At 43.9% G+C, this 239,772-nt stretch overlaps 4 protein-coding genes across 21 annotated transcripts; 3 read left to right on the top strand and 1 right to left on the bottom strand.

The window, feature by feature from the left end:
- Positions 1-771: 771 nt before the first annotated feature.
- Positions 772-7,101, top strand: LOC117771471 (bromodomain-containing protein 3-like). 4 transcript variants are annotated; one of them, XM_034601838.1, is made up of 11 exons: positions 772-805; positions 2,383-2,722; positions 3,647-3,784; positions 3,870-4,005; positions 4,118-4,158; positions 4,245-4,577; positions 4,707-4,835; positions 4,943-5,140; positions 6,051-6,196; positions 6,283-6,557; positions 6,672-7,101. In XM_034601838.1, the coding sequence occupies exons 2-11, from the start codon at positions 2,510-2,512 to the stop codon at positions 6,773-6,775; spliced, it is 1,713 nt and encodes a 570-aa protein (XP_034457729.1). In that variant the 5' UTR covers positions 772-805; positions 2,383-2,509; the 3' UTR covers positions 6,776-7,101. The 4 variants fall into 4 exon arrangements, with proteins under 4 accessions (XP_034457729.1, XP_034457728.1, XP_034457730.1 ...); XM_034601837.1 differs by having other exon boundaries at positions 779-929; XM_034601839.1 differs by having other exon boundaries at positions 790-929; positions 4,248-4,577.
- A 4,637-nt stretch (positions 7,102-11,738) lies between these two features.
- On the top strand, positions 11,739-183,285 carry vav2 (vav 2 guanine nucleotide exchange factor). 13 transcript variants are annotated; one of them, XR_004615622.1, is made up of 31 exons: positions 12,636-12,839; positions 61,117-61,233; positions 137,305-137,363; positions 146,139-146,207; positions 153,835-153,940; positions 154,203-154,217; positions 155,639-155,737; positions 157,796-157,864; positions 159,227-159,327; positions 165,617-165,716; positions 166,588-166,683; positions 170,162-170,230; positions 170,439-170,525; positions 171,729-171,817; positions 171,905-172,037; positions 172,272-172,286; positions 172,606-172,715; positions 172,875-172,976; positions 174,002-174,090; positions 174,374-174,387; positions 174,510-174,528; positions 175,156-175,283; positions 176,179-176,250; positions 176,463-176,524; positions 176,797-176,913; positions 177,447-177,534; positions 177,632-177,755; positions 180,266-180,355; positions 180,865-181,019; positions 182,382-183,080; positions 183,120-183,285. XR_004615622.1 is itself a non-coding variant. In XM_034602224.1 (30 exons), the coding sequence occupies exons 1-30, from the start codon at positions 12,636-12,638 to the stop codon at positions 182,427-182,429; spliced, it is 2,640 nt and encodes an 879-aa protein (XP_034458115.1). In that variant the 5' UTR covers positions 11,739-12,635; the 3' UTR covers positions 182,430-183,285. The 13 variants fall into 13 exon arrangements, 12 of the variants coding, with proteins under 12 accessions (XP_034458115.1, XP_034458105.1, XP_034458107.1 ...); XM_034602224.1 differs by having other exon boundaries at positions 11,739-12,839; positions 171,732-171,817; positions 180,269-180,355; positions 182,382-183,285; XM_034602214.1 differs by having other exon boundaries at positions 11,739-12,839; positions 182,382-183,285.
- Positions 183,286-183,480: 195 nt separating this feature from the next.
- On the bottom strand, positions 183,481-198,563 carry vsig8a (V-set and immunoglobulin domain containing 8a). Of its 2 annotated transcripts, XR_004615624.1 has the most exons (9): positions 198,367-198,563; positions 198,067-198,198; positions 196,135-196,310; positions 194,777-194,981; positions 191,399-191,551; positions 190,725-190,847; positions 189,234-189,375; positions 188,948-189,115; positions 188,165-188,914 (listed from the first exon to the last, which is right to left on the bottom strand). XR_004615624.1 is itself a non-coding variant. In XM_034602227.1 (8 exons), the coding sequence occupies exons 2-8, from the start codon at positions 198,167-198,169 to the stop codon at positions 184,962-184,964; spliced, it is 1,113 nt and encodes a 370-aa protein (XP_034458118.1). In that variant the 5' UTR covers positions 198,170-198,198; positions 198,367-198,560; the 3' UTR covers positions 183,481-184,961. The 2 variants fall into 2 exon arrangements, 1 of the variants encoding a protein (XP_034458118.1); XM_034602227.1 differs by lacking the exons at positions 188,165-188,914; positions 188,948-189,115 and adding an exon at positions 183,481-185,172 and having other exon boundaries at positions 198,367-198,560.
- Positions 198,564-201,910: 3,347 nt separating this feature from the next.
- On the top strand, positions 201,911-233,641 carry LOC117772055 (amine oxidase [flavin-containing] A-like). 2 transcript variants are annotated; one of them, XM_034602988.1, is made up of 12 exons: positions 201,914-202,178; positions 202,252-202,339; positions 203,407-203,587; positions 203,972-204,086; positions 204,332-204,489; positions 205,781-205,870; positions 208,149-208,233; positions 215,743-215,843; positions 221,806-221,964; positions 224,154-224,240; positions 225,365-225,465; positions 233,079-233,641. In XM_034602988.1, exons 1-12 carry the CDS (start codon positions 202,061-202,063, stop codon positions 233,209-233,211), a joined length of 1,416 nt encoding a protein of 471 aa, XP_034458879.1. In that variant the 5' UTR covers positions 201,914-202,060; the 3' UTR covers positions 233,212-233,641. The 2 variants fall into 2 exon arrangements, with proteins under 2 accessions (XP_034458880.1, XP_034458879.1); XM_034602989.1 differs by lacking the exons at positions 224,154-224,240; positions 225,365-225,465; positions 233,079-233,641 and adding an exon at positions 223,685-224,010 and having other exon boundaries at positions 201,911-202,178.
- The last annotated feature ends 6,131 nt before the right edge of the window (positions 233,642-239,772 follow it).

The raw sequence follows: 239,772 nt of genomic DNA, 5'->3' as shown, positions 1-239,772 counted from the left end.
GTGGGAACAAGATGATTAAATAGTGGGAACAATATATTTAATCTCGTGTGGACAAGATAAATAAATTGTGCACACAGGGTTAAAGGGATAGTTCACCCAAAAAATGAAAATTAACTCATTATGTAACCACCACTTTGCCATAGAGGGGGTGGGGGGGGGGAGACTTTTGGAGTTTCAGGGGTAAACAGCGTTGCAGCCAAATCCAATACGATTGAAGTAAATTGGACTGAATCAAACTGGTGGCCTCTGAGGGAATAAAACACAAACATCTTCTATGAATAAATATCTTCTTTGCACAAGATACAAAATTATCATCTTTTTAGGGACTTTTGGGACAGTGACTTAAGAACAATTAGTTTAAGACTTCTGGTAAGTGGCTACAGATGCTAATCGTTTCTATTTCAGCCGGCACGTTTATTAATCGTAAATTAACGTGCGGTAACTTATTTGAATCAGATTTGGCCATTTTACACATCAGGACAACAATACGATAAAGAAATAATGTGGGGAAAAAAACAACTAATGAAATGCTGTGTTATTTTTTTTAATTTTCTGTAATGTCACTAAAAAATTTTTAAGCCAATACTTTACATGTGTGTGTGTGTGTGTGTGTGTGTGTGTGTGTGTGTGTGTGTGTGTGTGTGTGTGTGTGTGTGTGTGTGTGTGTGTGTGTGTGTGTGTCTGTGTCTGTGTCTGTGTCTGCGCAGGCTCCGGCACGGCAGGGGGCGGTGTCGCGCTTTAACCCGGTCACAGAGTGACGCTCGGCTCCTCTGCGGCGGGACACTCGTCGGTTGCAGCGCTGACGGTATGTCGTCGTGTTGTGATGCTAACAGGGCGGATTCTGCTCAGGCTGTTCCCTCCAGAGTCTGCTCCAGAGGCTGAGTTGGGACGAGCTGGTGCAAAAGAAAGAAACTTAAGTAGCTTCTCTCGTATGTTTCGACTCTTACTTTCAACCGGCAACCGTTTCCATTTCCGCCGCGGCTAAGTTAAGAGCTACGTTAGCTTCCGCTTAGCTCCAGGTTAGCAGCAGGTTTGAGTCTCACGTTAGCTGCAGGTTAGCAACAGGTTAGCTGCTCCCGCTAAGCGTCTGTGTGTGAACTTGGTGCTTTCTGTAACGAACCAGTACTTCGCTGTGGGTCGTTTTAAAAAACATGCATAACGTGCGTAACGACGTCTTGAAAGTATCTTTGAAGTGGGTCTGCGGAAGTGAACTTTGTCCCCTAGCTGATAACAAAAAAAAAAAAGTTGCTGACAACAACGTCACGCAGTTGCAGCTTTTTGCAGGTTTACGTGTTTGTTGTTAAATTGTGCTGCAAAAGCCCAGGGAACTACTTTGTGTATTTTATCACTTCATGTCTTATTTCTTGTGCATTTGCATTTATTAGCTTCATGCGTTTAATATCTAAAGCGATAGCCCCCCCCCCCCCCTTTCCCCCCAATCCGGCCCGAGAAAGCAACTGTTGCAAACTTTTGCCATTAAAATAAGAATAAACTAGAAAAGTAACTTTGCCAATTTTTGAAGTTCAAGTACAATAAAATAATAAACATTCCTGCATCTGCACCGAAATGTAATTTAAAGTGTTTTCTTCCCTCCCTGACTCACAGTTCAATCCTCCCAGCAGTTTTTGTGTAGTAGTTTTTGTGTAGTGGTTTTTGTGTAGTGGTGCTATAACTAACAGACAAACACAGATGAAAACACAACCTCCTTGACGAACGTAAAAAAAGCTAGAGCAAACACTTCAGTCACCACTTAGATTCCCCCTTTGCTAGTTAAGTAAAAGTAAATCAAACACCTGTATTGATCACAAACTTGGATATTTACCTGAGTATGGACTCAGGTAAACTGGAGGTTAAACTTAATCTGGATTCTGTTGTTTACAGACTTGTTCAAGTATATTTGTCTTTGTCCCCACTGTTTGATTTATGTCCCATTTGATGGGCGCGGCCGCTAAATTCTTCAAACATGTTTACAAAGATCAGCACTTTTCATTCAAACCTGTCTATAGAAATATGCATTAATCATATATGCATAACTTTTTCAGTGTTTAAAAAAGTAGCTCCCTGTTTCATAGCGTTCACAGACTGGGTTAATAGCAAGTGTCATCTAGTATTTGAAAAGTCACTACATTACAGAATGGCAAACTTACAATTTTGCATACATTTACTCCTTTGAGGCATCTGAAAGTTTCTATTGAGATGGATTCTGTATTTAAAAGGCTCCAGCGTGCAGCAGCTCAGATTTGGAGATTAATTGTACTCTGAATATTTTCATATTTGATTTTGACCAGTTTCAATCACAGTAGCATTACACCACATTGCCAGCAGAGGCTCCCATCCACCACACTGTCCTAACCTATTTCTTTTTTACATATATATCAACAGGCCTCCTCTTGTGGCATGAAAACAATGCACGAAGCTTGCAGATGTTCCCCCGACGCTTTTGACGAGCTGACAGACGAAAGCTACAGAATCCACAGAAGATAACATCTCTTGACAGCCTGTTGCCGTCATGTCAGCAGCCACAGTCCCGGGTCCTCCGCAGGCCGTGAACCCTCCGCAGGCCGTGAACCCTCCGCCTCCTGAGGTGATCAACCCCAACAAGTCCGGCCGGAGGACCAACCAGCTGCAGTACATGCACAACATAGTGGTCAGATCCCTGTGGCGTCACCAGTTTGCCTGGCCTTTCTACCAGCCTGTCGACGCCATCGCTCTTGGACTTCCAGTGAGTAGTTTGTAAATGTTATTACAACCAGTATTTATAACATCACATATATTATATACAGCATTTATAACATCATCAGAGAGGAATAGGCCTGAAGTAGATTTTATTTTTATGTTTTTTCACTCAAAAATCCCCACACGTCAACTCTCTGTAACTGTGATTAATTTTAAAAATATGTTTTTCCATCCTTTTGGAAAATCTGCAGGATGTTTCTTTTGTTTCACTGAAGTAAATTTTCTTTTAAATCCTTAAATTTCCTCTGTTTTTGTCTTTCTTCCATTGCAGTCATCAATGCTCTTGTCAAAGCTTTGTTTTGATTTCTTTTTTGGTTTTTTGTTTCCTCCAAATCCTCATCCTCATAGTAACAAAATCAGATGAAACAAGCTTAATTCTGTATCACAGACTTTTTGTTGCCCCCTAGTCAACAATTAGCTAATTACTTATTCATTTGAAGTATAATTTTTACAAATTTTGTCAACTTGATTTTTAGAGTGATTCCTGTTGTTTTCAATTAGTCCCAAAACTGGGATTATTCTTGTTGTTTTTGGAATGAATTGTTGGCGTTGAAGTGACGATGATGGAATGGAAAATGTAATTCTATTCATCTCTGTGGAATTGGGGCGGAGGCAGATATATCTCAGAATCCTGTCAAATAAAAACCAAAACTGTAAATCTGCACGATACATTGTTAACCGTTTGTTCCAGTAAATTACAACTCAGGACAAAATATATACATTCATTCATTTTGAGCATCATTTTTAATCAGTTGTGTAAACAGACTAGACAAAAAGTGTGGCAAAGTGTTGAATGTGCACAAACAAACTTCTCTATCAGTCAAATTTGGCACATTCTTTTGAAGTTGAGTGATTAACTCAAAAAGCAAGATAACATCAATCTGACACATTGATTCTTTTCCTTAATCAGGATTATCACAAGATCATAACAACTCCAATGGACCTGGGAACCATCAAGAAACGACTGGAGAACAACTACTACGCGAGTGCAAGTGAATGCATGGAAGATTTCAACACCATGTTCACCAACTGCTACATATATAACAAGGTGAGGCACCTTCATTATTGGAAAGTCATCAAACTGGTTAGCGTCACAGAAAGTGAATCCTCACAGCTGCTCACCTGTCCTCCAGCCTACAGACGACATAGTGCTGATGGCCCTCGCCGTGGAGAAGACCTTCCTGCAGAAAGTTGCCCAGATGCCTCAGGCGGAACTGGAGATTTTACCTTTCGCAGCCAAAGGGAAGAGCAAAAAAGGAAGCACCCCAGGTAATGAACTAATGTTTGTGTCTTAAACTCTAAAATCACCTTTTACTCTTTAGTCTTACATATGTATTGTTGCTGTTTTTGCCCTTGAACCTTTGTCCATGCCTGTTAACAGGCGGACAGGATGGAACTTCGCCCACAGGTCCTCCAACTAAAGTGAGTCCCTCAATCATATGAATTGAAACCCCGAGAGCTTGAGGAGAATTGTCCCTTATTGTGTTTTTTTTTCTGTACCAATGAAGAAGAAAGGGCTGAAAAGGAAGGACGGGGCTTCCACTGACTCGTCCTCACCAGTCCTCTCCAATTCAGGGGATTCATCCGAGAGCAAGAGGCGACGTCAAAGCCAAGATGTCAATCCTTCCAAGAGTGACTTCGATGAAAAGGAGTCGCCGCCGCAACAAAGCGAGCAATCGGGCAAACACCTCAAGTATTGCAGCGATATCCTGAAGGAAATGCTGTCGAAAAAACACACGGCCTTCGCCTGGCCTTTCTACAAACCTGTCGACGCTGAAGCTCTGCAGCTGGACGACTACCACGACATCATCAAGTACCCCATGGACCTCAGCACTGTTAAAGTACACACACACACACACACACACACACACACACACACACACACACACACACACACACTCATGTCTTCATCATACAGACACATTCTGTCCTTTTTAATGTCTTTGCTAACCCTGAGATGTATTTTGTAGAAAAAAGTGGATGGAGGAGAGTACCAGGATGCTCAAGGTTTCGCTGCAGATGTCAGGTTAATATTTTCTAACTGCTACAAATACAACCCTCCCGATCATGAAGTGGTCGCCAGGGCCAAAAAACTTCAGGTGTGTTTTTAATAACTTAAAAAATTAGGATTAATTAAAGTGTTTAAAATGTTTTTCCTGGTTCTGTAGAGTCAGGTTTACTCTTCATTGATTTCTTCTCCCTCCAGGACCTGTTCGAGACGAGGTTTGCTAAGATGCCGGACGAAACCGTGGAGTTGATTTCAGCGGCGAGCGCCAAGTCCGCTAAGAATGCAGGTTTAAGTCAGAGCAGTGGAAACCCTTCCTCCAGCAAGGACACGTCAGACTCTGAAGAGGAGCGCGCCACAAGACTCGCCGAGCTGCAAGAGCAGGTGGGTGCAGAACAGGTGGGTTCCTGCACACATCTCTACACTACAAAGACTTTTCACCTGTAAGTTCCACTGTTTGTATGAGTTCAAAGCTCAACACACACCAAACCTTGTTAATGGTTTGCTTTAATTCAACATTCAATGGGTTTCCCTCATGCTCTGCAGCCAGCTGCTTCAGGTTTGCCAATTAGTGGTTCAGCTTTCTCTATGTCAACACACTGAGATCACGTGATCAAGTAGAACGTTGGTGTGTATTGAGATTTGAACTCCTACCACAACAATCATTAGCTCTGCACTCTGCCAAAAACCATTACTAAACTATTTCCACCGCTGTTTACTTTCTGGCTCTTGAATCCACTGCAGGGAGAAATGGAAACATAAAGAATAACAGCAGACTGATAAAGTCATATCACTCAATAAGAGCCTATTGTGTTTATTACCTGAAACAACTGTTCGTTTTCATAGGAATAATTTACAGTATAATCTAGATTTTTCCACAGTTTAAGACTATGTTTTATGGCAAATCAATAATTTAGGTTATCAGACCACTTCCTTTTTGTCTCTTATGTTTCTACTCTATGAACATTTTGATAACGCCATCAAGACACATGTACAGGTCGATAAGGTACAACTGGTAAAAGCCTAGTACCCAAATCCATAGCAGCACTAGATAGGACATCCCATCACTAACCCAGCTAGTCATCATTACAGTCCGTCAATGTTTAATGTTCATGAGATATCCATGTTTGTTATTGTCTAATCACTAAACTCGTATAGCTCTGTTGAGTTTCATTCTAGTTCCTCGTCTTGCTTTCCCTCCAACTTCCTTGTTTACAGCTTTGGTATTTTACCTGCTACTTTTCCCTGGCACTTTTATTTGAATATCATCACGTGGCGCCACAGTGACTCTCTTCTGTTGACTCTTCAGCTCAAAGCTGTTCATGACCAGCTCGCTGTCTTCTCTGAGGTGCCTGGGATTAAACCAAAGAGTAAAACAGAGAGGAACAAGGAAAAGGACACCAGGGGAAATAAAGGGAGTGCACATTCCAAGAGTGCTTCACATTCCAGCTCCAGGTTTGACATGGTGCATTTCCTAAGAGCTTTGTTTACATTGTGTGTTGGCTCCATAATGACCTTGACTGCTTTCTCTTGACCCTCAGGCACATGTGGAAGGGAAACAAAGACTGCGACTCGGACGAGGAGTCTCTGCCAATGACGTACGACGAGAAGCACCAGCTGAGCCTGGACATCAACCGGTTGCCGGGCACCAAGCTGGCCCGCGTCGTGCACATCATTCAGACCCGAGAGCCCTCGATGTGCGACACCAACCCGTACGAGATCGAGATCGACTTCGAGGTGCTGAAGCCGTCCACTCTGCGGAAGCTGGAGTGCTTCGTCAAGTCCTGCCTGTACCAGAAGTTTAAGAAGTTTCAAAGTGAGTGCAAAAGCCTTTTCCACCGCCCTCCGTCCTGACATTTGAGTTGAGTTGAAATGAATTAAAATGCTCGGATCCATTTAGCAGTTAATCACTGGTCTTTGTTTCTTGCAGAGAAAAGCGGTCGAGCTGCGTCTCACCCCGTCGGCAGCAGCAGTTCTTCAGATTCTGCCTCCAGCAGCTCCAGCGGCTCCACCTCCGACAGCAGCGACTCCTGACAGCTGAACTGTTTATTTATTTCTTCTTCTGCGACCAAATGAGAGTCCCTCAAAAGTGTTGAACACCTTTATTTTTGTATTTGTTTTATGTTCACTGTTTTGGAAATTTAAACTTCCCTCATCATGGTTTTTTTCGGGTCAGCGTGGGCTTTTCTCGTTCTCTGTATTTATATATCAAATACTCTTCACTGGCATTTCTCATCAGACGCTATGAACTACCAGAAAGCCTGACAGCGTACGTCCTGATATCTGGATTTCAACCAACATCTTGTTCTTTTCATCCATTCTGTCCAAACTGTTTAATTAAAGGGTTTTTTCTGCTGATGTTCTATCTTAACCAGGTTCCTCACTGAGGGAGGGAGGGAGGGAGGGGGGGAACTGGCTGTGATTGGCTGACTGAGTGGGCTGTGATCGTTATCAAAGCAACAATAGAATTCCTCGAGTCTGTAATGCAGCCAGGAAAGAAAGATCATCTTGACCTGCAGATACTTTAAAGCCCTGAGGAAGCGAATGTGTTATCTCGGTGGAGAAAGGTTCAGTATTGAACCAGCGTGCAGGAGGAACTTCACTGATAAAGACAGCTCAGATATATACGTGTAGCTAAGTGATAGAATTAGAACAATTAGACAATCCTGTGTGCAACTGTTGACCGATCAGTAATATTTCAACCCTCTAGGAGGAGCATGGAGTAACAAGGTTAAAAGAATATGTCAGAGTAGACTTTCTTGGTTCTGCAGACACGTCACATGCCAGATTTATTCCCTTTTCATCTGCGTTGGCCTGTTTTTAAGCAGGATTGCAAAACAAAATACTCAACATTTCACTGCACAACTTGGTGGAAGGATGTGTAATGAGTCACAGAAGAACCTATTGAATTTTAGTGCGGATCTGGATCAGGGGCAGGTCACTGGCAGGCAACATTGCAAGATAGAGCATTTTCTAATATTGATTTCTCAGAATAATTCATGGATCTTGATGAAAAACAATCAAGCATGTCTAGGGGACTGATATGTATGAGTGTGTAATTTGGTGCAGATCCATAAGGGGACTGTTGGGCCTTGGTAGAGGTGCACAGTGCTATTCCACTTCTTTGTACTGTCTCTTCTGTATTAAATTCCTCGTGATTTGGTTCCTTTTGAACCCAGAATTTATGAAATTGTTTGATCAAATTTGACAAAAGAAAATCCTCAGAGAAGTAGTAAAATAGCTTTAGCGTTGTTTTCTTGGGTAAACAGAAAGTATGTGATGACTCCACTTTCAGCTGCTCTGCCAACCGCCCTGCAGACACTGGCACGTGCCCAAGAGCTGGTGCCACAGCTGCTGCCTCCACCAGCTCAGCTCCACTGGATCTCAGTGATTTGCTCCTTTCAACGTGGACGTGGAAACACTGGAGCTGACAACACGGTGAACCAGCAGCCCTGTTTGTGACTGCGTGCAGTTTGGTAAGCAGCCAGGAGGGGGCCATCATGCACCATCCTGGGATTTATAGTTTTCATATAGTGCTTCTTCTGTTTTTGAGAAAATCCTGCAGTGGCTTGTAAAGCATATGAGGGATGCAGTTCTTATTTATGCTTATTAATTCAAAGGATTAAGTTAATTACCACTTTTCTTTCATAGAAAACAGCTGTGAAGGATATATCCAACATGGATCAATAGTGAGTTGCTGCTGAATTTCTGTTTATTAATAATGCTCCGATGGCCTCTTGACGTCCTTGCAGGGAGACGTGCTCTTTGTGACCTGCAGCACCATCACACCACATGGAACATGCCACCCGGTGCGCCCCCCCCCCCCCCCCCCCCACACACACAAACCTTGGGCCTTGATGGATCAATGCCGCAGCTTCAATGGCAACTAGTCATTTCTGCCACTTCTGGCCATCACTCACAGAGCATGAATCCCATGTTAAAAAGACAACACACACACACGACATGACAGACTGGGTTTACTTTGATTAATGGATCCCTGGTTTTCATTTTCTCCTCAGCACCCTGTGGACGACCACTTGCGGGGGGTACAAAAATTGGAACTCAATGAATGTGGTCTCACGGTGTCAATTGGAATCAACGTGTAGGAGTGAACTGCACATGTATGCACTTCTGTTAACTTAACGATTTATGCTAATGTGACATATTAGGAATTTTAATTGGAAATAAGCTGCTATTACAACTGTTCCCTCCTCCTCTTCTTTTATATGTTCAGTTTGTAGCAACGTGCACTCTTATGTTTCCAGGAACAGATTTTTGCTGATGATGTGATTTTGTATCCCTGCACTGAATCATGGTCACATGCACTAAAAGACTGGTCACATATTAAGTTCTGGGAGCTTCCAAGGACCTTCGCTTATGCGCGCGCAGCAGTTTCCCTGGATCGGGGGGACTACATGCCTTGCACAAAGGCACTTGAGCAGCAGCTACTGGGGGACAGGAGAGCAGTATTTTGTTCCCACATTCATTTTGCAGCCATTGTAAGAAAACAATGTATTTACTTTTTAATTGTTCAGGCTGCAGAGCATCATCTGTAGACAGGATTTACAGAGAACACATGCTCTTCTCTTTTTTGAATCAAATACAGTGGAACCTACTCTCCAAACCCTCAACTTCCTTCTCTGTTGCAGTTGTGTGTGTGTGTGTGTGTGCATGGCAACAGGCTTCTCTCTGGAAAAAAGGCCCCATAAAAATGTATATGCCACATTTCAGGCTGATGGGATTTTTTCAGAAGGTCTTTAAAGGTTAAGTGATCCCAAGTTGGCCAACTCAAACTATTTGGACAGCACAAAATGCAAAGTGCAGGGGACATCAACCCGGAGCATCTTTTATAAAGATTGCATCGTAGTGTCAGAGTTAAAAAAAAGGTTGGAAAGTCCAGAAACGTCACCACAAGTCAAGTTGGACCTTATTTATAAATTAAAATCCTCTCTTCAGGTTAAAGAACACATCAGACTCTGCTTGGCTGCTCGGTTTTCTGCCTGGAGACAAATGAGCCGAATGAATTACGTCCCTGTTGAAGTCTGGAGGTGAAGGGACTTTAAAGAGTAATGAGACGTGACCGAGAGGATTTCACAAGGAGCAGGTGGCACGTTGATGTTTGTGATAATCAGGTGATAAGTTGTGATTATTTCATTAACAAGGACAGGTGATGGGAAAGCAGGAAGAGGAAGTGTCAAATTAAAGAAGTTCACAAAATAAAACCCACAGTATCCATCCGTAACGTTTGTGGAAGTTTGAGTGAATGTAAATAAAGAAGTCGTCACAGTAGAAGGTGGCTCAGTCCCATTCCAGTGTGATGATTAAACAATACCAGGAACCTGAAACTGAAGCTAAATGGAATTTAACCATCACTTATTATAATTGAGTATTCGGTGACTTACGTGTCTGTGCCAAAATCTACAGGCTCCGTTTGAACAGTTTTATGGCAACACCAAAAAAAACCCACAGGTATGAGGAGACAAGTCGTAACAAGCCGGTCACATTTTTCAGATGCAGAGTAATGAGAGCAGTTCATACCACAGCTAACGTGGTGGTTTGAGTTTCTGCACTTTATTAGGAACACTTGCTATTCAAGCAGCCAATCACGTGACAGTGATACAGTAGAATCACGCAGATACAGGTCAGGATCTTCAGTTGATATTCACATCGAACATGAAAATGTGATCTCCGTGTTTGACTCTGGTGGGATTGTTGCTGTTTGCCAGACTGGTTTGTGAACCTGCCGGGAGAGATTGGTGAGAGGTCAGAGGAGACTGGGCAGACTGGTTGGAGCTTCTATTTCTAATGAAAATAGAACATTGAAGAAGTAAAAATAAAGAGTTCTGCCTCTTGTTGCTTTGCTTCACAAAAGATAAACTCTGCGCAGAACATTGAGATTGTTTTTGCCTCCTGGAGCAGATCCTCTGATCTCACTCATCCCACGGGAGTTAAGTGATTTGGGTATTTCCACATGTTGAATCCTTGTGCGTCCTCGGCCTGCAGCCTCTCTGACCTTCTCTGTTTGGTCCTTCGGAAACTCCTCACCTTCAGTTTAATCCAGCATTTCTGTAACATGTACTCAACAAAACTCAAACTGATGTCAGATCAGTTCCTCAGACTTTGCACACTCCAGAGGAACTGAAGCCATGAAACCGCTCTCAGAGGCTGAATGACTAGAATTTTGACCCATAACATTAAAAATAGACTGTGTCCAAACAGGCTAATAATATAGATGCTCACAATAAGCCATTGTGAGCGGATTCACTCCTCCGACCAGAGTTCTGTGTAGATATTAGAATAAATGTAAACTGTAAACTGTAAATAAATGTGCTTCCTCAACAATTGGGCTCAGAATTCACTTTTAACCTTGTTCTGATTGTAATCATTTTTATAATGTTCTATTTTTAATGTGGTTTTGACTCTTTTCTCGTCAACATCATTTTCCTTTTTGTATCTCTGCTCCAAGGCTTCTTCATATTGCCTGTGATTGTTTCCTATTGTTTGCACTCAACTATTCACTGTAAAGCACCTTGCAGCTGTGTTCTGAAAGATGCCAGTCCTTATAAATAAAGTTTATTATTATTAATATCAGTGTTATTTGTTGGAACTGGCCCTTTAATGCCCCTGTAGCCGGTGCAGTGTGCGTTTAGTCCATCAGAGGGCGCATCCTCACCTCCCGGTCAAACAAACTACTCCCTGGAACAGTGGAGCCACTTCAACAAAGTGCCGGAGTCTCGAGACCCAAGTTTTCACCTTTACGCGCGACAAACCTGCACGTGTGAGCGTGAGTTCGAGCAACCGGGAGCAGCACCGACCTCCGACGCGCGGACGGGTTTCCCCCACCCAAGGTTTTTTGTTGTTGTTTACGCACGGGGCTCCGGAGCTGGAGCCGGAGCTGGAGCTGGAACACCGGGGGACCGCTGAACATCTCCGTCCGAAACGGGAAACGAGGAGAGGGAGCCGCGAGAGACGGAGGGAGAGAGGACGGAAGGGAGGCGAGAAATCACAGGGAAGCAAAAGCCGTGTGTGTGCGCGTAACGCTGCTTGTGGGGCGTGCGTAAAAGGCGCGAAGCAAAGGGAACATCCATCGGAGAAGCAAACGTTATAAACGCTGCCTCTTCTCCCCCCCCACCCCAACCCACCCTCCACCCCCATGTTTCCTCCGGGCATGTTTCCGCGACACGCTGGGCGATGTTGAGCCGCTGTTGCGGGGAGCGGGTGATTCTCCAGGCGCCGCGGACTCACGGTTCTGCGTTTAACCTCCGTTTGGACCTGGAAATTACCGCAACTTCTTGTTTTTGACGCGAGGGAACCGCACGATGCCGTCGGGGACCGTGGACTTCTACAACTGAACCGGACTTGAGAGGCTGTTTTGTGTGTGTTTTTTTCTGTGTGTGTGTGTGTCTGTGTCTCCCTCACATCGTGTTTGTGTCGGTTCACTGAAATGTGAGACACTGGGGAAGTCGGTTCATGACAAACCGCTGCGTCCAGCTGTTTAACCCTCCACCGCCGCCACCCTTCGCTTTTTTTGGATATGCTGGGGAAACTTTTTGAGGATGAAGAAGGTCCCCGGAGCCCGTCTCCGTTTTCTGGTCACGCCGCCGTCTGCTGAGCCCGATTCCGCCAAACCGTGTTTTCACCCGAGTCACGCCGAGGGGACGGGAAAGCTGACATGCGTGTGGACCGGGGACACGTCGCGCTGTCCTGCTGCCATTAGTGTAAAGTTGTGAAACCCGCTGGTTATCGAGCTGATTGTGAATGATTGAGGACACCCGGCGCTGAGAGGGAACCGACCCCACAGCCTGCTCTGACGCCGCGAACCGCCGCCCCCCAGCCCCGCTGCGAACCAGCTCCTGGACCCGGTTACTTTGCGAGGAGATCCCCCGGAGCAGCCATGGAGGAGTGGAGACAATGCGGGCGGTGGTTGATAGACTGCAAGGTCCTTCCCCTGAACCACCGGGTCGTGTGGCCCTCGGCGGCCGTCTTCGACCTGGCACAGGCCCTGCGAGACGGGGTGCTCCTGTGCCAGATGTTGCACAACCTCTCGCCGGGGTCAGTGGACCTGAAGGAGATCAACTTCAGACCCCAGATGTCCCAGGTGAGTGTTGAGATGATGGGGTTTGGTTTTCCACCTGCCGTGGATGTGTGGAGGTGTTGACATGTTTCAGCATCTCGTTCCAGTTGCTCCTCAGATTTTTACGCAGGAACCCTCCTGTCACAACGAGCCCAGATCTTGGCCCCGGTCCACAGATCTCCTCTCAGTGGTCTGTCAGTGTGTCACGGTGCTCACAGTGGCCGGGTCCATTCAAGAACCATGCCTGCAAACACCCTATGAGAATAAGGTGTAACCTCTGCACACATGTGGTAGGTTCTGTACTTTCCAGACCTCAAGTGTGATGCCTCAACATTTCATTTCCCTTCTGTCTTCTGCAGAAGTCACGTGGAATTAGATGTTTCAACACAATGTTGCAGAGAAACCCGCTTATTTCCATGTTATCAGGAATACGTGGGCAGAGTCGCTGACGTGAACTCGCAACTGCTTTTCAGTGACGGCTACAACATCATCACTTTCACTTAAAATTAAAGGGTGTTAATTGGGTTCTGTACACGCCGTCTACTTCCAAGTGCAGGGGGGGGGGGCAGCGAAAGACAGTTTTCCTTGACCTTTGACCTTTGACCTTTTGGAGTACCAGGTGGGTGTGGCAGATCAATACAGAGCTGGGTGAATAGATGAAAGTGCTTGGAAATCAGTGCTCAAGGGTCATGGAAGGTTTACTTGACACTCAGTCAGCAGTGGCTTCGTTAGTTGGCCGCTGTTTAAATCCCAAAGTTGAGAATGACTTTTCTTTTCTGTCCCAAGGCAGCACAGGGTGAACAGATGAAAACCTGCCTCTGTGTATAATTAGACTCCAGTGAAACATAAGTCTGACACTGTGGTGCGATTAGAGGTTTTGGATTTCCCGTTGTCCCAGGCCTCCGCTTCTGGAAAGCTCCCCTCGCCACCTCAGCTCATTCGTGCTTTTACAAAGCCAGTACGAGGAAATGCCGGGTGCCGCAGGAAGTTTGCACAACCGCAGCGGCAGAAGTAGAAGTGCGCTGTGGCGAGTCCCTCTATTGACTTTTATTCATCCTGAAGTCTGCTCCGAAAAGAGCCACTGAGCCGCCATTATTGTACGGGGACAAGTCGGGGAATTGGCGTGGTGAGTGAATCACAGTTGCCTGCACGCGGAATTGTTTCGTTTATCCTAAATTGTCACGACCGCAGAGGCTGAAACGACCGTCACACCATCGGGTTCGCCCACTGGCAACGCGCGAGTCTGAGATTCTGAGGCCGAGTCTGAGGTCTTTCAGTGTGTTTGTGATCTTGATCTTTTCATGTTTCCAGAAATAATAAGTAGAAATAAATATTTGAGCGAGTTTATTTGACAATTTTTAATGAATCAGTCTTTTGAAGTCATTTAACAACCAATGTGTCAAACAAAGTGGCTCTGGTTTCTCAGAAGTGAGCGTTTTTCTTGGTTTTGTACCAGTGTAGCTGCTTTTAATCATCCACTGAACTCCAGACATTTAGGTTTTTTGTCGAGTTAGACCCGTGTGAGAATACAGCAGGAAAATGTCCAGGAAATTCTGCGAAAAAACCTGGAAGAATCCAAATTTCCCAGGACAAAAAAGAAGGACCGCTCGCATAACAGTTAGAGACGAATATGAAGAAGAAGGCAACACGATTCTCAGATTCACAGTCAGACGCAGGTGTTGATGAGCTGTAAACTAAAACCCTGTGTTTTCTGCAGCGTTGTCCGGCCCCCTGCGGCTCTTCCCAGGCACCACGCCTTCCCTTCCCTTCCACAAATGTTCCTGTCCTGTTGTGGATGCGTCTGATCGGACAATCTCCTGCTGCGTTCCTCATATGTGAAATGCAAACTCAGGGAAATGTCCAGACTTAATTTCCGGCCATTTTCTGAAGTTCATGTCTGAAAATGACAACATATCAAACTCTAGGATGGTAATTTATTTAGCATTTGACATTCCCCCCCCCTCTCTTTGTCTAGAGAGCACCAGTAGACTTGTCTGATCAGGTCCAGAAGCTACTGACATCCATGGTTAGACGGCCAGAGAGGGGTCTGGGTGGCATGCTTTGATCCACCCACTAATCCCATTCTTCCAGTCCCATAGAGTGAATCTGGTGGAAGAGGGGGGGGAGGAGGGGGTGTCCTCGGTGACAAATTGGGTTAAACAAAAACCTGGCAGCAGAACAGTGGTGCGTGATTTATGATAAGGAAAAGGTCAGGGCGCCGGTGCTCTAACGCTCGGAACACGGAGGCAGGGGCTCGGCCAAATGAAGAGGAGGTGGAGCAGAGCGATTATTTTCTCTGGACCAAAATTCTCATCAGCGGCTCCGCGGTGATTGATAGCTTCCAAAGCGGAGTTTTGTCTTTCAGTGGCTCCTTCCTCTTACGCGTTTAATATCCTTGGATTAGTTTGACGCTCGGAGTGGGTGTTGACGTTGGGTGTAAAGTTGTGTGACCTGCATCACACTGAGGCTCTCGGTGAGAGTGTAGCGCTCGGACGGAAGGGATGTGCTTCTCCACTAGTTAACTGTAGCCGCCGTTGGCCGACCCTAATAACAATAAAAGTTTAAACGTTGGCATTGATCCCAGTATGTGCTCCAGTGCATTATCATTAAGTTAAAGTGCACGCTGAGCAGAGCACGGGGGGGGGGGAGCGTTTCTCATGATTTGAGCTTTTAATGGTTTGTGAGGGGACATTTTGAAAACGGTTGAAAAGGGAAATGTCCATTCATGCATCCTCCTTTTGCAACAATGAGAAGGTTACACGGTTTGTTGTGGTCATCAGTAAGTAAATTAAAACGCAATGAGCTGCAGTGGGATGAGTAAATGCACCAGCGTGATATGCAAAAATCGGTTTCAGTATTAACAGGATGGGGAACAAATCATGTACATTTGGGTGAGTTTCAGACCTTCTACACGCAAAGTTATTCATTTAATTCTTCCGTCTTGGCCTCTGGTCCACATTTAACAGGTGTCTTTGAAATTGCACAACTGGAGCATTTAGAAAAAAAACCCTGTCTTGAGTTGCTGCAACAGGAAACGTCAGCATTTGCCTGAACTGGTGGTTTGTTACGTGGATGTAAAAAGACCAGCACGTGACTCTGCATTGACCTGAACCACCTGACCTGAATTCATCAGAGCACTCAGAATCTAAAGAAATCTGTAATCATTGAAAAATAAACCTTTTTAAAAGGCGAGTGTGAGAACAAGTGAACAGACTCCAGGAGATGAAGTAGCACTTGCAAAGTATCAAGATGACCTTCATTTAGAAAGTCGGTAAACCCCCCTGATTATATATTTTATAAGGGGTAGTGAAGCATTTGTCTTCACCACAAGGCTCTGAAAGGAAGCTTAATGAGCACTGGAGTTTGGAGAGATGCTTCTTCTCAGCTCAATGTTACACATCCAGGAGTCAGCGCCTCAGGCGGCGTCTGAAAGACAAAGACTCAGCTCCGCGCTCTCTTTTGCACTGTTTTTTTTCTTGTTAGTGAGGTAGTTGTGAATTCCTTTGGGATGACTCAAGCGGATATGTTTGTGTGTGCTGCTGTGCTTTTGTTTCTCTCTCTCTCTGTGTGTGTGTGTGTGTGTGTGTGTGTGTGTGTGTGTGTGTGTGTGTGATGTTACAGTACCTGTCTTCACATTGAATCACTGTTGGCTGAGCCCAGAGCTCTCCCGGAGTTTCCCGGTGCCTGACAGGACTTCCCACACAGACGATGCTGCATCCACTCACAGAAAATTAGGATTTTCCTCTTTGTCCTATAATAAATTGGGTTTTTCTGCTATTGATACTTCAGCAAAGGCAATATAAGCAAGGATTACCATGCATATTTTGAATGGGGTTCCATCTGTTGTCATTGTCAGGTAGTTGATTAAACAAATGGAGAGTTGGCATTAATTTCATTGTTTTTCAGACCTATAAAGGACAGAAAAAACAGCAGCACAATATTGAAACTCTGCCTTTTGCCTGATTGGCCACCTCCTACAGGAAATAGTCTCAAACCAAACTGCTGATGAAAATAATTGCCGGTTCAGCATGGAGTCGTTCCCCCACAAGAAACAATAGCTTGTCTTTTTGTTTCTTTTGCTTTCTGTGGATGGAATAGAATCTGGAGAAGAACGAGCTTCCAGGACCTCAAGCATCTTTCTCAAAAGCAGCAGGAGCGGAGACAACGCAGGGACATTGGGTTTAGATGGCAGAGCAAGCAGATCTAGTGTTGTTAGCTGCACACAGGAACTGAGCAGCATCACCAGCAAGTGAAGAACAGTCTGATTATTACTTGCACCTTCTGACTATTTAAATCCTGTGTTCACTCGCTGCTTTGTCAGTTGCTACATGCAAACTTTTTCCGGCTGCTACTCGATGCAAGAGTACAATGGGTGTCTGACAGCTCTCTGAATCTTTAAAAATCAAGGTTAATTAACTGTAGCAGTCACGAACCCGAGACAACTAATGAACTAAAAGTGGCTGAAAAGCTCCTTAGAGCTGCACCGCTGAGTTTGCAAACCCTTTCTCGTTATAAAGTCGTTCGACTTGGTGTTTAAAATATTTTCCTCTTCAGTTGAGAAGGAAAAGAAAGAATGAATAGACGACTTTGACAGACAAGTCCGTACCCCTGCCTCGCCATTAGCTGTAACTCTGTGGGACCACTTATTTTAGTTTTTCAGTATGTTCACCGAGAGTTCTCTCTTTCACATGTTGTTTTTCTGTTTCTTTAATTGACTTCTCGAGTAATACAGTCACTAGATTGCCAGTTATGCTTTTAAGATGGCAATCCCAGTCTTACTGAGCTGTGTGTGGTTGGAAATGAGATCAGAGAGAGTGAACCGTAAAAGGACAAGGTAAATGCCAGCCCACCTACTACTCTCAAATCTCTGTTTGTGGTGAGGAGGCAGTGACCACGTAGACACCAGCCCTGCCTCCCTCAGGGGTAATTTAATCTCCACGTTTGGTCTACTGTTGACCCCGTGACCCCTGAGCCTGTGGGATGCAGGTAATACGGCTAATGGAGCTCGTTAGAGACACGTCCTGGGTTGCACAGCTGGGATGGTGCCACTGGTAGCTAATGGGATTGACAAGGAGTGAATGGGTCTAGGCCGGGGGTTCTAAGCAGTAATCCTACTCTGAAGGTCATGGACATCTTTTCAGAACTGGGCTAGAAACAATGATCGTGGATGAAAATAGGCTTTTATCCCGGGTGTTAATGACAAGCTATGAGATTAAGCCTCACAATGACATGGAGAGTTCAGGGGCAATTGGGAAAAGGGTTCCAATAGCTGAATAAAAGTATTCCAGCCTACACATCCTTTGTTGAATCTTTAATCCACCTTCTCTGTTTACTTAACTAGCCGAACTCCATCCGTATCAGACAAGTTATAAGGTAGAAGAGTAATTAAGTCCTCGCTCTAACTTTGACCTGATGATCACCTGGTTAGCAAAGCTCAAAAAATATGACTCGGGTATAAAATATTCCATATTCCTTAAATCCAAAGGGGATATAGTAGCAGTTAAAGCAATGCATTGAGCCTTCCTATAGTTTCAATACATTTTAACCTCTAAACCTGTTTGCACACTGAGGCGAGAGTGCAGACGCAGTATTCCCAGAGCTGGTAGGAATTCAGAATCCTGCTCGAGGTCACTTCATTAGGGCGGATGCTTTGCGGCAGGAAAGACCTTGAACTTCCTCAAGTTGAAAGACGGTCTTAGTATTCGCTCGGCCTAAAAATAAGCATTTCCTTGGAAGCAGCAGCCGGAGAAACGGCAGCGAGTTCACATGCCCCGGCTGCTTCTGTTCAAGTTATCTAATTTTTCTCGTCGGCTGAGTAAGAAATTACACTGTTAAAATACAAGTTGTCTATGCAGCAGCTGTAACAACATTTGGATATCCTTAGCATCTCAGACCAGGCGTTGAAAGGTGTCTTTATACTTCTCTGGTGTTTGCACTGGCGCTGTGTAGTGGCTGCATGACACTCGGGATATGAATAGATTGAGTGAACAAGGGATGTACGAATATGTTGTAACTGTACTAGTAAAAATTGCTAATTCAACACATTCACGCCACCTGAACATCTGAGTAAATATGTGACTTCTGTTGCCTTTTGTATATATTTTTCACCCGTGTTCTCTTCACCGCTTCCTCTCGTCCTCTCGTCCCAAGTGAATAACGCAACAACTGGAGCGCTGGTAGTGAAGTGTGAACATCTGTCCCCGTTCGCAGACGTGTTAAAGATACGGCACGATGAAGGACACCATCCACTGTGATGAATGGAAGCCATTCACGTGTTGTATATGTAATAAAAGCAGAAATAGCTTTGACAGCAACTGGACAGAGACCTTTTTAAAAGACTCAAGTGATCCAATTTTAGGTGAACTACCTCGGAGAAAGTCAATAAGAAGTGAAGTGGATGAAAATCACTTGTCAGAAGGTAGTGGATTCAGGAAGTTTGGCGTTTCTACTTCCTGGTTTCTATTTGATTTTGTGTCACACTTTGCTGCAAAGAGGCAGTAAAATAATTGTATATTAGGTTGGACTTTAAATTTCAGTTGTTTGTTTGCTTGAGTACTTTCTCAGCAACCTGGTAGTTTGCTCATTGTACGGGAGAAATCTTCCTTTTCCGATAAAGAGGGCTTGTGTCTATATTCAGCAGGAACTAAGGATTCGACCTTTCTGCACATTCATTAGTGTGATATCATCTCTCACAGTCTGTCATGGATCGGCTCTCGTTAAAGTGAATGCATTCGAGGCTGTGAACGAATACAGCTTGTGGTGTTATGTGGGAGGAAGAATGCATACCGCACGCTTAAGCAGGAAAGCAGTTAAGTAGTTTGTTGTATAATGCAACAGTTCAATGAATCACACAGTAGTTGAGGTCGATTTTCATTAAGTGCAAATGAAGGATCGCACGTACGCGAGTGCAACTCTGCAGGCCGGCTGCTCAAGTGCCGTGGGATAAAGAAACAGGAAGTGAATTTGAAATTCAAACCAGAGCCCTTTTCACTTCTGACCTTCTGCAGAGAGTGAATACCTGGTGCATCTGCATGTGCTGCGAGTTACACAAACCACAGCGACCACAACATGTGGTACTGGAGATGATTTGAGGCTCGATGCAAAGTCTTAAATCGCCCTCAGGCAAGAGAGAAGTTAACCCTCGATTTTAAAGCAATAAATGAAATCAACTTTTTGCTTTACTGGTTTCTACACTACACGCTCGCTCCTGATTGGTGCACAGCTGAGCCCTTTCCACCCAAAACCAGACTGAATCCAAATGGTTTGCAGCCAAATGCAAACAAAGAGCGCTCATCCGCTCAGGCCCCAATTTGAAGAGGTGCCACTGTGGTCCGTGATGTGACAATTTGGGCAGAAATGCTGCTGCATAACAATCAAGGGTTGAGAGTTGGATTTTTTAATATGACCAGAATGCATGTATTCTAGTGATGTGTGTGTGTGTGTGTATATGTGTTAATCTCACAACGCTGTTTGATTCCCGACAGGACTAATAAAAGGGAATATTAAGCCTCGTGGGTAGAAAGGTCCTGGGAGGAATTTCATATCGGTTCTATATTAACATCTGACAGTGGTTTAATATTCTTCAGTGCAGAGCTATGATGCACTGGGATCCAGAAAAAAACTAAGATATACTTGTACTGCATTATACCCAGAGTCTTGATTGTGCTTATTGAGACTTGAGTATAAATTTGAAATTTAAGATTATTGCCCAACCAATCTTTTTATGAGGTCACTTGCATCCATACTAGAGTATTGTTCGAATAAAAATCAGGCATAAACTACTTCAGACGCTCTGATACACTTCTAGACTGTAGCCTCTGTTTAGAATTTAGATGTGTCATCATTGTCCGAATATGAACTTTTCCCCCCACGTTCGGATGAATGTTTAAATCTCGAATAAAAAGCAAATCCACACATGGAGGTTGAAAAGTCACCTTGTTTCCTGTTTGTCTTTTCAGTGCACAAAGACTAAAGCATACAAAGTCATAAACAAATGTTTATCTGTGACAAGGAAGAAGTTGATTAAACCACAAAACATGCAGAAAATGTAACCTCTGTGTTATTGGCCAGTGATTTAACCTGTAAAAGGCGACTTAGCTTTTAGACGTCTCGTATAAACCAAGTGAAATGAAGCAGGATTTATTTGCTCCGTGATTCATTGCAGCGCTGCATGTATCAGACGAGTCTCTCTCAGCGGTTTGAACGTGACTCAGCTGGTTGGTACTGAAAACCACTCACTTTATCATGTTTTTAAAAACCACTCCTCCACCAAAAAAAAACAACCCTCGCAACATTCATCTGCCTCCGTCTCTCCGTCCTCCGCTCTGCATTCCTCAGGGACGGCTCTCATTCTGAAGTGCTGGCACGGTGTTTGTGTGGAGAACTTTGAGTTGACCTAATCCCTCAGCCTGAGAGGCAGAATTCAAGCGATGTCATGTAAATGCAGCTCACGGCGAATCCAGGAAAGGGCATTTCCAGGGACAGCAGATTTACCTTTAATTCCTGCATACGTGGAAACCTCCAGAGACTTGGCTCCTTCTGTTAGCATCCTCTCATAATTATCTTATCTGACTACCCTCTGGGGACACTCTGAGGAAACACGTTCACCATGACAACAATCTGCCGATTCTGCCATTCCACCAGAGATGGACAGAGAGATCGCAGGGCCTTATGGACGCCGCCTGATTTCTAAAGAGGCTCCATCTGCACCGTGGTTGTTGGGGGTAATTAGCACGGGCATGCGGCGGAATGGCGCCTGAGTCTCTCCGCGGCCAGCCATGCTCTGCTGGGCGCCATCGCTCTGCAGAGAAACAAGAAAGGCGAGGCCACAGTCCTGTCTCTGCAGTGGCGAGCCAGATGGCTGAATCCCTCCCCTGCAGCTCCTCTCAAACCAGATCACTGGAGATGCTTTTTCTTTCCTCTTCTCCTTTAATTGATTTTGACTATTCATTCGTTAATCAGTTGCCAGGATTTTTTTCCCCCTTCTCTACCCAGACCTTGACTGGCATCTGTCTTCGTCCACGACCGTCTGAAGTGACACTCGCACGGATCAGCCACCCGTCGGTGCGGCCGTTGTCGGAGCAGTACTGTTGCCAGCAGTGTAATTTGAGTTGTTGTGGTGTAGTAGACTGATTGTAGCCATTTCCTGTGGTTGGGAACAGATTAGGATCTGGACTGTGCTGCAGGGGAGAGGCACAGCAATCACCCCCCACCCACACACACAAACACACACTCTAATACATCAGCACCCTCTTCCTGGGGGGGAGATAAGCTTCATATTTTATCTCTTTGCCAAAGGAATCGAATAATACGCTCCCCGGTGACGCGCTGCCTGGTGCCAGCTAAGTAGAGAAGGAGTGTTTATACGTTGCACTAATCATGGATTTTCTCTGGCCTTTGCCACACAATCGCCACGAGAAGCACCGATATCCCATTACCAACGCGTATTGATCATATCACACAATTGGCTGCGGAATAGGAACGGCACAGAGGTGGGGTTGCAGCGTTGGACTCGGTGGCCGCGAAAGGCCGCCACTTATCGATCTTCTCCGCGGCTCGCTCTCTAGTTAATCATGCAAACAAAGTGGAACACTGGTGCAGGTTAGAGAGGGCGGAAGAGATCATTTCCTTGCGCTCCACCTTGCGCTCGGGGTGCGTGCTCCGCTGTGATTTGTAATTTTATACTCTTCCCCTGTGTAGATGTTGTGTTCTGTTACGTTTAATTTCAGATATAACGTACGTGCAGCCTTTTTTATCACTATTATCTTCACGCATGAAATAATATATTATGCACACAGCACTGATTAATCTGGCAATTATTGTTTTTGATCCAGTGCTTTGTACATAAAATGCTGATAATTACAAGTTAAATATTAGTGTTTGTTTCTTTCTCATATCTGCAAGGGCCTCTTAAGTGGCCCTGTGGTGTAAAACCATAAAAAGTGAGCTTGAAGCCATGTGTTTGCAGTTTGCATCTGATACTCAAATTGATGACTCAGCGCTAATAAACTGCACAGTATGAAGTTAGGCCTTTGAATTCAAAGTTGAATATTAATCAGATTAGTGATTAAAGGCTCGGAGAATAAATATGTCATCATAATGTGTAACTTGTTTATGTAAGAAACCGCCCCCCCCTCCCCACCATCATTTCCTCTATCCAGGACGCATCAGCGGGTTCAGGGTTCTTCTCGGCGGAATTAAACCCAGATTGTGCAGTTGAAGGTTAAACGACCGGAGTACAAGAGAAATCACAACCACGTCTTTTACAGATGTTCATTTGTATTCCGGGGGTTTCACACCAGCCCTCTGAGTCCTTCAAATTCTACATTGTTGGACCTTTTTTTTCCCCCATTATGATTCTGAAATACGCTGCCAGCTCGCATACTAATTCAATTGTAATTGTCACTGTTAACAAAGGCCACAGAAACTACTTTAAGCTTTTATCTGCTTTGGAAGTTCTCGTGCTGTTTTTCACAGAAACTTCAGGAATCCTTAATGTGGTGGACAGGGAAGCTTTGGGGAGGAAAAAAACCCACAGGAAACAAAAGACAGTTCTGACATTGTACATATTATGATTAAGTAGAACTGAAACATTCCAGACCCGTCCACACGTTTTGTATATGTGTCCACGTGTTTATATTTAGTCTAGCGGCATACATCGCTGTGTGAGGGCCTGTTTTCCTTCATTAAACCGTTGGTGCGTCTCCATCATGAAACTCTTTTCTTTAGTCCATTCACTCTGTATAATAATATATAACTGTGGTTGCATGTGCAGGGTTGTAGTGCGGTTGCATTGTTGGTTTATGGATAAGATAGATCAAAGGCTGTTTTATTGAATAACCATGTCATTTATTGTCCTTGTAAATCTCTTGTAGCACAAGTTTATCTGTGATTGATGATATTTCTTTAAAATATTAACTGGGGCCATTATTTTCTACACACTTGCAGATTCATATCAGCATTTTCAGATCTGTCTGCTCAATACACTACATTTGTTAGAAATCTGGTTATATACACACGGATTGAGATCCTATAAATGTATATAAAAGATAAAAATCGACAAAATGACAGCTCCCGAAAAATAAAGCCTAATCATCTTGATCGCCACCTGGTGGCTGGCTGCAGTAAAGACCATTGACCCTGCTCCTTTTTCCATGTTAGTGGATGGAACATGGACCAAACTCAGGTCAAAATCTAAATCAAAATATGTTTGGTTTTAATCATTCATGCCATAAAAATGGGGGGGGGGGGGGTGATGATTGACAGCTGAACTTGACCTGAATGGTCGAGCATGTTTATCAGTGGGACTTTGATACAAAGGAGCCAAGATGGTGGCACCTGCATCCGGGATATTCTTGGCTTCATTTCTGTACAATGGGAGGAAGTGGAGACGCATCATCCATCTTTATACACAGTCTATGATTGAGATGCAATAACATTCCTCTGCACTCACATTTTTTTAATGGCTTTGTTACAGTTGTGTTGCTCTTTCATTTGATTTGATGGCTTTTTATATTCGATATAAAGCACATTTAATAGCCACGTTGTTAAAATGTGCTGCAGAGAAACCTCCTCGCTTCACAGAACGGGCCTCGTACAAGAGGTAGGTGCTGAAAGGCAGATGAGCGTCCTCAATCCCGTTTCCCATCTTAAAAAGGTGGAGAAAACGTTACACCTGCCACCAGTTTGGTGTTAGCATAATGAAAGCAGCGGAGCGCGGGGAGAGGAAAGCTAAATAATTCAGAATTAAGGCTGGAAGCTCATGGGGGAAACCGAAGGGGGGTAAAACACACAAACAGAAGAGAGTCAGAGAGAATGGGATTGAGACGAGGCTTTTAGTGGCCTTTTCCCTGTGAAATTGAGCATGTCCCTCACACTGATGTTCGGCTCTCATCTGGTTCTCCACAAGTCAGCCTCTATTAGCAGGAGAAGATTGGCCTTAACTGCAGAACACTGGCAACAAGCAGGATTTACAGACTGCGTCACTTATCAATACACCTATTGATGCTCCTCTTCATGTCGTACATCTGGAATTCTTCCCTCCTGCCGTGGCACAGTTGCTTATCCGGCACATTTGCCAAATGAAAATGATTTTCTCCTTTGTTGGCTTCAGCGTTGTGCCGCTGCCTTCTGGGATTGTATCGGAGAGCTCACAAATAAAAAACGTTTTCCCTTGAGAAGCTTTGACAAATATTGAACTGTGATGGTTTAATAATCGGGAGCACAAAGAGTAATAATGCACGTGCTCGTCGAGGTGTCCTGTCATCGCTCTGAGGCAGCTCTGCTATATATGCTGTCATTGGTCAATGGGGAAATGGACTCAGACTCTTTATTAGATACATCCAAAATACTTTAATACCACATGCCTGCGATAAATCCAATTCTAATGACAGTTATGACGTTTTAGAGATGATTTCAAAGCAAAGTTTCATTTCGGAGGCTGTAGTTTTGCAGTACGGTTAAATTGCATTGAACGATAATAAAAATCACTTCATCCATCATCTGTGCCGCGTCTCCTTTCAGGGTCTGGAGCAAATCAGCTCACGTCGGGTGACGAGCAGCGTCCACCCTGGACAGGTTGACGCAATATTGCAGGGACGACAATCTTCTTTTTTCTAATAACTACCTTTCATAGATATAAATGGGATTGACAAAGTGTTAGAGGAACTGTGGAGTGTAACTGCATCGAGAAAGAAGAAAGTAGAAGTTATTTTCTGCTTTATTAAGTAACAGATCTGTGATGTATAATGTTGGAGAAGACGTGTCTGCGTCTCAATAATAATCGATAAAGTAAATAACTGTGAAATAAAAGAAACAATGACAGGGATGGTCCATCGTTCTGTGTCTGCTTCAAGTTTTTTTTTTGCTTTCTGTTTCTGAGGAAATTCACAGCTTCCTCCTTCCTGCTCAGCATAAGCACTCGGTGGGTTAGCGAGGGAGTGAGAGGGAGAGTGAGTTGTGTAATTCCCCCCCCCCCCTTCCCTCTCCTTCCCTCCCTTTCCCCAGCTCTTAGTCAGACAACAAGAAACATCTGGACGGAGAACAGAGAGTTCAAAACGCACCCATCCCCACCTTGCATGGGTCCAACAATGCTTTGGCTCAGAGCGTGCACTTGGACAGCGGACACCCCCCCCTGTTATCCCACCAATCCCCTGTGCAAGTGTTGCATTCTTATCGTGACTTTGCGGATTTCTGGGAAGAACATGTGGGTGTTATTCTGCTGTTGAGTGTTGAGTGTGCTGTGCAGAGTGTGTAATTTTCCTGCTCCGAGTGGGGGGTGAAAGGTGTTATTTTCCTCTCAACATCTCCCATCGTGGCAGCCCGACGCGGATTTCCACAGGTTTTAATGTGGTGGATCTAAGTGCTGTCAGTGGAGGCGTGTTTTCGCACTAATTTTCTCAATTCTGCTCTGTGTTTCCAGTTTTCGTCCTCTTTCATTTGAATGGTAGAAAACTCCAACAGTTCTATGCCTTGTTCATCTCGGTTATGATCGCAAGAAACAGCTCGTACGCACTTGCTGCTTCTCTTGCATTTTAAGACCTTGAGAGCCTATTTTCAGAAAGAAAGTTCCTCATACTTATGTCACACCGGCTCTTTCTACTTCATTGATCCCATGTGAGTATGCAGCGCAGGTGCTGCCGCCAGAATCCGAACAATGGAGTAAAGTGGGCTAACTTCTGCTTTTAGATTTGCCTTTTTTATTCGACCGTGTCTGTTTCGCTTCCTGTCCTTTCCCGCTCGTGTTTTATTTGCAGCGTCGTCGGCCACGTCGAGTAACTGTGGTTGGATACTTTTTCAAACGCACACAAATTATTTAACATTTCTGCTTCACTGGAAAGAATGGCTGGAAGGCCTGAGATAAGAGATTCCACTGGTACCTTTGGCCAAGACTGCATTTGCAGAAACGGCATTTTTCCAAATCAGGATAAGAAATCCTACAACTTACTTAAGGCTGAATGATAAAATATCAAAATCTAAATTTGAAAAGAAGGCAGTTATCCAATGGTTTAAATTGGCGATTGTGTTCAGTGTGGAAATCAACCATTACCAGTGACTTTCTTCAGCTTTAGAGGATGAACAAGAAACTGGGCTAACAGTGACGATGTAGCTTTCACTACAAATTACAGGCCTACATTTTGATCTTGATGACATAATCACATTTTGCATTTTGTGGAAACTGGGTCATTAAGGTTTAATGTCTCCAGGAGTTTATCAGGCATTTGTAAGTTTTCATGCTCTATCGTAGCCGTTTGTGTTTCGTGTTTGTCCCAAAAAAGAAACTGGGACGTTCCCTCTCTCATCTTTTTCACTCTGTATTCATGAACTCATTGACAAGCGGGGTTCTCTCACAGGAGAGGTGTCCTCTTCATGCACGAAACCCACTGTCGTCCTCTGCGTAGGATCATCGAGAGGTGGCCGTTTCCACTTTACTGGCTAGCGTTCAGCTGCGGGGCTGATTGGGTGTTGGGTTTGACCTGCTCGTCTTTGCCCCCGGCCGTGCTCTTTCATTCCTCTCATCCGTTCCTTGTTTTTCCAATATGTCTTGACCTTGATGGATAGGTTATGAGGGGGGGGGGAGCACGCGATCACATTTTTCCTGACCACCCTCACCCTCAGATAAGGCGTCTGAGATGATGAACTACGCTGCTGGGTGTCATTCATCTTTTCCACCTCCTCTCCGCCGCACACCACCTGCCTCACCTCCTTTCTCTCGGCTGTAGGTGGAAATACAAAAATCTTGCAGTCAGAAAAAGAATGAAATACATACGAGATAGAGCCTGTTCTCTAAATTCAGTGGAAAAACCCTGAATGGAAACTTTCCCCCAAAAAACTCACCTACTTTATGATGCATGAGCTTGTTCCTCCTTTTAACAGCTCACTGTATTTCTGAATAATTAGGACAGTCGAGCTCGGTGGCGCAGGGTGATGTGCTCCATTAGAGATGTGCTCCCAGTTAATCCGCACTTTGTATTGGGTTTAGAAGAAGTGCACAGACATATTGCATCCCTTAGGTATTTAATTGTCTTTAAATGTCAGCATGAGCGATGATACTATTGGGAGATCATTACAGGCCTCGCTGACTTGAATTAGCTTACCTCTAACCAGACAGCTGAATGGCACTGACGATTGGCTGTTTGACTGGCAGAACTGATATATTTCTCCTCGTGGGAATGTAATTTGCAGGAATCACGGAGGCAACATTTTAGAAATCAAAAGAGCGGATTGATTGATAACTGCGAATCTGCTTTGGTGTGTCAGTCATGCTGAAACGTGCTGTTTGCTCTGATTACCGCGAAGGAATCGCAGAAGCCGACAGGAATGTAGTTCATGATCTTAGGTTGATTATTTATTTATTATTTAATTGGGGCAATTAGAGCTTCAATCCTCTGGTGCATCTTCATGTTAATTTGCATGTCGGGGGCACTTGGCCATGTAAATAATGATGTTATCAACATAAAGGAAATCCTGTTATTGGTTTGAACAGACCTGAGTGCAACAGTCTACTCTTCCTAAATGGTTTTAAAAAGATGTCCGATGGTGTTCCCTTCACAGTGTTGGCAAAATAAAAAGGAAATCAGCTGATTCCCCATCCAAAGCTTTGTAATCACCTTTGTTTTTAGCGATGCTAGCAGCATGACTCTTCGTGAGCTTGTGACTTTTCCTTCTTATGCCACAGACAAGTCAAAAAATGTAAATCTGTGTGTAGTATTATTAAATATGCTAGTAAACATATTGGCATGTTGATATGATCCTCTTACCTGTGTTAGCATTTAGCTACCTAACTACAGCCCAAAGCACAAAGCTGCTAGAGCATGGCAGTACATGAAATCATAAAATCCTGGAGACGTGAAAGTGCAAGCGCAGAGTCTTACAAAATTTAGACGTAAAAATCAATAAGCCCTGGTTTCAAACTGAAAGACCTCACTCTTGAGTAAATAGAGGAAAATAAACAACATATTCATCTCCTGTGGGCATTTTAAATGATCTTGGAAGCTTAATGGGAGTTTGTTTCTTGTATAGATGATATTGGCGTCTTTTTGTTTTTCCTTCAGAGGGTTGAATATATTTCAGGAGTGTATTTGTGTTTAACTTCCTGGAAGCATTGAGCTGCTGTCTGCATTAAAGACCTTGTGTTGTGAACGTGGATGTTCTGCAGCATTTTGGATGCATGGGGAGAAATCAATTTAAACCGATCATCACCAGGTTAAGAATCCAGGATATCTTTTAAAGAAATCTGCAGTTATACATTATACAAGTGGCTGTGTGTTCCTGCTGTATGTGCAAGTGCATGCTTTAAGGTGTCTGGCCGCATATGTGCGAGACATGGTAAATGTGTTAGCTCGAGTCCCTGAGGAGATTTGGTTGTGGATGAAGGTTTGGCTGTCTCCCCACATCTGTGAGGTCGCTGGAGGAGCTATAGGTGGGGAGCAAAGGTTTCGAGGGCGACTAAGGGAGCGTCCTCATCGAAGAAATCCATGAAAGCAGACAGCTGCACGTTAGAGGCCCCTGGCTCCCCTGCACCCCTGCTGACACTAGTGTCGCCTGTGCTTCCTCCTCCATTAATTACAAGAGGCCTGGCTAGCATTCGGCTACTGAAATATTTAACTTGAGTACTACATTACCTCTGGTTAAGGACATCTCCGGGAATATTTAAACATTTACAAATGTCCCCAAATGTACTGCAGTAGATTCTGAGGCACTTTTAGTTCATGGACAAATAAAAGAAGATTATTGTATTTGGTAAATGTCTTGTTTACACTTCACCTTGTATCCACCTGGAACCTGTTATTACCCTGATCCACATATTTGGCTGAGTCATCACAATCAGAGAAAGTGAAGCTTCATCCCCAACGCCCTTTATCCCTTGGACGTTGCCCCAGTGCGAGGATGTTAGTCAGTTCACAGCGGTGCACGTGCGACGGGTGCAGTTTTATCAAGGTTACGCGATAACGTTAATAATTATCTGCCCTCTTTTGCACCTTATGCAGATGCAGGTGGGAAAGAAAGACAAGCAGAAAAGTGTGGGAAAAACCAACAGTTTAAAGCCGCCGTGACCTTGAAGTGCTTCCTCCTAATTCAAAACCGAGTCGACAACGCGCTGGGAACAAACACAATCCTGCACGGAACTTTTGTCTTGAGAAGCGGCAATCAAACCGCCGATATAAAAAGAAGACATTTCCATTTTCTCATCTACTTAATGACAGGTCCCTAACGCCTCAGGACAAACGAGGGGGCGCCGTAATGGGAAAAAACAAATAGGATGGCTCGCTCGACAACAAAACGTGATGGGAACACAGTATTCCCTGCCATTTGCTTTATGCCGACTTTAAAGATGCACTTGATTAATTGGCCATTTCGTTTTAAAGCGGTTTTAGCTGCACTTTCCGTTTTGCAGCGCCCCTGGGCAAAGCAGCTTCAGACTTTTAGCTAGCGTACACTGTATAGCTATACGGTTGTGTTTTTTTGACAGCTGCGTCCCCCAAACAGTCGACTGAGCAGGAGTGCACCAGAAGAGAATGTCCTCCTGCATGACTTCACTCTTCACTACAGCATATGCCTCATAAATTACTTGCCAGAGATCATTAGGTCTTCCTCTGGTTTGCTCGGTGGCGATCGCAACTGTCATCACAGCCTCTCGCTCGTCGCACAGAGCGGCCGGCAGTGAGGCTCACGTCTAGGAACGTTAATGCTTTAGGAACCCGCAGCTTTCTGAGGCCACTCGGAGAGATTGCCGGACGTTTGCTCGTGGATTTGCTGACAATTTAAGTATGGAAACGGGTCGTGATCTCAACCACAACAAGAAAAACAAACAAAGTACAAGTGAGCATGTATTTTTAAAGAGAGAAAACAGAAGACATGGTTTGTGCATCTCCTGAATTTAACTGGGAAGGAGCAGTGACAGTGCAGCGGCTGGTTCAGCACTTACTGTTTACTGACCGACTTCTGTCTGCTGGTGAATGATTGATATTCAGCTCATGATCTGACAATGATGCCATCACATGTTCTGTGGGAATAAAATATTGAAGTCAGCGTTGTCTCAATGTGCTTCCCCCTGTTGGATTTTAGGGATTTTCCTAAAAGATTTGAACTAAAAATAAATAAAAAAGTAAGATGTTAAGATAGTAGATAAGTAAAATGGGAGTTGAACCCTAGTCTCCTGGATGACAGTTCTTTGCGTGACCCATTCATCCACCATAACCTGCTTTGTATGCTTAGTTTTTCGGACCAGATTTCCTAAAGTTCTCTGTCAGAATCTTGTGTTATTCTCCGTCAATTAAAACAAAAAGTTAGTAAAAAGAAAGTCATCATTGTAATGTTTGCACAAAAACACAATGTACCTGCCTTGTGTTTAGAGTGCATTGAGAATTTAGAAATTACTGGAAGAAAACACAAATATTTGAAATCGCATATAGACACTTAAGCATCTTGGGGCCAGAATGAATCAGGGAAACACACTTCCTGTAATCTTATTCTGAAGTTGAAGTGTATCATACGTTTACAGCATCTGTATATTCTGGCTTCCTGCCATGCAGATGTGTTCCATACAGTTTCATGTCAGTATATAAATCACTGGGTCTACTCTATACACTCTCAGCACATGTTTAGCTGTTGATTGTACAATCAGCGGTTTCTGTGTCGAACCCCGGATGCGTTTGACATGCGATCATCATTTTTGCACACATGCACGGTTCCACCTGTCAGGGCCGAGTGGTTTGTGCCACCGACAAACCACTTTGGCAGAAGTAGTCGTGTGGTGAACGAACAAGAATTTGCACAAGCACTTGAAATTCTGCCCCCTTTTTTATTTTTTTATTTTACAATCAAAACCACCTGGCATGTGAGTGATGGATTGTTGGTTTTGGAAACGTTCGGTAATTGCTGAAGCCTCCTCGCCCACTTCCATCATGACGTGTGTGTGTGTGTCCCCCCCCCCCTGCACTCTGTAGCCTTCAGCGAATCAAAGAGCGTGGGCCGCGTGTCTCGTTTGCATTTCTATCTCATTTGGCCCGTCCTGAGCGCTCGTGTGAAAGATCTGCCCGTTGATTTGCTGGATATTACAGCCATCTGTTGGCGTTTGCTCGCTCTTCACGACATCCTCCTGATGTCTTGTGTGTTTGCCTTTCGTGATGGAGCACGTGAAGCACCGCGGCAGTCCAATTAGATTAGTGCTGCAAACTGACAACGGACAACGAGCGCACACAAACACACGTTCACCAGATCAAGAGCGGAGGGGCTCCGACGTGTTCACCCATGCACGGAGTTGTGCACGTATGCAAATTCCTCGTGCACGTGCCATCTGTAAATCCTGACTGTGGTCAACTAGTTTACCGTTAGAGTTTTAACCCGTCGTGCACCAGCGCTTGTGCAACTTCTCCCACTTTTGCAGGTTCTTACTGAGAAGTACATAAAAAAAGGTATAAATACAAGATGGAGCAGTTGCTTTGTTGCTGTAAAACCACACGTCAGCGTCTGTCAACGGCTTCGTTGCCGAGTCGCGGCTACAAACTACTCCTCTGACAACCATATGCATATTATAACCAGATTGTGATGGATAGTTTCCAGTGGAAGGAGGGAAAGTGTGAACAGGCTGATCGCGGCACTGCTGCACTGAGAGAGATTGATCAGAAACTCTTGAGGGTGGGTCTGACTTGTGGTTTAATGAATAATTTAAATCTAGATGATGACTCAGCACTACTGGCTGGAGTCTATACATACACATATACGTATATATATATATATATATATTGTGTGTGTTTTGTTGAGTAAAATACATCAATTTGCTTTCTTCTGTGATACTTATGCAGAATTTATACCACAGCAAATGTTGAATTCCGTGTGTGTGTGTGTGTGTGTGTGTTAAATGTTCTTATGCTGTAAGAACATGATTTCTGCTCAGTCATCGGCCAAAGAAACTTTCCCAGAGCAGAAAGAAACTTCATTAACAAACTGAAAACATAATTTTCCGTTCTGCACTTGAGACACGACCGTCAGAAAGATCAAATCATTATCAAGTTGAACAAAATCGCAATCTGCTGTTTTCATTTTGAAGCTCATTTTCTAGCCAAAGCAGCTTATTTTCTTAACTGATAAATCAAAACACCTCATTACCAGATAAATTAATAATGAGCATGATCATTACTTGCAGCCGTGATGCCCGACCCATGATTCTCACATACTTACAAAACAAGTCTGATCAATGAGAGTTTGAACCATCCATTATATACCCAGTGCGACCCCAGTATAACATCCTCACAGACTGATGCACAGCCCTGGGTCCATTCATTTCCACTCAGAGGCCCCCCTTTATTTTATTATGAGCTATGAATTATGGAGCTCTCCCGGTGTGTGTCTCTCTCCGTGTGAGAGTGACTTCTCTGATTTGATTCTGGGAGCTGTTAGTCCCCTCTTGTCAGCCCCCGTCTTGCATTGCACAGCCCCCCCGCCCCTTGCCAGAGCCTCTAATGGATGCGGAGAGAAGACGAGCTTGCCTATTTAATGGCCGGGCTCCTAATGCAATGCTAAAATAATCCATAACAGGGAGGCAGGATGGAGGCGGGGGTGGGGGTGGGGGGTAGGTTTCCGGTTTGAGGGGTTGCAGAGGTCGACGTGCCGGACCAAGGGCTTCTGGGGAATCTGGGAGAGAGGGAACGACTCTCTTCCCCCCCCCCCCCCCCCCCCGGTGACCAAGGGGACAGTTGATCCCACCGGGAGGAAGTTGTGATGTAACTCCTCTGGGATGAGCGGTTATAGATTAGAGTGGAAATAATGTTGATGAATGTGGACTTGGAAGTTTCGTCCTCTGACAGGACGAGTTGCTTTCATCTCGAATGAGACGATGAAAGAACAGCTTTGAACCTTGTTTGGTATTTTAAGATGAGGTAATGTAGACAAAATATAATTGGACTATTATCTTTTAAAGACCGAGGAAAAAGAGGAAAAGCTGAAATGACTATTAAATCAACAGAAACTGAAATCGGATATTTTTGATAGTTAATCAATATAGTAATTTGTGGCTTTTTTTTTATGTTGATGGGACAAAACAAGACATTTAAACCTCTCAGGGCCTGATGGACGGTTATCCATTAAAATCTGAAATTAAATGGATCAGGCAACTCATCGATTAATGGTTAAAATAATTGGCGGATCAGTCAACAATGACGATAATCAAAAAGAAATGTATCGCATGTTGCCGGCGGAATGTCTCCCCCTCTTAAGATCAAAGCCTTAATTCTTTGACCTTATATTTCAGATGTTTATTGAATTCATTATTCGGTGCGATAAGTTCCAAGCAATATTTATTTACAACCGTTTGAAGTTGCAAATTGCTTCTATTACTTATTAACAGCTCAACTCGTGTTCTCTGCTCCTATCGTTCCCACTTTCTGACACGACCAACTAAAGTTATGCAAGTTCATTGGTTCGCCGCAGACGGCCCTTTGTAATGTTCCTGTTGCCTGAGCGCAGAGGAAGTCAGCACAGAGCCTGTTTATTTATGGGGCAGGGAGGTCTTTCCCCTCTCTGTGTAACTCTCAGTCAACCAAAACAGACAGAGGAAGCTCCGTCAACGTTTTCATGTCTAGGCCTGTGGCACATTTTACAGGATTCATATGCGGCCTGTTAAAGTTTTGCGTTTTTTTTCTCCCCCGCTCTCTGGGAAACCCCCACCCCCCCTTCTGCAGCTGAGGTCATCAGCGCTGGCTGGGTTTTCATTCAGGTCCTCTGACGACTCCATCACTGGCTGCTCCAGATCTGCCCTCGTGTCTTTCAGTGATAATGAACCTTTGCTCTGCGTTTGCCATTAAACATAATTACGGCCAAAAAAAAGCCTCACGTGATTCCTATTAAATAAAATCGCTAACATCTCCTGACTGGGACGGAAAAAATCCTGAAAGAGCTGCGAGGCGACTCCAGTCCTCGGTGATGAGATCAGAGGGTTCAGGCTGGCAGCTCATGTTTAAATTGAGGTTACCACATAGTCAGTCACGCCTAGAGAGGGACTGCTCCGGCTCCCGCAACCATCACCGTGACAACGACACCCCCTGTGTTTACAATTAGCATTCACTCTCCCGCTGATTAGCAACATGGTGTGTAGTGGACCGCAGAAACCCTTTGGAAAAAACTGAATATAAAAGACTGGCAGGTTCTGGACCCAAAAGGTTGTGCAGGTGATTTATCTGCTTCCTCGGGATTCCCAATGATGTGTGCTTTACTGTATACCCCCCCCCCCCCCCCCCCCCCCCCCCCCCCAGAATGAAGCTGTGCATCAACTGGGCCTATAAAGCAAATCAGTCGGAAAACCGTTTGCCGTGCTTTAACTGTGCTGCTTTATTATGCAAACAAACACACACACACACACACACACACAGGTACATAAACACCCCTCATAGCAACACACACACACACACACACACAGTTCGTATGTGCACGTACACAAATGGAAAGAAATAACACTCTGCTAACACTCCTGGCTCTGAGCTGTAACGAATGATATTTACATAGCAGTTTGGATAAGAGAGCGGTGCCATTAGAAAGATGGATTGTGGCAAAGAGGACGGGGATTTATCACAAAGCTTAAGCCCAGTGTGAGAAATGAGGGATGTCTCTTTTTTCTTTTTTTTTTACTCCTCCACGCTCACATTTCCATTCACTCTCTCTGACTGCGTACCCGCTCTTTCTGGGCGTGGCCTCCGCCGCTCCGTCACGCCTGGGCTCCCGGCCCCTTACTTCCCCTCCAGCAGATGGAAAAGCTCTTCTTTTATCACAGTGCTCCACCACACCTCGGAGACTTCATCATCCTCATATCTCCCGGCTCACGAGGGGCCTCGCACACGCCCCGTGTTCTGCCAGGATCGCTGCATCTTGTGTGTGTGTGTGTGTGGGGGGGGGTTCCTGCACTTATATCTTTGTGAGGACCATTTCAAGCACAAGACCCTACAGAGTGAGGACATTTTTTGGGCGGTCCTCACTTTTTCAAAGGGGGTTAAGACTTGGTGTAGAATTAGGCATTTAGTTTGGATGGTTAAGGTTGGAGTAAGGGGCTAGGGAATGCATTATGCCAATGAGTGTCCTCGCTAAGATAGAAGTACAAACATGTGTGTGTGTGTGTGTGTGCATATGAGGTTATCACTCTAATGCTTATCTGGTCGTTTGCATTATCTGGGCACATTGTGTTGGATTTGCTGATCGCTGGAAGTGAGATGTTACTGATGTTATTCCACATGGATGGATACATTGCAAAGGGAGGACAAGGAGGAGGACGAGGAGGACGAGGAGGAGGAGGAGGACGAGGGAAAGGAGGGAAAGGCGGGAAAGGCCAAACCATTATCATGGATCAAAGATCAAAGATTGTGTATGTGATGATGGAGAAGCAGTTAAAGCAAACAGCCACATGAAAATCCATGGAGCAGTTTTCCCTTGCCTGAGGCGCTGAGACTGTGTGTGTGTGTGTGTGTGTGTGTGTGTGTGTGTGTGTGTGTGTGTGTGTGTGTGTGTGTGTGTGTGTGTGTGTGTGTGTGTGTGTGTGTGTGTGTGTGTGTGTGTGTGTGTGTGTGTGTGTGTGTGTGTTGTGATGCTTTAAATGCTGCTGCATCTGTTTGGGTTTTTATTTCTTGTCAAAATCAGGTTTGCAAGACTGTTTGAAAAAGTCAAAATCTCTTGACTCATACCTATTATATATATTACATGTCACAATTCTTCATTATGTAGAAAGACCCCTAGTGGCCGAAGTTACGTATTTTACCTTTAAAATTTGCTCAAATCCATTCATTCAGTCACTATTTATTCGGTCTTCTCATGAACAGGAAAAAAAAAACTACCTGTGCATTATCCCCGGCAGTTTAATAACGTTGACTCTCTGGTCTGAATTGGTTGCTGACGGTGATCCACCACCTTGTCAATATGTGCACTGATAACAGTGAGAGCAGCTCTAGGGTGAGATCTATTGTTATTGATCAGCTGAGTTGAACAGAGGCAGCTGCAGGATGAGCCACAGTGTGGAGGGAGTCCAGACTCTCTGGTGTATCTCATGTCTTTCTTATTACCAGCTTGATAGCTACTATTCGTATTAACGATACTGCTGCTTTGAACACATTTTGAATAATATTGACATTAATGCTAACTTCATTAGGTAACTGAAGTGAAATTGATCGCAGGCTAATTTGAGCTGAAACGATCAGTTGCTCGATAGAAAGTGTTGCCTCCACCGAGGAGGTTGTGGTTATGTCTCTATATCATAGTTAACTGAATATTTATCAGCAGATAAATCAATATTGTAGTTTCATTAAAAAACACATACGCACCAACGTTTGCTGTTTCTGCCTAAAAAAAAAAAGAAAGATTTGTTGTTTTTTATTATTCAATACTATTGTAAATTGTGTATTTCTTGTAGTTGCGACTGCTTCTCTCAAAACAAAGCCAGCTGATGACATATGTTTGAGCTGTGACATGACACAAGTATGCACAAGTAACTGCACTTGATTTTAGTGTCCATTTTATTTATACAGTCCAAGAATCTTCAAGAGCTTTAAATCTGTAATTTGTCTGCTCTCATCCTCGTCCCAGACCATCATCTATATTAATGTCCCCCTTTTTTGAAGAACACCCGTTCTGTCGTCTCATCCTTTCATTACACAAGAACCGCTGAGGTACACGGAGCTGTGTTGTTGTAGTCAAAACATTCGCGTCTCCATCACTCTCCCCCGACACCAATCTAGTTTTTTGTGCAGCGAGGGGAAAGTTGCTGCACTGCCGCCACCTGAGGGACTGAGTTACCCTACATGTGATTGCTATTTTCATCCCTCTTCCCCCTCAGTGTTTCTCCAGACAAATCAGAAGTGGCTTTGACCAGGTGGGGGAACTGTGCTATTAAGGTGACTGAAGAGCCTCTCGGGAAAAGCTGTCTGGGCTGAATTGTACAAACTCCACTTGCCTCCAGAGCATCGTGGATCTAAAATTGGTTACGAGAGAGGTGATGGAGGGAGAAAGGATCGAGAGGATCACGCTAACAGCCCCGGAATATATTCAGTTTGTCATGGTATTTTTAAAAAAAAAAGAAGAACGTAATATCAGAAGTAGAATATAACTCAAAAATCCATATTCTATCTTTAGCATGGCGCACATCAACTTTCCCCAGATGATCTCATCTTAACCCGTGAATCATGATGCCCGAAAAAGTAAATAACGGAGACAGAGAGACACAGAGGATGTGAAGCACAAGCAGGCAAAGGCAACTACAACTAAGCACTGGTTGTTCACGAAGTGAGATGTATCTGTGTTCGACCAGCATGTTCTCCATCCCCGGCTGCACACCTTCTTCTTTGCATCTGACGCGCCGAAGCAGTCCAGCCCGGTGCCGGAGAGAGAGAGAGATGCGGAAGGGAAGTCACGGCAGTGCACACAGCAATTTAAATTTTAATTGCCTAGATTTATCTTCGCCGTACAGTGTGACGGGCTGATAACTAGGGCTGATAGCAGAGAGAGCCAGTTTGTTAAAGCTCGGCAACAGCCAGATATCTGGGCAGGAGCCACAGCAAAGAGCAGAATGGATTTACTGCAACATTTCTTAACCTCCGACAAACACCTACGTTCACAGTACAATGCACAGTTCAGCCAAGGCTTAAGTGCTGGATATACCCTGAAAACCTGGCAAATTGGCCAATTTCAGGTTGCCTATGACATGAAATCACCGACGCTCGGCAGCAGTGTGTTGCATCAACTTCCCCGCTCGCACAACAAACAGGAGTGTGGCAAGGTAATCTTCCCTCGAGTCGCTAGGTTGAAATTTTCAGTTTGCGAGGACATGGGGAGTCGCAGGGAATTAAATGAGAACCACAACTCTGGAATTACTTGAGCACGCTTCAGACTGAAGAGGCTCTTCTCTGGGAGCTCCACAGTTCCTAAAGTAAGAATGTATGCAGCCTTAAACATATGTAAAACGTAAAATAAGAAAATGCCAAGCTCACGGAAAAAAAACCTGAATCAGAATTATGATAATTTTATACATTTATAAAAGCTCTGTCTTTTATTTGACAAGATGGCAAAGGCAAGAGCTGTAAAGAGCAGACATCACATTAATATCTTTTAGCTCTAGGATTAAAGGAATCACTGAAGCAGGTTAACATCTCTGATCCTGAGCCCGCTGCACGGAAACCACATGAAAGGCAGTAATGGAAGTGATGGTTTGAAACAAAATGGAACTTTTCTTCCGGTTCATTCTCAGGTTGTTGTTTTCAGCCCCGAGCCACTCGAGCTTTGACCTTCAGTTTGATCCCTTCTCTATCTGGGAGGTTAATGTCCAAACCGGCTGCTTCATTTCTACATCCTCTCAAAAATGAAGTCTGATTAAACATTTAAACTTTAAGAGTTTTTGAAAGTTCTCCAAGTGCACGTTGGCGCCGCTGTCCCGAAGCCCTGAGAGATGGTTAATATGCTCATGCAGATCCAGCTCATAGTTAAGAGCTTGAGAAAAAGGAGGGGGCGGGGGGGTCTGCATTACACAGCACACATTTTCATCATTTACACCCCCGGCCATTATTTTTCCTCCATTGCCCCTCTCTCTCTCTCTCCATCTCATCCATCCATCCCTCCTTGTCCTCCTCTTCGCCCCCTTTCTGCAGATCCATGCTTCACTTCTCTTTCCACTTCTCTCTCCACGATGTCACTTCTCCAGTCGCGTTTTTTCACAAGTCTGCATTAAAATAAAGATGCTTGACCTCCATCCGTGCCTTGTTTTATTGTTAAATCCTCTTACTTTCCATCTGTTAATGCTCTATTCCCAACGGCCATTTCAGCCAAACCTGCGTCAACAAACGCAATGAAAGTGTAATTGAATAATTTTATTATGGGACACAGCGGCACAATGTGTAATTTCCTCAGTAAACACTGTGCCACCATGCTGTTTTGTAATATGCCGGCGCTCAATAGGCACCGTGCCCTGGAGTTGCATCTCAAATTACACAATATGAAACAACAACCCAAGTGGGCGGCGGTGAGGAATATGAACAATTACATCTTTTGTTTTCATCATATTTCCCCTGATTTGCTTCCCCTCCCGCCAACATCCCGTCAATTAAAGCCATGCACACCCCACAATGATATGCTTTTAACTGTCTGTGAGGAAGCGTAATGAACCTTTGCACTAAGAAACTGGAAGAAAATGAAGTTTAATGCATCAGTTATATATATATATATATTTGAGGAAATGGCAGGTGGAGGGAAGGAAGCGGCGAGGAGAGGAGGGTCCGCTTAGACGACAGCTGCACGAGCTCCCCCGGTGATTGAGCGTTCATCAGGTAGTGATTCACGTCTGAGCGCCGCGTCTCCCGTGAGTGATGGTGTTTGGATGATAGCGCAACACCGAGCGGAATAACGAGCGCGGCAGAAAACTGGTTATCGGACTGTCACTGGATGGATAGACCTCATTTGTAATTAGCATCAGGATGAATGTCGGCTTCAAGTGCAAGGTGTTATATGAAGTATTCATGTGTCATGTCCTCGCTTGTTTGACGGTTGGAGTTTTATACGCAGTGAAATGCTGGGATCAACTTTATGGCTCCGGCATAAATCCATAGAAAACATTAAGCCTCAGTCATGAAAAGAAGTTACCCTGGATGTATATTTTTTATGGCGCACATCAGCAGCAGAAAGTCCCTCGATCGCTGCAGGAGTGCGATCATCAAAATTTGTTGCCTTGATCCAAACATTATCGTCCTGCTGCTCCCCCTCGACACACACACACACACACACACACACACACACACACACACACACACACACACACACACACACACTATATGAGAGTTTTGTGTGTGAGTGGAGGAACGTACAGTAGAGGGCTCAGTGTCTGACTCCCTGCCGCGTGATGGATGGACGGACAGTAGAATATGTCTAATTATCATTAGCCTCCCGGAGAGAAAAGCCTGCTGTAATGGGCACTTATTACTGTTATGCCTTTATCAGCAGAGAGCTGTGCTCCTGCTGTTTCTGCTAAGCTGATGTGGCGATGACTGTTTGTCTTTCACACAAGTCCAGATACAAGCTCTGCTCAAATTATGACTCCTTCCTGTCCGTCTACTCATCGAAAGCCGTTTGCAGACATTAACTCCGGAGTAGGTCCGCACAGTTGGGTCCTTGCTTTCAGGTACAGGAGGCCGGACATAACCCACATTGAGATCATGTTGTTTACAGCACATCTACATCTTCTACACATACAATATGTCTGTTGTTCTGGGTCCGTTATGTGTAAGAGATCTCATCACTCGCTCGCTATGAATCCTCCGGAGAATCTCCTGCTGTATTCTCACATGTTTTTACCTGGGGGGCGGCAGGAGAAACCAGGGAGAATGTGCAGAGCCTCTGACTCGGTTATTTACTTTATTACAAACAGCCTCTCCGGATAATTTCGGGACATTATCCTGCATATGTGCATGTCAGAAAGATGTCATCTCCTTTATCGCAAATATCTGCTTTTAACATACACCCTCCTGCATTGTTGACACAACACCAGCTTCAAATTACAGCATGAACCAAAATTTAAATATCCGTGTAACACACATTAAAACATGTTTATCACCGACCTGAGGCCTGACCCATAAAAGTCAGCTTGGATTAAAGTCTACAGGATGCATGTGTCATGTGTCACGTGTCCTGTGTGGATATTTTTTTTTAACAGTTTTATTCTTTGTCACCGTTTTGTAATTTGCTGAACCACTTTGCTGGATTTTCCACCTGAAGCCCGTCATTCAAATGTGAAGCACTCCGTCCTGCTGCCTGTGCAGGAACGATGATGGAATTCTTGTATCATGACGTTACCTCAGTGATGTTGGAAAACGTGGTTCAAAGGTTTTAGCTGCAGGTGACGGTGCAAACAGGATGAGCTGAAATGAATCTACAACTGTGCGGTTTGTCAGAATTGGACGTATTGCGAAGCCGTCAGAGTTATATGCACATGTAGATTCTTTTATACATAACTCCCTTTGTGCAGTGTGGTGCATGCAGTCCTCTTTGTAGGTAGACACGTAGGCTACATCTGGCCCGTGGCTGGTCTGTGTTATTCCAAAGCGTATCAAAGTGAGGAGAGACAAAAGATCTTCCTCTGGATGCGGCACCCACCTGCTGCTGTTTAGCACACAGATTGTTTTTTTTTTTCCAGGTTTTGTTCTCGCTCCCTTTGTCAGTGTTCATTCCAAGGTACTGTACTGCTACATGGGAAAATACATGCAACAGAGTAAGGTACTCTTAGTTAGTAGGTATCTACTGATGCAGCCTGTCTTTTAGATGTGTGCATGCAACACTTATCACTTTCCCTGTCCCTGATTTACTTTTAAAAGTCTGACGGATATTTTTTGGGGCCAGAACTGCAAATGTCCAATATCCATCCACACACCACTGCTTATCCTCTGAGGGTCGCAGTGGGGGAAGAGAATATGCAAAATCCAGAGAGGCTGGATTCGAACCACCAACATTTGACGTATCAGCCAATAAAGGCTGAAATAAGTACAAATAAGTACAAATAAAGGCTGAAATAAGTACAAATACAAAACTGTCAGTGAGTCCTAAGATGTTGTTATGAATCTCTTTTGTCAAAGAAATGTAATTGAGCCTTGATATTTTACAGTTCAACCATAAACGTAGTTATAGATAACTATTAATGTAAAGAAAAGACAAATACAACTAGTTATATATGATTATTTAGTTTTCGTATTTGTGCAAATCAGCAAACATAGACGCAGATACTAATATGTATGTGTGAACGGGTCATATCACCGAAACTATAAATGTTCAAACTTTAGTTGTGGAATTCATTGCAGCCGGATTTATCAGCCAACCGATATATTGGTCAGGCTCTATTATAATCGTGACCTGATAATATGCTGATTCAAATGTCATAGTTTGCACTTCAGCCCTGGATTGTAGAGGTGATCTTTTTTACAGTATTCTACCTCAGGTTTCGCTCCATTAAGTATCACAGCGAGAGCCATAAACCAGGCCCTGCCAGCTCAGCTCACCTGAGTGTACATGTGCCTGCTACATCGACCATTCTATGGAGTCATTAAAAGAGCGGAGTCGCCTCGAGGGCTGTGTCTGCGCTGTGTGAGCAGAGGGGATACAAGTTTGTCTAAGTGTGTGTAACTATATTGAGATCGTATCTCACTCGCGTGTGTGTGTTTTCTCTTACTCGGCACGATCACGTCTCTGATAAAGCCTAATGGGACTGTTTGTCTCTCGGGTCATCTGAGTCACATCAGCATGGACACACACACACACATGTGCATGGGCGTGTGCACAAAACGGAGACAAAACACAGACACACATTGAACCGAGTGCAGACTCGCACACATTCAAAGCAGTGATTCCAGATAATAAAGAGTATTTGGGCAAACTGCCCAGGAAAATAATCAGCGGTACAAGTGAAATGTTAGTTTGATTAAACCGAGATACTGTAAAGCACAGAGCCAGAACTAAAATGTTCCTTTTAACTAAATTAAAAAAAGTAAGTGCAGAGTATGTTCACCACTCGGCAACAGCAGCTGTGTTGTTACCTGCTTGTTTAACCTTGTCTCCAGAAAGATTTTAGTAATTTGCAACAAATTTGCTGCAGAAAATGCTTAATTGAAAACATAATGTGGCCGCTGGCATAACATCAACATTAATGTTTTTAAATACTTAATGTATCTGCCAACTGTTCACTGCTAAACTAAAATATTCATACGTACCTGCGGTATTTGCATTATAGGCTTATACACTCAAGGCAGCGTGTTAAAGCTCTGATTTAATACACAGAACTTTGGTTAAGGTTCGGGAAACATTGCTCTCCTGGTAAATATTGAAAAAGTAGCTTTAAGCATCAAATGGGAAAGAATTACTTTTTCAATTTCAACCAAAACCCTCCTCCCCTCAAACACAACTAAACTTCAACAGCTAAAGCCAAGGGAAACACAGTTACTGTGCGAGCTTACACAGATTTCAATAGTGATGCAATCTGCCACAGAAATTCCAGAGATTTTTCTTTGTGCAGCTGTGTTTACAGTCGAGAGTTAAGCAGATAAGACGATGTCGGAATGGAGAGATTCCCGTGACTTCAGCGTTTTTGATCCTGAAGAGTCCGAAGCTAAGAGGACGAGAGTAGTGATGATCGAGAAGCTTCATCTGAATGAAGTGTGTGTCTTGATCTGTGTTTCAGAATTAGGGATATAGGTGATTATTCATATTTCAAGCAAAATCAATTATGCAAAAAATGAACAAGATGAGGTTTTGAAAGTTTTGTGTTTGGAGTTTAACGTATGATGGTGGCGCTTCGTGAAATTGGATTATTGTATATGTGCTTTGGCCGCCGTCTCACTATACAAAAAATATTCATTAACTAGAGATTTGTGTTCGCTGATATGAAAGTTTTTAATATACAGAATAAACAAAGCAGAAAAATATGCATTTATGTTTACATTCGACTTAAAAAAAGGTATTTTTTCAATTCAAGTTCTATACATTTGAAAATCCTTATGGGTCGGACTCTAATATTACCACAGAGATCTAAACGTGTGTCCCTGGTTGGAATGGACGGACATCAGATGGGGTTTGTGTGATTGGACAAACAAAGTTTCAACAACACCTCACATGTTTTGGACGGCTGTCAGCCAGGAAGACAACCTGCTCCGTCCACTCCACTTTTAAAGGACACCCCTTGGGTCTTGAAGAAGTTCTCCACGTCTCACATGCAACACTTCTTGTTAGAACCTGTGAATCTGACCTGGGGAAAAAAATCTTTTATCATGCGTGTTGCGTACTCTGTCAGGTTCGCTCTCCTCCTCCGCGCCCCCGTGTCAGGATAATAATAAAAATGACTGTCGACTTGTCCGGCTCGCAGATATTAGCCGCGCCATGTTTGATGTTGTGTGTCTGCGCTCATCAAATATTCCATTACTCTGCCAGCTCCCCTGCATGTAATAGAGTCGACCAGAGCCATGTCCAAATAGTATTAGGCTCTCAACACACCCACTCGCTCGAATCAGTATCCAAATAATTACCTCTCCCCGCATCTGCTCGCCGAGGCCGGCAGCTCCAGCCCGGGATCGGTCCTGTGACGCCCGGTGTGTGTACACAGCGCTGATGGAAATGACTGCTCCACCGTGGTTTATTCAGACCAGCATCATCTGTCAGAGCTTGAGTAGAAGTGTTTTTCATCAGCGTTTTTCATTGCTATGGTTAATGTACCGACACTGTGCTGCTGTATTTGTTTCACGGGAACCCAGAGGTGTATTTATTCTGTGTGTGTGTGTGTGTGTGTGTCTTTCTGTGTGTGTGTGTCTGTGTGTGGAGGCTTACGCACATGTCAATGTGATGTTTTATTGATCTTCACAGAGAAATCCTCAGGCAGCACCACTCAAGGGGTCAGAGGTCGGGGTCGTCTCTAGCTAGGCTCATTATCTTCGTCTCTTGGATGAAGTGCTAACTATCAGGTTTTTCATTTTGTCCTTTGAATCATTTTAATTCTTCTCTTTTTGGCTGAATCACTGTGCACAGATCCACCAAACACTCAAAATCTCGCTCATATTTCATATCACACTCTGATTTGTCCTCTGCAACCCTGGTGCTTTATTGTTGATTTCTCTTTTAATTTGCACTGAGAGTTGTTGTTCTACTCACAAGCAGGGTGATAGAAGAATATCAAACGACAGGTGAACATACAGGGCTGGGCAAAACATTAACGGATCATTTTATGGTTTAACACCCATTGCGACGGCCCACTGGGATTTGTCCTGGTGGTCAGATTACGGAGACAGTTCTACGACGTCTAGATCAACTGTTTGATTTACTACGTCTTCATCATATCACTGCGATTCAGGGTTTCAAGTTTAATTAAGGACTTTTACTGTTGCTTATTGCGTTGGACAGTAGCCTGGTTGATAACGGGAGCTGTGTTGCAATTCCATCTTTGCAACAGCAGCACTGACAGTAATACAACTTTGAAAACATTGAGCGGTAAGTTGAAAAGTTTTCTTGGGGAGTAAAGTTGTATTCTGAGGTGTGTGTGTGTGTGTGTGTGTGTCTGTTTAAGCCGATCTGCTTCTTTAAGGTGTTTTCCTCACAAATAATACAACTTGAATCTGGATCTTATCTGCTCTATTCCGCCCTGCTGCTCAGCTCTAGGTTTATTTTGGCTTCCTGCCTCCTTCAGCTGGTTTTCTCCTCCTCTACACTGATGTCTGGTGTCCTGGTGTGGGAGTCGATGACGTCATGTCGCAGGCGTGTTCGATTAGTTTGAGAGGGGAGTTCACTCGGCTCCGTTTGTCCCCCAGAGACAAACCCACGGACTTGTCTTGTCTCCTCCACTTCCCCCCCGTCCTGCTGCCCTTCTGACTCAGATGACAGTAAAGCGCCGACACGCTTTAGCAGCTTTCAAAAGTGAAAACATGAGGAAATTCCCACATGGGTGTTAGTGTGGATACCTTGATAAGGAAATATTCAGAGAAGCCAGTAATTTCAAAGCCGTTAGTAAACTACCTGGAGGACGCTCGTCATGATGGCTGATCCTGTGATTAATTATTGTCCTTGAGGACGTCTTGTTTGTGATATGATTTACCAAACACTGTGCATTAGCCAAACTCGCGGAGGGGCTCGCGTGTTAATTAATTACAGATGGACTGATTGCAGTTGAGTTGATTGCTTCACCTTGCTCCCAGCTTATATAGGAAAAGCGTTTATCAGCGCCGCGCGGGGCCGTGAGGTCTTTATGGCAACGCCGTTTACTGCTGGCAATTTCTCTTGGCCTGCAGGGAATGTTTGTCTTATAGAGATGTATCTAGTGCCTGGCTTGTTTCTCCATCTCTGTCTCCCTTTTTTATTTCATTTCAGAAACCATCTCTGATTTATACCTGCACTTCTCGCCCTTGTAAATCCCCCCCCCCCACCCCCCCAGACAGGCTCAGGAGATAAATGCCTACAGGGGAAGTGTGGATACGCTGATCGGTAGACGTTTGGGCAAAGTTGATGCTTCCCAGTGGGTTTTTTGGGGGGATTCTCACAGCGTCATCTTTGGATGTTGATAAACCTGACCAGTAAACTCCTGAGAATAATCATCTTTACAAATGATAAGGCTCTGATCTCTCCTCTAAAATACCCCCCCCCCCATCCCTGTTTTCTTTTGGGTCGTCACACTCTCTCCGCCACCACTTTCATCTGAAGCTCTCCACTCTGTTATTTAGCAGCTTAGAGGATACCCCTCCCTCCAACCCACTCTCCTTTTTCTTTTTTTTTTTTTCGCCATCTGCTTTGAAATTAATGGGCATGTTGGAAAGTAGGCTAAATCCAGAGTGACAGCTTTTTCTCCCTCCTATTTTTAAAAGAAGTGCTGCGGGCGGCGTCCAACTGCGTGGGAGATGTAGAAAAGGAGAGCTGGTTTGTCAAGCTGCTTCTGCCTCTTAGATTTCCTCACCTCTGCCCTCCGGGATGCTCCTGAAACCGTAGCTCATAGCATCACTTAGCTGTCGATGATTGGCCGTGTTGCTCTTTCAGTTGTTGCTTATTCTCACGGTCGTCACGTGAGAACAAACGGCTCCGTCAACCGACGCTCAGTCCCTCCAGGATCTTGATCCTTGATAGTGAGGTTTTTTTTTTGTGATATTTGACGATTCAACATAAATAAATGGTGCTAAAATGTAAACACAGTCATGACATGCTGTGGGTTCCAGAGATTAAATGTTTTGAATTTATGGGCCTGTGCCTCTATAATTCACGTAGTTAGCTGGCCAGCTCTTTTTCTTGAGCCTCGACTTTATTGCTCCAAGCATTTTTAGAAAATCCCAACAACCATTTGGTTAATGGTTAGATTTAGATATATTTTCATTGACGTTTGCTTTTTTCGTTTGTTAGTTAGCAGGAGAAGGAACCCATAACATTTTGGAGTGGATCCTGATAAACATGGCGAGGTAGAGCGTTAGCTTTTGTGGAGGTGCTCTCCGAGACCCCGTCTGGTTTGAGAGGTGACTCTGTTTGGTAACTTAATCCAAGCTAGAACCAAGCAGCACAAAACGACATATGAATATAAAACAACAGCTGTTTTTTTCTTCCTTAAGCGAAAATGTACCATCCAGACTGGACAAATCAAACCGACCTCTCAGCAGCAGCAGCCCCATTGGCTCTCGATGCTCCCACTGGTCGCTTCCCTCTCCGTCATCATATCTACGTTCTCCTGATTGACCAGTTCGATTTTCTGGAGAGTCTGACTGGGAGCGGGGCCAGACCCATCATCACGAGCTGGCTACCTCCACCCTGTAGTTATCTGGAGGTCTGTTTGTGGTGATTGAGGTCTTGTTTTTACTGGACTACTGGCTCAGCAGTGTGATTAGGACTTGGATGCGTTTTTAGACAGAAAACTGTGATTATTGCTGAATCTGTCATTTTTCCTGTTTGATAATTTACTGGAACAATTATGGGGAATGTGTGTCTTGTTTTTACTCATGTTTATGAAGACATATATTTTACTTGCACAGATACTCATGTAATAAAAGAAATGTGTGAGAAATATCCCTCCGTTGTCTCTTAGTGAACACGGAGCAAAATGACTTGGCTGGAAAAAAAACATATTCCTGATATATCTTTAGAGCGTACGTTAAATGTGTTATAGTTTTTCACATGAAGCCGTCTCTGGTGATAAAGTCCTGGAGCTATCTGTTGAATGTCTTAAGACATGACATATGTTCTCAGTGTCATCATTGAGGTATAAAAAGAAGGAGAACCCTGTGTTTTTTATGGGTTCCTTTACACTGCTGCCATGTTGTGGTTTCCAGACATTGTATGTACGTGGGCTAAAACCTCCTATTACGGAACAGGAAGAGTGTTGCAATCTGAAAGGCATAAGCAGCTACATATGTGCACACACACACGTACACACACAGACACACACAGACACACACAGACACTTGCACACGGTCTACACATACTCTTTCCATGCTTGAGGCTCAGGGCTCTGATCTATCCGAAGGTTTCCTCCTGTGGCCCGTGTGCCAGACTGTCTGGAGAGCTGTGGAGGGGCTGGCGTTGCTTCGTCTGCGGGGTGAAAAAAAAGGCAATAACATTTGCTTTCTGTGGCACAGTTGCCCTCCTCCTCCTCCTCGCCTCTCCTCCCCTCTCCTCTCGAGAAGGATTACCAGCAGAAACCGGACGTTTGATCCCGCCTTGCTCTCCGCCTTGCTCTCCGCCGCCGCTACATCCATCTGACAAGGCTCTTTGTATCTCTTTCTCGTCCAGACTTCTGTGTTATTTCTCGCTGTGTCTGAAAAGATAAGATTTAAGCCTTTTTCTTTTGCTCTTTGATCTGCTCAGACTCCTACCTTATAGGAGCAGCCCGGACAGCTGGGTCATATTTATGCGAGGAGTTTAATTCAATTTCATCGGGAACGGTGCGGAGGAGATCACAGCGACAGGTGTGGGTGACACGTGAGACGATGGCGAAGGAGCGACGTAAATGGATAATTAACTGTCACGAAGATGAGAGGTTTTCACGACCAATACTCCCTCGCCATCTTTGCATGAAGCTCAGAAATAAACAAAAACACACTCGCTAACCCTCCCTTGCCACCTCCGCTTAAGCTTTCGCTCTCTTTTTCTCTCCATGCTGACAATGCCTTTATCTCAACGGTGATTAATTGCGAGGGACGGTGCCAACAAGCTTTCCGATGTAATTTGCAGGACAAGTATAAGCAGAAAGTGTGCCCCCAATACATAATGTTGTTGATTGCGGCTACACTGGCGGTGACAAGGGCCCAAAAAAAAATAGTTGTGACAATGTGATGCAATGTGACAGAGGACAGTATTTACTGACCTTAAGCTGTCAGGATAAAGTGTAAACATTGTGGCTTCATTTAGGCCAAGGCTCGTGACGCGTTTGAGTCAAGATGAGCCACTCGAATGAAGAATTGATGCCCTCTCGACGCGGCCCTAGCTCCTGGGTCACAGGCGGCTCTGGAGAAAGTTTCACTCCTTCCAACTGACGGAGGTCACGTCACCCGTTAACCTGTGTCATGTCAGGATAATGAGCTCACAGATGCTGTTAATTGGCGCCTTGGGTTGCACAAAAAACATACTATAAGTTTTTCACACACATGTACATTTAAATAATCATATTTAGGTTGTTAATCTTCAGAAAACACATCACTTTCCTTGTACTGCACAATGCTGCAGCTCCTCTTTTCAGCCTCTGTCTGAAACTCTTGGTTTTAGCTCCTAGTCTCTGAAGAATCCGCCGGACTGTCGACCAGCAGCTTCAGGTCTGGTTTGGTCACATGTGCTGGGTTGTCTACTTGACTTTTTTACACTGTACGTGCCGGTAATCAGGTAAAACATCAGCTGTGGGTCACGTTTGGGTAGAAAACTGAAGCCTCGGACGAACGCTGATCCACTTGATGGATCTAGGAATATATTTATTTTACTTTCCTAATCTATGTTTTATGAAAAATAACAAATATTCCTTTTTCTTTTACATTTGTACCATAAGAACTTCACAGTCAAGTGTAGGATTGTTCGGCTCTGTCGGATGTATGCGCTCTGCTCCAGCGCCGATGCACTTGTAGTCTGCACTAAAGTGCCATGTGCCCCATGAGTCCAAACCATAATCCATTAATTAAAGTTTTTTGTAGTCAGTTTAACTCATGATTAGGTTTCAGTGAGCTCCAGAGTGTAAGAATTAGAAGTATTGTTGCCATGGTTACCCCCCCACCAATTCAGTACAGTGGCTAATATGATCTTTGCTCGAGGCGTCATGCTATATGAATTTAAAAGACACCTGCCAGCCAATCAGGTCAGTGTATGAAAGTATATCAAACTACAATTGCTGCAATAGAACCAATTGTGTTTCTTGGCAAAGGTGCAGCTGTGACTAATATTTAAGTGTTTTGTGCAAACAGCAGATTATCAGAATGTGCAGAGTGGGCAAACATGAGATGTTGACTATTCCCACTGTGATTGTCGTTCTGAAATCAAACCGTACAGCGTCTGCACGCCGGTATCGCTGGGGTCTCATGTTTCATTCGCTCTGGCTGAGTGCCCAGTGGGAACCTCTGTCCACTGCACCACTGAATGGATGTAAACTGTATCCAGTCACTTAATCTGTAAATTGGCTGATTGCTGTATTGTGTGTCGCAGCAAAGCCGGCGTTGTGTGATTGAATGATTGTTTATCCAAGCTGTGGCTATGATGATTAAAGGAGGCCGAGCTCTGCCCCAGAGCCGGTCGGCTAATTAACAGGCTGCTCTCCATGTTAATAGCATTAGTCACCTTGGAGATAATCACAGCCATCAGGAGCCCGGAGCTGCATCCCCCTGTGTACCTGATAGTCTCCCTAAACAAAGGAGTGACAAACACTTGACACTCACAGTGGTTTCAGATGTCAGTGTCTTGGCCCTCTAGCACATGTCAAGAAGGGCTCGCTTGCCTACGTCTACAATGGAATCACAATAAATCTGTGGTGAAAGACACGATGAGATTGTACGAGTAGCAGCAATCAGGCTGCAACTACTAAAGAAACAAAATAATGGTAATTGGGGATATGAAATGTCAGAAAACACAAAAGGTACTTCACAATTTTCCCAATCCAAAGCTAACGCCGTCAGATAGTTTGCTTTGTTTGACCGACACTAAAAACCCCAATGAACACTCAGTTAATTAAAGTAGAAATTAGGAAAAAAGCAGCAATTGTTCACACTTGTGAAGCTGCAGTCAAACAATTAGGATAGAAGGCCTCTTTTGTCATCATACTCGGGTACAATGAAATGTCCTTCCTGAGACCACACTGCTTCGGGCCCTGATTGCTTGTTTTGTTCTGCAGATCCGTGGTCTGTCGGCTGGGGGGGTTAGAATTAATTAAGGGTAACGACGAAAACAACAAATTAATTTTAGGTATTTAACGACGAATCGATTGTTTCAGTTCTAGTAACAGAGCTGCTGTGTGTAAGTACTCCTGCACGAGGAAGTGATGATTATGAAAGACTCGGCTTTCAGCTTGTCCCAATTATTGATCTTGCTCTGCTCCGCTGTTTAATCCACACAAAGATTATATCTCATGAGCCTATCAGATGTTTGGGAGAGGGTTGTTTAATTGTAATGGAGCAGAAATATTTAAATTTCCAAGTCGTGTAGCTGATCAGCAGATTAATATCTAAACCTACTTCATGTGTGTTTGTAGTGGCAGCATCATTTGGTTTGGATTCAGAGAAGTATCAGTGTTCTCGATTGAGCCATGTGAGAAGAAGTGTTAATAGGGTGTTAATGTTATTGTTATCTTCTGTGTCAAAATGCATAAATTTGCACTGATTTATAGTTACTTGTTAATTCTTTGGACGTATGTTTATAAGCCCAGAGCCAACTCAGTTCTTCCAAAGATCGTTTAACACAGTTAATGGACTTTAAATGTGTCCGTGCTCGGCACAGTTAGGATGTGCATGGAGGTAAAGTTACACGTATGATGCAAGGGTTTCTTTTTTGCGTGGAAAGAAGTGAAAGGTAACAAATCTCACCGCGGAGCTGAATCGCTCCCGTGAGCCTTAAGTTGTGAGGGGGAACTCAGCGGGGAAAAAGATAAATGCAGCCTTCCCCTCCCCGGTCTGATGTCATAAATTACGTGGCCATTGATCCATGGGTGTCTGGGATTCTCGACGGACCTCCCTCTCACATTCATCAAGCCTCGAGTCTGCAGCTACGCCCGGGGTGGAAATGCCTCAAACACGCCTCGCTCTCCTGAGTCTCTGCAGCATGGCCTGTTGCTTAGTTACACTATAGATTCATATTTACATGAAGTGTAGCAGAGAACCTAGAGGACTGCAGTGTGCACCAGGATGTTTCAGCGTCTTGGCCGATGTTAGTCTTGGAGTAAAAGGGTTTTTCTTTCTCTGTGTCCTCAGGCTGATTCCTTGAGACTGCGACAATCTCAGAGTGAAACGCAGGGCAGCCAGCAGGGCACGGAGGATGATGATGATGGTGATATTTATTATAGTCTGTTGTGAAAAAAACCGACTGCCTCCTCTTTGACAGAGCAGATGGAGATATAGACGGTCATCCAAAGGTGAATCCTGTCTTTCACGAATCAAAAACAGCCACAAAAAAACAAAAACAAAGAGTAGAAATCTGTTGTGTGCAGTTTATACGACTTCAGGGAAAAGAGGCTTTATGAATTATTACTGGTCCACAGAGGAAAACATATATATGAAAGGTCAGAGGAAATTGAAAAATCAAGTCAGGTAGAATTAAGGTGACAATAGTCGATGCCTTTTGTTCGCTTTTGTCTAAAACTCGCTGTTGAGCTCTTCTTCATCGCCACTATTTGTGAAGGTCACCACTTGTCTTCCTCAGTAAGTTTAAAGTAGTTTTGCGCAAATTATTTATGAAGTTTTCAAGCTGTAAATATAAAACATATATAATTGGAATGGATTTTGTTTTTTTAAATATAAAAATAGATGTTTAACTAATTTATCTAACTTTACTTAAGACTCCTGAGTAGAGGAAGGTGCCTCCACCACCAATACTACCGCTGTCCACCTCAAATTGTAGGTATATACAACAATTTGAGGATCTGAAAATAATCGGAAGAATAAAATATTTTTCGCGAAAGACTACCGGCAACACACCGATGTTAAAATGTTTTACTTTCACTCAAGGAAGAAGAGGTAGGACAGATTTTATCAAGACAGAACCGTATAAAAAAATATGAGATAAATATGATTCACAGCGTATTACCAGTGGCTGGTATTTTAAAGCACAGGTTGAAAAACGTGCCCCTCTTCCTCTGTCTCTTTCATCCTCCATGAGAGCAGGTTTTGTCCTGTGGTGGTTTCCGCCTCAGCAGAGAGACGAGCAGGACCTTGAAGACAAATCCCTTCTCTTTCTTTTCACTCTCTCCCACACAAAAGCTTCCCTTTTCCAGGAAGTCGCCTCCTTGCTCAGTTAGTGTCGGGTTCACTGCTCCTCTATCCTCACGAATGACCCGATGTTTCCATGTTCCGAGCATGTTACCGATGGCATGTTACTTTCAGCTAATGCTGAGTGGCCAGTGTAAAGGTGAAGGTGGACTTGATTTAATTATGGAGTCGTGCTCGACAATCACGGCGGCGTTCTCCCTCCAGAGTCGGTGCTCTAAGCCCAATGATCTTCTTTTGTAATGAGGATTAACCTTTTTAAAAACTGTACTTAGCCTATTTAACTTTCACATTTTAACATGAGCCACGTGGGCCTCGCTAACGAAGCAGTTCTGCTGATGAGATTCAAAACCTCTGGTCAATCCACACCTGCTTACAGGCTTTTAGGGCTAATAGCAGGAGATGAACACATTTGCATACTATTGTAATGAATTATTCATTCGGCGTCCCCGTCTAATTTGCAGGAGCAGGGCCTTTCCCCTCTCTGACTTAAACATCTGGGTGACCTGGAAGTGGGATCCCCAGTTCATTAATCCGCTGTGGGTGCACATGCACCACCTAAACGTTTACTCACCTGCCACAGCTGGGTGTCCAAGTGCCATGAGGATCTTTACATTTCTCACGATGAACCATTAAACTCCTGGTTAGTTTCAACACAACAATTCATTTAGCGTCGTTTAGAATCTACTCTTTCTCTAAGTGTTGAAAGCTTGGATCCTGGGAAACTGGGAGGAGCCTTTTGCTGGTTGCGAACGTTGATCAAAGCAGATATTGATTTCAAATAAGAGAGCTCATTGATCGCAGACATGAAAAAACTCTGGATTGAATTAAGTTTTGAAAAGAAAAACAGAGGAATTAGTGTTTTGTTTACCTCCTTTTGTTATTGATCACATCTGCTGGTGAATTGAGACACAAATTGATCACATGATACGACATCAATTCAGTGCTGGGTTAACTGTTGACAGGCTGGTTTATCATGGTATTAGTGTTATTTACTTTATATTGTTAGTTTTCCTATTCGCCTGAACTGAAATATCGTTAGTTTGAGCAGCAGTTAGAGTTTTACCCAAAGACTTGAGCTGAAAATTGATAATATGACAATTCGTCATCAGCATAAAATATATTATCAGCTATTTTGATAACTGATTAATCACTTTCGGGAATATTTCACACACTGTATGATTGAAAACTTATGTACTTATTAAATATGTCTAGGATTTATCATATTATTGAACTGCTGGACTGCTTTGATGTTAAGGACACTGCATATTTGGATTATCTTTACCTTAGGCTCCTCTTTTTGAAAATGCGATTACTGAAAAGACTTGAGTCTATCAACAATACAAGTAATACCAGTACTTTTCTTAACAGGACATGTGCATGAAAGCTCCGCAGAGAGCTAGCATCCCCGCAGGCAGGAGATTTATCACAAGAGCACATTTTCTTTCCTTCATTCTTTCCTCCGTCTTTTCATTTTCAGCCGAGACTGAATAAGACGCCACTATAATGGACATTTTCTGCGCCGTAGAGTCAAGCAATTCTGATGAGGTGTATTTTTGGAAAGCTCGAGCGCTGATCACTAAATCTCTCCTTAGCCGAAAAGCAATCAACACCCTCGGCTGTGGGATCATTAACCAAGCGCAAAGTTTACGAGATCCATCATCACCTGCAGAAAGCATTCGTGTGGTTGTGTGCGAGTTTGTATAGGTGTGTGTGTGTGTGTGTGTGTGTGTGTGTGTGTGTGTGTGTGTGTGTGTGTGTGTGTGTGTGTGTGTGTGTGTGTGTGTGTGTGTGTGTGTGTGTGTGTGTGTGTGTGTGTGTGTGTGCAGCTTGGTCGGAAACAGCTCAGCTTTGTCTTGGCTTCATATGAGCTCCTCTTTGCTGCTCTCTCACCTGCTGAGAGCCCCCTCCCTGTTGTTCTGAAGGTGTGGAGTGATTCGCTGGCCTAGACACAACACGAGGGGGCTTTGTGTGTGTGTGTGTGTGTGTGAGTGTGAGTGTGTGAGAGACCACACACAGTTACTCGTCTGTTTCATTGACTCTTGTCTGAGTGTGTGATCATCTTTGTGACTCACCTCAGTCTGCAGATTATAGCCCCCTTTAAAAGGCCAATGAGTAAGAATGGGCTATTTGTTGAAATCATGCTAAACAAATAGGGGGCAGCATATTGCCAGAAAACCTGTTGACCCCTGTACACCAGTGAAGAAGTGTTATTGTGTTATTATCTGTACCTTCTACAACTTTGTGGTTCATTAAAACTTCTATTTGTGGATCGAAACAGGAACTAAAGGCCGTTTGAGAGCGTAACCCCTTTGCTTTTATTGCCTTTATCCCGGAATCCAGATTTAGAGCTAAATTCATCAACTCTACATCTTTGACATTACATCAAAACTGTTCCCTCTTTACATTCTGTTGATAATCTTGGTTATTTTTTAAAACATATTATTTATTTACTTTCCTTTGCCCCAAATTGACCAATAATTACTGAAACCTCAGTGTCTGACAGTGGATAGAAAACATGAGCCAGACACGAAGGTTGTTATTATTTTGTTAGCTATTCAGTTGTAAATCCATGGAGATGATTGATCCAGGAAACATGTTCTGTTCACATCATTTCTGTAACAGTTTCCTCTTGTTTCTCAGCCTGTCACAGCTTCTCCCTCTTCTTCTCCCCTGTGGATTGAGTTCTCTCTTTCCCGACCTCTCCCTCCTCCCATACACCAAAGAGCTGAGGTTTTGGGAAAACACGCCACCTTTTCCTCTTCCTCCTCTTCTTCCTCCTCCTCCTCCTCCTCCTCCTCCTCCTCACACCCTTCCCCGATCTTTCACATCTTCCCAAGTTTTCCCTGCGTCCCATTTCTTTTACATGCTGTTGTTCAGATTTTACGAGGATGCTCTAATTTGTATCTCGTCAGATACGAGCATCTCGGAGTGTGTGCAGATAAGGGCCCACCCCTCCCAGAGGAGTAATGCATTATTCCTCTGTGTGTGATGTGGCGTAGTGATATAGTAGATGGGCTTGTCAGGGAGGTGACGGCTCTTTGTTACCTGACTCTTTGCTGCTCCTCTCCCTCCCTCCTCTCTCTCTCTCCATCCTTCCTGACAACAAGTCTACCTCTTTTAAGAGCTGTTTGCTCTTGACTGAGGAGTCAAAATCTGAGCTGACGCTCCAGTGGAGCACGCGAGCCATGCACCTTGTAAGTCCACCTACAGGCAATCGCTCTCTCTATCATTTTCTCCTCACCTCCTCTCTTTTCTTCTGTCTCTCTCTCTCTCTCTCTCTCTCTCTCTCTCTCTCTCTCTGACCTTCTTTTTCCTCGGCTATAATTTGTGAAAAGTCTGATTTAGTATCTTGTGATCACAGTGAGAGTTTGCTCTGGTAATTGCTGCTCTTGCTTTCAGGGCTGAAAGCCTTGAGAAAATCATGCGATTTTCAGGAGCCAGTATTAAGTGAGTCGTGACAAGTGGGTTTGAAACGATGGACCAAACAGCCCACACTTGACGCAAGTGCTTGAAAACTGTTGCAGGTCTTCTGTGTGACACTGTAAAAAAAAAGCCAAAACGACCTTTTTGTGACAGGTGCTGGGAAAAAATATTTAATAATGTAATTGCTTGTAATTGGGAACAAGCACCTGCTTAATGTGCTTCACTTGCAATCAACTTTTATTGCAACGTTTTAGCCATAAAACCACACGTTTCTTTTGGTGGCTTGAAACGGCGCTGCCACCGTTCTGCAGTATAATGAAACAGAGTGAAACTGTCGTGCGGTAATGACCCAGGCTGCCGTCCTGAAAATGAAAAAGTGATGTAACGTGTAGAAGTTACATGGGCGGATCCACGAGGGGCCCAATGCCCCTTTGGCCACAATGGAAACCTATTGGCCCCTGGAGTGCCCCAATCCCGCCACCAGTTGCTTGACTCTTTCACAAACTGAGGCAATTCAGTTTTTCATCTGTATTGTATTTAATAAGCATTGAGATTAAAATGCAATGAATATGTAGATTTTCAATTTCTGCTTCAGGAAAATTTGCTAAATATATTTAATAATGCACGTCTTGAGCTGTAGAGCCAGTGGTAGGCAAGGGTTTAATTTACTGTGTAAGGAATCGTTCATGGATGTTGGACATAAATGTGCCCCCCCCCCATGAAGAGTGAGGTTCCCTTTATGGCCCCCGATAGGGAAAAATCTTCAATCTGCCAATTGTTTTTTCTTTTAAAGGACGGTTGTAACTATTATTATCTTCATAATCACTTATATGCATTATCTTTAAAAAAAAAAAGAGAAAATTCATCATTAACCAGCAGCACTTTGGTATTTTTACTTAATAAAGAACTTGAAACAAGTGTAAATAATTAATCGTTTTATCGTTTTTTATAGTTTATGTACATAAGTGCACATATAGGACTCTTCCAACCTTTGAATTCCATCGGCATTGAAGTCAATTGAGCTCAGTTTGTGTGTCGCAGGCTGTTGTGTGAGCAACACGCTCTCATGACACGGTGAGAAATGGAGGAGTACCTGTGCTTTAATGCGTTGCAGGCCACTGTGAGGTAATTTCAGATGGATGGTGCAGCCCGAGCCCAAGGAGATGACCGCGCTCTGTTTATTCCCAGGTGCACTCACACTCCCCCACTCCACAGGAAATGGTGTATTTTTTTCATCTAGATCATAGCAATTCTTTTTTTTTAACCACTACCCCGGCTCTGTTATTGCCAAACATATATTAGAATGTCAGACACATCTTCCCCCCACTGCTGATCCATATCTACAGAGCCCCTCTCTCCTTCTCCCTCACATCTCAAAAGCACTCCAGCAAATGTTACCTTTTTCATATCTGGGCTTTTTTTTTTTTCCACCACTGCACGTGAGGATCCGCGGGCACGATAACCTTCGCAGCTGAACTGTAAATGTCACTTTGGCGAGCCGGCCAATCGCGGCTCTTCCCACTGGCCAGTGTGTCTCTCTTATGGGGTTCACACCCGTGACACTGGGACCGAGCAGATGTGCGCACATGAATGAGAATGAGTCAGCGAGGCTCTCAGGTGTGGCCGGCAGAGGCCAAATGAAATACCGCAAAATACCAGAAAATATCAGATGGAGCCGCCTCTCATCTGAAAAGTCAGTGGAGTGGAAACAAGAGGGAGTTGATTTGTCTTTTCAGGCCTCATCCAAAGCGTGGAAGCTAATTAGTGCAGGAGGCTGCTGCGGTTGAAGTCCCACATTGTCAATTGTAGCAACAGGAAACCGTGAGGCTCATCAAACTGCAGTTTAACTTGAAGGTTTAAATGAGAACATTGTGCACTTTTCTATTCCTGCAGAGCGAGGAGGCCCTGCTGTGTGTTTCTGTACCTGAAGCTGCTGTGAAGCTGATATTCAGCCCAATAACTGGAATATTCAGACTATTGACCTCATTCTAAATATGACTTTCTGGTTTTCATCTGTGTTTGTTCCCTTTGTCTGTTAGTTGGCAGCGTTACACACAAACTACAGGATGGATTTCCACTAAACTCTGTAAAGGGATGCGATACGGGTCTTTAATTCTGGTGCACATCTGAATCTGGGGGAGCATCCAGGATTTCTTTGGACTTTCAATATTTCAAGATAGTTAATTTCTCTTTTTGTGTGTCAATCTCGGAGAAAAAGAAAACAGACACATATGTAAGGGATTGGCATCGATGAGTGTTTTGCAATTTTGTGCAAATCCAAATAGAAATCACCGAGCACCACACATTTGTAGCTGAGAAATGTGGCCCCAGTTAGACGGAGATATGAATCCCATGAGTGTCGATCTAGTTTTGATTATGATGTGAACACGAGATGCTAATTGTCTGATTGTGACTCATGACAACATCGCATCCTGCTGTTGGTAACTGCCCCATACGAGTCACAATATGCCGTGAAGACTCCCACAGGATGTTTTACTGCAATTAACATCTATACACGTCAACACAATGTGTCCGAATACTCGCGTATTGGCTTAATTCAGTTATTGGTCTAACCGAGTGTGACTTTATTCGAGTTAAATAGATCAGAAAATGCTTATTCCGGGACAGTGTCTTATTCAGACTGTTGTCCTAATTGGTTTAATGTCACAACGTTGGTGTTGATGTGAACGAGTCTAATGGGACCAGTGACGTAGAAGGGTACTGGTCCCGTCACCAGTTTGTACACAACAGCCACTTTAAGGATGAAGCGTGTTGTGTTGTCTTTCAGCAGAAACAGACAATTGAGCGTTTTGTTCCACGTCGGCTTCCCTCGCTCAAATCTATTTAGCGTGTACATTCTGCCTCCGTGGCCATCAGTTCGTATCGCTCACGCTCAGAGAAATGAAAGGGCATATCTGAGCAGCATCTGGATTTGCACGCGAGGTAATGTGTTCTTCACAGAGAGAGAGAGAGAGAGATGGAAGACAGTTATCCTGATCTTTAATATTTCAATACTCCTGTGCAGTTATTGGTCTGTTCCACATCCCTGAAGGTTTATCTGTGCGATTGCATATTTTAGAGAGACTGGGAACCATCATTATCCGTGACCAGAGAATTTATTATGTGGTTTATTATGCATATTTTTTGGGCTTCTGCAGGCAACTTATTATATGAACCCCTTCCCCCTTATGTGAATCAAATTCTCACAGGCTACGTTTCATTCACCTGACTGGTGTGGAGAAGCCATCGCAGAAAAAGCAGATATCAATCTGCAATAAACGAATATAAACTGAAATACTGGTCCAGCTTTCCTCTCTCCACCAGATGTGGAACACTGTAGATAAGACATATTGGCAATGGCAAATTTGACATAGTAATAAATCATTCAAAATGGGAAGATTAAGAAAATAAATTCTGTACAGTTGTGTGTAATTCTGAGAAGAGGTTAAAAATACCATGAAGAATAATCTTTAAATATCTCTGACAGCCTCGTCTTCTCTATCATCTTATCTCTAAATACCTCAAAGCTCTTCACATGACTTCAGGTTAATGTCTTGATTCTTGAGTATTTTGAAGATAGTCCCGTGGTTATTGTTTGTGAGACTGGCGACCCGTGACCTTTTCACTGCGAGGCCAGTGTCTCCATCCGATCGGCCACGTTCACCTCCGGGCGGGTCTTTGCCGGTGGGCTCATCTGAAGACACTTCTGAGCTCTGATGTCAGGAGGCTCCTCTGAGGCTCTTATCTGGATCAGAGAGAGAGAGAAGCTCAGGAGCAGAAATCAGTTTAACTATAAACTGTATCATAGATAACTGTAAATAATAAGAAAACACAAATACATCCAAGTATATAGAGTAAATATTGTGTGTGTATGTGAGTGTTTAATAACAGGTATGAGTTCAGGCTGTTATCACTGGAATCATAAAAAATTTAAACATGCATTAAAATGTCGTTGTCTTGTTTGTTTGTTTCAGTTCCTGTGCTTGAAGAACATCCGGACATTCCTCAAGGTTTGCCACGACAAGTTCGGCCTGCGCAACAGTGAGCTGTTCGACCCCTTCGACCTCTTCGACGTCAGAGACTTCGGCAAAGTGAGTTTTAACGCCGAGCCGACGCTTTGATCGGCTCAGAACTGTTGCAACTATGGAAGGTGCTTAGAGACATGATGCTGCATGTGGGCGAGATAGCATCATGTCTGAGATACGTCCTGCTTTTGTCAGATGAAAAGATAAGATGTGTGGTACCAAATGAAAAATAAGCTTTTCATGGTTTTCCCCAAGATGCGTGGGTGTTGGGATCATGCGACTATTAGCTGCAATGCATCTTGGGAATGTGTGCCCACCCATGTTGCCCTCATTTAAATCTTTAAGAAGCTTGTGTGTGTGTCATTGGACGAGTGAGTGCATGTGTGAGAGTGAGTACACGTGTGAGAGCCCGTGTGGTTTGCTCGGGTTTGAAGGCCCTTGAAAGTCCAATCTGTCAGCTCCATCAACGTCCCCGTGCTCAGATGAGCATTTGGTGTAACACTTAAGGGTCAGTAATCTCATCTCAGGTCACTGCGGGACGGGAGTTAAACCCAACTCTGCTTTCTAACAGCCTGCTGTGGACGTGGGTGTCGGCTCAGCAGTAAAAGGCTGACTCACTCACTGGCATGTCCTCGGAGCTTCGTGGGGGATATTTAAGTGAATTTGTGCATGTGTTAAATGAGCAGTCATGAGACCACCTCTGAGGGAATCTGAGAGGTTGTGTTTACCTTTCCTTGCTGCCTCGAGTTGTGGCCAGAAGGTCAGCCCCTGTGTCGGGTTGGCGCTCTTGGAATTCGAGTGGAAGGAAGAGGGTAGTAGTTGTAGAGGTCACACTCTTTTGCCTTGAAAGGACTCCCTTTGTACAAATTCTGGGCATGTTGGACATGGACTTACAGTCGAGCCAGTGAGGATTATGTATCCCACCTGGTTTGGGAATGCCTCGGGATCCCCCAGGAGCCGCTGGAGGATGTGGCACATCTGGGCTCTGCTGCGTCTGTGACTCAGACCTGGATAACTGGTGGGAAAATGGATGAAAGTTGTTTTAACTCAAGGTTTGTGGCTGTATATCTCAGTGATTCTATGCAATTAAACTGTGTTGTGTACAGCTTGTGAGGAAAAACATCACAGCATCGATACCAATTTGCTGCAGAGGAGACAGGAGAACAGGCGACAGGTTTACGGCGTCGTCTCTTGTCTCGTGGCTGAAAGCTCCTGGAGAGGGACCCGCCCGCTTGATAGAGACGGGGGAAGGGATTGACTGGTAATCCATGATTGGCATTACCCTGCTGGCCTCAGCTTCTCAGAGTGAATTGTTTCCGTCCATTTTCTAATGCCTCTGACTGCAGCGTGTGTGTGTGTGTCTCTGTGTACAGACGGGGGGGGGGGTCAGGACAGTTCTTTCTTGGCTTGTCGGCTGTTAATTCCAGCAGCTGGGACAGTATGATGTCATTGAATTGATGACAGCTGATGCCGTTGTGTCAGGATTGGCACAGTGGGAATGTTAATGCTGTATCTTTGCAGTATTGTGTTTGTGTACTCCAGCAGTGGGTGGGTGGGGGGGGGGGGTTACTCTGCGGAGATATGAATGAACTGCATCGCATCTCGCCGCGATCGATTACAAAGCGGATGTGTTTGCGTTCAAACTCATCTCCCCATTTATCTAAAGTAGCCGATTTAATTCAACGTATCCGGCCTCTGCATGTTAGGCCAGAGACGAGGGAGTCGAGGTAAAGATGGAGAAAGAAAAAAGACGAGAGAGAGAGAGAGAGAAGAGGGGAGTGAAAAAAAAAAGACGAGGGCCCATTTGGCAGTTTGTAGATAAACCGCAAGACCGTCTCTGAGAGTCAATGAGCTCACGGCGAACGGTATTAAAATCCAACAGCAGTCGGAATCAATCACAGAGACCCTCCGTATGTCAATTTGGAAATTGCTTTTGTATGGTCTCCGTGGTGGAGGGCTTGTCCCGCCATTGATTTTCCATTAAGGCCAAACATCACATTATAATATATCGAATTGAGTAGATCCCCACTAATGTGACATACATTTAAATAGCGAGAATGCCTCATAAACGAAACATAAGAGCGCTCGTGCTTTTCCTCCAGTTACTTTCTTCATAGCTTTTTATACTTTTTTCCAGCTCGTCGATTCATGCGCTCTTTTCCTCTTTTGTTACCTTGGCACAAAAGTTTCTTTGTGTGCACATCCACTTGCAAACAATGGGGGATTCTAACCTCTGTGACGCATGCAGTGTGTATCATTGTACAGTATCAATTCATCGCTTCTTTCTGTATCATCCTTTTGTCGCTAAATTACACAAAGAAAAATGTGAAAACGTCGACCGGCTTTGGAGCCTCTGCAAATGTTAAATGCATATTTTCAAACCGAGGACCCTTTAAACCCCCCACAGCACATTGCAGCATCTGCTATATACAGGCCAAACATGTCGTTATATAATATAAACAACTGCTGACACAAATCTACTGATAGAAATTTTAAACTTGTCAAATTTCGTTTCACTTCTGGGATTTTTCCTGAAACCTGCCCGAGACGTCGGCCGTACGAGCGAATCTGTTTGGAAAGTGGTGCAGTCGAGGCTGCAGGCGACGCTCGGTGCAACTTGTGCAGCCCGTCCCTCCCCGAGACACGTCCTCTGACAGCTTTTGCTTGAGTGCGCCACAAACTGCTTACTCCGGAATACCAAACTGTCTGGAGACGGACGGTTATATCACAGCCGTGGTTTAGAGGGTTTTCAGAATTAAGTAAGAAAACAGACATCATTCATAATGTGTATGAGCAGTGGTTACCTTTTGTTTTCTGAGGCGATGGTGTCCTGCTAGAGTCTGATTTGTACCACCGCTGTTTTTTTACACCAAAGATTTCATACTTCCTGTTTTTTTGTCCTCATTGTATATTTGTGTGCAGCAATGAGAAGAAATGCCAAATATTGGTCAAATATCTTCTGCTTTGTGATTTTATCTTTTGCTTTTGGACTGAAATTGGATTTTTCTGGTACTTTAAAAAGTGAATAATCCTTAGTGCTGGTGGATGAAATGAAGAAAACTACTATCACTCTAAATTTATACACATTTAGTAAAATTAATGAGGAAAGAATCACTTTCATGAGCTTTTAAAATCAGTTTTTTATTCCAAAGTGGCAACTGGCATAATCTCTTTCACTATAAAATATGAAGCTGCACTCCCTGTGCCTCTGCTCCTTTTTATTTTGGAACTCTTATCATATCCAGTAGTGTCTGAAAAGGCAGACACAACCGACTGCTGCTGGGATTTCAACTAACGATACCACAAGAGACTTTTTCTTCGTGAGCTTGGGTGCCTGCACCATGAATTTGGTGGTGCACACTTTTTGCTTTCTGTTTCCTGGGATAGTAATGCTCCTTTTGGGTTTACCACTTCTACAGGCACCTGTATATCTTGCAAAGGATTTTCGCTCTGCTGTTCGTCCAGCTTCAGAAATCCAAACCATTCCCACACGACCTATGTTCTGTGATCTCTCTTTACTTCAATATCCTCACTTGGTGCAGCCATTTGTCTCGACTTACATTGTGTGTGTGTGTGTGTGTATTCTTTCCTGGTTTTATTACTGTAGCCTAATAGGTAACAGTAACACTGTATTGATGTACTGCCTAACCTTCCTTGTGTTAGCATTTTACATCATGAAAAGAACTGTTGCAGGAGAGAGAAAGGGGAATAGAAACAGAGAAGCAAAGGTAATTCCCTCATGGATGAAAAAGAAGAGCTCTAGGTATGTACCTGGTGGAACTCCTTTGAACCAAAAATGTTGATTTTTAACCCCCCCCATCTTATTGAGTGGAATCAAAACAGGGGCATGTGGAGATGAGGGAAGACGGCGGGTGTTGACAGCAGCTGCCCACATGAACATTAATCAGCCCATGAATCCACATTGGCTTCCACTGTCCCGAGAGTTCATCTTCCCTCTCTGCCTCCTAATGATGCCATTTCCTGGGTCGCAGGCTAACAGAGACTGGGGGGGGGGCAACTGGGCCCAATGCTGGGGTTAAAAAAGAAAAAGTAATTGCCCCTTGAAAACCTTCCCTCGAACCTGTGGGGCTAGTATTAAAACTGATGGAGCACATATCCTGCCCGACGTCCTCGACTGATTTTTATTTTCATTACTTAACTCATTTCAAGCGGGAACACACTTTGCCACATACAGCGTGAGCTACTACTCCCTTGTTGTGTTCTCTAATCGCAGGGGGGGGGGGGGGGGACTGTTCTGCACTGTACTGTCTCATGCACACATCACCACCCTCCTCTTCCTCGCACCCTAACCCATCCCCCATCATTAGAAATTCATTATGACATCATTAAACCAATGAAATACAGCTTATTACAGTAGACCCCGGAGAACGCTTCTATTTAAACACCTCCCTGCATCCGCACCCTGCCGCCTCGTTTCCTGTCTCCCGACCTGTTTTAATTAGCCACCAAAGGAACATTGCTGTCATTTAAATGAACATGGCAATCAGTTTATTTGGCTGTTGCCGCGATTAGCATAATTAGCCCGCACCTGTTAACCATCTATCAACAGTTTGGTGATTTTTCGTCGTCGTCGGTGGCGGGCGGGCGGGGGGGGGAGCGAGGCGGAGGAAGGAAGCTCCCCGACACGTTAACCACCGGATTCCGTTCGTCGTTTGTTTGGAACGCAGACACTGCTGCTGGCATCTTTGTCTGCCTCTTCTGAACAGCGGCGGCGTCTCGACTGACTGAGTCGTGAAGTGTCGGAGCCGTTCGAGTGATGCTCATCGACTTGATAGTGTAGTGAATGGGTTTTTGTTTGTGCGCTGCATTTAAATGGAAATCGCACCGTCGGTGTGATCTCTTTTGTTTACGTGCATTTTACCAGGAAACTCACAGTGATGATTTGAACACGTGTTTCTCTGAACTTTTCCACTTTACAGCAAAAATGCATTTCATTATAACGGGGGAATCGGATGTTTTATTCAGAAACGTCCTCTGCATCCCAACCTATCATCCGATTATTGTAATGTCTAATACAGAAAACACTCCTTGAAACAGATGGAGGGTACTAATGTGGAGGAAACAACACACACACACACACACACACACACACACACACAATTTAATCTGTGCCAACTGCTCCATTTCCTGGTCCTCCTCACTCCCCTCATCTATCTCTCCCCTTCCTCACTGTCCTCCTCTCCCCACTCATTCATCTCACACCCACTCCTGGTGCGAGTATGTTGTGATAAGAATGAGCCGGCGGGCGCACGAGCCATCATTGCGTCAGGACAGTGTGACTGCGAGTGTTTGATTGTCCTCTGTGCCGCTCTGAAATCCTGCGTTTGCTGAAAATCCTGCTCGTTTCCATTTCCCTTCTGCCCTCCGCTGCAGAAAATAGCCATCGTTGCTCAGCATCCACGCCCAGTGCTGCAAACATCTGGAACGTGCCTCAGCCGCAGTCCAGCCTGGACGCTGTTTACTGAGGTTGTATTTAACCTCAGCCCCAAGAGCTCAGTCTCTGACCCTGAGCTCATTTGTTCTCACTATGTGAACATTCTCATACATGTAAAATACATTAGACCCCAGATCTCTCTGCTGTCTTTTGTTGCTTGTCGAGGTATTTACATGCCTGTGGCTTGTGTCTGGACAGCGTGCCGTGCATTGTTTTACAAGGAAATACCATTTTATGGCATGCAAGTGGTACTAAACATTTTATAGAAGACAATTAAAGAGGATTAGTGGGATTTTGAATGTGTGTATATATATATATGCACATATTTTAACAGATAAGTCCATTTGTGATTCATTAAAGGGGTCAGGGAGGCGTCTGCAGGCTACGCCTCAGGCTTGTTTTGTTGTTGTTTTGTTGTGTAAACTTAGTTAACACTTTGGCAAAGATTTGCTCCATTAACTATTCACAGAAAGTGTTTGTTTTGTTACAACAGCTACACTGAAGAGTCAAATGGATTCACATGGACGTTTCTATTCATTTTACCTTTTTGTTTTATTGTTTTTTCCATTTTTTGTAAAAACACACAAGAAAAGTGCTATATAATAATAATTATTATTCTCACCTGTAGAAAAAGTCTATTTGATTATAATTATTCCGTCAATGAGGTTATGCAATCACCCATTTGTTTATTTGTTAGTTTATCAGTGGGATTACAAAGAATATCCACAGAATTTGAGGGAACGATAGGACATGAGCTTAAAGAAAAACATTGAATTTTGTTGCGGATCTGCAGAGATTGTTTTTGACATTTTCACTAATTTAACAGGGAATGAAAGATAAATATATTTAGAGGATCGATATCTATGAATTTATGCAATTTGGTGCAGCTTGAGCCACAGTGACCTGTTTCTATAAGACAGATACGGACGAGCTGCTATTTCCATTCACTCTGGAAGGTTACACGTTGGTGTTTTCATATATTTACATGACATAATAGAAACTGGACAGTGATTCACGTCTGACTCAGGCTGTAGAGAGCGCAGCAGTAAGTGTTGGAGGGGGGGGTTAAGGGTCAAGCAGCCAGGGTCACACACTCAGGTCAGTGCGTCTCCTTCCATTAGTGACCACATCCTCAGCAGCAGTCCTTTACTGTCAAGACCCGAGTGAGAAGGATTCCTCAGGTTATCTTTAGGTTCTGGACTGATGTGACCTCACTGAAGTAATGTCTGAAGTCTGTTTTACTTTAAATATAACTTCTGACTGAACTCATTAAACTCATCGTCACGTGGATCCAATCGAATGCTTAGGTTTTGTTTTGCATCCTAAACGTACAAACATGAATATGATGCATTAATTTAGATTAAACTTTACAGCTTGTGGAGCTGATGAACTTGTAGTTAAGAGTATTCTCACATTTCAGTGTTGCATCTTTAATTAAAGGATTTGTGTCTCGTTTACTTCTGCTCCTCCTCCAACATCCTCCACACCTGGATCTGGCAGAAGGATCAGGTGACTGCTTCACCTGCACCTTCACGCCCTGTCCATCAGGACACCCCCCCCACCCCCTCCCCGCCAACTGAAAGTTTTTACATAAAGCTTCCCGAGACACAATCAATAATTCATCCCAAATGCCACAGTGCTGATGATAATTCTCCTGACATGAATTATAAATGGGAGCTTCCTCCCTCCTGCCTGTGTTTAGACCCCCCCCCCCCCCGCGTCTCCTTCCACTCCCACGACCTCGTTATTCCCTCTGCTCGTTACCGTGATACCCATGGAAACAGGTGGTTGCCGAGAGGATGTCAGCGAGGATGTGGTCCGACTCCGGGCGGCCGAAAACACAGAGGATTCATTTGTGCGACGGACTAATGACGGCTTTCGTTTTTCTTTTTATTTCGGTCCGCAGTGACGCCTGGTTTGCGTGACGGATGATGAGCAAGAGCTGGAGGTCGAGATGACTTGAGATGTGTCGTTTGAGAGAAATCTCTGAGCCATCTGGATTTCCTCCAGCTGCTCTCGTTGGAAAACCCTAATTAAACATATTATCATCTGAAAACCGCACGTTTTCTCGTAACTGTGCATTTGTATTCCCGAGATTATGACTCCAGCCAGATCTGTATTTAGTATTTCTGACTGTCTGTGTAAGTGATGATTAATTACTAGAGTCGGATGTAGTTTTCTTGTGTAAAATCATAATTTCGGACCCAGAAATCATGAATACTTCAACACTTTCATCCCCCCCCCCTTGTGTTTCTCTCTTGGTTTGCTGCGCTGACAGAATTCCTCTGTTGAAACTGAAGAATCAGCATCTTCCCACATCAATAGACACACTGTCTTTTTCTCGGCTCTTGCTACAGTTTTTCCTTCTGTTGCACAACACTGTCATTTAAAATCCACCGCGAGCGAGCGAGAAGAAAAAAAACACAAGTGATGAGCGATATAAAAAAAAAATCGTTTGCTGAACGTTTACAGAATCCTGTTGTGGAAATAATTGGCCTCTTCTGTTTCGGGTTGGCCATTATGTTTTCTATCTGACACCAGTCGAGGCTCTGGGAAGTTTCTTAACTCGCTGTTGTGCGGTGCGGATTTACCCAGAAGGCCGCTGAGGTGTGATCACAACCCTCTCTCGCCCTTTTTGGATGTGGTCACTGGAGGGCGTGTCCCTGATGTTAAAGGGTGGTATCTGTGGAGCGCCGCAGGACCAAAGCGGTGGGATAAAGGGGAGAAGCCCCCACAGAGGCAGAGTCTGTGGATCCCTCTCAGCCGATGTGAGCTCTCATTATTTCTCCTCCCTCTGAGGCCCCACAGGCGCAGCTGTGATGGACAGGTACATTCTCCGAGGATTCACCGGCATGAAAAAGGAAGAAAATCACCTAAAAAAGAGAGCCCGTCCTCAATCATTTTTTTCCATTGCTCTGGGATTACTCTCATTTGGAGCTGAGAGGGCGAACCCACTCTGGCTCAGAAAATATACTTATTGTGTACAAATTTGAATTTGCATTTCGGTGCACTGCACTGGATGATGCAATAAAACCCTACTTGCTCTCAAACCGATGATCATTAGCCCTTAGCCTTCATTTTGTTTGTGCTGTAAACAGTGGCTCAGCGGCTCCACCGTTATTTGTGGGAGACGTTTGGCTCACGGTGCACCGAACAGCGAGGTAGCTTTTCCAGGATCATCAGAATAAGCTGCTTTACAGAAACCGTGATTAAATCATGAGAGTAACCAAATGGCAGAGCGTGTCTCGCAAAAAACAGTCCTCTGTGTTTTGGATAAGGACGGGGGGTCCACTGGCACAAAATACATGCACAGACTGCTCTTTGATTTAAATCAGGATATTGTGAGTTTTAGATGCTGAGTTGTGTTGGTGTGTTGGCACGTTGGCATTAAACGGGAAGAGCAGAGACAGATTTGTAGTAGTAGAAGGCACAGAAAGGAAAGGGTGCCTCTGCCAGTGAGTTGCACCCCGGTGTTAACGTGTCTGTGTTTACTGACAGTGTTATTAGAGTTTGGCCGGACATGTGCCAAACTAGAAATATGCGATTTTACCATCTTGTGCATCCCAACACCTTGTTGCTCAGCTGAATCTGCTGCAAATATGAATCACAGCCATGTTTTCTGTGGCGTTTGTTGCACAGAGGAGTGAAGGAGCTCATGTCAAGGACAGTTAGAAAAAAAAGTCACATATTTTTTTTGTGGGAAAACACATTTTGAAAACTTGTTTCTCTTTCATTTTCAGCATGATAGAAAAAGTGGAGAAACATTTTTGAAATGTTATTCAGGTCAAGTTGTTCCCGTTGACTGGGCAGGTTTTTTATTTTCTTTCACTGCACATGTCTTTAATGGAGAAAAACAAGCAATAAGCATGCTGTACATGTGAGGGGCAGGGAAACACAGCTTTACCAGGCTTTGGTCGGGTTCAGACACAAACATCAGAATAACTCTGTTGGTCTATGGTTAGTTTAAATTGATTGATTGATTGAATTATCACCGCTGTGAAGGAGGTAACGTTTTTCAACCCTGTCCTTTTTTTATGTGTAAGCAGGATTACACAAAAATAGCTGAATGGATTTGCATGAAACTTGGTGGAAGGATGTGGAATGGGTCAAGGAAGATCCCATTGAATTTGTTTTTACTCTCTGGATATTAGTCACCTACAAATGTCAATTTGTAGGTGACTAATATCTGAGTGTGTGACATTTGGTGCAGCTTGATGAAAGTGAAGGGGACTGTATGGCCTTGGTTGGTGTGAGCTCTTCTGAGTGCTGCTTTAGTTTCTTATGCAAACAAATGGTTTGATTTTGTCCAAGCACAGCACTGCTTTATTTACTGGGGTCAGGATATTCATATTTTCCAGCCCTGCCTTCAAGAGAAGGTATTTCAGAATTGCACATCAATTCAAGTTATTCACATATTCTATATTTGAATTGCTTTTTGTTAGGTTGTGAAAGTCAGTATTCTCAGTATATTACTCAGATTTCTGCACCTCTGACATTACTACATATCGTATTCTTTTTAACATTCGTAGCGTATAAGTGGCACGAGCCGTGACAGAGCTCAGCTTTCAGTCTGAACTCACAGATGTCAACTTGGCTGACATGTCCTTGAGCAAACACCTGAAACTCTACCAGCTCCAGAGATGCTGCAGCGAGGCTGACACCAGGCTCCCACCTCTGGGGTTAAAAGTGCAAATGTTCCCCTCAGGCACCAGCGAGGAATCAAAACAGAAAATAAATGAGACCTGCAACTAAAGCACTTTGCAGGGTTTAAACTGCAGATGAGCAAAAACTGCACAATGTTATCTTGATTAAACAAAGACCCTGAATAACCTTTTTTTCCCCATGTTTGCCCTGCAGGTGAGGTTGAGCAAATAAATGCAGGATTATCACACACACGGACCGAAAAGGACTCTGTCAGATATGCATGACCACAGAAGAGAAAATAACCGGAGCGCACACACACACACACACACACACACACACACACACACACACACACACACACACACACACACACACACACACACACACACACACACACACACACACATTGAAAGTCTCTGTTGGATTCGCTGCTCTCTGATTCCTCCCATCCAGAAGCTGTAAAATGGAAATGAGACTGAACGGGTGACATGGTCTCTCATTACCTGTGGCATGTATGATAGGAAGTTGTACCAACACTTTTGAGTGTGATATGGACGACAGACTGATATTAGCGACATGCTCCAGCCCACTTACCTTTTTGCGGATCTTTATAATCCTCCCTCCTCTTCCTCCTCCTCCTCTTCCTCCTCCTCCTCCCATCTGTCAGATTCTGCATCACCGTGGTCCCCACTACTTCATTGTCTCCGTCTTTTCCTCCCTTCGTACTCTCATCAAGTTTCTCTTCCTCCTACCAGCTGTCACGTTCTCACTTTCCCTTTCTCACCTCTGATCCCTCTTGGTTAGGATTATTGTGTTGTTTTTTTCCCCGCGGCTGTGGGTGTTCAGCGTGGCGCATGGTAATTCGATACGGGTGATAAAAAGCTAGCAGGCTTATTGCGTGGTGTCGGGTAACTTGCCAGGTGTTGGAAATGCCCCCCTGCAGCCGCCACTAAACTGATGCCCTCCTCAGTGCTTCTGTTCATTTATTTCCCTGCAGGTGCCTCGTCGCAGGTAGTAATGATGCACAGGCCGTATGTGGCCGGTGGGCTGGACTGCCTGATGTGTAGCTGGAGGTGAAACCTTCCACATGTGAGGCCACACTACCCCAAGTAGTTAAAATGAACAATAGATCTTCTTTATTTGCAGTAGAAATAATTGAAGGAACATAGAAAAGGTGGTCAAAAATAATATGTATACTAAGCAACCTTCACCTCGTATTTACTATTGTAACCATGACGACAAAGGTCTGCTATGCTCGGCTGGCACGCTCCTGCGGGTCCAACTATTGTTGCCATGACAACGAAGGTCCGCTTCACCTGCTGCCGGAGGTGCAAATGTAAATTTCAGTGATTTTAATTAATTGATATTGGTAAATACCTTTTGAAAGTAAAATATGTTCAACTTGAACTATAAGGTGCTCTGTCAAAACAATTGTGTAAACAAATATTCGTGTATATTTTAATATTTAATCATTCTGCTGGGATTTCACTGTCCCCTGACAAGTTACACAACTTTCACTGTGATCGTTGTGCGTTCAGTAATGTATATTTATTTTTGTTGAGTAAATTGTCACATTATCAATGCTGCAAGGTTCCAGACCACGACCGCACTCAAATATGCAGCTAATCTTTTAAGAGTATGTAAGTAACAGTTTAATTTGATCAGTGTGAGTTCGTGGTGATATTTGTTTTTCCTACTGTGGGTACTGTGTCAGCCGTTGTACTAGAAACTCCTATTTCACTTTCCTCTCTCCCTATAGCTGCACTTCTCGCTGCCTACACTTTGATCAACGCAACCTGCGGAACAATCCGTTTAGCCGTTACCGCATCCCAAAGATGAAGCGGTCTGTACCTGATTATTTAAAGAAAAACAAATTAAGGAGGCGAGAGGAGGAAGTCGGCGGAGCGGGCGAGAGGTCCCGACTCAGACATGACTGATGGTGAGGGTGCAGGTGCAGGCGGCGAGCGACTGAGCCAGTGAGGAAGAAAAAGCACCACTCTGAACGAATTTGAAAGCTGCGCTGTGTGTGTGTGTCTGTGTGTGTCTGTGTGCGTGTGTGTGTGTGTTGTCGGCAGTGTGGCCCTTCGCTCATTGCAGGCAGCGCTAAACTTGTTACCGGGTCAACACAGTTTAAGCTTGAAACTTTTCCCACCGCTTCTCAGCCGTTATAAGAGAGTAATGGCTCGATGGAGGGGAATGAAAAGGTGAACTTCAACACTGCCTGTAACACAGTGGAAGAGGAACTCCTGTTCACACATAAACAAAGGGGCAGCCGAGTGGAAAAGTGAGTCTGGAGCCATGAACAAACCGTGTGGATGTGGTAAATTGATGTCAGACAATCCCGTGACGCTGCCAATGCATTGATCAAGCTTTACAAATGGGGCGTTTTTGTAGAGATTAGGGCAAATACGTTTTCCAATTTGAGGCTTTTGCTGCTAGATCCCCGTCAGAAAAAGGCTCCCAGCAACAGAAAGTAAAAGCTGGGAAAAGTACAGTGTATATGTGTGTGTGTGTGTGTGTGTGTGCGCATGCCTCGGCCCCCATGCTGTGCACCGTCTGCCTGGCCTGCAATTACCAGTAGAGCCAGTGCCCATAGCTACCTGCTCGTCATCCCAGAGCCAGACAGACTCCTGGACAAAGCACATCCAGCAGCTCCTGCCAGAAACTGCATTATGGAGATTAGAGTGAAAGATTGACAATGAGCGGCAGAGGGAGGTGGACGGAGACGGACTCGATGAGAAGCAGCGAGGCTTCGGGGGGGGGGAGGAAAAATGAGTTTGCTTCTGGGTGCTCCCCCGAGGCTGGAGGAGAAGGGGAGAGGAAGATGGAGGGATTGGGTGAGGGATGAAGAGGGAAAGACAGACAGAGTGGGGGAGGGGGAGGGACAGAAAGATTATCTTTCATTGACAAGTCGAGCTTCCACAGAGGTCATTTCTGAAAACGAATTAATAACAATAATCACTAAAGTCATTTAATAAGCAAACGTTCTCTCAGATCAGCAGATTTGCTTGAACATCTCTTAAATTTAAAGGTGTGACATCTTAACTTGGACATTTTGTTTCTGTAATTATGATTAGATTTACTTTTTAAATAGAAAATTTGTATGTCCGTCCTTTTTTTTAACGATCACAATTTTCTCACCAAGCTTGACAAGTCGTCTGATTATGCACGATGAAGACGGACAGAGACGGGGCGAGCTTAGGGAGTGAGAGGACACCAGGACTTGGTTTTGACACCAAGACAAAAACACTTGGAGACCGAGGTCAAGTATTTGACGGGAGAAAGTCTTTTGGGTGGAAAGGGGACAAAGACGGGAGCCGACAGGCTAATTGCAGGAGACTGAAATATAAGCATAAGAAAGACAGATGAAAAAAAAAAAAAAAGAAACTTGACTTAATGGAGATGGAGAAAAAAGACGCGGAGAATGAAGAGTGACATTACTGCTGTTCATATTGCAGTGGGGGTGCGTTCACTCAGCGAGGCTCCTCCGTGGCCTTTGTGATGAAGGAGAGTGGTTTCACTGCAGTCGGGGGTGCGGAGGATAGCAGGCTAATGGCCGGACTGGGCCTGTGTCAGCCTAAATGGCAACAATCAATAATCCCCTCAGTTTCGCCCTGAGAGGCTCGGAGCCGGAGCCGCACTGATGCACACGGTGCTGAGATTTGTGTCTGTGTGGCTTTTCTTTATGTGCCGCATAAATATTTCCTTTATGTTTAAAGCCAGTGCTTCCCAGCCTGCGGTCCAGGACCCCCCCCCCCCCCCCGTGGGTCATGAGCTGAATATGAAGGGTTGTTAGATGATTCACCGGATATAAAAGAAGAAGTTATTTTTTTGTTTGCCGGTTTTTATCGCCTCAGGTGTCAGAAAGTTCTGCAAAAACAGAATGTGAGAATGAGAAAGTTTTAAAAGAGTTAGTGTAATGTGGAGTTTACAAGATGACTAGTTCTAGTAATTAGAGTAGTAGAACTTTACTTTTTTCATCTGTATATTAAGCCGCTTATTCACTATTAACTAGTGGCTCATTAACTTGCATAGTAGAAGCATATTGACTCTTTCTTAGTCGTTAAAAAGCTCCAGTAATTCATGCATGACCGTATTCTAGCTATTGAGTTTTCCCACAATAACCTTCCATTAGTCTGTATTGATGGGAAGTTGTGCATGAACTACAATGTTAAGAGTTATTCTCCCTTAATAAAACAAATAAATACACTTTATTAAGTATTGATAACATCCAACTAAGGGGGATTTCACACCTACCTTGTTTCATCTGGACTTTTAAGTCTAGTTCGAACCATAAAACGCTAACAAGCAACTATTGTTGAATACATCGACAAGTTTTACTACTAGTGCATGTTTAATAAGTTGCATGAAGCATCTTGTTTCTCTAGAGGATCTTTTAAAGGATCGTTTGCAGTCGCTCTGCAGCCCAGTGCAGCATCAGCTCCATCCCTGCAGTCCGACCTTGACTGGGAAATAAATAACTCTCGCCCATTCTCTTTTATGTTCTTCATTTCCTCTTGTAGAGAAGGATGCCAAGCTGTGCATATGGCATTCAAATCCAAAGTGAAACCAGTGACTGGCCACACCTGCACCAGAGCTCCAGACTGGACAGCAGAGTGTTTTTAGAAGGCCAACACACTGACACACTCACACACACAGTGGGGACTTTGTGAGCCTGCTGGCACCGTCAGGCTTCCCGGTACAACTTGTTTCCACCCCGGCTAGAACAGTGTGGCTGTTGTGTGTGTTTGTGTGTGTGTGTGGCTGCAGCATTGTGTGGACGCAGGCATGCAGTCGGCGGTCACACTGGATTGTATTCATTATAGAGACGTGGCTGAAGACCATCACTCAGTGGTGTTTACTGTCAGAGGAAGAAGAGTTATGTCCCGAACTGGGAACACTGGAGTTAAAGTCACACTGGAGTCAGAGAAAGAGCAAAGATATAAATGATCAAATGGGACATAATGGTGGTTTTGTCCAACACCTATTCAAACCATTCGCTGTATATGAAGATGGTCCTCCCTACGTACAAAAATCAACCTAAAGTATCCTGGATACGAGTGACGCCATCTTGCAAGTTTCACCCTATTTGTATGGCATCTAATAACTAATTAAAAACCAAACTTACATGTTATGAATATGAAGAGTTGACATTTAACGTTTACTTTGACATGTTATAGTTTGGTCCTCGTCATATCCACTAACATGGAGGAGACACAGTCCATCTTAATTTGTAGTTTAAGGTTTGAATCAACAGGAGTTGTTATTTGAAGCTGCAGGAAGAGGAAATAACATTTGAAATGATGCAAATTCCATAATGATGCTGACGTTTTCTAAATGCTGATCTGAAGGAGGAACATGAACCATGAACACCATCCAAACCCTGACTGTTGTTTTTTCGTGATGTGGAAACAAAGAAGACTTTGCTCCACTGTCTTGCAGCAGTTGTGGGCACATTATAAAACATCTAAAGTAACTCTGGAGCTTCCCTGAAGCCAAGTCTCTGACACACACAGACACACACACACACACGTTTTTTTATTTTCTAGAGAGAGAACAAGCGGCCATGCTTCCCTGGCAGTTTAATATATCACCTCCTCCTTCTGGCTTTTCCAATATCACTTGGTTCTTTTAGGTTTTAAAAGGCTTTCCGAGCTCATCTTCTGCTGCACTGAGGGATGTTTAACGGCAAAAAGCCCAAAGAGTTTTTTTTTCTCCTCTTCGGGCTGTTGGGCTGAGCCCGGCTCCCAGAAATGTAAAAATCATTCCAGTGCAGAAAGTCTCATGGACCATGGAGAGTTGTTTCCTCTTTGTGGCTGAGTGAAAGCACCAGCATTGATCTCACTCCCCTGGTGTCTGCACTGCACAAGTTGTAGTCAGAGGCTGAGGCACAGGGGTGACGCTGTGGTTTATAAACACAGTGGCTCACACACACACACACACACACACACACACACACACTCTGACACACACACACACACACATATATAGACATACTGTACACACATCCAGTGGCTTGACTGCTTACTTCCCACTTGCACACTGTTATGAACTCAGATTCCCTTTCTGACTTCATATTGTCCCTGACAGGACTTGATTTGCCTCATGTGACTCAGTTGAAGACATGATGTGTTTCCCCAGGCTTGTGTGTGTGTGTGTCAGAGTGTGTGTGTGTGTGTGTGTGTGTGTGTGTGTGTGTGTGTGTGTGTGTGTGTGTGTGTGTGTGTGTGTGTGTGTGTGTGTGTGTGTGTGTGTGTGTGTGTGTGTGTGTGTGTCAGAGTGTGAACACCATGTCACAGTGTGAGTCAACCAGTATCGTGGCTATACTGGTGTATAGTGATCTTATATGTAGAGATATGAAGATTATTCGTTACTCAGTTATATTTCATATTCATTTATTATATCTGATGCAGTTTTTAAGAGGAAGCTGAAACAAAAATTATGTTACGTTGAAAAGACTTTTGATTTATGAAGATGTTTTGTATTCTTTTCCAAAAAAGTTGTATTTATTATCAATATTTTTCAAATATCTATTCAAATCCAGTTTTCCATTTATGATGTTTGGCTTAGAAACCAAAATGTCCTCCCTCAAAAAGAGCTGTGTGACTCATTCGAGTTTTATGGCCTTTATTTCAGAGCTAACACGGATCTGCCGACAACAAAATGTGCTCCTGCTTCCGTGTTTGGACGCAGGAGGGAAATGTTTTGGATTTTATTAATATATCTTCATTTCAAAATACAGCGATCTCTGTCCAGACGAGCGTTTTATCTCCGTATCATAAACAGTATATCATGTTCAGGTGTGAACAGGAAGCAGGTTCTGCAGCTGGTTGTTTAGTGAAAGAAATACTTCAGGGATGTTACAGACAACAAGGTGGAACTGTTCCTGACCGTGTTAACTTTGCATTCACCGAGTCGGCACTGATAACAACCAATAAGGAAGTGAAGGCAGGTGACTGTGTCATTGTGTCCAAGCGTCTCACTTCCTGCCCGCACGGCAGCCCCGGGAGTTTTCACACTAAAAAAACGTGACCAGCAACGTTCACAAACTTCTCAGTTTTTAGTTTTAGCCAGAGTTTGGCCCCAGGCTCCAAGTTCAGCCCTGACTCCTTCCCTGCACCCCCCCCCAAAAATCAGAGTCAAATAAGAAAAACAGAGAACAAGGCAGAGAGCGTCTGTTTGGTTTATCCTCCGTCTTGGTCTTCAGACCCACAAGCCCCTTTAAAGCACGGTTGACTTTCATCAAAGCGTCGCTCGGCTCATCTAAACATTTTCATTTGTCCTGAACAGCGGCTCGGATACAGCCTCTGTATTACTCAGCACTTTGATGTGAAAGGCCGTGATATTTCACCTTATACGCCGAAGCAGTGCACAGGGAGGTAATGAGATTTGTGTGGCCCGGGGAAATGAAGAGCTTTCAGGTTTTTCAAAGTCCCAACATCTTGTTTCCGAGTGAGCTGCCCTCCCTCCCTCCCTCGCTCGCTCTCTCTCGCTCTCTCTCCTCTGTGTTCTCTGTGTATTCACCACCCCTCTCACCCCCTCCCTCCCCCCCCCCCTGCTATAGTATGTGCAGCTCAACTAAAAATAGTTGAGTGAGGATTTATTTATGATGGGTTTTTGAGGCGAGCTGAAACTCTTGAATCTCTAAAGATGGTGCGTTATATCTCTTTTTAACAGCCGCGGCAGCTGGAGGTGGAAGACGCTGCTTTTCTCTTAAAGTATTGAAAGTTCACTGGCGAACAGAGACGGATCATTCGTGGCTGATTTCTTTACATTACTGTCGTCTCAGTATCGTTATGTCGCGCTGCCAACTCACTCACCGGTTGATAAGATAATCTGCGTGCAGGTTGAGGCAGGGGAGGAATTTGGCCTGTGTGTGTGTGTGTCTGCACCACGTGAGCGACCTCTACAAACTTTCTGACTCGCCTACATGTTAGATTTGGTCTTGATTTCATGGGCTGGTTCTGATGCAGAATGAAGCAGAACTTGCTTTACTCAAAATATGTTGATGTATTGATTGATTTTGAGATGGTGGCGTTATATCAGAAACCATATAAGGTTTTATTAGATATACCATGAGTGTCCCATTTTGTTTGATGTAACCGAAGCTTCTGATCTGCATCTGCACAATTTCATTGCATCAATCGGTTACATTGCTGCAATGCAACCGATTGATTGATTGATTGATTGATTGATTGATTGATTGATTGATTGATTGATTGGATGACTGCATGAACGAGCAGGTGTACAGGTGTGTTTTCCAAATGATCATGGAGAAACCCGCTTTGTAAAGCCTCCCACATGAAAAGGCGCTTGTTAGTGGCTCTTTCTGTAACTATGCAAAGATGTGTTAATGTCACATCTTTAGATCGACTGTAGTTTTTCAGGAATAAGCAATATTCCCAAGCTGAAAAGTCATTTTGGTGCTGGTGGAGGAAATCAGGATAAATATTCTCCTCTGGAACTTCGTTATACAGCCTCTACACTCTGAGCAATGAGTCACACTATGGTCATTTTTCACTTTGTGGGTTTCAAGTTTTAAAATCACAGCTTCCATTTGCTGCGCGAGGTTGGAGGGAGGTTCAAATAAATCATTTTTCATGTGCAGGATACGGGGATAGTTATTAAAACTGAGTCCAGGTCCGGCTTCATTGTAGGTTTGTATGTATTTAACCCAAACCGTCAAGTCATTTTACGAGTTCGTATAATTTGTAATATTCTTTCCACGGCAGTTAATAAAACAATTACTCAAACGGCAACTTTAAACTGCCACCAGCGTTTCACTTGTGCTCCCTTCTGTACCAAAAGTGTATGAATCACAAACAGAGGCAGACATTAAACCGAGGAATATGTGCACCTCAACCCCCCCCCCCCCCCAACATCACTCAGTGCGAGGGGTTTCTAATGATGACACTGTTTCACGAGTGGAGAATGGATTAGTTACATTTACATGCTGATATGCTTTTGGAGTCAGGGATGTTAATAACGCCAGTCGCTGAGCAGCGTGATCGCTACGAGCGGCGCGTCCTCACCGAGGACGCTGAGGAGGACGGTGACAGTGACGAGAGACAAAGCGACAGCGCACGTCTCAGGCCGCCTGCGAATTTACATCACAGTTTCTTACCACTTCTTCTCCTTTTCACCTCTCAATCTACCCCCCCTTCCCCAGGCCCTTGACCTTAATAGCAGCCTCTTTCCCGTATGACTGGAAGATGCATAATCCAATAAGCACAGCACCCTGCCTGGCACCATCACGTACACACACACAAACAAGAGTGCGTCTGCAAGCGCTCCTCAGGCTGATGTGCGAGCTCTTTTTTAGCACTGAGGACATCTGCGCCATCTTATGCTAAAGTGCTGCACGTGAGGAAAAGCTCTGCGGGGGAGCGTAGATGATTCGGCACAACTCGTGTACAATCCTTGTGGCGTCTGAACTCATGCAAGGAGCTGAGCAGGATGTCGTCCTTGCCTCATATGCTCATGCTTCCTGCCTGGGAAGGAGGGCTTGCTGTTTGTACAACCTCTGGCCTATGTTCCTCTGTATTTGCCCCCTGTTGGTTGAGGAAATTCCTAACCTCACAGAGCCCTCGACCATCTCTCCACGTTAAGGTTGTTTCTCTCGGCTTGTCGGAGCCTTTCGGGATCAGCTGTGTCGGCTGATAGAGCCCCCATCCCCCAGCTGCAGTGGGATAATGACTTCTTTCTGTTTTCTCTCTGTTATTAACCCATTTTGCTTCACGTATTTCTCTAAAAAGCCCCAATTATCTAGTAGATTATTTATTTAGAGGAGACATTAGAGTTTTTCCTGTTTATCACATTCCCTATATAGTTTGTTATGGATATAAAAGGTCTGCGAAGTTAAAAAAGGCTAAAGTCGTCACATTACGATTCCCTACATTTGCATAATGCACGCCTAGCGTCTCGTTTGACACGCCCCCTAACAAAGTCAGGTAAAGGGAGAGGTGTTTCAGACAGAGGCTGAAAAGAGGAGCTGCAGCAATTGAAAGTAATTAGACCATGTAAACCTTTTCAATTAATAAAACAAATATGAGGTTAATATGTCGCCTTTTAAAAAAGCATACAAGGTAAATGCACTGTGGATTAACTCAGCTGGAGCTCAAGCTCCATCACAGCATCTCTGGCTGCTCTGCCAGAGCTGCATTAATGTCTGATTACCACGAATGCCCCTCGGCCTCTCAGTCGTCTGTGTGGGAGCAGACAGAGAAGAGCTGGTCACTGTACAATCAGAGGAAAGTGCAGACGAGGCGAGACGAGGCCAGAGGAGAATCAGGATCAATGAGAAGAACCCAGATCTTCTCGTTCTGTCTCACATGTGCATGTTTCTCCAGATGCACACGGCAGCACAGCAGCAGAAAAGGTCTCTGGTGGGTTGTTCTTGACACAAATGAATTCAAGATCAAGCTAAAAAGCTGTGGGTTGTTTTCTAAGGATGCTGGCTGTGGAGGTGGCGTATAGGTTTTTGTCTTCCCATTACTGACAACATCTTCCCCATTGTGAACGGGAGCTGGCAGAGACAAGCAGCTCCTCACACAAACAACCTTGTCTGATGTTTTTTCATAAAGCAAGAGGAAAAAAAAACACACAAAAAAACAACAAGAGTGAAGGGCTTTTCCGTGTCCATATCATAAATCTTCGCGTTTGGTTTTTATTGAAAGCATTTTCTATTTGCAGTGCTGACTTAGCGGCAGCACTGAGCCTGGAATCTTTTGTGCTGTGAAAAAGAAAAGCACCACAGTGGGACGTTGGTTCAAAAGCTTCAAAAGAGCAGGGCTGTGTGTGTGTCTGTGTGTGGAACCAAAGATATCTCAATGCTGCAGTATAATCACCAGATGCATTATTAAAACCTGCCCCGCCTAATTTCAACTAATCTGGCCTGAATTGGCCAGGTACACAAGGGAATTGATTTGTTGAGCCTGGGAGCCGTCCAATAAATTGCAATGCTAATGACGCTGCTGAACGAGGCTTCCAGCCCTGATAGAGGCAGATTTAATGGAGATATTTCACACAGAATCATTTATCAGGGACTGACAGGCAGCGAGCAAGACTCCAACCCCCCAACAAAATTACACACACACACACACAGACACACACACAGACACACACACATGCACTCACACCTTAATAGACATGGGCCACGTCCCCTCTTGTCAGTGCTTCATCCGTGACCCTACAACTGTATCTGCCCGCAGCAGATTCATTTAAACTCAGTTTGTTGTGAAATAAAAAAAAAAAGGGGCATATTTACATCAGTATGGAGCAGAGATAATTTTGGACGCTACTGAAGCGTGAATGTAGACGGACAGAGAATAAATCAGGCTGTAAGATTTTTTATTTTTATGCTTGAGATGATGCTGGTGAAGCAAATCATAGATCACTGATAAAATCTGACAATACAACCCCCCCCCCCCCCAAAAAAAATGAGTGTGTCGGAACACAGGGAGCCATTGTTATGCAGGCGTGCCCTCGTGTTGGCTGCATCAATGTTTTTTCCCAGCTTAGCAATTTGTAATGCTTTTGTGTTTGGTACAATCTTTGAGAAATCTCCATGATGACTTGTACAATAAATCTGCTGTAGCTCTTTTACCACTCCTACTATTCAAAGAATAAAATAGTTTGTAATGTGATCTATAAACAGAGAGGGAGGTTACTTATTGTAACCCCAGCTCTAGGATTGCACTACAGCTTGTACGTGCACACTAAGAATGTGTTTGTGTCTCCATTTCCTCCTACTATCCAGAAATTAATCCAAAAATATTCTGCATACGAACGATGCCATCTCGTGCGTTTGGATGTATGGTATATAATTAATATAACAACTTCCTGCAAAATACTGGACCTGAGCTGACACTTAAAGTAATGAGCTGTCTGGAGTTGGATGTTAAATTTAACCAGCGCACAGTAATTGATAACCAAACATCAGCCTAATGCAGAGAGAACACGCCACACAGCAATAAATGGGTCTTTAAAACCCCCTCAATAAAGTATATTTAGATTTTGATACATGCACTTTAGCATTGAATGTAAAAATCCCCACTTTTAAATAATTAATGTGCCAAAGCTAAATGGTTTCTTAGAAAAAAAAGAAAGATATTTATAGCCAGTCCCAGCATGGCCTATTTTACTTTCAGCACAGTCAACCGTAGCATTTCTTAAAAACATATGATTCATAAGCTGTAACATAATGTGGAATCTAAATAAAAATATGTGCTCTGGAATAAAATACTAGCTTTAATAATGATAAAACAGAAAATTAAAAAGGAATTAAAACCTGGAATCAAATTGTATGAAAGCCAAAACAACATGTAAACATCCTTTGGATAATCAGAACGGCTGGTGTGAAGCTTTTGAGATAGAGAGGTCAAAGGTCAGGTTTCAGTCAGGCCTGGATGTGGGCTTTGAAATGAGCAGCATCGTTATTCCTGAGGATCTTTGTCGTCCTCATGGTGACCTCACCTGACTACAGCCTCCTCTTCCTCCTCTCTTCATCTCATCTGTCTGTTAATGCCGCTCCCCGGGGACACGACTGCTCTGTGACTCGCACCCTCCCTCCATCTCCCCTCCGCCTCCTTTGTCCGCCCCCCACCCCCCACCCCAGACTCCATCTATTCCTGGAACTGGCGATTTTAATGAAGAGCCTGGTCACTGCACGAATGACCTCTCCCATCAGGAGTGTCCACTCACTGTCTCTCCGTGTGCGTGTTCATCTCTCGTTCAGATTTGATTCAGCAAAGCCGCAGGAACTCGAACCGGCTGCTTACTGCGCCATCGATATATATATCACTATCACTAGTTCTGTCATTTCTGATTCTTACATTAGTGGGTTTACCTTTTGAAATGAGTTCTATCAACGTTGTATTGACCACGTCTCATATTTCTATCGAGGTAAAGTTATTTTTGCGATCAGCCCTCGCGCTAATAGAGGCAACCACAAGACTTATAAGAGGAAAAATCTCAAAACTCCTCCTCGGCTTGTTCCTCTCCTTAGACACTAAAGTGGAAATATCAATAGCTGCCATATTCCTGGCGATTTCATGCTTAACAAACCTGAGGGGCCGGGGGCCGTCCGACCCCTAACACCTGCCTGACATCCTCTGTGTTCATCTTTTGAAGTTTGCCGGGCAGCGGCTCCACGTTTCATCCAACAGTGGCAGGGATTTGGCGATCCCGCTGTCAAGGTAATGCCCTGTAATTGGTCTTCTAATTCTCTGTGATAATGAGGCCGGGAGTGGAAGGCAAAGGCGACGCTGCTGTATTTACCTGCAGGACCAGAGAATTAGTGCACGTAATGCTAATCACCGGCTGCCAGGTGGAGCTTTTAATGAGCCCGGGAAGGGATTTGTTCTCACCTTCTACTCAGTGTTGGCAATCTTGTAATGATTATTAGTTCATTACAAATTTTGTGTGTCCGGAGCAATAGAGTTTTCTGTTCCGGTTAACTACTTAAGTAAATTACGCTTCATTTATATATTTATATTTTGATAAAGCCATTAGCCAAAGCACCAATACCATTTATCCAATTTGAGCAGAGCATGTTTTAAAGACTAAACTACATTATGTTTTACCAAAAAATTTAAAATGAATTGCAATGTAATGCAGTTAAATGCACCAGTGTTTGTAAAAGCCTATTAGTGCATTTAGTGTTCTATCCATGGTGAACACGCTGTTGTTGTTATCGACAACGTCACCGCTACAACAGAGCTGGTTCCCTGTTTATTCAAACTTTATTAATATTACACATAACACGCGTCCAAATGACACAAAATTCAACTCTGCACTTTCCTCGTCCCTTAACAACACACGTGAAGTGTGCAGCCGATAAAATCAACAGTTCTTGAGATATGTGAAGCACGAAGAGATTTCTGTTGACAGATAAACTTTTTAGATGTAAAATGACGGTAATAGTATTGAATATACTATACTATTATATTATACTATACTGTCTTTTCACATTTAGGCTGTTGGGGGATCTATAGGAAATGTAAGGGCAACATGCAGATACATCCTCTGGGGATCGTGATCATACATATTCAAAGATTTGACGTCTCCTCCACAGGGGCACAATGATAGTTTGGCTCAAAATGACCAAAGCAAAGATTTGATATTGATGTGCATCCTTTTGCTGCTTCCTTCCCATAATCGTTGACTTTAAACCCTTGGTTCCTCAAGAGGCCTGAACGTGGCTCCACTCACACAGACTGTTAATCTCTGATGAGCAGACCACAGAGGGTCAACCCTTCAGGGACTCCCCTCTGCACTGGGTGCAAGTCTCCGAGGTCATTCCACATGACGAAAGACAGGTGCTGATTTAAGGAAGTCTTTTAACGTTTCCCACAATTCAACAGCTTCAGTCCCTCTTGGTTTCTTTGCCCTGAGAGACGTTGGAGCGGACCGGCCGGGTTCGGATGAGACTCTGACACAGGCAGAAACCACATCCGGGGGACCGACGGGCGTCTCAGTGGTGTCCTGCCCTCTGATCAACATATGCTCTGTTACAGTTTTACAGTAAAGACACGTGTGCACACATGCATGCTCACACATATTAGGCACAAAAGACATGTACACGCTCGAATGCACATGCTCAGTCTCGTTCATCCGCTCAGAAACATGCATGTTAATAATCATGCTCAATCCCGTGCTCTGGCTTTCTCTCTCTCTCTCTTTGTGGAAGTGTCTCTCTTTCACTTTGCATTTGTCTAGTGATGCCAGGCTCACAATGAACATGACACAGTGACACTAATATATGTTTTTTGGACTTCAACCTCCACATTACTCTCCAGTACACATGTGGTTTGCAGTATCTGCAGGGTTCAGTATCTTTGGAATGCAGACTGGAGGTGCCGGGGATCAAACCACCGACCGTCTGGTTTGTGGACGACCCGCTCTACTCAGGGGTGGGGCCTCTTTTTAGCTCCTGATTTAGAAAATCCCTCGTTCCTGAGCCACATCCGCCTCCAACACAATGAAAACTGTTTCCTTGTCATTTTTCTAACATTTAAATACACTATAACATGATTTGGTTAATCTAAAGATTTAAATGATTGATGGATGGATAGATATTATGAAATCCTCTGTATACACTTACATGGTGACTTGAAACGTTGTGGTTCAATCTCCTAAAACCACAACTGTCCCTTGAGGAAACCCCCCCTAATCTCCCACCTCCTCTCCGACCACAGTCTCTCTGTCATGCGTGATTCACTCCATTATGTCACATCCAATAGTTTTGGGCTCAGACAGCTCAGACACCCTGACCGGCCCTGAGCCCCCTTTTTGTTTTTCGCACAAGCAGCCGCTCTTGTCGAGGCATCAGATGCTGCTTTATTAAGTCCATCACTTAAATACTGATTAGATTGGACACCCTGGGATCTTTGTGATTACGAGGACATGGAGCAGGTATCCCATTCGCTGTGCGTGTGCATGAATGAATTTGCGCTGCCTCTTTATTCACTGGCGCGTGCGAGAATGTGATTTGTGACGCTCCTCTCGGGTCGGGATGAATAGAAATATCTCCCCGAGAAGTAATAACCTCAGGCTTAGACACAACACAGTGGCGGCATTTGTGTTCCTTTCATTTTATTTATTTATTTCACTTTGTCCCCGAGAAAGGGAGCCATTGTCTGTGCAGGGCCCATAAAGTGGAAATCAATGACAGGCTATAATTCGCAGCCGCCAGAAAAAGATCCCATTGGATCAATCTTCTTTGTTGCCGTCAAGACGTAAAGAAGACCTGAGCGCTGGTTAGTTTCCCAGCCTCTGATTCTCTAACACATTTCTTAAAACGTGTTAACATTTATTCATAATGCATGAACATGTGTGTAGGAGCTGTTAAAAGATACAATGAGCAGAAGGGCACAATCTGCAGCTTTTATGCAAAATGGGAGACGATAAATAAAAAGGATTGTGTTTCTTATACTGTATTTAAGGCTGAGTATCAAACCTCAGTAGTTTTTTTTATGTAGTTTGCCTTGATTATTTTAAAGTATCACAAAATGAAAATTAGCATTGCATCCTTTGAATTTGACTCTTATGTTTGTCTGCATATTTTTGGGGATCAGATACTTTCCCTTTTTGTTTTAGCTCCAGCTTTGAAATGAAAGTTGGAATAAAAAATATTGGATTTCGACAAATACCTTTTAATGAGCTCACTTCAGTATTTGTCTGTAAACTCAAATGCTGCTATTGTCCTAGAAGTGTATTGTGTATCTCGATGAGCTTTTTGTGATCACAACAAAAGAGCTCTGACGGCGCTTCATAGCAAGATGTGAAATAATTATTTGGTTTGTCAATTACTGTTTCAATCTCAGAATAAGGATTTTTTTTCTGATTTCTTTTTACATCGAGAAATAAATTATCACAAAGTTACAACAAGGCATAATTACAAAGTAAACAAACTTCTGTAGCATTTAGCAAATTTATACTGCTCACAGTTTTTTAAAACGCACAAAAAAAAACTCATAAAATCCATATCCATCCTTTTGTGTTTCACAGTTTTCCCTCTGGATCCCTGTTCATCCACCACAGCCATGTTTTTTTTATTTTTCATCTTCCATGTATTCCTGTAGCTGTGAACTGTAGTAGCGTCCCAGATGTGCACGAGGATATGACCACACGTCCTTGGAGCACGCCATCAAGTGCCGCACTTCTTCTATCTCAGGGGGAAACGAGGTGGCCGGGTTTGGGGGGTTGTAGGATCCACCGCGCCCTTGTTGTAGCTCCTTGTCACAGCGATGGTCATCTGTCGTGTCCTGTCTCTCCCCCCCCCCGGGGGGCCTCGATGTGCCATCATCCTGCCACGTGCGGTGACGGCTGTTTGTTGACAGCTGGTTTTCTAATGGTCGGGCTCACACGGGAGCCAAAATTTGCGTTTGTGTCGTGTGAACGTCCCACTGAAGCTGACAGGACTCGCAGGCCCGGTGACTCACAACGGTTCCTCGGGGCCTCATCGGTTCTTAACCCACTTTCTGCAAATATAAACGGGTTTATGCTCCTGCTGAGAACTCGGAGGAGGTTATTTTCAGAGATGTTTCACGCCGTTATCTCTCATCTTTACTGTGTTGAGTATGAAGCACTCCTCGTATCTTTCTTCTGTGGGAAGTAAACTAGCTTTTTACCTTCGGTTCTCAGCAGTTACATTGGATTCTACATGAAACCTGAAGACACAGCGACAAGGAGCCGAATCCGACTGTCTGCCGTCCATCTGTTCGCTCCAGACACTCGTATTTTTCACAGCTAGAGGTGTTACCTGCTGCACACATTTACATTTGTCAACATATTTGTGTATTTAGATATTTGGACAGTATTCTGGAGACAAATGTCCTGAATACACTGCACCTACAGATGGACACCAATATGCTGCAGAGAAGGATCCAAGCAAGACACATTGTTTTCAGGGTGTTTGAAACACTTGAGTTTCCTTTTAAACTGCTGGATCAAGGCTAAATTCTTCTGTCACCTCACAGCAGCATCTGAAAAGCATTCCTGGAGAAGTGCATCACAATACGCTCAAAAGTGAAGTGTGTTGTATTTACAAGCTACGTTTCCCCGCAGTGTGTTCATGCAGAGAAAACCGCCTGCGTCATTTGTCTTTGTGGAACTAGTTGGACTCATTCCTCCTCCTCCTCCTCCTCCTCCTCCTCCTCCGCACATCGACTCCCTCTTAGGTCTCGTGTTGACTCAGGATTTACACATAAATGACCATCTAAATGAGCTGTAATAGCGGAATAATCTCTGTGACCTATTGGAGTAATACAGCAATAAAACAAACAGCCACACACACACACACACACACACACACACACACACACACACACACACACACACACACACACACACAGTTACATGCACAGTGATACGCACAGTTAATTGATTAGCTGGGGTTATTTGTTTTGTTGCACGCTTATTTAAAAGGAGGGGATGTTAAGTGTGCATGTGAAGCATGCTGATGATTATAGCGTTGAGTTGCTGCATGTGTTTCGTGGAATGCCTCGGTAACTGTGTAATGGTATTTCGTGTTTGGCTAAATAACGGAGATGGAAAACAAAAACCTAAAGATTAAACTGGGAGCGATAAAAGTGTCGCACAGCCGCAGCGATGGCTTTACTCACTCGCGTGTTTTTGGGAGATTATGCAACCAGGGCTTAAGCTCTGTGTAAGATGGAGACATTTCTTCAGCTCTTAGTAGAGCAGCTCCACAGTGAGTGGTTTTCATATAGTGATGTAACTGGAGAAGAGGTAAACGACAGAAAACAACGGACTTAAATTAAGTACAGAATACTTTTTACGTTCGAACCCGACCGAGCCCGAGAAAGAAATTAGCCGAATCCAACACTACTCATACATGTTTGCTGTTTTTTGGGCCTGACCAATGTTTTCAGAGTTGAGGCGTGTACAGCATAATAAATCAAGTAGGTGCTCAGTTAACAGGACCAAAGTGACCCCAACTCAATTATACTTTCAAAATTGTTTACTCGAACACGGCCCAGCTCGTCCTGAAGGGCTCGGGTCGGGTGTCCACTCTGTGTGAAGTTGAATGAAGTTATGAATTTAAGAATATGAGAATTTCCCCGCGGCTAACTTCTCATGCTAAACAGCAGCACTGCAGAATTCAAGTACACAATCCCTATTTAATGGAAACCAGCATTTTAAATGGGGATAACATCAGGAAACACAGTTTTTTCTCAATGTCACCTTTTAGCCAGAGATGCCCTCATTGCCAAACAACAACCTGAGCGGCCGGCAGATCCCCCTGAGGAGCCCGGAGGCCAAAGCCCATGATGCTTGTCGTTTGCCTGTATGCAACATTAATGTCCTCTACCAGCCAGATTAGGGTTTAAATGATGGTTTGAACTATCTGTGGCTGTTTTCAGATGTTTTTCACTTGCTCTACAAAACTTCTGTAGCATCGGTGCCATTTGTCCAAACACACAAATGTTGCGTCAACTTTGCTGCATCGAGGGAAACGAATCAATATTTCAGTATTTGTGCGGCACTGTGAAGACACACATTTTATTTGGGATCCTCCGAAAGAAACACGTAATGTTTTTTCTGTCTGTTGTGACCTACATTAGACGGAGCATTCAGCGTTTTGCTGAATGTTTTGTAGAGTTGTGCCGCTCCCACAGTCGGGAAGATCCAATTAGCCGTTTTGCAAACTCTAAATTTAATGGCTTTTCCCTAAGTTTTATTTCTTATTTCCCTTGAGCTCCAACTTTCTCAGATTTAACCCAACACCAGCCAGCAGACAATTTAGTTCCTTTTCCTAAAAAACATGCTTCGACATCAGTAACCGAAAAATGAAATTGAAATTTCTTTTCAGTTAAACCTACTTGTCGATGCTTTAAACTGCTTCGTGCATTGAGCAGTAAAACATTACATGATCCCAATTTGCTCCCGACTCTATGTCATGATGTTCTGACAGCCCCGGGGGGGGGACTCAGTTTCTCAGTTTTCCATGACCTGAGATACGATGCCATGTCAAAACAAGCGACCCCTGGCTGACATGTGGCTGCGGAGTAAACACTGCTCGTCCTGCCTCAGGCTCACACACTCACCTGCAAGCCTTTCCCATCGCTGCACTCTTTAGCGTTCTAGTCATGCACAGATGTGATTTAAAGTAAATTTGTTTTTAATGCATCATTTAAACTCGCCGTCTGTGGGGTTTGCCTTTATGCAAAATAATGGGTGTACCTGTAGGTCTCTGTCAGGTTAGGCTCATTAATTAAGACTCCAGTCATACACAAAGTCAGATGATCATGTTTCTCCGATGTTAATCACCATGGTGACTGGAAACGAGAACAAGCCACCGACCTGCAGCTGAGGAGGGAACCATATTTTAAAATAATGACTTAATTAATTACCGTAGGACGTTTCTTGCATTGTGGTGCTCTCTCTCTCTTTTCTTTCTCTCTCTCTCCCCCTCTCTCTCTCTCTCTCTCTCCGCGCCACGTTAATTGAATGTACCATTAATGGATTTACAGCGGAGCCAGAATGCGACAACTCCTCCTCTGAGTTGTCTGCGCTGTCTCGGGCTTGTCGTGTTCACCTAAATCAAGTCGAAAAATCCCAATGAGTCAGGCGCTGTTTTGGTATAAACCAGAGAGAGAGAGAGAGAGAGAGAAGGGAGCACAAAGACGGCGCGAAGCAGAGTCAAGCTAATGATGGAGTGTAAAACAGGCCATCTATGTTTGATGAGCGTTAGCCGAGAGAGTGAGGAGGGAGATGAAACGAAGATGAAAAGCAAGAGGCAGTGCAGTTACAGAGAGAATGGGTTGATTAAGCAGCAGCGATAACAACACAGACGCACACGAGCAGTGAGGATAAACGAGCCGCTCGCCCGCCGCCTGTGGGCTGATGTTTGCCACTCTTCATTAAACGTGTAAACATCTGCTCTTTCTTTCAACTTGCACTACTTTCTGACATCGTCGAAAACTTGAAGATGATTCTCTGAATTGGGAAATTAGTCGAGAGATGAATTTGCCGTAGCTAGTTGCACCTCAACACACTGTTGTCTGTAAGTCAAAGTCAAGTTCAGTAATAACAGGGTGAATCGAAGTGACACGACTCGGGGTATCATGGTATCGCTCGTATTCAGGATATTTTGGCTCCTATTTTGCATAGTGGGAGGAAGAAGAGACGTGTGGTCCATCTTTATTATGGGATAGGTGTGTCCACATACTTCTTTCCACAGCACATGATGAAAATGGTTGAGGAATACTAAGATACAAACGAGACACTGCTTCTGTAATGGCTCCCTGCCTGTAGAAGAGAGAGCTCTTAACGCTGCATGATTCAGTGCCGAGTTTAATTCTGTGCTGATGCTTCTCCTTGTTTCGAATCAACCACCTGACGTCTGTAATCTCGCCCGGTGTAACTATTCCACTCGTGGCTCCGCGGCATCATTTCCCCCGGTGTGAAGGTGTGTGTTCCAGATTCCGTTTTCACAGTCATTAGTGCGTCAGTGCAGGCGCTAATGGAGTGGCTAGCCCGCTGCTTCTCTGCCAGGCCTGGTTAAAAGCTTCTGCAGTTATTAATATCCTCCAACTCTTTGGTTTCTAACTCTGGTTTTTTCTTTGTCCCCGCCAATCTTATAGCATCCTCTCTCTCTCTCTCTCTCTCTCTCTCTCTCTCTCTCTCTCTCTCTCTCCCTCTCTCCCTCTCCCTCTCCCCCTCTCTCTCTCTCTCTCTCTCTCATCCATCATTTCAGCAGTTTAACTTTCAGCCTCCTCCACCGTCCGTGTGTTTTTCCTCTCGCGGCCAGGTCGATGGCCGAGGCTGCGTAAGATGCAGTGCAAGCACACGGCGCTGCCTCCGCTCGCTCACGCTGAGATGAATGTTAATCAATGCGATGTGCGGTGGAGGGAACGCATCAAAACCTCCTGCGTCGTCCTCGTTCAGGACGTGCAACATGGTTGTTTTTTCGTGCACATTCAGTGATATCAACGCTGCTCCACACCGTGTGTTTTACGACCACACAGGAGCAGCAGTTCAGCGCCATGTCCGCAGGTTAGAGAGTGAGTTGGTGGATGGTGGCTAATAACGTCTTCATTCAGGAAGTGTAGGATGTGTAATCCTTTATTTAAAATTAGAAATTCATTATCTTCGACAAGCAGGGCCTCTTAAACCTCTCCCTGTTGATGTGTTCAAGGACAACCCGGCGTTCCAGCCTCTTTCGATGCGCGGAGCAAATTCGCAGCATTCAGTGTTTCCAGTGATCGTTAACTCGTGAATTCTCATGTATGTCGTGCTGTAAAGATTTGTAAAGATAATTTTAGAAGCTTTGAGGTAGGATCCATCATCTATCTATCGAACCTTGCTTGACATTTGTATTTTTAATGGCCAGAGGAAGTGCAGTGTTGAATTTGGTGCGAGTTGGAGACGTGATAAGTTCAACTTGTATAAACTCTTTGTGCAGTATCGTCGGTGCAGCTTCACTTCTGAGGTTCTGAGTCCTTTACTTTTACCGTCATGTTTAGAAGTAATTTACTAAGCAATCATCTCAAATAACATAGTTTAACTGTGACATATTTCCACTTTTATCAGCCTTTCTTTTGCAATTTTTCTTATTTTATAGATCCCACAGGACCATAATCTAAAACGTATTAATCATTAATTGCTGACGTGCTCCTCCACCTTGCAGCGGTATCCCACTGTAGCTCTGAATGAAGATGACTCACTTGCTACGTTCCAAGTCATTTTTATAGGGTATTAAAACACAAGGAAACAAATGGCTGCCTGGACAGCAGGTTACTAATTTAAAACTTTACAGTTCGCCCTGAGGCCATGATTTGCAATTAGTGGTTTATTGCCTCAAACACGTGAAACCACTATATGCAGCTGTAAATCCGAGACGGAAAATATTATCATCTCTTTTGATCATTATGCACCTTTTTTTTTTACTGTTTCCTCAGAAAAAGCCTTGCCCCTCCGTCACCCTTCCACTTTCTTCTTCCTACTCATTTTTTTGCATCTGTCTCTTCCTCTTTCCTTCTTCTCCGAGGTGTTTGATCCATTATAGATCAGTGATGTAATGTAATGATTCCTCAGTCCCAATACAAGGCCCCCGTCTCACCTGCTCTGCGCTTTCTAAGTATCCGTCTGAAGAAGATCAATCTGCGTGAGTCAGTCAAACGGCCCTCCAGGGCACCATCCCACCGAAGACACTTGAAGCACGGGGGGGACATTTCCTACCCGCCGTCTCTTATTTGTCTGAATTTGTCTCCCTTTCCGAGACAATTTCGACCCAGTGTGACTTTATTGAAGAGGCACATCTCTTTTGATTTGATCTTTAATCAGAGCGGAGGTGACGGCGTGACTGTCATCACACAGCGGGGGAACAAAAGCGGCCCTGACTGCTGCAGTATGGCCCGGGTCATTAATGGATGCTAATATCATCTAAAAGTCGAGGAAACGCAAAGTGAGAGCACAGAAGCCGGCGTCGTGTTTGATGCACACACCTTTTCAGCTTCATTACCCGGCGCCGTTACAACTCGTGCCCGCGTGGATCAGTGCCCATGTCTCTGGGCGATTATTAATATCACACTGAGCAGGTTTTACAAAGGTATTAAGAGATTACTGAGGCAGAATAGATCACATTTTACAAGTGCTTGCGGAAAATGGATTTTTTTTTTCTTTCTTTCTCCTTCAGTTTATCCTCTGATCTTCCTCCTCCAATCGTTGTCATTAGTTTAAATTTCAGTGTGACAAAAGCCATTTAGGGCCATTAACCTGAGTTCATCATTCTTTGTCTCTTTTTGTTCTGGGTCTTATTTCTATGATCTGCTCACGGAGTCGGATCGTGTTTGTCTCGGAGCAGCTAGTTTTGATCGTGGAATGATTCATGCAAACACAAATTTTAAAAAATCTACTCATTCTGTTGTTCCAGCGTTTATTAAACGTCCCGATGTGAGGTCTTGTATATCGCAGTGAAGACTCCCTAGGCCCAAATTTACACTGGGATGAAAGTCGCAATTACACAACTGAGTCCACAGCCGAACCACATTATTTATTTATAAGGTGTTCGAGCTGTCACCTGAACCCAATAAGTGTGGTTTCAGTTTAGTGCAGGTCAATAGACAGTTACATTATTCCACTTCATTAGACCTGCAAATGCTTCATAAACAAAAGTCCATTAAAGGGATCGTGGAGAACAACTTCCTGGTTCAACTTTAACCTTTTATAGCGTGAGTGATCAAGTGATACCATCCCTTGATCAAGAGTAATCAAGGGATGGTGTCTTTGAGAAAAATGACTTTGTGGTTTCCCCTCATTTCCCATCTACTAACATGGAGGAGGCAGTGTTTATGACCTAAACTGCAGCCAGCCCCCAGGGTCAGTGATCGAGACACTTTGGCTTCACTTTTGGAGCCGTCACGTCGTCCATCTTTCTACGGCTCAGACTCTAAAACCTTATACATGTATCTCAGGTGCACACAGTGTGTAATAACTTTGATCAACATGTATCTGCAGCCATATTTCCATTTCTTGTCTCCTTTTCTGTCTCTTTAGCTGCTGAGTGCTCCGCTCTGTTCACCAGCTTGTCGGTAACTTTGTGAATCTTCAGTTTGACGCTTTCCTCGTAACAAACAGTGTCATGTTGCAGCTTTTGTCACTGAAAATATTTGGCCCCTGCGGCTGAGACAGACATGGACATCGTCCCAGGACTGAACCCAAGCATTGACGCTGCTGGGACCGCAAACCAAAACAATTGGCTGAGGGGAACTGGAGTGTTGTGTCATAATTATCTGTGTCGCTCACTATGAGAAATGCATTTTGTTGTATTTGATTCATCGTGAACACAAAGATATTCATTATATCTGCTGTAACTTTTGCATGATATCATGAACTTTGTAGTTGTTTCCTTATTGGTCAACTGACTACTCGTGTTTTGTGCAATGTTGATCCACTGAACTCGATGTGTTGAATGTGCTACTAGTAAAATTTTCAATTTCAGTGATTTTGAGATTTGAGACTAAAACTGACGGTTGCTAAATTTAAACCTGTCTGTCTGTTAAAATATTTAAAATCTTTTAGCTTTGCGAGGTTTTGACCCACATCTGATGGGAGAAGTGCGATGAGCCTTGTTCCTCACTCTGGTCACCATTGCTAAACAAAGAGATTCTAATGAGGGTTGTCAGTGAATCGCAGATGTAAAACACGACGCTTATACTGATGTGAGCTGCTGGACTCGCGTAACATATAATGTGAGACACAGTAGGAGCTAATGGGCCGCCGCACAGTCGGATGTAATGCAGCATAGAGGACAGGACATCAACCAAATACAGAGTGAAGCTAATGCAGCGTCACATCAGACACACGCAACACATTAGAAAGGCCCGGATGAGACATGAGACAGGGGGTCATCAGGCTGGGTCATCCCAGGTCATCAGGCTGGAAGGAGACCGAAAGGGAAACGATTGTAATCCTCACCACATGACGGAGATGTTACCATTAGATGTAGAGTGGCCTCCAGCATGGACGTCATGTTCTCGTCCCTCGTGCGTGTGATTGTTGGTTTGTCAGCAGGATTTCAAATGTAGTTCCAGCTATAAAATCCACATCTAGAGGATTTAAATGTCCATAAGGGCCTTGGCAAAGGTTTGCACTCGAGAGTTTCCATCGCCACTAAGACGAAACGTTTCTCTTTAGCATTTTAACTATGTAAGTTGTAAAAGAGAATTTTATTTAGCTTTGTCTCACATGGTAACGATGCACATTCCATGCACAGTTGTAGCCTGAGGGCAGAAGTGTGCATCTGCGGCAACATGCCAACATGCAGCAGGATGATGCCATCACACCCTGCTGTCTACCTGATGTTAGCTGTTGCAGCGTCGCACGTGTGCAACAATCAATCAACGCCTGCTGTGATTATTCCTCTCGGTTGTTTCCCCTTCGCCTTGCTCGCCTTTTGTCTTTAGTCAAGAGTTGAACTGTTCGACATCTTTTTCGTGACATTTCAAGTGTCGGCTCTTCTCTGGGTCTCGGCCAGGTTTTAGATGCCAAGCACCGACGAGTGGCTGCCCTCGCAATGTCTGTGTTTTTAATGACCTCTTTTCACAGTGGTTAATTGAGCCCTGCAGTGTGTGGGCAAAGCTGCAGACAAAAATAACCTCAAGATCAAAACTGACAGGGGGACGCACACAGATTTTCAGCTGGTGGTCCTGAGCGCACGTAACCTTTGGTTTGTTGTTGGAAAAACAACTTATTGTTAAAGATCAAATTGTTGAATTATTTATACTCGTCTAACTTCATATTCTATACGTTGACACACACTATATACTGTACAGTACGTGTAACTTGAATATAGTGGGAGTTCTCCAGGTAAACACCCTGACATCCAGCTCCGGGCTGCAGAAAACAGAGCTGTGACCTGTCAAGGTGGTCAACCGTGTCCCATATGGACCCTTGTCAGCTTGAAAGCCCCCAGTGTCCCCTGTGCCGCGCCCCCCCCCCACGGTTACTTGGAATTCACTGGAAACACTGAAGCTTCCAGGGGGAACTGTCAGAGTCCAGAAATGTTCCATCTCCGACCATTGCAATGAAATATGCAGTTTCCTCCTGTGTCTTCCATATAGAATGTAATTTTCTAATGGATATATTGAAACAGTATATCAATCATATGTTGTCAAGATACGAGCGTCTCCTGAAGGTGTCTCTGCTCTCATGCTGCAGCAGAAGAAACCAAAACCAGCTCCGCTCCTGCTGAACCTTTCTGCACAATTCATGTTAAACATATTTGTTGACAAGAAATCCAGTTTGGGATGATTTTAAGGTAAATAATGTGAATTCAGATGAGGCTGCTGGTGCATTTCATTATGGCGATTCTGAAAAGTTGCGGAGAATGTTTTGGTAAATCATTTGAGCAACTACATTTTTGCATCTTGCATAATCTAAACACGTTAATAGTGTCAATAATGTATGAACAGGACCTAGGAGCCGTGTTAGTTACTCTCTGAGGCTGTAATGGCCATCGCAAAGAAAACCAAGCTGTTTGATCGATTCCCTGACGTGTTGAATATGAAGATTGAAGGTTTTGAGTTTCCTACAACTGTCAAGATCAAACTCCACCAAACCCACAGTGTGAATGAGCCCCTCAGTGCCAGGACGGAACCAGCTGACGTCTAAAATAGCTCCGTGACGTCCATCAACACTTGTCTGTCACTCTCAGATGCTTGTGGCTGATTAAGGCGCCTTAATTAATAAATTATGACTCTCGTGCCCTGCGTTTTGTAACCGACTCCTGCTGGCTGAAGTCTTCGCTATACGGGACAAAGTGTGGAGTCAGCTGCAGGAGAATTGGAGCGACAAAAACAGGGATGCAGTGCGAGCAGTTAGATCGTCACACTGACCCGTGCACAGCTGACAGACATAAGCAGTAAACCCTCAGAGAAGGCCAGTAAGGGGAATTCCCTTAAGGGCGAGGCGGAGGAGCGCAGAAGATACTGTTCAACACAACGTCCTGAGGGATCTGCATCATTTGAAGCTTGCAGAAACGGGAGGAGAAGGAGGAGGGGGGGCGTCTGCAGAACAAATATCTTTTTAGAAAATATTTTCATTTAAAAGCAAATGTAAAAACCAAAGTGTGATGTGGCTCATTGTAAGTGACAGAGAAGAGGAGGAGGGTGAGGAGAAAAAGAAGAAGTCCTCTTTGTAGAGAACAGGCAGATGAAGCGGTCGTCAGAATGACTAATTTCCCTCATGAAATCCCCCCCGTCCGGACCTCGTGGAATAGAGACCTTATTGCATGCTGGGTTATCATTACACGCTCACTATAGATAGAGCTGGAATCCCTTATAGACCTCGCCGGCCTATTTTCTGCTCATCAGAACGTGTGACTGGAGATTTGAGTGGATTCTGCTCGTGGGCCCCCGTGCGACGGTTTGACCTCCGACATGATCGTTACTGCCTGCAAAGGATCCGTCTGGACTTTCTCATTGGACTGGATTCAGTCTGTGTGGTTTCTGTCCGTCGGAATGTGACCTTGGAGCATGTGAGGGTCGTGTCAGCCCCTGCAGAGGTAAACCTGTGTTGTGTATTAGTTTAAAGGAATAAACGCGTCATACTTTGCAGATTTATCCTGCTGTTGTTAATCCGGACCGTGCCCCAATGCGCTCACTGTTAACGCCTTGTCCTTGAAAGTATGGTGCATGTGAATGTGTTTGTGTTTTTGGAGTCCAGCAGGACAGGGATTCAAGCGCCCCCCCTCCCTAGCTCTGTTTGTTCTACGCCCCTCAGTTAGTTGCTCCTCTTCCCTCCACTTCATGATCGATTCCTCGACTCCCTGCAATCTTTTTCAGCCCCGAGTCTGTCCCGAAAGACTGACTGCCTGGATGAGAGGAGCGGGGCGGCGGGGGTGGGGGTGGGGGGGGGGGGGGGGGGGGGGGGGGGGAGACAACAAACCACAGAGTAGAGACAAAGAGAGATACATGTAAACAAAGAGAGCGAGAGGGCGTGTGAGCGGTGGAAGTCGAGAAAAATCACCCCGACACAAATCGAGGATATTAATTGCAAGAGCTGATAAATTCGATGAGGAAGGTTTGATTAAAAGCAAGAAACCCAAACCAATCTCCATCGCCTCTTTCATTCAGGGGCTTATGATTTAAAACAATGAAACTCTCATCGGTATTCAAGGTGGAGTAAAGGAAGAAAACAGTGCTGATCAACCTGAGGTGACAGAAATGACTGTCGCCTGATTGATTGGAGTCTCACTTCTCATCATCGCCTCAACGTGTCTGATTGAAATGTTGTGATGTGCAGAGGATTTTAAATTTTCCCCCAAATGAGGAACTGTGTCGTTGCGGCAGCCAAGTTCTGTCAAGTTACACAAACACAGTCAGATAATTATAAAATATGATATCACGTGTATGAATCTGACGGGAACTAAATCCTGAAACTATTAATTCATTGTTTAATTAACAGATCGTCAACTGATAAGGATTTAAATTGAAGAAGTTAAACGTGACGGTTTATTGTTCAGGTTTTAGGAAGTTGGCCAGACTAAAGGTTAAATCTAAAAATGTGACCTTTTCTTCTTCCTCTGCTTTCTGACATGTTGTAGATTAATTCATTAAAGTGATTACATTTCCTCTAATTAGTGTCGTTTTTCATATGATTCAGTTGTGAAAGTACAAACACCGGAGCAGACCACAGGATCAGTGTTTTGCCTCAGTGCTCCGTCTAATCACCTCCAGCCTCCCCGAGCGTCTTGTACAAAACAACATGCCTTACATGCACAACACAAACGCACAAACCTCGTACACACAAACCCCTCCCGTCAGCAGCGTCTCCCTCCCTCCTCGCGCACACACCTGCCCTCTGACACACACACACACACACACGCGCTCGTCCTCCCAGTCCGTCCTTCCAACACCTTAATGAGGAATCTCATTACGGACAAACAAGCCGGCGCTGCTCTGAATGCACAACGAGGACGTCTCCGCCCGCTCAGCCGAGTGTGGAGCTGCCGGCTGAATATTTTATCGATTGTGAAAGTCCAGCTGTTGATCTGTCTTGTGTGCGCGTGTCATTAATGTAGTGTGTGCAGAACAAACCCTTGCGTCCTCTCAGTTCATCGGGTCGCACGACTTGTTAAGTGGCTGCTTTGCTGCTCCGGTGTTTACACTTGGATCAAGGTTCTAATCTGTGGCGACGTGTTGCTCTGTGTTTTGTGTTGGTGGTTCCTCACATCTACTGGGAGTCAATATTAAATATGATATTTGGAGTCTGACCAATTTATCGTTTGGTCGATATGAGCTTTTCACAGACATATGGATATCGTTGTTTATGTGATATTTATATTAAAGCTTTCGTTTTACAGAATAAACATTAATGTGTTCACATTTTACATCAAAAATGTTTATTTTCTCAAATCCACTTGTATATATTTGCTTGTATTTGGGTTTATTTATAGTTTTTTACGATAAATTGTATGGTTAAACTGTATAATATTGAGCCTCAATGACTTCTCTTGGTCATGAGGGTTTGATAATGGCCAATATATTGGTATTGAAAATGTTTTACTTGCTAAAATCAGCATTTGTGTTGTGTTGTTGGACTCTAATGGTTTCCATCAAGATTGCTTTGAATTTAGAATAAGCAATAAACTATACAAATGAAATTTGATTGATTAATTGATTGATTGATTGATAATCTAATCCGGCGATTAGATTAGCGGTGAACTGTGAGTTCTGAGAGCCTCAAATATGTTCATACATGACACTGACGGGTATTTAGGTCTTCGAAATGAACACCAGGTTATAAGAAGAATCTTGCATGTTTACTTTTATCACTTCACGTCACGACACACTTGAGTATTTGCCCGTCCACACACAGTGGAGAGGCGTGTGGTGTGATTGTTTCCAGAGGGTTCAGTGATGCACATCTACCCCCCCAACCCTCCTTCAGTCAGACGCCAGTCAGCCCTCACTCCTCGGCAGAGTTGAGTTCATATTGTTACATTTCCCTCATCCCATGTGACCTTTTATGTGTGACACATAATGTGATGTGTAATGGTTTCTGTCTGTCTCTCTGTGGAAGTTGCTGTAGACTTAATATAAATGCAAAATGTGCCCTGCAGAAAACGCGCCGCGCTCTCTGGAAAACAGCGGCGATGAGGTTTAAACAGCTTGACACGGCGCCGTGAACGTGTTACTCTATCAGCGGCGTTGCTACTGTGTGCTTTGTGTGCTTTTTTGTGTAGGTTACAACCTCAGTGCAAGTTGTTCTTGTTCTAGTGCTGTTTTTGTTTTAATACAATTTCAAAGTGAACGCCAAATTAAATATATTTTATTGTGAAGCTTTTTTTTATTCAAATTTCCCTCGAGCCAAAAGGCTTTTTAAAACATACAGTTGGGAAAAGAGGGGAAAAAAGAAATGCAAGAACCTTGGGGCGCAAAAAGCAATCTGAGTAAAGGAGTCCACGCAATTGTAGAAATATATTTATTCTGGTACCTCGTGCACTTGAAGTCCGTGTTGAAAATACAGGGATACGAAGTCCGTGCATTTGTCGTTTGTCTACACAATCTACACAACTGAGAACACTTCCGATTTTCCAATGTCCTGTGAATAATAACCTTTAAACACACGTGCATATTCCTGCAGTCACTCTTGTGGAGCGAGCTGTTTATACATGAGCGGGGGGGTTTATGAAGCTGAGGTGTGTCGAGGCCGAGGTCTGGCCAGCTAATGAAGTTTCCCTCCGTAATATAATTCATTACAGCACTTATCTGACCAGACAAAACCCAGCTCGATGGATTATATTAGGAGGCAACATCTTGGCCCTGCGTGGCCGACTGGGAAATGGATCATGATGATCTCTCAGTTAGAAGAGCGCAGACGCACACAGGCCCATCGCCTCATATCAGATCAATTAGCGGTAAAGGCTTTCTGCTCGGGCAATGTGCAGCATCGTGATGGCAGCTTCCTCCAGACTGCAAAACACAGGCTTTCATTCAGGAGCTGTATGTAGATTCGGGGGGATGTTTGAGGTGTAAATCCTGTTCTGTTTGATTTCATATGAAGTCAGTAAAAAGATTTTTGCTCTAGAACGAATGAGCAAAAAGTCAGAAGTCGAGAAGAGGATCTCTGGAGGTTTTTTCCAGATCAGCTGCTCGTGTCGACGATATAAAGATCAGCTTCACATTCAGACTGAATGCACCTTAATAACCCTCTGAATTTGAACTTAAAAACTTAAAATTTGTCAGATAAACAACAAGTGTACTGACTGTGATGTGAGCTGTGATGTGAACTCACCAGCAGCATCTTCTGCAGTGACCCTGTGTGCTACAGCTCAGACGTGTGTTCTCGTATTTCCTCCTGCACTGCACTTTCTCCGTGGTAATCCTCGTTGCAGCTTTCTAGTAAATGAAACGCGGCGACTAAATAAATGGCTGCGTACTTGATGATTTAAGATAATCCTTTGTTAGTCCCATAAATGGGGAAATTTGCAGTATTACAGCAGCAAGAGTAAAAAAAAGGCATCGGGAAGTAACAAGTAAGTGTAAGGACTATATAGAACAACATGAATGTAATTAAGCTAATATATACAGTGTAAAGACAGGAAAGATATATATGCAGTGTGAGAATATGGACAGTGAATGGATTGCACGTGAACAGATGATATTGCACAGATGAATATTGCACAGTCGAGACTCAAAGTGTTAAAGTGGGAGTCGATAATGGTTTCCATATCTAAAATATCCAAATACTGAACATCCAAATCTTCAAGCGAGGCACCTTCCATGGGATAGAATGAAAGATTTTCGAGATATAGATTCTTCATATTATCGTAACAGGACTCGCACCACCTCCTGAAATATCCCCCAGAAAGCAGTTGGGTTCTATCCGAATTTTAGTCGCATCCCCTGACAGCCAGTTGCTTGTTGTATTCTCCCTGCAACACGCAGCCGCTCCGACATGACAGCTTACGAAGGTTGATATTTGGAGGTTTAATACTGTACTGTATACTGTATACGGCTTAGCAGCCAAACAGCAGCATCTCACAGCAGCGAACCGCAGCCTGTCTGGGAAAAATGCAATGCCGTGTTTTTTTCCCCCTGCCCCTCAAGGGAAGAGGTGCGAGCGTCTTTATCTCCCCGCGGCCGGCGCTCGCCATATTCCGTCACTAAATTACTTCCTCTGCCTCCGTGATGGAGAAGTAAAAGGGAAAACGATAAGTCAGACGGGGTGAATATGGAATTTATTTACTGTATAAAAGGCAGTTTCTCACGGCGTGCTTTCAAGCAGAGGCTTCTGACAGAGCGGAGAAATACCTCAGAGTCCCACGAGGCCTGATAGGGGGGGAGATGGATGTGCAGCACAGAGGAGCAGTGAAAGAGAGGAAGGCTCAAACCTACTGATTCCATCATCTGTTAGTTTGTTATATGGCTCAGTAGAACCTGTGTGTTTTGGTTCAGCAAGTATCTGAAGTATTGAAGAGGGTTTAAAGAACATAAACAAAAAACATCCCAACACCACACAGCCCTTTTAAAAGGAAACATGTACATTCAATCAATATATACAAGGAATATTCGAGAATATTTCATTAAAGCTCTTTTTATAATTTATATTTCAGAATAACACACACAATAATATTCAACAGCCCCACAAACTACAGCCCCAGTACAACTCTTAACACTCTGAGCCTGACCCAGTGACTGTAAACTGAATAAACTGAGTAAACTGAATAAACTGGTGCATGTAATCAAATTCCACAGCAGTGAAAAGGAATAATTATTCTCCTAATTGAATGTTTTTGTTCGTTTGTTTATTTAAAATGAACAATACACATCTGTATTTAAGTCTGAGTCATAGGGTCTGGTTTTCATCTGCAGTCCCTGGTGGATTAATATGTCATGTGTATGTTTTTGAACACATAAGTGCATAGTTAATAAATCTATGACATAACTTTACATGACATAATAGACAAAGGCAAAAAATTTTGCAAATATAAGCTAAAACAAAACACACATACGCACAACAATTAATAAAACTTATTTTAGGTTTTCAAGCATTTGCAGAGCATTAATCATAGAAAATAATTTACTACTGAGTATGTTTGGCTGGAGGCAAGATTCAGTGTCTATGATTAATAGGGCTGATGATGATGATGATGATGATGATGCAGTCGTTAGTTTCATTGTTAAACTTGTTTTCCAGTTTCCAGGTGTTGCTGCAGTGTGTCAGTAAACAGATGTTCGGAGGTGTGAACGTTTCTTACTGTGACAGAATCGTGTAAATAAAGTTGGAGAATTTAAATTGTTAAGTTGTTCTTAGGGCGTCGGTTTTACTTTGCTGTAGTTTCAGATTTTGTTCCTCAGTGTTGAATTTACACACACACACACACACATCATTTCTTTGACTTCCCACACGAAGCTGTGAAGACAATGGAGTTTTGTTAAACTAGATTAGTAAGCAACACAGTCACGCAGTTGTCATATTTCTCTGTAATTTCCCTCTGTGATTGTAATATTCTCACTCTTGCTGCTGCTTGCTGAGTTTGGATTCATGCCCTGTTGCTTCCTTTGGTTGTTGCATCTCAATTTAAGTCATCCAACCGTAATGCAATGGAAAAAAATAAAACGATATTTTCCTTCTGCGTGTGCCCAGAGGCTACGCCCCGTCTCTGCGTGACTAAACACATCAAGGTCTCATTTGTTTGCATATTTCTGCTCTTTTTTTTGGGGTCTATAGGGAAACGCGTTGAGCTAATTAGTTTGACGGCACGACAGCAGAAATCCAGCTGAACTTCCGGTTGAAAAACTCCTCGCAGACACGTCAGATGTGTGTGTGTGTGTGTGTGTGTGTGTGTGTGTGTGTGTGTGTGTGTGTGTGTGTGTGTGTGTGTGTGTGTGTGTGTGTGTGTGTGTGTGTGTGTGTGTGTGTGTGTGTGTGTGTGTGTGTGTGTGTGTGTGTGTGTGTGTGAGTTTTAGTTTTATTGTCTGAAGCTGTTGTTTGTCTATGTGTCTTTAGGTTTGCTGAGTCATGATGAGATGCTTTTGTTCAGTGGATTCAATCTGTTTCAGTCGCCTGCAGCCGTTTGTTCCCGAACACAAACTATTCTTTCTAAAAGTTCTTTCTCGACAGACACATATTTGTTTTGGACTGATGGTCACACTGCATATTTTTAATAGTCACTTTAATTCGGGTTCAGGGTTTTGAGGACTGCTGGACTGATCTCTCAGTGGCACAGGGAGTCTTTCAGAATTTTCAGATTTTTGAGTGACAGCTTTTATGAAATAATGTTAGGAGTCATTAAAGTGACTCGTACAAAGACTGAACGTGTTCTGAATCTCCTCATCTTCATCAAACGAAGATGCTCTCAAGCCCAGAAGCGACTTTTTTCTGCACATGACAGAGGGCATCATGTAAATTCAGTCTTTTGCTGTTAAACACTAAATCTCCCCTCACTTAACTGAACCCGACCCCCGGATGAGGCAGTGACGTGGAACAGCTGCCTCGCCGCGATCTCCTCTTCTCTGCCACTGCCTGGTTACTGCTGCCCACCACCTTCCTGCAGGACGCCCCCCCACACACAGAGGTGTGCCGTGTGCCATGCTGTGGGCCACCACCCCTACCCACTCATCTAAATACCAGCCGATGCGGCCTGACAAGGTCCAGCGCAGCCTGGAGGGCACCAGAGACAGATCATTAGGGAGAGGGGACATCTTTAGCTTGCACATCTGACACACTCACTAAAACAAAAACACAAACTACTCCCTACCTGTCTCTTGTGCTTTATGCATGTGAAGGTGTGAATGCAATGGCCTGAAATTCTAGGGAAGTACTGAGATGTAAGAGGTCAAGCTTAAGGCTGCAGTCTCCTCACATCACAACAGAACATTTTAGATCCACTCGCTTAAACTTTGAAGCTCTTTAAATCGTTAAAGTCTATTTACAAAACTTACCAACCTGAAGGTTGGTAGTTCATTACTCATTAATTAAGTTGAATACACTTGGAAAAACTCAATATTGAACTTATATTGAGTATTGAGCAAAAATATGCTCGATCAGATCAGTTTAAATACGTTTTTCTATTTTTGATGTTTAACAGATTGGCAAACATTTCCCCCAAAATATGTCACAATGGGTCCTTGGAAGAATATTGATGGGTAAAAATGGCAATTCTATTGTAATTCTATATTCTCAGTTCCTGAAGCCGCTGCGTGTTAATACAAAGTGACTCCCAGACACTGGATCCACCAACAAACTTACACCAGCAGTAGATATCTGCCTTTATTATTCTCCTATTAAACTCAATTATCCCCCATAGAGACCCACGTCAGGTTCATTCAAGATGTGTACATGTATCTGTGTGTGTGTGTGTGGACATTTCTATGCAGCACCTCAGCATGTGAGACTCGATCTGAGATGATGTTTGATAATGCTCTGATTAATATTGCACGGTTCATCTCACTTGACTATTAATGCGTTCCTACTTGCTTGTGAGGTTTTCTCTGTGGCACACATCTCAGGCGGCTCTGCTTGTGATGCCAGTCCCCTGTGTGTGTGTGTGTGTGTGTGTGTGTGTGTGTGTGTGTGTGTGTGTGTGTGTGTGTGTGTGTGTGTGTGTGTGTGTGTGTGTGTGTGTGTGTGTGTGTGTGTGTGTGTGTGTGTGTGTGTGCATGTGTGTGTCTGCAGCCCACACACAGCAGATAAGGACTCATTCTCAGGCCCTGTGTGAGTGGCAGTGAGGAGACAGTGGAGGGATAAAAGAAAACCTTGGGCCGCCCCCTTTTCTTTCTTATCAGACTGGAGAAGAGGCAGCTGGATCAAGCAGACACAAAGATACTGGTATTGACGGAGTCACTTGTAACCTACTTTCTTTTTTTTACAGTTGCACAGTTTTCACTTAGAATGATATCTAGATGAACTTTCTTTGCTTTTTTTAAACAAGATGCAACAAATACTACAACTGTTTGCAGCATTTATGCATAGAATTAGATTTAAAACCGTTATCTGCCTTCATTTTGTCAATAAAGTAAAATGATAAATGCCTTTAAACAAATTCAGACAGGCTCCGGAGATTCTCCCCACTGGACTCACTGCGAGCAAGTGGGGGGGGGGGGGGGGGGTTGATGACGCTTCTAACATGTGACAGACGCCAAAATGAAAAAAATATATATATATCTGTAGTGAAACAGCGGTGACACAAACGTAGAAGACATCGCTGAAGATGTGTAGAGAGTTTGTGGTGATGAGAGTCGACGCTGGTGTCAAGAAATATCACGCGATCTCCACAGCGGAGTTACTACGTCACTTCCTGCTTCTGTCTGCTGCACCCAGCTGCTCCACCTCTTGGATGACTTGTTGCTGTTGTGATGAGCGTCTGTGCGGAGAACCTCCCGCTGCGTTGTGCATGTGGACCCGATTCTCTTTTACTGACCGGATCCAATTCTCCGGACTTTATCCGCAGGTCGTGTCTGAAAACTCATTAACAAGCACCTACAGTTGTTATTCTCTCGAGGCTGAGAAACAGTTTCGTCTTAATTATGTTCTTCTCCGCTGGAAGTGATGGGCACAGCTCTGTTTAAAGCCGAGCCAGCAGTGTGCACGACAGCACATCAGTCCTGAGGGAATTGTTCCTTCCTGACAACCCCCCCCACCCACGTGGAGCAGCCGGGGACAAGTTGAGGAGGCTCGGAGACAGACAGAGGCAAACACAGTTGGACACAGGCCAGACACCCCTCACGGCTGTTTGGGTTCCCTGCCTCTCACCCAGATGTCACAGAGCAGAGACCCACTCATTGGACTTGATTTCCAAGTTAGAAAAAAGTTTTTATACTTCATATGGAAACTGTGAAACTGGGGTGAAAAGGTCTGCATCAAACGCCCACTTTGATGTATGTTGGTGGATTTGCATGTTTACCAGTAGTTTTCAGCTGGTTGGAAAAACGGCATTGTTCAACGTGCTACACAATTCTACAAACTCAGCAGTTTACAACTATAGTTCAACCCAAGAACTCAGAGCGGCATGTTTTCTATATAATAAAGAATTACCATGGTAATCTTTGTAGAAATGGCCGTTCTAGCTCTACTGTTATGGGTGGAGTCTAACACGCTCTCCAAACTACATTTGGCATGTCTTGTAAATGTACTTTTAACAAGTTTATGCCAGTTTATGTTTAAGAAAGTACGAGAAAAGCTGAAAAGAAAATAGTTGGACAACTTCCGATCTGTAAAAACAAAGCATCACCACGTTTAATAGGGAGAATTAGGGGTTTAATGTTCAGAGCCATGTTGTATCATTGGGTTTTGTTTAATTTGGTATTTTCTAACAATAATATCTTTTGCAGTTCTCTGTTAATATTAACCAAATATATATCTATTCTGCCAGCATTTCTCAAATGAACCAATTGTCTAAAGTTTTGTCGTTGGTTAAAAACCAGTACAAACCAATGTGTTATCATTATTATAACATAATCTTTACATAATGTAAATGTCAATAAGTTGTCCTTTCAGTTCAATGGAGGTGAAAAGTGCCTTGGAAACTGTCAAAACTTCAATTCCTCATTTTTCATTTTGTCACATGAAACAAAATCCAATATTTCCCCCCAAAAACTCAATATTTCTTTTCTACCTCAAACTGAATCGAATCTTATTTTTTGGTAATAATATTTTTTTCCTGTCGGGGGGGCCCAGCTGCTGCCGAGCCTCTCCAGTGAGATACCGCTCATCTCCCGCTGTGGAGGGCTCTGCTCTCACTAATAGTTTAGATGGCCTTGGATATATGGCCTCAGGAAAGATTTCCTTTCTCACTGAATAAACTGCAAAGCTAATGCTGCAGTGTGGAGGTCAGCAGCCTCTCTCTGTGCGCCGTCCTCTCCCTCTTCCCCTTTTTTTTCGATGGTAGATGTCATTTTTATTATGATTACTGTTTTGGCCGCGGTCAGATTGAGTTTCCTCCAGGCAGCAGTCGGAGGCTCAGCTCAGAATCCGATGTTTCAGTTCAAATATCCTGGACTTTGTGTCTGTGACGTCTCTCAGGACGGATAGACAACGACATCATCAACATGCAGGAACATTCGGTGACACGTATTTAAAGACAGGATTTGGTACAGTAATTAACAGGAAAACATATTTTTCTGTACAAAATGACAATGATGTGAAGTGACAGCAGCGAAAAAAGATGGCAAAGTTATATATCCAGCTTTTATTATTCAGACAGTATCGGCATCGTGAGTCAGTTTTGTGTCTCTACGCAGATATAACAGAATCCAGATCAGAAAAACAAAGGCTCCGTCTTTCTTCTTCAACTTTCTCTCCACACGTGAATGAATCCTGTCATCAATCATCCTCCCCCCCCCCCCCCCCCCCCCACCCTCCCTCCCTCCCTGTTTCTCAGCCAACTGTTTGATCAGGTTGATTTGTTCAAACACTATATGGCTCTCTGTGGTTTCTGGGCAAACCTTCCACTCCACAGGTTGCGTATCTCGGTGTACTTTTCATTTATTTTTAATGGCAGAGCCCCTCAGGCGCTGGACTCGTGAGCCGGCCTCCTCCTGCAGACTCCGGTCCGCCGCCGCGCTCCTCTCCTCCGAGGGCTCTCCCGGTGGCGAGGGTAAACGGCTTGAAGCTGAGGTCGTCCTTTCGTTAAGCACGATTCTCTGGCTGCTGAAGCGGCCGTCGCTGCTTTGAGGGCAGGATGTGTCATGGGCTAAGAGTCCTCTGCCTGAGCGCCAGCAGGGCTCTTCACTGATCTAATGCCTAATGGACACTGGAGTCCCGCACTGAGGTTGGTTGAGAGCTTATCCTTAACTTCCTGCATTGCAGCAGACAGATGCAGCTGAATGGAATCGAACTTAAATGACCACAAATGTCTCATCTCACCAAAAGTGTTGCACTGCGCCAAAATATAAAAGATACTGCACAATATTACGATAAATGCCATAAAATATGAAAACCTTGTACAACACAAGTGACCGTTTCTTATTATGTAGATGAAGATTGTCCTCTCTATACAACTTTGTCTAAAGTAAAACAGTATTTTCGTGTGGTTTCTGAAATCCATGACCATCATCTTTCAAGTAGATGGATGCATAATTCATGCGTTTACAATTTGCATAGACTTGCTCCCCAGTGTCCACTGGTATAGATTGTGGTTGCAGATGATTAGTCTTGTTGATTCTTTGCGTCACTCAGACTTTTGATGTTCAAGAAGCTTTTTGAAATTAATTTCAAATGAAAATGTAGCCGTGAGAACCAGACCTGTACACAGAATAGAAGCTGCTTCTCAGACATGCGCTGTGGGTAAACTCCGGACCCTCCGGACCCAATTCTCCCACAGGTCATGTCTGAAAACGGCTGTAAAGTCACTCAATGAAACTCTTGATTCAAATTCTCCTCCCGTGATCCGCTGTTTAACAATCCCTCGTGTGTGACAGCGACACGTAGACACATAGATCGGCCTTTTACAGAGCCCCAGTGGAAATTGTAACTGGTACAGCTTCCTTCATTGACTGTACATAAAGGCAATAGCCACACACACACACACACACACACACACACACACACACACACACACACACACACACACACACACACACACACACACACACACACACACACACACAAAGCTGCCTCTGTGTGCTGCTTTCTCCAGAGGGATGCTGGGAGATTCCGTGGCCATGGAGATGTCACACAGACATTTGCAGCACACACGCACACACGCATGTTTTACACATTGTTCATAGTTACACGATAGCTCGTAAGCCCATTAGCCGACACGCTCAAAGCCAGGATCGTACCCAGCTGTTAAATACTCATATCTGTGTATATATACATGTGAGTGTGTGTGTGTGTGTGTACGAGTGTGTTTGCAGAGCTTGCAGAGGAAGAGCCGTGAGAGGCTGGAACTAAGACTACGGAGCACCGTCAACAGCCTGCTGCTGCTGCTGCACGCCCGCCCGCTTCCTCAGAATGAGCCTCTTCCTGGGGAAGAGGCTGTTGCCTTATGGGTTCACCGCTGAGCACTCGGAGCTGCCAATTAGGCCGAGCCTCTCCAAGCTCACCGCTCCGCAGCGCCACTGTGTTATTACACCAGCAAGTCCTCATCCAGTCACAGACACATGCAGCTGCTTCACAGGGTTTAGACCTGAGGGTTAGAGACTGGTAGTAGTAGGGCTGTGTACTGTTCATTCTTATGTTAGCACAATATCAAAGTAGTAATAATGTCCAATTGCAAGTACAATTACATTAAACTATATGCACATGTACACTATATTAATATTTGAAGTCCCTAAAGAACAATATTGAACGAAAACAGTGATAAATAAACGTTAAATAAATAAATAAATTTTTAATGAACTGCTCATAAGCCGTACTTCCATTTGTCAATTTTGAATTAAAAAAAAGATATCTTTTGGTGATTTAATATATAGTTAGCTCAGAATACTGTGTTTCCTTTAGTGCGCGCTAAAGCTGTCGCTCAGCGACTCATCACTAAAGGTCGAAAGAGTTTTTAGCACCACCTCATTTTAATACCTTGACGTCTCCAGTTGGTCAGTTTTATAAAGACAGAGTCACATTTCATTACGGTGCTAAAGCCTTTAATCGTTGAGCTTTTATACTCTTGAGTTATTCGGAGGAGCCGTTAATACGAGCGTTTGGGTGTTTTATCTGAACAGAACCCCCTTTGCTTTACGCTCTTTAATAAAGTGGCTCGTGGCTTGAAGAAATTGAACAGTAGGGGGAAAAACGACCTCATGAATGAATTAGTCGTCTGCGACAGATTACCGCTGCAATAAAATAGCTTGTTTCTCTGCTTCGACCTTCGCAGCCACGGAGGAGCCCTGGTGTCACCTTCGCAGCCAAGGGGCAGATCCTGAGCTGGGTGGATGCTGCTACATTATAATTACTCCTTTACTGCTGTTTTGAAGAAAACAACAACTGAAACCTTGGGGAATATTAATTTTGCTCATCTATTTTTTTTTCCTCATTGGCCCAGGTTTGGCTTGGGGCCTTTCTATGTGGACTTGGTATGTTCCCTGTGTCCCAGCATGGGTTCTTCCGGCTGCTGCAGTTTCCTGCCACAGTCTCTAGACGTGCATGTTAGGTTAATAGCCAACCTCAACTTGCACGTAGGTGTTAATGCCAGTGTTTAATGCCCATGCCCAAGCAAATGGATGGATCCACTGACTTGACCCACAGAGGCTCCCAGTAACCATAACCAGTTAAAGCACCACTTGTCCACATTTAGATTTTTGTAATAACATTGCATTTCACTCGCAAGTACAGTATTTGTTCCACAATGGAAGATGTTGTGATGCAGAAAAGGTTGAGTCAGGTTTAACTGTTTTGCAAATCAACTTTAACTACAGACTTTGTTGCAGAATTTCTCTAAACACATGAAGACTAGTGTCAACAGCTCTGGAGAAGTAGAGGACGATAATGTTCGAAGAGCGTGTGAGCTACAGCTGGGTTGTTGGCTCTTGCTGGCTATGACAACGCAGGCATGAAAAGTGCAAGATGGAACAGAAACATGGGAGGGAAGTGAGCTCAGTCACTACCTTTCATTTGTGAGAGTGTGTGCGACCACAAGGGTCGAGAGTGCGTTGCATGGACAGTCTAATTAGAGTGTGTCTGCAGGAGGCTGAAATCGTGTTTGTGTTTGCTTCTGCAGTTGCATCCTGGATAAAGTCATCCATCTCTTTCCCTTTTACGAGTAGTTTCCAAAGGGCCCGGCCACTGTACAGCATCACCAGCCCTCAACTGTCTACTATTAAAGCACAGGGTCTAAACCATGTGAGGGGGGGGGCAGCTGGCTCGGTGCTGTATGTTTCTCTAAGGAACCGAAATGTAGGCGAGCAAGAAAAAACAGCAATCATCTCTCTCCTCCTCGTTCCTTCTCCGCAGCTTTTCCAATACTCTGCGAGGTCCAGGAAGCAATGAATAAACAATTGGGGAAACAAGTATTACATGCACGGCCCAGAGCCTAAACATGTTGGGCGGTGTGCTTCCACGTGTTTTGCTCTGTCACGTCCGTCTCTCTGCCTCGCGCCCTATTTGACAAATCCCATTTCCTGGGCTGGCTGCGCTCTGGATGATCAGCAGGCAGCGTCTTCCATTATGGAAAGGTTATAAAACAAACAAAACACATCAGCTGCTTTTATATTTCCCGGTGAAGAGAGGCAAAGAAGATATGACAGCAGAGAGAGAGAGAGAATGTCGGAGAAAATAGGATGAGAAAAAAAAGTAATTGAAACAGCTTGTAGCCCAGCGATCTGGAAACTCTATATTATTGCTTTTACGTTTCCCCCATCTGCCATTTCTCTTATGGCGCACCACAACCACAGCCCCCCCCCCCCTTCTTCCACCCTCATCCTGCATCCTTCCTCTCAGGTACATTTAGGCTAATGTACCATTTAATGAAATAAAAATAAAAAATCATGCATTGTCATCATGTCCTTGACCGCAGCAGCCGTGCGAGCCATTCAGACACTTCCATTGCTTCATCAGTAGTCGGAACAGGAACCCCGTGTGAAACAATCGGAGCAAAACATGCCTCGGCCATGCAAATGTTCACCTCTGACTCCAGACAACACATAACTGGATTTAACCAATTTCACACACAAAGCATCGTGTAGGTTTCTGTTCCTCGATGTTTCTGAGGAAATCTGTGGCTGCTCCCACGGGACAACAACAGTCTCTGAATAGGTGCCTCTACCTTTCAGCCTTGTGTGTTCCCAGTCGAACATTAAACAGATTACCCATTATCCCATTAAGGGAAAGCTTTTAGATGCTTTTCAAACGGTAAAACCTGATGTCTTAAAGACTCAAAGTAGGACTTTTTCATATAAAGGAAAGAACGATGGCATTTCTCTGAATATAAAAGCATAAAAGACGTGTGTGGATGTTATGTGATGCAGGAGCAAAGTCTAGGACTGAGCAGGAATCACCCGTCAGAAGCAGCGATAAAATACTATCCTTAAAGAGATGACTTGTTCTAAAATCAAGCATAAATAAGCAGGCCAAAGTGACGTGTTGTTTTTGGCTCTTAGAATAATTGGTTGGTTGGTTAGTTAGTTGGTTAGTTCGTAGATTGGCTCGTCAGCAGGATTAAAACAGACATGGGCCAGAAAAGAACCAATTACATTTCTGGGCGGATCCAGGAATTCCTTTGCCATTGCAAGATAGTTTTTTTTTTTTACATTTTCACAAATTTCCCAGGGAAATATTTAAAAAATCAGGCATATTGATTAGGACTGGGATCTGTGAGTGTGTGCAATTTGGTCTGGCTTGTTCAAATTTGAAATTTTCAGCCAAACCTTGGGTTCTAACCTAAAATGTCTACTTCATCCTGAAAGACGACACTAACTTTGCCTTCAACTTTTGTCCTTTACTCTGATATCACTGACAAACAAATGAATGAAGCTTTTATTTTGAGGTGTTCACCCTCTCACCCTCTCACCCTCGTCAAGCTGAACATACTTTTTCACTTAAGAGAAGCGCACATTACAGATCAGGTGACTGTTGCTCATTACCGAGAGTGCATTAACACCATGAGCTCTGGCTGAATGAGGAGCAGTGTACACTAAAACCCACTCTTGTCACTTCCAATAGATAAGGTACCTTCTGTTATACCTCTTGCATTATTCATTGTGCAGGGACTGGCTTTGTCACAGCCCGCGACCTTGGTCCCCCCCACTGTAAGTAAGCCCTAACGCCCATGGGAAATGGGTTTGGCCGTGGCGATGGTGTCTGGCTGAGATTTCAGAGAAGAGCCGTTGTTTTGACTGCGCACTCGGGTAGATCTCCCAACGTGAGCTGAAGAGTTATTGTAGGTTAACCCATATTTAACCCATATTTAGTTTCAGGGGAATCTGGCCAGTAGTTATTGAGATACCCTGCTCTTGACCAAGGTGTTGGATCGACAAATTGGCAAACATTGCAGCCTTGTTGTATTTTGTATTTCCTGTGACTCCAATGACTAAGTGTGATGTGACCATGTTGATCATGAGCTCCCCTGAGTTTTTTGGCTGTTCATCGCCCATTGTTACAGCTTTACAGCACAAGTACTGCCCTGCACATGTGGACACAACAACCCAATCGACAAGAAAACTGCTCCAAATACATACTTGTGCTGCTCATTGTTTGGCACTTGTTTGCCAGCAAGTCATAAGTACTTAAAAAGATTTGTCAGGCGGTTGCTTTGGATTTCACATACCTCCAATTTGCCAAAAGGATCCAATAATGTCATTATTATGCTATGAAAACCACAAATGTATTTGCCACAGGCAAAATATGCTTTCACATGTTTTTCATGAATGTGTCTACATTTGTAATGTGATTAAAAGGGTAGTCTTCGAATCACCAAATTAAAGTATTTTGACTGTTAAGTCACACAAAACCTTATTAGCAGATCTTGATTTGTGCATGCAATCACATTTTTGTGGGATTACATCAAATTAGGCTCAAATTTCCAATCCAGACACAGTCTCTGCTGAGAACTATTACCTTGGTGACCCCTCCTTGGCCGTCTGCGGTTTCCCCTCGTCCCTCCTTGTTCCACTCTTGTTTTAGCAGTGGTTTTTCGCAGCGTTTGGATAGTGTGGCTGTGCCGCTTTGCGCTCTGGTCATAACGGTTGCGGTTGCCAGATCTGTCTCCTGGTGTCATGTCCGTGGGCCTTGTGGCTACATTACATCACCCTGAGTGCTTTAAGAGGCGACCCTGCCCTGCAGCAATGATATGCACATGGAATTTGGGGAAGCACATCCAGTAGAGACGGCACTCCGCCTCCACTGAGACACACACATTAATACATGTCTGTGAGTGTACACACGCAGTGACACTAAGAAATCCATTAGGAATGACATTCTCTGATGTAAGACTGAATAGATAAAAGGTACGTCGCTGCTTGTTGTGATTTTGCGGCTTTCTCCAGAGATTGAATGAAAAGACTGGTAATAGCCTTGGATACATGTAGCCTCCAACCCCCCCCCCCCCCCCCCCCGTAGATGACAGGGCCGCTTGTCAGATTCCTCCCTGTCCCCTGGATTCAGGGTTATTGAGAGTGTCACTGTCTGTTTCAGTTTGAGCTCACGGGTGTGGGTGTGCACAAAGCCACATGTGTTTGTACGTCCCCCCTTCCTCAAAGCCTTTTTTTTTCTTCTCCTTGTGTGCATGCGTGTGTATATGTGCGGTTATTTCCTTGATTTTGTGCTAGTGTATGAACTGTGTACACGATACGTGCACGGAGCTGTCCTGTCCACTCTCGGTTGTTGTGATCCGGGTTACTGTCTAAGTGACAGACAGGTCAGTGGCGTCCTCCGAGGGACGAGCCGTCACATCGATAATAAAACCAGCTGTCAAACTCACTTGTTCCGCGTGCGAGGGCGACCCACTCCTGACACCAGTAACGCCAATAAAGGTGGCGAAGATGGAGTGCGGGATATTGCCTCAATATTGGTCTGGGTTTGATTTATTATTTGGGATTTTGAGGGACATTGTGAATGATGTGCTCTGATAGCGACGGGCAGGGTTTGTTCAGTAATATGCTATTGATGGACGAGTTCGGATTCCTTTGTGCCGAAATGTATGTGAAGCAGGAAACAACAAGAGAAGAAATAGGTGACATTAACACAATAGACCAACTAAGTATTGCTTATGTTGTGTCTTTCTATCCTGTCTGAGGGAGGAGGGGGTAAAAAGCTGGGTCCTTGTCTTTCCATGGCCCACCCGCAGATTGTCTTACATTATTTACATGTGTACACGCTACTAAATGCTACAGGCAATTGCAGGAGGTTGTTGAAATGGGCTTATAGAGCGATCCTGATTCTACAGCCTTTCTCCTGCTCTCTAATCGGACTGGCCTTAAGGAAAACAGCATGGTTTAGCAATAAAATTAGACAGGTGAGTCCTGGACGGCACTTTTCCAGCACAGAGACAACTGACAACTTAATGGATTTCCCTGGTTTGAAAGCCCTGTATAAAATCCCTCCAGCGTCAGTGTGAGAGCAAAGGCAGAGCCGGCTACTGGGCTGTGAACCTGCCTTTCTGTTCGCATCTCTGTCAAGGGTTGAGACTCCATGAGAAAAGACTTATTTCTGCTTTTCGGATGTGATCGGAGTGAAGGGATAACAGAGTGCCACTATGCCGCGGAGGTGGAGAGAGAGAGAGGATGAGACCGGGTATGACAATGGCTCCCATGAAGGTACGTGTGTGCTCATGAGCTCCCACAAGGAAGCAAGTGTTTTGAGGTAAAAACAACAACAACAACAAAAAACCCTCAAGTCCATCAGCCGAACATTTGTTTGGGGGGGGGGCTGCCAGAGGAGGTTTTACATCCTTTTCCACTCTCTTGTATGAAATGTGAATAATTGAGAGATCCTTTCTGATTCCTGATCACCAGATTTAAAACCCCTGCCTCATTGGCTGCCCTTTAAAGTTTTTGGCATCATGATTATTTCATGACTTTGACCTGTTTATGCCTCATGTGAAAGGCACAATGTGGCAGTTGCATTGCGACAAGTGTGATACACTCACACCCAGCGCTTCCCACTCGAGCATGTTTTATGCAAATGCATGTGCAAAGCCTTCTCTCCAACATGTTTAAACCATGTTCTATTGTTAATATCACGGCATGCACATGTATATGCATGTGTAGGAAACGAAAACAATACATGGAGCCAGCTCTCTCTGGAGGTACAGAAGCCTACTGAACGTTTTACAACCCCCAGCACCTAAAACTTGACTTTGAGGTCCAGCGGGGGGGCAAATCAGAAAATGATCTTTGAGCCGATCATAAAAATGCCGTTGTTTGTTGCTTCGGGGAAAGGAATTGTTGGCTTTTCTCTGCAAATACAGCTAAACGCTTGCTCTCTGTCAGAGGTTCTGTGGTGTGTATAATGTGATGGTAACTCTACAATGCACTTTACTTTAGATTCAGTAAAATACTCAAATCATTCCTCTTCTTATCTGAAGGGATCTTCTCTCCAGCTGACTTTTGTACTGCTGTTTTTTCATTGTGAAATCCAACAAGGACTCCTCTGTCTGCATCTTATTTTGAAAGACTGTACATGATATTAACTGCAATGTGCCTGAGGATGAGGTTTGGACACAACAGGAGATTCTCTATTATCAGACTTTATTTTCACCACCTGGAAAAACTCTTTTTGGGGGTTTGCAGGAGGGAGAACACGCTGTCAAGAAAGTTCTCCGATATCCTCATCTTTACCCGTGAGACATTTTCGTTGGCATCGTTGTGTAGATAAACCTTCTTCTCTGCCGTAGACATCCTCACATACAGCTCCTACAGATAAAGCCCAGATAAGCCAAGTGTTGCAGTGAATATGTGAAAGCAACATAAGCAAAGACATCCTGACTGTGGATCCTGTCCCCTCCCCCAGTCTCCTCCACACTGTCCCCGGTGAGACGAGCTGAATGGAGACCCATAATGAGCCCCTGTCTGTTCCAGCTGACACAGTCTGAGGCTGTGATGTGTCACTCGGGCAGAGCTGCTCTCTCCCTCTCCAGACGTCTGGGTGCGGAATAGAGGGATTCCTCCCCAGAAATGCTTCCAAATGCCATTAAGGGATGGAAGAGGTTCAAAGCACTCTCAGTGAGGTCCTGTGGCCTCGACTGGTGTTACACAGTCCATCACACATTCCTCTCAACACTGACTTCTGGGGGCTTTTATCCCCGAAGCCCCGTAACCTTACCATATTTAGTTTGGAAGAGATAATTACAAAAAAGAAATTCCTGTTTAACGCTTTTCGCATCATTTGTGTTTTTTTCTGTTTGTCACAGAGGGGATTGAGTTATGTGCTTTCGCCGACTTCGAAACAATCGCAGCAAACAATTTAGCTTGTTATGGGCCTGTCTGCTGCTTCAAATTGCTTAATTCAGACTCTTCAACGCATGGTCCCTGTAGTGCCAAGCGGTGTTTATTTTTCATTAGGGTAAGTGAGACAGTTGGTGAGAACACGTGTCTGGCAGCGGCGGCAGCGGCAGCAGCAGCAGGAGTGACAGCCCCTGCCTGGAAGTGCAGCATCTGCCCGTACATCAGAGGGAGCATATTAATACTGAGAAACCATTACAGGGTTGGTGATGTTGTCGAGGCTGAAGGGGCCAAGTTGTGTCTGGAAGATCACTGGTTCGAATCCCTTGAGTTTTGAAGGTTTTTTTCCAGCCCTAAGATCACAGCGTGTGACATGAGCAAGCATCAAAGCTGTGTTTCAACTTGGGTGTGGTCCAGAGAACTGATCCTAGTTCTGTTATTGGTCCCATTGAGTCCACGCCAAATGTGAAAGGCTGTATGCTGGTGCTTAAACATAATGATGGTAAATGACACTTTTATGTTCAATACCACCATGTCTAACTTTTAATTTGTTGATTTATCTAGAGAGGAAAATGATTTGCAGTGTTGGCAGTTCACGGTTTTGATGGATCATGATAAATTACTCCCAAGTCACACCTGGGTAAACTCAGGAATCTAGACTAACTCTTGAAAGTTGCCATCAAGCAATACTTGTTTGAGCTTCACTTTGGTGAGGAGTAAATATTCAGGATAGTACAGAGCAGCTCAGTGATGTGGGCATTGTGCGCTGAGGCTCTCAGCATCGGCAGAGTGATGTATTATTCAGTGTTTATTGATCATATACTGAATGGATAGTATCCCAGGACCCGGAGCAGCTCCGAATGTATGGAGAATGCATTTATATGCTTGAATAGCATGTCTTTAATGCCCTGGACCTTTTATATCGGAGCAGACATTTGCTCCAGTGTATTCCGTGACATAGACGAACGGCCCAGGGCCCATTATGCCCGTGTAGCAACAACTGGGGGATTGTAGTCGGCTAATAGTGGACGCATTGTTGAACAGCAGATTTAAGCTAAACCCAAAAGGCCCATGCTGACTCATGTGGATCACAAATACAGACTGATTTTCATCAGATTTCTGGGTGGAGTCTGTGAGTGGTTCACTCATGCTCATCATCCTCAGAAGGTTTTAATTGTTCTGACATGTCTAGAAACACATTGCAATAATTTTGGCTAAAATATAAATGTTATCTTTAGCAAACATAACGCACATCCATCTTCTAGAGCCCCACCCATCTGAGAGTGAAAGTCAGGCTGTGGTGAATCTGACATGTTTTTTCATTTCTCTCTCTCTCTCTCTCTCTCTCTCTCTCTCTCTCTCTCTGTGACTCAAACTCAAAGAGAAAACTCACACATTTGCTCGAATGGAAATTTGCACACAGACTGTCACGCATGGGTGCATGCACACACACACACACACACACAGAAGTGACAAAAGTTTAAAAAAAGAATAGCTCCCCACATCCTGTTGGAAGAAAACCAACGGGAGTGTTTGCATTGTGACCACGAGCTGCATGAATCCTCAGATTCCTGCATCGTCCAACCACACTGTGCTTAACCTGGCAGTCGCCATCTGAAAACACTCCCTTTAAACGTCTCTGCTGCCGGGAGCAAACACAGTGTCGCAGATTGGACGTGATACACTTGTGCAGCAACAGAATGGAAATGTTCAATATCTAGCAGTCTACCAGTTATTATAAGTAGAGCTTTATTGTTGCAGAGTTGGAGAAATTATGAAATCCAAGTCTGAACAATAACATTTTCCTTGAACAAAGGTAATGCATGATGTCTACAATGAATGCCTGAGTGTAGGTATTGATATACATCTACATTACTAAGGATATCATTTTAAAAACTTCAGCAATCTAGAGTTTGTAACATGTCTGACATATGGTTAACGTGACCTTAGCCCATTTTTTCCTTTCGTCCACTTTAATCGTCAAAACCCAGCATCAGTTCATCTGTCCACATATTTATCAAAGATACTAAGTTGTGGATTTGATTGTTTAGAATCATCAGTTTCCTCCATTATCCCGTGAATCCTCCAGATTTGTGCACGACTCTGATGAATCACAGCTATTTAAGTGTCTGTTTGTATTGTGGCATCGAGATCTAAGCTCAGCCGTGGCAACAACAAAATGCCACAGTGTTTCCTCGGTGACACGCTGGCACGGGCCGTGGCATTAACCAGCCTCATGAGAGAGAATTATTCACCAGTGTGGATCTGTACAATCGTGGCCACCGAACTTTCAAGCCTCAGCCCAGTCCCTGTGCGCCCCCCCACCCCCCCACTCATCAGCATGCATTATTCTTTTTTTTCGGTGTCTGTTCACATTGGCTGACAAGCGCAGTTTGGCTGGCGTCGCCCGGAGCTGCAACCACATCACACGTAGGGCGCACGCATTTCCCCCCCCTCGCTCGCTCTCGGTGTCGCACGGGCTGTTAACAGTATTTTCAGCATCAGTGAATGTGAAAATATTCAGCGAGAAGCAGGGGGTACGACTAAAGAAGAGGGGTTGAGTGAGAGAGGGGGGTGGGTTCAAGCTTTTTGGAAGTGCGACGCCACACAGACTGCCAGCGCTGGCTGAGGCGTCGGCCCATCCTGAAAGGTTAACAGGCACCAACCTCCCCTCCGCCCCGATGTGACATGACACTCTCTCCGCTCCCGTCGCCGAGTGTGACGTGTCGGTCCTTCACGGTTCACGAACTCGGAGGCCATGGGAGGGATCCTTCACTTTCCGTTGTGTAGGACATCATATCGAGTGGCAGCACAAAGAGGATCCAATTTATTATTTTCTGGATTTTTTTTTGCCCCCTTTTGATCTGTTCGCATGCAGACACGTGCACACATGAAGAAACACACACACACACACACACACAAGCACATAAACACACATTCTTCCACATGTGCCACACACTGGCAGCCAGGGTTTGGTCACACCCCCTGTGGCTGAAATGCATTGTCTCCCTTCAGAGAGGACATTAATAAGAAATGAGTTCTTTTGAAGTCGGGCTATGGCCCGTCACATGTGAACTGACATAATCATCCTCAAGAATAACCCCCCCCCCCCCTCCCACCTTTTAACATGCACTCCCACGCATTCAGCCTCCCTCTGTGCATACGGAGAACGACTCTATACCTGAAGGTGTCGTCTTCATGTGTAATCCGAACCCTCACACACGCCTGTAATCCTTTTGTAGTTTGTTTTTGCAGCTTTTTTGTACCCTGCCCCCAATCGAGTTGTCATTGATGTGCGTGTGTGTGTGTGAAGCTCAGTCTGTCTCTTCAGTACCTCAGGTAATCTGAAGCACTGCTGTGACCTCTCCGTCACCCTGAACCGACACCCAGCCCCCACTACGGGCCTTTATTTTGACTTTCAATCCTTTATTTATCTATTTTGAAAGTTAAAATGGTAAAAAAATGTCATTTTGAAATTGATAATGAGCTGCTCATTTCCTCTTCTCACCCCTTTTTATGATAATTTCTTATTAGCAGCATTGGTTGAGCTCCCACTGTCACAGGAGGATGTAATTTACTTCAAGCTGAGGTGATCAGTGTGCTCCTGCAGCTGAAAACATGCTTTTTGGTTCACGGCGAGGGGCGGATCAAATAAAATACAGCTGTAAAAACCTACATATTCTTCAGTGCATCACATGGTTACCATATCAAAAAGCTCAGCTATAGAAATAAACCCAGATATAAATAATCTGTTTGGGGCATTTGTAGATTTAAAGATCAAGTGCAACAAAAACATCATTTTATTCATTAATTTTCCTTTTTGTGATAATCCTGTGTTGTGCAGCTTTTCAAGAGTCTAACCCCAGTAAAGTATAAACACTGGTCTATTGTCAGAGTCCAGTAGAGTCAGGGAGTTGCCTCCAAGTCATCCATACTGTGTCTATAACATGTCACACCACTCCATCAGCCTGATAGATAAAGTCAGACTTGGCGTTTCACCCTCCTCCCCCTCACACCTCGGGCTCATTTCACACTTCCCGACTTCCTCGCCTCTGTGCCAGGCACGTGTTAGACTCGAAGAAGAAGAATGTCCTTCCTCTCTCTCTCTCTTTGTGCTGGAGACTCTGGATTCATTTACTGGTGCTGCTTCCACATGTGTCACCGTGCACCCAAGAAAACCAGTAAATTACCAGTGCGACTCTGCACAGACGATAAAGTAGACAAAGACTTAATCACTACATTTATAAGTTGACATGCATTTGCACATCCATTCGTCTGCGTGCTACATGCTTGTAACACACATGTTCACGCACACTAACGCAGACAACATGTGAACACGGATGGAAACACGTTGACACTATCACTGCTCTCACGCGTACACACATGAACAACACAACGCCCTCATGCACCAGAGAAGCCTATTGATTCCGAGAGGATTCATTCACTTGAGCCTTTGATACACTCAAATTGTGTTTTCTGCAATGAGGACACAATATATTACACTCAGCATTTTGTGCAGTTGTGTTTATGAGAAGCTGGCAAACCGTCCCCCTGTTCTTGTGCTTATGATTTAAATAAAACATGGATATATGCACGTTACTACATATCTGTGTTTGCCTGCACTCACATGTACTGGTACTGCAGACAGAAGATGGCATGATTGTTTTTCAGGGATATAATGTGTACATTATAAATTATGTACAAGACCTTTCCTGCAGATCAGGGATACAGTTTGTCATATTAATGAGGCAACTAGTGAAGTCCTGCAACAAAATAAACAGTTGCAAGCTCGGATAAAAAGTTATATGACCTGAGATCCCTGTTGTGCATCTGATACAAGACTGGTAAAGGTCAGTTTTATTGGAATATTGGCACTTGCACTTCTCCAACTCTATTCTAATCCTATAATCTACCTTTTTATTGTTGTTTCTGATCCTGGTGAATTCGATCCGTAGGAAATCGAGACTAATTATGTTCAGCGTTTGTGTTTGTTTTGCTTGTACCCGCCTGGATTAGGTTATATTGAGACTCTACAAGGAATTGATCAGTTTACCAGATTTCATCCTTTTGATTTTGTGTCACCATGAATTAAAAACAGTTCTGGCCATAAAATCACATCAAGATAGAAAATGTCACCTCAGTCGATAATTATGACATTATTATTTATTTTAAGTTTAAAGACTGATCCTTTGCTCCAGGTTTAAACTCCTACTCGTCATAGACAGCTTAACGTTTTACAAATGTGAGGGTGGATCCATTATATGTTACATCTCCTCACTGTGGACATTGTATAGGCATCAAATCGATATTGGACTTTTGTTATTATTGCTGCTAATGAAAGTTATATTGATTATTGATATGGTTTTATCGCTCCAGCCTCATGTTACGGTTCCACACCGTCTCACTCACTTCCCCTCTGTTGACTCTTCACGTTGAGTTGTGCTGAGGAGGAATCAGCTCCGGGGCTAACTGGGTGTATCACTGTGCTCTTACTGGGACGTCGTGGTTCCCAGAGGCTCAATCAGGACCCGGCTGTGGGAAGAACCTCGTTGTTGGTGCGGCCCCGTGATTGACACATTCCTCACCCGTGTGGACAAATCCATGTTGATCCTGTTACAATCAGCGTGTGCACGGCTTTGTATCCACCAAATGCACCAGTGACTTACACAGCTGTGGAGTGGAGGTGCATGTGACCTATTGTATGTTGTGGGTTCCCGCTGTCTATGGATGCCCACACACGCTGTGGCAGGAAGCACCAACGAGGCAGATGCATATTGTTGCATGTTGTGCTGTCGGCAGATCTCATGAATAATAAAAGCGTCAGGTAAAGAAGAATATTAGAATATGTCTCAAGCCTTGAGCTGCTTTGAGGCAGTTTTCATTATCAATCTGTCTTTTTTTTGCGGTTTCCTTGCGCACAACAGGTCTAACGCGTGAAATTCCAGCAGTTTGCATCCATGCAGAAAATTTATTATCTCCAATTTATTATGTCTAAACCTAATTTGGGTGTAATTTAGATGCCATTTTGTTATATTAACACAATACAACTGGTTTAATTGCCATTTAAATGATCTTTGTTCTTTATTGCGTAATTAGAAGCAATGAATGGGACTATGAACGCCACAGGATTTATTATTGCTCCCCTCTCTCTTCCCCTCCTGGTGATTATGCTCTCACTGTGGCTGCCATGTCTGTTTAGTGAACATTTAACCATCGAACCACATTGTCTCACACAGTCCTGCTGTAGGTGAGGGGGACGTCTGTGTCCCTGGGACCTCATCGTTGTCCATTTGCCAATTGACTTTCTTCTTGCTGCGGAATCGTTGCCTTTCTTTTCCTCAGCAATGATTATTTCTGTTCCAAGTTGCCAGAAGAATCTCCCTTTTTTTCAAAGTCATTAAAGTTTGAAGGCTTAAAATCACATTCACTGTTGATTATGTGGCATAATTCAGCATAATTAAGTTCCAATGAAAGAGCCTCCAATTAAGTGAGTTTTTGAATTTGTGAATATACACGTATTGATTAAAAAGACGTGCTTTTGCACTTTAGAGCTTTTTGTGTGAACATTTTATTTTTAATTTCCTGGTTTGCACACGCAGCCACGCCTTCTGTGTGACACTGTGCACGAGGTAAAGCAGTTCAAGCATCTGGAGATGATGATAAACTCTGACATTATAGGACTTTCTTGGGGTTTTAAACTTCTTTACTGCTGCAAAAAAAAATGCAGGGTGCTTTTTCGGTGATAAATGCCAAATAACAGAAAATAAATACTGCCTGGTCTCATGTGGACATTCAGGTGCAGCCCAACAGCTGAGATTGGCCTTCGCCTCCCTCGTGCTCCTCTTCATCTGTCAGCGGCGCTGAGCGTCCCACAGACAGGGTCTTAATAGCAGCAGAGTGAAGGGGACAGCTCCTCTAATGGAACCCCTTTGTTCAGTTGTCACTTTCACTGCTCCCAAGGAATCATCCTGCTGGCCAATCAGACGAGCCCTCCAGGTAGTGGCCGCTGCACCTCTGTCAGCGCTCGACCACATCGATCAGGCAGAACTATCTGAAGTTTCTTTCCTCCTGCTCGCGGTATTTCTCGCCCAGAGTCCGAGCAAAATGAGCTTTTGTGTCATTTAAACCCATGAATGGATGAATGGTATTTTCAGTGTTGTCCCCTGTGTGGACCGAAACGAAAGCCGTATCGTTGCAGCATGGAGAGAATCCATCCTCCCTTATGTTTTGGATGCCAGAGTTCCCGGCTTATCCCGTCCCTGAAGTGGTTATGAATACACTTGACTTTCTACGAGGTGAATGTGAAGGTAGCCCCGGCTACATGCTTCTCTCCCACAGGGTAAACACTGCGCTGTGTGATAAGGGTTTCAGAGGACGAAACGCTGGCAGAGTTGAAGGGACGGGGGAGTGGTGAGAGAAGATCATCTGTATCTGCGCTGCAGCCAGTTGGAATATAAAGTGCCAGCAGGTCACTGTTGGATCCGTCTTCCAGAAATACAACTAAAGACGGCGGAGCAGGACTTAGCTGTGCAGCGAGACGAGGGGGAAGTCGTCCACTTGTGTTTGAAAAACGAAACCAATAAGCTCGACACTCTGGAGACGAGTAAACTGTGAGAAGACGGAGCGGCTGCTGCCGGCACATGCAAAGAAAATAAAGTTACAGGGAATGTTATTACCTCGTCAAATTCATCCCATCAATATTATTTGAAAGTGAAATATATAAAATATGGTAATAAAAATATACTGTGTGGGATTAGATTTTTATTTTTACCCACATTATATTTAATTGCCAATTGCTGCGCTGCACGTGCAGTATTTGAGGAAGTGCACGTGATTGTGTTCTTGTGCTTTGAATAAAACATAGATTTTTTACACATGATTACATACATTTGTGGCTGCATTCGCCTGTGAACGTGTTAAACTGTCCAGCGCAGTGAACAGCATGCGGCACAATCGTATCAGGGGAAATAAAAGATAAAATATGTATAAAAACCAGTCCTGCAGATGCAGTTTGTCATATTAATAAGGGAACCACGACTGTCCTACCACAAAATAAACAACTTGCAAGCACACATGAAAGGTTACGAGACCTGAGAGCATTAGTTCGGAGTAACAGCTGCTTTCTCTGCAGAGGAGGAACGTCCCTGTTGTGCATTAGTGATACAGGACCGAGAGAGAAATTGATCACCACTCAGAGCTCTATAAAACACAACAGGCACTAAGATGTTAGGAGGGCTCTTCATTCTGTACGGAAAAGATTGTGATTGACGGCCTCCTGTCCAGACTAATGCGGATACATATCCCACAATAAACTTTTCCTTCAGTTTCAGCCTCCAGTTCACATGAAAACGCTCTTTGAAGTCACTAAAACTTGAGATTTTTGTAAACGTCCAACGTGCAGATCTTCAAATACATGTCGAACATTTGGGAAACGATGACATCACGGTTGCTTTATGTAATCGGCGTGTGCCAGAAACAACAACAACAACAACAACAATGGCGGCTATAATTTGCAGATAAAATTTAGCATCACTGCACCGTATTACCGACATTACTCACCCAATATTACGTGGATTTAAACTCTATCGGCACAGCATGCTTGTTTGAGCGTTAGTAGTTGTTTTTATGTAAACTAATAAAATGATAGTAGTGCAGACGAGGCCTCAATCATGTGAAAACCCTCCAGTTTTAACTTTTGAACTTCATTTAATGAAGCTCTAAATACCTAATACTTTTACTACTGGAATTAATGAAATATCAGTCCATAAAAACGAAGGTTAATAGTCTTTATCAGTATTGAACTGGTTATTCCAAAGATTTTTTTTGGGCCCGAAAGTTGAAAACAAATTGCTCGGGGACAGATAAAGAAAGTAATGGTCAAAAGTAAAAAACATATAAAGGCGGAGAAATCCTGTTTCAATGTCCTTTAACTCCAAAGATCCTTCAGTTTCCATCCTGCAACCAAGAGGCTCTTCTCATGAGACCGTCTGTTTCTGATAAACACCCACGTCTTCCAGCCTCGCTGCTCCGAGTGAGGCCCTGTTTGGTAATTCAGCACATTTATCCAAGCCTCGGACCGAATCCCTGATTGCATCATACCATGAATTGTGACCTTTATGTTGAAGTCCCGTTGTGAAATCCTGAATTCAGATGTGTGCATGATGCAGGGGTCTGCACCCCCCCACCCGCACTTCCCCCCCCAACTTCCTTATCTCCTCCAGCAGAGGGGTGTGGGCAGACCTCCCTCCCACAGGCCAGCTGGATTACTCATGTTGGTCTAATCCCATTCTCTCTCTCCGCTCTCTGTGTTACACCGACATGCACTGGACCATCACTCTCTCTCTCTCTCTCTCTCTCTCTCTCTCTCTCTCTCTCTCTCTCTCTCATACACACACACACACACGCTCAGGTGCCTGTGTCTGATAAGAATTAGAGGGAAGTATTTTCGCCTCATCAGCCCCTCCCCGCCACATCATGGGAAATCCCGTTTCCTCCCATGATCCCCAGTTCGCCCCTTATCACCACAACCTGCTTCAAAGCCTTAAACCCTCGTGTCACCATATGCTCCCGCCGGCTTTGTGTCAGGGATCATTCTCTGGTGTGCACACACTGGGGCGGATAAATCGGAAAATGGTGTTTAAACGGGTAAAACTGACTCTTGTAGACACCAGCGTTTTTTGAGGTTGAGGACAAACTGTGTGCGTTACAGTGATTGTCTGCCAGCGAGTGAGGACATAGTGATGTGGTGTCAAGGGGTCGTCTTCTCTGCAATGATGAAATTAAAAAGAGAATCTAAAGGGCTCGTTGTGGAGGAAGCATGAGCTTAATATGTTCAATTTATTAAAAATCCCAGCCTATGTGTCAAGGATTTAGTGTTGAACTTGTTCACTCTCTAGAAGAAAAAACAAGTTTTTATTTATTGTCTAGATATTTCTCGATGTCGTCCATCAGAGAGAACAGTTGTTACATTTCAAATCAGCTTGTAGAAAAAGCTAGAAACTCACTTTTGCTTCTGTCAGAAGCTGCAGCACTAAACACTCCAGCTCTTTAATTGGTAAGTGTCAGTATTTCATTGCTTTTCTCCAATACAGGACTTGTTTTGACACTTGTCTTCTACAGGGGATTGTGCTGAACCATGATGGATTTTTTACTTTGACATCCTGTTGCCTGTACTAACAGCAGTTTTCTTGCTGCGTGGGCCCAAAGTTAAAGAAAGAGAGCGGGGAAGACTGTGTGATAACTAATGGAACGGCTGAAGGCAGCAGCTGTTTGCTGTTGAGATGTGAGCCAGACACTGTTGTTTGGCAACCTGACCGGAAACTGCTCTGCAAACAGCGAGCAGACACAACAGATTACACGTCTGACGGGCCCTAAAAAATGGTGCAGCATCGGACGTGATGCAAGACGCTACAAATAGTTTGTATTGATTCGTGCACATTCTTCTTTGTCAGGACATGCACGCCCCTCATTTCCCCCTCAAACTAAAAAAAACATTCTTCGTGTTTCTGGCTTCGTCTGCCTGAGAAGTTTTGTGTGAATGAGACGTGTTTCTCTCTGGCTCCCTGCTTTTACTCTGCAAGCGTATTCATCTGCCTTCACACAGCGCTTGCCAATGTATTCCTGATTATATCAGACCATTATATCATCTTGTCAAAACGTTGTCTGGCCACTAATCCACAGATTTAAGTTTCCTGTCAATGCACTAAACCACATTGTAAACAATTTTGGCTCATATTTTGTCTGTGATTCAGACCTAACTGACACACTTTGCCTCACTGCACAGTTCTGCCTCTGAGTCACTCTCTTCCAGCTGTTTGTTTGTTTCAGGCTCAATTTAACCGTGAGTTGACATTAACGCTCTGCTCGTGACGTTTTTGTCACAGGTCGCCTCGTGCACACGTCTTTGCATGATTGAAATGTCAGCGATGGTCCAGTAGGTAACCCTAACCCTGCAAACAGTGAAACATGCTGGGAAATTTTCACCGCAGCAGGAGGGATAGTCAGTCTAGCATGCAAATGTCAAACTCCCCCCCCCCCCCCCCCCCCCCCAAAAAAAACTGGGCCAAATAAAACATGCATGCATGAAATATGACAAATACACTCATGCCTGTGCACACATCCACATTTCTCTCTCGTTCTGTGTTTGAGCGCAGCCCGTTCAGCTTGGAAGAGGATGCATTGAGATCATGAGTAACAGTGGACAGATTGCGTGTGTGATCTCAGCTCATTTCCCATCGTGGTAAACCTGCAGCCAATGAGACACTGGCGAACTGACAATCCGCCCTGTGTGATGGCTTTGTAATGAAACTCAGCCCCGCACATGATTTTAACTCATTTGTCACAGTTTTCTTTTTGTTGTTGCTCGTGTTTCGTCTCTCGCCTCCAATCACAGTTGCGGTTTCAGCTCATTGTGAGATGATTTCACGCTCCCGTGTTTTTCGTGAAAGGCATCGGCTCGGTTTTGGCTTCAGAACTCATCGTCAGGGGAAGGACGGTGGGTTGTACATCACTTGTTCGCAGCGCTTGCCGTTTTGTCAGCTGCCACCGTGTCCCCGCCGAGACGCCTTGTTTCAAACACGTGTAAACGCAGCCGTCGTTCGCAATTTGCAGAGCGCAAAGTTGTCCCGTTTGCCGTCAAGGCCGCTGTGACGTCCCCGTGGGCAGGTCAGGCTGTGTGCCTTCAGGGGGAGACAGACCGAAGTGTAAGAAGAGGGAGGAGGGTCTTATCGCTCACCTCTGTGATTGAACCCTTTGGGCTCTAAGTGATGAGGGCTTCCTGCAGTCACACATTTATCACATCACAGCAACACCGGGGCCGTTTATTCTACAACCTTTTATTGAACTCTCACCTAAAGAAACACACACACACACGTTTGTTTCTATGTCATATTTAATTTCATCATAAGAGCAACACTTCCAGATCCAAAGATGACACAGTCACGATGATACAAAACAGAGTCTCACATGCAAGAAGCTGGAATCAGCAACTCTCTGACGTTATTTATTTTTAAAGTACAAAAAAACCCCACTTGTGAATTGTGTAATATTTGTGTCAGAGCCTTGAACCAAGTGAAGCCAGCGTATGTGCGTGTTCTGTTAAACTCCTCAGTGGAGGCAGCTCCGTCTGAATCTTGCTGCTGAGTCACCAAACGCCTCCGAGCTCCTCCTCACCTCCTCCTCCTCGCTCCCCAAACCTCCCACCTCCACGCCCAGCCTCGCCCCCCCGCCCCCCCCCCCGCCCCCGAGCCCAAACACTGCAGCGATACTCCAAACACACGGCCTTCCTCATTCATTATGAATGGACTGGCTTCGCAACAAAAATAGCTAGCGTGCGCACAACAATCATTAGACACCAGTTACTGTTCGGCGTGGCAGCAGTTTGTCTCATTGTGCTATTGTTGTTTGATCTGGGCTCATTTACACGGGTTATTAATGCTGCATGGCTCAGGCGGCTTAAAATATGGATTTGCTACTTAAGCCGAACGCGGAGCCGTTCAGGCAGCGTTTCTGTCGACCTCCTAACCAAACCGTTTATCTTGGTTTATGGTGAAAAAGAAACGCTGCACGCACGCAGAGAGTAATTCTGCATTCTGCATCAGAGTCCCTGAGTAATAAGACTGAGATGCATTTTGGGTTGTTGTGACTCTGTATTCAAGCACATTGGATGTGAAATTGAATAATGACAGTGTGCGTTAAAGTCACTTGAAGTAATTCTGTGCTGTCAGATATCTTGAAATCAGTGGCTGTTTGTTGTTGTGCTGCCGTTTCTGTCTTTTCCTCCCTATCTTATTTGTCTTGAACAGTATTTCGGTGGGTTCCTATTCTTATATTCCATTGATCTTTAAGTCCCTAAAAAGTAAATTTTATAAAATTACATTATGCAACATCATGTATAAATGTCTATATTTATGATTAGCAGGAATATTTATGGTATATAACATTATTGTGTCCCAGGAAGTTCCTCATAACTGCAACGCAACTGCATCTGCCTTGAAAAAGAGCCTTTAAATGTTCCATCAGCACCACACGCAATGGGGATAACACACATGTACAGACATCCTGTAAGTTGCGTGTGGTCACACATGAGTGAGCGAGGCCCACGTATGGGGATTTAGCGTGAAATGGGACAGGTCATGGACAGGGCTGCAGTGTATTGGCAGGCGTTTGCACACATTAGCCACCGTTGCCCTTTATACTCGAAGGAGAACAGGTTCACATCAAATCAATATTCTAGGTCCTTAAGCTAAATCAGCTTCAAAACTCATTTGTAGGCAATAATCTCATCTATCGTATATATTGACGGTCACAGGAATCTGCCGGTTTGAAATCCTTTAGCATCATCAGCTTTACGTTAAGCTATAACCTACATTTTCTGTACATTCTGGACCCAGTGCCCCTTGTAGGCTCACAGCCACTTTGTTTGGCACAGAGGCTAAATGGCGTCTGTGGGTCAGGAGCAGCAGCAGCAGTATTTCTGGCCTTTAGGCTGAACCACAGGCTTTTTTTTTTTTTTTTTTTTTGGCCAGGACATACACAGAGAAATCTACTGTAATCAAGCAGCTGGAGGTTCTGCTTTCAGGGGATTTAGTGCGATGTGGCAGGTGCCAATCTGACGGGAGGATCAGGATTTGCACACAGGCCCCGTCTCCTGATAGCACTCAGCAAGTTTACCACATGAGCTGGAGACTGATCACAGTCATCCATGAGGTTTCCTGTCCAGCGCTCACTCTGGGTCTGAGACAAGGGGCACAAAAGACTAGTATGTGGTGTCTCAACACATCCCAGAAGAAATGAGTTTGTGTTGTGTCCGTCACTTTCACTGTAATTCAGGATAGCACAAGTTCTATCAAGTTCTATTTTGTATGCGCATGCAACACAATGACTTCCAGGTGTTAGATTGTTCTCAGCATTTCCTGTGACTGACTGCATGGGTTTAATATCTGGCTGCAAACAGAATTAACCTTTGTATGATATTGTTGCATTATTGCCAGTTTGATGCCTTTTTTACTTTTACCGTTTTCATGAATACATTTGATTTAGGTTGTAGTATTTTTGTTTTTGTGCTTATCTTGTTTAGATTTTATTTCTAGAGTTTAAGTCGTGTGCATGAATGTGCAGCTCTGAGAGAATCTTTGCTTCATGGCCTGTGAAGTACACGACATGTTCATGTGAGAATCGTGTGCACGATACAGAAAGGGATCTGAAAGAGAGAGAAAAAGACAGAATAAGAGAAGGTTTGTAAATGACAGAAACTCCCGGAGGCAGTGGGACAGTAGGACACACACACACACACACACACACACACACACACACACACACACACACACACACACACACACACACACACACACACACACACACACGTACTTCTCTCTTAGTGAGGACACTCTTTGGTCTGATGCATTTGCCAGCCCCTTGCCCTAACCTTAACCATCACAACCAAATGCCTATCCCAAACCAAATCCAATTCCAACCCAAGTGTTTACCCTCAAACATCCCACTTGAAAAAGTGAGAACCGGCCTCACTATGCTCAAAATGGTCCTCACAGATACATAAGTACAAGTACACACACACACACACACACACACACACACACACACACACACACACACTGCCGGGCTCAGCCGCCCTCTGTGTGTCTATTATTGATGTCGGGCACGCAGGGTTCCCACTCAGCCATCTGTTCCTGGCTCTCCCGCTCTGTCCCCCTCTTGCCTCATGCCCACCACTTTAGCAGGCTGGCAGCGGCGGAGGAATGCTGTCCTGTCAAAGTGTGAATTCTTCATAAATATATCTCACTGCCGGGGAGGTGGCGGCTGCTGGAAGACACCGGAGAGAGAAATGAGGCAAAATCCACAATGGTAACATGATTAATTAATCTTGCATTAAACCTGCGTCTTTGTGGCACGGTTTTCAGGACGTGCATCGATTTGCGGCGTGAGATACGATCACGTCCCGACTGCATCTGACGTAAAACCCAATTGGCAGTTGGGTGTGTTTCCTGACTGTCTGTCAATTCCTCTTGCACACATTTTCAGACCTTAATCAGATCACAGCCCCGCCCTCCTGCGGTTAATGGCACATGGCACAGGTTTGATTTGATTTGTAACTGATGACCATGCATATTCGGTCGCGGCCCCCCAGTTGCCAGGGGACAAGAGTGTTTGCAAACACTCGGCGTCGCCTCACAGTTAATCCAGAGATGCAATCCTTATCCCTGCCCTGCCCTGCCCTGCGCTTCACACACACACACACACACACACACACACACACACACACACACACACACACACACACACACACACACACACACACACACACACACACACACACACACACACGTGCAAAAACATCTGTATACAAACGTATAATGCAATAAATTATATATGTTACATGTCAGTCGGATGCAGAAACACATCCATCAGTGATGATGTCTGACTGAACACGTGTCCTCTGGTCCCATGTGAGTAAAGACCAGTAAGGAACTGGGAGGTGGTGATGAAGGTGGGATCCTGGTTTGGGAACCTGAGAAAGTCCCATGATGGGGTGACTTTCCTTTTGCATATTCCGAGGAGGAGAAAGAGGCTTTATTATCTGTCCAGCCCCAGAGTTAAGACTCCCCCGCCCCCACTGGGGAGGACGAGATGAGAGGGAAATTAATAATGTGAAGAGAATCAAAGGATTTGACTGAAGCACAGGATCAGAGGAGGGTGAAGAGAGTGAATCAGAGGTAAAGCAGGGACCAATCAGCGTCCTCCGTCTTTACTCGCTACACGCAGATTGGTCCCCCCCCCCCTCCCATTCAAGAGAGATTTACATCCATCGTTAAAACCAGTTGGGCCAATCACAACCGTTTATCGAAATGCAAATTGTTGTGGTGATGCTCGGGCTCGGTTCCAGTATGAGCGGAGGAATTGAACCAGGGCAAGAGAAAAAGGAGGGAAACACAATCAAGAGCGTCTGGGAAGTGAGAGGAGTTTGCATTATGAGAGCGATAAAACACATCAAGCTCTCAAAATGCGTTTCAAAGGGAAACTCCGCTGTAAATCTACGGTCACAGCGTCGCTCGCAGGCTTCAAACGCTTCTTCCATATGGGCTTTCTGTCGAGTAAGAGGCTAAATAAATCAAACACCGCTCTGTATCCACTTCCACTCTGTCTGCAGCCAGAGAGTAGCTCCTACATTACAGCGATAAATAAAAAATGTAACTGTCATTTTATGCGCTTGTCAGTGTGAGAAGACTCAGCTGCCCTGGAAACAGATTGCAAATTAGCATTTTCTTGCCGAGGCCAGAGGGGGTCGGGGGCCGCCTCCCAACATGGAGACATATTTTGCACATTATGGTGCGTGAGGCTGACATGAAGAGAAAAAACGGGAACAAACCGCTTAATGTTAAAGGAAAGTTGATATTTAATATTAATGGACTTTATGCCGTGACGTGTGGAAGTCACGCTAGCGAGCTTGGACGCCTGCACGCTCTTGTGTCTCGTCACCCCCCCCCCCCCCAAGCAGAGCGGGCTTCTTTGAACCTGGACCAACCTGCTGTGTGTTTCTTCGACCACAGCTGATCACACCACCCAGGATTAAACATGGCTTGTCACTAAATACTGAATTCATCCACCGTCCCGCTCGCCGCTTCAGGCTTTTCTCATCGTCCGTGTCTAAACTTCAGTTTATTGCCTGCTTCTCCTCTCACGAAGACAATGGGGGCTAATAAGGCCCAGGAAAAAAAGGAGCTTATAACGACTCTGGGGCCATATGTGATCCCTCGCCGCCGCGTGGCCAGGTGGGCAGCACGCCACCCAGCAGCACAAAGGGTTTATCCACAGTGATTTATTAAACACCCTAACCACTGACTAAACAGCTAAATTAGCACCTCGCCTCTCCTCCGTCTTTGTCTCCGTCTCTTTTGGGTCCCCGGCTGCAGAGTGCAGTTAGAGTATATGTTAAGGACGTGTGTAATGGTAGACCGGGCACATATTGGAACCATTAGGCAGGAACATGACTGCCTATTACACGGGTCTTTAGCGACACGGAGAAATAACCCCTTATCATCCCAGCGAGGTTCCCCCCCCCCCTCCCATAGGATGGTTCAATGTCGATGAATGTGATGCAGTCGAAACGTAAGCCCTCCACTTCTCCACAACCGATTATGTTAAACATGAGAACAACTTGAATAGAGAGAGTGAAAAAGGGGTTTTCGGCCAACGCCACTTCAATGCTGAATACTCACCACGACCATTAGTGCGGGCTCATCTTGAATGTTAAACACCACGAGGCGGTGACACGCCGCATTGTGTGTTTTTAAGAGGAGAGCGAGGTTGACGGGAGGCTGCCGAGGACGCACCTGCCGAGGACGAGGGGCTGAGATAACAATTTTCTCCTCCCTGTCGAGGAGGCATCTGGCGTTGTCACGGTGCTGCAAGCGGAAATGCACCCAGGAGTGGGTAATGAGGCGTGGGAGACGGGGGTTTGTGTTTTGTTGTGTGTGTGTGTGTGTGTGTGTGTGCGTTTCGGGGTGGTGGTTTCCTCATCTTCCTGGACGAGCCTTTGTGGACCCCAATAAGCGGCACCATCTGCAGTCGTCAGCCGTGAGCCCACTTGCGTGTGACTCACGAGCCGCGATAAATCAGCTTAGATAAAGGCCCACATGTAACCTGCCTGTCGTAAAACACAGGAAGAAAGAAGAAAGGGAAAGTGTACGTCAGCAAACACACAAAACAGGACAGAGATACTTGTACTTGAGGAAGAAGCCGTTAAATGTCGGAGCTGGATCCTGGAATTTCTCACTTTCTTGAACATTGCAAAATAAAGTTTCTTCATTGATTCCTCGGGAATAATTCATGGGTCTTGCTGAAAACAATCTGATATTTATAAGTGTGTGAAATTGGTTGCAAAATTGACTTCAAGGGAACTGTTGGGCCTTGGCAGCAGAAACGGACTCAGTAGAGTTTGTTCTTTATTTACTTTTTACTGCAGATTTTTCTGTCTGACCATTTATTGTTTGGTACTTGTTACTATTGTGGTTACTGCTTTTCACTTTTAATCTTTTAATAACATTGTGTGATCCCCGTTTGCTTTGTCAGAGTATTTCATTAAATAAGACATTATCACAGTGAGACAACACCGAACAAAACCACAAATAACCGGCAAAACAAATTAACTTAGCAAATAATAATGTTTAACAGTAATTAAAAGATGTACAATGACTAATATGATTGTAACAAATCTTTTCCTTTGTGTTTCAGGTGATCTCTGCTCTGTCGAGGATCTCCCAACACAGCATCGCACAAATTAAAGGCATCAGGTACGTGTCTCCCCCGTTCCTCCTCCCGTTCATCATCTGAACAGCCGCAGCACTCGAGAGCATCGCTGTCACAGAGAAAAACACTCTGTTCTATATTTACTGTATTAAAACGCAGGTGGCTGTTAACATCTGCTGCTCATTTCCAAGTCGATTTGCATTTTTTCTGTAATTAGCTGCAGCTTGTAGCCGCCCGTTATCTCGCAGAGCACAAAATCCACAACACATTTCCATCTGTCACTCAAACGACTCAGACGCGTCATGAGTCAGAAAACAACGTCGCATTCGAGGGGCTGTAATTTTTTCTCAGATAACGGCGAAGCTGAGTAAATCCTCCGCGCTGCTTTATCAGGCCTGAAATGGGCGTCTGATTCCTCTTCATTTGCTCAATCTGCTCGGAGCTCGGTGGCTCACCGGCGCCGCATAAAAAGCCATTTTATCCATCTGAGTAATGAGTTGATGGAGCGCGCCCATTAGGAGCCCGGCCAGGAAATGAAGGGGGGAGAGGGCGGAGAGGGCGAGTGACAAAGAGAGAGAGAGCGAGAGCGAGAGAGAGAGAGAGAAAGAGAGAGAAAGAGCGGGTCCTTTGCCATTAATAAAAACAACACAACCTGCTGACGCTCGGCCAATTCGCCGCCTGTCCACTCTGGCGGTTTTTTGCTGTAAGGTGTCAAAATCAATGCTGGTTTGACCTCGGTGTAAATCAGGCTCCTGACTCTCTGACCCCCGGCTCACTTTAAAATTCAAGAATGAGAATATTAATTAAGCTGTAAACTATTATTTAAAGCTCAGATCCTCAAACTGTGGGTCAGAGGGCAGAGACAAGATGGAGTCACCGTCCTCTAACGGAAGGACAAGCACCCGACTGCTGACATGTTCATGAGTTCAAACTTTGAATTCCTTCCTTCCTTCCAGCCTTCGGGGGGCTTTAGCCTGACCTGTTACCCTGCTGCGGAGGAGAAAGAGTGAAAACAGGTTATTGAAGTCTGGCTTCATCAGGTTAAGGTCACGTTTGACTTCTGGCCTTGAGAGGAAAACATTAAGGTTGTTAAACGACGCACTGAAATGCCTCGTCTGATGGGAGGTCGTCAAAACTGTTTGAGCATTAAGAGTCAAACTGTTCAGGTCTGTGGATCAGGGTGTTTTCCTCTCAGTGGTATCAGCAGCCAGGACATTTTCACTGTTGTTATCTAAACAGTGCTTAATGGAGCTTGATGCATTCGGTCATATCTCCCTGTCACCGCCACAGGCTTCACAGATACGCACAAGGACACATGACACACGCGTGACGAGCTCCGAGGCCACTCACTGCATTTGTCATGAACACGGGACTGTTAAACATTGCACTTACACAACACGGATGCTCGCTGACCCCGGTCTGCCCCTCTTCAAGGGTCTCCTCCCTGACTTCTCTGTAACTCCGCTCGGGGCAAGGTCAGCGGCATTCAGAGGTCGACGACATGACAGACTTCCTCTGTCTCGCTTCAGAGCTCCTGTCAGCCGCTCACAGACCCGACAACAGCTATAAGTCATTCACACACATGCTGTGCCACAGAGCAGGATGTCCATGCCCTCCAGGTGTACTTGTACACGGACCCGGTGATGTATGGCACCTTTCAGAGTCAGGTTGCGACGTGCATTATGGAGTCAAAGCGTGTGTCACGGATAAACCGCAATCGAATGAAGCTAAATAAGATCAAACTGACAACTCGTATTCGATTTTCTTTACATTAAATAAAGTTTAAAGAAGTGATTTACATGGACAATATGTCGCTTTGGCCACAAGGGGGCTCTCGAGCAAAACAATAACAAAAAGCACCACCATTGCTAATGAAAATATATAATACAATTTTTATTGGTGTTACGCAACAAAGAATCGTGATCCATTACAAGTGATTAATACATTGTCATCGTTTGTCTCAGAAGTTGTAGTAGAATTGTTACATGTTATATCCTTTAAGACGATGTTACTGCAATTCTGAAATTCTCAGGCAGAGGATTTAAGGGTTCGAGGAGGAAGTCACACTTAATCTTGAAGTGTCCTCACAAGCAGGTGGAAGATCCATGATTTGTGAAAACCCGTTAAGATGATGCACATGATGACAAGTCAATCAAGGAAGTATTCAAATCATTTGATCAGCATTTGATTTTCAAAGATGTTCAATCACAGGCAATAAAAACATAAAAAACCTTTCTTAGATTTTTAGCTGGTGTGAATTTTAAAGCAGTAAAGTCAAAATAACAGATACAAGCGGCTCTGCTGGCAGAGGCTCAGACCAAGAGGAAACAGATGTGCTTCTTCTGAGCTGAATTGCCGATGAACATTTCAGTTTATTGTGTCTGAAAATGATTTAGAAAAAAAGGAGGTAGCACTCCAGTAACAATTAAATGTGTCACCTCTTGTCTGAATCACTTTTGGGTCACTCTGTCTCTTGTGTTTTTCTTTCCTGGTACAGAAACTAAACCAATATACAAATTGCATCAACTAGTTTAGAAGAATATGTGTAAACAGCGAAGTTCAAGGATTGTTTCCAGCTTCAGTCCCTCAGCGTGTTTCTCTCAGATCATTTAAGTACAGACGCCCCAACAGGACGTCTATTGAGCTCCCAGTGACCGGAGAGTTCGTCACTCTGTTAAATCTCCGGGTAACATTGCCACAGGCGTGTCCATTGACGTCCTGTTGAGGCCCATTGATCTGCACTGTGATGTCTGTTCACTGTAATCAGGCCTCAATAGTTCACGACTCTGTCACTGTGTCAGCGTTCCAGTCCGCAGCCCCTCGTGCACAAGTCCAGGCTTTGTGTTTGGCACATGGACATTTACATGCTCATCTACACATTGATAACAATAGATAGTAGAATTATTTCTTCACTTATACTTTCTCTTCTCGTGGATTCAGCTTCGATCCTTCTTTTACATCCAAGGCCTCACAGTAAATTCTGCTCAGTACAGTGAAGAAGAGGTGATTCTTTTCTTTTACATATTTTAATATCCTCTCCCCACGTTGTCATTTTTACTCTCAAAGGAGACGTATGATTTTGTTTTACTTCTTGTGTGTTGTATAGATTTTTTTGTGAACGTAAAAGTTAAAAAGCCCTAAGACTTTGGTATTGGGAGCTCCTCTCCTCCTCCTCCTCCATAGAAAACACTGAAGCTCCTAAAACACCTCGTCATTACTTCTGCACCATCATGCGTGTTGTGACGTCACAACACATCTTTTCATATCTATTTAAAGTTTAGTTTTCATGTTTTTATTTGATCTGATCTGGTTCTAGAACCTCTAGCCTCATTGTGTCCACATCTCCAAAGGATTCACTGCAGAACCTGTCACTAAAGTCGATGACAGTTTTCTCTCTTGTCGGAAACCCGCCCTCCCCTTTGTGCCGCGACCTCATCTTCCCGTCTCTCTCTTGGTGTGAACCTGGCTCGCTGCCGACCTTGTGTTTCTCTCGGCTTATCTACGGTGTCACCCTACGTCATCCTCTGTCCTGTTATTCCACTCCGCGCTCCTTCCTACCGCTTATCGTCAACGTCCTCAGCCCACCCCCCGCTCTAACCTCCAACCTGCTCACGCTCTGCTGGCCCAGTTCATGGCTGATCCCTGCTGTGCGGTTGTGCGTCTGTTGATGGGGGTCGTAGAGTGCGTCCGACCTCGGCACAGCATCAAGACGCCGAGCAGATGAGGAGGAAGTTTGCTGACGATGATATTTAAAACCTTCAAATCCTCCTGTAGGACAAGGTCACATGTTCTTCATGTACTTCCTGTGTGTGTGTGTGTGTGTGTGTGTGTGTGTGTGTATGTGTGTGTGTGTGTGTGTGTGTGTTATTTGTTCTACTTTGCACGTGAACAAAACACATATGTTGATATTTTCACACGTTGTCTTTAAAGTGGATGAAGAGGTTGCTGTGCAGTGGAGAAGGTCGAGCTGCCTCAGTGTTAATCGTCCTGTCATCACAGCGCTGCCCCCTCATGCCCCAGAATCACTTCACTCACATTAAAGTGCAGTTATCACGTTGCACATCTCACCTCATTCTTTCTCATGCCCACTCAATGCATAGCGTGTGTTAATTCCACACGCAAATGTTGTGAAAATAACTTAAACGTGCTGAGGAGAAAAAGAAAAGACTCTTACTCGGATGTTACTTCGGGCTCATGCACCCTCCCCCCCCACCCCTGTGTGTGTGTGTGTGTGTGTGTGTGTGTGTGTGTGTGTGTGTGTGTGTGTGTGTGTGTGTGTGTGTGTGTGTGTGTGTGTGTGTGTGTGTGTGTGTGTGTGTGTGTGTGTGTGTGTGTGTGTGTGTGTGTGTGAAATGAAAGTGCATGTTTAAAGGAGGAAGGGGAAGGTTTATGGACAGGCACGGTGCAACGAGGGCAGCGTGCCTGCTCCAGCTCCAGCGGTTTATCGACCCCTGCAGAAACAAAGCCGCGCCCTGGGACGTGGAACTGCTCCCAACGCCGGCCACTGGAGCGGCGTTCACACCGAACGACCACACCGTTTGTTCTGCTGCCCGACCACCGCTGATCAATGGCACCGACTCGCAGAGGCTTTTGTCCAGCAAGCGCGCGTGCCCAACGGCTCCCCGTGCACCGGCCTCGGCTTTATGGAACGTGGAGAAGAAATTTGACATAAGCAGTTTATTGGGGTTTATTGGAATAATGGAGTTAACGTAGAAAGGGCAAAGCAGTAAAGTCGGGGAAGAGGTTGTTTGAAGAGTAAAGAGTGAGGAGGAAGGACACAAATGTTCCTTTATCTTTTTGTTGTGTTTTAAATTAGATTATATAGCTCTTGCTCATGCTCCTCTGAAACAGATAAAACCTTCTTAGCCCTTTATTTTTCTTATAAATAAGAAGTAATTTGGTCGAAATGTTCAATTTAATTCAAAGTAAATATTCACTCAAGTGTTTGGATTGTATTTCTGTTTAGTTCTAAGCCTGTAGAAGCTTCTTCCAGGTTCAGTTCTTCATGAACTAAAAACCTGTGGGGTCATCGTTGTAATTTCATTGGAAGTAATTCACTGTGTTCAGCAGTTGAACTCTTGTGAAACATTTTATTGCAAAAGCTTCACTGGACAAGTTACAATACTTTCCCAGTTTTTTTGATCATCAGAAGCTTCACTACTGGATCATCCAGAGAACGTAAGATCCCAACCACCCGAACAGAACTGAGCGATTCGGCTTTTTTTTGCTTTCATGCACCACATGTTGGGAACGAGCTGCAAGACATTTCAAACTTGGAATCGTCATCCTGTCTTTGTCTTTTAAAATCAGTTGTCACAGAACAATGTCATTGTTTTTTCACATGTGCTTTTTGTTTTCCATTGTTCTTTTTTGTTGGTTCTCGCTTGTTTGTGTGTCTGTTTTGTGTTTTAACCTTTTTGCTGTGCTTTAGTTTGATTGTTTTTTGCATTATTTGTACATTTTGTTTGCTTGTATTTATATATGAAACTTGTTTTATAAAATTGACTTTCCAGATTGTACCTTAATGGGATTTTCCTGGTTAAATAGACCCTTAAATAAATTGACGCTTATAGAATGATGAAGCTCAAAAATGTGGTGTGGGATGAACAGATAGAATACTAAAGAAAGAAAGACATAGAAAAGAAAAGTAAGAAATATTACAAAAGAAGAAAGCTGTTCCACTGAAAATGTTGCTGTAACATATTTAAATCTGCTGAGAAAAACTATTTTAATTGAAAAGAAGGCACTAAAACAGACAACGTGCTGGAATGGCACTCAGTGGATTTCATACCTCTGCCAACAGTCCCCTAATGAAACCACATTTAAATTCAAGAGATCTACATTTTTTTATTTGGATCTCCTCCAGATTTCACAGACTCTCACACTGTTACAGATAAAAAGAAAAATATCCTGGATATAACTTCTTGATCTGGATCCACACCAAAGTTGAGTGGGTTCTTCCTCCGCCCCTATAATCCACATCCTTTCACTTCCAGTTTGGTTGAAATCCATTTATTTGTTCAAACAGGGGTGAAGCCAAAACCTCCTTGGCAGAGGTAATAAAAGAAACACTTGAATAAACCAACAGGAAGTTACACGCTCACAGGAAACACACCAGAGCTGCATCCAATCGCCCGAGAGACGCCTCATCACGGATCTGATGAAATTATAAACACAGCTCAACTATACCTGGTTGCACCATTTAAGAGAAATGAAAACGGCAGCGTCGGACACTGCTTGGCTCCGCAAAACCTCACGGCAGCGATAGCAATGCCAGCGCATCCCCACAAACTACTATGTAATTAAATTTTGCCCTGCGGGACTCCATTAATAACTTATAATATAATGCTCATTTCATTGGAGGGGGCCATCAGATGTGGGTGTGTTATTGCGCTCTGGAGGAAGCACCGTCTGCGCCGCGTTCCCGCTCATAACAGTGTGCGAGGAAATCATACCAGGCTTTTCTGTTTGTTTTTTCTTTCTTCTTGTGTGTGTTATTATTTTTTAATAGTAATACTTGTAATTAGCTGTTGAACCTGCAGAGATTTCAATGAAGTTACACCCGTCAAACATGAAATACAGATTAGCAGAGTAAACGAAGCAGAGGGTTTTCAGGAGAGTTTGCACGTCTGTCTCTGTGTGCGTGTGTGTGTGTGTGTGTGTGTGTGTGTGCGTGAGGGTGACCTTTGACCTGCCAGCTGAGCATTCATTAACCCGCGGGCTGGCACAGTCTTTCAGTGTGACCACTACTCTGATTAAAACAAAGCTGAAGCGCTGCTCTCACAGACGCTCGCAGCTCGAAGCTCGACGGGCAAAAAGCTGCACATTTAAACAACTAGAATAAAATAAGCTGCTCTTGTTTTTTTAAAGTTCACTGCTGCACTTTCACTTAAAACGTGTGATATTTGGCCTTGATGCACTCACAGCTCACTGCTGCAGGTTCTCTGTGATGACGTAGGACACATAGAAACATGAGAGCTGTGAATGGTTGGTTTCTTTCACTGAACTCACTTCAGCCACACACACACACACACACACTCATGTATTCTGTATCTTGTTGTTCTCTCTCCTGCTGCAGTCGACATCGATTTTCAACTTTCCCCAAATGCACTTAAAAATATAGAAAGAGACAGAAAACTCACACAAGGCAAATCATTTTCCTTTTCTTCTTTAGTTCACTGAACTTTACAGCAAGTCGTGTCAGTGCACTCGATATTAACCAGAGACATAAAATCCAGTTGCATCTATTGAGGACTATCAGGGATATCACCTCATGCATCTGTTGCTGAGTAGAGGTTTGTGACAATAGTGACTTTTCTGGTGAAAAGAGGAACGTGACTGAAACTTTAACACATCATCTCATCAATAAACGTGATTTGTATGTGATTCGTGCCTGAGTCAGGTCACGTTATAGATTTTAATCAACAAGTCCCATGATCCCACGCTGCTTCACGACATCATCAAACCTATTGTTTTGATTGAGAGACCCCCTAGTGGCTGAAGTTACACATTAAGATTGACTGATATTGTGTTACTGTAATTGCAATAGGATGCAGTGAATGAACTTTCCCACTCCTGGAGCTGCTTCGTTATATAAGTGATGGTCAAACACGTATAGGTGCAGCCTGCGTCTCGCTTTTCCCCGTGAACCTGAACCCCTCACTCCCCTCCCGCCTGCTCTCCGTCCTCCATCTTTTCTTCTTCTTGACTAATGTCAGTGTAGAGAGTTCTGTGTGCGAGCGTGTTTGTGTTTCCAGTGGCTCTTTGGCAGCAGGGAAAACAAATCATGTGTCCAGTAGTTACATTATACAGGGGGAGTCGAGGTCAAGCTCGCCGGGCTTGTTTACTGTTGAAGGAAACCACTGCTGCTCCGCGTGGGATTTATTGTTTGAGGAGGGAGACGGTGAAAAGCCGAACGCTGCTACCGGGAATAAACAAATCTGAAAAATAACAAAACACCAAATACAATCTAACAACAGACTCCTTTTTAAAATACAAAAACAATCACAGTGATGCATTTAATAGCTGTTTACTGTCGTTAGATTGTGCTTTATTCCCATTTTACCACCCTCACAGCTTGGAGGTTAGCGATTCATAAGACATCCTCGGGATTAATTTTAATTACACCGACTGTTTCCGTTTCAGAGACGTTAGCGCGGTTGGTTATTAGCTCTGATCACGGCCTCACTGTTGTTAATGGGCTTCAATCGTGCACAACATTAGCGCTAATCGGCAAATAATTTGTGGCAGTCGGCTTTCGTGGGAGAAAAATAAATCTTTACAAACACGGCTGGGTTCATCGGGACCATATTTTTTTAAATTGCTCCGCCACTTCCCAGGCTGTTGTAAACACATTTGATGTCGGGGGGGGGGAACGACATATAACGACGGCTATATGTCATTCTCTATATTTCATGTTTCTCTACGTTGTCCCCGAGGTTCCTTGAAAGCTGCACAAACTCCCAGAGAGGATTCACACGACACCTGGTCGTCCATCTCCCCGGGAAAAAAGTCCCTGAGAAAGTTGACTGTGTGCGAAGATGCCATTTTTTTCCGTTCGTCTTATCTGTCAGCCGCAGTGTGCTGATGTGTTGTGACGTGTTTGTTTGTGACTGATGGCGTCCTCTGTTGAATCCATCCCGCTGTTGTTGCCGCTGAAGTGATGGAGCAAAGAGTGACAACCCGACAGATGGAACATGCAGCTCTTCCACTGGTTCTTTTTGTTCCTACCCGGGACCCTTCGCTGTGTGTGTGTGTAATGATTTAGTATTGTGTGCCCTCTCTCACTTCCTGTGTGTGTGTGTGTTTGTGTGTTCCAGGCCCTTTCCGTCGGAGGACACAGCTCTGAATGAGGATGATGTGTACCGGAGCCTTGAGGAGCTGGCAGAGTGAGTATGAATTACACTGCAGACACCCACACAAACCTGTTTTTAATGTCACCCACGAGGACACTGCAGTTAATTAAATTAAATCTCTGGAGTCTTGCTCCAATCATGAAATCCACACTCTATAATTTTATGGTTTACCTTGTGGGGACCAGCTTTTTTTTGGGGGGGTTAAAATCTCCACAACGTGATTGATTCAACTCCGCTCACAGATAAACATCATTCAAGCGTTTTAGGACGTGAACTCAGGAGCTCTTTCTGGATTTGCCTTTTTACAAAATAATCTCCGGAATCTTTTAGGTGAGGGGTGGAGCCTGGGAAGAGAACGCATTTGACAGAACGTGACGTTTAAAAATCCCGGAATCTTTTTTGTTTACAGTGCATTTACGGCAGCGTCGTTCCTCGATCTCAAATCTCGTCTTACATATCATCATTTTCAGGGTTTTATATTAAAAAAAGTTGATGCTTCCCTATTCATTGCATATTATGTAAACTTGTCCTTATTGTGATGAGAGCAGCACAAAAAAGACTCGTGGAGGTTAGAGATGTAAATGTGTAGAAATGGAGAAGAAGTGCTGATTTAGCTGCAGATGAGCACCAGAGCTTTATATAACTGATGAAACTGCAGAATAGTTATGTTTCTGCATCACGGGCATTTCATACCTGATTTGAAGTGTTGTTGTTTTTCTGTTGTAACAATAAACACAGAAGAATATCGAGAGCAAACTTTCATTCTCTCCACATCTTGTGTAACTCGGTGCATCTTGTGATGTCTTTAAATGAACTGTGATTGCCGCTTTTGTCAATTTCCTCTAAACGCCTAATTACATAAGCGCGGAGGCCACAGTCACTCTGCCTGTTGCCATGGTGACACCAGCGCTGTTCTGCCTTTCGGCCTGGCTGCCTCGCCGCTCGCCTCGGTGGCTCGATGCCTGGCTTGGTGTGTGTGTGTTGGGTGGGTGGGTGTGTTTTTCCCGGGCACGGAAGAGAAGTCACTGGGTCTCCTGAGTTGGCCGCCGTACGAGCAGCGACAGCCGCCGCTCGACTCAGATTAATGGAGGATGCTTAGTTAACCGCTCTGAGATGGGTGTCATTCATCACAGGGAGATAGAGGAGGAGGAGAGAGCGATAGAGAGGACGGCGTGCGAGCTGAAGATACCGTATATGCCCGCTGAATACATGATGGAGATTTTCTTTAGGGGGGACCGGGGGGGAATGTGCTCTCGCTAGAAGAGAGCGCCAGCCAAGCAGGTTAATACTGGATTAGAGTGCAGCTTAGCCAAACATGCAGCCCTGCGAGCCTGTAGCATGGGCCTTTACCTTGAAAGTCTTTCACAGAAAAGTGATCCTGAAGAGACGAGAGGAAGCAGGAAGGTCGATTTTAAAGATTTTATTCACAAAAAAACAGGGATTGAAATCTTTAAAAAACGTCTTATTTCATGGGATTGTGGGGAAAGTCTCAGAGAACTTCTTCTCCAAGTTATAACGGAAACACAAATATCCATCCACCATGAAAACGTTTTAATAAACCTGCTTCCAAATTAGAAAAGCTATGTTAAAGAAAGTGAAAAAATAATTGTCTCCTTTGTCCGGTTACACGGCAAAATGTTACGAGTTCTTTCTCGGTGCATATCCCGTCCTTCCACTGATGTTCGTGGAAATCCGTTCAATAGTTTTTGGCGTAATCCTGCCAACAAGCTCCAAAGTTCTCTCGCTTGTTCTCTATTTTACCCCAAATACAAATACAAGAATCCACCAGTAAACCAAGCGATATAACCCTGAGATATAGAGTATTTTCCTTATAGGTGAGACTGTGTTTCCTTCTCCTCACCTCGACCCTGTGAGATCTCCTCTGTCCAGTCTCGGGCCTCAGCCCCTGTAACCTTGCAGCAGCAGCTCCGGGCGCCGTGCAGCTGGAGCTCATCTGTTTTTCTGACATGTTCGGTGGTATTGTATCACGGTGCTCTTTGTGTAACCTGAAGGTGCAGAGGCCTGGATCTTATTGAATTAATCATGCGGCTCCGCGCCGCGGCCGCTCCTGACCTTTTACCAAGAACATGTATGCATTTAGTTTCATCAATGAGGAGACGCATAATTGATTCATCAGCAGGTCCTGCACCTAATACAGTCGGACACACTTAGCACGTGAGCCTCGCTCGCAATAACCCCGCTCTCAAAGACTTATTAATTAGCCTTGAATATTGATGCATGCATGATTGAATATGAGCAACTGTGATGGGGAGGACAACGATGATCGTACAGTCACTTTTAATGGATTTTTAAAAGGGGAAGGACACATCGTCTCGTAAAAAATAACATCGTGTCAGGAATAAAACGGCCAATTTTGCCACCTGAGATGTTTAGCGTTGGAAAATAGAGCCGCAGCAGAAGATACAAATCTATAAAATGGCATCGTTAAGTTTAGCGGTATAAGACGAGGAAGGATTCTAACTGCTGCGGGAAAAGCGATCTATAAAAAATAGATTTTCGAGGGGGAGGTTTGAAAAACGGAGATCATGTCAGCAGACCAAATGTTAAATGGAAGATTTCACCGGCCGTGCAGCTAAAGATCGATGGACACTTTTCATTTAATCCGGAGCAGCTCGGAGACGTGAACCGGGGAACCTCTGCGCTCTCTGAGGACTCGAGTCTGGAGTTCAGGATTCACCATCGAGCATTTAAAAATAAAATTCATTTATTAGATATTTCTGCATCCAAGCAGCTCCGTCTACAGCACGTGAGGTTTCAGATTGACTCGTCGAGGTCTGACGATGATCTCCATGGTTACAATATCCCGTCCGAAGAGCTGATGCCTCGTGAGGTGGATTGAGGCTTCAGGCCGTCAGACTGAGCTGCACCTGGAAATGACTCCTCTGAACAAAATGATGTGGAGATTCCAGGATATAGGCCCGCGTGTATATATTTACAAAGCATCCTGCGGGACCGGATGTGTTTGCAGGAGTGTGTGAGTCAGGTAGAGGCCCGGGCTCGTCCTAATAGAGGTCTCCTGGGTTAATGGTAAACCTGCTCCGCACTTCCTCCCTCTGGCTCCGCGATGCCGTGTCTTCACATCGCTTTAACTCGCGGTCCTCTCCGTCTGGAATGACTCCATGCTGGAGTTGACAAAGCATGAAATGGGAGCGTATTGGGCACAGTTGCCAAGGGACTTATCCCCCCCCCACCACCACCACCACCTCTTGCGAAAGACACACATAGCTTTACGTTACAAAGCAAACAGTGTCACAAGTGCTTTTTGTCACTCTTTTGCAGTTTATTATGCTCCATTAATCCCTTGGGCAGGTTGACATGGAAAATCAATAGCTTGGAAATGGATGGAGCTCAGTCTCTGTATTATTTACTGCGAGGTATTAAGTGGCGTATTTTTTAAATGACACTTTATGAAGCCACACAAGCAATATCAGAATTAACAGGAGATGGAGGTTAAATGATATTTGCAAGCTCCGGGGCCGTAGAAATTTCTTATTTTGACGGGGTTTGCTGATAAAATTGGCCAGAGACTCATATCTGTATCTGAGTTTATGTTTATATGTATATATATACTATAGATATGAATAGTCAAAACAAAACGTTTATCACCTTAAAGTCCCGACAGGTTATATTTTGTATCCTGTGCACACAAGATCATTTTATAAACATTTAAATGCATCTCATTCACTTGCTCCCACGAGGTGATGTTTAAATATTTAGGTAGTATTTATTTTCACTTATTTATAATAACATTTATGGTTAAACTGTTCAATATTAAGCCTCAATTACGTTTCTCCATCATAAGTTAACATGGTTTGGTTTTAAAGATTTTAGGAATCATCGCCAATTTAAAAAAACATCGATATCAGCCATATCAATGTCGGAAGTTTTTTACTCTGTAATATCGATATCTTGCGACCTCCAAAAATCCACATTGCTCTTCCTCTAGCTTTAGGCTCAGGGATCTGTTTCACCACCTCAACACCTCATCCTGAAGGTCTGATCCTCACCACACAACAACTAATCATAATATTCTTTTATTAGCAACCTGAGAAGCCGATGAGCCTTCTGGGACATATATGCTCAGTAGCTCTAACATGGCGAGTCCCTCTCCCCTGATGTAACTCTATGTCATTGGGGCCCGGGAGCAGAGGCTCGCGGGCCGATCACATCCAGACCCCCCGCGGCCCGTCACTGTGTAATCGGACAGAAAATCAGACCTAATTCACCAGACCCCAGGACTCCGGCCCCGCTCTGTGCTCGCTCGTGCCGTGATACACTCGCATGCAACAAGCACACACCTACACGTACAAACACACACTCAGAAATGGATTTGAATGATTTATTAATGCCCGCTAAAGCCCCAGAGACAAGGCGATATAAATAGAAACGTGGCGGTGCAACAGTTTTACTACACGAGGAAGACGTGTCCCTCTCCTGCTCTTTCTTTTTCCTAACACAAACACACACATCACTGCCGCGTCTGGAGCTTTTAACCAAAGAAAATAAACCAAAAGGGAAAGATGTTTATCCTTTAGTGTCGTTCCTGTGAATCACTTGTGTGTGTGTGAGGGCAATTACAGTTTTTTCTTTTTGAAAATCTAAATGTTGGACTCCACCACTGACAATCGATACGGTCGGTGGGTCACAGCACAAATTAGGCCAGAGAGAGAAAGTGTTAAAGAGAGCGATAGACGTGTCTGTTATAATGAAACCGACCGCACATCCCACCAGTGCTTCTATGTGGGAGTAACGTCCCTCACCTCCGTCTCCAGCTTCTCCACCTTCTGCTCAGTCCTGCAGCTCCGCCCACACGCTCCCTATTTACATGTTGGTCTTTTTTACTTTGTTAAGTGGACGGCGGTGGACTTCTGCTACCTCATTTTACAGGAATAACAGAGTAAAAACATACAAGTCTGCCCATAAAAAGAAGTTAGCTGTGTTTCCAGCAGCAGAAACTCTGCAGACGACAGATAAAAGACCACAGCTCCCACTGACTCCAGTACAAACACCAGTCAACTTTTACAGCGTGAGTTTACATAGCAGGAAAATGTTGTATAGCTTTGCTTCTGATCTTCTTTCATCTAGAGCTCAAACGATAAAGAGTGAAAATACTAGAAATGTAAATAATCGCAAATACTGAAGGAAGGGGCTTAAATCTCTAAACTAATCAATAGAGTTTAGTACAACCTTTATTTTTTGGGGTCATATTTGCAGATGATAGAAACACAACGGATTATTCTTTTATTTTTTATTAGCCTTATTTATTCATTGTTCCTTCGTTATGTTTTTCCTATTCTATCTTTCTATTATTGACTCCGGCTCCTCCACGCTCTCCCTGGAGACCCCTGCTCATCTCAGATCTCTCCACAGCTCACGTTCACACCGCTGCACTGGACCTCCCTCACACAACACTGTCCCTGAGAGATTCAGTGACAAATGAAATGCAACATCTGCTTTTCTGAGAACTCTGCGGAGTCTCTGGGTTCAGAGAGAGGGACGATGGGATGGTGTCGGCCATCGTCCTCCCACGCAGCCTCCCTCGGTATTCAACGGCAACCGCTTTTACCTAATGAAGACAGAAGTGGCACATTGCTGACAGTGAACCGGGCCACCTCGATTAAAACTTCAAACAGCCCACGACGACAACGCTGAATATCTGATTCAAGGCTTTTTTATCCTGTTTGTACACAGACAGTGATGGGAGGGATGTTTTAGACATAATGGCCGATGTAGAAGGTCAAATGTAGATATCTCAACAACATATCCCTTTCTTTTTATTTCTTTGTTTTGTTTAGAGTAATCATGCATTAACAAACTACACACAATCCCTATAACATATTCAATCTTGGAGATCTTAACTTGAAGGATATTGATTGTGAGCTGGAGGACACACACCTTTTCCCCATTGGACAGCTGTCAATCACACAGTATCCATGTTTAATGCATACTGTGCTTTATAGTCTACGTGACTCTAAATGTGGCCATAGTTTACAAAATGGACATCACGCTGTATTTAAAAACACATTAAACTACAGATTGAGACAATGAACCCCTTCTGAAAATGTTTACTGAGGATATAAATCAAGTGAGAAGTCATTTCCTCTATGGATAATTATTTTTGCCACGTTAATTTGGTGCAAAAAAAAGAAGTCAAGGGTTTTTAGCAGAATCACACAGATAGTTTTACATGCTGGGGATCATAAATAGATTTATTTGGATGAGGTGCTATTCATCCAAAAACAGAAATCCTCCATTTACTTTGCCATCTGTTGATTTGGCCACGAGTGTCCTGCTGAAGGACGTTTGAGCAGGACGGACTCTCGCTGAGCCTGAGCCCCGGTTTCAGAGCAGGTGGAGGGAGTTGTTTATCTATATTTATTTTTAGTATTTATGACTTTATTATCCTCCCAGATAAAAACAAATGGAGGTTAAAGGGACAGGTTTACGCTGGGGATGTAAAACAATCTTTGAAATCACTAAAGCTTCAGAACTTTCCTTAGAATAATCAAGTTTTTACGTTTAGTTGAGTATCAAAGTAATCCAGTTATTACTGTTTGTATATCAACGGGTACTTTGGAAACAGAAAGTGCTAATAACTACTTCAGGATACTTTTAGTTGATATAGTATAGTTATAGTAAAATCAAATGAACAGATTGCCACTAAACTTGGTGGACGAATGGGACGTGGGCCAAGAAAAATACTCATCACATTTTTTAACTGAATCCAGACAAATTGACATTTTCACCAATTTCCCAGGGAATAATTCATCGATCTTGGTTTAAAAAAAAAGAAGCCATATTTAGAGAGCCAATATCAATGAGTGTGTGCGATTTGGTGCAGATCCAAGTCAAAATCCATATCTAGCAGTTTTTTAAACACAGTTTCATGAGGGGACTGTGGGGCCTTGGCGGAGTTACTCGCTCTTCTGAGTGCCTTTCCAGTTTGTTTACTGGATTTAATCGATTATTTCCTCTTTTTCTCTTTAGACTTAAAGCTCCCTGCTTATTAAGTCCATCGATATGGGCACATCATGGCCAGAGCATTTTTTCCTGCTGAGGCATCTCGACTGCTGCAATATGTTTTCCCGAACAATAACCGCTTTTACATCACGCAGCACAGGGAGATGCAGTGTCGGCTCCCGGAGCATGTTTCCCAGTAGATGCTGCTCTCCACAGTGACTGTCTGTGCTCTGCTGGCTGCTCGCCTAATTAAAGGTCAGTTAGGAAGCCGGGTGCCAGAGCGACATAAACTCATTAAAGAGAAATGCCACCACTCAGTAACGCGACTCAGCGGAGGTTTGTGAACGTCGGGGCCCGCTGAGGCCCCCCGCCTGCAACACTCTTCAGATCGGGGTCGGGACAGATAATGAGCCTGTTCTTGGTTTGACTGCTCGCTGCCTCTCATCGATCAGTTTAAAGGGGACGTATGAGCACTTTTTTTGGCAGAGGAAGGATTTATCCTTTGTGAGCCGGGGTTGAGTTCAGATCAAGTGGCCGCCAGCTGGGAGCTCGGCATTTTGGTACCAGAAGAAACCGTGTTTGAAGGATATTTGCTCTCTCTCCTCCACGGGACGGTGTTGAGTTTAGATGCATCTTTTCATCTAACATGTTTATTTCTGTGGTTTTTTTAATTTCCCAGTGAACATGACTTGGGCGAGGACGACATCTATGACTGCGTGCCGTGCGAGGACGATGGGGACGACATCTATGAGGACATTATTAAGGTGGAAGTACGACAACCCATGGTGAGAACTTTGTTGTAAACCCTGCCCTTTAATCATTGTGTATATTTGATCACTTATTGTTCATATAAGTGTTTGTACTGTGAATATTATTAGAGGTATTTTCAATGTAAGATGCAGACAGTGTTCAGGGCTTTTCTTTTTGCGTGGTTTCATTTTCCCACGCACCCGTTAACCAGGTGTCCTTGAGACAACACTTACATTGTTGTCGTACACTGTTTGTGTGTTTAATGACTGGCGCTGCTTTGCCTCCCTCACGCTGCAGATCAGATACATGCAGGTGAGTGCCGCTGTGTTTGTGACTCACCCCACCCCCCACACCCCACCCTGTCAGTGAACTCCCTCCATCACAGTCCTTTAAAACACACTCATATCGTCCCAAGAGAAAGAGCGGCCAATTATATTAGTGACTGCATCTGCTCCCGAGTGTGACTCAGGGCCCATCGGAGACGTCAGCTCGGTGACTGTGCGACGGTAACTTGATGTCAGCGAGGACCCGCCAGCTGAGGCGTCCGACCTCGAAGCACGAGACAAATACACACGTTATCCTGTCGGCTTTCAGCGCCGCTTCTGATTGGTCGATCACGTGCTGGTTTGAGGCCTGATTATCAACAGTCAAATCTGTTCCAGGGGCCTTAGATGATTATTCAGCTTTAAAGATGCTCATAGCACTGCTACAGTATAGAAAAACAACTATGTGTGTGTGTGTGTTTAACCTGGCTCATTAGAGTGAGTCACTCTATACACACACACACACACACACACACACACACACACACACACACACACACACACACACACACACACACACACACACTTAGACATCAGGCCTCATGACAAACGTTTGTATCTCGTCTCCATCCTCCCACTATTTGCAGTCTGCTTGGATGGCTGGAACTTGATACATCCTCATATACATACACATGATGCCTCACACACACACACACACACACACACACACACACACACACACACACACACACACACACACATACAAAGGCTGCCTCTGTGTCCTCACCACCTCTTGTTATCCAAACCACGCCAGCAGCTGTACTCAGTCCGTCTTACGTGTGATATTTTCCATCTGGTTCAGTTTTGATTTGGAAATCAAGTTAATTAATAAGTGCATTTCGCTTCTGTTCCAGCGGTTGATGTTAATGACTAATTTCCAAACAGGAAATTACATATTCAATTATATTACCCAGAAGTCCCTGGAAAACAAACCTCGTGGAGAGATTACTGGAACTTAATTACGTTTTGAATGTGTTGGTAATTTACTTATTAAACAAGGCGTAAATAATTTGATCGGGAAGTAAAAGATTTGGTTTCCGCTAAAATATTCTCGCTGTGCAATATCCACCTGGAGAGACTACAGCATTATTATGTTCTATTATTGATTTATATTCACCCAAATCCAACCCACCTTAAACATAGTACTGCAAACTAGTCTGTTGTAAAGTACTGTGATTTGTAGTAAATTAGTAAATTGTCTCAAGCTTGAATTCCCTTTGTATAAAGATCATGCAAATCCTTGTAGCTTTTACTATAGATATTATTTTCATGTATAATCGTCATTGAAACACCGAGAATGATACGATCGTGCACAAACTGCAAATGATAGAAAACCGGATGAAGTGGAGCATGACGGAGTTCGTACGTAATCATTTACAGTCCATTTGTCCTGATTGGTTGTCACTATAGAAAATGGGAATGACGGAAGATGACAAGAGGAACTGCTGCTTGGTGGAGATCCAGGAGACGGAGGCAAAGTACTACAAGACTCTAGAGGACATAGAGAAGGTGAGTGTGTATAAAACTTCATTTAAAAAAAAACCAGGTACAAGAAATGTTGTGTTTCCTTCCGTCACGTCTTGGGGGCGTGTGGGCCGGGTCACAGCAGGGAAATGTCAGCTATTGGCAGATTGACTTGGGAGCAGAAATGTCACAGGAGGTGATCGATACGGTTATTACTGGCTCGGCCTCCCGAAGTGACACTGAGCCCTGCGGCTTTAAGTACACGTTAACACACACACACACACACACACACACACACACACACACACACACACACACACACACACACACACACACACACACACTATCTTACTGCACTTTACACATATTGCATCTCCTAAAACTGATCTTATTTTGGAGAGGTTGAGAAACTCTTGTCATCATTTGTTTCCGAAACAGGAAGACGGTAATGTTTTCAGAATAAGAGCTTTACCAAGTCTGCTATAGCTGCTAAAATGTTTTACGTTAGCCTCCCCCTTTTGTTACACATTTGTCTGACATTTCTTTTATTTATTCATGTATTCTCCCCCCCCCCTCCTGCACACACTATTTCTTTACAGGCTTGTGGGAAGTCACGCACTCTGTATATCAACCTTTACACTCTTGTTTTCACAGCGTTTTTTCTTTGTGTTTTCTTTGCTTTACTTTTTTGCTTTGACTTTGCACCTTTTTCTTTCTTCCTCTCACTTCGTGTTGATGGGTTTACTGCCCCCCCGAAGAAATGAATTTTCACCTCCACCACATGCTTGTATATCGATTTGAAATAGAACTCCCTTTAGTCTGGTAGATTTCACTGCTGTGTTTGCTCCTGTTAGATCGTCACACGTCCTTTATGACTCTTTTATGCTGCTTTAATGAACAGAAAGTCTGTTTCAAACAATGTCGCTGTCACTGACCACATACTTACGCGCTTCCTTTACGTTGCCATGGTTTGTTAAGCGATACATCCGCTAGAGGGCAGCTCAGAGTTTCTGACATCAGCTTAAATGGCCACGGTGGAGGAGGAGCTTGTGTTAATGTACGAAGTAGGGTTGGTGAGATGCCTGTAGTTTAGGACAAGCTCATGTCTCTCCTCAAAAAGTCCCGCCATTGTTGAAATTCCTTCTCGTTTCCTATGATCATCCTTCTCTAACTATTGGCTACACTGCCCCCACATGATTTCCAGTGGTACTGCTCCAATTGCTCCGTTTTGTCCGAGCTTTCAGATATTTCGTGCACGAATAACGACGAAAGGAACGCAGAGGACAGACAGAAGGTTCCGTCCTCTTCCGTATATGCATCTAACGTTTAGCCTAAACTAGCCCTGGAAACACTGTAAACTTTCATTATCCGGAACGTCACTGAATTAACATCGCTACCCTAAAGAAGCACATACACACAAACACACACACCAGCTCTCTGTGTGGTAATGAACCATTGTTAAGATCTGCGTTGCCCACACGTTGGTTTCCCCGCCGACAGATTTCATTCGCGATTTGATGGAGTGCCACAAATCATCCGCTCCGCTAATTTCATTAAACTAAATGTGTGTTCTGCGTTTCCCGCTTCAGACCAACACGAGACCGAACGAGAATAAATAACCTTCCTATGATCAGAGGACTCGTTAAGCTTAATTGAGTTGGGGTTAATAAAGCCCGTCATCTCTTCATTGCTTCTTCGTTCGTCTATTTGTTATTATTATGATGATGGAATGTGACAACCATAAAACAGTGTTGGAGAACGAACAGGCAGCCTTTTTCCTCCTGTAAGAGAACAGCTGTACACGGTGTATTTATGACGCACTCAGTGTTATAACAGTGAAATCAAATAACTCCACACACCCTGTGAGCAGAAGTATATCGAGTACTTTTACTGCGTACCCTGGTATCGATGTTCTTTCAGTTAACTTTCAGTTCTCAGATCTGCTAAAAGCTTCGCCGGAGCTGTACGTCATTTCATTGATATATTTCCAACACGGAAAAATCTATTAACTCTGAGTTTCTATTCAGGCTTTTAAGAGGAAATCTATTCTTATGTTGTGTAAAAAAATGTTTTCCCTGACTCATGTCTTGTTTTTCCTTGAAGAACTACATGATCCCTCTGAAGCAAGTGTTGAGTCCGCAGGACATGGAGGCGATCTTTGTCAACCTCGAGGTGAGTAATCGCTCGAGCGGAGAAAATGATTTCTATACAGCACAACCCCCGGATTTGTGGCACAGCGAGTGAATAATTGAATGTGTGTATGGATGGATGGATGAATGAGAGGATGTGTGGTTTGTTCAGTGTGTGTGCGTCGTGGGTGTTCATGCAAATTCACCGCTCGGTGTGCAGAGGTGTTCTGGTGTGAAGTTTTCATTACAGTGATGGAAAAGAGGAATAATCTGTTTATTTGTATTAATTTTGAAATAATTTGCAGTGGTTCATGGACACTTTTGGTTTCAGGACTCAAAATAAACACTTATACTTTACACACTTACACATATACTATTTGCACTATATGCAAGCTTGAATTAGAAAACATTAACCAATAGCAGGAATTAGAGACGGCATTGAATAGTATAGAAGAAGAAAAGGAAGCGGCTCGCAGGTTTGCTTGCAGTCAAAAACAAGGACGTTCATTTTGCTGGTAGTAAAAACCATGATGATATTAAAGTGGCAATGGCCTCAACAAAGTGAACAGGTTCATTCATTTCCTCCATTCAAACAGAAGGACAAAGTTTATTTCTGTACTTTATTCAAAAGAAACTTAGCGAATCCAATATGCGACCTGTCAACATCAAAGCCGACATCAAACGCACGGGAAGCAACCAACCGATGACAGGAAGTAAATATGTCATACGAATGTCTTTCGTCTGCTCTCAAAATTAAAACGTGAACCAAAAAACTACAGTGTGAAAACACTCTGTCTTTTTCATCTGCGTTCGACTCCAGTGTCGGTTACACTGTCCCAGTTCACTTAATGGACGACGCTTCGCCAAAGCCAACAATGAATTGTTTGTGTAAACAAGTGTTTACTCCTCTGTGCCAAAGAGCGTGTTGTTGTCCAGCAACTGTTAAAAAACACATCAATAAAACACACTGTTGCACTGGTGACCTTCAGTAGAACGAACACAGCTACTGTAGCTTGTTCTGAGTCACTTCCACGTTCACTGTCCTGCAGCTGTCTGTACCTGCTAGAGACATTAAATATTAAATATGATAAATCATTTATAGGTACACTGTTTTTATTTGTATCCGAGTGATGTTTGTTAAAAACTGCAGCGTCCACATGTTTGAGAGAATCAGCTTTTCAACAATAGAATTTAAAGTATATCTGTGAGCCATTTATTAATAAATAAGAATGCATGTATGTATAATAAATAACATCCTGAACATTTGAACAAACATACTTCCTTTGCACACCCAATATACATCATAATCCATAACAATGTGTATATTATGCATATATGTATGTTTATGTAGAGATCCATCAATGAGTGTGACAGTGTATAACTCTTTATTGTGATTTTTGCTCAGGATGTGATCAAAGTCCACTTTGCTCTGCTGCGAGCCATCGACCTGAACATGGTCACAGGAGGAAGTGGCCTCGGGAAGATCTTCCTGGACTTCAAGGAAAGGTTCGTCACCTAAAACCCAAAATACGATGTCTACACACACACTGTGTGAGGCTTCTGGGGCTATGTTTTTTGCTTATATAGTTAAAATCCCAAACCCCTTAAAGCTAATTGAAATAAAACAACGTATTTTTTCTGGCCGCGCTCGGAGTCGGAGGATTGATGGGATTAATGTTCAGAGAATAAGCAGGTTAAAGCAGGAAAGAAAGCTGAGCAAGCATATATTGTTGCTCTTTCAACCAAAACAATCAGAGTAAATCCTTTTAAGAAAGCATTAGCGTGTCACAGTCACATCCCCGTAGTCCTCTTGTTGTACATTGTATATTCTTTGCATTGGTTTTATCGGTAAATGATATTATTATCTAAGTTTTAATCCTTTAAAATGAATGAAATAAGCCTTTGCAGCCATCTGCCGTATCCGTTCCATTTCAAACCAAATTCTCACAACGAGCTCGTTTCTACTGGATTGATTGAAAAGTGGAGGATTTTAGGGACTTTAGAGTATTTGGATTAGAAAACTCCGTCGAACACAGTTTTGTCACAGATGAGTTTCTGTGAAGCACAGCTGCTGAGCAACGTGTGGATAAATTGCATCGGGGGGGGAGCAGTGATTTTCCTCCCGGCTGCTTCACAGGTAATCGTAATGATGGTGATGATAGGTTCTGGCCCCGGTCATAATTTCATTCTCGGCCATGGATCCGCCCGTGGAATGATGCACTCATTACTGCAGGAGTGAGTCACACTGCCCTGCACGTGTGCGTCTACCTGTTCTTGCATAGATAAGTGTGATATTCCTCTGCACAGCGATCCTGATGGCACACTTAAACAGACAGTCGCTGCATTTCTGTGGGTGATGTCGGTTTGCATAGGTAATAGGCTCGTCGCTGGGCCTCCTCCTTAAGCCTGGAGGGCCTCGTAACGCAAAGTGGGTGTGACACGACAGACTCCGTTTGTTTAATAGACGGAAGCAGGCCCATACTCTGTCCCTCCATCTCACACACGCACGCACACGCTCCCACTCCCTCGTTTAGCTCGTCTGACTCTCTGATCTGATTGAGCGGTGGTCTGAAGTCTTAATTTGCACGCAATCCCAGATAAGGTCCAGTCTGGCGAAGGTCCCAGTATAAAGGACCTGGACCGTGAAAGCTCCGGAGGGGAAATATGAGAGGAGAGGTCAGCAGGAATTATAGTTTCTACAGTTTCTGGATACTTTGATTTCACTCCTGTTTCCAAAACTTGAAACAGAAAATGTCCGGTGAAATGCTTGCGGACATTTTCTGGACCAACATCTGGACTTCGTCTTTCACGGATTAAGAAACGCAGCCGGAGGTTCCACAGCTTAATCTCCTGCTCGTTCAGGAGAGGGTTGATGTCCAGATGCAGCGTAGAGAAGGCGCGTCATGCCGTTTACACTTTGCTGTGGAAATCACGTGGTTTTCTTCACAGCGGCGTCGGCCTTCATCACCGAGAGCTCTCGAATCTCGTTGTCTTTCCGAGATGACGTCTTCTTCAGCATCTTCTACATGGTGTCTCCTACTCATCTTGAGATATTTGTATTTGCTCATCTCACTCTTGAGTTTTTCCTCCCGGTAAAAACTCCGGAGCAACTGACTCGGCCATTTGCATCCTCACATGCAGCCCCTGGAGTTCAGTGCTAGTCTGAAAACAGCTCTACTCTCATCCTGTTTGTTCTGTGATGGATTTTAACCTTCCTATATCCGACAGAAATGTCACATTTACCTTCTATTCATAACCAAATGTGCTTATCGTATATAACCATTCATTGTTATAAATCACCCTCGGCGACATTTTCCAAAATGCGACGCAGGGTTATTTTGAGAAAAGGGGATTCATTAGATTTGCAGATTCTGTGCGTCACAGGCTTTGATTCCCTGCGTGTGATTGACACGTATACCTGCCTCATTATCGGCCCGCCGCGGTGTCTCGTCTCTTCCGTGGCCATAAACAACAGTGACCAGGGGGATTTGGATCCGCACGGCGTCGCTCTCATCAAGCATCTTGGCAATTTTCCTGAGGACCTGCCTCTGCATAAATAATTTGCTTATCTCTGCTTGTAAGTCCCCTCGACCTTTGCAACAATGTGCTTGTTTCTTTTTTTCTCTCACATCACCGCGAAAGACGAAAAGCCTTTCTCTGGATTTGTCATTGAGGTGAATGCCACGTTGAAAATGTCACCGGTTTATCTCGAACGACGACTCCTCCATTCTTAAACAGCCAGAACCAGGCGGCGCAGAGAAGCTCTACAAACTAAACGGGTGTCTAAGTACCCTCTTGTTGATGTCCTCATTTGCGACTTTCCCAGACTCATTTCCTGGAGTAATCTTCTTCCTCTCCCTTTCCTCGCGATGCCTAATCACGGCCGCACTCGGAGCCTCTTTATCGGAGGTCTTCGCTCTTTGTTCTCCTCCATTCACTGTACGCCGGGTACGCTGAGTGGAGGTGAGGGGGTCCCAATGCCATGTGTCACCGAATATTAGCTGGTTCCACAACCCTGTCACTTTTGGTTTGCCGGGAGATTTCCCTCAGCCGGGGGGGCGGGGGTGAAGGCCCAGGGCGCCGCTACTCAAAATTGCATTTCCTGTGAAATAACATGCACGACAGCATCCTCATTATGAAAGAGGCCAGCACAGCAGGGCGATAACGCCGGTGCCGACAAAACAATATATGCAGCAAGTTTTTACTGCACCAGCAAACTCCACCGCCCAGAGGAAAACTCCAGAACAAATCTGCTGTTTGGATGTTGCTGTGCTTTGCTTTGCCTTTTTTTCTTGTTTGCAAATTGAATGTTGAACTGCTGCAGCTTCTCTAATGGCCCAAGTGAAAACTTGCCAATTGGTCCTAATCGGAGAAAATAAAAATGCTTTTATTTGCGAGTTAACAATTAAAACTTAATGGGCCTCATCCTGCTGCTTCGAGGACTGAGATAACTTTGTCGGGTTTTTTTGTCTCCCTCGACATTAAATCCCCCCTGTCCCCTCCTCGTTGTCAGTTAACTGCATCTTATATCATATTTCCACTCGGCTCAGTGAGAGGGAAAATCGATGAAACGCATATAAACACGTAATCCTCTGTTTTCCCTCCTTGTTGTCGAGAAACTATATCGTATTCATATTTCCACTCTTATCTGTGTGAGGAAAATCAATGTTTGCTCAGATGCATACGGAAGGTGCAAAAACAAGGAAGCGTTTTCATTATTTACGCTCAGCTGTGGAAAACTCTGGAGCTTTTGCAGCTCGGCTGAGTGAATATTCCACGTGAGATGTTCAGAGTGAATTATTTTACCCCATTTCCAATCTCTCAAGGTTTCTTTAGTTGCTTTTGCAAAAGGCTGGAGAGACGCTTCAGTGCTACCTTAAGATTTCAAATTTAATTGAAATATTCAGAACATTCGGGACTCGATTATTATATTTTTTAACAAAGTATTGTAGTGGGCGAATATTCAAGCAGAGCCTCGGGGAGAAAACAGGAAATGATGAATACTTACCTCCCGCTCTGACGTGTGTGTCTACAAGGTGTCAAGAGGAGAAAGTGCCCATCACAGACTAATGATGGCTGCAGTGTGGTTACATGTCATTAGCTCCTTTGTCCCACTGCCTGTCTCGGTGAAGAGGTCTCACATCTCATATGAAAAGCTGTTATTAAAAAATAACATTTACATTTTTACACATTAGCCTTTTAGTGATGAGTTGTGTGTGGTTAGAAGACCTTGGGTGTGATGTTTTGATGCCAGGAAGCAATACCGTTATTTATGTGCTCGGAAAAAACCAACAAGATATTTTATTTTCAGCTCATGTCAATCATTTTCTAAAAGCGATATGAACACCTCAGAGTTTTCACATCTTTCCATGATGCTGAATACACAACTCTAATCTCTGATTCACTACACTGGTCTGTTTGCATGAAACACAATATGAATACATCTACTGATAAAAATAAGTCAGGGGCATCGTTGTTTTTAAATCAACACCTTACAACAAATGTGCATAATGTTGGATTCACACCCAGTTTGCACACGGCTGCATTAGCATCTATCTGATGTAGTTTCACGCTGTTTAGCTTTGGTTTGGTCTCCACTCCTCAGCGGGTTGTGAACTTTATTTACCTGCAATTTAGTGACAAACTTCTGCTGATTAACTTATTCCTCGTCTTCCCCACATTTTCTTTTACTGCCACAAAGATTCCCACATTCACAGCAGTAGCGTGAGCGCTTTGCATTCCTGTCATGGAGCAGCTTCTTTAAAGAAGACCTCCACGTCACTTTGTGTCCCCACTTTATGATGGGCGTCTCTGGCACGTGCCCCCGGATCCTCGCTACGCTGCTCGGTCCGCCTGCCCGTCTTCTAATTGATCAAAGCCCCCATTAATCTCAATCACTTTGCCGTCCTGGAGGAGCGGGAGGAGCGGGAGGAGCTAAGGGGAGCTGTCTCTCCAACTGCGGATCAAGTCTTAATCAGGGGCAGGATTTTGCCCACGGCTGGTTTAACCATGCCGGGTAGGGGCCTCTCTGCAGGGGGTCCTTAGTCAAAACTCGTGCCTGGGCTCCAGTGATGGTTCCTGGTAGATCTGTTGCGAGGGGTGTGATGGAAAACGCTGCTTTTAAGGAGCAGTTTGTTCTTCCGTGTTCACAGTTTGCACCTCTGGCAAAAACATGACACCGAATCACACATTTTACAGCCTCGACATTTTAGAAACAATTTCTGCAGCGGAATAATTCATGTGAAGAGATGCTTTTGTATTAATAATGGAGAATCAGCGGTTTGTTCCTTTTGTAAGAGTTTTGGGAAGAGCAAAGTCAAACTGAAATCATTTTTAAAATCTACTCACAGAAATATTAAAGTGTTATATGTGGTATTTTATAACTTTAAGAGTCAGTATTTGTCAGAACCATATTTCCACTGCAGGGAACATCCCCAGCTGATCATGTTCTTTCTATGTGGAGCTGTGCATGTTCTCTCTTTGTGTTTCCAGCTTCCTCCCACAGTCCAAAGTCATGCAGAGTGGGGTTTGGTTAGTTGGAGACTTTAGATTGACCATAGGTGTGAATGTGAGCTTCATTGACAATATGGCTCTCACGCAATGTCGCCTGGGATTGGCTGCAGTTGATCCTTAAAGCATAACACTAGAAATAATGGATGGATGGATATCGTAGATGTATCTGTGTGTATACATGTCCACAGAGCAGGAATCCACGTGGTCTTGCTTTGTATTTTAGGCTTGATTAAGTCTTCAGGCTGCCAGCTCTCTGCACCACCTCACCCCCCCCCATTCAAGGCTCAGATTGAGAGAGTGAGTGCCAACACCACCAGGGGGCGTTTGGCACCGTACCAGCCGTGCCAATGCCCTACTTTGACTCAGCGAGAGTGAGGAATGTGTGCCGGCTTCCTCCGGGCGAGATGACTTTCAACTCCCTCCCTTCCGAGCCCACAGATCTGTGTCAGGGTCCCATTGTAATATCTAATGAACACTGCTCTCATATCCTCGCTGCTGGAAATTAAGAGATTCCTTCCCTGCCTCTCTCATGCTGATAAGAGGAACAACTGATAAAACACAGCATCTTTCATTTGGGCTCTGTGATTACGGCTTATTTGCAAGCGCAGGCCGCTCCTCCAAATATTGCCCAGGGATGAGAATCCAGTCATTATTTATTCATGGTATTCACATCTATTCCTAATCATAATACATGTATTCACATATTCATTTATCTGCCCCCATAGTGCCAAGTGATCCTCAGGCTGACCTCTCAAATTGTGTTATTAATCTTAAAATGAGTGTGCGGGGCATTGCCTCAAGGCTCCGGGACGCGAACCAGTTCGGAGATGATTGTGGACTCAAGCAGCGATCTCCCTCTTTGTCTCTGTGTTTTTAAGAAAAGATTTAAAGGAATCATTAGCACTTATTAAGGCCTAATTTTTACATTATGAAAAATGTCGTGAGCTTTGAACAATTCTCTCACAGGACAAGCAAAGTCAGATCTCCAGTGTAGATTGAATTTGACAGACATTAAAGTTTTATTTTTGGAGCCCGGAACAATGACTGGAGGTTTATTTATTGCGTAGGTTGAACCCCCATCACTTCACAGTATATTTCAAGGTGTAGTCATAATGTGAGTGTGACTTTTCCAAGTGGCAGAAGCATCCAGCATCAAACATTTACAGATATTCAGTTAATAACTTTGTCAAAATGTGCAACTTCCTCTCAATGTTCCCTGCAGGGCAACAAGTTAAAGATGAGTATCGGGTTTTAACAGTTGTTGCATGTTGTCGTTCTCCAGGTTGTTGATCTATGGTCAGTACTGCAGTCGCATGGAAAACGCCCAGAAGACACTGGATGAGCTAATAGCGACACGGGAGGACGTCAAGATTAAAGTGGAGGTAATGTCTTTCACCTCTTCAGCCCACGAAGCTGACAACACACGGATGAATTTGAATAGTTGATTATTGTTTTTAAAAGTGAGTGAATCACGTCACTCAGTAAAACACAAACATTCGCTGCTTCAAGCTTCTGAAATATCATGATTTTATATTTTGTTGTTATACCCTCAATAGTGCAGTCATTGTTTCCCACAATGCAACAGTGAAAGGTAGCGTACAACTGAGATATTTCGAGTTTATTTCTGCTGCAAGACAGTGCAACTATTGCAACAATTATTCCCCGACCTTCTCCAAACCAGAATCTTTTAGCAGAATCAGAATTAATGATAGCGTAAAGCTAACCCCCTGCTGTTATCGAGGGGTTCAGGCACGTCAGCAGTGAGCCTGGCCAGAGAGCTGACTGTGGGAGCTGTTGACAAACAGAACGAGATGATTATATCTCTCTTTGTAGCAGAGTCACAGCTTCCTGTTGTTGCCTCACACTAAAATCTTCAATTAGCAGGTTTTGTTGCTGCACAGCTATAAAAACTGAAAAACTCCCACTCACTTATTTCTGTGAGGGGACATTATAGGAAGATACCAACAAAAGACAGTTTCTCCTGGAGCCAGAATATGAAAATGTAAAACATTATCCGGAGGAATGCAGGAGTCGGCCTGCACGCTAATTGTGTCACAAACGTCCAGAGCTTCTCAAACTGGCCTCGTTGTTGTTAATGGAGTCGCGTGAATGTGTGGAAGCAACAGCCCCGGTGCAACAAGACATAATGAACGATTAAATAATGAATGAGTGCTTGTATGTGGGGGGGGAAATTCACAATGGTGCATTATGTGTAATGATTGCCCTGCTGCTGCTCGTGTCGTCGCCCCGCAGGAATGTACCCTGAAGGTGCAGGAGGGGAAGTTCAAGCTGCAGGATCTTCTGGTGGTTCCCATGCAGAGGGTTCTCAAGTATCACCTACTACTGAAGGTAGGAGGCATCACAGGTCTCTTACACCTGCAATATAAAGAAGAAGATGGCATTTAAGTCACAATATATAATAAATAACCCTCCGTCGTCGAATGGTTGAAGGAAATTCATCTCCTTGAATGAAGCAGATTGAAATACACTCCACTCTTTTGTTTTTAAATGTCAAACATTCTCACTGAGGAGATTACTGCCTCAAATTGAGCACTTACGGTCAATCACGGTGGAATAAAGTCCGATTTTTCCACTTGTAACCTCGTTTTTATTTGTTTGCTTTAATCACTTCCTGCACCGTCGAGTCTTTTCTTGTCACAGAGTTTCGGCAGCTTGTGAAAGTTGTTGTTCTTCTGGTTGTTCACCAGCGCTGTGATCCTTTTCCAGACGTTTGACCTTGCCACATGAAAGCGTGTTTGTTGGCTTTGTAAACAGTCAACCAACAACTTGGACTCAGCCACCGTAACACAAGCTGTTACTTGGCATTTAACTTGCCTTGGCTATTTTCATTATTCATTAGTTTATTACTTTCCTTTTTGGTTAATTTGAATTTGTAAAGATTTAAATCATTTCAGGATTTTATTTGAAGGACCACAAGTGTCATGGAAACGGCAATAAAGCCTTTTTCATTTATTAATAACGAATGGTACAATAAACCTTTGGTCAAAATCGGTATTGTTGATTCAGATTTTGAATCCATGTATGTTCTTCTCTTTTAATCTTAATTTAAAAATATGTTCTAAATAATTAGCCTACTCTAATTTAAATAATGTATTTATTGACTATTATTTTGTCTTGTCATGCACTTTAGAGATGTATTAATGCATTGGTATTGTACAATTATTATTAATTAATCAAATGCACAGCTTCCACATACTGTTTGCCCACTGTCCTTGCAACAGATATAGTGCATCATTTATTTATAAGTCATTTGCTTTATTGAATTAATTGACATACATTTTTATGACTATATTAATCATTTTGAGTATTTCTATTCTTTTCTTAGAACAGAAATGTCAAACTTCCGTAGGATCCCTGCTTCTCAGATCTGTTCCCTCCCAGCCTGTGTAACCATTCATGAGAACTGATAGACTACTGGTGGTTCTCATCATTAATTGAAGCCTAATGCTAATGTGTTAAAACACAATGTCTGACCTCAGCCAGTGTTTCTCGCGGCAGCGCCCCTCCTGGTCTTCATGTATAAAACAAACTGAGCACTGCAAATACTCCCAGTGATTAATTGACGTTGCATCTCAATTATGGATGAGCATATATGAGTTTATGATGCGGTGCATAACGACCGGGGGGGGGGGGGGGGGGGGGGGAGGCGAGTGTGTTTGTGTCAGGTGGCCGGTGCAGGTCCACGCGCAGAGAGAGAGAGCGCTGCACCTTCTCTGGTGTTTGTTTGAATCGAACCCCTGCAGGAGGCTCAGCGAGGCACTGGAGTCAAATCAACTGTGCACTAATCAGATTAAATTCACCCCATTTCACTGCTTCCCACAGCTTTGCAGGAGAACACTGCTGAGCTGCTGAGGCCCTGGGCATTGTCAGAGCGACAGGTTCCTCTGTGTGTGTGTGTGTGTGTGTGTGTGAGTGTGAGTGTGTTTGTCTGAGTGTGTTTGTCTGAGTGTATGTGTGTGTGAGAGAGAGAGAGAGAGGAGCGAGAACGGTTTGATTTAGATTTAGGGCTTAAAGGGGTTAGGCATTGCATTAGGTTGTGATGGTTAAGATTGGGGAAAAGAGATTGTGTGTTTGTGTGTATGCATATGTGTGTGCGTGTGTGCGTGTGCGTGTGCGTGTGCGTGTGCGTCCACTCATGCCCAGCGGCACGTCCTCAGTTGAAGCTGCATAGATATCACCGCACCACGTCTATTTGCTCATGGTGTGAACACTCTGATCTCTTCATTTTTCATGTCCTGCAGCTTTGAATGCAGTGAGTTCAGCCCAGTTGTCTCTGAGGTGATTCTCTTCCAGCAGGACGTGAATATTTGATGAAATTACAGTGTTTTTATGAGACAGTCACTGTGTCTCTTATATCTCTAAAACAGCTTGTGCAAAAAGTTACAGAGCATGAAACAGTGGTTCCCTCCCGGTGACACTGATTCGCTGGTGGGGAGCCAGTGAGGGGTGATGTCCATGTCGGAGGACGGGTTGTTCAGGGCGCCTGCACATCGGGGGTGCAGCTGGGAGGATAATATAGTGTGGTGTCCTCTGATGAAACCTGGTATTGTGCGATTATGTTGAAAGCACATTTGTGTTTTACTTTCTATGACAAGTGGAAATGTCTGCTATTCAAAAGCTGTTTATTATATTTAACAGTTGGTTAAAATCAAGGCCAGTCAGAGTTTATTTAAATAGCAAATTAAAAACAACCACCTCTGACCAAAGGCTTTAAATAAAAGAACATAAAAAAAACAGCGAATGCACAAAAGCAATAAAACATCAGAAATAATTGACAGTTAAAATATTGCACAATAGATGAAATCAAGGTCTCAAACTCATCCAGTGATTTTAAGCTTATGACTTATATCTGATATTGTCTGTTGTAGCTGTGTAAAGCCTCAGGATGTGAGTCAAAGCAGGAACCTCAACACCTCAGAGTGATAATAGAGGCTATTTGGGATTATTCGTACATTGTGAGTCAAATATGAGTATGAAACTATGACGTCTTCATGCACAGCTCTGACAATACCCCTGTAGGAATGCCAGCAACTCTCCAGTCACAGCGAATGTGTGTAGTTTGTGTAGTGTGTGTGTGTGTGTGTAGTTCCTCTGTTTCTCTCTCATTTGTCATCTTGTGCAACACGTGACTCAGAACAGAGAAGACACTGACACAACCTGAGCATGAACGTGGTTTGTGCAGCTCACTGTCGTGCCCTTGGATTTCAAAGAGTACAGTAGTTTGTTTAGTCATGTGTCACATGTGATTTTGAGACGGTGCTCTGAAAGCTGCAAAAGATGACAAAGCCGCAAAAGATCTGATAAGACTTTGTTTTTCTCTTCGTCACGATGCCCCCCCCCCCCCCCCCCCCCCCGTATCTCCCCAGTGTTTTTTATAAATCGCTCCCAACGAGCCTGCGTTGGAGGCAGGAGCCGCACAATCATGGTTTAAAACCATCTAACATATTTGGTATTGATTGGCTACGAGGAGACGATATGATTTGCCGCCGCCGCTTTTACTGTCATCTTGTTACCACGAGGAGCAGTCGGACCTGGAGGCGGGTTGGCAGCTTCTGCTTGTCTTTTATTTTTATGTATGTCGCTGACGACTTGTTTCAATCTGCGGCCGCGTCAGTGTCACATCCTTAATCACGGTAAAGAGCAGATACTGAACATCTGTCACAGCCTCAACTGTAGCTCTATAGGATTTTATTGTGCTTTTCATAACTCTGAGACAACAGAGGTGTTTATTTTTTAGTGTTAAACAACAGCTGTGGTTTTTCATAATAATACTAATAATACAAATCATCCTCGTCTCCCTCTGCAGGAACTTTTAACTCATTCAGCTGACCGTCCAGAGAGACAACAGCTCAAAGAGGCACTGGAAGCGATGCAGGTCTGTGTTACATACGTTTGTGCATTCATGAGTGTGCTTTAAAAAACATATTACATAATAACTCTGCGGCGCTTAAAGCCAAAGATGCATAAATGCCTTCATACAGCCACTGTGGCTGGAAGTAGCGCGATTTGACCCTGATATGACGGCTGTCAGAAAGATTCCTCACTTTCAGGCTGAAAGTTAGTCTCGCTGTCTCTCCTCGCAGGACTTGGCCATGTACATCAACGAAGTGAAGCGGGACAACGAGACGCTGAAGAAAATCAGCGAATTCCAAAGCTCTATCGAGAATCTTGTAAGTATTTTTTTAAAAATATTGTGTGCAGAGCTTTACTTGCTATTTGTTTGTTTTAGTAATTTGCTTTAGAGACTTGAGCCTAGTCTACGCTTGCATTTCCCATCTTTAATTATCTTAACTTGGCACCAAGCGGAGAGTCTGCGAACTCTACAGCATCTCTATGGCACCGCATTCATTTCATACATGAGGGAGCAGAGAGATTCCCAGATGGCTGCAGGAGGGAAATCACAGAAATTGCTGGTGAAGACGAAGCATTCTGCAGGAAACTATGGGAAAAATAACTCTTTGTCGAGGCTGAGCAGTGCACACAAGCCTGAAGCTCGCTCCCGGCGGGAAACTACTCTGTTTGCATTTCTTCCTCTTCTTCTTCTTCTTCTTCTTCTTTGCCTTTTTCCGGCAGTGTCGTTTAGGAGAACACTGCACAAGTCCCTCGCACCTCGAGCACAAGTATAGAAGGGGAAGTGTTGACATCACAATTGACGCAATGAGCAATTCATTCAGGCAAATCAAAGCTCCAAACCTCGGGGGCGCCACAGGTCCAATTCCTATCCCGGCCCTTTGCTGCACGTTTTCCACGCTCGCTCCCTCTCTCCCTCTCTCCCTCTCTCCCTCTCTCCCCTTCTGTGAATAAAAGTTTATGTCTGCTATTGTCACATTCCCTGATTTGACATCTTTATAGACGTCAGTTTTGTGTGTATGAGAATCTAATACAGCGGCACTAATGTTATCACCAGGCAGGGGTATAAAGTTTGTCAGGGCGATTCGTCACCGAGCGTCACCGAGCAGTCGCCCCTCGTTGAGAAATGTCCACGTTCTCTCTCCTCTGCTCAGACTGTTTACATCACGTTGCTTCCACCTGTCAGGATTGTCCTGAATACATCATCCAGTCTTGAGTTGTGTGGATTCCAGATGGTTGTTCACTTTCCATTTCCCCCCCCTTTTTCTGTCACAACGCTCCAACACCTGTTGTTTCCTGCTGAGGTGCAAAGTCACTCGGTTAATTTAGGACTTGAACACGAGCCACAGATCCAGAAAATTTGGATTCAAACTGCGATTAGTAGCTTCCATGCTGCGCCATTCCTAACGTATCTATTTGGATTCTCTCTGAAAGTCAGATTCAGCTGAATTATTAATGGTCTCTCATTAAGTTTTTCTAATGTGCAGTGGATTGACATTCAGTGTGTGTCTTTGTGACCGAAGCAGCAGGTGAAGCTGGAGGAGTACGGGAGGCCAAAGATCGACGGAGAGCTGAAGGTTTGCTCCATCGTCAACCGGACCAAACAGGACCGGTGAGTCCAAACTCCTCTCACGGAAAAGCCGAAACAAAAACATACTCTCACGGCTAAACGATAAATCCAACGTGTGTTTGCCTTCAGGTACATTTTCCTGTTTGATAAAGTGGTCATTGTCTGCAAGAGGAAAGGTTACAGCTACGAGCTCAAGGAGATCATCGAGCTGCAGTCGTATAAAATGTCCGACGACCCCATGAACAACCGAGACGTGAAGAAGGTAAGAAATGAGCAGAAGACTTTTCTCCTGCAGATCTTTACTTCGCTAATCAGCTGATGAAACTTCCTGTGTAATCATTACCCATGTAAATGCAATGAAGGTCACGTAGGATCCATGAAATCACACTAACATGGCTTATTTGATTTCTTTGTGTTGAATCTGCATGTGTCTCTCCATGTTTGCATGTGTAACTGGGTCTTTTCTCTGGTGTCTTTCTTTTTGCATGCTTACCAGTCAAGTGGAAAAATGGTAAGCTCACGTCGACCCTTCTTTATTTAACTCATCTTCTCGTAGACGCCTACTTTTGGCACCGGTGTTTAATGGGTTATCATGCCGTGATTGCACGTGTACCCAGCAGCTCTGTGATTGGCTCTCCAGCTTTTTTGGTGAAACTCATCGCTAAAGCATGTGGAGCGTCATTTAGTTCAAATTTAAATGTGATCATATATATAATACAAACATATACATATACTGTTTTAAAAGTAGTATCACGAGCTTCTGTGGCTCATCTCCACCCGTCATCCACACGTGTCTCTGCCATCTGTTCTTCACTCGCTCTCCCCCCCAGTGGTCGTACGGCTTCTACCTGATCCACCTGCAGGGCAAGCAGGGCTTCCAGTTCTTCTGTAAGACCGAGGACACAAAGAGGAAGTGGATGGAGCAGTTTGAAATGGCCATGTAAGTTTAAATACATTGTGGTAATGAAGCTTCTGTTACAGCACGTGTGAGATTGTGTGATTGTTTCTGTTTTTCGGGATATCTTCCGTCATTCAAACACCAGAAGAAATCGAGATACATGACAGGGAAACTAAATGTCACCTTCCTCTTCTCGTCCAGGTCCAACATCAAGCCAGAGAGAGCCACGGCCAATCAGCACAACTTCCAGATGCACACGTTTGACAAGAACACCAACTGTCGAGCCTGCAAGATGCTGCTGAGGTAAATAACTCTGGTGCTGACGTGCACAACGGCACGTTCATGTCCCGCAGTGAATCAAGGCTGAGTGATGAATGAGTCCAACAGCATTCACTAGTAACTATCCACAGGTATAGAATTATCTTTTCTGTGTTTAATGTTTTTCATGCAGCATTTTAAATTGGAAAAGTCAATATGTTGGCATCAGGGTTAAAAACTACAACCCACTCTAAACGACTGAATTATTACTTAGAAATACCCAATTATAACTCAAATACCTCCGAGTGGCTCTACAGTAAATCGATGTGGCAGCAGAGTAAATCTCCATGGTTATTGTTCACCACAGTTTTTAAGCAGAGAACTGTACACGAAGTAGAATTTATGGTTCTCGAGAGCAAACTGAAGAGAAACGACCACATTTAGTGAGCAACAGAGACAACAGGGAAAAGCCTGGTCCCTCATTAGTGCTAAAGTAATGTTCAGGACATGTTCTAGTAAGTGTGACTGAGGCCGACACCGCACACCTCCTCCCCTGGGAGCGCTGCTGCAGCAGGGATAAGTCGTGTTACTGCATCAAGCACTTTCACCTCCATTACAGTCGGCCGGCTAAACTCCACACTGCGTATTGACCCACAAATTCCACGGCCCAGCTGACCTAAATCCAGCGAGCCGGCGGAGGCAGGGACCAGCGTTTCCTCACTCCCTGCTAGATGCTAATTACTGCTGCAGCCCCAGCAGATCCCCTTTGTGATTTATGGCGCTCACTACTCAACATGGCAGTGTGCGATGCATGCAGCGTTATAGTGTGTGTATCAAATACAGCGCCGGAGTGCACGGCCTCAAATGGAGGGAGTTTATTTTGTGATTTTTAAAGGGGTCACAGGATGGAAACGATGGAGCATGTGTAGCCGCAATCATAGAATTATACTAAGTAGCAGCAGGATCCCTGGTGGGTTGTACTTACAAGAAGTTAATTTGCGTCTGAGACACTTCCTGTTTACATTAGCGTGTGTGTGTGTGTGTGTGTTTCTTCCTGTGTGTGTCCTCAGGGGCATCTTCTATCAGGGCTACTACTGCTCTCACTGTGGAACAGGGGCACATAAAGAGTGTCTGGAAGTCATCACCATCTGTAAAATCAGTAGGTGTTTCCTCTCACCCTCTCGTAGAATATCACACTCGTATTATCATTTTAAAAAGGGCTTTTTTTTATTGTTATTAATTGAGCTTTAATTGGCTCACGAGGCTCATTGAGCAGGTGTGAACCATCGTGTCACTGGGTTTGGTTCCAATCGGGGAAAACCTTAACTTAAGAGTCGTTTCATATCCTGCAGCCTTTTCAACTGACAAATGTATAACTACTTACACGTGTTTAAAATAAAATAAGCCCCTGACTGTGTCCATATCTTTTCTTTTTGTTTCAGATCCCCTCGACTTGGTGAGTTGGTCAAATACAGCAACAGCATATTCATCATCATCATTTCCCAGATATTGTGTCTTTTGTTTTGTGTCTGTATCCCTGATCGTGTGTTTTTGTCCTGTATGTTTCCTTTTCAACAGGAACCTGGGATGTCATCAGGTAAGAGCACTTCCTGTCGTCTGACATGACAACATGGACATTCTGTGACAGGCTGAACAGCACAGCTCTCTACTGACATCTAGTGGATTAGTTCACCTGCACGTGAACCAAAACAACATTATCAGACTCAGAGGGTGGGGGGGGGGGGGGGGGTGTGTGCAATGCGAATATACACAGAGATAGTTCTGTATGTGCTTTAAATATCGTTTTGTATTCAAAGATTGGAAGAAATTAGATATAAGAGGGAAATCAGAATTGGACTAGTGTATCTTGAAATGATCAAATCTGAGTTTCTTTATATTTTCTGAGATAAAGATCCTGGATCAGATTTGAACCCAGGATTTTATGGTGATATTGTTTTTATTGGAGACCACTGCTTCACCCAGAGAGCAAGTTTTATCAGCTGAAATCATAAAGTTACCAAAGAGGAAAATACACTGCAGCAATCTTAAAGAGAATCTGATACTGAGCATCGGATCTTTGCCTCTTTACTTCCTCTGTAAAGTTAAACTCACAATCTTTCCCTGCTGATAAATATGAAGGGTTTTTAGAAACTTTACTACACTAACATACACTCGTGCTTCTATTCTTCCCATTAACGCAGGAATCCATGCTTGTGTTTTCCAGGTCCCAAGATGGTGGCAGTGAGGAACTACCACGGCACGCCGACACCTCCGGGGAAGATGGCGCTGAGTTTCCAGACGGGAGATTTCATCGAGCTGCTGAAGGGAGACCCGGACACGACGTGGTGGGAGGTAGCAGCACTTCTGTCTCACTTCTATCTGAGACCGTGTGGTTGATGTAAATCAGGAACATCTTTATTTAAACAGTTGTTGTTGGCTCTGAACTCCGGCTCATTGATTCCATGACTCTGAGGTCAAAGTGCTGACTCGGGCTCCGAGGATGTTTCAAGTTGTTCCTAAACTGAAGCCTAAGGAAACAAAGTCGACCGAGCAGAACCTCTAAAGCTCCCTAATTAACATCTTGTTTACATCATCCATTCTGAAGAGAAATAATCTGGTGTCTAATCCCACTGAAAACCAAAAATAAACACTATGGATTAGGTTTGGATTAAAAACATGAGAATACATAAAAACTTTGAACTGAGTCGAACTAGCTGCAGAAGATAACTTTCACGATCTGATATTTAAAATTATATGATTTTTCTACTGTTAATAACGTACAAAATCTCTTTGTAATAAAATGAACCAGTTCAAATGAAAACTGGTGCAGTCTGGTAGCACAGTCTTTTCTGATACTGCCACTAGTGGGCGCCAAAGTTGCACGTTTTCTATTTATATCCATAAAACTGTACACATGTGCAATACATAGCTTATTTATAAACAATTGTTTTACACTATGTTATATACATTATTTTGTAAAGTGTTTTTGTGTTCCCCATCAGTTGATCTTTTTATTTTTTTTAAATGTATTGATTTACGGTCACTTCAATGAACCTTCACATCTTCTTCCAATACTTAAAAACACAAAATAACAACTTTTAATTTCCTTCTTAGTGTATTTTTAAACCCTCTAACACGTTTGTTTAGTTTGTGTAAAACATTTTGAGTTCTCTCTCTCTCTCTCTCTCTCTCTCTCTCTCTCTCTGTGCTTTACAAATAAACTTCCCCCCCTCTCTTTATTTTCCAGGGGAAGCTGATACAAACACAGAAGAGCGGCTTCTTTCCCAGTTCGTGTGTAAAACCTTGTTTGGACCCGAAGGTTTGTCTCCAGCTCACGTGCACAGACCACAGTGAATCACTGCAGTTTGTGTGACTACTGAGATCACAGCCCATTGCTGTCTCTCTTTAGTGTGCTCTTAACTACCTGTGTGGGGGGGGCGTACATATAAATCTATATATATATATATCTCTACCACAGTGCTGTTCTGTTTATAACTTCTTTAATGTGCCGCTTCTGTTTGTCTGCTGCAGCCCTTCCAGGCGCTATCGGGCCGGCAGACCTCCAGGGAATCAGACTACTACGGTTATCCTTGGTAAGACCCTTAACTTCAGAAGACTATTGTTATCGTCATACTGCTCATACCTTATATATTATATACTGCCATCACCCCCAGGTCACTTTTCTATAGTAATACAGATCTGCCGATGTTAACTTCACGCACTAATTCAAAATTCAAAGCAACCTGACCCCCAAACATAGCCGCGACCAAAAAGATTAATTACCACACGGGTGTTTGAAGTCGAGGATTTGTGGATTCTTCCTTTGCATCTGGAGGTCACCGCGTTTCTTCTGCTCGTCACGCAGGTTTGCGGGGAACATGGAGCGCCAGCAGGCCGACAACCTCCTGAAATCCCACTGCAGCGGGACCTACCTCATCAGGGAGAGGACCGCCGAGGCCGAGAGGTTCGCCATCAGCATCAAGTGAGTGTGTGGCGCCGTGCAGGAGAGGAAGGAAATCTCAACGGGAAGGTTTTTTTTATTCATATCTCATGGGAAATTTAAAGAAAAAACTCTCCCAGGATGCAGCAGTCAGCTTTCTCAGTGCATCTTTCAGCTCCGGCTAATTACCACTCAGTAATTGCTTTTTCTTAAATCCTGTTTTTCGTGTGTGTTCCCTCCGAGAGAATGCATCTCAGAGAAAAACACTGTACGAGCTCTTACTGGAGAATTCACAAAACAATGTACTGTAATGGAGAATATCGTGTCTGTCAGACATGTGCAAAGGGCCTGTAGGGAGCAGCAATTAGGTCTGAGAACTTTTATTTGATTTGATTAAACTTTAAACAACAAAGCAGAATATTTTTAACCATATTCACACATTGCTGCAAAAGTAAAAGAGCATAAAATACAACAATATGTGATGGTTATTTACAAAATCTGTTCTATAAAGAATAAAGATAAATAACATTTGATGAGTGAGTTCTCTTTAGTTACTGTGTGTTTTGATTTTACAGATTCAATGACGAAGTGAAGCACATTAAAGTCATTGAAAAAGACAACTGGATTCACATCACCGAGGCCAAGAAGTTTGAGAGTCTCCTGGTGAGTCGCATTTCCGTCCGTCTGGACAAAAATACCAGTAGAAGCTGTAAAGAGATAAGAGACGTAATCTTCTGTCTGTTTCTGTTCTACACAACAGGAGCTGGTGGAGTACTATCAGGCCCATTCGCTAAAAGAAAGCTTCAAGCTGTTAGATACCACGTTGCGATACCCCTACAAGTCGAGAGAACGCTCGCTCACACGGGCCAGCACGCGGTCTCCAGGTAAGTGGCTCTGAACACAGTCAGACCAATAAAACTGCACTTACCCTGAAGCTGATAACACAATCTGTTAGTCCCAGAAACACTGATTCACAGAAATGAACCAGCAGAGCAACTTGGCTGATAAATGAGAAAAGTTGACCGTGGCCGAACTTGTTACGTTCATCAGGCTTCAACACGAACTCCCATTTCCGTGCTTCCTCCTTATCCTGCTAATGTGATTTTGCTGCATGACCTTTACTCCTGCGTTTGTTTGAATGATACTTAACATTAATCAATCCAATGATTCAAGAGGTCTCCGTCTGTCTGCAGCTCAAATATCTGGAGAAGTGTTCTTGTTATCGGCTTGACTCTTGACATGTGTGGTGTTAAGGGCCAAAGGAAGTGCAGTGTTGAATTAATACATATAATACAATATTAATAAACTTTGACTTAAACATCACCAAACTTTGAATAAACGTGACCTTCTCTTTTTGCAGCAGTGCATGTAATTCAGAGTTGTTTCTTATCTTAGTGTAAATCCGTAGAATGACAGTGAACACTTGTCTGTCTGGTTAGAATTCAGAGTCAAGGGGGCAGAAAGGATCTGAGATGTGATTTAGTTTCGTGCAGAAGGTTTTGACCTTGTTGGCAGAACTCCTGATTCTCATATCCAGTCATCCAAGTGGCCCAGTGTTGTCTCTGTAGGACGGACCCAGGAGCTGTGGGATTACAAATCAGCATCCTGACCCGGGAACAACTCAGAATCCCTCAGCGAAGTGACTATATGCTTCCACCGCAGCCCAGATCCAGATAACAGGCAGAAAATGGATGTATTTATGACTGGCAGGACATTTATGCCTATTTATAACTCTGCTGGCTGCCATGAATGGCTGGGACACTACTAATTTGTCTCTGAAGAGATGCTATAAAGTGCAGGTCCGGCTTACAAATGTAATCCCCTTGCCATCTTGGCTGTGGATAATGCGAGGGAGTGGAAAATAAATGAGACAGGCTGCAACCTTCCCTCTCCACCTCCCCTGACGTCCTGGTCCTTCCGAGGCCAATGACTCTCCTGACGAATACAAAAAGAAATGGAGGCAGGCCAGAGGGGGAAAGGGTCAGAGAATGAGGCGACAGAGCGAAATATATAAAGTGAGTGAGACAAAGAGGAAGAGTTTGTCGGCTGAGTAAGAGGCCGGTGGACCGGCTGTCGGCATTGGCTGCCCCCTCTGTCCATTAGACCGTATGAATACTGGCTCTGGCTTCTGTTCTGCGCCGGGCCGGCTTTGTGCGCTGCGCAGGAAGACCCAGCTGGCCCCGACAGCGGGATTGTTTCCTTCCTGCTTTGGCTGGATTTGGAAGTGAATGCAGACAATGTGCTGCTTCTCCGTCTTTTTCTGCCTGTGTTTTTCTTTTTTTTTTAGGCTGCAGACACGACACACCCCTGCAGGTCTGCATGGAAACAGCGGTGGGACTGGGAGGAATTGGTTTTCATCTGTGATTATGCCATGTTGAACAAGTTTACTAATATCATACACATATTTTAGGATATTGGACATGATGGTGAATATCTTTCATCATCTATCGGATGTTAGGGACATGTCATCAGCTGTGTACCTCAGCATCATCGGGCTGATCCTGACCCTCCTCAGGCTGATCGATCCTGGGTGTGTGTCCCTTACATGTTGGGGCCCAGTTTGGGTTATTTCCTCCTGATCCATAGCCATCAGCTTTTGAAGGTTATACACCCGTTCTTTACTGCCACTAGATGTCGCACTAACACGAGCGTCTCTGACCCAAACTGAGGCATCGATAGCCACAGTTCGGACCACGACTCCCTCAAGGTGCAGGAATAAAGTTCCTCAACTTAAACAACTTGTAAAATCTATTCCTCTTGTCCCATCTGCTGGTTGCTGCTCCTGTCAGTGTCGGACCCTCTGTCTGAGAGGCTTGCTTGTGCAGCGTGTGTTTTTTAAACTTGTTTCTTACACATTCACAAGGAGGAATTCACGTGCACGAACCTGCACATGCAAAAAACAGAGCAGTTATGTTAATGTTTAAAAGGTTGCGTACAACCTTCATCTTGTTGTCTGCGAGCAACGTGGCTGTTTCATACATCAGCCACGTTATGAGGCAACAATGCTGCAATATAAACATTTTAAAAAAGAATTAAAATATGTTCTAGTTGGTTAGTTCTACTTTATTTCACAATAAAATGATCTTGTGGGTACGATCCAGTCAAACTTTATTTATATGCAACAGTAAAGTTTGCCAAATGACGCATAAACTGACAATTGGAACAATTACCGTGTTTAAAATCCACAAATAACTGTGTATTTTTGTTTAAATACCCGTTGAGATAAAATATAATAAGAATATAATGCACTCTTAAGATGCAGACACAGTCTAAACAAATGAAGCTTTGCCTTTTTCTTAATCCTCCTCTTCTCCGGCTGCAGCTCTGCATGCACGCGCCTCAAATCAGCTTCCAGCTTTATTTCCTCCTCTGTCTCTTCCTGTCTTCCTCTCAGCAGCCTCCTGCGCCTCCTACAACTTCTCCTTCCTCAGTCCACAAGGCCTCAACTTCTCCTCAACTCAGACCTCAGCTCCCTTTTGGTCAGGTACCGGATTCTTTTTTGTGTTTTTTCCTGTCTTTCCTTGCTCCTGTCGCCTTCCCACACTCAGCCGCCTGTAATTTCATAATAAGCCTCGGCGCTCTCGGCCTCATTACTCGCTCTCCCTGGTGCTATTTTCATTAACGAGGACTTTTCAGTTCTTCCCGGAATGTCAGTCCCTCATTAAATCAAGAAGAGAAAAAAGCTATTTCCTTTCCCTTAATGAAACAACGTGTCCCTTCTCATCACGCTCATTAGTGACGATGCAGTGGCACGAGAAACACGGAGGCCGGCGTCCTCCCTCTGTTCTCACCTCACAACTAATTACTAATAATATGATCAGTGTTACCTTCCCGCCCAGGTCCCTCATGCATACAGATTGTTATTAAACTCCATTACTAGTGATTAATACCTTCAGTTGCTGCATTGTATAAAAAAAAAAAACTGTGATGAAAATGAGCTGTTGGATATTTCGTCTTGTGTCTGGATTGAGCTCCCGTCGCTTCCGTTTGCAGTGTTCACTCCGCGGGTGGTCAGCACGGCCGTGGCCAGGTATAACTTCGCGGCGCGGGACATGAGGGAGCTGTCGCTGCGGGAAGGAGACACCGTGAAAATCTACAGCAAGATCGGAGGAGACCAGGGCTGGTGGAAGGGAGAGGCCAACGGACGAGTGAGTGTTTATCCACGTGTTGTGGAAGCTGCTGTTTTCTTTAAGTTACAGATCTGCACATGTCAGAAAACATCCATTTATGCCTTTTACCCTCAAAAGTATCCGGGTACTCGAGTGACTGGATTTAATAAATTGAAGTGAAAAGCACTTCTGAAGCAGGTGGTGGAGACAATAAAGTAAAAGCCCGGCTGCTGGGAAATGTTCCACTTCAAAAGACTGGCAGTAAAACTGGATGGGAATTCAGCTTTTTATTCTCGGACTGTTTCTACTTCAGGGTGTAAAAAATTTGACAGTGTTAATGTGAAGCTGTGCAGCATGAAAGAGACGAGTGCATCCCCTCAACTCGTGTACTGGTGCCCAGCAGCCAAACCAGACTGTCTGGTGCTGGAGCCGCTGTTGAACCAGTAAACTGAATCAAAGCACGTCAGGTCCAGTCTGTGTGTGGATGGTGAAGAATGTTAAACTCACAGTAAATTCAAGGAGGACTCGACAACAGATTTTTATTGTGTATCTATCTGCCATGTTAACTTCAATTTATTACTATTACTCAGTGGCTCCAATTCTTCAGAATCTTATTTCATTTCACGTTTTATTCACTGGGTTTTATTTCCATCTTATTTTTCATTGATTTCCTACTTTTGTATTAATTGCCATAAAGCACCGTGAGCTGTATTTCACATGTTAAAGGTGGTTATGAATAAAATATGTTGTCAAAATTATCTTATAACATCCGAACAAAAGGGAGAATCATGTTTGTTTACGTGAGGTTTAAATAGAAAGCACCTGTATCACAACGACCTGTGGTTATAAAGTTTAAATAATCAATAATTATCTATGCAGGTAAGATCACATGTCAACTCAGAGGTTTATTTTTTATCCCTCCTTACAAAAAACTTCTTGCCAGGAATTTGAAAAACAGAAGAAATATTGAATATTCATGAATTAGAGCAATATGCAGTTTGAATGAATCCTTTGTGTCGACGCTGCCTCTGTTTGCTCAGGTCTCACTTCACCATTGCAACAAGTAGGAGCAGCCATTGCCTAGCAACAGCTGAAGTGGAACTTAAAGTAACTCTCGAGTATTTTTTATTATTCCAAATGGGGACGAGGCTGCTGCTGCTGCTCGGCCGTGCAGTTATCTGAGAATAATGCACACCCCTCAGCCAATTGGAGCGCAGGATTCTGCGTGGCATCAGTCCAACGCATTCGAGCGGCGGCGGGTTGTTTTTAGTGTCGACGATTATCTGCGTGCACGTTAAACCTTGGTGTAAAAAAAAAAAGAAGCCTTTTAAATGGACCCATCTGTTGTTTACGTCTGATTACATAGAGGTGTTTATGTCTCTCGGTTATTTTCTGTTTCAGATTGGATGGTTTCCTTCAACCTACGTGGACGAGGAGGGGGGGCAGTAAAGCTGGGATGTTCGCCGGGCCTGGCTCCTTTTTGAAAATCAGGAACCATCTTCTACCTACTGTTCTCAGAGAAAATGACTCTCCCCAGGAAGATGACACGAGGAATAAAAGAACTTTCTGTTGCTGTTTGTTTTCCCGCTGGACGCTCGTTTCCCAGCGAGCGTTTCTATCCCGTTTCTCTATCTTCAATTATGCATCAGCTTTGCTTTTCGTTTTTTGTTCTTTTTGCAGGACGTCCTGTTTAATTCGTGTACAGGAAAGAAGAAAGAAAGTGTTTGTCTCGACTGAGCCGACGACGCAGCGCAGACGGACGATTGGAAAGCTTTACTATGAAAAGGACGCCCCCTTTTGTTGCAGGTCTATGTGAGGTGAAATAATTGTACAGTATAGATAATTTATTGAATAGAGATTATTATCATTACGGATGATTATTGTGGGGACGTTGATTTTAGCAGCAGCAAAAGAATCAGATGAGAAAAACTAAAAATGAGAAAGAAAAAACAGACAGACAGACAGACAGACAGACAGACAGACGCTCTGTTTTCATGTGGAGAGATTTTTTGCCTTAGTTGTCATGGTGATGCCTTGTGGGCTGACACCAGTGGAGGGAATCAGCTTTGTTTTTACTTCTCCATGTGTGCATGTGCCCATGTGCGGCCCACACACACACACACAGACACACACACACAGACACACACACACACACACACACACACACACACACACGCCGACCAATGTACAGTACGGTGCCTTTTGAAGAATGGTCGTTGCATATTGAGCCTCAACATCAGCCAGTAAAGAACTTTGCCTCCCTCCCCCCACCCCCCCCAGAACACACCGTCTGTCCACATCCAGAGGACGTTACTTAAAAAAACGGAGGGCAGAGGCACTTACACAGCAAAGCGGGGGGGGGGGGGGGGGGGGGGGGGGGATTTGCCTCCTGAGCCCTGGAAAAACAAGATGGTGAAGCATTTAACGCGTCCGAACCGAAGGCTGGATGGACTCTCGGAGACGCTCGGATGGTTTTTATAACCGACAACAATCACACACAGACACACACACACAGACACACACACACACTGTTCACACCAGTCTCGGCGTCACAAGGGTGCAATCAGCCGGAATGCGCAAAAAGGGAATCGTCAAGACAATTCCACTCGACAACCACTCAACACTTTTAAAAAAAATCTTCGTCGTTCTACTTTTGTTTTTTTGCACAGAATCAAGATGATTATTTTTTAGTTTTGAGAACTGGACCATTAAGTTGTTGTTGTTGTTGTTTTGTTTCATTTGAAGCCAAATTCTGCCATGTTTTTTAATGTGTGCATGGATTTCTTAATGTTTTTTTGTACCTTGCCTTATTTTTACAGATGATCAGGTGATGGGATTGTTTTCTCCTCGAATAGTGATTCATGGTTTTTACACGTGTTGAATCCGCTCTGGTGCTGTGCAGACTGATGAACATTAAACAGTGTCAAAAAGAGTTTTTAAATCTGAAGCAAAACTGTTTGTGCTAATTCATAAAAAATCCACCGAAGGAGCCCTTGTGACTTTGTGAGTTTCTAGGGGGGGGGGCAGTGCTCAGTGTTTGCATTAAGAGGCTTTAATACTTTTTTTACTGATTAACAGCCGTTCAGTCTGCAGTGAGTTTACATACAGATTCCCTCAGAGAGACTTTTTAATTAGTTATATAGATATTCACTTGTTTAGACTTTAAAAGTTGAGTTCATTAATTTGACATTTCCATTCCAAGTACAATATATTGACTTCTTACATTTAACCTTCAATTCTTCCACCCGCACATTTTCAGCCTCGATATATCGCTGCAGTTTAATACGTTTCCAAACAAACACATGAAAAGGAAAAGTAGGATTCTGTATTTTCATAAAATGAAATGTCCAAAGCATCAAAGCGTTCAGGCTGAGAAACAAAGTGCAAACACTGAGCGCATCAGCTCTGGTTCACAAACACTTTTCGCAGCAGACGATGCAGATTCGTTAAGTTTCCGAACTTTTGATCGTCTGTGATGTGAGTTGTTGTCCCCCTCCCCCCTCTGAGAAGCACAAAGTACTGGGGGCTGGTGGTGGGGGGGTTCTAGTCGCTGTTTATGTAGTGGACAAAAACCCATCGCATGTGGCTGTTGATCTGTCAACTCCTGTCAGTACATCCTTGGAAAAAAAGTACTTCATTGTGTACGTTTTTCTTTTTTTTTGAAAGGTTGAGTATTTCCAAATGAGGTCTATCATGAAATAAATATTTCTCTTTTGTTTAAAAAAAAGGACACTGGGTTATTTTTAATGCTTTATTGCAAATTATAGAAAACATTTTGACCAAAAGAAATCAGAATATAAAATGTAATAACTTCATTGTTTAGCTCTAGAAGAAAACTTCTTTTAAATAACAAATGTTCACATTGCACAGCTTCGAGATCAGTTCATGAAACTCTGTAACTCGCATTTTCAAAAATTCAACTTCCCAAACTTTCTTGACTCTTCTCTTCAACGACGGGAGGTAGATTTTCCTCAGTTTGGTTCAAACTGCGTGTCCGTTCCTGTCGTCATATTCGACCGGTTTGCTTTTGACTGGTGTGGAGCAGGAGGGTGGATGTGTGGGTCCTTCACTGAGAGAGCTCACTTCAGTCCCACCCCCACCCACCGGACTGTAGCTCACCCGTGGGTGCTGACTGACAGTCCGGCTCGTGTGGCGACTGGCAGGACGGCTCTCAGGAGGCGGGACATCCTCTCTGTTGGAAATCAGAACAACGATGTTAGAGGATTTCAGTTCTGATAAAATGGGTTATGAGGCAAATACAGCAGCTGAGTATATGGACTGTGTTTTCATTGTATGAAATTACAATTTGCTTTGTGTTACAGCTGCACTGACCAACATGGACATGAGCTGTTTTACTCCGTCTGTCAAATACCTTGAAACCCAGAGATTCCCAAAAACTCAAAACCCTATTTGTGATGATATTAAAATAGAGAAAAGCTGCATAAGCTCATATTTTAGAGGCTAGAACCAAACATACAAACATGTTTTCTTGATTCATTTTCTTTCAGAATACCTATCGTGCTCCCCTGCGCCCGGGGCCGCTGGAAACCCAAACACGGAAGTAGCTCAGCCTCCCAGATGACATGCATGACACCGCTATGACTTCCCTCGAAGTAGCCTCTGTTTACATTTATCCTGTTTTTTAATTTCTTGTATTTATTTTGCTTATATTCATCAGCATAAAACTGCATTGTTTATAAAGTGGTGGAAATCAGGGCTATCTTCCCTCTACAAGTCTTTATCCATCAACTTCGTAAAGTGACTGTGGGCTAATATTTCTGGTTAACACTTTAAAATTGATCCAACTGCTCATACGACTCATTTTTGAGGAACAGGAAGCGACTTATATGTTGAAATTAGACTTTGGACATGTATTTCAACCTTCAACGTAGCTTTTCTCATGAATTTTACCGCTGTCACGTTTTGGGAACAACCTCGATCCGAGATGTTCTGCTTGAATCCATATTCAACACAGTGGATGTTAGTCCCATGATGCCCCCCCGTAGTCGAGCAGCATACATCTCTGTCGTCTTTGCTCGTTTGGAGGCTCGTCCCCGTGCCCACCTCCTCTGAGACCCTGCCTTCACTTCCCCTCCTCTGCTGAGGGATAAACCCCCCCGGGGCTGCGTTCAGCCAGAAAACACTGACAAGCACACAATACAATCTCCCCTCGTCAACGCCGCTGCCAACATCCGAGCTTAGGAGCTGCTTTGCATTCTGCATTCACGTAACTTTGCAGCAGCAGCTGGGATCTGCTCCTCTGTCAAAGGAAACACCCGCACAACACATCCACTTTGGCATTTTTTCATCCCGCGCAGGGCCAAGGACTCCGATTTCTGCTGGTTAAGGGAATAAATTTGTGTTTGTTAAGATGAAATTGTGCCTCGAGTCTCTTGAGCCTGTGATTGTTGGGTCGTATGTGTGTGCTGCCGTGAAACGAGACAGGACTGCTGTGAGCGAAGACGTGTTTCCCACCAAATTTAATCAAAGTAGACATGAATTAGCCTCTGAATTTTTAGGGGAGGCACATTCCCACGCATGTTTGGTGCTGCAAGATATTTGCTCCACATTATTACATAAGATTGTTCTGGAAACGATTTACATTGAAACAAATGGAACTTTTTCCCTCTTTAGTTTCGATGCTTCTCTGAAAGTCTCTCTTTGCTACTTCGACAAAAACTGTCAAATCCACTTTCCCAGTTGTTTCAACATCAGCTAATTATTGCAGTGTCATAAATATTTGTTAAAAACACATCAAAAGATTGTGTGCAATGTGAAAGTTGGAGCTCAACACACTCATAGGCCTTTAAAGATATATTACAGTATACAGTAGTTACCCTCAACACCCCCACAGCTCGTCTCCGTTGCCCCCTAGTGGCCAGAAAGTCCGAGGATGCAGCTTTAACAAAGCCAGTGCGCTCGTATGCAACAAGATTCAACACTACTGCAGATATTTTTTGAATTGGATGAATAAAATTATAAAAAAATCCGTCCACACGACCTTCATTTTGATAAAATATCAACGGAAGTTTTTCAAACATCTGCACTTTGGAAGTTGTTCGTAAACGTCTCTGTTCCCAATAAGTTAATAATGTCAAAATAACAGAGTTTAAAACATGCTTTTGCTTCTACCTGAGGTTAAAAGCTGTTGTCAGATTGTTTATCCGTCGGAGAACATTTACAGTCGCATTTTCTACTCTTCACGTTTCGGTCCTGAGTCACAGCTTGAGTCTTATTTTTCTCACTGTATTTATTTTTTAGACGTAGGGAACGGAGTGCTTGAAGTGATATAATGCTCTGCATGACTCATCCCTGAACTTCTCAAGCTGCACTGTTTACTTTGAAAACCAGTAAGTGACAGATGTGAGAGGCTCTATTGCCGCGTGCCTCACATTATTACGTCTCTTTCATATGAGCCTCTCTCCACAAAGTCATGTTCGTGTGAGGAGAGTTTAACTCCCGTCTATCGCTGATACTGAGAAGGATTGTGGCCCTCGATGCGATTCTGTCTCCTGCACACAACACTGTCCTCCCACACCGACGCTGCCCCCAATTCGACATGAGCTTTAAAAGCCTGTGGGCTGTTCTCAACTGCATGTGAACCACGGCTCCAAATATATTTCAGGAGACAATGTTTTTCTGCAAAAGCAGAAAATCCTCTCAGACGTGTCAGGACGGGGGAGGTCGGCTGCAGAACATCAGCCCTGGAGCAGCTCAGGATGGTGTTTCCCCGTTTCCCCTCGTACGTCATCAGTGGACTGAAATGTGCACGAGCCAGTAGCTCCTGTTAGAGGCACGTGGTTATCGCCCAGATTGATGCTCGAGTGGAATCGCTGTCTTTGAGAGCCATGCAACAAAAGTTACGATTTGTTCGAGCAAGTTGTTTCAGTGAGTGGCGTGATCGTTGTCATTACCATCTGACATCAGCCGCCTTGCCAAGGAGAAGCCGATTCAGCCATCAGGTTAGAAAAGTAGTCGATGTGAGTGGTTCTGAATGAGCTTTACATCGATACCTCTCGTGTCTTTCTGTGAAAAAATGGTAAAATTGTTCTCACAGGTTTGATTTGTGAGCTTTAAAGGTTGCAGGTGGAATCAGTTTCTGCTGACGACAGCCAGGCTGAGTGCTCGTCTCCATTTCTACTTCTTATGCAAAGCAAAGCAAAAAAACTTATTTCCCATCATTTCAAACTTTTAAGATCCAGCCGTCTTTGCTCGCTGTTCCTTCTCCTTCCAGAATTTAAGAATTCATCAAAACGCAGGCTTTGATTTAACTCTGCTATTTCCACTACGTTTCTCTTTAGGTAAATATAAGAAGTAATTACATTGACCTGCTGTGGTGTGAGGTAGTGCTGTTTTTTACTGTGTGTTTGAAATGCCACTCTCCACAGAAACTGTATAATTGCCATAAAAGTCTAAGACAAGAACACCCGGGAGAGTTTGTTGACACTAGAGAGTTTCTCGTGATCCAAACTCCGACGATCAACAAAAAGAAAAGAGTTTGAAACTTTTAATGAATCCCACTCACGCTCTTTTCGACTGAGTGTACGGCGGAGCGGATGTTATTTATGTCAGCGGTTATATTTGCATCAGCGTACCTGAAGAAAATCGGTTTGCTTCTGCACTCATCACATGAAAACCTTGAGTTTCCTGCAGCATTTCATCAAATTGCTGTACACAGGGCGATGAACTCGTATTCAGACGACGCTCTCTGCATAATTAAGTGTGTAGATAAACGTTCAGGAATGAAATGAAATCACAACATTAGTAGGAGACATGTTTGGTGAGTGTAGACCTTAATAAAATATATCTTTTTCTATTTACACTTTACTTGTATTCACATTTCTCTTTAACTGGGTTTTATTTAAGTGAAGTGATTTGGTTCTATTCATAATTGAAAGGATGTTTTAAGTGTTTTCTGTTGTATCCTCTTTTTACTGGCTGCTCTCTTTCCTTATGTTTTTTGTCACATGAGGCCAAAAAACATCTTATTACTTCTACTTCTTTTATGCACATATAAAAAATGTACAAGTGCACAAAACACAGTTTCATCCTAATGTTCATATCCTTTAATCTGACGGAGGCAGGAGCTTCTTCCTCTCGGGACTTTTTGCCGACAGACGAGGACGAGTAGAAACCTGCCAACAGACAGAATGGGTGGATTCTGTCTGTTTTTTCACCTCCCTTCATTAGCTCAGATATCGAACCCCAGAATGTGCCCTGCTCTCTCTCTGCTGGAGGCGCCGGTGTCTGTACCTGATCTCATTGGAGAATTCCTTCTCGTAGCGGAATCTTCCGCTCAACTTCCAGTAAAGGAGCCCGATGAAGAGCAGCAGGATGAGGATGAGGAGCAGGGAGCCCACGACGGTGCCGACGATCACCGCCGCTCTGTTCGGAGCTGAAAAGTCAGTGTGAAGAACAATTAATCACTGAGAAGAATCAGTTATACTCTTGTTTTTTATTGTCTGGTGTAGTAGAAGGCTCCTTCATCCCAGAATTCATTGCACTTCGATGACAAATGTTCTTTAAAGAGATAATAGTGGCTAATACTTACACTCATCTTAACTGAACAGCTACAGCAACAAACTAAACGTTCTAAAGAACCAAGGGGCCTTGAAGGTGTCACACATACGAAAATGAATAAGACATTTGCTTTGTGTGGCGAAGCAAATCTGCAGAGTCACTTTCCATGGAGTTGAACTTTGCGGAGCTTTGACCTGCGACATTGACTTTGCAGTTGCGTATGTGTGATCGCGCCCGATAAAGTTATCATTGTGTTTAACTGCAGCTCTGTTGCTAGGTGACAGCAGCTATGAATTGGGATACAGAGATTGTCAACTCAACTACAACTAAATATTCTATTGTCACCTTGTTTTCTGGGAAATCTGCTTATGTGCGTCCTTTAAATTCCTATTAACCATCTTACAATGTCATGGTGCAGGTTTTTTCCGAGCTGAAGCGATGGAACCTCTGCACCTTGCTCTCGAAATGAAAACGAATGGCTGGCTCCCCCCCCCCCCCCCCCCCCCGCTCGGTGCCAAACATCTGAACCCGGAGACCAGGAGTTATGGACTCGACAAGATGTAAGATCTGCTCCACGGATCACGACGCACACAAAGACAAACTCAATTTATGGATTTGTAGAATCCAAGCGCGTTTGTTTGAGTCCGGAGATGATTGATTCTGTGGTGGTGCAGTGAATCAGCGGCTGTTCTCCCTGGTGGTGGTTCTCCCCCAGTCACCACATCCCTCCCCTGTGAGGCAGATCCCTGGTTTCTGAGCCGTTCACAGGTTCTTCTCTACATGAAGAAACCAGGACTGTCCTCGTTTAAACGCATTTTCTTTGAGGTACAGTCGTGCTTCTATTTATATTCAACCACTCTGGTGAAGTGGCTCTAATCAATGCACCTATTTCTGCTGCTGCACTTCATGAAGCCATTAGGCAGGAGAATGATTTTAACATCATTGTAATCCAGAGTGACTCCACATCAGGAAGTTAAGTGACGACCAGCAGGATCGTCGCTCTATGAATGAAACTACTTCTTCGCCATTGACCTTTGACCTCCTGCCCAAACGACACAATGAGGATGATTCACCGATGTGTGTGTGTGTGAAGTGGAGCAGTGAGGAGGCTTTGGCACTTCTACAAAGAGAGGAGGATGAAATCTAGTTCCTCCGTGACCACGTGTGTGTCGTGCACGGGAGCCGTCCTCGTGCAGTGGCGTGCGTTCCCCCCCCCCCTCTTACGTTTGTTTGCTTTCAGGTTGATCCTGCAGCGCTCGGCTCCCACAGCATTGTTCACCTCACAAAGGTAGAATCCTGCCAAGCTCTGCGAGTGGTTGCTGATTCTCAGCTCGCCGGTCACACGGTCTGAGAGAACATGCAAAACGCCCACGGACACGGATTAACACACGCAGAAACATACTGTGCTGTACATGCAAGAGCCTTAATCTCCTCCGACTGGTTTATACATGTAGAATAATTCCAGTGTGACATTCTCCAGGTTTGTTGTTTCTGGTTTTAATTAACTTTATATCCGTTCGTGCAGATTTTCTCTCTGCAAAAGGACGTTGATCAAAGGATTTTTCTGTCAAAAACAACTCAGGAGATGAGTCATGAAAAAGAAAATTGGGAGAAAATGCCTCTAAACTGGTGATTGTCAACACTCCCAGTTTCATTTTCATCATTATTTCACCTGGATTTTTGATTTGAATCTTGAATATTTTCTCATTTCAGTAATCAGAACAAACAATTACACCTCTTTAAAAATAAATTCTGAAATAATCATCACATCATCTACCCTGAAAAGGATCATTGAGTTTTGCACACACAGAGTCAAATCCTACACACACACACACACACACACACACGTTCTCCTCGTTGTGCAGTAGCATCGTGACATCAGCAGAGGTCACACTTACTCTGCGTGGTTGTATCAGGGATGGGGGCCTCGCTCTCTCTCCTCCACGAGTATGTGAGGGGAGCGGAGCCTCGTGCAGACTGACAGTGCAGAGCCACAGCTTCCCCCAGCAGCTCCCCCCCCTCCACCCAGCACTTAGGCACAGACGGCTTCACTGTAATCACACGGCAAAGGGACAAGATCTTTTTTTTTATTTGAGCTGCCATGTCAGTTCTGTTTCTCGAGCATCGGGTACAGCTGAATAGCTCCAGGATGAAATGGGAGGAAGCATTTAGACTGTGGCTCCCACAGCAGGAGGAAGCATCGTATAGGTAGAATGTGATGGGAAGAAGAATTTGAAGCATCTTGAACTTAATAAATGCTATAAAATATACGAGTTAACTAAATAACAAGCCTTTATTCTACATAATCAATGTGGAGATCAATATGGAAGGAACGCTTGAAGAGAAGATGAGACAGAAACACTGAGCTTTAACGCCTCCTTTCCACTGTTTCCTTTCATGTCTGTAATTCTGTTTCATACATGGACTCGACCCCAGTGATCAATGTACAGAAATGCCTTTTGTTTTTTTGCGAAATATGCACTTGGAACATAAACTGTTGCGTTAAGATTGCTTGTTAACAAAAAAATTGTATATTATCAATTCATCCATTGATATATACCCAATATATGTATGTATGGGAATGTAACATTAAAATTCACAAACTTCGTTAAACTTGCTGAACAACTTTTAAATGAATTATACAATCATCAACAACATCAAACAACTGAATTGGATGAAGTAGCCTCTTAGCTAATTAGTTTTTATGCTAACTTACTGTGGCACAGTACGAGTACAGTCTGTTCAAAACCCCAAAACAAAACTTCTTTTGTCTCTGCAACACATTGTAGATCAAGGCGGTTGCCATGGGAATGAACACACTCCCTGACGCACTCGCACACGGACTCCGAGCTTTGTTGGAACGAGGCATTAAACCCAACACGGTATCGTCATGAAAAGGTGAAAGAGAATAGAAGCTGGTCTGCCGACGTTGATAATGTTGCAACGATACTCAAAGACTCAGAGCTTTGTTCGAGCTTCAAAAACATTTCATGCTCCTCTCGATTGACACTGCAGCAGAAGCAAAAACAAAGAAATCCTTCCTTCCGTTCATTAGCACATTTCCATTTCTCTCTCTGTTTTCATACGACGACGACCATGACTGTGTTTTGCTTCCAGCCTGAAAACAGCTGTTGGCCATCTACCTGCTGTATGAGGCTCTGGTTTGGATGATTATTTAACATCGTGCTTCAGGGACGTGATTTCATCTCATACAAGGTTCTTAAGAAATAATTTAGCTCCAACAAGTCAGTTGTAAATGCGAAGAGCTTCTCTCGTCGTAAACAACCAATCAGAGCGCTTTGCATCGAGGTTCACATGCAGCCATTCGCTCACACGTCCCGTTCACAGGAGCCAGGAATCCAACTACCAACCCTACGATCAGTGGACGACCTCCTGAACCCCAGCCAGCCCCTTATCCCACCGATAATGCAAAATGTTTGTGTCATTAAATCATGAAATCTATTTCATCGAGAACATTATTTGCTAAAGAAGCTAAATAATCAACATTTACGAGGTGCTTTTGTGTGAAGATGTTAAATTTGGTCCGATTAGGCTGTCTGGGTCATTTTGAAGTGGAAAACCTATTAAATAAGAATAAACACACACACTCATTAAAGTGAGTAATCAGATGTGCCTCCTACTGAAAACATCATGAATGTGAAATGTGAAATAACAATGGTTGACATTTTGCTTTCAGTGTAATTTCCTCTGAGACTTAGAAAAATAACCAAAAAGGTTTTTAGTCATTAGATTTAATTCCTGTCACTCGTTTACGATGCAAAGAGGCTCGTGTAACATTAACCTTAGTCAAAATGAAATGGTGGAGCGTTAGCGGGAAACTGACACAGAACTCTAATGTAATCTGTTCTAATAATCTAATCTACTGAAGTTCTTTTCAGCAATAAAATGAAATAAGTGCTCCGTTAACCTTTGACAGCTTTGGATCGATCAGCTAAAAAAAATCCAAAGTTGAGCCAAGAAAATTCTTCTTTTGAGAACTTGAGATTCTCTGTTTGAAATTGTTGTGTGTCTGTTGTGGACCTTTTTCAAAAGTCTTTCTGTTGTGCGCACTTTTTATGTTTTGGCCTTTGTGAAGCGAAGTGTAAGTTCAGTCAGGAAGACTTCCTCCACAGCCGAGTCTCCGTTCAGGGACCGCGTCCTTCAGAGGCGGCATTTGAAGACCGGCTGCATCACAGAGGGTGCGACGACTAGAACGTCACATTTCCAAGTCTCCTTCAAACGCAATCCTTCAATCCCAGAGAAGCGAAGGCTCCAACTGGCAGATCCATCATGGCCCAGGATTCATTGTCCTTCACAGATGAGCCAAGAGACGCCAAATGCTTGAGTGTCACGCTTCAACTCAACCAAACGACAACAAGAGAAACTATGCAGCCACACCCCCTTCCAACCTTGATGACATCACAAAGCACCAATTAGACTTATTTCTATGATATCACTTCCATCTATTATTGTGCAGGGCAATGAAGTTTGTTCGTTCTTCAGGTGGAGGATCTCCTGATTGAAATCGTTGACCATGTGCCTCGCCCTCGTTACTTTCATCCGCGTCTTGTTCGTTCTTGTATTCAAACTCGTTGTCGCCTGTTTGTCTTGTTAGTTTCTCGTCTGTAACTTTCTGTTTTTTGACCTCGCCTCTGCCTCAGTGCTTTTTGTCGTCTGCCTCTCTGTGTTTACCGAACCCGTCTTATTACTGTTCTTCCTCGTGTGACCTCTGTATTTGGGTCCTCGCCTGTTCATATTCTTTGTTTTTCTAGAAACTGGGACGTTTGTTTGATCAATCATGAAACATCTTTTGCGAGGAGTTATGTGATATGATAAAAAGTCTTAAAATCATAATAAATAAATGTGTAAATGAGGCGACCCCTCCTGCAACCGAGCTGCTGCTCAAACTCTTCAAACAAAGTAGGTTGGACGAGAATCAAATGAATCACTTTCATGATTATTCTTGAGACGGAAAACAGGGACGACACTTTTTTCTGATGTACTTTTCCACTGAATACAATTCATGCACTACATTTAAAGAAATTTCTTTACAGAAGTTTCTTTCACTGAACAAAATCTGACTGTTAAACGTGTTTTACGACAGCAGACACGTATCAGGCCATTAGCTTAGCTGTCGTTGCTACTTTGAAACGTAAAATTTGAGAAGCTGCATTTTCCATGAGACCAAACAATAGCACGGCCGTCCGAGGTGCTAGTTATAAATAATGCAGTAATCAGACAGACAGCACATGTGACAACCCAACGCCCGGACTTACCCATCACCACCAGTGACACCTTGCGCGTGTCCAGTCCAGGTGATTTCTTCACCTTGCACTGGTAGGTCGCACTGTGCGCAGGTGACAGCGCAGCGACTGAAAGTGAAGCGTCACCTCTCGAGGGGTCAGGGGCGGCGAAGTGGAGCCCGTGTGCGAGAGCGGCGTCGCCGTGGACGTATTCAGTGCCGCCGGTGTAGGACAACAGCTGAAGGAAAACAGAAAGACAAAACATGATTAACAAATGACTCTCAATTAGGCTTTTTTAATTGATGTTGGTCAATTAAAGTCTTGTTATTGATTCAAACGACTACATGTAACGGTGACAAAACCACCAACGCTGCAGCTCCACTCGATTTTGTGACCTCTTGTAGCTCGTTCAATTAGTTCTGTCGCCAAACTCTCACCAGCAGCAGCAGCCGGCAGCTGTTTGCAGCAAACAAGCTCCGACAAATCCACTGAACGCGACCTGCTCAGCCGACAGATCACACCCGCAGAATGTGTAACATCTGACCTGTGTCCTCCTCTAATCATTGAGACTAAACCAGAGACATGGAGGACATGGAGTGTTTGTTTGACTGACATTGAGCAGGAGGACAGAGGCACGGCCCAGGTGAATGCTAATGCTGCTCTGTCTAACTCGGACGATCGTCTGTAAACAAGAAACTGTCTGCACACGTTAGCAAATGTGAGATAATACGTGTGCTCTTCACCTCGTTTTTTAACTTTCCTCTGCCCCCTAGTGGCCGGAAGTCAATTACAGCAGCTCTAATTTATGCAGCAGTCTGATTAATTTGTACAAAAAAAAGAGGTGGGAAGAACAATACATTTTAAATGCTTTGCTTTTGGTGCCAAGCATTCAATTTGCACAGGATTCAGTAACCTACACTGACCACTTGTCTTTCCTTGTAATGACTGATAAAATGGCTGCTCCCTGAGGGCAACTTCCTCCTTTCAAGCCCCCGACACTAATGACTTGTTTAGTTTAAAAGGCAAATGGGATCAACAACTAATTTGAGTGCAATTGAAAAGGTCCTGGACTGAATTGTGTCTCAAACTAGTGGAGACTGACCCTGGATTCACCGGAACAATTTGTTTTTGGTTGAACAGCAAAAGTGAATAAACATGATCTGACTGGTCTGGTTTCCAGGGGAAGTAGCAAATCACATGACGCTAATGATTTGAATGGGATGGATGTCGTCTTCCATCATCTTCTCATGAGACTAAGGTTGTTTCATGGTTTCAAGCCTTCATATTGTTTTCTGTAACTGTCTTGTAGTTAATGCACAGTGGGGAATAAAACGAGTAGTTACGGGGAATAGTTAACTTCTACTTCTCTTATTGTCTTTGAGCTTTCTTACCATCTGATCTTTCTTCGTGGTGTCCGGACTGACCACCGACCACTCGATGTCGAGTTCTCCACTGTCAAAGGGGCTCAGTGTGTAGCCGCAGCCCAGAATCACACTCTCGCCCTCCGCCTTCTGGATGGTCAGTGGGCCGGTGGATGTCACCTGCAGCCCTTGTGCATATCCCAGTCCTACAGGGAATCAGACACACAAGAAAAGTGAGTGGGAAAGACTGTGCAGCGAAAGGAAAGTCATTTTTATGACGGCACAGCACGATGGGAATTCCCAAGGATGTAGGCGGACATGTTTCCTTCACTCAGTTCAAGAGACAATTTCGTGACCATCTCACAGGAATGAACACTCAAACCGCCAGTGAGTGACGGAAACCGAGCGTCCAGACTGCAGGTCACAAAAACACAAAAGAAACCGGGAGAGCAGAAATTATAGAAAGAGGAAAACAACTCATGAGCCACAACCATATCTGTCAAACACAGTGGTGGTGCTGTAATGGCTTTGGCATATATACTGTGCAGCGGCCAATGGAACTGGCACAGGGGCGTTTAGTGATGATTCCACGGCTGACGGAGGCAACCGGGTGAATGCAGAGGTAAACAGGAGCATTCTGCGCTCACGCTCAAACTTCAAAACCCTCTGGACGACGACATCGTTCAGCTTTTCAGGGTGAGAGAAGTGGAATCTGCTGTTTTCACTGGCTGAGGCTGTCACCTGAAGTGAAATCTGACTGAGCTGCTGCCTCCCAGTCGGTGGAGACCAGACTGAAGACGAGAGAGACGCCCCAACACACAACCTGGGGAGATCCTCACCAGGGAAGTCTCTGGAGCTGCTTTCACAAGTGCACTGAACTCCACATGATCTCCTGACTTTCTCCGGAGGGGCTGAATGTGACAACGCAAACTTCCAGAGTGAGAGTTTCTATGGACAGACTGAGCGCATGAGAGAAAACAGCAGGAGATCTGCCCCAATGAGTGGCGAGTGATGACGTTGCTGAAACGTGACGGAGAAGAAGATGGCTTTGTCTGCTGTGCCACACCTGTCTGCATCAGAAAGGAGAATCTGTGAAAGGCAAACTCCAGAGAAAGTCCAGACCCAATTATGTTCAGTCTGAAATGTCTGAAGACGTCTTAAGTTAATGACTCAAGGCAACATCACTGACTGCAGAGGATTTTCTGCTGAACGTGAAATGATCGTGCGTTTCTTTGCTTCAAGCTGTTGAGCATTAGCGACTGTATCTCAACGTATAACTCTTTAATGTAAACCTACCCCCGGGGGTGAAAGCTGAGACTTTACACTTTAATGTAGAATCTGTTCTTTTATCTTACATGAAATCTACAGAAAGCACAGAGCCATGTGTGCACTGGGTGTAACTCCTGGTATATACAGCCTTTTAATGGTTCTGACACGAGGTGTTATAGATAAGTTTCCTCATTAAAACACTATTTGTGCTGTGCATTTATAGCAGTTTGTATTAGTGCACATTAAAGGAACTGTTCCCTGTATTTTTTAATAAAACTAGTCGCTTGCACTACATAAAATGCACTTACTAATAAAACCAGAAGTGCATTTGCATTAGGAGCCACAGATACAAGTAAACAACATATGAGCTGAAATCCCTGGATCATTAGGGAGTCAACAGTCATCTGGGGGCATCATCTCAACGCCTGATTGGACAGACCGTGAGCGCCATGGTAACACTTGGGGAAATCTCACACCGCCTCAGAGGCCTTGAGCTCGGCGGTGTTCAGCCGAGACGAGACACCAAGCTTCCAGGGATCGTTTGTAAAAACACACAACAAGATGCTGCGTTCAGTGTCGTGTTATGAAATACAGTGGAGTAGATAACAGAGGGAGGAGGAGGAGGAGGAGGAGGAGGACATCAGTGGGTTAGTGTGGTCTGGAATTGATCTGCCCGCATGTTTGTATTCTTACCCATGCTCAGGAGAGTTGCAGTGTGTAACAAGAAGCCAGAGATCCAGGGCAGGCAGCCGAGGCAGAGAGCTGACACCCGGCGCCTGCAGCTTAGTCTCCACATAGTGCTGCTGCTGCTGCTGCTGCTGCTGCCTGGGATGGAATCATTCAGAGCAGGTGGTCGAAAAAACACAGAAACATCCACAAACTGGGACTTTTCTTCAGTGCAGATGTACAATTTTAGCAGAATTTCCCCAAAAAAGCAGGGATACAAAATGAAAAGTTACACATGCAAGCTGACGAGGAAGGTTTTACAAATACTACCTGAATGCAGATGCTACATCCAAACGCCTGGTAATGGGAAACAGAGGATCAAGCAGGAGTGTGCTGCTCCTCGCGCTGAGCTCCTCCTCCAGCAGCTCCTCGTTAGCCCTACGCCTCCTGGTTGGACGGTCGCTCCGCTTGTTCTACCTGTTTACCAGGACACTCCCTTGACAGAGCTTGAGACAGCTTCACCATGTGCTTTCTTTTTCCTTTCACCACCAACTTGTAAGACTAAATCCTTTACAAAAAAATCTAAAACTCGAGCGCAAGCGTCAGCCAAGGCCCAAAATTCCCCTCATGAAAATACATTTAAATTCACTTGATACAGATTTTCACTGCACTAAAATTACATGTTTCCTAAAATCTGCCTTTTTTTATTTATTTTTTAAATCAAGATCCATTAATCATTCTAATGGGAAACTTGTGAAAACATGAAGAAAATTCCTCGATCTGCGCCCTGATCCGGATTCCCACCAAAATCACAAACAAAACAACAAACAGACAAATAAGATTACGATCAAATTTCATACAAACAATGAAGATACACTCGAGGAAATTAGCGCCCTGCTGCCTGAATAACAATGCAAAGCCGTCTATTGTTAAGCAGGTGAAACTGGAGGAGCCGCAACACAATGACTGAGAGTTAGAAACTCAGGGTGTCAATCTAATAGAAACCAAACTGTGCTGAAAGAAGAAAACACACAACTTCAACATCTAATTGCTCTTTTGTGCTTTTGTCAATTAGATGACTTCATTTTTTCCGTGATTGATATTTTTTATGACTTTTTATTGGTTTTCTCTTTAGGCCCGAGCCGACAAAAGTAATTAATGTGCCCCGTAAAGCAAATAAAGACAACACTGCACAATGCAGCACTTCAGCACCGCTCATTTCTCAGGAAGGAGAGAGGAAGACAAAGAGAGAGAGAGAGAGAGAGAGAGCAAGAGGTCTCAAGTGACAAGAAACTGGTTGTTCAGCCAAAAAAACACAAGCCGGCACAGTTTGTATACCGGGATGTAGAGAGAATAAAAAAGACAGGACAAACGTTATCTGTGTGCCAGATCTGCGGGGAAGCAGCCTTTTACAAACGAGGGACACTGGAAGTATCCCTCAGCCGAAACGTGACGGAAACGGATTAGTGACAACAGATAAAGATCTTTATCTCCACCACTTGTTTTTGAATCTTAACCTGGATTTTTCTCTTGTATATTTCAAGCTTTAGGCGATGCTGTTTTTGTTTTTTTTTATGTTGTCACAGACAGAGTCAGATCCATCTGAAATGAAGCTGAACTCACATCTCACCTCACACACTGTGCAGCTTGTGTGGGAAACTCACTGGATTCTCTGCTTTTTAAAAGAAACCGTGTTTGCTTTGTATTCTGCTGCAAGAAAATTATATTTAATTGCTTCAAAAGCATGAAACGGCTACCGACCACTTTTTTCCAAACGATGTTAGTGTGAAGAAAAACAAACTCTTTTCAGAGAACTTTTTTTTTGCCATCACAGTAAATACCAGGACCATGAAACACATTAAATCAGCTGAGTTACATGCATTGGTATTTATAGAACAGATAGAGTAGAGCCTGCTCACGCACTGGACGTCTGTGATGACTGGGAGCCGGGTTCCACCATCTGCTGCAGTGTTTTACCGTCACAGTCAGAGCAGCTCCCCTGAAACACTGTCATACAGATGGTGAGTCGATGGAACACGAGAGGAAACAGAGCTTTTCTCTTTTGTCTTTGCAGAAACTAGCGTCATTGTTTGTTTTTTTTTGACCACAGCGAAGGTGGTGTGCAGCCAAGAGCTCTGCTGGAGCTGGAGACACACACGGGTGCAGATGATGGTGTGTTTATATTGTGCTTTTTCTAGTCTTGACAATCACACAAGACATATTCAACCAATTACAGATATATGCAACACTTTTCAGTCCGATTCAAACGTTGTGCGAACTCTGAGGAGACTGTTGTCTTGTTATATCTTCTGTACTTGAAGATATAGTCATGTGCCGTTTCAAGATATAGTCATGTGCCGTCATCTCACAAACTGGGCTCAGTTGGTTAATGCATGATCCAGTCACAAGGTCATGCTGTTTGGAGGAGGGGGCTGAATGTACAAGTTGTTGTGTGTCCACTCTATGTTTTTGTGTTGTTGCAGTGTACAGTCTGTCGACCAACAACACAAGTGCACATCACAGCTCACGTCTCACACAGAGTCGTCACTATTCTAAAGTTGTAACAACATCTGACAACATCCACTTGAATGCAGGTGAATGACGACTGCTGTGCTGCGTCTACACAGGATCACAGGAAACATCAAGCTTCTCCACCCCCCCACGGCGACGACACCACAGGCACAGCCGGTCACTGCGCTCACCCTCCTCCTGCTCACGCTGTTTTCATTAACACACACTCTCAGTATAGTTGCTCTCAGGTGTACGATCTGTCAGTCGGCCCCGTGCAGTGCCACACAAATCAGAAACACAGTTAACTACACAGGGTTTTAGAAACGCCCGTGCAAAGACACATCCACTGAACATGTCAACAAGGTACTACCACCTTAATAGAACATCATTTTCAAAGGAACTTGGAGAAGATGAACCGACCACATGATACCCAAGGTGGAAATTCCCTGTTTGTATCACAGGCAATTTGCAGAGTACACAGTTTGTACCCTTGACTTAAATCACATGACATATTTTTTTCTTTTTTTCTTTGTTTGACACATTAAGTACCGCTTAGATTAGAGATACTTTATGGAAGTTGAACCTCTGACCACTGTGGATGATTTGCACTGGTACTGATATATTTTACCTCCATAGGCCCGACAGCTTACTTCTCTTTATTTTTCAAGTTATTAACCATTTCGTTTGCAAAGGTCACCTTAACAATGTAAACGCAGAAATAAGATAAAAAACAAAAAGGCTCAGCAAGAAGAAATGAACGCAGACATTCCAAATAAAGTAAATTCAAGTAAAAGTAAGACTACATGGAGTCATAATAGTGGACACAGCATTAACATTCACTTTATTTTGTTTCTCTGTCTCAAGACATGACTTCAACTTTATATGTCCACAATAAAAATAATTTATTTGGATCCTTGTGCAAGCTGCCCCCTCACTGAGCAACTGTCCACTTAAACATTTCCCTTTCATTACAAAAACTAATAAACAAACACACCAATAAAGGAGATAATATAAAGATATATTCTAAAAGATGACATAAGATAAGATGGGTTTTATTGTCCAAGTGGGGAATTTGCCTAAAACGCAAGGAAACAAATACATTCGTCCGCCACTCGTCCCTCTGCATGAGTCACATTTACATACTGCACGTTTGAAGAATAACCCAATTACTGCATTACTATTTAATAGCTGAATTAAAATTAATACTTTGCTACAAAGGGCGCAGAGCTTCTCTTGTTCTGACGAAAGCCTCTGCTGTTGGGACAATCAAACGCCTCTCCTGGCGTTTGTATCTGGAATTTGCACAACTGATTCTCCGCCAAGTAGGCCACGAGCTCAGTTGTTCACAGTTCCAAAGTGCACGATTATGAAAGAAGCTCAGCCTCTGCGAGATAACCTAATTGATACAGAGAAGAAAAGGGAATGCGAGTCTGATTTCTGTCTCTGACTCCGCCGTTTACCAAGCGCACGCCAAGTTGGCAGGAAACGACCTAGTCACCGGGGCTTGACTATGACTGCGAAAATTTGGGACGTTATTGTTGTTGGCGCCGGGTTATCTGGACTGAGTGCAGCTCATTTGCTCAGAAAGAAGGAGGCCAACTTAGGGATACTGATACTGGAGGGGAAAGGTTTGTGATTGAAAGGAACTGAGTCATGTTCTGCTTTTGCTCTGAGTAAATTCATGTGTGTTTTGTCCTGCAGATCGAGTGGGAGGTCGCACGCTGACCACGGACATACCTGCAGCCAATGGCGTTGATCGCTGGGACGTCGGAGGCCAGTGGGTCGGAAGGTAATATTGATCAGAGGCTACAGGAATAACACATGTTGCAGAAGATTCAAGCTCCAACTTCAAAAGGAGACTTTTCTCATTTAGATGCAGTCGAAATGTGACACAAATATTAAAACAGTGATTCTGCACCGAGTGAAAGGCCTTCAAAAAAAAGGGGGGATATCAGAATAAATAGAATATCAAACATGAGCAAACTAATAGAATATCAAATATGAGCAAACCAACTCATTAACAGGGGGTCAAATGAGGTGGTTTGCACTTTCACCTGATAGCAAAACAGTTCTGAGGTCAAAGCTACAGGAGAAATGTGATTTATGACCCGGGCAGGGAATAGATTAGCAATATATCGATATCTGAGGATTTAGAGTTTAAAGAATATATTTAGGTGCTTATAAGTGTCCAGATAGCAACAGATGCTTGGATAAGATGAACTTAAAGAACAACTGAAATAATGTTTAATGAGTCATAAATAGATTCAAGGCTGATATGATGAAAACAGTTTATTTAATTTATTGTGTCTTGTTTAATGTTGTGTTTGTCAGATCCAGTACTGCTCGTTATGTTACAAACAAATACTGCAACTTTTATTTCAAATTTCTCTTCAATTTGAATTTACATTTATATTATTCTTGTATGAAAGCTTTGTAATGAACATTGTTCTTGTTCAAGCTCAATATTTGAGTTTCTTTTCTTAAATTGGCAGCTCCGTGTTAGTCAAACCCAGGTCGCACATATCAGCCTCAAAACTTCTCAAAACTTATTTTCTCAGGTTTTTGGAGGAATTAATGTGCAGTGACTCAGTTCAAGGCACTTTTGAACAAACATGTGAACTTTCTCACATATTTACAGTCTCCAACCTCTATTCAACGCTCACAAAGCAGAACAGCTCACTGGAGAACTCGCATTCTTCAAGAAGTCTTTGACTCACTCAAGCAATATTGTATTTTCAAGACCACGTCGATATCTGAATAACTCAGAGTAAATGCATTTTTCATTGTATCAGCTGCAAGATTTAATAACCGAACAATAAACGCTGGAACTCCTTCTTCTACCTCTTCCTCTTTCAGCACCCAAACTCACATCATGGAGCTCATAAAGGAGCTGGGCTTAGAGGTCTACCCACAGTTCAACACTGGCAGGAAGGTGCACCACATGGGTGGACCAGGCGGCAAAATCCGCACCTACAGGACCAGTATCCCAGCTCTGTCCCCACTCACGCTACTGGATCTCACCCAGTTGATAAGGAAGGTGAGGCAACAACACCAACGCAGCAGTTTCCTGTATTTAGGGCAGTGCCGAGCTGCCACCATCACCCCACGTCACCCCAAAACAATGCTGAGGTGGCGCTAAGAAAAAGGTGGCTAGGTGTTTCTGATAAACTCCTCTGTGAGCACATATTAAAGCTGGGGTTGGTAATCCTGGAAAAGCAGAGCAGGACACACTTTGAAAATAAGCAACCGATACATCCCATTAACATGTGGTTTTGTGTGTGTGTGTGTGTGTGTGTGTGTGTGTGTGTGTGTGTGTGTGTGTGTGTGTGTGTGTGTGTGTGTGTGTGTGTGTGTGTGTGTGTGTGTGTGTGTGTGTGTGTGTGTGTGTGTGTGTGTGTGTGCCTGCGTGCTATGCTCTCAGATTGACAAATTGTGTGCGACAGTGTGCGTCCAGGACCCGTCGAAGACCCCCAACGCCACTGAGCTGGACAGTATGACCCTGCACTCCTACATTGAGAAACACAGTTGGACTGCAGGTCAGGGTCAATCAGCTATCTTCTATTTTGTTTGTTTTTCTTTTTGTTACCTCCTTCCTCAGTGCTCTAACTAATTTCTTTGCCATACAATTGAAGACCTACACATGACGGATCGACTTGCAGTAGTTTTTTGACAGAGCACGATAAAGTACACAGTATATTTGCAGGTCTTGGGAGGGGGAGCATGTATTATTACTGCATGTATGAGGGGCACAGCGTGAATTCCTTCCCCCCTTGTCCTCCAGAGCTAAAAGAGGAGATGGCACTGAGCAGCCGCTCTGTGTTTGGGATGGAGCCGTCCCAGATGTCCTTCTTGTTCTTCCTCATGTACGCGGCGGCGGCTGGAGGGCTGCTGCCGCTCCTGGAGAGCTCTGCAGGTTCTGCTCAGGAGTTCAAAGTAAAGGTACAGAGCTCACATCCCTCTGCAGACAGTGTTGGCTCGAGTGCTTTTTCACAACTGGAGACCACATTGGATTCCTGTTATTAATAAACACAGCCTCTCAATACAGTCTGTGCGGCTCATGCAAGCTGTGTCCCAACAAACACTTTGACCTCAGAGCTTCATTGACTTTCTAAACACTTTGAGATCCGGCCTCTTATTGGATTTGTCCTTTTTTCTGTGCGTTCCCTCAGCATGAAGGTTTTGGCTCCATTCTGTTCTATTTCTGTGTTTTTGTTATTGAACCGTCGCTCATTCTCTTACTCAGTCGGGTGTAAAAGGAGCAAAGCCAAGAAGAGCCCGTCCAGATGCCTTCAAAAGAAAATGGCAACGAAACTTTTGTGGTTCCAAACCTAGAATATAGCCGATTTATTTATCCGCAGCACTTTATTTATAATGGTGTTCCTGCTATTTACTGAAGAAATCTAACGAGCAGCCCTGTGGGCATGACAACTCCACAGCTGCAGCGAGAGCAGCAGCAAATGTGAAGTGGAATGTGCCTCATCAGTCAAACCTCATGCAAGAGTAAAGGCTGTCGGAGGAAGTCAAATGAAAACGAGTTTAAAATGCACGTTTGAGACGTGACTCCCTCAAGTTTCTGAAATTAAATAAGATACTAGGATCAGTTCGTTCTAAATCGCTCTAGGAATGCAGCCTGCGAAGGGTGCGGTCCCCAAATTGAGACACAGCAACAACAACTACCTGCCAGAAACCATCTTGTGTTTGACTTTTTAGTTTGGTCCATGTCCCCGTCACTAACATGGATGATTTTGATCAGCTCCACTGATTTGCCGGCTGCAGAACAAGATGATTTGGCTTCACTTCTGGGAGGCTGCCCTGTTGTCCATCTTCATTTACAGCCTATGGTGCATTCCAAAAGAAGCCAAACTGAACAATCACAAGTGTTTTCTACCACCTTTGAAAAGTGTTTACTTCCAGTTCTGTGGCTCGTGCAGAGCTACAGGGACGGTTTGTGGACAGAGATGCTGCTGATCTCCTTTTTTTATTTTTTTAAACATCATTTGTAATTGCTTATTCACCACAGTCAATGCTTTGATGTATTGAAGTGTCAGCAGAAGGTCTCAGAGGCAGATACATAAAATTCTTGGCAAATACAAATTATTATCTGCATGGCTGGCTGGCTGGCGCGACACCGCCGGGGGTTTGTTGCTTTGTAATTTGGGCGAAGTGACCCTTTAAGGGGAAGGCTGTGGGTTTGAAGCCCACCTTCATTGTAGTATCTGTCTCTCCACAGGGAGGCACCCAACAGCTTTCAGAGCGCCTGGCGGAGCGCGTGGGGCTGCAGGACGTCCGGCTGGGCTCGGCGGTGACGGCCATATGGCAGGTACGGCACGGTAACGTCTCTCTCAGGGATTGATGAGGCACGACACAGAGATAACAGCCTCCACGCTGGGGAAACAGGCCGTCTCCTGTGAAGCCGGTGTCTGCTCCGCCCGACCGTCTCCGTCATTAACAGCTGTGAAACCAGGGGAACTGTGAGCACACTCAGGTGTTCACCAAATCAATACGTTCAGTTCCACCGCTGATGGATTTATTTGTGTTCATTGATTTGAGCACTGGACCAGACTCCAGAGTATTGAGCTGATCACTGAATACCATCAGTAAGGAGTCTGCCTTCCCTCTGAAGTCATGAATATACAATTTGCCAATTAACCGAATATTATTGACGAAAAATAGATTAATTAAAAATGCTAGAAATTGACTGGTTGCAGCTTCATGAACGTGAGGCTTTGATTTTATATCATAGTTAATGAAATACCTCTGTATCTTTCACTCTGGGACTAAATTGTCATAGTTTTCCATGTTTCTTTTAATTTGTGAAGAATATTGCTCAGTTTTCTGACAATTTGAAACAATAAGGTGAACAATAACAGTTTAGACTGTTGTTTGGACAAAACGAGAGGGCGTCTGGGAAATTGTGGCAGGAAACATAACACACAACAATAACCAGTAATTAACCAATTAATTATAGATTTGATCATTAATAATGAAGTGTTATTGACATCTCTCCTGCTCCCGAGTACACTCCAGTGTCTGTCTGAGAGGCAGGGCGCACCCTTGACATTTTGCCAGTCTGTCACAGTGATAACACACATTGGCAGACAAACACATTCACACTCCCATTCACAGCTATGGGTGATTTTCCACTTTTACCTAAGCTGAACCAGCGCACCCAGAGGAAAACCCACACACAGGAGAACGTGCGAGCTTCACACAGAGAGGCTCTTCTCCTCTGGGTCGGATGAACAGAGCCGCGAGGCGTCTACTCCTCAGACGTCCTCTTGCTCTGAGGCAACGGTGGCGTGCACATGCAAAACCAGGAAAAATAAGAAAATCATTGTTTTGGGAAAAATATATGGAAATAACTAGATGAACTGGTTTCCTTTGGGACCTTGAGGAGAGCTGGTCTAAACTGGAAGGAGCTTGGACTCGTTTCATTTTTCAGCCCAGACCTTGACGGTAGTTTCTCTTAAGGAGCTGAGGGTGGTGCTGGGAGATAGGAGGCATGGAGGGGCTCCTTGTGAATCAATCATTTAATAATAAAAAATCCTAACGGTACCAGGGCGCCAGTCGAGAGAGCTGGAAATGTGTTAATTTATGTTAATATCTGTCTGTTTTACAGTGTTAGGGGGACCGGAGCTTTCTATTTTGTACAGTGTCGTTCTGTGGTGATTGAGTTTGAATGATCGGCGGCAGAAGCTTGACATTAGTGGAAATACTGTACATGAGTGAGAAAAGTGAGAGAACACGTGAGAGCTGGGAGATGATTAATTCATGATTTATGCCTACAGTAGATCATTGAGCCTTAAAAATAACTTAAGTAACTTTTAAAGTTTATTTTTACCAAATCGCATGAATAAATGATGAGAACATCTCCTTCTCTCGCCAGATAACTGGCCAACAGCCATTAAATACTAAATATGGGAAATTTTATCATCATATATTAAAATACATATATATAAATTATATACATTCATATTTATCAGATACCTTAGTATGTCTGATTGATGGTGGAGTGGTGCATTCACCACTAACATAAAAAAACTCATTAAAAACTTAAATTAGTGAAGAAAAAGCACTTTAACAAACAGCAGCGTGAGAGGAACTACCTGAAATGACAGAAATCATCTTTGAGAAAAATTCCTTTGACATGCATTTTGAGTTGTAAGTTTGGTCCACGTCCAATCCACTAACATGGAGGGGGCAGGGTTTATGCCCATTGTTGCATCCAGCCACCAGGGGGCGATCGAGACGCTTCGGCTTCACTTTTCTTAGGGAGCTGTCACGTTGTCCCTCCTTATATATCTAGATGTATAGTGTGTGGTTTGTATTGACATGAACTGGTATTAAACTGTTGATGCTGTGAACATATATTAAAAATCTCTGCAAAGCCTTAATAATACATGGAAATTCAGAATTTGGCTCCGACATCCTATAATTTATTCCACATCATTTCAAACGTGCACAGCTGGACACAATGACTCCACTGACGTTAAGTGTGTGCATGCGGTATTTCTACACCGGACAAGATATAATTTACCAATAAATCTGTGCAACGTGCTCATTAAAAAAAGCTGTTTCTGTTTCTGTGTTTTCCGCAGGAAGCTGAGTCGGCCCGGGTGATGACCGCCACCGGCACCTTCTCGTGCAGAGCTGTGATCGTCACCTGCCCCCCTCATTTGGCAGGTCAGTGTGCGTCTCCCACTTCGTCGACTCGCTAAATGAAATTCTCACCGGGGCAGAAGGCGAGTTTCCTCTTCTCTCAGCGTGTCCGTCAAACGTGGCAAACTGTGCATCCATGTAGATAAATTTGTGATTTTCCTAAATCTCTCTGGCTCCGAGGTGTGGCAGTCACTCGGGCTGAAGTAAATGCAGTGTGAGGCCGGGGGCCCCGGGCCGAGGAAGAGCCTGGATTGGATTTTGGGAACCAGAGCAGGAGTCGGAGCTGAAACGAGGGGCTAATGTGACATTCGCCACGGTCGGCGGCGAGAAGTTGAAAGTGGCAAACACGTCATTACTGACCTCTCAGCAAATCGAGCTTCCGAGCAGGGGGGGGGGGTATGGACCCCCGCAGGAAAGTGTGGGCCGGTCACAAGAAGCAGAAAGTTTTAATTGAGCCAACTAGCTCAACATTTGCAAGCAGAAAACTAGCGTCTTCTTTTTCATTTCACCTGAAAACGTGTTGATTCTTGACTGTGTGTATCGAGCACTGAGAGAAAACACAAACAACAACTTCTATCTATCTATCTGTCTATCTATCTGTCTGTCTATCTATCTATCTATCCATCCATCCATCCATCCATCCATCCATCCATCCATCCATCCATCCATCTATCTATCTATCTATCTATCTATCTATCTATCTATCTATCTGGCAGGAGAAAACTCCACAGAATGTCCGCATCTGACTCGGACATTTGCTTTCACACACACAGCCCCTCCTGATAATTTCGGGAGATTATCCGGAGTAGTGTTTTTTTAGACCCGTGCTCGTTATGTGTTGGTTAAAATATTAATATTAGGAGTCGGTGCTGGTTGTGGAGGCTGCAGCTCTACCACGTTGGGAAGCAGCTGGAGCTGAATCTGAAGCTGGAGCTTACTCTGGGTCTGTACCTGTTTGCACTAAGCTGGCAACAGATCTGTCACTCAAAGCCTCATACCCAGAGCCATGGACCACGGCCAGGGTCCTTAATGAGACAGGTTTGAGAGCGGTGTTGAATTATGCAGCATAGATTGCCGCGGCTCAGATGCCACAGTGCCACGCGTTGGCTTTAAATCAGCGCGGGCAGGTTGACAGCGACTCTCAGAAGCCAAAGTAAGGCCAGTGACTGAGACGTCACCTCTCCCAAAAGGAGTCGGGGATAAATTAAAGAGAGGACTTGCTGCTTGAAGTCGTCCGTGTGACGTGTTTCATTTCGATTTTATGGAAGTGGGTAAACCTGAGCAGCTTTCCGGTTAGCGGGGAGAGGGAAGACGGGGAGCTCAGCACATACAGCGGGAATGACGATAATGACTCCGGATGATGCCGAGCCTCTTTTTGGATGGCGTGAGCGTCAAAGTACCCACGGGCCTCCTCGTGTTTGGCTCCTCTGCTACAGATGTTTGTTATCTGACATCTCGATTCATTCTCAAGTCATCAGTGAATGAGCAGAACGATGAATGATCGAGAAGAGAAAAGAAAAGAATACTCCCGTCACAGTTTCTCCTCACACGCCCGATGCAGATGCTGGATATGAGCCGTGCGTTCCCTCATATATCACGTCTATCCTGTTCTTGGCCCCTGGATTTATCCCCCCCCCCCCCCCCCATTCATGCATCCATCTTTTATAAGAGTTCCGTCATTTTTTAATTTTTTTATCGCTTCTCTCAGTCATCTCAATGATTTATGAACTATTTGGTTTCACGGCAAATTTGCAGGTTGCCATGCACGGGGGGGGGGGGGGGGGGGGGGGGATAGATGAGCTCCAATTTTTGCCTGGTGTTGACATTTTGAAAATCGTGCTCGAAGTGTGCATGTTTTATTTGGTACTTAAGTAGGTTCCCGTGTATATTCAGACTGCGTAAGAAAAGGAAAAAAAAATCTAATTAGGCTTTCACAGCTTGCAGTTGCAGTATAATGCAATTAGCCATGACGTCTAATATCCAGTGATGGCTACAGAGACGGCGCCGCAGTTACTAAATTAACATTTAGTTGTTTTTCTCTGTCCCACTTTATTAAGTGCACGTGAACTCCGGGGCTTTGTGTCCACATACAGCACTTGGACATGTAGAGTTGAGGGGGGGGGGACACTGAAGTTCTCGCTGTCACAGAATTTGTGGTACCTGACTAAAGGCAGATTTCTTCTGCCAGGCGGCCATGCAGCACGATGTCTGATGTGGCCATGTGGCTTCTCACTGTATTGACAGCAAGTATCGCTGGTGAGGAAATGATCGCATGTGCCACTCGGAGTTTAGCCCAGAGTCTTGTTTACACCAGCAGGAAGCATGTACGCAGTGCGTTGGCATTTATTTGCCAACTAACATCGTGTGAGTGTGGATTCCAGGCCAATATCCACTGTGAATCAAACTAATGGCGCCTAATTTGGGGATTAAACATGAAGTGGGAGTTAACGTGATTGTGAAAATAAATAATGCAAAGTGATTTCCCTCTCTTAGACTCGGTGGAAATGGATTTAGCTTTCTGTGCGCGTCTCACATCTCTGCTGATGAGCAATACGGCGAGTGTTGATGAGCAGGCAAATGAAGTAAATGTGGTTTTGCAGAGACGTGTTCACCAGTGGAAAATGCTCAAATCCCAGAGGGGGCAGAATGTGCGCAATAAAACTCTCGTCGTTAATGTTTGGAGCCTGATGCTGATGAGGGAATTCTGAGGCCAAATGTATCTGCCCCATCAGGACGGAGGCTGGAGTGGTTTGACTGACAGCTGCTCAAACAAGCTCATCCCATTAAACTCATAACACTTTAAACAACCGATCAGTTAAAAAAGAAGAAATCACATTTTTCCAACTCGACCTGCGCCGATCAAACGTTGCTGCTCCGACTTCTCATCCACTTTCACTGAGACGCTGATTAAAAACACTTTCTCAAGGAGTTTAAATGAGACGTCAAAATTAAACGAGTCTCCTGTTTGTAGTCCACTACTTTAATATTTTATTCATTAGACATTAGGAGTCATCAAATATTAAAGAAGAGTTAATTTAGGAAATTATAAACTAATGAGGGCAATTTTAGGCAACTGGGTCATCATGTTTTAGTCTATGGTTGTCAGGACCAGCAGAGGAAATATTAAGTAACCGTGGAAACTACAACAAGTGTGTGTGTGTGTGTGTGTGTGTGTGTGTGTGTGTGTGTGTGTGTGAGTGTGTGTGAGTGTGAGTGTGTGTGTGTGTGTGTGTGTGTGTGTGTGTGTGTGTGTGTGTGTGTCTGTGTGTGTGTGTGTGTGTGTGTGTGTGTCTGTGTGTGTGTGTCTGTGCGTGTGTGAGTGTGTGTGAGTGTGTACTACGGAGCCTTCAAGAAAGTGTCAAGGGGCTTCGTCTGTGATTCATTAAAAAAGATCCCTGATGAAAGATGCACACAGATGAAGGACTTTATCTTTTAACATTTGGATTAAGTGGTTGCTGAATAGTGCCCCATGTTGATATTTCTTCCCTTTTTGAATCCATCTGTGTTGACTTATTTATTTTAATTGGCTGTGTGTGTACTCATACCTGCACAGTCTTATGCTAGAAGAGGTGTTTCCATCTTAGGTTCAATCAAAACTTTACTCGGACTTCATGGAACTTGTATGAAACCTTTTTTTTTTTTAATATTTCCAGCCCCACACCTTCGCAAGTCGTCGTGCATATGATTACTTCTTATTTTCCACACCGGTTTTTCCACTTAATATGCTCCGCACTGCTCTGTTGGCTTTTCAGGATGAAAGAGATAATGCAATTTCACAGGCACTGCCATGGACCAAACTCCAGTTGAAAGCTTGTTTTTTTGGGGGGTATTTTCATGCTTTTTTCAAGTTCCCCCTGCTCTTTCACAAATTGTCATCGGGAAGCTGCATTTCATGAATCATCGCCGCTTTGATGTCGCGTCTTGATTTGAGTGGCTTTTCATGTTTCACTTTTTCCTCATCGCTCTGACAGAGACACTGACAGCGCCTGTGTGCGGAGGTAAAAGTTCAGAGTGAGGAAGTAATGTGGAAGTTGAAGGCCCCCCTTTCGCTGAGCGCTACCACGAGGACGACTCACAGGTCAGTGGGGGAGGAAAAAACCCAAATGGTCGGCGTTCTCCGGCGGTGCATTCACACTAAAATGGTGCGTGGGAGGATCAAATGCCACGTTACTTTAAAAGGAGAAAGTGAGATTGAGTCGGACAGAAAGGCGATGAGAAGGAGCCCACTCAGCGGGGGGGGGGGGGGGCAGCGTCCTCACAAGTTACAGGAACCAGCTGTTATGCAGCTGTTATGCAGATCGCTCATGGAGCCATCGGACGCTCTTGAACTCGCAGCGTTTTTTTTCCAAAGATGACAGAATGATGCAAAAGACAGTAGCGTGGTGGAGCTGTCAGTCGAGGGGGGGGGGGTGGGACTTCAGAAGATCACGCATGTGAGAATTGCATCAGCAGCGGCCCGAGAGCAGACGGGCTGGACTCGTCTCACGTCTGGTCACGTCTGTTTTCATCACCTTTCATCACATAGAGCAGGAAGATACAGAGATCCTCTCAATGCTTTCAAGATGATGCTTTCCTCAGGTCTGTTATATAGGTTATTGGGGAAATCTGAATATTTAAAACGGCCGAAAGTCTGACACAAAGTAATAACCAAAAATTAAAAATCCTAAACATGAGCATAATATATCTTCTTTCAATAAAACGGACTCATTTCTCCATGTAACAATACAGGAAGTAAAACAATGCATTGTTTGGAACTGGGACAACATTTCTCGAGCTCTAAATGAGACCATACAACTCATAAGTGTGTACTTTATATATTTAAGACTTAAAGATAACAGTAATAAGTGGTTGGGGGGTTAGGTTTGTGTCAGGTGTGTTTTTGCAGCAGATGTATCGCTACAACAACTTGATTTAATCTTTGTCCAACGTTAGTTTTGTGTATAAAACGTCTGAAAATCCATTAGTTGGACGGCATGTACTTTTCCTTTGAGTCATATTATACAGCCGAGGCCGTTTCACTGTTTATGTCCTTAAAAGATAAAATCAAACACAGAAAATGTTCTGAAACCCTTCATGCACTTCAGGGGCTGAGCGAAGGACAGACTCTCTCTCTGATACTATGACCTGGAACCCAAAGAAAGTCTACTCTGAGTAAAGTATTAAGAAATATCTAAGAAATATATTACATCTCTATCACCTGTAAAATGGATGCTTTGTGTGTAATTATCCTGAAGTGCATATTAGTTTAAAATGACTGGGCTTTTACAGCTTTTACAGTTTGACCAACCGAAGTCATCTTCACGCTTCAGAGTAAACTTCACAGAGATCATCATCATCATCATTTCCCAAAGAGTGAAAATCTATTTCTCAGCACAGAGAAAAACAACAGTATTCAGTATATGTACATTATATTGTCACAGTTCGGAGTACTCTGATACTCATAACTGCATTTTTGTTTTAAAGTGCATCATCTCTGCCACAGATACGTCCCGGCTCACTCCCTTTTAGTTTGAAAACTAAAAACGTAGTTTCAGCCTGGAAACGATGACGTAGACGCTCACAACCTTCGCTGATTCGTCAGGCTTCTATCACATGACCCCTGAAACAACTGACATCATCCTCAGCACCGGAGTCAAAGCCCCGTTGTCTTTGCTAAATTCTGCTTTTTACAATGATACAGCTGTTTTTATACCTCAGCTCCTTTGCAACTAACAACTGAATGCTTCCTGTTCACACTGGCAAGTGATGTGATGTGCTTATTATGGCCTGTTAGTTTGAAAAATGCCATTTTCAAACTAACACGTAGTCGTATGGATGTAATCTTGAAATCAGTAAACATCACTGGTGCGGATTTAGGACACAGCCGAGAAAAATATTGTTGGTCCCCAAAAATGATATTGAACAAATTGAAATTTTGAGCAGCGACGCAGCACGAAAAGGAAAAGTCAGTCACGATCATTTATCCTGATGGGCTCATGAATGTTTCACACCAATTATTATGAATATTTGAGACATTAAAAGATAAAAACATACCACATATTACAACTGAATGGCAGACAGACGTAGCCAATAACTCACTTCATCAACCTGTAAGTAAATAAAGAAATTATCACCTTGAGTTCTGATGATTTTTAGGTATTTTCTTCATCTACCAGCATCAGACAGAGTAATTCATCTCTTACTTTTGTGAGCAGACTGGAGTTATTCCATCCCACCGACAGCAACCGCTGAAATGTTGTGAAAGTTGAAGATATTTTGTCCTTTTTTTCGATCGGCTCTTTCAGCTGTGTTGACAGAGAGGAAATCCTCGGCATTTATCCTGCGCTGGAGGAGAAGTGTAATTTAGAACCACCCTTTTTCAGAAAGTGCCACAAGTGAGCGCCTTCAAAAAGAACAAGTCTGGAAATTGCCGGATGCCAGAAAGATGGGGAATGACAATAGTATTATTTCTGTGATCGCTGAGGGATGATATCTGTACACAGGCGGTTTCTCTCTCCCCATCCGTCAGCGGGGCGTCGGAGCAAACCTTTCCTGAGCTTCAGCTTAATCTTATGTCATTAAGTTACATAAACTGCCGTCACGCCGAACCTGTTTGCACGCGTCATCTTGATTTAAGCGCAAACGATGACTTGTGACAAAGTTTCCTGCAAAAAAAGCGTCACTTCACATTTGCTTCCCTTTGGGAGACGATGACAGTTTTCTCGACGAGGAGCACTTTGCTGTTCAAAAAGAATAAGTTGCCAGAGTACGTCTCATTTAGCCACCGATGATTTAGCATCTGCCGGATGAATAATGAGACTGGAGGCTTTTCCGCTGCTGCTAAGTTTCTGTGTTTGGTGTCAAAACAAGTGGCATTATGGATATGACACAACTTGACAGCTCTTATGTCATGTGCACGGCGCTGTCATTTGTACGTCTAAGTGACCATGTCAAATTGGTTCGGAGCCACTTATCATGTCGCTGTTTTTCAATTTTACTGCATCGGGCTCATCAATTTTGTTTAGCGCGGAGGGCATTATTTTTGAGCTCGCTGGCGGCCTCTTGACATTTTCTAAATGATGTTTCACATCTTCCTCTGGTTCATTTGTTAAAAGCCTGGCTTACGGCCAGATGTCACTTCCCTTTGCCGGAGCGAGCGCGGGACCAGCGCGGCTCCTCTGCACGCCTGACGTGCGCTGATGAAGTTATCTGACTGCTCTCACTCACATCAGCAGGATGGAGCTTTTTTTTTTTACGTATGTAAGAGCCGTGGTTGAAGCGCCGCCGCACAGCCACAGCCGGAGAACTATGAGGTCATGTGGTTTTCTTTTTGCGAGGGCCCATTATTTCTATGCAGTGATTCAAGATAAAACCGTCCTGATCGATAGGAGGGATCAGCTCGAGTGTAGTATCCCTCAAACTTGTTTTTGTTCCTCTCTTTGTCCTACACTGCATGTAAAGTACTCCAGGTGAGAGCGGGGGGGGAGGGAGATCGCCGGGACTAAAGAAGCCAGTTATTAGGATTCATGATGCACTGTTGTTTTTTTCCACCAGCAAAGATCCAGTACCATCCAGCCCTGCCCAGCCAGAGAGAGTTCCTCACCCAGAACATGCCTATGGGCCACATGCTGAAATTCATTATCACCTACCAGACGGTGAGTGAAAATGAGATAAAGCTCATTCTGCAAAAAACATTAATTCACCACAATCACACCTTTTTTTTGGTCCTCTACACAGTCGGTGCCATTTTTACATTTTCTCTTCTCCAGTGAGTCATGTTTGCTCTGAACAACGCCAGAGAGTCCACATCGATATCGTGTAGGTTGGCAACGGCAGATTATTGAACTGGACAAACATGCAATGTTGTGTAGTGAAGCTATTTCAATCGACAAAAAAGACACAGGATTTGTGAGGAGTTGTGTCTCATAACTTTATATAATCATAAAAACATACATTTCCGTGGGAGATTGGAGCCAATCCCAGCGGATCATTGACTTTAGGCTGCACAGTGGGGGTCCAGATATGAAGACAGCAGCAGGAGATCCTACAGTCAAACAGGGGGGGGGGGGGGGGGGGGGGGGGCACATGCAAGAGGCAGGGCATAGCATGTTAATGGTGATCACATGTTCTTGTTTACAGAACATTGACACCGGCTGACGTTTTGCGTTCCCACATACAGGATCATTTCAGGAGATCAACCAGAGTTGTGTGAAAGCAGCTATATATCGAGACAAATAAGCATTCTCATATTATACGGGCATGTTTCAATTACCCAGAGAAAACCCAGAGACTCCATCCAGACAGGCCCCGGTCAGTCGGCAGGTTCAGACCCAGAAACTTTCTGCTGCCCTGCTAAACTCGAAAAGTTCAACTAAAGTTCTTCCTTTCCTTGCTACATTTTGTATTTACAAAGTTGTTCGTACAGAAGCTTATTTCCATCACATCAAAAATGTTGGCGGTTGCAGTTGTTGTGGCTTTGCAAGTCGTGTATGATCTTGCATGCTTTTTGTTTGGAGACATTTGTCAAGATTAGTGGAACAATATTTATTGTCGAATAATCCCCTCAAACGTCTGCTTCAAGATTCCAAAACAACTTGTAGTTTTCCACCATTCACAACCCAAAATACATCTGAGATCAGATTCCCAGAGCGCGCGTTTTTCTTTCATGTAAAAAAAGCAAAAAAAATGTGTTCCAGTGCGTAGCAGCGTGAGCAGAGGTGAGAGGAAACTGTTCTCAAATACGTGTTTGTTTTCCTGTTATAAGACAGAAATCCTGCAGCAGCACATTCCTTTGGCACAAGTTCTTTATGGATCTCAACACTTTGTGCAGAAGAGCTTCCAGCACATGAAATTTGATTTGTTCTCCATTTTGCACTTAATTAATTCTGACAATTAATTAACCAAATGCTTGTGCACGTTGTTAGCCGACTGAATTTGCCTATTGTAATGAACACAGAATCATTTATTTGATCTGTGCGCTGGTGTGTTGCCAAGATGCCTATTTGAGTTGTGATGAAAAGCTCAAAGATGTTTGTCGTGTGAAACTCGTTCTGTCTCCTCGGTGACTGATTGCAGAGCTGCACTTTACTCACTGCAGTTATGAATAGGACATGTTTACCCTCTGCCAGCTGCGATACAGGAGGCGGAGCTCGGGGGACAGAAACATGCAGTGTACTCTCGCACGAGAATGGAACTGGAAATTAATCTCGTAAAGCAGCGCCGGTTACGTTTCCCCCGACTCGCAGCGGCCGTGAGGGAAAATAATGCAGAGGAAACATGTAAGAGATGAGAGTGAGAGGAGGCGGCTGAGGGTCAGAAACACAACGACATGACAGAGGAGGCAAACTCAATTAAGACTGACAACAAAGAGCTTTGGGTGGGTTTGGAATCAAGCTGCACGGTTTGATTCCCAGCCTGGTTGCCTGTAAAACCTCCCCTCCACATTTACTGTCCGATAAATGCAAGAAAAATACCTTAAACAAGTTCAGATTTCAGATGTAGTTATGCTCAGAGAAAGGCTGAAGTCATCCCCTGATAGCTTTGTTATTTTGACATATTTTAAACTTAACATTTTTGGATCTGGACGTTCCCCCATTCCAGGCACAGCCTCCTTTAGAAAAACTCCAATGAGCTATTATGGTCTGTTTTTACTGCCAATATCATCATCTTCAATAATCTTCAATTCCTCTTATTATGGAAACAACATCCAAATACTGATTTAACTTGACTTATCTGGAATTCTTTAAACCAGCAGACTCACAGTTATCAATGGGTTCACACACTATGTAGATCGGTAGCACGAAGCAAGGAAACATTTATTCATAATTAATCAGTTTAATTATCCTTTGTAGGAATTGATATCGAACACGAGTCGCATGAATGAATGGGCTGAATACCCCCCCCCCCCCAGTGCAGAGAGAGAGAGTGAACAGCTTTTGCTTATTGAGTCTTTTCACACACTTGATGTTGCTTTTATTCGTTAAATAAATTAATGTTTTTATAACGTGCTAATTTCAATAATAAATTGAATTAATTAGAAAAAGACCTGTTATCCAGGGTTTATTTCCCTCAAGCGATCCTCAGCTTAAAATATCAAACTCTTCAAGTCCGTGTTTACTTAAGTTGGGTTCTGAGATTTTTTTTTCCCTTCACCTCATTTCTTGCAAAAGCTTGGAGGGTTAAAGCTTTACCCACAATGCACTGGTTAGTGATTTTAATCTCATATGTGGGTTATGTTTTTTCTTGTGACACTGTCATCTTACCTTCCTGCAGGAAAACACTGCAGAGGAGAGTGATTAAAAACAAAACCCCATGAGCAGAGGACATCACTCAGACACTTTGATAGCAGGTGGCAGGAGGCCTCTGGTAGCACATTCAAAGAAAGAGAGAGAGTGAGAGAGAGAGAGAGAGAGAGAGAGAGAGAGAGAGAGAGGGAGAGGGAGAGAGAGAGAGAGAGAGAGAGGGAGAGGGAGAGAGAGAGAGAGAGAGAGAGAGAGAGAGAGGGAGAGGGAGAGAGAGAGAGAGAGAGAGAGAGAGTGAACAAGGAGCTGACGGAGCACTTCGCTGAAATGCTCTTGTCATATCACTTGAGCAGGGTTCGTGGATTTTGATTTTTCAGCATAAATGGTTGAATCTGCATTTCTGCTTTGAATTATCTGTTTCTAACAGTGGGGTGGTGGGGGGGGGGACAACCCCCAGAAGCTCCAGCTTGTCCTTGGAGGCCGCCCGAGGCTGGGCGTCACATCTGTGCCTTCACTTACCTGTGACAATGTCCCCCCGATGTTGGCTAATTTGCCAGGGCAACGCTCGGAGCAGCCGAATCCTCTCCACGTTATAAGGAGCTTAATGCGAAAGTAAAAGAGAGAACATCAGCAAATTCCTTTTCCGTTAGAGACGGCGCTCTCCCAGGAGTGGCTTACTGTAGGACACCACGTCAGGCTGAAGGCGCCACGTCTCGAAGCACGAGGGTCTGTGTATACCATCGTAAACAAGGTCCAACAATGAGGCAATTACGAGGCAGTTGAGCCAGTGAGTAAGATCCTCGCTGTCGCTGGATGAACGGAACAAAAGCATTGGTTTATTTCCTCCATAGTCAAGAGTCCTGAATTGCCCTGAAAACCTTTATCACCTCAAATTGTTCTTTCAGTGTGAAGTCAAATTATAATCCAAGAGTATTATTCCTTCATTGTTCCTTTTGTATTGTATCAAGCAACAAGCAGGTAAGTGCAAGCCCCGGTTAAGTGACTCTAATGTAAATTGCAGAATGTGAACGACTAAAGAATAATAACACACCTGTGTTTAGATTGGTTCATAATAGGTTTTGACTTTTCTTTCTTTTACCAAAAGTGTCAAAGGCACAAAGGAAGTGAATCAGCTGTCGCGTAAACCAGAAATAAAGGATCAAGCTGTCGGTCCCTTTTTCCAGGTCGTGGGAAATAACAGGAGGTGGAACAAGACGAGTAATTTCAATTTTATTTCATTTGTGTAGCGCCACATCACAACGCACACCTCCAATCACTTTTCATAGTCAAGTACATTAAAGAGAAAGCCAACAGCTCCCGTGAGGAGCCGGCACCAAACTCCCTTTGAGGACATTATAAGAGAACAAGGCAAAAACAAAAACTGAAGTCAATCAAGAGCGAACCTCAAACAGGTTTTTTAAATGGACAGAACTGCAGTCACCTCCTCGTTCCCCCCCCCCCCCCCCCCCCCCCCCCCCCCCCCCCACACACACACACACACACACACAGTGAGCACACACACAGTGAGCACAGCAACAACACAATGCAGTCCACTGCTGCAGCGTCTCTGTTTGTCACGAAACTACGCTTAAATAAAACATGTCAACGTGAAGTGTCATTCGATGCCCACTCACAAACAGTTGTCGTGGCCAACAGCCTTTGGTTGCAGGTACATTAGAGTCACTTATTATTACATGAGGCTGCAGCGTTGCCAGCAGTCGGCACATAGTAAGAGAGCCAACTGCTCATTATTATTTCATGAGACATTTGTCTTACATTTCTGAAGCATTCTGAGGAAGCACCACAGAACCGTCCTGACATTAAATATGGAAATTGTAAATTCCGCCCGTATGAAACGTATTTAAATATATTCTGCGTTTTGTACACGGTTGTTTATACTACACTGCATATTTTATGAATCGATGAATGAACGTGCCTTTGATTCCTGCATTGCAATCGCTTCAACTATCAGAGGAGGCTGCGCAGCATTCAATTTGCCGACTGCTCATTTGTAACCTGCGCACACTCTTCACAAACATGCACCGCTGTTTACCATGGTGAGTGATCCTGTTTATTGCAAAATTCAGCCAAGCAGAAAAAATAATAACTAAAGTGACTTATACGCTTGATGTCATTAAAGATTTGGAGCATCTTCCCCCTGTAGTGTGATGAAAAGTTTGAAACGCATAAATCTGGAAGGAGAAGATGCTGCTGAAGTGAAACAGCTGCTTCACCCGGTGAAAATCTGGCAACTGAAATAAAAAACGACTTCTTTTCCTGGAACATTGACACACATAAGACACAGGGAAGTGGAACGTGCTGCTACTGTGGCCCTGCACAGGAAATAATGGAAAAGTTTAAAATGTAACTTCCCCCTCCAGCTCTGAGCCAAACTCCGCCCTCTCCATCACTGTGAATGACTTGATCAGGGACATTAGAAGAAAGTAAATAACCATCATTGTACCTTGTACCAGAAAGCAGCGTGGCTTTTACTTGCCACACGTAGGGAACAACACAGTCGTGTTTTTATCTATCTATCTATCAATCTAACCTAGCCTTCACTTTAAACTGCATTTTTACATCCAAGCTGTGTATACGCCAGGTGCTACGGTTTTATTTTATAGTGCAGTTTCCGAACTATTCATCTATTCAATTTGAATTCAATTAAAAACATGTCCTTGTGTGAAGGAGGTCGTGCTGCCACAACTTCTGTGACACTCGTAGGACAATAAAGTTCTGTTTAGATTTCAAGTGCAGCTCAGGCAGCAGCAAACTGAGAAGAAAAAAAACATCCGACATAAGAGTAAACATTTCACTGCTGCCGACACGAACCTGCTTTGAATGTTTATTTGATATTCAGCAGGATTATAGTGCAGCATTTGTGTTATTGGTTTGTTTTGACCTTTTATCCAGGACAACATTTTGATACTTGACTTCTGAACCATGTGGTCCAAAGTGCATAAGGTGCATTATTCTTTTACTTTTTACCATTTCCAATCTCTATGTGCAGATAGCTGTTAGTAAATATTGACCCGAAACACCTGCAGAGACTCGCTTTGTGTTTTTGTGGAGAAACGTTGGACCAGTGAACCGTGAAAGGAAGATGGAGTCTAGGCCCCGAATATCTGCTGTTTACACGGGAAGCCTCAAAATATCGGCTGCTGCCCCCTGATGCTAATTCTTTGTGAGACGATAGCTGATTTCCCACATTTATAATTCCTCAAAAAATATCTGTGGTACTTCTACAAATTAAATCTGATCCTCAACACATTTACAAACATTTTGGACAAATTCAAATATGCCCCTGCACAAGTGAGTACCCGGGTTTTGAGGTGGACAACTGTCCTTAGTGATGATTGCCTCTGTTTGTCTGCAGGCGTTTTGGAGAGAGAAGGGCTTCTCTGGAGAAATAGTCGCAGGATCCTCCACCGACTGTCCGTTCTGCGTTACCTTCGACGCCACCAGCCCCGGGGGTAACGCTGCTCTGGTGGGCTTCATCGCCGGCCAGCAGGCGTCTCAGTGGAGCTCCAAGGAGGTAATGAAAATACTTCTCTTTTTATATTTATCTATAATTTCAATATCATTTGTATTCTGCTTTTAATTGTCATTCGATATGGTTTAAGGTAAACTCAAATAAAAGGTAAAGTGTGTCCCCCAGTTGCTATTGAACACAAATTCACGGGTCTATGAGATAAACTTTAATTGTGTTCAGCCATAAAATATTCAGTTACTGTTGCAGAACTTCTCTCTCCAACGAGTTGCCTGTAGTGAGACTAAACGTTTTTTTCCAAAACTAAACTATGGAGTCCTGGAGACGAGGTGTTTAAATTCAGATGTGGGCGAGCGTTACGACGCCTCGAGAAAAGAGAAGACAACAGTTGAATTTTCAGTGTCCCGGGTGTGTGTGTGTGTTGTGTTGTGTTAATGTCATGTGTGGAGACAGATGCAACATAATGTGCAGCATCCAGACAATGTTGTTGTGTATAAAAAAAAATGCTCAGGGGCAGCATTATGAAAACTGCATGAGAGATTGTGAACCAGCTGACCTCTGGAACACTGGAGCATATAGAGTGAGAAACAGTGGGGCCCTCCTCCCAGCTGCCAGTAACTCCAAGTACATGTAGACGTATATGGTTTAAGTTCTTTTCAATTTCACTTTTTTATTATTACTTTTTAGATCTTTATTATTATTTTTCAGCGGGTATTTGCATAATCGTTTGTTTATCTCTGGGCTTTTAAGTGTCAGTCAGTTGCAGTGAAGCGAAAAACAAGCGTCATAATTGCACATGGAGGAAGGTGGAGGTGGAGAGCCCACTCGCCATAAAATGGAAACTTGTTTATTTCAGGTCTGAGGAGCCTCTTGATTGCTCATGCTTGTCCACATCGTGAATACGCAATCTCATAAGAAATGGCTTTTAAAAAAGTACCTGACTGGATTATTCTGGATTATAGATTCAACACAGTATGAAGCTTTAAAAGTGAAGGGTCTCTTTTGGCCGTGGGTTAGTTTCCCTTTATGCCTGCATTTCTTTTTCCAATTATTGCTATTAAAACAACACTAGGTCACTGGGAATATTACCCATGAGCCCCTGTTCAGAATTCTTCATATTTAATGTTTCCTGGATGAATAGTGGAGATAAACGCTGGTTTTTAAATTACTTCTAGAAGTGTGCTTTTAGAACACACTTCTCACAGGAGATCGTGCCTGCACCACCTGCACCATCAAATTAATATAGAAAATAGTAAAAAGCTGCATAATATTGCCGCAATCTTCTTCTCCCTTTCATACTTTTGCACCCCCCTCCCTTTCTTTCTCTTCCTTTTCTCTCCCTCTGTGTTGACATTATCATTTAATCCCAGTGCTTTCCCTCCACCTGCAGAAATAAATGAATCCAGCCTTGTCTCTCGTGTTGTTTTGGCATCTCAGCCATTATCCCGGCTTGCCACAAAGCTTTAGACTAGCCGCCGCCCCCCCCCGCTGTGCTTTGCTGCACAGGGTGCTAAATAATTAACCTCCGCTCGCTACTCCGCTGCTAAACAGAGCAGAACAGTGTTGTTGTGTGTGAGGAAAGTGGACATCAAGGTTACGCTGTTCTGTCCAAGTATGATTCAGCCGTTAATGTTTTTTTTAAATGTTTGTCTCGCGGAATATTTGACTGTGTTCTCGGTGCGCAGATGGATTTTTCAGTTTTGGTTGAAAGTGGCTCAGAAACAATGAAGGGCACGCTGCCATTCCCTCTGTGTTCCCCCGTCAGGAGTATCAGCTCCAAATGGTCCACAGTGGTTGTGCTGGGAGCAAAGGTAAAGTGACGTGCAGATGAGGATCCGTCAGGACGCTTTACGCTGATCCGTTCCTCTCGGTCCTCGGGCCTCGGCTGCTCTGTGTGTAACTCACCGTGTGTGCTCATACAACCAGGAGCATGTGCTGACCACGCTTGAGTTATTCAAATTGACGACTGCTTCCTGTGTCCAGCTTGGACTGGTTTCTATAGAGTATGGATTCATATCTCAGCAGCTGCTGGTGTGTATATACCTCCACCAAGGAGGGTGCGTTTCCACTGTTCAGGGGGGGGGTCTATATAAAACGGTGGGCCCAATTAACTTTATATAACATGGGGATTCATAGCTTTGGTGAAAGTATTTGCTCTCAGCGTTCCCCTCGAGTTGCAAATGAAATGAAGTGAGTTTAACGAGTACAGGCATCTCCCTTTGTTTTGTTTTCAGGCTGGAGAGAGAAGGGAAGCTGTGGTTTCCAGTCTGGTCAGATACCTGGGTCCCGAGGCTGCGTCTTTCATCCACTACGAAGAAAAAGTAAGTGGCAGCTGTTGGATTTAATAAAACAAATAATCCTGTACCTAAACATTATAGTTTCATATTTACTGATATAACAGAGATAAAAAAAAAAGACATTTCTACCAGCCTTTATTTTCTATTCCAGCAATTTAATGCAAATCTAGATTGATGCCAGAGTGGACCACAGATGTTTATGACACAATCCATATTTGAAAGAGATCACTAGATATACAGTTTATCTAAATGTCAGAAATATGATGAGCTAAGACGACTGAATCATCCTGGATTAACACTGAATAACACCGATTGCCTGCGAGGGATCAAAACGTGTTCTGGCGAGCTGGGAAACCGCCCTGAGACTTTTTAAATGAAGAATTGCAGAGAGAGAGAGAGAACATCCACAGAGACACTCATACATAATGCAGACAAGCAAATAAAAAATCATTATTGTAAATCTACTGGGTTATGGGGAGTAGGCGTGTCAAGCCTGCCCAAGGTGAGCAGAGCCAACAGCCTCCGAAGGGAACACAGTCGCCGTTATGAGCAGACATGAGCCACGACCACATTACCGAGACCGTTTTGCATGCAGCTGATATCCCACTTTCTTAAATCATGCTGTGACACACATACAGAATTAGTGCTCAGGTCCATTACATGATGTACAGCACACATTGGCAGCATGAGAAACGGCACATTTATCATCCAGATGTAGGATCTCGGTCCCCGGACGGCTCTTTCTCCGCCGCTGAAAGGAGAGATGGAAAGAAAATTACCCCGAGGAAAGTTGGAGCGGGGAAGTTGAGGGGGAACATCGTGATTTCACTTTGTTGACTAAGAGACTCGAGGGGAACATCGTTTTATATAGAATACAATAACAGGAACTCTGAGTTTAGTGAAGAGACGTAAAGCAGACGTATTGATGGTATAATGTCTGGCCTGGTTTTAAAGCGGCCCAACAGTTTATTTATTTATACACTAATTATATTTGTATATTTTATTTATTTAAGTATGAATTATACAGAAGAGCCAACCCACGTGTAGTTTTTAATTTCTCTTGTGGATCCTGGTGGGGGTTTTTTTTCTTCTTCCGTGACACGATCGAATCCTCACAATGTCGTCATTTAACTTTTCTGCTTTTTCAGGACTGGGCCGAAGAGGCCTACAGCGGCGGCTGCCCCGTTAACGTCATGGCACCGGGTCTGCTAACTTATTACCACCCGAGCCTGAGGAAGCCCTGTGGCAGGTAATCACACAACTGATGACAAATACACTGCAGCAACACACCTCTACGTCTATCTGTAGTCTGAAGAGCCTCCTATCCTCCTTGTTCTCCCCAAAACAAATGGTTATGCACAGGGATATAGTTGAGTGCAGCAGCGTGACAGATTCTCTTCTGATATAAATCTTTTTAACGGCTAAAATTTGAGTTTGTAGATTGTATCACTCTGTTTGAGATATGGTCTGTGGTCGGTGGATGTTTTTACTACTTTTACGGCACAAAAACAACAGAACGAGCTCCCGGTGCCTCCGGATCACTGACATGAGTGGTGGGAGTGATTGTGCCTTCGCTGAAACGTATTAGTCCGGTTCCAACAAAATGGCAAGAGGTCGACAGGAGTGGGTGTTCTCCTAGGAAAACGTCCCATAATCCATTTCTAATGGCCGAGCTGAGCGAACACGAGCGAAAGGTGGGGAGGGGGATCCAGGTAATTCATCTCCATAATGGCATTAAGTCCACGGGGAGCAGAAGAAGCTCGTTACATAACATGACTCAAACAGCGGCACGGGGCAGTAGCCCTTATCCATATTCCCATATAGCAAATGGATCCTCAAGGACACGCTGTGACCTTGACACTAATCCGGCACATGTAATGAAGCCAGGTTCCGCGGTTCCTCGGTTGACAAAAACTCTGTATTTAACAGCGCAACCCGTTCCAGTGGTGTACAGTGGATTAAGGGATTTCATTCGGAATAGCATGAATCTCAATAATGACCAGTGTGGTTTGTATAATTAGAGTGATTATCCTAGGTGGATATATGCCTGCATGAGTGGTTAGTATGTGAGAGGCCCTCGCTTCTCTATTCTAGACGGGTGAGGGAGAGAGTGGGGAGGGGAGGGGGGGAGAGGGAAGAATCGCTGCCAAGAACTATGAATAAAATTTACCCCTGCGGGTCTGTGCTTTGCTAAGTAAAGGCTCTGAGTGCATTAAACGCAGCAGACGTGCTTTGTAGAAAGCAGAATTTTTTCCAAAAAACAGAGGAAATGCTTGTTGTTGTTGCTCCTCTACGTTGTTCGGATAATTCCCCCCAACCGCGGAGGATTAGTTCATTCAACTTATGACCCAGAAATGTGATAAATAAAAAAAATATCACAGGTTTATACTTCACCACTTAAGAAATGAGAGCGATAATTATATCCCATAACTCTAGTCACAGCACCTAACTCTAATAATTACATGTGGAGCTCTCGGGCTGAGCTCTGTGGGTTCAGCAGTTCATCTCTGGGTGTCGACAGTCAGATTCCCGACCTTTCAGCCATTTCAGGATCAGTTCCTCTTCGGCGTCTCTTTTACAGGAGCGAGGGCAACACTGCTCCTCCTCCTGAGAACACTGAGACGACTCCTCAGGGCGTCCTTCATGTGCTCAGGGAAGAAGAGCTAAAACACCTTGATTCTCTTTTCAAAAACTTGATTCTCAGAAATACAGGCTGTCACGTAAGATGTCTGCGCCGATTTAAGGTTATGGTTGTCAGGAGAACAAGAAGAGGAGGTGGCTGAGACACTTAACAGATGTGACCATGGTTTGTGTGTATTAACAAAGGGAAGATGGAGCCAATGGCTAATACATGAGATGGAGGGAGGCTCGGGAAAAAATGTCTGAGTCTCCAAGGTCGAAATAATTATCACAATTCCCCACACTGAGTAGAAGATATACAGACTCAAGAAGAATGGCACTCAGTAGAGAATGTACCTCCGCGAAGGCCAAACAATGCTTCACACGATTGTCTCGCTCATATCGGAGATATCTAAGAAATTAAGAGATCTGTGTGTCATTCCCTGGAAAATCAACAACATGTTAAAGAAAGTGGAAAATAAATTCCTTACCTTGCATCTGCACCACAATATAACGGTGCCATCCCTCCACCAAGTTCAGTGGAAATTGGTTCGGTAAATTTTGCTTAATCCTGCTCCAATAAAACCTTGAGAATCATTTTGATGGAACTCTGACTTTCACTAGAGGGAGAACATCACCTCTTTCATTTATACTTCCCACCCTGGACGCCTGCTCTTGCTCCAGGTGACTTTGGTGAGTGGAACAGATCTCCCATGAGAAGAACCCAACTCACGGATCAAGTCAGAGGCTTAAACTGTCGGAGGCAGGCTTAAGATCAGACGAAAAGACTTAGAAGTCATGAAAAACCAGCTTTCATCTTCCATATCCAACGAAGAACCTTTTTAAATTATTGGCAATTCCAAATGGAGTTAAGCGACTTCGTTAAAGCAACAGCTCTCCTGGTCCGGGCGGCCGGAGATCAGGAAAATCTACAGTTTGCTGCTCACTTTTTTCTCGGTCCGATTTTGGTCCGAAAGTCTCAACTGTCCAAAAGTGTTTGATCTGGGTCGGACTAAATTTCCGTCCGTTGGTCCGAGGAACCTTTCACACGTGTTACTGTGGCTCTGATCAATCTGAAAAGTCAGAACATCCGGACCAAACAAGGTGGGGTTGAAAGGTCAGTGGTAAAAAACATAACGTTGGACTTTTAGCGCAGCAGTGACAAGTAATCCTTTCTTGCCCCAAAGCCCTGAAAACCACACCTAAATAAACCCAACAGGTCAAATCTGATGAGCAGGCACAAACAAGTCCGCTGACTCAGCAACTATCACTGTCGATTAACATGAACAAGCCTTGGGAGGATCCCGTCCTGTCAACACATACAGTGTGATTGTTATATACCCCCCCCCCCCCCCCCCCCAACAAAACCAACAGCAAAGGATCTGTTTATACAAGGACAATCCAAATACATATTAATCCTCACTTTCTTTAATCAATAAGACAAACTGATGGAAACCTGCGAAGGAGGAAAATTGTCAGATACCTGTGGTGCCATGGGGCAAGTAGATAAAAGGAAAAACGTCCCTCCCAATCTTCTATTAACATTCACTTGCTGAAACGCAGGGTAAAAGAACCCTGACTTCCCACAGCGAGCACAAACAACCACACAGATCTGCCGGCACACCGGTGGAGATGCAGAGTTTCTAACTATCACAAGCACCAACTCGAAACAGAGGAGGAGATCCCAGGAGTCTGCAGAGAGAAAGGTTTACTGGTTTCGTGAAATCATGACAAAAATATAAACAGCAAACTGCAGTCAACCTTTACACCAGGGAATTAAACAAACTTCTGAAGTAGGCGAAGATTGTGATGCGAGGAAGCGTCGGAGGAATTCATCAAGTCAAACTGAACATGCAACTCAATCCGTCAGTTTTCTTATTTTCATATATAGACACAAGGCATTTCATTATATCTTATTACAGGTGACATCCATAGACTGTTAATGAGGGATGGACGTCACATCTGCGCCTTCTCCCGTTGTACGAAATGTGATCTAAAACCTTTTCGTACACGGGTCGGGTGCTGCGATCTTTTGATGACGGTTGAAACAAGAGTCTGCGAAGTAGCGCTCGACCAATCGTGAGTCAATCTCAGCCGTCAGAACAGAAACCATGACAGAAACCATCATCTACGTTTTAATTTCACCTCTGTCCCAGTCACTAACATGGAGGAGGCAGGGATTTTGACCTCTAGATGATTTGGCTTCACCTTTGGGGAGCCGTCATTTCAGCAATAAGGCAACAGCGGTTTATAGAAGGAATAATAATAATAGAAACAGAAAGAAAAAGCCTCATCCCTCCGTTGGTCTGTTGTGCTTTATGTGACAATGAGGAGCAATTTCTTTCCAAACCCATTTTGTTCCTCTCCTATTATATTATTTCATTGAGCCCACTGGGAAATGTGATTAAATTGAGCCCAACAGAAGAGGAGTTTGTACACAGAGGTCAAAACGATGTCCCAGTGGCTCAGAGGGATTCTTTTATCTTTATTCCCAGTTCGGGAGCTTGGATTAATCTCAGACCACCGTATTCACCAGTGTTGCATTAAAGTCACGGCTGCTGTCAGACGAGCAGTGTCGGTTAACGCTTATCTCACAGACACGGGTTTAAACATTGCGCCAATCAAGTTCCATCGAGGCCACGAGGCGTTCCCTTCAATCTGTCGTCTCACAATGCTGCTGCTCATTTCACTGCTCACCACCACCTGCTGTGCATGCTGCTGTAATAAATGTGTTAACTGATTTCTCTCTCCAACACTTTTTGCATCGTCATTTCTCATTACCACACACGGTGTATGCATTGCTTTCCTTCCACATTATCCTTTGTACATCCTGTGTCTGGGTCTCCTCTGGGTTTATCACGCTCCTCGCTGAGGCACGGCTGTATTCAGCTATTACAGAACATCCCCCCAAACAAATCTTTACAGCTATTTGCTGCAGTATATGCTCATGTATCCTATAAAGTTTTACTCTGTCAGGCAACTGCAGAAAACATTCAGGCAATTTCATTTTTCCAAGACTTTAAAACCCAGTCTTTATCAGTTGGAGTCCAATCATACCTGAAGACCTCTGAATGAATAGGCAGCTGGTGAGCATTACCAACACGTAGCTTGTTGACATGTTGTCAAGAGTCCTCTCAGTCCGAGGTCCCGACCTCTACGCTGTTCTGCAGATGAAATCTCAAGTTGCATCAAGCTCAACGAAAAAACGTCAGAACAGGAGCCTGTCAGTGTTTATCTGTCCGATCCAATAATTGTTATTACGTTAATTAAGAGTTAATTCAATGTGTCTGACGGTGATACAACACAGCTGCTTCTCACTGAATGTTCCATGAGCTTCTGGGTCCATGTCATGCTTCAAAAATATAAAGTTTATAAACTTCAATTATTGATGTGACATGAATGAAAGTTGAATTGGGAGAACGCCGCCCCCTGACAGTGACACGGAATGATCTGCTGGAAAGACGTGGTGTCACTCGGGTGGAGTTGTTTGAACTAAAGAAACACTTTCACTCGTGCTTGTGCGGCGGCGGCGGCGTTGCCGAGCCGAACTTATCCTCTCGCAGACTATCTTTGACAGGCACTGACGGCAGCATGCAGAGAGCACACACGCCAACAACAGCCTAGTTTAAAGGAGCGTAGCTGCAACACTTGCAGGATAACGCTGCTGTAACAGCATTAATTAATCATCACAGGGTTCCGGACAGATTAAAGGTGGAAAGAGGGAACCCTCCTCCACTCCTGATTGGCTGCCTGGGCTACGGGCTGGTATGGTTCCAATTGACACTTAAAATATTAAAGTGGGGTGGAATGGTGAGTGCATTCGTTCTGTCAACCGTCACCGAGGTAATTTGAAGCTGGGATTATAAGAGAATAGGCTTTCATGTTAAAACAAATAATGCATAATTGCTTATATACATAATCTATGTATAGTCGTAGGTTGCTGGGGCTTTCTGCTCAGCCAGTGTTCATGTATCGGTAGAAGAAAAAATATTTCTTTCTCCTGATAGTTTGTTTTTACATCCTGATCAACTTCTAGCGTTAAAACCTGTTTCAACTTTCCCAGGCCTTTGAAAAAAAGCTTTCTTACTCACATGTGAATTTAATTTTGAGATCCAGATCGTGAATTAGCCCGTCGAGGACTTTCTAAGCTGTCTCGATCAGCCCAGCCCACAACCTGTTGTTTTTAGACTCTATGTATTGATACCAGACCATCAGACAGACTTTCACTGCCTTGTTGTGATGTGTGTCTCCACTGTGCCATGAATAAAACTCAGACTTGCACCTGGAGGTATTTATATTCTTCCACACATCCCAAAACCCCAAGAACATGTTGTGCAGAAGTAGGTGTCAAGTCAATACAGCCTCTTTTCAGTGGGCTGGCTCGTATCTAAAAACACCCAGATGTTATCTTGAGTCACTGGCTAGAGACTAAAAGGAACATGTGAACTTATCTTAACGATCTCTATGCTTTTAACATCTGCATGTTCCTGCCCTGAGGCATGCAGAATCACAAACGCTGAAAAAGCACAAAGCCTACTTCCCCTCCTCTTTTTGTTTTCTGGGTTATCAGAGAATAATTGGACTAAATAAGAGACTTGATGAAATGACTACTTCCTGAAGAGCACTCTCACCTCCTGGAAGGGGGCCTGTCTATAATCTGGAGAGAGGCGGACTCACTTGACAAGAAGACTGAGCAGAACATAACCTATTCACTCTATTAGAAAATACCATCAGATTTGATGATATCAATCAGTGCTCGCAAGGTGACCAACTTTGGAGCAGACACAAGGAATTCACATAACAGCAATTGCACTTTTGTTCTCACCTTTGCTGCTCCAGCTCTCACCGGGTGGATTGGACCAATTGAAAGACTCCCGTCGAAAGGTTGAACTCCTCGTGTTGGGCTTCGGCTCTGTCGCTCTTTTCCAATCAACGCGGCCACAGAAGCCAGAGGAGAAGCACCTCAATCTGTGATCCAGAACAGTAATCTTTACTTAGGGCTGCACCGGCACTACCGAAAGGAACATTGAGTTTAATTCTTTCACCTAATGCTGCGGGGTGTTTTCCAAAAAAAATCAACGAATAATGTTACCTTGTACCATTGGACTCACATTAAGGTTCCTACCTCTTAACTGACTGCAGGGGTTATATGAGGAGCTACAAAATGTAACTCCTCAGTTCCACAGAGCGATCGTGTTTGATTTCGCGTTTCTCGTTTTCAGGTTTCATTTAAAACTTTTTCCAGCCCTAATGATGGTGCTTTTAAATGTGTTACTTGTTCTTGTGTTAAACTTGTGAAGCATGGGAAGGTTAGACGAGGTGACTAAAGCTTCACGCACAAGCAATGACGTAACGCTTCCATTGTTGTATGATGCTAATTCAACAACGTGCCCGGCTTAAAGTAGCTTTCAAAGTAAAGTTGCATCATTCAAAACACCAACATTGGGTTAGCTCAGTTTCTGTGTGGTTCTCTTCAGGTTTGTGCTTTTCTTCCCATGGATTTTGTAGCCGCAGGGCTTCTCTCCCCCCCCCCCCCCCCCCCCCCAACAAAACTCCTGACACTCACCTTTTCTCTCTTCTTTCCAAAATGAGGCCAAATGTCAGCCGCTTCTGTTGCCGTCATGTTCTTTTCCTCTCGCTCTATAATATTCAATCTCCTGCAGACGCACAGCATGTAAGTGGTGGAGCTAAAGTCCAGTCTGGCCCCGTTGTTCGGACATCACCAGAAAGACTAATCAAGTGTGCAGGAAGAAACTGTCCAGTTACAATTATACTGTTGTTAAAAAGTAATTTTATCCATTCTTTTGAAAGTAGACAGGTCTTTCTTTTTCTGCACCTTAGTCATGGAAAGTTATTGGTAGTCAGTTTTTTTCCGCTCCCATGGAACAGAGAGGAAGTGAATGGAGAGTTGTACTGTTCCCGTGTTCTTCTGAGTAACCCCTCCATGCTCGAGCAGCCTGATTTCTCGAGCACGTACTTACTTTCACAGAGACACGGAATATCTAAGCCTACAGAGACTTGTTAAAGGGCAAAACTACTGTATCAGTTCATCAGAGTGATCTCATGTGCCCTGTAAAACGTACAAAGCAACTGAATGTTAATGGCTTAGGACACTGTGTTAATGCACCGAAAGCGATTTAATTACTCCAGCAGAGAATTCAAATAAACGCCTTTTCTAAGGGGCGACATTAAAGCCCGGTGCTCGGAAACGTGGCTCACGGATGATCTCGTTTTTTTTCACAGGATCCATTGGGCCGGCACGGAAACAGCCACCCAGTGGTGTGGGTACATGAGCGGCGCGGTGCAGTCTGGTCATCGAGCTGCTCTGGAGGTGCTGTCTGAACTCTGCCCCTCGAGCCCGACACCGGAGGAGTAGCAAGCAGAGCTGCACATTCAAAACTGTCCTGCAGAGCAAACACCATCATCCAGTCTCACGTACCTGTCTGGGAGTCTGTCGGCTGTTCTCTCGCTGCCTCAGTCTCAAAATGTACTTGATATATTTTCAACAACAAATTGTAACATGTTCCTATTGTGAAAAGAATTCACGTCATGTGATCGGTTTCGATTTAGACGGATTAATTAACTGCGTTGCTCGGGCTGTGTAAAGATGGCTTTGCAGATTACAGATTTTAATGCTTATTAATTAATTACATTTGATTACAGTAAATGTGGTATTGCCTAACAAATTGAAGTATATATCAATGCTAAATGTGCAGATTAGATTAAATGTGATCTTTATTCAATAATCTGTTCAATTGTACAATTTGTGTATACAAAACTAGAATAAAACCCGAGGAAGTCAGTGATTTAAAAAACCATAAGGAGCTTAACTTACATTTTTCATTTCATCTTTTAAAATATTGTAATGTACTCACGCCAAATAATAAAGAAAAGGGAAACACCGTGTTTTAAATCAATTCGAGTTTGCACTTTAACCAGCACTTTATCTCATTCGCCATTCTACATATTTAATATTGAATAACTTGAATTAAGGTTGTGCACGTGAGCTTTAGAGCTTCAGAGCGATCATGTCGTGTGTGAACCAGTTTGCCAACCAGGGGAAATGGGGGCTTTCACATTGTCGGCCTCGCATTGTTTCCCAGAGAGCCGTAAAACCTTCTCGAGAGGCTTGGAGCCGAGCCACACGTGCGTTTTGTGCTCCCACAAAACCACCCAACGTTCAATCCACTGAGCGTACGATGGATGAAGCCGTCACACAATGATAACCTCCCCCCCCGGAGGAAGTGATTTAATCGCTATCACTTGATTGCACAGTTGATTGAAAGGAGTTCGTCAGCCCCCGTGTCTCCTGCAGAGAGAGCAGCTCCGACGCCTGCTGACCATCGGATGGTAAAGTCTCCGTCTCCATTGGCGCCGTGGTTTGCTATTTGTCTTTGTTATCACCAGCTTGCACTGAATCAACTGGCCTGTTCCCCCTTGTTTTATTTAAACCTTTCCGGGCCGACTCAAGGCCGACAACCTGTCTCTAAACACAGCGAGTCTTTCTGCTCCATTTGGTCCCTGATTTGGTCGTTTGGTTGACACTCAAAAGGTTAATGTGTTTTCGTGTGGATGCGAGATTCTGAGCTCATTTTGTGTAATAAATTAAAGCCATACACCGGAAGATCTAGTTGCTTTTTCCCCCGACCTGACCCGACTTTGAATAAAACAGATGGGTGCGCTATCTCAGGGACATCACAGTGCTAAGATTTCTTCTCATGGTATATGTCATCACCAGCTTAAGGCGCGTATGCGGTAACGTACCATCTGGGGGTTTGGGCATCTTGCCTTGTCACTTGCTTTTCCCCCAGTCAATGCAGCGCTTGGATTCCAGGGTTAATGCATGATCGTTGTGAGAGATGAGCATTTAATTCAGTCTGCTGAATCCGAGGTTAAACAAACCACCACTACAAACGGTGAAGCTTGTGACGACGAGCTGCACAGTGCAAGGGAGCGAGAGAAGGAAAACAGCCGATCCTTTTGAGATTTAATCATTTTTGTTGAGCAGGTCAATGTCAGATTTCACCAGCGTCCACTTAATAAATTATGAAGCTTTACTCAGAAATATTTTTTTACAAGCTGTTCAAATAATTTCACGGTAATAAAATAAGATTCAGATTCTCCTGATTTGATTTAAAATCCAGAATCTGTCGAGTTTGATTCGATGAGATTCTCGATGATTCAGTTAAATCAGACCAACGTGTGCAAAACAGTTTAATATTTAAAAACCTGCAAATACAAGAGCATCATTATTATGCATGTTAAAAAAGATGAAGCTGGACTGTTGGTAGCAGATTCTTCGTTTACACACAGACATCAACTTTAATGATCAGGCTGAGCACAGACAGTCTCCTCACTTATTCATGTGCACTGTTTGTGTTGACACGATGTCAGCGGGATGTTTGTCTGTGGTGCTAGTTCCCAGTCAGGGGTTGACTTGATGAAGTAAAACTCACAGACACTGTCCTCCTGACGCCTCTCGGAGCCGGAGATCAGATCAGATCTTCAAACTGACACAATCTGAGCCCAGATGTGTGTGAGCAGAGTCATTTTTCAGTCAACCCCCTCCCACAGATCCCAATCTCTAGATCTGTTATGAGATAGACGTAAGTCACCTAATCCTCCTGTTAAAGTGCGACTCATTTAGACTCTCAAGTGTTTATGCAGATTACAGAACTGACAACGTGATCATCGTCATCATGTCACAGTTCATTTTGGCTTAGGAATAAAACTGTGTTCAAGATAAAACGTTCTTTGAGTTAAAAATGAGCACTTCCTTTTACGTAAGAGGATCTTCGTCGCCATGGTAACACGGATAAACTCTTTGTTCAATGTTAAGGAAGGTTCATGGATCTTTTTGTGCACTTTATATATATTTGTATTTTCCTTCCTTGCCTTATACTTTAATTTCTCTGCAAAATAGTGAATTATTTTTTAAATCTTTTAATCTTTGTTATTTTCATGTCAAGGAGAGTCGCAGAAAAGCATTTCACTGCACCTCGTACTGTGTATGTGAGAAATAAGATTTGAATTTGGATGAGAGATAAAGCTTTGATCGATCAATGTCCGGTGTTGTGTTGACCCCCCCCCCCCCCCCCCCCCCCCCCCGGTCCAAGCCTACGCTTTAAACCTTCATCTCACCTGACTTCATAATTACTTCGGCCACTAGAGATCACATAGCAATAAAATGTAACTGCAAGCTGTGACAAGGTGCTTACATTTACATATTTTAATATACACACGTATCCTAATGCAGGGGAAATAATATTCCATAACAAAACCAAACAAAAATATGCAACAGAGAAAAAACAGCTCTGCATCTGTGACCATCAAACTCTCCCCTGCTCTGCACTGTGTGTGTGTGTGTGTGTGTGTGTGTGTGTGAATCTTGTGCCAATTGTTTCCCTTCAAATATCCGATAAAAGATTTCCGGTAATGATTCAAAGTAATGTTGCTGCAATTACTGCAGCCTCTGTAAACACCTGTCGTAGGACTTGCCTCAGTGTTTCCCCCCCGGGCAACAACATCAACTTTAAAAATTCATACATTGCAGTACAGTGAAACCAGTGTATGTGACTGTAAACAGCCATTTTCTCAGGTTTAAACCAGCTTCTTTCTTTAAGCAGTCGCACTTACTATCACACACTATGTGCATACTGTGTTATCTCGACACACAGGAGCACAATTACAATCCAATCCAATCCAGCAACCACAGATTAAATACTTCCCTTTGCAAAGTTTCCTTATTTTAAATCGTGTCAGCGAGGGGTTGATTCAACAGTGGTAATTATGTTTCTGCTGCATTTCGCTCCATTGTCATGCAAATAACAAATCAAGTGCCTCTCAGTTAATGTTGGCGAAGGTTGTCTCCTGGCCTCTGCTCCTCTTTCAGCCGTCTGCAGCACAGTTTCTGATTTCTGAGTCTGTTTTGAAAACTTAATGAGTCATTTGTGCGGCTGTATTTTTCAGATGTGATGCACTTCAAGGTCTGCCGTCGATTCAGCAGCTGCGGTTTGTGTCAAGTGTTCAAGAATGGGCTTTATGCAGTGAAGCAACAAGCAGGTGTGACGGGCAGGTGGCACATTGAATTTCCTCAGTGGTATTCAGGTCCCATCTCAGATCACTGCCCCCCCATTCAACTAGAAGTGCAGTACATACCTGCACCAAGGCTGTAAATGCCACTGTATCACCACATTGAATGTTGAGATCGAAGCAATATCAGATTTTCTAAAATGCTTAAAAAAGCTGAAAGGGATGTTATAGTTTGCGAATCCACTTCAGAATTTAATGGGCTCTTTTGTGGGTAATTTCCCACCTATCAAGGTTCAGCACATTTTGAGCAATCCTGCAGACAGACACACAAACAAAGGAGGAAAAAATAAGTATTTGACAAAACATTATTCAGGATTATCACATTAAAAGTAATTTTATGTGGATTTGCAGGGTTTTCCTTATCAATATTAGGTTTGGAAATGTTGACATTCCATCTTGAATGTTAATCTACCCACTGTACTATTAAATGTTTTGCTCATGCTTTTATTAATGTATTTTGAAGAAAATATTGGACAGTTCACAGATTCAACACAGTCAACACGGTGGTCTGTGCTCTTTCTTGTAGATAGAACTGCAAGAACCAGAAAGACAAAGTGGTTTGAACTCTATCACTTGATTGCACTGTTGATTGAGAGGATTCTTCTCAGTCCCCGTTTCAATTCCCTGGAGAGGATCCCCACACTCACCGATCATTGAACGGCACTCGGGGGCCAAGGCTCACTATTTGTCTTTGTTATCGCCAGCCTGCACTGGATCAGACGCCTGCTCTTTTCTTCAGGCTCGTCCAGGCTGAATCAAGGCCAGCAATCCAACGACTACATACACAGCGCAGAGTCGGTGCCAGAACGAATCTGACAGACGGGTTTCCACTCAGGTTTGCACAAACAATACCACCACACCAGAACTAACATTCATGAATACAACACTGCTCTTCAACAGATCCACCATTCTGCCCCAAGGGCAGTGACAAGGCTGACGACGAGCAGGAGAGCACACAGATGTGGATGTGAGAGATGCACGTAAAAGAAAATCCGTGAAGCACCACGTCCAGTGAAAATAGACTTTGTGCACCATTACAACAGCTGAAGGCGATGAGGGTTTGTGATGAGCTGTGGGAGGACGACATCTTTCCAGTTGTTGGTGCACTTTACGATAAGTTGTCCGCTGAAGGCCAGCTGCTCTAACTGTCCCTCTGTCAGTCCAGGAAAAAGAACGCATGCTTGGATTCAGTGAAGAACCTTTCTGCCCTTGGGGGGCTACGACAGTAACTGCTGGGAGAACAAGATGCACCAGCATCTGTCTTGATAGTTATTTCAGTCTCAGTCCTGAAAACCCTATTCTTTCAAATCAGATTATGTCTGAATGTTGATCTTGGTAAATCTGTATTTTTGGTTAAGTTGTCCCGAGCACAGACCCGAGGACCCAGAGATGGACGAGTGACAACTCCTCTTTACTCAACATTTGTCCTGGAATCATTACACTTCTACCCATGTTGATTTTACTACTATTTACTATTCAGATACAGGGTAAACTGTTTTATTATACGTATTAGAATTCTTGGTTCGATGATTTAGGAACAACTCTAAAATCTACTGTAAAAGGCTGTTACATCTATTTTATGGGCTACCCCAGTTGTGCAGTCACTGGATTTAATCCTGGGTCTAATTTATCCTTAATATGCCCCCGTAGGAGACACAGCCCAGTGATTTCATTGTGGAAAATAGGCTACCAGCTCCGTCTCCTAAAACCATTTGGATTTTTAGCACTTAATCAATTGTATGAAATTCCCTGGTAAACTGAAGAGAGCGGAGCTGCTCAGGGAGAAAACCTGACCTCACCGTGGTCTTCATTTGTCTGACTGGCTCCCAGTTGGACTCTGCGCTGACTGGGGAGTCTCTGCTGCCTGTTTTGAAGCCTTTAACTGGACTGGATGTCCGAGACCAGTCAGGTCAGCTAATAGAGGGCTCATAGTAATTCCACAGGGAGCTCGAGCTTTTGAGGTTTTAGGCCTGAGAAGCCCTCAGGGAAATCTGGAAGAGTCAATTTCCTCTTCTGCTTTCTTAAGCCACTTGACAAGGCTGTGAATATGTGAATGTGTTCATGTTTGCATTGTGCATTGTGCATTGTGCATGTATGATGCCTTGTTTTGCAGTTCTAGTGAATCGTTTGTATTCAGCTCATTAATTTTACAGCATTGTGATCGCCCATGGTTGTTTTCAACTTTTATTTATTAATAAACTTGGCTTTATTTGGGCCGAGCAACAAAGCTAAATATTTATGTGTTTTAATGCATATTTTAATAATTACAGAAGATAATAGACTTTACATCTTTATGTTTTATGGGAGAAAAGATCCAAACGACTAAGTTTATCTAAATTATTTTTATTCGGGAAGGAGTAAAGATGCTATTTCCATTTGCTCAGTGTTGGTGTTGAATCTTGTTCAGATGAATTTTCCTGCTGCACTGCTACAAAAGTGACTTTGGCAGGAATCCACTCTTAAAGAAAATCCTTCACCCGATGTCCCGTCCAGCGACAAAGAGGAGGAGGTGAGCTGATTGTAAAAAGTTGTTTGTCTGCATTGTACAATAAACAGAATGAAAGAGAAAATAGGGAGCAATGCAGCATTGAGCTGTGATGCTAATGAGGCTGGAAAAGGAAATTCAGATGCTCGATGAACAGCTTGTTAGTGGCAAGTCTGCTGAATAGAATTATATTGAATTATTGAATTAAATCATGCTTCGCCTCATTGAAACCAAACCATTTGTATTTGTCCTCTTTCAAGGGCCAAGTCCAGTTAAATGACAAATACAACAATGAACTTATTATGTGCACAACGCTTTCTATTCCCGATTCTGGCTCATTATCAGACTGCATCTGTGCCA

This window comes from Hippoglossus hippoglossus, chromosome 12 (genome assembly GCF_009819705.1).
Source record: "Hippoglossus hippoglossus isolate fHipHip1 chromosome 12, fHipHip1.pri, whole genome shotgun sequence".
NCBI lineage: Eukaryota > Metazoa > Chordata > Actinopteri > Pleuronectiformes > Pleuronectidae > Hippoglossus > Hippoglossus hippoglossus.
Note: the sequence above shows the minus strand (reverse complement) of the source record. Positions and strands in the feature narration are given on the sequence as shown.

Coding starts and splice junctions, on each gene's coding strand:
- LOC117771471 (XM_034601838.1), top strand. CDS start 2,510: ATGTCAGCAGCCACAGTCCCGGGTCCTCCGCAGGCCGTGAACCCTCCG. Junction 2,723..3,646: donor CCATCGCTCTTGGACTTCCA/GTGAGTAGTTTG, acceptor TTCCTTAATCAG/GATTATCACAAGATCATAAC. Junction 5,141..6,050: donor AGCAGGTGGGTGCAGAACAG/GTGGGTTCCTGC, acceptor TTGACTCTTCAG/CTCAAAGCTGTTCATGACCA.
- vav2 (XM_034602214.1), top strand. CDS start 12,636: ATGGAGGAGTGGAGACAATGCGGGCGGTGGTTGATAGACTGCAAGGTC. Junction 171,818..171,904: donor AACCGGACCAAACAGGACCG/GTGAGTCCAAAC, acceptor GTTTGCCTTCAG/GTACATTTTCCTGTTTGATA. Junction 176,251..176,462: donor AACCTTGTTTGGACCCGAAG/GTTTGTCTCCAG, acceptor TGTCTGCTGCAG/CCCTTCCAGGCGCTATCGGG.
- vsig8a (XM_034602227.1), bottom strand. CDS start 198,169: ATGTGGAGACTAAGCTGCAGGCGCCGGGTGTCAGCTCTCTGCCTCGGC. Junction 190,848..191,398: donor CCCTGATACAACCACGCAGA/GTAAGTGTGACC, acceptor ATGTTCTCTCAG/ACCGTGTGACCGGCGAGCTG. Junction 189,376..190,724: donor CAACCTGAAAGCAAACAAAC/GTAAGAGGGGGG, acceptor CTGACTTTTCAG/CTCCGAACAGAGCGGCGGTG.
- LOC117772055 (XM_034602988.1), top strand. CDS start 202,061: ATGACTGCGAAAATTTGGGACGTTATTGTTGTTGGCGCCGGGTTATCT. Junction 202,179..202,251: donor ACTGATACTGGAGGGGAAAG/GTTTGTGATTGA, acceptor TTTGTCCTGCAG/ATCGAGTGGGAGGTCGCACG. Junction 204,490..205,780: donor CTCAGGAGTTCAAAGTAAAG/GTACAGAGCTCA, acceptor GTCTCTCCACAG/GGAGGCACCCAACAGCTTTC.